The sequence below is a fragment of the Salmo salar genome, chromosome ssa02, assembly GCF_905237065.1.
Source record: "Salmo salar chromosome ssa02, Ssal_v3.1, whole genome shotgun sequence".
Lineage (NCBI taxonomy): Eukaryota > Metazoa > Chordata > Actinopteri > Salmoniformes > Salmonidae > Salmo > Salmo salar.
In genome coordinates this window covers 28,887,649-29,125,767 of record NC_059443.1, presented here as the reverse complement: position 1 = coordinate 29,125,767, position 238,119 = coordinate 28,887,649, and the positions used below count along the sequence as shown (strand labels likewise).

General features: G+C 43.4%; 8 protein-coding genes, 1 non-coding gene and 1 pseudogene across 11 annotated transcripts; 5 read left to right on the top strand and 5 right to left on the bottom strand.

Annotated features, from left to right (window-relative positions):
- The first annotated feature begins 3,416 nt into the window (after positions 1 to 3,416).
- LOC106579313 (amine sulfotransferase) lies at positions 3,417 to 11,189 on the top strand. The gene is made up of 7 exons (XM_014159130.2): positions 3,417 to 3,871; positions 5,059 to 5,220; positions 7,063 to 7,271; positions 7,638 to 7,764; positions 8,014 to 8,108; positions 8,225 to 8,405; positions 9,110 to 11,189. The coding sequence occupies exons 1-7, from the start codon at positions 3,844 to 3,846 to the stop codon at positions 9,232 to 9,234; spliced, it is 927 nt and encodes a 308-aa protein (XP_014014605.2). The 5' UTR covers positions 3,417 to 3,843; the 3' UTR covers positions 9,235 to 11,189.
- Positions 11,190 to 11,640: 451 nt separating this feature from the next.
- rwdd1 (RWD domain containing 1) lies at positions 11,641 to 21,207 on the bottom strand. The gene is made up of 6 exons (XM_014159151.2): positions 20,985 to 21,207; positions 20,497 to 20,562; positions 20,169 to 20,299; positions 14,923 to 15,205; positions 12,457 to 12,519; positions 11,641 to 12,335 (listed from the first exon to the last, which is right to left on the bottom strand). The coding sequence occupies exons 1-6, from the start codon at positions 21,055 to 21,057 to the stop codon at positions 12,223 to 12,225; spliced, it is 729 nt and encodes a 242-aa protein (XP_014014626.1). The 5' UTR covers positions 21,058 to 21,207; the 3' UTR covers positions 11,641 to 12,222.
- Positions 21,208 to 29,062: 7,855 nt separating this feature from the next.
- On the bottom strand, positions 29,063 to 46,656 carry LOC106579030 (CUB domain-containing protein 1). Its single transcript, XM_045712853.1, has 6 exons — positions 44,186 to 46,656; positions 43,599 to 43,897; positions 41,532 to 41,793; positions 40,312 to 40,447; positions 39,957 to 40,123; positions 29,063 to 29,400 (listed from the first exon to the last, which is right to left on the bottom strand). Exons 1-6 carry the CDS (start codon positions 44,511 to 44,513, stop codon positions 29,063 to 29,065), a joined length of 1,530 nt encoding a protein of 509 aa, XP_045568809.1. The 5' UTR covers positions 44,514 to 46,656.
- LOC106579331 (zinc finger protein 3 homolog) lies at positions 30,258 to 32,627 on the top strand. The gene is made up of 2 exons (XM_014159163.2): positions 30,258 to 30,577; positions 31,588 to 32,627. The coding sequence occupies exons 1-2, from the start codon at positions 30,325 to 30,327 to the stop codon at positions 32,442 to 32,444; spliced, it is 1,110 nt and encodes a 369-aa protein (XP_014014638.2). The 5' UTR covers positions 30,258 to 30,324; the 3' UTR covers positions 32,445 to 32,627.
- A 2,847-nt stretch (positions 46,657 to 49,503) lies between the features above and the next one.
- LOC106579338 (transmembrane protein 158-like) lies at positions 49,504 to 52,077 on the bottom strand. The gene has a single exon (XM_014159176.2). It carries the CDS (start codon positions 51,670 to 51,672, stop codon positions 50,977 to 50,979), a length of 696 nt encoding a protein of 231 aa, XP_014014651.1. The 5' UTR covers positions 51,673 to 52,077; the 3' UTR covers positions 49,504 to 50,976.
- Positions 52,078 to 70,818: 18,741 nt separating this feature from the next.
- On the top strand, positions 70,819 to 121,450 carry LOC106579342 (probable leucine--tRNA ligase, mitochondrial; annotated as a pseudogene).
- Positions 121,451 to 128,751: 7,301 nt separating this feature from the next.
- On the top strand, positions 128,752 to 167,017 carry LOC106579350 (Wilms tumor protein 1-interacting protein). Of its 2 annotated transcripts, XM_014159196.2 has the most exons (8): positions 128,753 to 130,903; positions 143,485 to 143,586; positions 155,017 to 155,084; positions 155,763 to 155,825; positions 156,721 to 156,851; positions 158,718 to 158,769; positions 164,487 to 164,555; positions 165,580 to 167,017. In XM_014159196.2, exons 1-8 carry the CDS (start codon positions 129,484 to 129,486, stop codon positions 165,721 to 165,723), a joined length of 2,049 nt encoding a protein of 682 aa, XP_014014671.1. In that variant the 5' UTR covers positions 128,753 to 129,483; the 3' UTR covers positions 165,724 to 167,017. The 2 variants fall into 2 exon arrangements, with proteins under 2 accessions (XP_014014674.1, XP_014014671.1); XM_014159199.2 differs by lacking the exon at positions 143,485 to 143,586 and having other exon boundaries at positions 128,752 to 130,903.
- Positions 167,018 to 167,791: 774 nt separating this feature from the next.
- On the bottom strand, positions 167,792 to 167,864 carry trnar-acg (transfer RNA arginine (anticodon ACG)). The gene has a single exon. It is a non-coding gene; the product is annotated as a tRNA-Arg (tRNA).
- A 146-nt stretch (positions 167,865 to 168,010) lies between these two features.
- LOC106579366 (phosphatidylinositol-3-phosphatase SAC1-B) lies at positions 168,011 to 182,452 on the top strand. Its single transcript, XM_014159208.2, has 18 exons — positions 168,011 to 168,161; positions 168,726 to 168,823; positions 169,426 to 169,500; positions 169,658 to 169,785; positions 170,536 to 170,685; positions 172,422 to 172,481; positions 172,594 to 172,627; positions 173,279 to 173,380; positions 175,611 to 175,783; positions 175,955 to 176,103; positions 176,287 to 176,385; positions 176,525 to 176,663; positions 177,652 to 177,721; positions 177,907 to 177,979; positions 178,906 to 178,999; positions 179,103 to 179,195; positions 179,329 to 179,386; positions 179,643 to 182,452. Exons 1-18 carry the CDS (start codon positions 168,133 to 168,135, stop codon positions 179,777 to 179,779), a joined length of 1,761 nt encoding a protein of 586 aa, XP_014014683.1. The 5' UTR covers positions 168,011 to 168,132; the 3' UTR covers positions 179,780 to 182,452.
- Positions 182,453 to 207,686: 25,234 nt separating this feature from the next.
- LOC106579373 (sodium- and chloride-dependent transporter XTRP3) lies at positions 207,687 to 233,831 on the bottom strand. 2 transcript variants are annotated; one of them, XM_045701676.1, is made up of 12 exons: positions 233,644 to 233,831; positions 232,591 to 232,876; positions 226,820 to 226,960; positions 224,714 to 224,805; positions 224,191 to 224,418; positions 217,702 to 217,812; positions 215,294 to 215,535; positions 214,505 to 214,667; positions 213,252 to 213,456; positions 212,316 to 212,475; positions 211,486 to 211,651; positions 207,687 to 211,259 (listed from the first exon to the last, which is right to left on the bottom strand). In XM_045701676.1, the coding sequence occupies exons 2-12, from the start codon at positions 232,715 to 232,717 to the stop codon at positions 211,092 to 211,094; spliced, it is 1,803 nt and encodes a 600-aa protein (XP_045557632.1). In that variant the 5' UTR covers positions 232,718 to 232,876; positions 233,644 to 233,831; the 3' UTR covers positions 207,687 to 211,091. The 2 variants fall into 2 exon arrangements, with proteins under 2 accessions (XP_045557632.1, XP_045557638.1); XM_045701682.1 differs by having other exon boundaries at positions 232,591 to 232,844; positions 233,644 to 233,818.
- Between the last annotated feature and the right edge of the window lie 4,288 nt (positions 233,832 to 238,119).

Here is a 238,119-nt window from a genome sequence, read left to right as displayed (position 1 = left end):
TACAGAGGCCCATTATCAGCAACCATCACTCCTGTGTTCCACTGGCACATTGTCTTAGCTAATCCAAGTTTATCATTTTAAAAGGCTAATTTATCATTAGAAAACCCTTTTGCCATTCTGTTAGCACAGCTGAAAACTGTTGTGCTGATTTAAAGAAGCAATAGAACTGGCCTTTAGACTAGTTGAGTATCTGGAGCATCAGCATTTGTGGGTTCGATTGCAAGCTCAAAATGGCCAGAAACAAAGAGCTTTCTTCTGAAACTCGTCAGTCTATTCATGTTCTGAGAAATGAAGGCAATTCCATGCGAGAAATTGCCAAGCTCGTACAACGCTGTGTACTACTCCCTTCACAGAACAGCGCAAACTGTCTCTAACCAGAATAGAAAGAGTGGGAGGCCCCAGTGCACAACTGAGCAAGAGGACAAGTAGTTTCTAGTTTGAGAAACATTATGCCTCACAAGTCCTCAACTGGCAGCTTCATTAAATAGTACCCGCATAACACCAGTCTCAACGTCAACAGTGAAAATGTGACTCCGGGATGCTGGCCTTCTAGGCAGAGTTGCAAAGAAAAAGCCATATCTCAGACTGGCCAATAAAAATAAAATATTAAGATGGGAAAAAGAACACAGACACTGGACAGAGGAAAAAAGCATTATGGACAGACAAATCTAAGATTGAGGTGTTCAGATCACAAGGATGAACATTCGTGAGACGCAGAAAAAATGAAAAGATACTGGAGGAGGGCTTGACGCTGTCTGTCAAGCATGGTGTAGGCAATGTGATGGTCTGGGGGTGCTTTGGTGGTGGTAAAGTGGGAGATTTGTACAGGGTAAACGGGATCTTGAAGAAAGAAGGCTATCACTCCATTTTGCAACGCCTTGCCATACCCTGTGGACGGCGCTTAATTGGAGCCAATTTCCTCCTACAACAGGACAATGACCCAAAGCACAGCTCCGAACTATGCAAGAACTATTTAGGGAAGAAGCAGCCAGCTGGTATTCTATCTATAATGGAGTGGCCAGCACAGTCACCGTATCTCAACCCTATTGAGCTGTTGTGGGAGCAGCTTGACTGTATGGTACGTAAGAAGTGCCCATCAAGCCAATCCAACTTGTGGGAGGTGCTTCATGAAGCATGGGTTGAAATCTCTTCAGATTTCCTCAACAAATTGACAACTAGAATGCCAAAGGTCTGCAAGGCTGTAATTGCTGCAAATGGAGGATTCTTTGACGAAAGCAAAGTTTGAAGGACACAATTATTATTTAAATTAAAAATCATTATTTATAACCTTGTCAACATCTTGACTATATTTCCTATTCATTTTGCAACTCATTTCATTATGTTTTCATGGAAAACAAGGACATTTCTAAGTGACCCCAAACTTTTGAATGGTAGTGTGTGTGTGTGTGTGTGTAATATATATATATATATATATATCATAAACGGAGTGCATCCATGGAGAGACGCCTGGTGAATCTTTGCCCCACACTCTTTCACTAGAAGTAGGAATAGACCAGCCCCTCATGTATTGTCAAATCAGAAAACAAGACCAAGTAGTTCTCCCCTTTCTCAAACATGAGTCAGGTTACATGGGAAGACATAGAGACCACTGATGATTTAGTGTTGAGTCACACTTTAACCTTCGGTCCTGTTCCAATTGAGGAGGAACATTCCGCAGCCGGTAGCTTTTATCTTCTTACAGTATCTGGGGGCCAGGGCCCTCTGGGTACGTGCGGCTTCAGTGAAACAGATACACACACATATAATCTCTCACAAACACAGATGACACACACCCTCACTCACCTGGCAACACGATCACTACTGTGAGAATAGGACAGGTAAAAAAAAAAGTTGTGGGTGAAAAGGACATTCTGTAATACATATTATTCCCAGGCCACCGACTGGAATGTTTTAATTACTATTGAACTGGTAGGACCGCAGTCTGTGGGTTGGTTGGAGGAACTCTTCTCTGGTACATTCTTTCCTCCAAGCCTCTGTCCTGATTCCTGTCCATGCCCTCTCAGCAATGTGACAGCTCACTGATAACTGACAGTTGTGTGGATTGCGACTATGCATGTCCTTATCAGTTCTACTGAGAATAAATATGTATTGTATAGGTATGTATTGGACATATAGTACTGTCATATTAGAGAAATTGCACAAACTCGTGAAAGGTTATTTTTATGGTTTATTGTCCTCTTAACAAAATATGAATCCATCAGCAGTATTAGGGTCCATGCATGGCCGGGCCGCCAGAAAACGTGGAGAGATGGCATTTACCACAACACTTTTCAATCACCATTTTTGATTTAGTTTAATAAAATATATCAACGCAAAACGTTAAAAAGAGGGGGAAAGTGCTGTATTTTAGACTGATTTGCCTCATGATTTGTCAACTCGACAAGTTCTCTATCCTTCACGCTGGAGTGCTGCTACAGGCTCTTTGCTCTTAACCAATCACCTTCACAGAAATCGCAGGTCACGCGGACTGGGCACAACGCACAAAGTTATGGTAGTCTCCACTGTCCTCTGGTATTTATTTAACAAGCCTGATAACACGTCACACCAGACAGACAAGCAAAAACTCTTCCATAAATGTATCAGCCTATACACTTAAACATTAGCGATATGACATGTTGTATTGCATGGAAACAATATAATTTTTCAGTCAGATCAACTGTAGGTTACTAATGGCTGCAGCTGCATAATCTATTTTGTTGAAGGAAGCGGCAACGTTGTGTATTATTAGTCAATTTGTTTGTGTGAAAATGTGAATTGGATCAAATGTGGTTTATATTCCAAATGGACTGACTAGACTACCTAAACTTTTTCAATCCAGAATGATTAACTGGAATTAATCGATAAACCTAACAGACTGAGTAAATGTTTAATTAGACCTAGAGTTGCATAGGGCGGAACTACATGATGTAACGAACCCACATACAGAAAGCTTTGTACAATCATGTTGCTTTCTCTGTGTATGGGAAACAACCCTAGTCCTTCTTTAAAATATAACTAATATGTAAAGTACAAGATTGCTGCAGTTTGATAGTGTTTTCATCTTCCCCAATGACATTCGTCTTTTTAAACCATGTGACCTGATTATAAAAACTCTGGTCCCATCATAGCCCATATTAAACCTTTTTACAACAGATTAATCACGTCATACCGTATAAAGTCCCGAGTTTTACCTGGTTAGGTTACCAGAACAGGAAAGACTACAGCCCCAGAATTATTTTTCGCCACTACACTCTAGGACGTGGTGTTACCTCTGTTGCACAGGAGTGAGTGCGCAACATGTTGACAAAACAAAAATGTATTTGGCCTCACAAAAATGTTTCTCAGTTAATTTTCTCAGTAAAACAAACTAGTTAAGAATACCGGATTTCCACTGTAGCCTAATCAAAATCGTTTTCCCGTTTCTCGTCGGTCATGGGGGATGTAAAATATGCCACATTGCATGGACTCTGAAACGCTATGTTTAAAAAGCGCGAATCAATCTGAGGTGCGCCTGCGCAGCCTGGCCCTGGGGACAAGGTTACAAAAATGCCCTACTGCTGCGAACGCGCTTAAATTGTATAAACCATCAGTATTCCTCGAGCACGACGTGAATAAAAACCCCCCGCGGAAACGTGTGTTTGTCTTCCGCGTGTCTTCTATTGGGACAGTAGGGGATATTCGGGTGCGCATTGCACACAGAGCGAATTTTACTTCGCTCTGCCGGCTAGCCATCATACACCCTTATTTTTGAGAATAGTTGTGAATTGACTGCAAGAAACTCCCTGGGGCCAAGGATTTCATAGTAGCCTACACCGACTGTGGATTTTGTGACATTGGCATACAATGACAACTTCCACCCGTACAATGACAGGTAGGGAATACTGCGCGCTCTGTGCAGTGCGTGGAGTTATAGTTGGAGTTCAAAGAGGTTGCTATATTGCCTACTGCAGAATACAGTGCCTACCCTTGTATTGCCATTTGATCATGTTAATTTAATGTTATACCATAATCTGAGTGGCATAGTTAGAAACAAGTCATTATTTGGTTTTCTCTGTGTAATACATAGCTGCGTAATTATTTGTTGTTGTATTCATATTTGGAACCTCTGTGAGACATGTTTGCATATCTGAAGTGTACATTACTTTCCACAGGCATATATATTATGCACTGTTGCATGCAAGATCTGTCTCACCTTGTAAGCATAGAAAGGATTATAGAGGACCATGAATGGTGGACAATGCTTGACCTTGATGGACACAAACTTGGCTACTTTTTTCATTTGTGATTGACCAGCCTGTGAACAGAACAACATGCTCTCTGCCCCTCCAGGATTTACAGATAGAAATGCATTGCTGCACAGCAAACCCACCATTTATATTTACTGCAATATTTGCTAGTCCTTCATAGGAATACTTTTTTTGTGCCCAGGCTTTGTTGCTAGGTACTTGAGTGTTATTCAATGTCTCCTTTTTGTTAAAGGGGCAATCTGGGATTGTTACATAGATTTGAGGACTTTTGAGTTAATGGCATGTAGCCATTGCTTCATGAAGAATATTACTTTTAAATGCCTCATGAGTTTAGGTTAACTGTTTTACCCTAGCAGAACCCAAAATAGAATCTTGTTTGTAAACAATGTTATTCTAAACAAAACCTATATGGTTTCATAACTATCATTTTGATATCATTAACGGTCAGTCCTTGCATCCATGGCTCTGTTTATGTTTACATTTCTCCAGCCCCAACCCTCAGCTGTTTACCAGTTGTTTTTCCAATCCCAGATTGCCCCTTTAAACATTTCCACTTGGCTTCCTCCTGACTCCCTGTGATAGCTATATAAACATTTGTTTGGAATAACAACCTTATTTACTGGGCTTTTTTGGTGTTTTATTTCAGAATTGTGTCTAATCAAGCACAGCGTTTCAACTCTAGATGAGTAGGACTTTGGCCTCGTGCCTTCTCACACGGCTGGAGGTGTATGTTTATTCCCTGTTGTGCGTTAATGCTTACATGCATAGATCCAGACTGTTTGAATGAGTGGGCTTTTGCTTGTCTTCTCAGATCCTTTGGATTTCACTGATCCCCAGGTTCTGGGCTATATGCTGGTTCCTCACCGGAACTTCAACCTGATCAATGGGGTCCACTCTCCCGACGAGGTCGACCAGATCCAGAACTTGGAGATCCGAGACTCAGACATATTCGCCGTCACTTATCCCAAGTCAGGTGAGTACTGGAGACAGCACGGATATACTTACCTAGAATACCCAGATGTTTACCGCTTTTAAAACATGCCTGCATAGCTCTTTTCATTTCTTCCTATAAGGTCCTCTAACACAGTTTATCAGCTCAACTGAGTAGATCTCGTTCAGTGAGTTTACTTTGCTTATCTGTTAGTGGGCTCTGTTCTCGACCTATATCAGTCCAGCAGCCCAGATAAGTGAAAGAAATGTCCTAGTTTTTAAGCCAAAAACTGGTATTTTCGCAAATCTCCCTGCGCAGAACCTTGCCTGCATATATTAAGTGGAATGCTGCATGCCCAGTTATTCTCCCCTTGGCTGAAAACAATGGTTAAACCAGGCTAGATTAAAGTGTAACAGACACCATGTCCCATAAGCACCGTATCAGGGCAGGAGTAGCAAGTGACGGTAGGCAATGTCCACATTCAAATACACTATATAAACTATGTATGTGGACACCCCTTCAAATGAGTGGATTTGGCTGTTTCAGCCACACCCGTTGCTGACAGGTGTATAAAACCGAGCACACAGCCATGCAACCGTCATAGACAAACATTGGCAGTAGAATGGCCTTACTGAGGAGCTCAGTGACTTTCAACGTGGCACCGTCATAGGATGCCACCTTTCCAACAAGTCAGTTCGTCAAATTTCTGCCCTGCTAGAGTTGCTGGTGCTGTTATTGTGAAGTGGAAATGTCTGGGAGCAACAACGGCTCAGCTGCGAAGTAGTAGGCCACACAAGCTCACAGAATGGGACCGCCGGGTGCTGAAGCACGTAGCACGTAGAAATCGTCTGTCCTCGGTTGCAACACTCACTACCGAGTCCCAAACTGCCTCTAGAAGCAACATCGGCACAAACTGTTCGTCGGGAGCGACATGAAATGAGTTTCCATGGCCGAGTAGTGGCACACAAGCCTAAAATCACCATGCGCAATGCCAAGCGTCGGCTTGAGTGGTGTAAAGCTTGCCGCCATTGGACTCTGGATTAGTGCAAACACGTTCTCTGGAGTTATGAATCACGCTTCACCGTCTGGCAGTCCGAATCTGGGTTTGGCGGATGCCAGGAGACCACTTTCTGCCCCAATGCATAGTGCCAACTAAGGTTTGGTGGAGGAGGAATAATGGTATTGGGCTGTTTTTCATGGTTTGGGCCAGGCTTAGTTCCAGTGAAAGGAAATCTTAATGCTACAGCATACAATACATTTCAGCATGACAATGCCCCTGTGCAAAAAGCGAGGTCCATACAGAAATTGTTTGACGAGATCGGTGTGGAAGAACTTGACTGGCCTGCACAGAGCCCTGACCTCAACCCCAACGATCACCTTTGGGATGAATTGGAACGCCGACTGCAAGCCAGGCCTAATTGGCCAACATCAGTGCCCAACCTCACTAAGGCTCTTGTGGCTGAATGAATGCAAGTTCCCGCAGCAATGTTCCAACATCTAGTGGAAAGCCTTCCCAGAAGAGTGGAGGCTGTTATAGCAGCAAAAGGGGACCAACTCCAAATTAATGCCCCATGATTTTGGAATGAGATGTTCGACGAGCAGGTGTCCACATACTTCTGGTCATGTAGTGTAGAATCCCTGAGAAACAAAAGTTCACATTTCCCCCCATCAAAATAACCCCTGAATTGTCAGTAAAACAGTGTGTGGGTGTTATCAAATCAAGGTAGTGCAGTGAGGTGAAAGGGCCAAGCTATCCAGTATTGTACATTGTATGGTAGGACTGACTTGCCATATTGTCCCTGCATGGACAATTCATGTTTAAATTAAATTGAATTGAAATGACCTCTGGGTGACCTGCAGTGTCCGCTCTGCTGTGATTGACAGGGACGATCTGGATGCAGCAGATTCTGACTCTGATAGAAGCCAAAGGTGACGTCACTCCAAACACAGAGCATCTCAACGCACAGTGCGTCCCATGGATCGAGCTGATTGGCAGTGAGAAGGAGTTTAACGCCACCCTTTCCCCCAGGCTACGGGTCACCCACCTGCAGTACAAGTTCATGCCGCTCGCTGTCAGACAAAAGAGGGGAAAGGTCTGTGGAGTGCATGGATCATTTTGGTAACACTTGGGTATTATTCTGTGGTATTAGCACTTAGCATAATTAGCACTTTGGTACTGGTGTTAGCCTGCAGGTATAATGCTTTATTACTTATGTATGAGCCTTTATAATGCCTTAAGGATTTTAATATATTATATATCTCAATACTCTAAATGGTCGGTATACATGCTTATTATAAGTCTTAGAATGCATAATACCTGCAGGCTTTAAATGTTACCCGAAGTCTATCACTATTCGTCATTACCTTCAGGATTACTTTCATTAAAGTATTACTACTGATATTGATATAGTTTTTTATAGTCAATCTATTGATATGCAGTATGACCTTGCTTCCCTAAGGTGATCTATGTGGCCAGAAACCCTAAGGATGTTCTCGTGTCCTATTACCACTTCCACAAATATGCAGCCATGCTGGAGACGCCGAAGGACTTCAATGATTTCTTTGAGAAATTCATGGAAGGGAAAGGTAAGACGAATGTGAGCCGTTGGTCCTGTTAAGGACTATGCATTTCGTACATGATGTGCAAAGCGAAGTATTTTTTCTATGGGGAGCTGGCACCAGCCAACAACGCTTTAATTGTGATTATTTTTAAATTAATGATGTCGAAAGCCTTCTAAACACTTTTGCCTGTAGTATCCTTAGGTTCAGCTGTGCTTTCATGGTGGTAGGCTGTGTATGAAGTATCCATTTGAGTCTTTGCTGTGTGTGTTGCAGTTTTTGGGAACTGTTGGTTTGAGCACATCAAGACCTGGTACGCTAATAGAGACAACATGAACTTCCTGTACATCACATATGAAGAGATGATCAAGGTACCAACAGTGGCAAAACCTACCTGTCCATCTACTTGTCCATCCTGTCCTGTACTCGGAGTTGGCTTGTGAGTTTACATGAGTCTCAAAGCATAAACGGTGTGTGTGTGTTGCAGGACCTGCGCTCCGTGGTGGAGAGGATGTGCAGGTTTCTAGGGAAGGATTTGACAGAGGAGCAGATGGCCAGTGTGGTGGAACACAGCACCTTTAGAACCATGAAACAGAACCCACAGGCTAACTATAAGACGATGCCCGACTCCCTGCTTGACCACAACAAGGGCACATTTATGAGGAAAGGTATGCACGTCACACCTTGTAAGTCATAATATAACGTGATAACAGAATGGTCGCCTGTGTCCTTAGCAATACACTTTGGTATGAGGATTTTTTTTGTGTGTGATTCAGAGAGACCATTGCACAAGCTGCATATTATTTCAGCCTTACTCAAGCCAAGGGCAATCACAAAGGGCTTACAGTACTATACTTGTAACACCAGGCCCCCACACATTTACACTGAACCAATGTTCCAATAGATATACAACCATCTGGATTATAATTTGTGCAAACCTAAAGGACAATTTAAATTGATAATTTCTCTTAAAGGGAAATTCGCCACTTTTCAGCCTCATATTAATGATCTCTAGAACCATACCAGTGTCTACATATGTGAAAACGGCGCGTTAAAAAGCTAAGGTCCTATTGTTCTTTTATCTGTCACATCACAGGGTAGGATTAAAAGTAAGAAACTGTGATTTACAATAAGTTTCTAGCCAGAGGGAGGGTATTTTCTTGCTCCCCACGTCACCACGAATCTCAGTGTTTGATGTTATCGGGTAGAACTTTCTAACTTTAGATGTTTTTATACGAAATGTAGAAATGTGCCATTTTCACATATGTACACGTATTGTGCTGGAGATAATTAAAATGACGTTGAAAAGTGGTGGAATTGCCCTTTAATACTCTTTTACATTATTGACTGATTTCCATCTACACTCTGACAGGGACCATTGGGGACTGGAAGAACCATTTCACTGTTGCACAGAGTGAGAGATTTGATAGTGTCTTCCAGGAGAAGATGAGGGACCTGCCCCTCTCCTTTACGTGGGACATCAATAGTGCCACGTGATGAAATCATAGTCACGTCTTTCAGGGATTTTTTTAAGTCCTTGGGCGGCCCCCCTAAGCATTTTTTGGGGGTCACCTAAGTCCAAACAGTGTAAAAATAACAGCTTTTTTTTTCAGGATGGAAAAACGCTTTCAGAGTGAACTTAAATGACCTGTATTTTTTTATTTTTCCACAGCATTGTTGAATACTTGTTTATAATGTACAGAATGTGGCATTTATCCCTTACATAATAGAATCTTTGAGAACGAACAGTCACCTAAATAAAAGCTTGACAGTCAGGGACAATTGAAAAATCCCCAAACAATTAATTTAGCAGTACAGATTTTGTTTGAGCAAAAGAACACAGAATTAGCCATCGCAAAATCCATAGAATTGCAGGAAATTTGCTTTAATACTGAAAATGTTTCTCGGCTCCATGGCAGAATATGTTGAATCACAGGGAATGTGCTTTTAAAACGGCAAATGAGGACCTCTAAAATGTTTTCTAAAATTCAGACCTCTGCACGCCCACCACTTAAGCCCATTATTGATCCAGAAAAAACCCTGCCTTAGAGTTACAAGTTACCCTAGATAACTTAATAAGCTATACCGAACAAAAATGTTTCATGAGTTGAAATAAAAGATACCAGAAATTTTCCATAGGCACAAAAAGCTTATTTCTCTTAAATTTCGTACACAAATGTGTTTACATCCCTTTTGGTGAGCATTTTCCCTTAATCTAATCTATCCACCGGTCTCAAGTTGAGGGTGTGCAATTGGCATGCTGACTGCAGGAATGTCCACCAGAGGTGTTGAATGTTCATTTCTCTACCATAAGCCACCTCCCCCGTTTTAGAGAATTTGGCAGTACGTCCAACTGACCTCACAACCACAGACCACGTGTAACCACACCAGCCCAGGACCTCCACATCTGGCTTATTCACCTGTGGGATGGTCTGAGACCAGCCACCCGGACAGCTGATAAAACTGTGTTTACACAACCAAAGAATTTCTGCACAAACTGTCAGAAACCGTCTCGGGGAAGCTCATCTTTGTGCTCATTGTCCCAACCAGTGTCTTGACCTGAATGCAGTTTGGCGTCATAACCAACTTCAGTGGGAAAATGCTCACCTTTGATGGCCACTGGCACACTGGAGAAGTATGCTCGTCACAAATTAATCCCGGTTTCAAAAGTACTGGGCAGACAGCGTTTATGGCGTTGTGTGGGGTTTGCCGACGTGAACAGAGTGCCCCATGGCGGGGTTATGGTATGGGCAGGCATAAGCTTCGGCCAACAAACACAATTACATTTTATCGATGGCAATTTGAATGAAGAGATACCATTACGAGATCCTGAGGCCTATTGTCGTGCCATTCATCCACCGCCATCACCTCATTTTTCAGCATGATAATGCACAGCCCCATGTTGCAAGGAAGTTCACAATTCCTGGAAGCTGAAAATGTCCCAGTTCTTCCATGGCCTGCATACTCACCAGACATGTCACACATTGAGCAGGTTTGGGATGCTCTGGATCAACGTATGACAGCGTGTCCCAGTGGGCCAACATTCCAAAGGCCACAATCAACAGCCTGATCAACTCTATGCGAAGGAGATGTTGCTCTCCATGAGGCAAATGGTGATCATACCAGATCCTGACTGGTTTTCTGATCCACGCCCTTACCTTTTCTTTTGAAGGTATGTGACCAACAGATGCAAATCAATAGATTAGGGCCTAATGAATTTCAATTGACTGATTTCCTTATATGAACTGTAACTTAGTAAAATTGTTGCATTTAGGTTCACTGTAGTATCTATAAAACAATATGTCAATTGTTTTCTATTTGAAGGAGGGAAAAATAGTTTGGCAAGTGTACAGTAACTTCAAACGCTGTACCCACATGGTTTCAGTCGGTTTTGAATGTGTATATAAAAAAGTGTTTAAAGAATTGAAATATATAAAGAGCAATTGTCTTGACTCATTTTAGCTGTATGTGATTGAATAAGGAAACAGTGAATTCAAGGTTATGTTCCGCTGCCCTCTGTGGGCAAGTCAGGGTTTCTACAACTGCCTTGTGAATTCCAAGCCGGCAAGCACTTATTCCCTATTATCTAGATGAAGTGATGGCAATGTAAAGTCCTTAGTCTCCCACATCCAAGAAAAGTACTCAACACAATTCACAGAAATGCAAATTATAGATCTTTCATTCTCATTGAAAGCAAGTCTATGAAGCAGTAGATCTGTTCCATATGCACTATTTCTATGCTTCCTGTTTTAAGTTTAATTATTGCATCTTTCAGTTTTGTACACCAGTTTACGGAAGAGACATTTCACAGCAGTTTAGATGGTACAATGATTCTCTACACTATACTTGCTTGTCTTGTCACAAACTGAAATTAAGCAAACTAGAATTTTTGCGACCAGGAAATGGCGGAGATGTCTGCATAGTGCATCTTTAATGGCATCAGGGTATAAATCAATTCATTGACCAGGGCGTATAAATGCCTTGAGGTGATTCTGTGTTTACAGCCAACTGGAGTTATAGTTCATGTCTAGAACATAAATGTGGGTGTTACTGGATGTCTTTCTTCTCTGGGCCTGGTTACATACAGTGACTTCCCTTCCTGTGATGATCCCCTCCTGTTAGTATCGGTTGCGTTCAAAGTCATAAATATTAGTCGTGCTGCGCATCTCAGAAGAATTCTATATCACATTGATGTCGTTCCTGAGATGCTAAATACTTCTCCAGGCGTTGAGGGATCTGAATCTGTGCAACACAGCGTGACTGCAATAAAGATGATCTGGGACCGGACCTGGTTTCAAATACTATTTGAAATAATTTCAAATGCTTTCTTCTGGGCTTGATTTGCGCCTGTCAAGCACATGGAACCAATAAAATAGTCACAACACTGCAATCCCCACCGATCTGGCACTCCAGGCAGGCTAGAGCAAATGCTCAAAGTATTTTAAATAGTATTTGAAAACAGGTCTGCCTTTTCTTCTTCCTAGTTCAGTCCTCATCACTGCCCAGTGCCAGAGGGTCAAAGTCAGGGTCATCTTCATCCAGGTCGAGTTCCTCAAGGTCCTGGAAGAGGGACTCGTCCACTTCAACACTATTTCCAGCTGAACGGGAGGAAAGAGCAAAGTTATTGTACAACCTTTTACAGATCCCCCTCGCTAATCACCATACTGCTCTTAAATTAGACATGCACACACTACAGTTGTATCACTCCACTATACTTACAATCTTCCAGGAACTGTATATCTGATGTGTCAAGATTGTGATCGGTCTCAAATAGCTTTTTTCCTGGTAGAGAGAGGGGAGAAAAAAAAAAAGTGTTAATCATGTACAAATGCCAAGACGCTCAACCATTGAACCTTGTTTCAAATGGTGGGCTGGACCTCGCTTTACATGCACTGACAGCTACATTGGTATGTGTTCATATAAAGTCCTTCTGGGCAACCTCCCTCTACCTCTGTAGCATGCTCTCCTTCACCACTAGCAGTTACCAGACATGGTCTTCAAGGTGGTTGCTACTTAAAGTCCCCAGGGCCATTACCAAGTTAAGACTACCTTTTCCTACTGTGCACTAGATGCATGTAACTAACAATGTTCAGGAGGAGTGTAAATGTTTCCTGTAGGCCGGATCGTGTTTCACATTTTGTAAAACTGCTGCCGCTTTCTTGGCCAGGTCTCCCTGGCAAGAGACTCAATGGACTTTTCCTGGTTAAATAAAAGAAATGCAGAAACTTGAAGCACTTGGGTTTATGTTTTTACTGTACATGATGGCAGAGATGTAGCATCCATGTTAGGGTTGAATATTTTCCTGGTATTTTACAAAATGTTCCATCCTGAGAATAAATCACTTTTCTTCCGGTAACCCGGTATTTCCCGCCAAAACCATAAGTGCCATTCAAAAACATCAAAGCATATAAATAGGCCTGTCTGGATTTGTTTAGAGCTTTGATTGAAAATTCAAGCCTGATGAGCCATACATTAAAATACATTTAATGAGCAGCACGTGGCCTACAAAGTTGATTGAAATATAATAGGGTCTGTTTGTATAATTAGTAGGCTGACGCATATACCTTTTCATAATATATCCCCAAATGTTAACCTACCTACATTGTTGAAAGCGAGGAAGGAATGAATCAACAGTTAAATAAGTTATCATTCTGAAGACATCCTTGAATAATACAGGACTAGAATTAGATGCAGAAGGCTTTCACTTCTCTTCACAAAGATTGAATGGTTATGGGTCTGAACAAATAACTGCTATATCCTACTGGCATCACACATTGACTTATTTCAAACTACCCGTGAGTTTTATTGGCTGCTGTATTCAACTTTCAGCAAACAAGAGCTTGCGTCCCTCTTAAAATAATCTATTGGTATAAGAAATGCTATGAAAAATCATGTCCAGCAAGCTATTCTAGTCTAGCTTTTCCTGCATGGGAAAGGAGAGAGGCCAGCGGCGGACCCATGCATGCTTATTGCGCAAGAGACAGAGGCTATAAGTTAGATTATTATGCATAACCCATCATTAATTAGCTAAATATAAGGCTAATACTGCATTGAATTTATGACCTGAAAAAGGTAGGCTAGGACATTAGAACAGGATTATCTATTTTGGATGCAATTTGAATAGAGTTCATGGAGAGCGAGAGAGAGAGTGCACTGATTTAAAGCAATGATATTCAAGTGATAGGCTGTTTTAAAACCACAGCTGAAATAAAATTTAAAAAAATTGGGTGACCCCTGAAAACCAGATGTTGATGGGTAAATTAGAGCAGGTCTTTATTACTGTAGCATAGACTATGCTGCGACAAATGTAGGCCTACCGTTAGGATAATGACTTAAGTGTTCCACTCTGAAATTGTAAGATGGGGGAAATGTTTGATAATTATGAGAAGATAAAACCAGGATGGGGGTAGATCTGTTAGTATTGTAATACTATGATGTTATATTCTTTAGTAGGGATGTAAACAGAGTGAAGTTGTAGAGTAGATAATAGAAAATCATTAGAGGGTTTCAAACCAAGAGGGTCCCAACAGGGGAGGTGAAAGCCTTGAAGAATGTGACAACTTTTATGGTTCTTTGTGGTTAGTGGAAAAGTACTGGTTGTTTGAGAAGTGAGTGGTCTAAAGATAGGAATGTATGTGTGTATTATAAAAGGACTGAGTCCTCATTTTTTACTTGAGAGCCCTTATGAATAAAGATCTTTGAACCTTTTTTATAAAATCTGAGACGTTGCCCAATTATTACTGAATCAAGGGTCTTAGAAACCTCGTTGAATTGGTTAAAGATTAAATGCATTATTGGGATTAAAAATTCCCATAACACCTACCTATCACTAGAAGAAAATTGACCATGAGATGATTGGTCTACATGCATTGTGAACTGCGCTCCATACTGAGATGGGTTGTCTGTCCCCACACTGAGCACTGATGAGTTATCATACAGAGGCCATAGAGAAGCCAGATTTAGACTTTGCATATCATTTAATAGTTCCATTTCACGCCAAGCTGTTTATATTAAATTATTTATATGATGTACCAGTGTCTCACAGTTATTTATCCTGGGAAAAGGGAGTGGTTTTGGGCTGTAAATCCCAGTAAGTCTCAGTAACCAGGTTCCCACTATTCAACCCTAATCCAGATGGCTCTTGGTTGGGGATGAAGAGGGGTTTGGGGGGGGGTATACACATACCTGTGAGTTTAATCTTTCCAGCCTGCTGCTGCTCCTCCTCTTTCTGCCGTTTCCTCCTCAACTCAGCCATCTCCAGCTCAAACTTGGCTTTCCATGACAGGAAGTTCTCGATGGTGACTACTGTTCCTTGGAAGAGCACCTTCTCAGCCTCCTCCGCCGCCTCCTCTTTTCGCCTCTTCTCTTCCTCTCTTCTGTTTTTTATCTCGTCAACTAATTCATTCAGTTTGTCCTGAACTGCTGTAACTAGGGTGAATATCATCACCATTCCAAGGTTTTCCTCAGCCTAGAAAAATAAAAACACAGATGTAAGCCCTCTCATTGCCGAGTAAGGCTGAATAGACAGGCCGAGAGAGACAGACGGACAAACAAACATACAGAACCGCAGTAAGGCGAGGATGGTGGAACAGACAGACAGTAAGTAGGGCTGTTTGTAAAGCAAATAGCTGCCGATCTCACTCACGGTAATTGACCGTTTATTAACACATTTAGCATCTCCTGTCTTCCACACATAGCCTACAATCCACTGACGCAGACCTTTGGAACATCCACATTTTAAAAAGTATAATAAATCCATGTAATATAGCCTTCACCATCACAATAAATCCATTCATTTTAGACTGGTCTAAAGAAATATGATATGAAGAAAATGTAGTCTATTTCAGAAGAACAGAATAGCATACTCTGAGTTGTCCTTATGTTAGGCCCTGATCTGGCTATGCCATATGGCTGTGGGCTACACTAGTTAGTTTAGCATTTACTAAGAATCCCGTGGCATTATTTTATAGTATGAAGAATACAATTGAACAAAGCTCAATAAAAACGGGATATTTTCTCCAAATGATTTGACGGAGCGCGCACATGCGGCTATTCTGTGATGAGCGGTTAACAAAAGAAACAGGTACTCCTATATGCTTAATTTAGAGTTATTTATGTAACTAGTTGTGATACAAACGTTGGGCTACATGTTTAGATTTTGAATACATTCTAAAGCTGCATGACGCGACTAATGATGATTTGAAAAAAGTCGCATGAAAAGGCATGAGCTCCACTTTGTTTTTTGCGTAGGCTGTACACACACTTCAGTCTCTTTCACAATTTGACAAGCACTTGATAATGCCTCGAATTTCCCAGCTGCATCCTGTGTGGCCATAATGCCCCTAAAGAAATCCATGCCTTTTGGCTATTATACCCTTAGGCTGCATATAATAATTCACTTTTACCTGCTGCGTGCCGAAGCACCTCTTCGCTACAAGTGAAGACAGACACATCTGGGACGCAACTGCGCGCATCCTTATCAAATTCCGAGAAGCATATTGAAGATATTGGAACAACTGTCCACATTTACTTTTCGTCAGCCAACAAGATGAGTAGGCCTAGCAAACAGCAAAAGCACTAGCCTATATCAATCTACTATCCCCCATAGTACAAAAGTTGACCTATTCTGTGCGGGGAAATAAATATTCCAAACAAAGTCCGGGACAGTTGTAGGATGCAGTAGAGCCCAAATGAATACAACCACTAGTATATAAAAAAAATGTTTAGCTTAAAAAAGGCTATTTCTTCACATTATAAGCGCAGCAATGCACACGGCAAATGTTCCATTAGCATGAAAAAAAAACTCCCAAAAGTGAATACAAAAGCAATCATGCATGTAATACTTTTATTATAAAGGTGCATTTTTATGGTGAAAATGATCTTCCCCAAAACTGAAACTCATGCGTTGCGTATGTATGCCAGTTAGGTTCTACACCCGTTGTAAAGCAGATAAAAGGTCCTTCATTTTAAGTAGTTATTAAGGAGCCTTTTGGTCCTAGACTTGTCGCTCCGGGACCGCTTGCCGTCTATGACTTGAGTGACTGGAGTCTGACAATTTTATGGGCTTTCCTCTGACACAGCCTATTAGAGGTCCTGGATTACAGGAAGGTTGGCCCCAGTGATGTACTGGGCCGTACACACTACCCTCTGTAGCGCCTCACGGTCAGATGCCGAGCAGTTGCCATACCAGGCAGTGATGCAACCGGTCCGGATGCTCTCGACGGTGCAACTGTAGAACTTTGAGGATCTGGGGACCCATGCCAAATATTTTCAGTCTCCTGAGGGGGAAAAGGTTTTGTTGTTCCCTCTTCGACTGTCTTGGTGTATTTGGACCATGATAGATCGTTGGTGATGTGGATACCAAGGAACTTGAAACTCCCGACCCGCTCCACTACAGCCCCGTTGACATTAATGGAGGCCTGTTCAGCCCACCTTTTCCTGTAGTCCACGATCAGCTCTTTTGTCTTCCTCACATTGAGGGAGAGGTTGTTGTCCTGGCACCACACGGCCAGTTCTTTGACCTCCTCCCTATAGGCTGTCTCATCTTTGTCAGTGATCAGGCCTACCACTGTTGTGTCGTCAGCAAACTTAATGGTGGTGTTGGAGTCGTCATTGGCCATGCAGTCGTGGGTGAATAGGGAGTACAGGAGGGGACTAAGTACACACTCCTGAGGGGCGCCAGTGTTGAGGATCAGTGTGGCAGATGTGTTGTTACCTACCCGTACCACCTGGGAGCGGCCCGTGAGGAAGTCCAGGATCCAGTTGCAGAGAGAGGTCTTTGGTCCCAGGGTCCTTAGCTTAGTGATGAGCTTTGTGGGCACTATGGTGTTGAATGCTGAGCTGTAGTCAAAGAACAGAATTCTCACATAGGTTTTGTCCAGGTGGGAAAGGGCAGTGTGGAGTGTGATTGCGTCATCTGTTGGGGCGGTATGCGAATTGGTGTGGGTCTAGGGTATCCGGGAGGATGCTGTTTGTGAGCCATGACTAGCCTTTCATGGCTACACACGTGAGTGCAAAGGGGCGGTAATCATTTAAGCAGGTTACCTTCTCTTTCTTGGGCACGGGGACTATGGTGGTCTGCTTGAAACATGTAGGCATTACAGACTCAGTCAGGGAGAGGTTTAAATGTCAGTGAAGACACTTGCCAGTTGGTCCGTGCATGCTTTGAGTATATGTCCTGGTAATCTATCCGGCCCCGCAGCTTTGTGAATGTTGACCTGTTTAAAGGTCTTGCTCACGTCGGCTACCGAGAGCGTTATCACAGTCATCCAGAACAGTTGGTGCTCTCGTGCATGCTTCAGTGTTGCTTGCCACGAAGTGAGCAAAAAAAGGCATTGAACTCGTCTGGTAGACTCGCGCCACTGGGCAGCTCGCATCTGGGTATCCTTTTGTAGTTTTCAAGCCCTGCCACATACAACGAGCGTCAGAGCCGGTGTAATAGGATTCAATCTTAATCCTGTATTGACGCTTTGCTTGTTTGATGGTTCGTCTGAGGGCTTAGCGCGATTTCTTATAAGCGTCCAAATCAGTGACCCGCTTCTTGAAAGCCGCAGCTCTAGCCTTTAGCTCGTTGCGGATGTTGCCTGTAATCCATCTGGTTGGGATATGTACGTATGGTCATGACGTCGTCGATGCACTTATTGATGAAGCCGATAACTGAGGTGGTATACTCCTCAATGCCATTGGATGAATCCCGGAACATATTCCAGTCTGTGCTAGCAAAACAGTCCTGTAGCGTTGCATCCGCGTCATCTAACCACTTCCATATTGAGTGAGTCAATGGTACTTCCTGCTTTAGTTTTTGCTTGTAAGCAGGAATGAGGAGGATAGAAGTATGGTCAGATTTGCCAAATGGAGGGCTGGGGAGAGCTTTGTATGCATCTCTGTGTGTGGAGTAAAGGTGGTCTAGAGTTTTTTTTTTTTTCCCTCTGCTTGCACATGTGACATGCTGGTAAAAATTTGGTAAAACTAATTGAGGTTTGCCTGCATTGAAGTCCTGGGCCACTAGGAGCACCGCTTCTGGGTGAGCATTTCCTTGTTGGCTTATGGCCTTATAGAGTTGGTTAAGTGCGGTCTTAGTGCCAGCATCGGTCTGTGGTGTAAATAGACAGCTTCGAATAATATAGATGAGAACTCTTGGTAGATAGAGTACCTTATGATAAGCTGTAAGCCACACTAACTTAGGCGAGCAATACCTCGAGACTTCTTTAATATTAGACATCGCGCACCAGCTGTTATTGACAAAAAGACACCCACCCCTCGTCTTACCAGACGTAGCTTCTCTGTTCTGCCAGTGCATTGAAAATCCCTCCAGCTCTATATTATCCGTGTCGTTGTTCAGCCACGACTCAGTGAAACATATGATATTACAGTTCTTAATGTCACGGATAATCGTAAGTTATCAATTTTATTTTCCAATGATTGCATGTTAGCAAGTGCAATTGATGGCAGTGGGAGTTTATTCGCTTGCCTACGGATTCTCAAAAGGCAGCCCGATCAGCGTCCTCTTTTCTTCACACAAATGTCTGGGATCTGGGCCTGTTCCGGGAGAGTAGTATATCTTTCTCGTCAGACTCCTTAAAGGAAAAAGCTTCTTCCAGTTCGTGGTGAGTAATCCCAGTTCTGATGTCCAGAAGTTATTTTTCAGTCATAAGAGACAGTAGCAGCAACATTATGTACAAAATAAGTTACAAATAAAATAGCACAATTGGTTACGGGCATGTAAAACGTCAGCCATCTTACCACATCATTCACAAGTGATAATATCTCATTCACAAGTGATAATATCTCATTCACAAGTGATAATATCTCATTCACAAGTGATACTATCATTCACAAGTGATACTATCATTCACAAGTGATACTATCATTCACAAGTGATACTATCATTCACAAGTGATATGCTAATATTGTCACCCATCACACTATTCTTGATTTAATCTAGTGTTAACATATACTAAATAATATATGTGAAATTTGTTTTGGAATGGACCATTATGCACCTGTCTCGAAACAGGGGCAGCATGTCATCTATGCTAATGGAGGACGCTTTTCCCGTGGTTGATTTTCATGCCACCCAGGTAGGCTATACTCCTGTTTTAAAGAGAAGCAATGTGCTTAATATTAAGAAGGTTGAGAAATAAATATAGTAGGCCTAGCCTATAGAAAGCTAATGGGATCCTCTATTTAAGAGGCCATCACTGTTTTCTCATGCAATTGCATAGCCTATAGAAATGTTGCGCACCATGAGCTCATGGGGTCTCATGAAGTGTTTGATTTGATTTCCGATTACATTGATGTCAGAGTGATTTGAGGGACAATAGAGTGCTGAGTACCAGGCAGTTAGCAAGTTTGATAAGCTGCTAATGACCATGAGCAGCATCAGAGCTTGGAGAAGCCTAATTACAGTGACTAAACGGTGTGTAACAGACCTGCTGCTGCAGTAAGGTGAGGATGCCCTCTGCGTCTGAATCCTCCAGGTTCTCCTGGGAGTAGATCTCCCACAGTGGCACCTCATCTGGATACTTCTCCACATAGGTGAACTGTAGTGTCACTTCAACCGCTACAATAACACAGAAGCATTAGGTTGACAAATAAACAAACAATAATATAATAAAACGATTGCCAGGTCCCAGATCCGTAAATTCTTTAATTAGCCAACTCGACTGACTTGTCATGTCATATGGGACCAGGCTAGTGTAGTCCAACAGAGCTACACAAGACTCGGGCAAGAGAGTGATAGGTTAGGTTACTGCTTACTTTCATCGTTTTCCCCTGCGTCCGATGTCACAGTGATGGTGAAGCTGGTGGGCACCTCTGATAGCACTACAGGAGGGCCAAAACAAATATTAAAGTCAGCACAGCAGTCACATCATTGTCATGCAAATTAACGAAAAGCAAACAGTTCGAACAGAAAGTGGATCCCGTTGCTCTAAAATAATTTCGCTATTGAAAAGTGGAAGATGTTAACCATGATCAACTCACCTACTGGAGAGCCTGAATGGTAAGATGTGTGGCACTGTCAGTGCAGTTGAGTTTGTTGAACTAGCTAACTAACTTTGAGTGTGTGGTGATCGAGGGCGTTTCACTATGTGATCGTTAGCTAAGACAATTTCTCCTAGATGTTCAGGGTTGTTGGCTTGCTAACTAGCTAGCCAGCTAAATTGGCACCACACTGCTAACCTGAGTTAGCTAGCTAGCGTTCTCCAGCTTGGAAACCAACCGAGACAGACTCGCAGAAAACTCACCTGTAAACGAGTCCGGGTAAATTGACTCTATAGCTTCCAGCTCGTTTCGCTGCTCCTCGGCGTAATCTGTCATTTTCTTCTACTATGGTCCATCAATGAGCTAGCAAAGTTATCCAACCGGGCACAGACGTGTGCGTGCTCGAAGCAGAAGGGCCCACCAAAGATTTTTATAAAACCGAGATAGACCACAGCTTGTCGTTTCCAATAGGAACAAATTAGTCATAGTGGGCAGAACCAAGCATGCGCTAGCGATATCCTATTGGCGCGTTCTAGTATATTTTTGCCAATTTCCGTTAGGGAACGCCTACTCTGTGAAGTGCACGTGTGCCATACCTCAATTCGCCTTTGCACTCCTAAACAGCGTGATTTTGTAAAACAAAGGGCGAAGTCTACAATACTTAATCCGTTCTGTTCATAACATATTCTAGTTTTGGGAACAGAAAACTGCATTGAGATCAAATGTTTAATTGATGAGAAGATTTGCAAAATGTCGGCCAAAATACATCTCGTTCCATCTTCTCCCACTGCGCGCCAGTGGGCTTCCTCTCACTACTACATTTGGTAGTGAGTGGAAACGCCAACCGGATGCTTCACATTTATGCATCCACTGAAATATCTGTCCGTGGGCCCACTGTTGATCGACTACATCGGCAATCCTTTTTAGTTCTCACTCTGAATCGCAGAAGGTTGGTTTGACAAAGTTTACTAATCGAATGACTAATTATGCAATTATATCTATTAAATACGGATACATTTTCTGTTCAAACATCTTAGGTTATTATCTACTCATTAGTATTATTCGTTCTGTATCATGTATGACATTTTTTATACTTTTCTTCAATATATTATTTTAGTCTAGTAAATTCTTAAAGGACCATCGACATTGGCCTTTTCCTTCATACTGTAGTCATTGGCCTTTTTGCAATTGGTTTGCTCAAATCCTGCATCCTCTCTCCTCCATCCTCTGCAGTGGTGTAGTGGAGGGTATACGCTGTATTACCATATACACACTTATTTTTCAGTGGGCATTGGGTATACAAAGTAATGGAGGGATACGCCGTATCAATTAATAAAACGGATGGAACAGATCAGAATGTTTAGCTTATAATGTTGATAAACTATTATTTCTTCATATTTTAGTTGCAGCAATGTGCACACAGCAGTAAGGCCTACACGCAAATGTTCCTAAATGCAATTTGCAGGAAAACACCTTTATTAAATGCGCACATGTGTAACAGTATAGCTTCTGTCCCTCTCCTCGCCCCAACCTGGGCTTGAACCAGGGACCCTCTGCACACATCAACAACTGACACCCCACGACTAGGATAATGCCTTTGGCTGCTAGACAATGAAAGAAAGTTGAAAGAAAACCAACAGAACAGCAGAACGCATATGAGGAAGTCTTTATAAAATGATTGCCTCCATGTTTCTATGGTGGGATTTTGGCTATAGGCTACTTGAAGAAAGGTAAGACCTGCTTCATAATATGAAGTAAAATGTCCAGGTTTCAAACAATTAAGGAACAGGAAAAATATAGCAATGCTAATGATAGGCCTAACTCTCTTCTGGTAGATGGAAAGGCTTTCCCAAAAACTAGCTACAAAGTAGCCAATGCCTACCTGACAGAATGATATCATGATTATTTGCATCAATCCAGTGGTCATTTGTTTTGCAAACTCCATCTCATGTGCTACAGAAACAAGCTAGCCAAACAGTGCTAGGTGCCTGCACACTTGAATTAAAGGGTAACTACACTCAGAAATAAAAAATGATTACATTTTTCCCAAGCCTTAAAACTGGTCTCATGATGTGTCTCAGCCTCCAGTATTTATGCTGCAGTAGTTTATGTGTCGGGGGCCTAGGGTCAGTCTGTTACATCTGGAGTATTTCTCTTGTCTTATCCGGTGTCCTGTGTGTATTTAAATATGCTCTCTCTAATTCTCTCTTTCTCTCTTTCTGTCTTTCTCTCAGAGGACCTGAGCCCTAGGACCATGCCTCAGGACTACCTGGTATGATGACTCCTTGCTGTCCCCAGTCCACCTGGCCGTGCTGCTGCTCCAGTTTCAACTGTTCTGCCTGCGGCTATGGAACCCTGACCTGTTCACCGGACGTGCTTGTTGCACCCTCAACAACTACTATGATTATTATTATTTGACCATGCTGGTCATTTATGAACATTTTAACATTTTAACATCTTGACCATGTTCTGTTATAATATCCACCCTGCACAGCCAGAAGAGGACTGGCCACCCCTCATAGCCTGGTTCCTCTCTAGGTTTCTTCCTAGGTTTTTGGCCTTTCTAGGGAGTTTTTCCTAGGGAGTTTTTCCTAGCCACCGTGCTTCTTTCACATGCTTTGCTTGCTGTTTGGGGTTTTAGGCTGGGTTTCTGTACAGCACTTTGAGAATATCAGCTGATGTACGAAGGGCTATATAAAAAAATTAATTTGATTTAATTGGTTTAAGCATTGTTATGGACTTAGAACATCAAATGTTGTGGTTTTTCTATTACAAAAATATGACTTTTCACAGAAACCTGTGAATTTATGATTCAGTTGACAGCCTAATTTATCTGTTTCAATAGTAGGCCTATTATTAGCCTACATGCACAGTACAGCTTGGGTTGGCCTGACTGTGAAAGACCAATATGGGATTTATAATTTAGGAAATTTGGGACAAAATTTGAGTATACCACCTCTATACCACTGGTCCTCTGTCCCCTCCGTTTAAAAAAAGTCAAAGGTAATCGAGGAGAGGAGAGGAGGCAAGGAGAGGGAACGTGAACGGAAATGTGCTTGTTTGAAATGAGACAGTCCTTCTCCACTGCACGTCATCAGGCAAATTGTGTTTACAGCGGTGGAATCGTAAAATAAATGTGTAAAGTGATAAAAACAAATGTAGCTAGCTGTGCAAGCCATTTTAAAGATAAAAGGATAAGTAGCATATCGTTTTTAAATGTTTACATGCTTTTGTCCTTTGAGAAAACAATAGCTGATTCAAAGGGATTGTGGCAGATTTCAAAACTCTTCCGCGAAGGACTACAGATAGGATACACGACTAACCTCCGACGAAAGGTGGCTATCGAGAAGGGGAGGACACTCTTCCATTTGCTTACTAATGAATTGGCACTCTCCTCGACCACTCAACCACTTATCGGTTTCCAGGTCACAGAGGATGGAGGAAAGAGGATGGACTTTTAACCAAATGAGAAAGGCCATTGTGAAAGTGTGTGTGTGTGTGTGTGTGTGTGTGTGTGTGTGTGTGTGTGTGTGTGTGTGTGTGTGTGTGTGTGTGTGTGTGTGTGTGTGTGTGTGTGTGTGTGTGTGAGAGAGAGAGAGAGATGCACCATCGAGAGCAGCTCCAAGGTCCTCTAGAGGCCGCTATTATTTGACGTCAGGATAATAATAGTGCCCTCTAGGGACCTTGGAGCTGCATCGAGAGCATCATGACTGACTGCATCACTGCCTGCTACGGCAGCTGCACCGCCCTCGACCGTGGGTCTACAGAGGGTGGTGAAAACTGCCCAGTCCATAACTGGGGGCAAGCTCCTAGCCCTACAGGAAATTTACACCAAGCGGTGTCTGAGGAAAGCCTGGAAGATTGCCAGAGACTTCAGCCACCCCAGACATGGACTGTTTACTCCCTTACCGCCTGGCATGCGGTACAAGAGCATCAGAGACAGTTTCTACCTCATGGCCATAAGACTGTTGAACAGCTAACCCCTGGCTGCCATCCACCTGCACCTTAAGACTATTTGCACAGAATCTCTGCATTCCCACTTCCACTTCTCTCTCCCTCTCACACACACACACAGGGGCGAAAATCTTATATCAACTTTGGAGGGGACAATTACATTAAATTTTCTCAAGAGCAATTCCTGAGGGGGACACCAAAAGTAATGCTGTAACACATAGCCTACGTTGTAATATGGTAAATGTATATTGAGGAACCAAGGAAATAAGGTGTTTGCCGTACTCCTAACTACCGGTACCCAAAACTACACAACTAATCACAACAGCAATACCATTGCCTTTAACAAATCTTAGTTCAGTCACCAGTTTAAGTTGAGAGTGGGGTATCCATGGCATTTTCCAATTATGTTCCTATTTTACTAGTCAAAAAAATTGAGAACCTTTCATAATGTTGCCAAACAAAGACTCAACAAACTTACCTGAGACTCCCTGTCTCTGCCAGTCTGTCCCTGCATATCTGTCCCCAACTCTGCTGTCTGTGTGCCATCTGTTGCCTGCTCTGCCTAATGACATCATTGTGAAACATTTCCATTAGTATTTCACTTCTTTCTTATGAACATTTTATCAACTAGTCTTTGAGATATTAGGCTATTAGGGTTCTTACTTTGCGTTTTGGTATACTGAAAAATACTCTGATGTCCGTCTTTTTTCTGCCATTTTTCTACCTGGCTGGCTGGCTACACACACACACACACACACACACACACACACACACACACACACACACACACACACACACACACACACACACACACACACACAGTGTGCAGGTTATTTACAGTAGGAGATGGGCTTCTACCATCTTATCTTCTATCATTCTATATGGGCTTCGATCTAAAAGGTAGCTAGCAAATGTGAAACGGATTGCAGTGACAAGAGTTGACAGCTGTATGAGTTCACCATTTACACAACATATGCTGCAACCTTTTGTCATTTTAATCGTTTGTTTCATATTGGCCAGCTTCCAACAATAGCTGAATTTGCAAAGCTAGCGAGGCACCAATTCCGTTTCAGTGGTGTTTGCTATAATCTTTGCTACCCGGGTTAAATAAAGGTGAAATAAAATAAATAAATAAAAGTTCCCTTGCGACAATTTAGCTTTTGCAACAAGACCATTAAATATATTTAAGACAATCGTAGAACAGAGTGTAGTTCTGTTCAGTTTGGACTTCAGTTTATCACTAACCTTATCACAGGGACTTTGAAGCACTAATTTACAGTAGATACGAACCCTCTGTTACCTTGCCAACTAAGGAACTGGCAGTGGATCAAACCATTGTGAGGCAAAGGGTGGGGGGGCGCAATCTTTTGAAACTTAAAAACGAGCTATTAAGTGTCTATAATCAGCACAATTGCGTATTAGAAATATTATTTAAATTAGATAGTTATGTTTACAGTGATATATTGGGGGGGACAAATCATATTTTTCCCAGGATGGGGGGGTCGTGTCCCCCCCGTCCCCCCTGGGATTTCCGCCCCTGCACACACACACACACACACACACACACACACACACACACACCTATTTATTATTTACCGCTCTACCTTGCTCCTAACTAGTCACTATTCACTTACTACTTGTAGGGGCAGCAGGTGTTGGGCCAGTAACTGAAAAGTTGCTAGATCGAATCCCCGAGCTGACAAAGTAAACATGTCTTTCTGCCCCTGAACAAGGCAGTTAACCCACTGTTCCTAGGCCATTATTTACAATGATGGCCTAGGAACAGTGGGTTAACAGTGGGTTAATAGTGACTGCCATCATTGTAAATAAGAATTTGTTCTTAACTGACTTGCCTTTTTAAATAAAGGTAAAAAAATATTTAAATATAACAGTACACTGACATAATATATATATATGTTTTACTTATTTTTTTAACTACTTTTTTATTACTGACATAGTATTTTGGAGTGCTGTAGTGTTACCGCTCATTTTATTATTTCTACAATGTTGAGGAAGCTCGCAAGTAAGCATTTCATTTCACCGTTTATCCTGTATCCTGTGCATATGACGAATAAAATATGATTTGAGTGTGTGTGAATTTTTTTTTGATTTATGACAATCAATTTTTACCTTTACATTATCTTCCTACACATTCACTGTAAACTGAATTAAATATACAAATACACAAAGTATGTTCATCTCCATTATCATTAATTCAAAAGTAAGATTATTTAAAAGTTGAGGGTCAGTTTCCAGGACCCAGATTAAACCTATTCCTTAAAAAAGAACTGAGCAATCAACTGAAACTAAGTGCTTTTTAGTCCAAGACTAGGTTTTTCTACATCAATGAAACTGGTCCTTACTGTTCAAACTACATTTTGAACAATTACAACATTCAGTGAAAAAAAATCAACATTCTTTACATACCCTTCAAATAAATTGAAAGCAAACATTTTTTACATAAAAACTTAGCATGGGTGCTGCTCAAATAAAAAGTTACACTCACTATGCAGTGCGAAGGTGCCCACAGCCAAAACACATGACATTATCAACTGTATCAAACAATGTGGGCTTCTTTGACAGACAATAAATTCTCAGATATTCCAGTGAATCACATACAGTACCAGTCAAAATTTGGGCACACCTACTCATTCAAGGGTTTTTCTTCATTTTTACTATTTTCTACATTCTACAAACTATGAAATAACACATATGGAATCATGTAGTACCCAAAAAAGTGTTAAACAAATCAAAATATATTTTATATTTTAGATTCTTCAATGTAGCCACCCTTTGCCTTGATGGCAGCTTTGCACATTCTTGGCATTCTCTCAACCAGCTTCACCTGGAATGCTTTTCCAACAATCTTGAAGGAGTTCCCACCAATGCTGAGCACTTGTTGGCTGCTTTTCCTTCACTTTGCAGTCCAACTCATCCCAAACCATCTCAATTGGGTTGAGGTCAGGTGATTGTGGAGGCCAGGTCATCTGATGCAGCACTCCATCACTCTCCTTCCTGGTCAAATAGCCCTTACATAGCCTGGAGGTGTGTTTTGGGTCATTGTCCTGTTTTAAAACCAATGATAGTCCCACTAAGCACAAACCAGATGGGATGGCGTATCGCTTGAGAATGCTGTGGTAGCCATGCTGGTTATGTGTGCCTTAAATTTTTAATAAATCACTGACAGTGTCAACAGCAAAGCACCCCCAACAATCACACCTCCTCCTCCATGCTTCACGGTGGGAACCACACATGCAGAGATCATCCATTCACCTACTCTGCGTTTCACAAAGACACAGCGGTTGGAACCAAAAATCTCAAATTTGGACTCATCAGATCAAAGGACAGGTTTACACCGGTCTGATGTCCATTGCTCTTGTTTCTTGGCCCAAGCAAGTCTCTTCTTATTATTGGTGTCCTTTAGTAGTGGTTTCTTTGCAGCAATTTGACCATGAAGGCCTGATTCACACAGTCTCTTCTGAACAGTTGATGTTGTGATGTGTCTGTTCCTTGAACTTTATTTATTTGGGCTGCAATCTGAGGTGCAGTTAATTACCGATTTCTGAGGCTGATGAACTTATCCTCTGCAGCAGAGGTAACTCTGGGTCTTCCTTTCCTGTTGCAGTCCTCAAGAGAGCCAGTTTCATCATAGCGCTTGATGGTTTTTGTGACTGCACTTGAAGAAACTTTCAAAGTTCTTGAAATTTTAGATATCTTCATGTCTTAAAGTAATGATGGACTGTCATTTCTCTTTGCATATTTGAGCTGTTCTTGCCATAATATGGACTTGGTCTTTTACCAAATAGGGCTATCGTCTGTATACCACCCCTACCTTGTCACAACACAACTGATTGTCTCAAACGCATTGAGAAGGAAAGAAATTCCACAAATTAACTTTTAACAAGGCACAACTATTAATTGAAATGCATTCCAGGTGACTACCTCATGAAGCTGGTTGAGAGAATGCCAAGATTGTGCAAAGCTGTCATCAAGGCAAAGGGTAGCTTTGAAGAATCTACAATCTAAAATGTATTTAACACTTTTGGTTACTACATGATTCCATATGTGTTATTTCATAGTTTTGATGTCTTCACTATTATTCTACAATGCAGAAAATAGTAAAAATAAAGAAGAACCCTTGATTGAGTAGGTGTGTCCAAACTTTTGACTGGTACTGTACATGCCAGGAAACTTGCTAAAATATGAATAGAAGGGCTATTATACTGTGCTTTGCATATACCCCCAACCTACAGTCCTCTTCCTTTCAGCCTCTGGCTCCACCGTTGGAGCCTGCTTTGTGTTCATATTGTTAGGTTGAGACGTGTGCATGTGTGTCACCATTGCTTCTGGAGCCATACAACTCGTTGTCCACCATAGGCTGCTGGGCTTAACTTAAGGGTCCATTGGGGACGGGTGGGGCAATATGGGATGGGGGCACAAAAGGCTGGTAGACGCCCACCTCTGGACGTTCAGTGACTGCCCCCAGAGAGAGGGGCTTAGTCTCTGTGGGCCCAGTAAAGCTCTGGTACACATCCACAGCCTGGTCTCCATAGACACCCATCTCTGCCCCATCTCGCAGGAGATGGCTGTATACAAGTGTGTCCTCGATCGAGGCATAGATGTGGGACTCGTTGTCTTTTCGTGATTTGGGGAACCTCCCGTTGTGCTCTGGTCCCGTTGGGGTTGTAGATGGACACTTGGTGAGACAGCTGTCTCTTCTTCTTCCTACTCAACAGGAGAGAGATCAAAACACATTATCACACACAAAGTAGGCTACTGTAAAGAGAGAAAATTACATTGTCTTAAATAGTCACACTTATTAAGTCCCATAAAGATATAAAGTCCCTATGCATGCCAATTCCTACTTTGACCGCCTTTCCTTCCAGTTCTCTGCTGCCAATGACTGGAACGAATTGCAAAAATCACTGAAGCTAGAGACTCATATCTCCCTCTCTAACTTTAAGCACCAGCTGTCAGAGCAGCTCACAGATCACTGTACCTGTACATAGCCTAACTACCTCATCCCCATACTGTTATTTATTTGTTTTGCTCCTTTGAACCCCAGTATCTCTACGTGCACATCCATCTTCTGCACAGCTATCACTCCAGTGTTTAATTGCTAAATTGTAATTATTACACCACTATGGCCTATTTGTTGCCTTACATCCCTTATCTTACCTCATTTGCACACACTGTATATAGACTTTTCTATTGTGTTATTGACTGTATGTTTGTTTATTCCATGTGTAACTCTGTGTTGTTGTTTGTGTCGCACTGCTTTGCTTTAACTTGGCCAGGTCGCAGTTGTAAATGAGAACTTGTTCTCAACTGGCCAACCTGGTTAAATAAAGGTTAAATCAAATGTTTTTTAAAAATGTATGTGTTCACTTATCATGACAACAATGTCATACAAGTAATCCCTTATTACATTTTTTTTTGTAATTGAAAATACCTAGGACTGTAGCTATATAGAATATAGACAAGCTACAGTACAAGTAAAATACAAATAAATAAAAAATATATCTCCACAACACGCCACACCAGCAGATGGTGATAGTGTAAAAATGTGTTTCGAAAAAGAGCGCATGGAACCGTGGAACAGGAAAAACAACATTTTCTAGCAGCTACTCAGCTAGATAACTAGCAAAAATGTTGCCTAACATAAAATCATTGAGAATGTTGCTTAACAGGCGATTAAAAGCGGCTGTCGACGAGCTATTCGGGGCAGTTGAAACAACGATAGCAGAGTACCAGCGAGAATTATGCCGTTCAAAAGAGGAGAAAGACCGAACGGTAGCAGAGTACCAGGAAAAAGTGTCCCGTTCGGAAGAAGAGAACGCCCGGCTGCAGAGGCTGCTGGATGTCGTTCTTAAACCAGAAATAAAGTTACAGAGACTAGAAGGTGTGTTACTTATTAGCTAAGCCCGTAACAACCATCATTTTATACAGATACCTAATGCATGTTGGTCATTTAAATTTGAGTCATCACTAGCTAAATTTAAATCCAGTTGGAGACAGATTTTCATTCGTTTTCCATTCAAAAATCCGCATGAAGAAAATTCGAATTTTCCCCACCAGTAGCGTTTCCGCCAAACGGAGTGTGGGACGATGTACTTTTTCGTTTAAGGTTTCATGTACCGAATACAAATCACAAGTTCTATATGTTTACATCACATTTTCAACTCTACCAATAGTTTCGTCACAAACATTGTCCCGTTAAATAGCAAATGTGCCTACTTTGGTCTTGGCACGTGTGTTCTAGCCAACAGCCCACATACAGCCTACACTACAGGCTGTGCGGGTAAACTAGTCTACGTAATAATATTATGGATAATAGCGAGAATATTTGTATTTGTCAAGCATCCGTCATCACCACCCTGTGAAATTCATAATTTATTTCATCTGTTTCCCAATAAACCATGGTTTCACGAGTCATAGACGACCATATAATCTCGTGACTCCAAATTTACTTAGATGTGATGTTTATTGTATCAATATTTGCGCATAGAGGCGTTTGCGTCTCCCTTTTTCGCATCACTTATTTTACCGACACAAAAAATGTCTGTAGGCAGTTATACAACTACCGAAAATTCCAGTTTCCATCACAGCTATCGTTATATATATATATGTGTGTGTTCTAGCCAGATACATGTAACTTTTGAGCTACACAGTAACCACATTTCCAGATCGTTTTATGCAAGTCATATATATATATATATATATATATATTACACACACAGACTATATATATATGACTTGGATAAAACGATTATTGGAGGACTAGTGGTTACTGTGTAGCTCAAAAGTTACATGTATCTGGCTAGAACACATTCCTTGTAAGCCAGCATCTCAGCATTAGAATGTACTAGCCAATGTACTAGCTAAACAGTATCATGCTCTTTTTCCCCACAGACCTCCAGCAGCTCACTCTCTCCGTCTCTGAAGAGGAGGTTCCCCCTGAGCAGCAGGAGTGTAGTCTGGGGCAGGAGGACCCTTCCCAGATTAAAGAGGAACAGGAGGAACTATGGGTCATCAGTCAGAGACGAGAGCAGCTTCAAACGATTGATTATGATACTGATTATACTGATGACTCTGCTGATACAGAAGCCTTCATATCTACTGCCAGAGTAAAAGGTGACTGTAATCAGAACCCAAGTCAGTCCTCACATCTTTACCAAATGTTAACCCAACGTGAAGAAAACACAGACAGGGATGAGCTACCCAGCACCACAATGCAAATTGAACAGATTAAAACAGAAAACGTCAGTAACAGTGACTCTCAGCCCCCATCTGCAGTCAATTCAGACTGGTCTGAAACTCAGAGTGAGAGTGGTGAAAGTGATCGGATGGAGAGTGAAGGACCTCCACTCAAGTCCAAGAGAACACAGACAGAAGTTGGACCAAGCTTCCATGTCTGTACTAAAGTCAGAGAATCCACAGAGTTGTCCCATCTGAAATCCCCTATCCCCAGTAATGCTGTTCGTCATTGTAGAATATGTGCAAAACCTTTTATCACCATGACGTCTCTAGTGATTCATGCCCATAGACATAGACAGCTATCTCGTTGTGGTATCTGCGGAAGAACCTTTGAGTCTGTAGAAAGTTTGAAAGAACATCTACATTTTCATGTTGCAAGTACAGGATCACTTTCTTGTTACATCTGTGGTATATGTTTCACAGAGGATGAGGAGGTTTTGCTGGAAGAGCATATGAGCAATCACAAACTGAAACTGGATCGCTGTCTTGGGTGTAAGGAACGTTTCAATTAGAGGTCGACCGATTATGATTTTTCGACGCCGATACCGATTATTGGACGGCCCAAAAAAAAGCCGATACCGATTAATCGGACGTTTTTTTACATTTTTTTTGTAATAATGACAATTACAACAATACTGAATGAACACTTATTTTAACTTAATATAATACATCAATAAAATCAATTTAGCCTCAAATAAATAATGAAACATGTTCAATTTGGTTTAAATAATGCAAAAACAAGTGTTGGAGAAGAAAGTAAAAGTGCAATATGTGCCATGTAAGAAAGCTAACGTTTAAGTTCCTTGCACAGAACATGAGAACATATGAAAGCTGGTGGTTCCTTTTAACATGAGTCTTCAATATTCCCAGGTAAGAAGTTTTAGGTTGTAGTTATTATAGGAATTATAGGACTATTTCTCTATACCATTTGTATTTCACATACCTTTGACTATTGGATGTTCTTATAGGCACTTTAGTATTGCCAGTGTAACAGTATAGCTTCTGTCCCTCTCCTCGCCCCTACTTGGGCTCGAACCAGGAACACATTGACAACAGCCACCCTCGAAGCATCGTTACCCATCGCTCCGCAAAAGCCGCGGCCCTTGCAGAGCAAGGGGAACAACTACTCCAAGTCTCAGAGCGAGTGACGTCACCGATTGAAACACTATTAGCACGCAACCGCTAACTAGCTAGCCATTTCACATCGGTTACACCAGCCTAATCTCGGGAGTTGATAGGCTTGAAGTCATAAACAGCTCAATGCTTGAAGAATTGCGAAGAGCTGCTGGCAAATGCACGAAAGTGCTGTTTGAATGAATGCTTACGAGCCTGCTGCTGCCTACCATCACTCAGTCAGACTGCTCTATCAAATATCAAATCATAGACTTAATTATAACATAATAACATACAGAAATACGAGCCTTTGGTCATTAATATGGTCGAATCCGGAAACTATCATTTCGAAAACAAAACGTTTATTCTTTCAGTGAAATACAGAACCGTTCTGTATTTTATCTAACGGGTGGCATCCCTAAGTCTAAATATTCCTGTTACATTGCACAACCTTCAATGTTATGTCAAAGTTATGTACAATTCTGGCAAATTAATTACGGTCTTTGTTAGGAATAAATGGACTTCACACAGTTTGCAACGAGCCAGACGGCCCAAACTGCTGCATATACCCTGACTGCTTGCACGGAACGCAAGAGAAGTGACACAATTTCCCTAAATATAAGAAATTCATGTTAGCAGGCAATATTAACTAAATATGCAGGTTTAAAAATATATACTTGTGTATTGATTTTAAAGAAAGGCATTGATGTTTATGGTTAGGTGCAACGACACTGCTAAATCATCACCCGTTTGGCGAAGTAGGCTGTGATTCGATGAGAAATGAACAGGCACCGCATTGATTATATGCAACGCTAGATAAACTAGTAATATCATCAACCATGTGTAGTTAACTAGTGATTATGTGAAGATTGATTGTTTTTTATAAGTTTAATGCTAGCTAGCAACTTACCTTGGCTTCTTGCTGCCCTCGCGTAACAGGTAGTCAGCCTGCCACGCAGGCTCCTCGTGGAGTGCAATGTAAGGCAGGTGGTTAGAGCGTTGGACTAACAATGTAAAAATCTGTCGTTCTGCCCCTGAACAAGGCAGTTAACCCACCGATCCTAGGCCGTCATTGAAAATAAGAATGTGTTCTTAACTGACTTGCCACATTAAATAAAGGTGTACATTTTATTTTTTTAACAAATTGGCCAAATCGGTGTCCAAAAATACCGATTTCCAATTGTTATGAGAACTTGAAATCGGCCCTAATTAAATCGGCCATTCCGATTAATCGGTCGACCTCTAGTTTCAATACTCGCCAGGCTCTGACATTGCATATAAGGACTCACACCAGGACTCTTGATCAGGATTGAAAATTGAAGACCGCCTATGACCTGCCGCCTGAGCCTTTACAAGCATACTTTTTTTATTTTGAAATTGTAAAAACAATGTGAAAGTGAGGGAGGCGTAGCCTATATTGTTGTAATCAAACTTGATTAAAACACTACAGCAGTTCTTGCTGAAGAAATCACTCTGGTAAAATGTTCCAGTTCCATATCCTAGTAAAGGAAGCCTGAGTGAGGCCCAATGCGGGTCTGCTGAAGGTCTGTGTATACTGAAATGTTTTTTTTATATCAAGTAAACTATTGAATGGAGAGTGTACCTTCTAATGCATAGTTACCATATGTACTCAAAAGGGATTAAGCCTAATCCTGGACTAAAAAGCACTTTCAATGGATATTAATCTCTATTTTAAAAGGAAAATTATAACCACAAATAGGTGCTAAGTTGCATAAAAAATCAAAGTCCAGACACTTTGAAAGTTAAAAAGCCTTCAGCGTGGGCTAAAACATTAAAATACACCAATGTGTATCAGCTTAGGCCTTCATCAGGGTGTCCTTAGCACCTAGTTGTGGTTATAATCTTTGCTTTTGCATTAACATTCCTCTGCAAGAGCACTTGTGGTTGTTTTGGAATACGCTCCTCTACTTCTTTTTCTTGGAGATGAATCTGTCTGAGAAACCATCCCAACATTTATCATGAAGGGCTATAGAAAAGGTAGCTAGCTCACTTACTTGATCACCACACAGACCACAGCCAACACAACCACCATGAAAACCAGCAGAGCTACCACTGCACTCAGAATGCTGGTCAGAAGCAGGTCTTAGGAACAGGAACACACACACAGGTCAGTATTCACTGATATCCCATTATCAACCCACTCACTAACATAATAATGTTTCAAATCCGGAGGCTGATAATAACACTTATTATACAAAACATTAGGAACACTCCATGACAGACTGACCAGGTGAATCCAGGTGACAGCTATGATCCCTTATTGATGTCACTTGTTAAATCCACTTCAATCAGTATAGATGAAGGGGACAAGACAGGTTAAATAAGGATTTTTAAGCCTTGGTCAAGAACAGGGTATGGTAGTAGGTACCGGGCATATCGGTTTGTGTCAAGAACTGCAACGCTGCTGGGGGTTTTCACGCTCAACAATTTCCCCTATTTATCAAGAATGGTCCACCACCCAAAGGACATCCAGCCAACTTGACTCAACCAGGGCCGGTCCTTGCTGTTCTGCCGCCTGTCATAGAATTACAACATTATGTTAATCACATTACTTTTATATTAGAATGTATCCCCCTATATTAGTACATTCAGACTGTCTGTTATATCTAATAGGCAACAGAATAGTGTTCTTAGTAGAGGTCGACCGATTAATCAGAATGGCCGATTAATTAGGGCTGATTTCAAGTTTTCATAACAATCGGTAATTGGTATTTTTGGCCACCGAATTTCATATTTTATTTTCAAAACCCTTTTTTTTTTTTTTAACCTTTATTTAACTAGGCAAGTCAGATTAAGAACACATTCTTATTTTCAATGACGGCCTAGGAACGGGGGTTAACTGCCTTGTTCAGGGGGGATTCGTTTTTGCAACCTTCTGGTTACTAGTCCAACGCTCTAACCACCTGCCTTACATTGCACTCCACGAGGAGCCTGCTTGGCAGACTGACTACCTGTTACGTGAGGGCAGCAAGAAGCCAAGGTAAGTTGCTAGTTAGCATTAAACTTGTCTTATAAAAAACTATCAATCTTAACATAATCAGTAGTTAACTACACATGGTTGATGATATTACTAGTTTATCTAACGTGTCCTGCGTTGCATATAATCGGTGCCTGTTCATTTCTCATCGAATCACAGCCTACTTCGACAAACGGGTGATGATTTAACAAGCGCATTTGCGAAAAAAGCACTGTCGTTGCACCAATCCGGAGCCGAGAGAGACGGCCCACAGTCCGGAGTCGGCGCAGCGAGAGTCGCCCTACAGTCCAGAGTCGGCGCAGCGAGAGTCGCCCTACAGTCCGGAATCGGCACAGCCAGAGTCGCCCTTCAGCCCGAGGTCTCCAGCGACGCGCATCAGCCCGAGGTCTTCAGCGATGCGCCATAGCCCAGAGACTTCGGGAGGGGTAAAGTTTAATATGTATTTAGCGGGGGTGGACAGGTTAGGTTGGGGAGTAAGGTCGGAGCCTGAGCCACCTCCATAGTAGGTGGGTTGGGGAGGGGGGGGTGTAGCACAAGAACCGTCGGTGACGGTGGCCACCCTCCCTTTAGTTTGGGTTCATTCTTTATTTTGGGTTTATTTTTGTGTAAGGTGCATCCGGGGTATGCACCTTTGGGGGGGTACTGTCACGTCCTGACCAGTATAAGGGCTTATTTGTTATTGTAGTTTGGTCAGGACGTGGCAGGGGGTATTTGTTTAGAGTGTTTCGGGGTTTGTTGGGCTATGTGTTTATGTAGAGGGCTGTTTGTTTAGAGTGTTCCGGGGTTTTTGGTTATGTTCTATGTTAGTATATTTCTATGTTCTGGTTTAGTCTTTCTAGTTCTATGTTTAGGGTTATTGGTTTGACCTTCAATTGGAGGCAGCTGTTCCTCGTTGCCTCTGATTGAAGGTCATATATAGAAGGGTGTTTTTGTAATGGGTTTTGTGGGTAGTTGTTTCTTGTGTAGCTGTGTGCCTCACAAGACTGTTTCGTCGTTGTTTTTTGTATTAAGTGTTTTTTTTCTTCATTTTCTTCATATTAAATAAAGAAGATGAGCATTCACGTTTCTGCTGCGTTTTGGTCCAATCATTACGACAACCGTGACACCGTTAGATAAAATACGGACCGGTTCCGTATTTCACTGAAAGAAAAAAAAAGTTATGTTTTCGAGATGATAGTTTCCGGATTCAACCATATTAATGACCTAAGGCTCGTATTTCTGTGTGTTTTATTATATTATAATTAAGTCTATGATTTGATAGAGCAGTCTGACTGAGCGGTGGTAGGCACCAGCAGGCTCGTAAGCATTCATTCAAACAGCACTTTCGTGCATTTTGCCAGCAGCTCTTCGCAATGCATTGCGCTGTTTATGACTTTAAGCCTGTCAACTCCCAAGATTAGGCTGGTGTAACCGATGTGAAATGGCTAGCTAGTTAGTGGGTGCGCACTAATAGCGTTTCAAATGTCACTCGCTCTGAGACTTGGAGTAGTTGTTCCCCTTGCTCTACATGGGTAACGCTGTTTCGAGGGTGGCTGTTGTCGATGTGTTCCTGGTTCGAGCCCAGGTAGGAGCGAGGAGAGGGACGGAAGCTATACTGTTACACTGGCAATACTAAAGTGCCTATAAGAACATCCAATAGTCAAAGGTATGTGAAATACAAATGGTATAGAGAGAAATAGTCCTATAATAACTACAACCTAAAACTTCTTACCTGGGAATATTGAAGACTCATGTTAAAAGCAACCACCAGCTTTCATATGTTCCCATGTTCTGAGCAAGGCACTTAAACGTTAGCTTTTTTACATGGCACATATTGCACTTTTACTTTCTTCTCCAACACTTGTTTTTGCATTATTTAAACCAAATTGAACATGATTCATTATTTATTTGAGGCTAAATTGATTTTATTGATGTATTATATTAAGTTAAAATAAGTGTTCATTCAGTATTGTTGTAATTGTCATTATTACAAATAAATAAATAAAAACGGCCGATTAATCGGCATCTGCTTTTTCTTTGGTCCTCCAATAATCGGTATCGGCGTTGAAAAATCATAATCGGTCGACCTCTAGTTCTTAGAACTCTGAGTCTGAGAGGAGCTGCTGAGATTTTAACGCTGACAGTAGATTTACGATGGCTTGGTAATAAGACAACATTCCATTCCATGATTACTGTCTGTGTGCCTGTCTGTCGGTGCCAGGGAGACCGAATCTCCTTTTTCTCTCCCATATGGCAGATGAACACTGAACTTAACATTTGAGGGAATGACCTAGTGTCTATGTTACATTAGTATTTCTGTATAAACAAGCCGTAAACGACCTTGCGACAGAAACCTGTTGCGACGTAATCGTGATGTCTGTTGCATGAGAGCACAATGTACCTTTGTATAAATTCTCTCATCTGTGATTTGTCATGAACATCCAGGTGGATGGACATTGCTATAAGATGCTGTGGCTTAGTCCCACTGGTTGAGCTCTCAGGGATCACCTCCAGGGTGGTTACTGACCAACTTCATTACTGCACTAATTAAATAATAAAGTTAAATTGTTTTGAAGAAATCTAAAAGTCTCTCCTTTGATTAGAATAATTCCACCACACGCCCTAGGCGAGACCAAAAAATGCTGCTACTGCAAAACTAGAATACTCCCAGTAAGCAACAAAAAAAACGTTTAAAAGACTGCACCAAAAAATGACACCCAAAAGGCATTGGTCTGTGCTTCCGTGCTCACTGAGGTATAGCCTACAGTATTGCCTGACATTGAATTCTATGAATGCCCATCTATGTGGTAAGCCTACCGTTTGTAAAACACAAAAAATGACAACAGGACCAAAAAAAAGACTTCCAAAAGACGGCGGCTCGTGCTTACTGGGGTGTAGCCTACCATGTGGCCCCCAATGGAATTTGATGAATTCCCATCCATGTACTAGGCCCACTGTTTGTAAAACAGGCCGTTGCATTGGCTTTATTAGTGGATTCCTGTGACTAATCAATTTGGCTATTTAAGCTCTGAATATCAGCGTGAAATGCAAAAGTACTTTTTCGCTATGAACAGCTTGTCAAAAATGGAGGGATACAAACTTGAAACCACTGATCACGACAATGGGTTGAAACTCCTGGAAAACAGTTGTGATTGTCCATTTCATATTGTCCATTTAACTTTGACCTGTTTTTAGGATATGTTGTTAACATTACAGCGCATTTTTTTGTTAATTGAGCGCCATTTAGGTTAGGCTATTTGATGGGAGAAATCTGCATGATGTAAAAAGTGTCCGTCACATTACATGATCATACATTTTCTCTCCAGTCTGTAGGCTACAGAAAAGGCCACATACTCTTTCTACCATATCCTATATCTGCTACATGATTCATGTTAGATAATTTTTTTGACGGAATGATGATGCACAGCCACAGCGATGCGTCTCCAACAGAACCCTGGAGAAACTCGCTGGGAATGGACAAGCAAAGTGGGCACTGCTTATCACAGGGCGGCATCAACGCTCACCTAAAAATCCCATATGCCACTGGTTGAGAAAAATTGTCATTGTTTGGTCAGTTTAGCTCACAAAATGGTCAGTTTAGCTCATAAAATGCCACCCTCGTCAATCCTACCTAATGAGCGAGTCCAAGTTCCAATGAATTCAGTTTGTTCTGAGGGCAAAATGGGGGGGTGCAACTCAATATTAGGAAGGTGTTCCTAATGTTTGGTATACTCAGTGCAGTAAGAGCAGAATGAACAATATATCAGAATAGTATAGAGAAATGCTGAGAAACATTGAGCGTTAGATTTTCACTGCAATTTCAAATTCACTTTAAACAAACAACCTATGGAGAGGGCCAGAGGAAGAAGGGAGTGAGAGGAGATAGAACAACACTGCTTATCATGATGACTGCTCCACGCGGTCGGTCACTCACTCTTGTCCTTGTGCAGTGTGATCTGTGTGAGCACGCTGAAGTCTCCTCTCTCAGGCATACAGATGGACATGTTGAGGTAGAAGCTCTCTGAGACAGTGATCTTCCTGCCTGCCTCCTCGTCCTCCCGCCGGCTGTACATCTCTTCCAGGGAGCCCAGGATTTGCACCCTGATCAAATCACATTCATTTATTTACAGCACTTGTCATAAAGTGCTTTACAGTAATCCGGCCTGGACCCCAAGACCAAGCAAGGTAGAAGCAGGACCACAGTGACCAAGAAAAACTCCCTAGAATGAAGAAACCTAGAGAGGACGTCTCAGAGGGGTACCCCATCCTCTTCTGGTTGTACCTGATGCCCGTGTGGTGGTTGCTGCACTTGGGCTGGCTGATGTTGGGCTTCCAGCTTAGAGGGGACATCGGCGATCCAGGACACAGTGGAGTAGGACTTCATTCCCACAGGACAACTAGGGGTGGCCAGGAGCGTCGGTACTCCTTGCTTTGGGCATACCGTGACGATGTATCTCTCGGTGTGTACATCAGGGGTGAATAACATATTTGCAGTTACAGTACTACTTTTATATAAAACAATTTATTAAAGATGTAACTTTATAGCCAAAAGTATGTGGACACCCGCTCGCTGAATATCTCATTCCAAAATCATGGGGCATTAATTTGGAGTTGGTACCCACTTTGTTGATATATCAGCCTCCACTCTTCTGGGAAGGCTTTCCACTAGATGTTGGAACATTGCTGCAGGGACTTGCTTCCATTCAGCCACAAGATTATTAGTGAGGTTGGGCACTGATGTTGGGCAATTAGACCTGGTTCGCAGTCGGCGTTCCAATTCATCCCAAACGTGTTCGATGGAGTTAAGGTCAGGGTTCTGTGCAGGCCAGTCAGGTTCTTCCACGCCAATCTCGACAAACCATTTCTGTATGAACCTCGCTTTGTGCACGGGGCATTGTCATGCTAAAACTTTGCCACAAAGTTGGAAGCACAGTATCATCTAGAATGTCATTGTACGCTGTAGTGTTAAGACTTCCCTTCACTGGAACTAAGGGGCCTAGCCCGAACCATGAAAAACAGCCCCAGACTATTATTCCACCTCCATCAAGCTTTACAGTTGGCACTATGCATTTGGGCAGGTACCATTCTCCAGGCATCTGTTAAACCCAGATTCGTCCGTCGGACTGCCAGATGGTGAAGCATGATTCATCACTCCAGAGAACGCGTTTCCGCTGCTCCAGAGTCCAATGACAGTGAGCTTTACACCACTCCATCCAATGCTTGGCATTGCGCATGGTGATCTTAGGCTTGTGTGCAACTGCTCGGCCATGGAAACCCATTTCATGAAGCTCCCGACGAACAGTTCTTGTGCTGACATTGCTTCCAGAGGCAGTATGGAACTTGGTAGAGTGTTGCAACCGAGGACAGTTGATTTTTACGCGCTACGCGCTTCAGCACTCTGGTGTTCCGTTCTGTGAGCTTGTGTGGCCTACCACTGACCTGTTGTTGCTCCTAGACGTTTCCACTTCACAATAACAGCACAGTTACACCTTTAATTAAAACATATTACCTGCAATCTCCCTGGTGAAGGAGATGAGTAAAGGGTAAGAGAATGGCCACATCTCTTTCCCTCCCATTGTCGAGACTGAAGCTGTGATGGACACGTTGGTGTGGACCTGGACTTTGTGTATGGCTCCCTGAGGGCAGAACTGACCCACGGTGGTGCCGTCATTGTCCTCGGCCACGGTGAGAGTGACATAGCCGTTGCAGGGTTGTTCTGGCAGGGACTGCCTGAGGCTGCCAGTAGTGGGCAGGAGCTCTACCGTGCCATGCTGAGGGGGACGGAGGATCCAGGTGACACTGCCCAGGGGAGCGGGAATACACCTCTCCAGGACGAGCACCGTCAGAGGGACTGGGGCTGCTGGGCAGCCCCTCCACTGACGGCACTCTGTGAGGTTGGAGTCTGTTTGATTGAGTGTGTGGACAGGTGTCTTTTATACAGGTAACTAGTTCAAACAGGTGAAGTTAATACAGGTAATGAGTGGAGAACAGGAGGGCTTCTTAAAGAAAAACTAGCAGGTCTGTGAGAGCCGGAATTCTTACTGGTTGGTAGGTGATCAAATACTTATGTCATGCAATATAATGCAAATTAATTACTTAAAAATCATACAATGGGATTTTCTGGATTTTTGTTTTAGATTCCGTCTCTCACAGTTGAAGTGTACATATGATAAAAATTACAGACCTCTACATGCTTTGCAAGTAGGAAAACCTGCAAAATCGGCAGTGTATCAAATACTTGTTCTCCCCACTGTACATGTACAGTTGAAGTCGGAAGTTTACATACACCTTAGCCAAATACATTTAAATTCAGTTTTTCACAATTCCTGACATTTAATCCTAGTAAAAATTCCCTGTCTTTGGTCAATTAGGAACACCACTTTATTTTAAGAATGTGAAATGTCAGAATAATAGTAGAGAGAATGATTTATTTCAGCTTTTATTTATTTCATTACATTCCCCGTGGGTCAGAAGTTTACATACACTCAATTAGTATTTGGTAGCATTGCCTTTTAATTGTTTAACTTGGGTCAAACGTTTTGGGTAGCCTTCCACAAGCTTCCCACAATAAGTTGGGTGAATTTTGTCCCATTCCTCCTGACAGAGCTGGTGTAACTGAGTCAGGTTTGTAGGCCTCCTTGCTCGCACACGCTTTTTCAGTTCTGCCCACAAATTTTCTATAGAATTGAGGTCAGGGCTTTGTGATGGCCACTCCAATACCTTGACTTTGTTGTCCTTAAGCCATTTTGCCACAACTTTGGAGGTATGCTTGAGGTCATTGTCCATCTGGAAGACCCATTTGCGACCAAGCTTTAACTTCCTGACTGATGTCTTGAGATGTTGCTTTAATATATCCACATAATTTTCCTACCTCATGATGCCATCTATTTTGTGAAGTGCACCAGTCCCTCCTGCAGCAAAGCACCCCCACAACATGATGCTGCCCCCCCCATGCTTCACGGTTGTGATGGTGTTCTTCGGCTTGCAAGCCTCCCCCTTTTTACTCCAAACATAACGATGGTCATTATGGCCAAACAGTTCTATTTTTGTTTCATCAGACCAGAGGACATTTCTCCAAAAAGTACGATCTTTGTCCCCATGTGCAGTTGCAAACCATAGTCTGGCTTTTTTATGGCGGTTTTGGAGCAGTGGCTTCTTCCTTGCTGAGAGGCCTTTCAGGTTATGTCAATATAGGAGTCGTTTTATGGAGGATATAGATACTTTTGTACCTGTTTCCTCCAGCATCTTCACAAGGTCCTTTGCTGTTGTTCTGGCATTGATTTGCACTTTTCGCATCAAAGTACGCTCTAGGAGACAGTACGCATCTCCTTCCTGAGCGGTATGACAGCTGTGTGTTCCCATGGTGTTTATACTTGCGTACTATTGTTTGTACAGATGAATGTGGTACCTTCAGACGTTTGAAATTGCTCCCAAGGATGAACCAGACTTGTGGAGGTCTACAATTTTTTTTCTGAGGTCTTGGCTCGTTTGATTTCCCCATGATGTCAAGCAAAGAGGCAATGAGTTTGAAGGTAGGCCTTGAAATACATCCACAGGTACACCTCCAATTGACTCAAATGATGTAAATTAGCCTATCAGAAGCTTCTAAAGCCATGACATCCTTTTCTGGAATTGTCCCGATGGCAGCCTCCCCTGTCCTCTGGAGGGCTAGCAGGGTATACGTGTGCTGGTCTGGACATCTCTCAGAGGGCAGGATCTGTCTCAGCCCCATCTGGGTGAAGACCAAATGGAACGCCCGTGGAACCGGGGCCTTCAGGTTCCAGATAAAGGTATGGTTGAAGTTCTGGAGTAGAAGCATTCTAGTTCTAGACTCAATGGGGATGATGTCTCCATTACAGGACCTTGTGGTACAATCTGATGGAAGGAGGGTAGGAGTTAGAGGAAGTCAATACAGAGACACACACACAGGTATGCTCACACACAAAGTCACATATGGAGTATGTATTATGAAAATGCACACAGGTATCCCTCTTGTAAGCACTATGTAATAGCAATATATACTACAGTGTACAATGTGCCTATACTGTAATGACACTGTATTTCTGTACCATGTGGACAAGCTATAGACACTCTTAAGGACACTATGGACATTCTAAATAACATGGGACCACAACCATTATAGATTTCATAGATAGTTCTTACCTATTTCCCTGACCACTTCCACAGTGAAGACTTCCTCTGGTTTGGTGCAGGTGAACTCCATGTTCACAGCAGCTTTGGGGTCTGTCAGCAGCACCACATAATCACTTCCAGCCCTGGAGCAGGACTTCTTCAAGCCTGTACCGGTGCATACAGTAGACTTTGACCCCCTGCCGCGCTCTGAACTCTGGCTGACGTTGAGAGTAGTGCCCTGGTCAGGGGTGAGGGTCAGTGTCACACCCTCTGAAAGAACAACAACCAGGGAAGGGATTGATGAATTAAGGTAGAAGAGTGGCATCAGTTCGGGAGGCAGGGTTGTTCTATACCACATGGGTATTTTACATAACCATACCTCTATCAAAACTATATTAATTTGTACAAAACATAGAATACAAAACAATGTCCTTTTTTGTCTCTGACTGTCAATGAAGACTACTACTCAGCAGACAGAAAAAACAACTGATGTTTTTCTCAGCCTGACCAGAAGTCCTTTTTTTCCCACAGCGTGTTGGAAAAGACTCCTATGACTGAGGGAGTGGGTAGGGAGATGATCGATGTCAACAGCTTGACTCCTCTTCCACGTCTGTGAGCTACGGCCTACTGAACAAACATAGGCCTGGCCGTTCAACAGTTCAAACTGCCATATATCTGTGATGCTGTACCCATAAACGTCCTTATCTTTAGATAATCACTCTCTTCCTCTCCCTCTCTCTCTGAAGCACACACACAAGCACTCTCTCTCTCCTTCTATCTGTCTGACTTAAGCTTTCCCCAAAACCTTACCTAGTAACATAGCCGAGATATAATCTGATTGTGTGACTGTTTGACAATGGAGATGTTACTGGGAAGCCCTGTTTGTCCCTCGCTGTTACATGTACAGCTATTACAGTCCAGCTGTCACTGTTGACACTGGGATAAGACGCGTAAGCAACAACTTACGGGGGCTTGACTAAACATTATTCTGCCTACCTAGCTATATCATTACAAACCAACCTGCTCCTACAGATTGTAGAAAAAACAACAAAGGGATGTGCTGCTAGGATACAATAGTAGTTATTTGTAAATTGAAGGTGCTCTTGATAAAGGGGTTAATTGGTCATCAAAAAACAAGGAGGACCTTTTAAATATATGAAGAGTGCCTGGTCCTCGTCCTCCTTGTTTTTTGATGCTGATCCTAAAGTATTGTCTGACCTATGCAAATACTGCCCTCCCTCCTGTAATCTTCAATGCAAACTCAGTGGCCCTGGTCTACATATAGAAACTGATAAGCCGTTGTTCCACCTGATTCCTAATAAAATATTAGATGAGTTGGAAGTTCTTTCCTTAGTTAGTTGGCCTTTGGATAGAACCAATGCATTCAACAGTCCTCCCATCATTCCTATTTATCCACTGAACCAGACTCATGCATTAAAGATGTTTTCCTATGTTTATTCATAAAGCACAACATGGGCCAGTCAACATCTATGTTGTCTGTCATTTGCATCCCATCTACACACTTTTGTTTTAGGAAACTGACTGGCCTTTCAAAGGTCTGTGTGTGGTTGTGCCAGTGTCAACAACAATTATTGAATGCATAGTCTACCTATAGAATACATCCTCTTCCAATTCAAGAATATCCCTGCAACTTCAAAATACTGTTAGTGTCCATCAGGAAGTGTTATCGTGGGCAACATTTCATAGAACATATCACTGTATACATATCTACATTTCAATCTTTATAGTAAAGGGACAATTGCAATGACCTAGTCATAAAATAAAAAGGAATTCAAATAAACTCCCTATTCTTCAGGGTTTTTTAAAAAAAATTTACAGAATCATAATAATCACAAATATATTAGGGTTCACTTCTAAATGTTTAAAACTATTACCAAATTACCAAAATCTTAAAATGATAATTCTGTTTACTGACACTCAATAGTGACTCGCCCTATATTGGACTAAAGGAGCCTAACGTTACTCCGTAGTCCAAGAACCGTACATGTTCTGTTTAATGGGTGAATTGGCTCTGGAAGCCGAAACAGCCAAATACTCCATCTAAACGTGAATCAAATATCAATTATGGTACTGTTCTAGAAACATAAATCCCTCTGTTTTCATATCACATTAAAATAATTTCACAAATGCAAAATACAAACTTACTGTACTGTATACCGTTTTCATTGGTTTAAACACAGCAGACAGTATTTTTCAATGAAAACATGTTTGTGGCATCTGTCTTCCATCTACACACAGGTGTTAGGAGAAGTTAGTTAGTTAGCACATGTAGTCCACTATGTCTTCAATCTATAACAGGGAAGTATGACTGTGTGAGAATCCTAACCCTATAAAGATGTGTATCAATTTAGCCGAAATGAAAGACAAGGTCCTTATGCTTCCAAAACCAAGCGACGGTTGTTAATGTTCAGATTGAGCATCGCGGCTCTTAATTAACAAAACTCCCCTATTATGTGTAATGTAATGGAACTGAGAGTCATGATCAAGGGCTAAGCAGTGACTTACCTGATAGAACGACGCGACGCGATCCCCAAAAGTTGCAGAGCACAGCCGACCGTTGATAAAGTCATGCCTTTACTTTCAGCGTCGGTATCTCAAACGATAAGCGATCTAACGGAACTAAAATTGGCACAATTCGCGACTTTATGGCCTTGGACCTGCGTGTAGTTCTTTCGCTTTGAGTAAAATGGGTTACACCTACATTTGCTGTCCTGCTGTGTGACATCACTTCTCAGGTAAAGCGTTCCTCTTGCAGTCATTTTGACAGGTGAGTTGTTGCTTGAAGAATTGCAACATATTTGAACTCGGTGACGTTTTTTTTTTAAGTTTCTAGGAAAATAAGCTTTACTGTAATTCAAAATGAACAGACCGGGGTCTGATAGGTATTTAGTCAAATCTAGCCTTTTAGACCTCGGTAGCAAGCTTCACTGGACCAATGGCACATATCATTTGGCCCTACCATGAGCTGTTGTTTTTCTTTACCAAACAAGTTAAACTTAACTGAAAATAGGGTGATCATCATTAGACTACTTGGTGCTCAAAATCGAAATCAATGACTTGTTATTATGTAATAACTCAATAATGCCATTTTAGATTGTACAGCAGAGCAGAAGCCATTTTTCGGTAACACCCAAGCACACATGGCAAATATAGCACACATACCATCTACGCATTAGAGCCATGTGCTGAATTCACCTGACACACCTAGACGATGCAATAGCTAAAATTCTGGGGATTGGGACTGACAGTGAAAGAAACAAGATTGAACAAACAATGTGATTGACCATCCGTGAATTCACCAGAGAGTTAGATGGTGGTGAGGGCCTGAGATGCAGAAAGCAATGACGGGGATAATGACTGTGAACAGGAGCAGCAAGGAGGATCAAAAAAAGGGGGTGCAAGGAGCTTGTTGAGAGAGATTCCTCTCTCCTTTCACAAACAGAATGTAACACAAGGATGCTTCCCACTGGGCACACCATGTCATTTCAACGTGGAAATGTGGGTAATATTTGTTTGAGATGTTGATCAATGAGATTTCAATCTTTATTCACCCACTCAAAATGACAGCCATAACTTGTTTGAATTCCCAATGTATCACTGTGCTTTCAACCATTTTAAAAGCACAACCAAATTCTAATGAAAAAAAGATCTCAGATTTTTTATTTAGTTGTCATCTAAATGTGTAATTATTTCATTTTCAACCATTTAAAAGCACATTTAAATGCTTAATCTCATAGCACAATCAAATTACCTGGATTGCAGTTGAGATTACATGAAAGTACACAGTGCAAGTGATCAATGTTTTTCGAGATTCTGCACAGATTATTATAGCAATTGTGAAGATCTCCACAGACCTGCAACCTTTGCATGCTATCTTGAACATGCACACTTTCTATGATGACATAAGAAGACATTTATAGCTACAGTAGGCTAACCTCACATTGTGACCATGGATGTGTTACTCATTTTAAGGTTGAATTACATTAGTTTGTAAGATATACTTAATTTTAGGCTATTTACTCTATTACAAAAGTGATATTGAATTGTGTTTGGTTGACAACGCAACCATACAATTTGTTAACTTGTCGACAAGTTAATAGGCTATTTACTGTATCGCAAAAGTGATATTGAATTGTATTTTATTGTCAATGCAACCAAATATCACTATTTGAAGGAGATTTATATTTTGTGCTGCTGACAGTCTGGTGTTAATTCCAGTTTGTCTACAAATTAATAATTGATATGTTGGATTCAAATCGTAATCTCAACCAAGAAAAGTTAAAGAATAGGACTAAATCAAATAAAACTTTATTTAAAGTGCATGTAATGTTTGATTTGATTTAGTCCTATTCTTTAACTTTTCTTGGTTGAGATTACGATTTGAATCCAACATATCAATTATTAATTTGTAGACAAATTGGAATTAAAGGCAGACTTATTCAGTGGCACAGATGGAACTATCCAAGCAGAAGATACATGTCCTTCAAATGGTGATATTTGGATGCGTGGACAACTGAACACAATTTAATGTCCAGTTTGTATAAACATTTATCATTTATATGTTGGATTCATGTCTCCATCTCAGAGAAAAATCTAAGTTAAATAATAAGACCTAATCTAATCAAAGTTTAAATGCACTTTAAATAAAGTTTAGTTTGATTTAGTCCTATTCTTTAACCATGATTTTTGGTTGAGATGGAGACGTGAGTCCAACATTTCAATGATTAACTTGAAGATTACATTTGAACTCAACCAAAGCTTGAAACCCTAGGCCTATATGTATGGTCTATTTTTTGTTGAACCCTGGGTTGAATTGAAACAATAGCTGTAGATTCCATGTCACCATATGTTGACAAATTCAACCAGTTTGTACACAGTGGTTTGTGTGTTACTCAGAAACACATAAGCACATCAACTTGCTTACCTAAATATTCTCATCGCCTACTCACATTTGAAAAATGAATGCAAATTCCCAGCTGCTATTCCCGAAGCTCTCTTAAACAGAGAATGGAGTGTTGTCGTTTCTCTTTCAGTTAAAGAACATAGCACATTTCACCGACCCAGTCTATTTGCGTAATCGGCCACTAAGCAGTTAGTTAAAAATAAATAGGTCTCCTCACCTCCGTATTATATAAAACGAATACATTTTATTTATTTATTCATTCATGTTATCTCATACAAATAAATACAAATAGGTTATCAGCTTAGTTTTAAGTGTGTTATATATCTAAATCTAACATTATAAATAATATGAAACAATATCTGAGAGGGGTTGCCAATATGTCAAAATATTTGATACAACATCAAAATAAATTCAGGTAGGCCTATGACATTTATGCATTTATTCTTGACAAGATCTACCCACCACATATTACAACACACTTTTTAACTCAAGTTCATGAGAAAAACTGCAATTTCTCTCTACATAAACACAACAAATAGCAGGCCTCAGTGGTGTGTGTAGTGGAGGGTATGCGCAGGTTTACACCATATACCCAGTTATTTTTCAGTGGGCATTGCGTATATTTCTTAATGTTTAGCTTAAATGTTGATCAACTATTATTTCTTCACATTTTAGATGCAGCAATGGGCACACGGCGGTAGGCCTACATGGGAATGTTCCAAGATGCAGTTAGCCGCAAAACACCATTCTAAAATGTGCACAGCATATGTGAGAGGTTTGATGGATGGAGATTTAAATATCCATAATAAAATTAGATATAAGGGAGATCTAAAGATGCAACAACCTTCATCGGTTGCTAATATGAATAGGATAATGCCTTTGGCTGCTAGACAAAGAAATAAAGTTGAAAGAAAACCAGTAGAACAGGAGAACGCATATGAGGAAGTCTTAATAAAATTATTACCTCCATGTTTCTATGCAATGGTAAGACATCCCTCATAATATGAAGTAAAATGTCCAGTTTTCAAACAATTAAGGAACAGGAAAAATATAGCGATGCTAATGATAGGCCTAACTCTCTTCTGGTAGATGGAAAGGCTTTCCCAAAAACCTTGTCAATTAAATGTTAACTAGCTACAAAGTAGCCTAAGCCTACACAAAAATTGTTTTATCTTACATTTTTCCCAGACCTCAAAAGTGGTCTCCTGATGTGGTTTAAGCATTTTTATGGACTTAGAACATCCAATTTTGTTGTTTTTCTATAAAACAAAGTGTGATTTTGAGAGTGAAAATCTGAAAAAATACATCTGAAATCTTTGAATTTCTGATTTAGTTGACAGCCTAATTTATCTGTTTCAATATTACGCCTACTATTAGCCTACTTGCACAGTACAGCTTGTGTTGGCCTGACTGTGAAAGACCAATATGAGATTTATAATTTTAGGTAATACAGAATGAATGTCACTGTTTCTCATAGAATTTTTCACACAGAGCGCCTTTCCTTCGCCGGGCAGGCCGTTTGGGACATTTTTGCCAAAATTAAGAGTATACCTATTCTTCAGGCACCACTACACCACTGCCTATAGGCAATAATCCTACAAATATTTAAAACCATACAAACACTGTTTACAGTGAAATGTTGTTAACACACTACATATGCACCTATTCTATCGCCAATGTAATACAATAACACAGCCTACCTTTAAAACTATTGGTCTTCTTACAATGAAGGCCTATAAATAGGAAATAGACCAAAACCAAAAAGCAGTCTTTCATTCTAAACGGTAAAATTGGAAACGGACATTCTTTCATACGGGTAGAATGTGAAAAAAAAAGTTGAAATATGTATTCTACAGTATTTTTTGCCTCTTGGCTTGGGGTTTATCTCCAGAATTCTTTATCTCGGCCTTCTCTGTTCCATTCCGTTGGGCAGAAATCCTGCAATAATAGGCACCGGCCATATGAGGGCAGCAACACTCCACACTATTATCACTAGAGTCATGAAACAAGCCACTAGAGTTGACTCGATGGGTTTACGGTTCAATCTCCAACTTTTGTCCCCATTTAGTTCGTCAAGGCTGAAGTCAACACAGCAGAAATTGATGGGATCCCCCGTCTGCTGAGCCTTTGACTTGCCGAATCGCCGGTATCGTGACATGCCACATCCAACACACAGTCTAAACTCCTGCTGGCCGCCGGTGACTCCGAGGTGTTCGATGAGAACAGGTGAGATGGCTCTGTTGATAGCAGCAGAGAAAAAAGCCCTTCCATTGTTATTGGCGGTATATATAAACACATCGCACTGGAAACCGAAGTTGTTGTCCCAATGAGCCACCAGCGAGGTGGGGAAAAGTCTCTGCACGCTGACGTTGCACTGTGGCAACGGCTGTAACGAAGTGTCTGACGAGGAGGCTTCGCTCTCCTCCACGGATCTCTTCGAGTAGTGCACGTCTACCTCCAAGTTGGCCAAGAATCTGTTGGTGGAGTTGATGGGGGGTAACAGGAGGTCCTCGTCGCTCCAGCCGTGGCACCGCTGGAGTAGTCCGGCTACGGTGGTTAGGGCCAGCAGAAAAGTCGGGGAGTTGCTCAGCATGGCATTGGGTGCGTTGGTCCTACTTGCATGATGTTCCGTGGGGATGCAAGGCAACTGACGAGGCGTGTCCGTCGTTAATAAAATGCAGAAAACGGCCGTCTCCAGCGCTTACACAAACATCCACAGTGTGCATCTTCCGTTGCCGGAGAGGACAGTTAGAAACGTCAGTTGCCCGTCACACGCACAGTGCGCGCCCCCTCCCTCGATTTGGTTCAGAAAGTAACTGGCTTCTTGCCAAACTGCTACTGGGCGCTACTTTGTAAGCGATGGGCTCTGATGTGCTGCGAGGACCCTGGTAGTCTCTCTCTCTCTCTCTCTCTCTCTCTCTCTCTCTCTCTCTCTCTCAGGTGTGTGAGGAAGGAAAGCAGGAGTAGCCCTATCTGGGAACATGCACTGCAACCTTCGCGCCTCTCTTTACTTAATGCGTGACGCGGCTTCAGGGACAGGGTGGGTGGAAGATGCTGTGCGCAAATACAAGGCATTCCCCCTCCTCTTCCTCCCTCCCTGTAGGATATCTGCAACTCAGGGACGGATAAGTTATTGTGTAATGTATGATTGTGTCAAAACATATCACCCTTATTGCTTTCTATTTGGCCAACTGAGTCCCTAGGCCCAAAGCCTCTAATATGAATTGTGATGCAGGAAAATATGTCTCCTTATGACTCAAATTTTGACTTTGTCAAAAGAGTAAACCGTTCAATGGTGCTAAAGCGGATTCGAGATTCAGCACCATTGAACTGGACAGTAACCCATGAACTCCAATGTTCAGCACCGCTGGACAATGGATTGGGAGAATTCCCTTCCAGGGTGACATTTCCCATTGATACAGACCTAGGATCAGCTTCCCCTCGCCCGACCCCATTAATGGGGAAAATGCTAAACTGTCCCAGATCAGCGTCAAGGACCAACTTGTCTTCGCCTTACTCCAAGAAGCATTCACTACTGTAAGTCGCTCTGGATAAGAGCGTCTGCTAAATGACTAAAATGTAAAAATGTAAATGTAAGCCCTACAAATCAGAAGGCCTTACTAAGAAGTCCTGAAGGGGAAGGCTCCCATGCTAGACTGTTCAGCCATATTTCAAACAATAAACCTATATTATAGTAAATAATAGGGTATAAATCTGCAAATAAACAAAAAATGTTGTTTGTTTTAAATCCCGGCCACACCATCAGTGATTCCTGGCCTGTCGCCACCTCTTCCATTCTATGAGAAGGTAGAGTCCCATAATTGGTGCTCATTCAACGGAACCAGTCAATCCATTGATTATCCTCAAATGCCTCTTCAGGGTGAGTCTGTATGCACACCAGTTGATGGTAATTACACAAGCATAAGATGGCAATGAAATCTCCCTTAGGATGCCAGGAGCAAGGCATATCAAATCAACGCAGGTGCCGGAGATGAATTGCTTTAAGGGGAAGTAATTAAGTTAGATGCTCTCTCTTTATGATAATGTATTTAGTCTTAACGAATTATATTTCAGCCCCAGACTGCTTAGAGTGCATGTTTAGATGTGTTACCACCAGCAGACTCAGTAATGCCATGTGTTGGGATCAAATCAAATCAAATTGTATTTGTCACATGCGCTGAAAATATACAACATTACCGTGAAATGCTTACTTACAAGCCCTTAACCAACTGCAGTTCAAGAAATATTTACTAAATAAACTAAAGTAAAAAAAAAATTCTAAAAGTAACACAACAAAATGACAACAATAACGTGGCTATATACAGTTTGTGACAGACAGCTGTTATGGAGTAGCTATGGTGCACTTAAGGGTAGCCAGGCACATCAGTAAACATCTGTCTCTCTCTATAAGCGTAGGTCGGGCACCTTGTGAGGGTAACTCAGCTGTTCTGTGACACATAGGATTGCTCTTTGACTGTATTTGATGTTGGAAAATACAATGAACCTCAATGTGTTAGGAACACCTCCATTTTGTGAGTGGGTAAACCTGATTAGAATTACAGCCACAGTACGGGACAGAGCTGGCTGCAGGGTTGGCAGGGCTCTTTAATCAAGGTTTACATATTTTACTAGCACACCTGTTCTGTCCGAAACCTCCCCTCTGCCACCATGAAGGCTATTGTTCTGTTCTGTGCCTTCAGGTTTTGTATAGATCTGATTAGATTATGATTAGATTATGCTCACACACATAGCTGAGTTCAATGTACGTCCCATGGACGTCTATATCCCGTGTCTGGCTTGAAGCCCGGCTGAAGAGAAAAAAAAAACACATCCTGACTGCTTGTCTTGTTGCAGTTGACAGTTTCAAAACAGAGATAATTTACCCCACAAAACACTTCATAATTTAGACCACAGGTATGCATAAATCACATTCATTGCAGGGTCAAATAAACTAAAGATGATTGTTACGAATTCCCTGCCGGTGACTGTTATCAGCACCTCACAACTCTATGCTCCACACTCCACTCCCCATCCCCCATGACCGGAGCCTGAGAGTCTAGACTCTAGGGGGTAACAAAAACCTGCCCCTCAAACTCTCTCTGACCTGTGTGACCTGTGTGACCTATGCCCTGATAGATCGCTAGGGAGGTTACTAGAGGTCCGGACATCTGCCCATCGTCTTAACTCTGCAGGTCACACTATACTGTCAGTCTCCCTCAAGCAGTGGCAGAGAGCAACATCTGTCTCTGCCTATCAACAACTGGACTCACTCATATCTCTGGACTGGTGGGATGGTGTGGGTGTCCCAAGTCAGTTGTGTGACATTTGTATATTGTTCTTAATAGTTAGTTGCTATGATTGTCTATTGTATGTCTCTCCTCTGAGTTTACTGTGCTGTGTGATACTCTGCAGACGGCATATGCAATCTATACAGTCCTTTCACATTTACTACTGCTATATTCTGTACGATTCTGTATGCATTTGTGCCCTGGTGTATTCATTTGGTATGTGTGTATTAATTACATCTGTTTCTGTCCATTACAGAACCATTACAATCTTAAGAAAAAAACATGATATCTAGAAACTTAAAGGGTTCTTCGGCTGTCCCCATAGGAGAACCCTTTGAAGAACCCTTTTTTGGTTTCAGGTAGAACCCTTTTGGGTTCCATGTAGAACCCTTTCTACAGAGGGTTCTACATGGAACCCAAAACGGTTCTACCTGGAACCAATAAGGATTCTACCTGGAACCAAAAGGGTTCTCCTATGGGGACAGCCGATGGAACCCTTTTGGAACCCTTTTTTCTAAGAGTGTACCATTCCACTATCTTTCCCACTTTATATCCCAATGTACATTCCCATGTGCATCCCCATATTCATCTTCCTCAGTGTGTTTAAATAAAGTTCCTGTGTGTTAACTCTTGGGCTGCTTTATTCCCCTCTAACCGGGGGCGATGCCATTGAGTCACAAACCAGTAAAATACGTGGAGCCGGATCACTGTCTTTCACTGATATACACTAATGTCATATGGGATATTCCTTATTCTAACTTCCCTTTAATGTTTAATCCAGAAAACCACTATCAACGTGAGAGCCCTTTTCAAAAGATAAGAGCCAGGCTTTACAGGGTTAACTGTTAAAAGGGTCATCAACTTGGAGAGGGAAAAAAGCAAAACAATAATGACACAGTTTCTCTCTTTATGTTTGTTGGGAATATGTATGACACTTGTATGAATTATATTTCCCTTTGAGCTGCTTGAATGGTTTAATTTGTGTGAAGGACTGCCTCCAGCCTTTTGATGTGAGCGCTAGCTGAAGTAAAAAATAGGTCGCCTCTGGCCTCAATTTGCACCTGAAAACACCTCTCCTCCTCTATTCCTCCCCTGTTGTTTATTAAGGTGTATTCTGTTCCATCTTTTCCTTGAAAACTCCCACACACACTCCTCCGCCACTACACACACACACACACACACACACACACACTGCTCGACACACTGATCGAAACACACAATTACAGAGACACTGACACACCAACTCGCCCACACATTCCCAAATACTGGCCCCCACCAAATATCAAATATGCTCCAGACAATGTGCCCGGCGAATGGAGCGAAAATGTAAATTACTTTCTTGTTCATTAATTATGCTATAAAAATGTAAATTGCTTCAGCGCCAAAAATGCTAATGGGACAGAGATAAAAGTCTCTCTTGTGCCAAAGGAGAATGTATAAAAGATTCATTTTCTCAAAATGTATCTCTTTTTACCGAGGACCTTGCTAAAAAGAGACCTGTTCGTGGCTTCTGGTCTCTCCTCCATCCACTCTCACTGTACAGGAGCAGACAGGCTGTACGATCGGCTGCTCACATAGACAACCTGTTTCATTAGATATTGGCTATTGGACAAATTTGTCTTCACATCCTCTGTGCTCTCACTCATTTTGTGGATCTGAGCCTTGTGACCGAGTCCCTTGATACTTCTTACTTCTGCTGTTACTTTTCATTCCAACAATGGCAAGGCAAGTCCCCTGACCCATCACCATGGTAACCAGCTGACCTGTACTTATTGGTTGAGATGAGGGACAATTTAGAAGTGGAGAGATTTAGAGAGGAATTATATTATTAATGTCCATTTGAGTCTATCTTTAGGAGAAACTTGAAAAGTGCCTCTGGGTAGAATGTGTGTTCAGGTTAGGGTTTATGTTAGTTTCTATAGCTACTTGCAAGGCTGGTGCATTGTCTTACATCAGATAGCGCGTCGATTCCACCTGCACGGATTGAGGGGCGAGCGTCGCGGAGGAGTGACGCCATCTGACGTGAGACAGTGTGGCTGGTGTGGTTGTGTGTGTACTCATACAGTGAATGAGAAGTTTGATATGATTACATTTGTATATGCCTTAAAAAAAACCAACAACAGCGACAACACCAATATAAATGAGGGGACTGACACACACACAGACACTCTAACACATACATTATTTTTGTTGTTGTTGTATTGTTTGTATATCGATGTATTTTACATTTGTGTGACTGTCCTTGTCTATCAGTGCAGCAGTGTTTTGTTATTTATCATGTTTTGTGTTTTTTTGTGGACCCCAGGAAGAATATCTGCTGCCCCTGTGAAAGCTAATTGGGATTCAAGTAAACAAATCAAATCAAATGGATTACAATATAGATTGAGTGTTGGACAGGCGGACTGAAATGCACCCATATATTGTGATTGTGGTGAGTAACAAAATGTTTAGATCTGCAGAGATCAGGGTACACACAATCCCCCCCCCCCGTGTCTGTGAGACTGCAGAGGGATCCACAGGAGAGAGGAGCACTAATTAGTGGCATTAACTAACGAGGAGTCCTGTTAGGAGCCGGGCGGAATGGCGGGCGAAGGAAGGAAGGAAGGAAGCGTTGTGTTGTTATGTACTGTATGTGGAAGTGCTCATCTCGCTCACAGGAAACAGCACTATCAGCCTTGATGAGGCAAAGCAGCACTGTTAATTAGACACACAACATCAAGACACTGATTAAAAAAAGACGATGTGAATCTGAACTCCCATGTCAACCTGTTATAATGGCATGGGAAAGATCAGAGGAACGATACCAACTATAATGTCTCTGTGTTTCTTAATAAGGCCCTCTCAGGAGATTCAGTGGTTGTTGTGGGCTGGAAGGGTTAGTATGGGGCAATATAGTTTGGGGTAAATTATGCTGTTCCATCTGACAAATAAGAACACCAGGGTCATAGTTAACACATTTGCTTGAACACCAATGAAAATGTTACAGTTGACATGGTAATAAGCTTGGATGTCGGTGTCCCCGATGTTTCTATGGTCTCTAACTAACAATTCTGCTCCTTCTGCCTTTCAGAACTGTCCGTCTTCACCATACCACCGTGTTCCTCTTTGTCTATCTTTGTCTTCTCTGGGAAAAGATCAATGAAGGACACAGTGCACGGCCGGCCGGGCGCCTGCTGAGGGGCTGTCGACGTGAAATAGGCCCTGGGAATATCATCACACTTATCAGACCCTCTGAACAATGGTCACAGGCAGAGGCTGATCAGGCCCTTCTTCATTGGACTCTGGGAGCCAAGATGGTGTGAGATTGCTTCTTGCCTGCGCCGATGCCGCCACTTCTCAGCGCGGCTGACGTGGACGTGAATTACACGGCCGTCCCCCAAAAGGTCATCTTTTTATAGGTGGGAACGGACCAGTCCCCCCCACCACCTTCCACCCACCACATCCTCTCCTCTATCCAGTCACACAGAGGAGGAACGTTTTCTCTCTGATGCTGTGTGATCATTTGTCTTCTGGTTCTGTGTGTGTGTGTGTGTGTGTGTGTGTGTGTGTGTGTGTGTGTGTGTGTGTGTGTGTGTGTGTGTGTGTGTGTGTGAACTGTAACCACCCTCCGAAACATGGCGATAGGGTGTGATTAACAATGGTTGTTTGTCATGGTTGAGCCTGAGAGGTGGGAGGGAGGGAGGATCAAATCAAATCAAGTTTATTTATATAGCCCTTCTTACATCAGCTGATATCTCAAAGTGCTGTACAGAAACCCAGCCTAAAACCCCAAACAGCAAGCAATGCAGGTGTAGAAGCACGGTGGCTAGGAAAAACTCCCTAGAAAGGCCAAAACCTAGGAAGAAACCTAGAGAGGAACCAGGCTATGAGGGGTGGCCAGTCCTCTTCTGGCTGTGCCGGGTGGATATTATAACAGCACATGGCCAAGATGTTAAAATGTTCATAAATGACCAGCATGGTCAAATAATAATAATCATAGTAGTTGTCGAGGGTGCAACAAGTCAGTAACACAAGAGTAAGTGTCAGTTGGCTTTTTCATAGCCGATCTTTGAGAGTATCTCTACCGCTCCTGCTGTCTCTAGAGAGTTGAAAACAGCAGGTCTGGGACAGGTAGCACGTCCGGTGAACAGGTCAGGGTTCCAGCAGGTCTGGGACAGCAGGTCTGGGACAGGTAGCACGTCCGGTGAACAGGTCAGGGTTCCATAGCTGCAGGCAGAACAGTTGGAACTGGAGCAGCAGCACGGCCAGGTGAACTGGGGACAGCAAGGAGTCATCAAGCCAGGTAGTCCTGAGGCATGGTCCTAGGGCTCAGGTCCTCCGAGAGAGAGAAAGAAAGAAAAAGAGAAAGAGAATTAGAGAGAGCATATTTAAATTCACACAGGACACCGGAAAAGACAAGAGGGGGGGGTGTGGGTGAAGGTGGAGGTGGAGGTGGACTTCTGCTTGCAGAAGACATTACTTTAGTTTGAAAACAGGCATCAGAGAAAGTGTTTGAAATTACATTCAAAGGCAAAGAGGGAGCTGATCCAATCTGTCAGTCATTAGCTCATCCCAGAGTAATTGTGGATGAATAGATGGCTGTGTTATTTTACTATATTGGTTTGAGATCTATTACTTAAATTGCAAATTAAAGAAGTGGAATCATGTAATAATTGTGAAAGTAAGATGGAGAGAATGAGAGAAAAATAAATGAAGGGTGAAAGAGAGTCTTATCCCAACCATTGAGCCACTTATCCTGTGTCCCCTCCAAACCAAAAACAACCTTCCAACAACCACAATAAAATGACATTCCTGGTTCATTGCAGCCATTGAAATAACCCACAGTCCTCCTGCTTTGATCTCATATAACCTAACACAGATAAAATGAACTAAGGCGGTGTTTCACATCTACCTTCTACCACATCTACCTTCTCACATGAATACCAGTGTTACCTCTGCTATAACTTACATAGTCCTAAACATTTTGATTGTAACATTATTTATAATCTCACAATTTGACTGGCAACTATTGCCTATAACAAGTCCCGAAGTCTACCATATAGGAACAATTTTCATTTCACAGTCTTCTTTAAAATGTTAACAAAATATTGACTGAAAATTATCAATCAATATTTATGCTATAAACCAATTAAACATGTAAAACGGTTTGATTGAATGAGAGACACAGTCTAACAAAACATTCTTTTTGTGTTTTAATGCTACCCTTTACATGCACTGAAACACCAAAAAGGGTTTTCACAACACTCATAAAAACACAACAAAACCCTCTTAAAAACACAATTACTCAGATTGAAGAACCACTTTGGGTGTTTCAGGGTGCTTCCATTCTGTTTTGAAATCAATTCAGTGTATCAGAACACTTACTTCCGTTTACATTCAAACACCCTCCAAACACCAGATCTCAGTTCAAGTGCACTATTTATGGTTTAACTACACAATGATAGTGTTTTGAGTATTTCTATTTTAACAGTATCAAGTCCAGGAAGATAAATCCCTTGCCCACACAGAGAACTCCCTCACACTGGGATGTGAACTCCCAGGGTGTTTCACCTTGTGTCTTTAGCTAAGGGTCTGTATTGAACCACAACATCAAAGCACATCAATGGAGATTGACTTTAGGATTAGTGACCCTCAGACAAACTCATCCTATTCCCAATATTCTAAATACAATCCATTGTCTATCTATACAACTCATAGGCAATCCTGTTATAGTTTCATAACAATCCTCCTATTGGCCTTGTTTCTTTCTTTTTAAGATCCATGATAGAATAGTACTCAATCCACCTTGAATCGAAGGATAATTTTGACCTTCATGAATGTATCAAGTACATAAGTACTGTACTTATGTGCCCAGTGTCCTGTTCGTTCATTCATTCATCAGTGATCAGCTGAAGGAAGCGTATCCTTTAATAGGGCAGTAGGAGGAAACTGTCTAAATAGTGTCGAAAACCCATTTTCCTCTTCCATGCTTTTCTCCTCATAACCACATCCTGTGAGTTGTGCCCTGGGCAGCGACGTGGTCCGCTTGACTGTGATGTACAACTTGAAAGGAGAGCGGCCACGGCACCCCAGGTTAGTTTAGTACACTGACGTCAGACTATGGATAGTGCAGAGCCTTTCTGTTCTGTGCTGTTTCTCTGCCGCTCGCTATCCTGCCCACCACACCACACCACATCCACCACCCACCCGTCTCCATCTTTCACTTCTATTTTCCCTTTTTCTGTGTTCCTTCCCTCTGTCTGCGAGTCAGTCAGATCAAAGGTGCATGCTCAGGGGATCTCTCATTGAGAAATGCCTCTGATTAGACGAGGCATCCTCCTCCACGTTGAATCTATCTCTTCTGTAATGGAGATGGAGTGCATGGAAACACTAGTCTGTACTCTGTACAGTCATCATAATACCATGGAAGTCCACATCAAAGAGGCATGTGCTACTGCAAGATATAACAGAAGGCCTTTCAGTTTTTGTGTAGTAGTTAGTGATTTTATAACTTTCGCTCTGTAACAAGTTTAAGGAGAGCCTTTGTGTGTGTGTGTGTGTGTGTGTGTGTGTGTGTGTGTGTGTGTGTGTGTGTGTGTGTGTGTGTGTGTGTGTGTTGGTTCTCCTAACTCCCCGTTCCACAAATCTAAATCCTTCAACTGAAAACAATCTGGTGTGGAGATAAAAGGGTTGCTAAGGTAACCAGCAGAACCGTCTCGTGCCTGCCAGCCATTGCAATGAATAAAATAAAGCTTAAAGTTTGAACTTTTAACATGTATAGTTCAATATTTAGCTGTTAGATCCAAGTAATTTAATTTGAATGAGAACAATAACTTATGTGTAACCTAAAGTCATCAATTTCCCTTTATTGACACCAAACACTCCATAACCTATGTAATACAGATTCACTGTAATACAGACTGAATTAGAAGACAGAAGTTGGGGTTGACTACACAGTATATCTTGGTCATTGCTGACTGGTACTGTCAAGGTGACTATGTATTTCTTTCAGTTGGTTCCTGAGGATATCATCATGTGACAAAACAGGTTGACAATGTGGGCAGAAACCATGTCATTTTAGAATGCAACTGCAAGCTTTTCCCTTTGAGATCACAACTATGGGAAAAATTGCATCAAGGCGACACTGAGAATGCCTATACTGAATTTGTATCAGTGGGTATGGTGTCTGTTATGACAGTGAAACAGAGAAAAGTTGAGGTGTTTGAAATACATTCACATCACATCGACAACAATGAACAAACGAGAAGTAGAGCAGACTGTGCAACTAGGACGTGCTGACCTTGAGAAAATAGTCTCACTCCTATCCCATCTAACTTCATCCAAAGCTTCAAATAGACTTTTCAATTTCTTAGTATCCAAAATGCCCACATTTGCATATACATTCATCTGTCATGTTTTGATTGGTTTCAGTTACATCTAATTGTTGTATAGAATGAATGAGTAAAGATGGAACTATTTGTGAAATTATGTAATGTGATTTTAGACTGTTTAATGAGGGACACTCCAATTCCCTCTTGGAGTTGAACTAAATCAGAGGACCACCCATGAGCACAGTTATGATCTGGCGTCAGGGGACAGCCCTTTTCTATGTTTCGAATAAAACCCCCACCTGGGTTTTCCCACTTCAGACCAGCTTACCTTGATAACGAGAGGGCCAAGGTTTGAGACCAGACTAGAGGTCGACCGATTATGATTTTTCAACGCCGATACCGATTATTGGAGGACCCCCCCAAAAAAGCCGCTACCGATTAAATCGGCCGTTTTTTTTGCATTTATTTGTAATAATGACAATTACAACAATACTGAATAAACACTTATTTTAACTTAATATAATACATCAATAAAATCAATTTAGCCTCAAATAAATAATGAAACATGTTCAATTTGGTTTAAATAATGCAAAAACAAAGTGTTGGAGAAGAAAGTAAAAGTGCATTATGTGCCATGTATGAAAGCTAACGTTTAAGTTCCTTGCTCAGAATATGAGAACATATGAAAGCTGGTGGTTCCTTTTAACATGAGTCTTCAATATTCCCAGGTAAGAAGTTTTAGGTTGTAGTTATTATTGGAATTATAGGACTATTTCTCTCTATATGATTTGTATTTCATATACCTTTGACTATTGGATGTTCTTATAGGCACTTTAGTATTGCCAGTGCAACAGTATAGCTTCCGTCCCTCTCCTCGCTCCTGCCTGGGCTCAAACCAGGAACACATCGACAACAGCCACCCTCGAAGCAGCATTACCCATGCAGAGCAAGGGGAACAACTACTCCAAGTCTCAGAGCGAGTGACGTTTGAAACGCTATTAGCGCGCACCCGGCTAACTAGCTAGCCATTTCATATCAGTTACACCAGCCTAATCTTGGGAGTTGATAGGCTTGAAGTCATAAACAGCGCAGTGCATTGCGAAGAGCTGCTGGCAAAATGCACAAAAGTGCTGTTTGAATGAATGCTTACGAGCCTGCTGGTGCCTATCATCGCTCAGTCAGACTGCTCTATCAAATCATAGACTTATAACATAACACAGAAACACGAGCCTTAGTTCATTAATATGGTCGAATCCGGAAACTATCACGTTTATTCTGTCAGTGAAATACGGAACCGTTCCGTATTTTATCTAACGGGTGGCATCCATAAATCTAAATATTGCTGTTACATTGCACAACCTTCAATGTTATGTCATAATTACGTAAAATTCTGGCAAATTAGTTCGCAACGAGCCAGGCGGCCCAAACTGTTGCATATACCCTGACTCCGCGTGCAATGAACGGAAGAGAAGTGACAATTTCACCTGGTTAATATTGCCTGCTAACCTGGATTTATTTTAGCTAAATATGCAGGTTTAAAAATATATACTTCTGTGTATTGATTTTAAGAAAGGCATTGATGTTTAGGTACAGTCGTGCAACGATTGTGCTTTTTTCACAAATGCGCTTTTGTTAAACCATCCCCGTTTGGCGAAGTTGGCTGTCTTTGTTAAGAAGAAATAGTATTCACACAGTTCGCAACGAGCCAGGCGGCCCAAACTGCTGCATATACCCTGACTCTGTTGCAGAGGTGACCCATTTTCCCTAGTTAAAAGAAATTCATGTTAACAGACAATATTAACTAAATATGCAGGTTTAAAAATATATACTTGTGTTGTCACGTCTGTTCAAAGGAGCGGACCAAGATGCAGCGTTTTCGTAGTTCCAAATATTTATTGGAAGTGAAACTGAATGCAATACATTAATAACTTGAAAATACAAAACAAACCATGACGCAGAGAGGACAACACTACTCAAAAGACAATAACCCACAAACACCCTTACTAAATATGACCTCCAATCAGAGGCAACGAGGACCAGCTGCCTCCAATTGAAGGTCAACCCAATAAACACCAACCTAGAAATAGACAAACTAGAACTACAACATAGAAATAGAAAACATAGAACAAACACAAAACACGCCCTGACCACGCTACCATAGAAAACAACTTATATTGGTCAGGACATGACAGTACCCCCCCCAAAGGTGCAGACTCTGAATGCACACAGACAAAAAAATAAATAAAAATACAACACACAAAGGGTGGGTGACTAATGTCTATGGCAGCGGCTCTTAGTTCCGGGCGTAGTACCCCCACCGCCCACTGATCCCCCCCCGCTTCTGTATGTCCGGAGGAACCAGACCATGGATCACCGCTGGAGGCTTCGGACAGCTAACCGCCACTGAAGACTCTGGGCTAAAGGCCGCCGCTGAAGGCTCTGGGTTGCAGACCGTCGCTGGAGGCTCTGGGCTGAGGAGCGTCGCTGGGGGCTCTGGGCTGAGGAGCGTCGCTGGGGGCTCTGGGCTGAGGAGCGTCGCTGGGGGCTCTGGGCTGAGGGCGCTGGGGGCTCTGGGCTGAGGAGCGTCGCTGGGGGCTCAGGGCTGAGGAGCGTCGCTGGGGGCTCCTCCAGTGCTCACAGCAGGCACTGGCTGGACCGGGTTATGGATGCGCACTGGAGGGAGAGTGCGAGGAGCAGGAACAGGACGTACTGGACTGGGCAGGCGCACTGGAGGCCTGATGCGTGGGGCTGGCTTAGGAGGCGCCAGACTAGTAACACGCACCTCAGGGCGAGTGCGGGGAGCAGGAACTGGACGTGCTGGACTGGGCAGGCGCACTGGAGGCCTGATGCATGGGGCTGGCTTTGGAGGCACCAGACTAGTAACACGCACCTCAGGGCGAGTGCAGGGAGCAGGAACAGGATGTACTGGGCTGTGAAGGCGTACTGGAGGTCTGGAGCTTATGGCTGGCACAACCTGTCCTGGCTGAATGCCAATCTTAGCCCGACAACGATGAGGAGCTTTCACCAAGCGCACCGGGCTGTGAATGCGTATGGGCGATACAGGGCGCATTACTGCATAGCTCAGTGCTTGCCTCGTCACCCGCTCCCCACGGTATGCACGGGGAGTTGGCTCAGGTCTCCAACCTGATTTAGCAAAACTCCCCGTGTGCCCCCCTAAAAAAAAAATTCTGGGGCTGCCTCTCGCACTTGCCTTTCGTTGCATATAACGCCTCGTAGTATCGTCGCTCTGCCTTCGCTGCCTCAAGTTCCTCCTTCGGTCGGCGATACTCCCCAGCCTGACTTCAGGGTCCTTCACCGTCCAAAATCTGCTTCCATGTCCATTCCTCCTGCTGTTCCTTCTTCTTCCGCTGCTTGGTCCTTTGTTGGTGGGTTATTCTGTCACGGCTGTTCAAAGGAGCGGACCAAGATGCAGCATTTTCGTAGTTCCACATATTTATTAGAAGTGAAACTGGATGCAATACATTATTAACTTGAAAATACAACACAACAAACCGTGACGCAGCGAGGACAACAAACTACTCAAAAGACAATAACCCACAAACAACATGCAGAAACACCCCTACTAAATATGACCTCCAATCAGAGGCAACGAGGACCAGCTGCCTCCAATTGAAGGTCAACCCAATAAACCCCAACCTAGAAATTGTCAAACTAGAACTACAACATAGAAATTATAAACATAGAACAAACACAAAAACACCCCCTGTCACGCCCTGACCACTCTACCATAGAAAATAACTTATATTGGTCAGGACGTGACATGTGTATAGATTTTAAGAAAGGCATGGATGTTTATGGTTAGGTACAAGTTAGAGCAACGACAGTCCTTTTTCGCGAATGCGCACAACATCGATTATATGCAACGCAGGACAGGCTAGATAAAATTGTAATATCATCAACCATGTGTAGTTAACTAGTGCTTATGATTGATTGATTGTTTTTTATAAGATAAGTTTAATGCTAGCTAGCAACTTACCTTGGCTTCATACTGCATTCGCGTAACAGGCAGGCTCCTCGTGGAGTGCAATGTAAAGCAGGTGGTTTGAGCGTTGGACTAGTTAACCGTAAGGTTTCAAGATTGAATCCCCAAGCTGACAAGGTAAAAATCTGTCGTTCTGCCCCTGAACATGGCAGTTAACCCACCGTTCCTAGGCCGTCATTGAAAATAAGAATGTGTTCTTAACTGACTTGCCTAGTTAAAAATATTTATAAAAAAATTATATATATATATATATATCGGCAAATCGGTGGCCAAAAATACCGATTACCGATTGTTATGAAAACTTGAAATCGGCCCTAATTAGTCGGCAATTCCGATTAATTAGCCCACAAGGGCACATTCCCCTATCATTTCTTTGTAACCATATGTTTGTTATGCATTTCTGTGTGTACTTAGTTAGTAAATAAATGATTTTAAGACAATTGATGTATGGATGACTCATAGTGAAGACTGGGTTCGTGCAGATAACCAACAATTTACGACGTTTGGAATGAGACTAACGTGAGGTAAAGAATAATTCATTAATCAGAAGACTATGTGATCAGATATTAAAATATATGAAAGTTATATTAGGAAAATTATAACTTTGTAATCTGAATATTTTCCTTGGTGCCCCGACTTCCTAGCTAATTACAGTTACATGATTAAGTAGTTTAATCACGTAATAATGTAAAAATGTAAAAAAAATGTCAATGTAATAATAATTACAGAGAATTTTTTATAAAGATTCATCTTCAGTTTAATGATATCAAAGACACGACAACACACACACACACACACACACACACACACACACACACACACACACACACACACACACACACACACACACACACACACACACACACACACACACACACACAGACACACACACACACACACACACACAAACACAGTTACACATACACACACACACACACACACACACAGTCACACACAAAATCAATATATGAGCACAGCTGCAGAGAGAGATAGCCACACACTGTAAGAGAGACCCCCTAACTCACCTGGCTGCCCAAACAGTTGAGTTGTGGAACAGACCAGACCCGTTTTGGATGATGTTTTGGGTATAAAATAAAGTCTAGGGTTCCGTAAAAGTGTGCCACACAGATGACATGTAACATGCTACACTCAGAAAAAAAATGGTTCCAAAAGGGTTGTCCCCATAGGAGAACCCTTTTTGATTCCAGGTAGAACCGTTTTATGTCCCATGTAGAACCCTCTGTGGAAAGGGTTTTACATGGAACCCAAAAGAGTTCTACCTAATACCAAAAGAGTTCTACCTGGAACCAAAAAGGGTTCTTCAAAGGGTTATTTTATGGGGACAGCTGAAGAACCCATTAACCCCTACATGTAGAAAATGATATCTCAAATGTATATTTAACCTCTTAATTTAAAATTCATAGTAATTAACAAAAAAAACTAAAAACATTCATGTTTATCAGTAAAGTACTTTGGAACCCACCCTGTTACAATGTTCTAAAAGGAAGCTGTCAATAAAGCTTTTAAAAACAAACATGGCGGCGCACATGGAGGAGGTGTGAGCTACGACAACAGGGGGAATACAACGACTTTACGTGCACAAGAACATTTTGAATCTGATATAGATAATGGATGATGATAAAATCCATATCGCTTAACGCAAGGATTTGAAAATTGAACACAGTGAGTAACTTCAAACCCTGTGATCAAAGCTTTTAATTTTTTTTTTTTTATAGACGTTCAACAATGCATCTAGCTTACAAAAGTCACTAGCTTGCTAATGTGGCTGTCAGTGTCATGTCAAGAATGGATAGCTCGAATCGCGATTTACTTAGCTAGCTAGCTATGTTTCTCATTAACGGTATTCGTGATTCATTTCTTGAATAACTAACAAGCACATAAAACTATTATCTTACACAAATGCTAATGTGTTTACCCAATGTGAACTTGGAACAACGTGATTTGCATCGCCTGAATCTCTCAAGGTTTATGCAAGGCTCTCCATGGTAAAGATATGGCATTCACAAGGGTCAATGTAACCATAGAAACATCTCATTCTCTATCTCTCTCTCTCTCCTACACACTCTCATATGCACAGACACAACCTTGTTTATGTCTCTTTCTCTCTATATATCTCTCTCTGCTCTAGCTGGAGGATAGTGGCATTTGTGGCATTCCACTGATGTCCCATAGAGACTATAGAGTAGCTAGGCAGAGAAGATGTGGTTTGAGTGGGTGTGCAAAGCTGCCATCAAGGCAAAGGGTGGCTACTTCGAAGAATCTCAAATATAAAATATACACTGCTCAAAAAAATAAAGGGAACACTTAAACAACACAATGTAACTCCAAGTCAATCACACTTCTGTGAAATCAAACTGTCCACTTAGGAAGCAACACTGATTGACAATAAATTTCACATGCTTTTGTGCAAATGGAATAGACAACAGGTGGAAATTATAGGCAATTAGCAAGACACCCCCAATAAAGGAGTGATTCTGCAGGTGGGGACCACAGACCACTTCTCAGTTCCTATGCTTCCTGGCTGATGTTTTGGTCACTTTTGAATGCTGGCGGTGCTTTCACTCTAGGGGTAGCATGAGACGGAGTCTACAACCCACACAAGTGGCTCAGGTAGTGCAGCTCATCCAGGATGGCACATCAATGCGAGCTGTGGCAAGAAGGTTTGCTGTGTCTGTCAGCGTAGTGTCCAGAGCATGGAGGCGCTACCAGGAGACAGGCCAGTACATCAGGAGATGTGGAGGAGGCCGTAGGAGGGCAGAAGGACCGCTACCTCCGCCTTTGTGCAAGGAGGAGCAGGAGAAGCACTGCCAGAGCCCTGCAAAATGACCTCCAGCAGGCCACAAATGTGCATGTGTCTGCTCAAACGGTCAGAAACAGACTCCATGAGGGTGGTATGAGGGCCCGACGTCCACAAGTGGGGGTTGTGCTTACAGCCCAACACCGTGCAGGACGTTTGGCATTTGCCAGAGAGCACCAAGATTGGCAAATTCGCCACTGGCGCCCTGTGCTCTTCACAGATGAAAGCAGGTTCACACTGAGCACATGTGACAGACGTGACACAGTCTGGAGACGCCGTGGAGAACGTTCTGCTGCCTGCAACATCCTCCAGCATGACCGGTTTGGCGGTGGGTCAGTCATGTTGTGGGGTGGCATTTCTTTGGGGGGCCGCACAGCCCTCCATGTGCTCGCCAGAGGTAGCCTGATTGCCATTGGGTACCGAGATGAGATCCTCAGACCCCTTGTGATACCATATGCTGGTGCGGTTGGCCCTGGGTTCCTCCTAATGCAAGACAATGCTAGACCTCATGTGGCTGGAGTGTGTCAGCAGTTCCTGCAAGAGGAAGGCATTGATGCCATGGACTGGCCCGCCCGTTCCCCAGACCTGAATCCAATTGAGCACATCTGGGACATCATGTCTCGCTCCATCCACCAACGCCACGTTGCACCACAGACTGTCCAGGAGTTGGCGGATGCTTTAATCCAGGTCTGGGAGGAGATCCCTCAGGAGACCATCCGCCACCTCATCAGGAGCATGCCCAGGCGTTGTAGGGAGGTCATACAGGCACGTGGAGGCCACACACACTACTGAGCCTCATTTTGACTTGTTTTAAGGACATTACATCAAAGTTGGATCAGCCTGTAGTGTGGTTTTCCACTTGAATTTTGCGTGTGACTCCAAATCCAGACCTCCATGGGTTGATAAATTGGATTTCCATTGATTATTTTTGTGTGATTTTTGTCAGCACATTCAACTATGTAAAGAAAAAAGTATTTAATAAGATTATTTATTTCATTCTGATCTAGGATGTGTTGTTTAAGTGTTCCCTTTATTTTTTTGAGCAGTATATTTTAATTTGTTTAAAACTTTTTTGCTTACTACATGATTCCATATGTGTTATTTAATAGTTTTGATTTCTTCACTATTATTCTACAATGTTGAAAACAGTAAAAATTAAGAAAAACCCTTGAATGGCTAGGTGTGTCCAAAATTTTGACTGGTACTGTATATACATACATTTGTATATGTAAGGTCAATTATCAAAAAACACGTCAACTCAGATAAAAAATATATATAATTGCATATGTTAAGACCCTATTTCACACCATGTGACCACTGCAATTTGGCTGGTACACCGTCGACATTTTAAATAAAATAAACATGTTAACATCTAATTACTACCACCGTCGAATGTCAACTTAAATGGTCATGGCTGTTCTGTTATCAATACTTCTATGATTTCAATAAGTTTTCTATGGAGGATTGACGGCATATAAAACAACTGATATTCCCATTCAAGTCAACATTCTCTGATGTGTGGACCTCCAACCAACTTTGTGGTACCATTTGAAAGTTTAAAATAGATTTTATACCTATTTTAGTACATTTTATCAGCCAAAACATGATACTCATACCTGTATTCAAGAGAATGTTGTTTCAACCGATGGTGAGTACAACACAAAAATCTAAGATGATGTAAAATAGGGTCTAAGCTATGACCATATGCGAATATGAAAAAAGTATCTATCTATCTATCATACATTTATAAAATAAAAACAGACATTATAAAATTGTTTGACAACCCTGTTTGTAAGCTTTTAAATGATATCAATCTCGTTGATCTTTTCCAGTGATGTCGACATGGATTTCTCATGGTATGGTGGGATATGGAAAATGGGTAAACTTTGAGCACATTCGTGTACAAAAGGTCACTTTCTGAGCACTTCTGCAATGGGAAAATATGTATGGTAGATTTATTTGAAATCAAAAGGAGTGCTGTCAAAAAATGATTGAATTCAAATGGATTTACCCTAATAATGTCTCCTTGGGTTACCTTGTCGACTGTGTGAATGTGTGCACCTTTTTTCAGCAAAGTTTTTGCCTTATGTGATCTGAACATCTATTACTGTGTTAATGAACAGGTATTACTCACCAACTATTGTTAACCAGAATCAAACTCTAGACTGTTATTTTCATCCTGTTCCTAGCAGCCTATTTTCCTTAAGAATGGGTACGAGCTGACTGAGGCTTTGGCTGCAGCTTCTGTGTGCTCTGCTGTCTTTTCTTGTGAGCAGAGCACTGACTAATAGAACTGTGTCCTTGTGTTGCCTAGGTAACAGAGGCATGCAGATGGCAGCGTACAGAGTGTCTCTCTGCCCGCGTGACAGTGGCCTGTTCAGGTTGCGATTGGGCAGACCCAGGTCCAGGGCTGACCGTGCCCTCATGGCCCCCCTGCCCCACCTCCTGCCCCAGAGCCGGGGCTCGGACCCTGTTTAGCGAGACGGGTCTGGGACAGGGACTATAAAGCGGTCACCAGACGCAGGGTGGAGCACTGGTGGCACCCCCGTATCATGGAGCAGTGGCAGAGGGATACGCTGGAGGAGGTGAGTTGGCAGCAATTCTTAAGTTCTCTCTTTGCTATATGTTGGCCCTTAGTAGAGGCTTCTGGGAAAGATTGTCAGATGAATATTTTAAAACACCCCTGGCTTTAGTTCCAATTATAATCTAGCCTAATATTAAACCATACTCTGGTCATTAAGCATCCTTCAGAATAACCATAGTCATCATGGGACATTAGAACCTGGGCCTATTGCTATGTTTATATATGTGTGTCTGTCTGGTTGAACCCTGTTTAGTGTTCCCTTTAGGAGGCCTTCTGGTTTGCGTAGACTCTAAAACATTAATTAAATCATTCACTTACTGTGTAATATTCTTGACTCATAGGCGTAATATGCTTAGTAATGAAGTAACCTATTCACAGTCTCCTGTTTGTCTGTCTCTGTTTTTGGTTACTGTTGTCACGACCATCAACAGCCCTCTAACAGTGAACCTTTTTTTTGTGGGATACACATAAGGCAATTCTAGGTCTTGTGGCATATTTTGGTTAAACTATCCCCAATTCAATGGAATTGCAACCCTCTACATGCACAGTGCATTCTTCCATCACATATGCAGTGCACTCTTCTATCACATGTACAGTCGTGGCCAAAATTTTTGAGAATGACACATATTAATTTTCACAAAGTCTACTGCCTCAGTTTGTATGATGGCAATTTGCAAAAACTCCAGAATGTTATGAAGAGTGATCAGATGAATTGCAATTAATTGCAAAGTCCCTCTTTGCCATGCAAATGAACTGAATCCCCCAAAAACATTTCCACTGCATTTCAGCCCTGCCACAAAAGGACCAGCTGACATCATGTCAGTGATTCGTTCACACAGGTGTGAGTGTTGACGAGGACAAGGCTGGAGATCACTCTGTCATGCTGATTGAGTTCGAATAACAGACTGGAAGCTTCAAAAGGAGTGTGGTGCTTGGAATCATTGTTCTTCCTCTGTCAGCCATGGTTACCTGCAAGGAAACACGTGCCGTCATCATTGCTTTGCACAAAAAGGGCTTCACAGGCAAGGATATTGCTGCCAGTAAGATTGCACCTAAATCAACCATTTATCGGATCATCAAGAACTTCATGGAGAGCGGTTCAATTGTTGTGAAGAAGGCGTCAGGGCGCCCAAGAAAGTCCAGCAAGCGCCAGGACCGTCTCCTAAAGTTGATTCAGCTGCGGGATTGGGGCACCACCAGTACAGAGCTTGCTCAGGAATGGCAGCAGGCAGGTGTGAGTGCATCTGCACGCACAGTGAGGCGAAGACTTTTGGAGGATGGCCTGGTGTCAAGAAGGGCAGCAAAGAAGCCACTTCTCTCCAGGAAAACCATCAGGGACAGACTGATATTCTGCAAAAGGTACAGGGATTTGACTGCTTAGGACTGGGGGTAAAGTCATTTTCTCTGATGAATCCCCTTTCTGATTGTTTGGGGCATCTGGAAAAAAGCTTGTCCGGAGAAGACAAGGTGAGTGCTACCGTCACTCCTGTGTCATGCCAACAGTAAAGCATCCTGAGACCATTCATGTGTGGGGTTGCTTCTCAGCCAAGGGAGTGGGCTCACTCACAATTTTGCCTAAGAACACAGCCATGAATAAAGAAAGGTACCAACACATCCTCCGAGAGCAACTTCTCTCGACCATCCAGGAACAGTTTGGTGACGAACAATACCTTTTCCAGCATTATGGACCACCTTGTCATAAGGCAAAAGTGATAACTAAGTGGCTCGGGGAACAAAACATCGATATTTTGGGTCCATGGCCAAGAAACTCCCCAGACCTTAATCCCATTGAGAAGTTGTAGTCAATCCCCAAGAGGCGGGTGGACAAACAAAAACCCACAAATTCTGACAAACTCCAAGCATTGATTATGCAAGAATGGGCTGCCATCTGTCAGGATGTGGCCCAGAAATTAATTGACAGCATGACAGGGCAGATTGCAGAGGTCTTGAAAAAGAAGGGTCAACACTGCAAATATTGACTCTTTGCATCAACTTCATGTAATTGTCAATAAAAGCCTTTGACACTTATGAAATGCTTGTAATTATACTTCAGTATTCCATAGTAACATCTGACAAAAATATCTAAAGACAGAAGCAGCAAACTTTGTGGAAATTAATATTTGTGTCATTCTCAAAACTTTTGGCCATGACTGTACAGCTGATTCTCAAGATCTTTCACACTAATGAGATGCTATTGAGCCCACACTACTACACAGTCTGAGCCAAGGACTACATGCTTTCTGGTAAGTTTTGATTATGATACTGGGCGGGGTGAATCTATTTTATATGACATACATGATTATTTGTTAACTAGTAAATAGTAGCCTACAGCAAAGTGTGTTTAAATAATTTCTAACTTAACAATTTCTGCTTGTTAGTTTTTGCTACCATGTGGGTTTTAGCTTGCTTGAGCCTGCTAACTAAGGAGTGTTAATTCACCTGTTTCCATACATGTTTAATTTTAAAACATTTATCTTACAAAGGAGTTGTTTAATCTAACTGCTTTTAACTATTTATCTGTACATGGAATTGTATTTGTTTTTCTTTACTCATGTTTTTCTAATTGTTACATGAAAATGCCACGGGCACTATCTGATGTGTGGAGACATTTCACTGCAGCTAATGTAGAAGGAAAAGCTGTGTACATTTGCAAATACTGTTACAAATCATATGTGAACAATGCAACAAAGATGCAGAATCATCTGGCCAAGTGCATAAAGTTCCCTCAGCACTCACAACAAGCAACCTCTGACAAAAGTCCCTCTACTTCTATTCGAGGTGAAAATTATGAATCATACACCTTATCGATAGCAACAGCTCATGGTCCTCCTGGAATTAGATTTTTTTTGGACTCAATGGAGGAACATAGTCAGAGAAATGCTGATGAATGTCTTGCTCAAGCTGTGTATGAACCAGTTAATCTCTGATGCTCACAGGCAATGTGTATTGGAAGAGATTTCTGAATGGTCTTCACCCAGCATACACCCCTCCAACCAGACATGCTTTATCTACTCATTTTCTGGATGCAGAGTTCAACATAGTTCAAGTGAAGGTCTAGCAAATCATAGAGAAAGCAGACTGTATTGCTATCATCTCTGATGGGTGGTCGAATGTTTGTGGGCAAGGAATAATGAACTACATCATCTCCACCCCATAACCTGTATTCTACAAGAGCACAGACACAAGGGACAACAGACACACCAGTCTCTACATTGCAGATGAGCTGAAGGCAATCATCAAGGACCTTGGACCACAGAAGGTATTTGCACTGGTGACAGACAATGCTGTGAACATGAAGGCTGCTTGGTCTAAATTGGAGGAGTCCTACCCTCACATCACACCTATTGGCTGTGCTGCTCATGCATTGAATCTGCTCCTCAAGGACATCATGGCACTGAAAACAATGGATACACTCTACAAGAGAGCCAATGATATATGGATAGGTATGTGAAGGGTTATCAAGTTATAGCAGCAATCTACCTGACCAAGCAAAGTGAGAAGAATAAGAGCACCACATTGAAGCTGCCCAGCAACACCCATTGGGGTGGTGTTGTCATCATGTTTGGGGTGTCAGGTAGCCTAGTGTTTAGAGCGTTGGGCCAGTAACGGAAATGTTGCTAGGTCGAATCCCAGAGCTGACAAGGTAAAAATCTGTCTTTCTGCCCCTCAACTAGGCAGTTAACCCACTGTTCCTAGGCCGTCATTGTAAATAAGAAATTGTTCTTAACTGACTTGCCAAGTTAAATAAAGGTTAAATGAAAAATAAAAAATGTTTGACAGTCTCCTGGAGGGGAAGGAGTCACTCCAAGAACTGGCCATATCACAGTCTACCGATATGGACAGCCCCATCAAGAGGATCCTCCTGGATGATGTATTTTGGGAGTGAATGGTAAGCAGCCTGAAACTCCTGAAACCTATAGCAGTAGCCATTGCATGGATTGAGGGAGGCAATGCCAGATGTAAGAGAAGAAATCCATACTCCCCTTTCCACTTCACTGTTGCTCCAAGCAGAGGAAACTGCAGTTCTGATATTCAAAAAGCGTGAAGACTTTTGCCTGAAGCCCATACACTTTGCAGCGTTCATGTTGGACCCCAAGTATGCTGGCAAGAGCATCCTGTCTGGTGCAGAGATCAACAAGGCCTAAGGTGTCATCACTACTGTGTCTCGCCACCTTGGCCTGGATGAGGGCAAGGTTCTTGGCAGTCTTGCAAAGTACACTTCCAAGCTAGGGCTTTGGGATGGAGATGCAATATGGCAGTCATGCCAACATATCTCATCAGCCACCTGGTTGAAGGGACTTTGTGGATCTGAGGCTCTTTCCCCTGTTGCCTCCATCATCCTCCAAATCCCACCAACATCAGCCGCCTCAGAGCGCAACTGGACCTTGTTTGGGAACACACACAAGAGCACGCGACAGGCTGACCAATACAAGGGTTGAAAAATTGGTGGCCATCTGGGCAAATTTGAAGCTTTTTGAGCCTGAAAACGAGCCATCCTCAACAAGGTTGGAAAGTGACAGTGAAGATGAGGTCTCAGAGCCTGATGTTCAAGAGGTGGACATTGAGGAGGTCCAGGGAGAAGACATGGAAGCCTGAGAGGAAGACAACCAAAGCTTTAGTTTTTAGACAATCATTTTACAGATGTATGTTGAAAAAGTTTTTGGGAGATGCGATGGATCATTGGGGATCATTCAATATTCCCTTTCTTTTGTTTTTCAGTGAAATCATCCCATGTGAAGAGTCAACTCATTTCATTAAAGTTCAATTCAAAACTAAATTGTTTTTTTTATTTCTATTGGAAGGATTTAATCATTTGCAATTATGTCTACTTATGATAAGGTAAAAGGTGTGTGTTTCTGTCTACATATGATATGGTAAATACATCCAATGCAAAAAAACATCAACATTAAAATGGTATTAATATCAATTTGCATATATTTCCATTCATTCCCATATATTCCCATTAATTCCCACAGAAAGTTTCCACATCTGAATATTCCCCAAAATGTGCAACCTTAATACAGACAAAAGAATCCAGGAGCTAGGAGTGTAGTTTTGCACTGACCTAGGCTGTATAACTCTTAGGCCTAACCACAAAGTCATAAAATCTGATTTTAAACCTAATCATAACCCTAACTTCACCCACACTGCTATTCCTAATTTCTAGCCCTAAATTAAGAACAAAAAGCAAATTTTTGTTTTGAAAAATGTTTATAATACTGGCATGAACGTGCAGTTGAAGTCGGAAGTTTACATACACTTAGGTTGGAGTCATTAAAACTCGTTTTTCAACCACTCCACAAATTTCTTGTTAACAAACTATAGTTTTGGAAAGACGGTTAGGACATCTACTTTGTGCATGACACAAGTATTTTTTCCAACAATTGTTTACAGACAGATTATTTCACTGTATCACAATTCCAGTGGGTCAGAAGTTTACATCCACTAAGTTGACTGTGCCTTTAAACAGCTTGGAAAAGTCCAGAAAATAATGACATGGCTTTAGAAGCTTCTGATAGGTTAATTGACATCATTTGAGTCAACTGGAGGTGTACCTGTGGATGTATTTCAAGGCCTACCTTCAAACTCAGTGCCTCTTTGCTTGACATCATGTGAAAATCAAAATAAATCAGCCAAGACCTCAGAAAAAAATTGTAGACCTCCACAAGTCTGGTTCATCCTTGGGAGCGATTTCCAAACGCCTGAAGGTACCACGTTCATCTGTACAAACAATAGTACGCAAGTATAAACACCACGGGACCACGCAGCCGTCATACCACTCAGGAAAGAGACACGTTCTGTCTCCTAAAGATGAACATACTTTGGTGCAAAAGTGCAAATCAATCCCAGAACAACAGCAAAGGACCTTGTGAAGACCTTGTGAAGATATCCACAGTAAAACGAGTCCTATATTGACATAACCTGAAAGGCCGCTCAGCAAGGAAGTAGCCTTGCTCCAAAACCGCCATAAAAAAGCCAGTCTACGGTTTGCAACTGCACATGGGGACAAAGATCGTACTTTTTGGTCTGATGAAACAAAAATAGAACTGTTTGGCCATAATGACCATCGTTATGTTTGGAGGAAAAAGGGGGAGGCTTGCAAGCCGAAGAACACCATCCCAACCGTGAAGCACGGGGGTGGCAGCATCATGTTGTGGGGGTGCTTTGTTGCAGGAGGGACTGGTGCACTTCACAAAATAGATGGCATCATGAGGTAGGAAAATTTTGTAAATATATTAAAGCAACATCTCAAGACATTAGTCAGGAAGTTAAAGCTTGGTCGCAAATGGGTCTTCCAAATGGACAATGACCCCAAGCATACCTCCAAAGTTGTGGCAAAATGGCTTAAGGACAACAAAGTCAAGGTATTGGAGTGGCCATCACAAAGCCCTGACCTCAATCCCATAGAAAAGTTGTGGGCAGAACTGAAAAAGCGTATGCGAGCAAGGAGGCCTACAAACCTGACTCAGTTACACCAGCTCTGTCAGGAGGAATGGGACAAAATTCACCCAACTTATTGTGGGAAGCTTGTGGAAGGCTACCCAAAAGGTTTGACCTAAGTTAAGGAATTTAAAGGCAATGCTACCAAATACTAATTGAGTGTATGTAAACCTCTGACCCACTGGGAATGTGATGAAATAAATAAAAGTTGAAATAAATCGTTCTGTCTAATATTTTTCTGACATTTCACATTCTTAAAATAAAGTGGTGATCCGAACTGTCCTAAAATAGGGATTTTTTGCTTGGATTAAATGTCAGTATTTGTGAAAAACTGAGTTTTTAAAAGGTGTATGTAAACTTCCAACTTCAACTGTACAGTAAGCTATACACCAATCACATGTTGCCAGACACAGATTTGTAGGGCTAGTTCCTGTCAAACAGTCTGTATAATTATTGATGGTGAGGCTCTCACGAGCCTCGTGAAGTCTGTTTCCCTGAGCATGTGTTTGTTGTCTTCCCCAGAGTTCCCTTAGGAAGAAGTTTTATGTCCTGTCTATGTTTCCGTACCCCTCTGGCCATTTCCACATGGGCCATGTACGGGTCTACACCATCAGTGACACCATCGGACACTTCCAGAGGATGAGGGGCCACCAGGTAATAATAATAATAATAATAATAATATTAATATACCATTTAGCAGACGCTTTTATCCAAAGCGACTGGCCCTGACAGTAGCTGGAGATTCAACTGTGAAAAGCTTAGCTGCCCATACTGGTAACTTTTATCATTTCTCCTTTCCACCCCTCTATGCATGTCTGTCTCTATGGCTCTTTCTCTCTCTCTCTCTCTCTCTCTCTCTCTCTCTCTCTATGCATTCACACAAACTGTACTGTCACGACTCCAGGTTAGTCACGTAGAAGCATACAGCTGTGAAGCACTTTGTGTGTAGTCCTCAAGGTCACCGTCCGTTCTCGCTCTCTTTACATCTTCTCTGTAATGGAAGCCCTGATCCATCGTCATTACGGCCTTGATGTTCTGTCTAGTCTGAATCAGTCAGCTTCTGTTCTGCAGGAGGTGTGTGTGTGGAGGCTGTTTAAACTGAGAGAGATGCTGCTCTGCCTTTGCCTTCTAACTCAGCTCTTAAAAGGTCGAACTGGGATCGGGGAATTAGTTCAATTGTCATTTCAAAGGACATTTCCCCAGCCTCAACTGGTGGGGCTGCCATTTTTCTGAAAAAGGATTTGCATATTGTAGCTTTAAGAGTGCCCCCATTGTCCCTGGCCCAACGCTACATTGCACTTACCTAAGTGCTCTTAGCCACAAGACCACTTTTCAGTGGGACTACCTACGCATGGCACATTATCAGACATGATTACGGCATAAAAAGGTTTCATGTCAAAACAATGACTCTTTAAGTTGGTGAGTTCCTCTAAGACATCTGCCTTTAAGTGTTTCTGCAGGGGTAAGACAGGGAGGGATGCAAGCTCCCCTGTCCATTCTAATGTGTTGACTACTCTCCTCTTCATAGAAAAGTGTGAAAGATGTGTGTTGGTGTTTTAAGAGAGATGATGATCAGACCGTTGGTGTCCTACAAACCACTGGTGACAAATGACTCCCCAGAGACACCATTCGGATCTGTCACTGTGTCCCCTAATGCAGCCAGTCACCCACAGCTTGAAATGGTTACTAAAGAATTCACTGTGACCCTTCTCTCTTTCTCTCTTTTCTTCTCTCTCTCTCTCTCTCTCTCTCTCTCTCTCTCTCTCTCTCTCTCTCTCTCTCTCTCTCTCTCTCTCTCTTACCCTCCCTCCCTCCCTCTGTATACTGTTCTAAACCATTACTCCAGCCATTCTTCTCTTTGTCACAATAACAACCCACTCCCCCTCCTTAGCGAGACGGACAGCGCCTCTTTGGTGTGTGTTGTTTTGTAGGCCCTCCTCTCTCAGGCTACGTCCCAAATGGCACCAGATTCCCTTTTATAGGGCATTATTTTTTACCAGGGTCCATAGGGCTGTGGTCCAAAGCAGTGCAATATATAGGGAATAGGGTGCCATTTTGGATGAATCCTCAGGGGCTGATTTAATGGAGCCTGACAAAGTGCTGTCAGTGTTGTGAGTGTGGCACAACGGGCCTGTCATTGTTTTGTAAGCAGCAGGGTTTCGTTCCCTCGCACTCAGAGAGAGATGGCTAGGCGTTGGAGAGAGACTGAGGTTCAGGAGAAGCAAAGAGGAGACGGAGGAGTAGAGTAATTATGAGCACTATCGCCTGGGTCGTGTTCATGTTGAAGCAGGGAGGGACTGGTGCAATAACACATTTTTGTTTTCCGTTGCATGCCCTAATGAACACAACCCTGATGTTTCATCCATCACACTTGAGTCAATAAGCCCTCAGGGTTTACTAATCCATTAACAACCTGCTGTATGTCATGCAGCTGTGACTGTGACTGAATATATCTGCAGGTGTGTTTGTTGTGTATTTGCTGCTCATAGCTTTGCCCTGCTGGTTGTTTACTAAGCAAATACCCTCATCCACTCAGAGGGTCACAGTGTTGGCTACATTTCTGTCTTCATATGGACTTTATTTTTCTTAGCAGGTAGGCTGCATCTGGGCTACCAGCAGTAAGGCTGTAATGCTGTCTTCTTAACCACTATTATTTTAGTTGTCGTATGGACTAGTTCATTCATTCAATTTGATTACACTTGTAGAGACAAAATCCCTTCCCTGTAGCCTAGTTGTGGTGTGATGTTTAGTAAAATCCCTTCCCTGTAGCCTAGTTGTGGTGTGATGTTTAGTAAAATCCCTTCCCTGTAGCCTAGTTGTGGTGTGACGTTTAGTAAAATCCCTTCCCTGTAGCCTAGTTGTGGTGTGATGTTTAGTGGTTATACTGCCTGTGGCTCTGCTCTGCTTTCAGCCTGCAGCTCGTCTCTTCACAGATGGAACCAGAGCTTTTGGGATTTGTGTGGGTGGACACACATACACTTTAGCATAGCCATGCCAATGTGTTGCATGCCCAAAATCAGCCCCCTGCCCTGGGACTCCTGTCTGTCAGGCTGTCCTGCTGGCCTGGATGGACAAGTCCCTCCCTAATATACATCTAAGTCTTCCACTCTGTGGACAAGTTTCTCTCTTAGCTCCTCCTCTATCCATAGGTTATCTATAGGTTATCTATAGGTTATCCATAGGTTATCCATAGGTTAAATGTAAGCAATACAGTCGTAGTGGGCGAGTTAGAGACTTGACTTTGGCCCTGGGGTTGTTGTGGAGCATCGACTGTTAACAAGGATGATGGTTTGCCTCTGACATATTCTCTTTTGGCTGATGTAACTTTGAGAAATGAACCGAGGTAGACAGCCTGTCCTGTCAATCAGGAGTTCATCTCTTCTCTACAACAGGTCTGCTAAAGGTCCTCCTCACTACATTAGATAATGGGCACATTTAAACTGGAAAAACGGTGTATTAACACGGCAAGCACATCTATTTTAATGACCGTAGGGACTTCTTTATATTACTAGATCTACAGGTACTCTTTTCTCTAGTCAATGTCTGTATATTTTACCTCGGCACGAAGGCGCTCACTTAGACTAATATCATCCAGCACTCGGCTTTACAAATTAGGCCCAGGCAGTTACCAAGGATACCGATTTCTGTCTGAAGCGTCAGACTCGTTAGTCGATGCACACTCCTCTCCTGTCGCCCTCACCTCTCTCTCTCTCTCTCCACTGCTCTTCCATTCTCTTCTCTTCCACTCCTCCCTTTATTGCCTCCTCCGTTTTCTTTCTCTTCAGTAAGCGAAAGCGAAGGATGAAGAAGGAATAGAGAAGGGTGAAAGGAGGTTATCAATAAGTGAAAAAACACATTATGATGAGGAGAAGGGTGGGACTGACTGACTGCAAGCAAGCAAAAGCTGGAAGCCTGTGTAAACCTCTGATCACATCTGTCAGTGCTGCAAAGTACAATGCCTTACATCACAACATCCCCATACTAGTGTGAATGAAATATAGATGATGATGATGCAAACAGAGAGGCCTTGATTCTTATTACCATCCTCCATTTAACACATCCAATCAGACCAGTGCCAGTATGTCCCCTCCTATTCTAATGTATAACTCACATTACAACATTAGGCCTTTCTGGGCCTGTGCACAGCCACTCTACATGCATTAGATGTTATGTTCCCTCACTTCTCTGCCTTACACTCAGGTTGGGTTTAACAGCTTGTATGTACATTACATGCCTTCTGGCATAGAACAGAGAGCTATAGCTTAACTAGTAATTTCCCGGCCTAAGGGGACAAATCAAGTATTTTAAATTGAATTGAACTGTTATCTTGGGGGCTGTGTGTAACGTGTAAAACCCAATGGGAAGGGAAGAACAGCCAGGTGTGATATGTAACTGATTTCTGTGTAACTGTTTTTAGGTGCTAAACCCTATGGGCTGGGATGCTTTTGGACTCCCAGCAGAGAATGCTGCCATCGAGAGAGGCCTTGACCCGGAGGAATGGACGAAGAGGTACAATACAAGATATGACACAAACACTTCTCGCTCTCTCCCTCTCTCGCTCTCTCTCTCTGTTTCTCTCTCTCTGTTTCTCTCTCTCTCATTCCCCCTAACGTCCTCCTCTCCCCTGTCTGTCTCCGTCCCCAGTAATATCCAGTCCATGCGGGAGCAGCTCGACAGCCTAGGGCTCTGCTTTAATTGGGGCAAGGTGAGTAATGGGAGGAGCTGAGCACCACCTCCAACCGTCCAGTGGGAGGCTCTGTGTGGGTGGATGACTCTCTTTTCTCTCGTGTGTGTGTGTGTGTGTATGAATCATCTTGTGGATCCCTCTGCTTCCCTCTCCTCTGACCAGGAGGTGACTACCTGCCTGCCATACTATTACATGTGGACCTAGTGGCTGTTCGTCAAGCTCTTCAAGGCAGGACTGGCCTATCAGGAAGAGGTAGGTTCGGGGTCCTTCAGTCTGAGTCTGTCCAATCCTTGTCATAGGCTGTGTCGCAATAGTCCAAAGTGGTTTCCTCAATTCATCTCCTTTCCATCTCTGCTGACGAGGAGACACTTTGGACTAATGTGATGCCGTCATGCCCCTGGTATTGTCATGGGCCGTGTGTAGAGCTCCAGGGGGGCAGGATGAGGGAGACACATCCCAGGAGGATGAGTCTCAGGCAGGCCACAGAGGCTCAGTGGCCTGGGGAACAGTCTTCAGTAACTATGGAGCCTCCTTTGGCTTTGTGAGGAAAACACATTTTGTGTAGTAGATTACAGACAATCGGAAAATCTGTCCTGTAGTGGAGAGGTCATGTAGTTTAATCAGATGCAAGGTATTTTGGCACTCGTATCAGTAGACATCTGTCTCTTTCTCTGATTTGATCAGCTCCTGTGATGTTGGCTTATGTCTCTCTTTGTGTCTGTGTCTATTTGTAGTAATTGTAATCTGTGTGTGTGTGTGTGTGTGTGTGTGTGTGTGTGTGTGTGTGTGTGTGTGTGTGTTTTTTTGTGTGTGTGTGTGTTGTGTGTGTGTGTGTGTGTGTGTGTGTGTTGTTCCAGGCGGTGGTGAACTGGGACCCTGTGGACCAGATGGTGTTGGCTGATGAGCAGGTGGATGACAGCGGGCGCGGCTGGAGGTCTGGAGTTCTGGTGGAGCAGAAATTACTCAGGCAGTGGTTCATTAAGACCACCAACTACGCCAAGGTAGGTGTGTGTCTCTCGTGCGCATGGAGGGTGTGTTGGTGATAAGCCCGTCAAGGGTCAAAGGGCGTCCTATCACATCAATCTCACCACCTGAGCATTTTGGCATAATTTGATTGGCTGGCTACATTAGAGGCTGTGTTAGAATGGAAGGGGGGGAGACCCCTCTGACATCAATCACTGCAGAAACCATGGCAGCCGCTTCAGCCCTGGCTGTAGAACAAACCTGGGCTCAAGTAGGATCTGATTTATTTCAAATACTTTAGCTGGGATTGAGTGATCTTACCTGGTACAATGGAACCATTGGAATAGTTCCAAAAGTGCAAACTGCAAAGCCCACCCATCTGGCACGTCAGACTGGGTCAATCAAGTGCTCAGAGTATTTGAAAGAAAATAAATTCTACTTGAACCCAGCCCTGGCTGTGTAATCAGCAGCCTGCTGAGAGTGTCATTCCCAGGCTGGCCTCGCCGGTCCGGGCCAGTCTGACTGATGAGAAACCTCCACGTCTCCAGCAGCAGGGTCTCATAATCACTACCAGCCACTACCAGCCACGCTCTGGGTTGAAATTACCCTCTCTGGAGATTTATTCCACCCATGGGTTAGGCGGCGCACTCACAGGCTGAAGAGCGTGAATACATACACACACACACACACACATACACACACACACACACACACACACACACACACACACACACACACACACACACACACACACACACACACACACAGGCAGGCAGCTTGAACCTGGGCACATGGAGTGAGAGTGACTGAAGGTGTGCTGATTCAAACCTCTCCAGATGAGGAATGGTTGGTACTGAGAGGCTCTGAGTGGAAGCGTTCCAAACTTGTCTGATTGGTGGGCCAGAAGGTCAGGTTCCCTATGCTGCTAGAGCCTTGATTGGTAAGAGTTGATTGATGTGTGTGTGCATGCTGGTAACATTTCCAGTTTCCCCACTTCCCCTGGGACCTGGTAAAGACATACACTAGTCACTCACGCATTAACCAATAAGCTTCAGCAGTATGACCCTGTCACTAGGGTTGTAAAGGGCCTGAATTTTTCCATGGGAAGTTAAGCCCGGGAATTTTGCTTAAATTCATCAACAACAACAAAAAATTGCTTCCCTTTTTTGTGGGATACACATAAGGCAATTCTGGGTCTTGTGGCATATTTTGGTTAAACTATCCCCAATTCAATGGAATTGCAACCCTCTGCATGCACAGTTCATTCTTCCATCACATGTACAGCTGATTCTGAAGATCCTGCACACTAATGAGATGCTATTGAACCCACACTACTACACTGTCTGAGCCAAGGACTACATGCTTTCTGGTAAGTTTTGATTATGATACTGGGCGGGGTGAATCTATTTTATATGACATACATGATTTTTTTTGTTAACTAGTAATAGTAGCCTACTGCAAAGTGTGTGTAAATCATTTCTAACTTGTTAACAATTTCTGCTAGTTAGTTTTTGCTACCATGTGGGTTTTAGCTTGCTTGAGCCTGCTAACTGAGGAGTGTTAATTCACCTGTTTCCATACATGTTTAATTTTAAAACATTTATCTTACATAGGAGTTGTTTAATCTAACTGCTTAACTATTTATCTGTACATGGAATTGTATTTGGGTTTTTTTGACAAATTTTAGTTTTTCTAATCTTTACACGAAAATGTCACGGGCACTATCTGATGTGTGGAGACATTTCACTGCAGCTAATGTAGAAGGAAAAGCGGTGTACCTTTGCAAATACTGTGCCAAATCATATGTGAAGAATGCAACAAAGATGCAGAATCATCTGGCCAAGTGCATAAAGTTCCCTCAGCGCTCACAACAAGCAACATCTGACAAAAGTCCCTCTACTTCTATTCGATGTGAAAATGATGAATCGGACCCCTTATCGATAGCAACAGCTCATGGTCCTCCTGGAATTGATATTTTTTGGGAGTCAATGGAGGAACATAGTCAGAGAAATGCTGATGAATGTCTTGCTCAAGCTGTGTATGCAACTGGTTCATCTCTGATGCTCACAGGCAATGTGTATTGGAAGAGATTTATGAATGTTCTTCGCCCAGCATACACCCCTCCAACCAGACATGCTTTATCTACTCAAGGAGTAGGAGTCTCTCCAAGAAATGGCCATATCACAGTCTGCCGATATGGACAGCCCCAACGCGAGGATCCTCCTGGATGATGTATTTTGGGAGTGAATGGTAAGCAGCCTGAAACTCCTGAAACCTATAGCAGTAGCCATTGCATGGATTGAGGGAGACAATGCCAGATGTAAGAGAAGAAATCCATACTGCCCTGCCCACATCACTGTTGCTCCAAGCAAAGGAAACTGCAGTTCTGAAATACATCAAAAAGCGTGAAGACTTCTGCCTGAAGCCCATACACGCTGCAGCGTACATGTTGGACCCCAAGTATGCTGGCAAGAGCATCCTGTCTGGTGCAGAGATCAACACGGCCTAAGGTGTCATCACTACTGTGTCTCGCCACCTTGGCCTGGATGAGGGCAAGGTTCTTGGCAGTCTGGCGAAGTACACTTCCAAGCAAGGGCTTTGGGATGGAGATGCAATATGGCAGTCGTGCCAACATATCTCGTCAGCCACCTGGTGGAAGGGACTTTGTGGATCTGAGGCTCTTTCCCCTTCTGCCTCCATCATCCTCCAAATCCCACCAACATCAGCCACCTCAGAGCGCAACTGGTCCTTGTTTGGGAACACACACACACAGAGCACGCAACAGGCTGACCAATACAAGGGTTGAAAAATTGGTGGCCATCTGGGCAAATTTGAAGCTTTTTGAGCCTGAAAATGAGCCATCCTCAACAAGGTTGGAAAGTGACAGTGAAGATGAGGTCTCAGAGGCTGATGTTTAAGTGGTGGACATTGAGGAGGTCCAGGAAGAAGACATGGAAGCCTGAGAGGATGACGACATGTAGCCTAGTGGTTAGAGCGTTGGGCCAGTAACCGAAAGGTTGCTAGATCGAATCCCCGAGCTGTCAAGGTAAAAATCTGTCGTTCTGCCCCTGAACAAGGCAGTTAACCCACTGTTCCTGGGCCGTCATTGTAAATAAGAATTTGTTCTTAACTGACTTGCCTAGTTAAAGGTTAAATAAAAAAACAATCAAATCTTTAGTTTCTAGACTATCATTTTATAGATGTATGTTGAAAACGTTTTTGGAAGATGCAAAGTATCATTGAAGATCATTCAATATTCCCTTTATTTTGTTGTTCAGTGAAATCATCCCATGTGAACAGTCAACTCATTTCATTAAATTTCAATTCGTAACTAAAATTTTTTACATTTTTTATTTCAATTGGAAGAATTTAATAATTTGCAATTATGTCTACTTATGATAAGGTAAAAGGTTTATGTTTCTGTCTCCATATGATATGGTAAATAGATCCAATGCAAAAACCATCTACATTTAAATGGTATTAATATTAATTTGTATATATTTCCATTAATTCCCATACAGTCCCGTTATTTCCCATATATTCCCTTTAATTCCCATGGAAAGTTTCCACCTCTGAATATTCCACAAAATGTGCGACCCTACCTGTCACTGCACTTTATCTCTGAGGTTCTCACACACACACACACACGATGAACACAGTTAATACTTACATTGACAATAGATGTTTTCTATTTCATGCATAATCACACACACTGATGGACTCACTCATTTGAACACATCACACTCTAGTGTCATGTAAATCAACAACATGGCATTCACTTCAATTACCAGCCTCACACAGACTTTACACATACATTCATCATTTTACACAGGCATACAAACATACACACTCTACAGTGAGGGAAAAAAGTATTTGATCCCCTGCTGATTTTGTACGTTTGCCCACTGACAAAGAAATGATCAGTCTATCATTTTAATGGTAGGTTAATTTGAACAGTGAGAGACAGAATAACAATAAAAAAATCCAGAAAAACGCATGTCAAAAATGTTATAAAATTATTTGCATTTTAATGAGGGAAATAAGTATTTGACCCCTCTGCAAAACATGACTTAGTACTTGGTGGCAAAAACCCGTGTTGGCAATCACAGAGGTCAGACGTTTCTTGTAGTTGGCCACCAGGTTTGCACACATCTCAGGAGGGATTTTGTCCCACTCCTCTTTGCAGATCTTCTCCAAGTCATTAAGGTTTCGAGGCTGACGTTTGGCAACTAGAACCTTCAGCTCCCTCCACAGATTTTATATGGGATTAAGGTCTGGAGACTGGCTAGGCCACTCCAGGACCTTAATGTGCTTCTTCTTGAGCCACTCCTTTGTTGCCTTGGCCGTGTGTTTTGGGTCATTGTCATGCTGGAATACCCATCCACGACCCATTTTCAATGCCCTGGCTGAGGGAAGGAGGTTCTCACCCAAGATTTGACGGTACATGGCCCCGTCCATCGTCCCTTTGATACGGTGAAGTTGTCCTGTCCCCTTAGCAGAAAAACACCCCCAAAGCATAATGTTTCCACCTCCATGTTTGATGGTGGGGATGGTGTTCATGGGGTCATAGGCAGCATTCCTCCTCCTCCAAACACGGCGAGTTGAGTTGATGCCAAAGAGCTCCATTTTGGTCTCATCTGACCACAACACTTTCACCCAGTTGTCCTCTGAATCTTTCAGATGTTCAGTGGCAAACTTCAGACGGGCATGTATATGTGCTTTCTTGAGCAGGGGGACCTTGCGTGCGCTGCAGGATTTCAGTCCTTCACGGCGTAGTGTGTTACCAATTGTTTTCTTGGTGACTATGGTCCCAGCTGCCTTGAGATCATTGACAAGATCCTCCCGTTTAGTTCTGGGCTGATTCCTCACCGTTCTCATGATCACTGCAACTCCACGAGGTGAGATCTTGCATGGAGCCCCAGGCCGAGGGAGATTGACAGTTCTTTTGTGTTTCTTCCATTTGCGAATAATCTCACCAACTGTTGTCACCTTCTCCCCAAGCTGCTTGGCTATGGTCTTGTAGCCCATTCCAGCCTTGTGTAGGTCTACAATCTTTTCCCTGACATCCTTGGAGAGCTCTTTGGTCTTGGCCATGGTGGAGAGTTTGGAATCTGATTGATTGATTGCTTCTGTGGACAGGTGTCTTTTATACAGGTAACAAACTGAGATTAGGAGCACTCCCTTTAAGAGTGTGCTCCTAATCTCAGCTCGTTACATGTGTAAAAGACACCTGGGAGCCAGAAATCTTTCTGATTGAGAGGGGGTCAAATACTTATTTCCCTCATTAAAATGCAAATCAATTTATAACATTTTTGACATGCGTTTTTCTGGATTTTTTTGTTGTTATTCTGTCTCTCACTGTTCAAATAAACCTACCATTAAAATTATAGACTGATCATTTCTTTGTCAGTGGGCAAACGTACAAAATCAGCAGGGGATCAAATACTTTTTTCCCTCACTGTATTAAGCTTTGCTAGATTGTTCCATAGGCAGGCTCAGATATATTCACATGCATGTGTTAAGGTGATCAAATATTTCATGTATGAATGCATGTAGGAGAGCTGCTCCAAAAAGATGCAGGGAAACGCACACACACTCACCCAGACGGACATTGACACGGACACACAAAAAAACCTTAGCCACCCTCACTTTATTGATGTAGAATTTTCCAGCTTTGCTAGGTTGCCATGGAAACCCTTGGAATTGGCCCAGCCATAGGCCTACATCTCTGGTTAAACCTGAGGGTTTATGTGGCTCCAATGATGTCGTTTCTTTTCTGGAGACAGACACAATTTAGTTTCGTTTTTTTCTCTTCATCTCATGGTTTGCGCAGAGTACCACCTCACCTCCGTTCCCCTCAGCGGGTGTTTGTTCTTGGTGACATCGCTGTGACATCTCGAGGCAGGGTGTCTCAGACACCACAGCCTGCTGGCAGCCAGGCTGTACGCTCTGACTGGCATTGTTGCTAGGCTGCTTGACTGACACAAAGACACTAGCATTTATGGCAAGACACTAATCTCTTTCTCACTCTCTCAGATTCTGTCTGTCTTTCTCTCTCTCTCTCTCTGATTGTCTCTCTCTCCATCCATGCTTTAGAAACAGTGAAATAACATTGATACACACTGCAATTACAATCATCCTTATTGCCATTGTTAGTATTGGTTGTATTGCTGTTATTAGTGTTATTAGTGTGTTGGGTCGAGATCTCAGAGGGTGGTTTGGGAATGGGTTGTGACAGTGGGGGAGAGGTATATCAAATTGGTGCTGTTGCCTTTTTATATTCTCCATTCAGACGGAAGAGGAACCCAGCTGGGGCTTTCCTTTTCGTTATGCATAGCTTCCTTTTAAAAATATGTGTGTGCGTGTGTGTGTGTTTGTGTGTGTCTCTCTCTTTCTCTCTACATCTGCATCTCCCTCTCGTTATGAAACTGTTGAGTCATGAGCGATTTGCTTTGCGATAAACGCAAAAGTAGGCCGTGTGGAAGTCAGGATTTCTAAAATCCCTCTTTGACTACATAATGTGAGACGAGGTAGACTGTGGTATTGTGCCAGGAGATTGTCTGAGCTTTGGAAGAGCCTCTCAGGGTAAAGAGGAAAAGTTGATGATGTGCTGATCTGGGACATGAACCCAGTGGGTGTTCCACAAACGTACACAGTATCTTCATCTAACATTACAATATGATTTAACATCTTTAGGATATATTTAGCATCAATATGATAAAAAAAAAATGTATGATGTATTTCTCTCTCCCAGCCCCTCCTGGACGCCCTGGCGGAGCTGCCAGAGTGGTACTGGGTCAAGGCCATGCAGGCCAACTGGATTGGAGACTGCACCGGCTGCTACTTCCACCTCAAGGTTAGACTCACATCTCTCATCTGTTCCTTCTTGTCAGTCCATCCTGGTTTACTTTAGACTACTTAGTCTTCCAGGTATAAACATTTTAAGGTATTCCAGGATTATCACTAGGATTAGAGCAGAGATTCTCTCCTGCTACATCATTCTCATTCAGCTAGCAGCACCAGTCATCCCTCTGCAAGCAGCAATTTAATCAAACGTAGTGACTGTGTGGCTGTGGGATTATTTCCATTGAAATATCCAAATGCACTTTTAGAATGTTGAAAGAGTATTGACATTCTAAAATGGTTTTACTAAAAGCCTATTGTGAGCTCCAGTCACCCCAGTCATAGAACTCCTTGCAGCAGACAGAGGAAATGTATTAGGTTGATGCCTGCCTTCCTTATTGAAATCGTAATCATATTTCTGGTAAGAGGGGCTTGGGACTCTCTCGCTCTGTGTGGGTGTGGGAGGGGGGTTCTCATAAATCAGTCAGACCCTGGCAGAGTGGGTAATTAAAATTAGTGCCAGCGGTGGTTTTGTAGATGGGAAGCAGGAACCAGTCCCATTACATCTTTAACATTGTCAAGGGTGTTCTGTTCTAAATGACTCCTAGAGTAGCTGTATTATGATTCTGTATTTTTGGTGACAATTGAATGGGATTTCTGTCAGGCGATAGTATGTTAACGCATTAACGTTATTGCATACAAACCTCGCTACGGTGTTTTCTTTTTTCTTACTAACTAGTGTTATGTTTTGTTTTTTAACTATCCTTTACCCTGATCAACAACAAATGTAGCCAAGTTACTGTCCTGTCATGTATTTATCCATAAACGGTGTGTGTGTCTCTCTATCCTTTCCTCCATGCAGGTGAATGGGGAGGAGACGGGGGAGACTCTAGCAGGCTACACTTCCAGCCCAGAGGCTGTGTTTGGGGCTGCCTACCTGTCCATCCTCCCCTCCCACAGACTGCTGCATGGTACCAGCCCAGTCCGCTCAGCCCTGGAGAGAGTCCTGCAGACAGGCAGAGGTAGGAAGGAACCACTGTCCAGATAATTTTTTAAGTGCTGCTTTTATCCAAAGTGGCTTACAATAAATATTTAATGTATGTGGCCCATTGTAACTCTGTCAGAGCAATGGCACATTTTACTGAACAAAAATATAAACGCAACATGCAACAATTTCAAAGATTTTACTGATTTACAGTTCATATAAGGAAATCAGTCAATTGAAATACATTTATTAGGCCCTATTTTATGGATTTCACATGACTGGGAATACAGATATGCATCTGTTGGTCACAGATACCTTAAAAGAAATGGGCCTCACAATGGGCCTCAGGATCACTTCATGGTATTTCTGTTCATTCAAATTGCCTTTAATTGGGATTCCCCTGAATCGATCTCTTTATCTATCTATCTCTCTCTCTCTCTTTCTCTCTCTCTCTTTCTCTCACTCCCACCTTCTCTCCTGTATTTGCTCTCTCTCTTCTCTCACTCCCCCACCTCTCTCACTCTTTCACTGTCTATTCTGTCTCTCTCTCTCTCTCTCTTTCTCTCACTCCCCCACCTCTCTCACTCTTTCACTGTCTATTCTGTCTCTCTCTCTCTCTCTCTCTTTCTCTCACTCCCCCACCTCTCTCACTCTTTCACTGTCTATTCTGTCTCTCTCTCTCTCTCTCTCTCTCTCTCTGTGTGTGTGTGTGTGTGTTAATAATGAGGCACCAGGGAAGAAGTGCTGACTCCTGACCTTTGACCCCCAGACTGCCTGACAGAGGTCACAGCCCACAACCTATTTACCGGTCAGGAACTTCCCCTGGTGATCTCCAACAAGAAGGAGTTTGAAGGTCATCTAGACACTGTCATCGGTACGTGGATGTGTGTGTGGGTTTGAACGTCCACATCGCTTGCACATACAGTATTTACTCACTGTGTAATATTGACCTCTGAGCTTTTGTTCATCTCTCTGATTGAAATTTGATTGAAATAATCAATTATATTTATAAATCCCTTTTTACATCAGCCGATGTCACAGTGCTATACAGAAACCCAGCCTAAAACAGCAAGCAATGCAGATGTAGAAGCATGGTGGCTAGGAAAATTTCCTGAATCACATTCAGCCTTTCCCTGTGTCCTGTACATGTTTGTAGATGTCACTGTGCCGGTGTGTCCTTGAGCCTGCAGTGTGTCTCTGTCGTACACTGGGCTTTTGGCTGCTGTTGGAATGATGTAACTTTAACTCTCTAGAAGGAGTTCCCTCCTTGGTGCTTTGGGTGTTTGTCTCACTCCACGAGTCCACAAGGAGGGCAATACCCATGAGGAACTAGCCATATCCCAGCAACCCACGGCCCCCTCTTTTTTGTAGGCCCTTTGACCAATTTCAACTCAGTCGGGGTCTCAACTTACTGTTAATACAATAATAGAATACACAAGGTGCAATTTAGAAATGTGGTTGTGCATCAGCAGTCACTCAATTAGCCCGTGTCATCAAAACAATGTAGGTTGGTCAGTTAGTCTTGTGGCCAGCTATCTAAACTTATAGGAAGCATGGTCGAATTAACGTCTGTGGTGGGGCTCATTGCTTAACAGTTATCAGATTAAAAACTGCAAACATTTGCCTCCACTCTATTGCAAAATGTGTAGAATTGCAAGGAATTAGTGTTATAAAATGACATGTAGGTGTGTGTGAGATAAATGTACCGTGTGTGTGTCCCTGGCAGGTATCCCCGACAGGAGTGTAGAGGATGTTTCTGTGGCCGTGGCTCTGGGTCTGAGCTGGAGCCCAGTCCTGAAGGGCCACGAGGATGGAGGACACACACTGCTCAACTCTGCTGAGGTCTGTCTGGACACACAGCAACACACACTGTCACTCTACACAATGTTACCAGTAAACCAGCTTTTTAGTCATTCTACATATTGTTTTATGGTTATTAATGGAAGACCCTTATTTATGGTTGAAGTATCCACATATAGTTGAGTTTTGTTGAATTCATGTCTTTTTGAGCTTCTAAGCTGTCATCCTGTTCTCTCTCTGTCCTATCCCCTCTTATGTGTAGTTCACAGGCCTCAGCACAGAGGAGACGTTTGACTCCATTACCCAGAAGGCCAGAGAGAAAAGTGGACGGCCACCTGACCAGCACCAAGCTCAGGGATTGGCGGATTTCCCGGCAGCGGTACTGGGGCATGCCCATCCCCATGGTGCATTGTGGGTCTTGTGGTCCTGTGGCGGTCCCTGAGGAGCAACTTCCAGTCACCCTGCCCAAACTACCGTCCCTCACGGGGAAGGGGGCATCCCCTCTGGAGCACGCTGATGACTGGATCAGCTGTACCTGTCCCAGGTGAGAACACACTGACACTGAGTGAGGTGTGAGAACACTTCAGTTGCATACCAAATGGCACACTATTCCCTACGTAGCACACTGCTCTTGACCAGGACCCATCAGCCTGGGTCAGAATCTAATGCCATCTGGTCAAATGTCCAGTTTGGAAATGAATGCTTGTACTGTCAGTTGGATTGGAAGTTCATAGCTAGTTCACAAACATAAGTGACGGAGTTCACTTTATTCCACTTATATTAAAATCAAATCATTTTTTCAAGGTTGTATATCTTTCTCAATGGTTAGTCAGCGACTCGCTCTCTTGCTCTTAGGTTCAGGCAATTATTTCTGGTGCTTTCAGTTTTCTACTCCCATCAGTTCCCTCTTTCTGCCTGTACTAAAAGTCAGGATAAATGAGTCCAAGGCCAGATCAGCTTTGAGTACCAACACCCTCCCTGTGATTTCAGAGAGTATACAGAAGGCATCCCATATGGATTCTGGTCAAAAGTAGTGCACTATAAAGTGAATAGGGTGTCATTAGTGATTCAACCACTGTGTATTGAGGATATGAATACTGGCTAGTTTTTAACACACAGGGACCAGGGTTATGTAATGAGTGACAGATGTCACAGTGGTTATATAAACCAGCTGAGGCCTACATGCCAGGCATGTCTATGCCCCCACCACACACAGACACAGAGACAGGCAGACGGTGACTGTCAATGAAATGTGTGAAAATGCTCCCTGCTGCTCGTTAAACGGCTGTTGCATCCCAGATGGCACCCTATTTCCTATATAGTGCACTACTTTTGACCAAGGTCCACAGGGCAAACCCAGCTTCTCATGACGAAGACCCTCACCAACATAGGATTTCTTCATGGGGAGATTCCTTCTTTAAAAAAATGATTGGAAGTGGAATTGTGGTACAGTAACTAGGAAATGCTGTTTCAACCGCTCAGTCAGACAGTCAAACAGAGAGAGAGATGGGGTCGTCTGGTCTGACGGCTATATCCTCCTCTTCCTTGTCTCTCTATCTTGTTGACGGCGTCTGAGGAAATTTGCTCTCTTAACTCAATGATCATGTCCAATTAACCGTCGGGTGGAGTGTACAGAAGGTGTTTGATGAGAGATGGTGGGGGAGATGGAGTTTTATCTGTCTGTCTCGTCCTTGAGAAGTCATTTCCTCCACCACTGATATTGTCTCTGCTCCCTGTCTGCCTACTGCTGTGAATTGGCCCCTCAGTTGAACCCTGTGTGTAATTAGTCCAGCTAGCTTGCTACACCAAGATAGTGTTTTTGATTCCCGTTTTGGCTTGCCTACATCACCAGGCAGTATAAGTTAATTGTCCAAAAACAAATAGAGTTCCAAACCTCTCTGCCAATAACACCTAGTTATCAGGTTACATGTCCCTCCCATCAGGCCCCCTCCAATTAGGTCCCTCACTCCCATATGTCGTAGATAAATTCTTGCTTGGGAAAATAAATCATTTTTTTTTCTTCTTTTTGACCATTTTAATGCAAAACTATTACAGTAAGGAACTAAATTGTTCTTGCTTCTGATGCCACATCTGTTTGAGAGGATTTTCCCCCAATCTGGCACACACACACCCGCAATGCACTTTCAGTTTATTTTTGCTATCTGGTTGGAATTGGAGCTCTGCTACTCTGTCATTCCTGAAATCAGCCTATATACAGCAGGACAGGATATAACCATAGTCATAGATAACACGTGTCCAACAATCACAGCCCCGCAGGAGTCTGAAACTGTATGTCTATCAAATGACAATAATCTGTACCCTGAATGGTCGATCGGAGAGAGGGAAAAACACAGGAGAGTGGTGTGCAGCCGCATGGAATTCTTGGAATACTATAATGCCTCTTCTGTGTGGGTTTTCCATTTATTTAGCTATTTTGTCAAGAAATGCTCTTTGGTATGATGGTGCGTTTGATCTCATGAAATGGCACCTGGGTATTAACCTGCTATACCTTAGCCTTGTTGCTAAGCAACCCCTCTGCCTTATTATAGACTGGCAGGGTGTGTGTGTGTGTGTGTGTGTGTGTGTGAGAGATTGTTTATGAAGAGGGGTAGTCTCACCTTAAGAGTAAAAGTGTGAGGGTGTGTTGATATGCTTGTGTGACAACTTCTGCCTGTTTGTGCCATTAAAAACATCACACTACTGGGGACCAGTAGTAGTGTTCTACTACTGTAGTGTTCTTCTCTAGTGTTGCTGATGGTCTTCCTGGCATGGTGATTCTGACTGGGTGCTGTAGTGTTCTTCTCTAGTGTTGCTGATGGTCTTCCTGGCATGGTGATTCTGACTGGGTGCTGTAGTGTTCTTCTCTAGTGTTGCTGATGGTCTTCCTGGCATGGTGATTCTGACTGGGTGGTTCTATTCTATGGAGACTCATTAAACAGTGAGACACATTCTCAGTTCCAGTGTGCATGTTGAAAGTAGGTACAAAAAATAGTTTTTTTGTTGTTGTCACTCGCCTTTGCCAGTGTCGTGTGTTGCTCTCTCAGTGAGGCTGACAGACGAGCAGTGTGTACAGAGAGCTCTGTTTGGATTGGATGAAAACGGCCTGGGATGGCACTTCCAACAGACACACACACACCAAGCTGGTGCACACACAAACCCACCCACCCACCAAGCTGGCATGGTGCTGGCCGGTTCTGTGTCCCTCTGGCAGTGCTATTTAGTCAGGGCACAGGAGCAGAGATCTGATGGCTGTCTAGTGTAGTGGTTCCAGCCTGACTGGGGCATCTCCTACGGGACATGACCTCCACAGACAGATGGTTCCAGCCTGACTGGGGCATCTCCTACGGGACATGACCTCCACAAGAGTTCCAGCCTGACTGGGGCATTCCCGCACTACAGACAGATGGTTGTAGCCTGACTGGGGCATCTCCTACGGGACATGACCTCCACAGACAGATGGTTCCAGCCTGACTGGGGCATCTCCTACGGGACATGACCTCCACAGACAGATGGTTGTAGCCTACTGGCACTCCCGGGACATACCTCCACAGACAGATGGTTCCAGCCTGACTGGGGCATCTCCTACGGGACATGACCTCCACAGACAGACGGTTCCAGCCTGACTGGGGCATCTCCTACGGGACATGACCTCCACAGACAGATGGTTCCAGCCTGACTGGGGCATCTCCTACGGGACATGACCTCCACAGACAGATGGTTGTAGCCTGACTGGGGCATCTCCTACGGGACATGACCTCCACAGACAGACGGTTCTAGCCTGACTGGGGCATCTCCTACGGGACATGACCTCCACAGACAGACGGTTCCAGCCTGACTGGGGCATCTCCTACGGGACATGACCTCCACAGACAGACGGTTCCAGCCTGACTGGGGCATCTCCTACGGGACATGACCTCCACAGACAGATGGTTGCAGCTCACATTAGATACACACTACACAGGCCAGTCCTCTGGACACTTTATGCTTACAAACTAACAAAAGTAATTTCACAATAGGACAATGGAGGAGATGTTTATAATTTCTAAAATCACTGCACTTTTACCTCTTCTTATTCATAGTGACATAAAAACGGTGATTCAGCTAGCTAGCCACATGACAAAATATTCACCAAGACTTGAGCCGTATCATATTCAATCATTATACTGTGTTTGACATTTGGAGTCATATCTCCCTCCAGCGCGATCTCCCTCCAGCGCTATTGCCCTCCTGCGGGAAATTAGGTTCAAGCACTAAATGTTACATTTGTTGCATTGTTTTAAATGCACGTTAAATAAATGTTGTTCTGATTCTATTTCACCTCTCACTCCTGTTGTGTCTTGTCAGGTGTAAAGGGCCGGCCAGAAGGGAGACCGACACCATGGACACGTTTGTGGACTCATCCTGGTACTATTTCAGATACACTGACCCCCACAACCAAGACAGGTGACCTGGGATTTTCTCTTCCTCTGTCTGTAGTATCGTTCTCTTTGTCTTATCCATCTTCCTATCCCCCCCAAATATAATCTCTACTTTTAAATCAGTCAGTACCAGGTCCAACAACATGAAAGAGGCATAGAGAGCGGGAGAGGGAGTGTTATAGGACCTGGTACTGACTGATCTAAAAGGAAAGATTAGAGGTTATATTTTTTGGGACTGTTCCAAAATGAAACAGAAGTAGAGACAAAAGTCACCTTAGGTAATTATGTAAAAAAAAGTCACCTTGGGTAAACAGTTGTGTGAACGACGAGAATCTAGACAAATAATACAAATGTAATATGCATTGTCCATTTAATCACTGACAAATGTTTTTTCCACTCACACATCAGCGCACCATTTTACACTTCCTCTCAAACAGTCAGTTTCATACACACGCAAACAAGCACACATACCGTTAACTTGTATTCCCTGCTGATGGAGATTATAAACTCCTGGCAGTTAGCTGCTGGGGCGGTGACGATACCCAGAGCTTTAACAAAAGAGATTAATTTCCCCAAAGGCAGGACTTGTCTTTCCTTCACTGACCTTGCTTGGTAAAATCCATTTCAATTCAATCACTTTTTGACAACACCCTTTTTGATTCGAACGAAACCCAACATACATATTTGTGGAAGTGCTCAGAAAGTGACGTTTTGGACCTGAATGCCCAAACAGTCAAGAGATGAAGGTGCTCAAAGTTGACCCATTGTTGTATAGTGCACAATACCAGGATACATCCAAGTCTAAATCACTGGAAAAGATAAACAGTTGAGATTGATATCATTTAAAAGCTTACAAACAGGGTTGTCAAACTATTTTATAATTTATGGATTTTTTAAATATATATATATATATATATATATATTTACTGCTCAAAAAAATAAAGGGAACACTAAAACAACACATCCTAGATCTGAATGAATGAAATAATCTTATTAAATACTTTTTTCTTTACATAGTTGAATGTGCTGACAACAAAATCACACAAAAATAATCAATGGAAATCCAATTTATCAACCCATGGAGGTCTGGATTTGGAGTCACACTCAAAATTAAAGTGGAAAACCACACTACAGGCTGATCCAACTTTGATGTAATGTCCTTAAAACAAGTCAAAATGAGTAGTGTGTGTGGCCTCCACGTGCCTGTATGACCTCCCTACAACGCCTGGGCATGCTCCTGATGAGGTGGCGGATGGTCTCCTGAGGGATCTCCTCCCAGACCTGGACTAAAGCATCCGCCAACTCCTGGACAGTCTGTGGTGCAACGTGGCGTTGGTGGATGGAGCGAGACATGATGTCCCAGATGTGCTCAATTGGATTCAGGTCTGGGGAACGGGCGGGCCAGTCCATAGCATCAATGCCTTCATCTTGCAGGAACTGCTGACACACTCCAGCCACATGAGGTCTAGCATTGTCTTGCATTAGGAGGAACCCAGGGCCAACCGCACCAGCATATGGTCTCACAAGGGGTCTGAGGAGCTCATCTCGGTACCTAATGGCAGTCAGGCTACCTCTGGCGAGCACATGGAGGGCTGTGCGGCCCCCCAAAGAAATGCCACCCCACACTATGACTGACCCACCGCTAAACCGGTCATGCTGGAGGATGTTGCAGGCAGCAGAACGTTCTCCACGGCGTCTCCAGACTCTGTCACGTCTGTCACACGTGCTCAGTGTGAACCTGCTTTCATCTGTGAAGAGCACAGGGCGCCAGTGGCGAATTTGCCAATCTTGGTGTTCTCTGGCAAATGCCAAACGTCCTGCACGGTGTTGGGCTGTAAGCACAACCCCCACCTGTGGACGTCGGGCCCTCATACCACCCTCATGGAGTCTGTTTCTGACCATTTGAGCAGACACATGCACATTTGTGGCCTGCTGGAGGTCATTTTTCAGGGCTCTGGCAGTGCTCCTCCTGCTCCTCCTTGCACAAAGGCGGAGGTAGCGGTCCTGCTGCTGGGTTGTTGCCCTCCTACGGCCTCCTCCACGTCTCCTGATGTACTGGCCTGTCTCCAGGTAGCGCCTCCATGCTCTGGACACTACGCTGACAGACACAGCAAACCTTCTTGCCACAGCTCGCATTGATGTGCCATCCTGGATGAGCTGCACTACCTGAGCCACTTGTGTGGGTTGTAGACTCCGTCTCATGCTACCACTAGAGTGAAAGCACCGCCAGCATTCAAACGTGACCAAAACATCAGCCAGGAAGCATAGGAACTGAGAAGTGGTCTGTGGTCTCCACCTGCAGAACCACTCCTTCATTGGGTGTCTTGCTAATTGCCTATAATTTCCACCTGTTGTCTATTCCATTTGCACAACAGCATGTGAAATTTATTGTCAATCAGTGTTGCTTCCTAAGTGGACAGTTTCATTTCACAGAAGTGTGATTGACTTGGAGTTACATTGTGTTGTTTAAGTGTTCCCTTTATTTTTTTGAGCAGTGTATATATATCAGTTGAAGTCGGAAGTTTACATACACCTTAGCCAAATACATTTAAACTCAGTTTTTCACATTTCCTGACATCTAATCTGAGTAAAAAGTCCCTGTCTTAGGTCAGTTAGGATCACCACTTTATTTTAAGAATGTGAAATGTCAGAATAATAGTAGAGAGAATGATTTATTTCAGCTTTTAGTTCTTTCATCACATTCCCAGTGGGTCAGAAGTTTACATACACTCAGTTAGTATTTGGTAGCATTGCCTTTAAATTGTTTTACTTGGGTCAAACCTTTTGGGTAGCCTTCCACAAGCTTCCCACAATAAGTTGGGTGAATTTTGTCCCATTCCTCCTGACAGAGCTGGTGTAACTGAGTCAGGTTTGTAGGCCTCCTTGCTCGCACACGCTTTTTCAGTTCTGCCCACAAATGTTCTATGGGATTGAGGTCAGGGCTTTGTGATGGCCACTCCAATACCTTGACTTTGTTGTCCTTAAGCCATTTTGCCACAACTTTGGAAGTATGCTTGGGGTCATTGTCCATTTGGAAGACCCATTTGCGACCAAGCTTTAACTTCCTGACTGATGTCTTGAGATGTTGCTTCAACATATCCACATCATTTTCCTTCCTCGTGATGCCATCTATTTTGTGAAGTGCACCAGTCCCTCCTGCAGCAAAGCACCCCCACATCATGATGCTGCCACCCCCGTGCTTCACAGTTCGGATGGTGTTCTTCGGCTTGCAAGCGTCCCCCTTTTTCCTCCAAACATAATGATGGTCATTATGGCCAAACAGTTCTATTTTCGTTTCATTAGACCAGAGGACATTTCTCCAAAAAGTACGATCTTTGTCCCCATGTGCAGTTGCAAACCGTAGTCTGGCTTTTTTATGGCGGTTTTGGAGCAAGGCTTCTTCCCTGCTGAGCGGCCTTTCAGGTTATGTCGATATTGGACTCGTTTTACTGTGGATATAGCTACTTTTGTACCTGTGTCCTCCAGCATCTTCACAAGGTCCTTTGCTGTTGTTCTGGAATTGATTTGCACTTTTCGCACCAAAGTACGTTCATCTCTAGGAGACAGAACGCATCTTCTTCCTGAGCGGTATGACGGCTGCGTGGTCCCATGGTGTTTATACTTGCGTACTATTGTTTGTACAGATGAACGTGGTACCTTCAGGCGTTTGGAAATTGCTCCCAAGGATGAACCAGACTTGTGGAGGTCTACAACTTTCTTTCTGAGGTCTTGGCTGATTTCTTTTGATTTTCACATGATGTCAAGCAAGAGGCACTGAGTTTGAAGGTAGGCCTTGAAATACATCCACAGGTACACCTCCAATTGACTCAAAGTATGTCAATTAGCCTATCAGAAGCTTCTAAAGCCATTACATAATTTTCTGGACTTTTCCAAGCTGTTTAAAGGCACAGTCAACTTAGTGTATGTAAACTTCTGACCCACTGGAATTGTGATACAGTGAATTATAAGTGAAATAATCTGTCTGTAAACAATTGTTGGAAAAATTACTTGTGTCATGCACAAAGTAGATGTCCTTACCGACTTGCCAAAACTATAGTTTGTTAACAAGAAATTTGTGGAATGGTTGAAAAACTAGTTTTAATGACTCCAACCTAAGTGTATGTAAACTTCCGACTTCAACTGTGTCTGTCTGTCTGTCTGTCTGTCTGTCTGTCTGTCTGTCTGTCTGTCTGTCTGTCTGTCTGTCTGTCTGTCTGTCTGTCTGTCTGTCTGTCTGTCTGTCTGTCTGTCTGTCTGTCTGTCTGTCTGTCTGTCTGTCTGTCTGTCTCGTCTGTCTGTCTGTCTGTCTGTCTGTCTGTCTGTCTGTCTGTCTGTCTGTCTGTCTGTCTGTCTGTCTGTCTGTCTGTCTGTCTGTCTGTCTGTCTGTCTGTCTCGTCTGTCTGTCTGTCTGTCTGTCTGTCTGTCTGTCTGTCTGTCTGTCTGTCTGTCTGTCTGTCTGTCTGTCTGTCTGTCTGTCTGTCTGTCTGTCTGTCTGTTCTGTCTGTCTGTCTGTCTGTCTGTCTCGTCTGTCTGTCTGTCTGTCTGTCTGTCTGTCTGTCTGTCTGTCTGTCTGTCTGTCTGTCTGTCTGTCTGTCTGTCTGTTCTGTCTGTCTGTCTGTCTGTCTGTCTGTCTGTCTGTCTGTCTGTCTGTCTGTCTGTCTGTCTGTCTGTCTGTCTGTCTGTCTGTCGTCTGTCTGTCTGTCTGTCTGTCTGTCTGTCTGTCTGTCTGTCTGTCTGTCTGTCTGTCTGTCTGTCTGTCTGTCTGTCTGTCTGTCTGTCTGTCTGTCTGTCTGTCTGTCTGTCTGTCTGTCTGTCTGTCTGTCTGTCTGTCTGTCTCGTCTGTCTGTCTGTCTGTCTGTCTGTCTGTCTGTCTGTCTGTCTGTCTGTCTGTCTGTCTCGTCTGTCTGTCTGTCTGTCTGTCTGTCTGTCTGTCTGTCTGTCTGTCTCGTCTGTCTGTCTGTCTGTCTGTCTGTCTGTCTGTCTGTCTGTCTGTCTGTCTGTCTGTCTGTCTGTCTGTCTGTCTGTCTGTCTGTCTGTCTGTCTGTCTGTCTCGTCTGTCTGTCTGTCTGTCTGTCTGTCTGTCTGTCTGTCTGTCTGTCTGTCTGTCTGTCTGTCTGTCTGTCTGTCTGTCTGTCTGTCTGTCTGTCTGTCTGTCTGTCTGTCTGTCTGTCTGTCTGTCTGTCTGTCTGTCTGTCTGTCTGTCTGTCTGTCTGTCTGTCTGTCTGTCTGTCCGTCTGTCCGTAAGTAAGTAAGTACCAGCTAAATTGTAGTGGTCTGAAGAAACCCATCCTGTATTCAAGAGCATGTTGTGGTCAGCCGATGGCTGGCACAGCACAAATGAGAAAGCAAAAACAGGTGTTTAGAAATGTTAGAAAATTTGTAAAACATAAAAAACAGATACCTTATTTACATAAGAATTCAGACCCTTCACTATGAGATTCGAAATTGAGCTCAAGTGCATCCTGTTTCCGTTGATCATCCTTGAGGTTTTCTGCAACTTGATTAGAGTCCACCTGTGGTAAATTCAATTGATTGGACATGATTTGGATAGGCACACACCTGTCTATATAAGGTCCCACAGTTGACAGTGCATGTCAGAGCAAATACCAAGCCATGAGGTCGAAGGAATTGTCCGTAGAGTACCGAGACAGGATTATGTCGAGGCACAGATCTGAGGAAGGGTACCAAAACATTTCTGCAGCATTGAGGTCCCCAAGAACACAGTGCCCTCCATCATTCTTAAATGGAAGGAGTTTGGAACCACCAAGACTCATCCTAGAACTGGTCGCCCGGCCAAACTGAGCAATCGGGGGAGAAGGGCCTTGGTCAGGGAGGTGACCAAAACCCTTTGGTCACTCTGACAGAGCTCCAGAGTTCCTCTGTGGAGATGGGAGAACCTTCCAGAAGGACAACCGTTTCTGCAGCACCACCAATCGAGCCTTTATGGTAGAGTGGCCAGGCAGAAGCCACTCTTCAGTAAAAGGCTCATGAAAGTCAGCTTGGATTTTACCATAAGGCACCTAAAAGACTCTTAGACCATGAGAAACAATATTCTCTGGTCTGATGAAATCAAGATTGAACTCTTTGGCCTGAATGGAACGGGTAGTGTGGAGTGCGATTGAGATTTGCGTCATCTGTGGATCTGTTGGGGTGGTATGCGAAGTGGGGTGGGTCTTTGGTTTCCGGGATGATGGTGTTGATGTGAGCCATGACCAGCCTTTCAAAGCACTTCAAGGCTACCAATGTGAGTGCTACGGGGCAGTAATGTCTAAGATGGCGCCGGAGAAGAAGGCATACGTTTTATGTGCTCCCAACCAATTGTGTTTTTTCGTTTGTTTGTAACTTTTTTTTTTGACTTATTTTGTACATAATTTTGACGCTACCGTCTCTTATGACCTAAAATAACTTTGGGACATCAGGACTGCGATTACTCACCACGGACTGGCAAATCCTTTTTTCCCTTTAACGAGTCTGACAAGGCCGAAGCGAACAATATACTGCTTTCTCAGGAACAGGCCCAGATCTCCGTGATTTGCGTGAAGAGGAGGCGGAGAAAAAGGGGCCGGAGGGCGGGCTTCCTTCTGAGAAATCGTAGATGATCGAATAAACCCCCACTTCTTTCCATTCTGCTAGCAAACATGCAGTCTTTGGACAATAAAATAGATGACCTACGCGGAAGATTAAACGACCAACGGGACATTCAAAACTGTAATATCTTATGCTACAGCTGGGTGGCTATACGTTGCACCGGCAGGATAGAACAGCGGCGTCTGGTAAGACAAGGGGCGGCGGACTATGCATTTTTATAAATAACAGCTGGTGCACGATCTCTAAGGAAGTCTCGAGCTATTGCTCGCCTGAGGTAGAGTATCTCATGATAAACTGTAGACCACACTACCTACCTAGAGAGTATTCATCTGTCTTTTTGGAGCTGTTTACATACCACCACAGTCAGAGGCTGGCACTAAGACAGCATTTTATGAGCTGTATTCTACCAAAAGCAAACAAGAAAACGCTCACCCAGAGGCGGCACTCCTAGTAGCCAGGGACTTAAATGCAGGGAAACTTAAATCCGTTTTCCCAAATTTCTATCAACATGTTAAATGTGCAACCATGGGAAAAAAATCTCTGGACCACCTTTACTCCACACACAGAGACGCATACAAAGCTCTCCCTCGCCCTCCATTTGGCAAATCTGACCATAATTCCATCCTCCTGATTCCTGCTTACAAGCAAAAATTAAAGCAGGAAGCACCAGTGACTAGATCAATAAAAAGTGGTCAGATGAAGCAGATGCTAAGCTACAGGACTGTTTTGCTAGCACAGACTGGAATATGTTCCGGGATTCCTCCGATGGCATTGAGGAGTACACCATATCAGTCATTGGCTTCATCAATAAGTGCATCGATGACGTCGTCCCCACAGTGACTGTACGCACATACCCCAACCAGAAGCCATGGATTACAGGCAACATCCGCACTGAGCTGAAGGGTAGAGGTGCCGCTTTCAAGGAGCGGGACTGTAACCCAGAAGCTTATAAGAAATTCCACTATGCCCTCCGACAAACCATCAAACAGGCAAAGCATCAATACAGGACTAAGATCGAATCGTGCTACACCGGCTTCGACCAACCATTACAAAGGGAAGCACAGCCGAGAGCTGCCCAGTGACACGGGCCTACCAGACGAGCTAAACTAATTCTATGCTCGCTTCAAGGCAAATAACACTGAAACATGCATGAGAGCACCAGCTGTTCTGGAAGACTGTGTGATAACTCTCTCCGCAGCCGATGTGAGTAAGACCTTTAAACAGGTCAACATTCACAAGGCCGCAGTACCAGATGGATTACCAGGACATATACTGCGAGCATGCGCTGACCAACTGGCAAGTGTCTTCACTGACATTTTCAACCTCTCCCTGTCCGAGTCTGTAATACCAACATGTTTTAAGCAGACCACCATAGTGCCTGTGCCCAAGAACACGAAGGTAACCTGCCTAAATGACTACCGACCCGTAGCACTCATGTCTGTAGCCATGAAGTGCTTTGAAAGGCTGGTCATGGCTCACATCAACACCATTATCCCAGAAACCCTATACCCACTCCAATTTGCATACCACCCCAACAGATCCACAGATGATGCAATCTCTATTGCACTCCACACTGCCCTTTCCCACCTGGACAAAAGGAACACCTATGTGAGAATCCTGTTCATTGACTACAGCTAGCGTTCAACACCATAGTGCCCTCAAAGCTCATCAATAATCTAAGGACCCTGGGACTAAACACCTCCCTCTGCAACTGGATCCTGGACTTCCTGACTGGCTGTCCCCAGGTGGTAAGGGTAGGTAACAACACATCCGCCACGCTGATCCTCAACACAGGGGCCCCTCAGTGTTGACTCCAACACCATCATTAAGTTTTCCGATGACACAACAGTGGTAGGCCTGATCAACGACGAGGCAGCCTATAGGGAGGAGGTCGGAGACCTGGCCGTGGGGTGCCAGGACAACAACTTCTCCCTCAATGTGATCAAGACAAAGGAGATGATTGTGGACTACAGGATAAAGAGGACCGAGCACGCCCCCATTCTCATCAACAGGGCTGCAGTGGAGCAGGTTGAGAGCTTCAAGTTCCTTGGTGTCCACATCACCAACAAACTAACATGGTCCAAGCACACTAAGACAGTCGTGAAGAGGGCACGACAAAAGCTATTCCCCCTCAGGAGACTGAAAAGATTTGGCATGGGTCCTCAGATCCTCTAAAGGTTCAACAGCTGCACCATCGAGAGCTTCCTGACTGGTTGCATCACTGCCTGGTATAGCAACTGCTCGTCCTCCGACCGCAAGGCACTGGGGCCAAGCTTTCTGCCATCCAGGGCCTCTATACCAGATGGTGTCAGAGGAAGGCCCTAAAAATTGTCAAAGACTCCAGCCACTCGAGTCATAGACTGTTCTCTCTGCTACCGCACGGAAAGCGGTACCGGAGCGCCAAGTCTAGGTCCAAGAGGCTTCTAAACAGCTTCTACCCCCAAGCCATAAAACTCCTGAACACCTAATCAAATGGCTACCCAGACTATTTGCATTGCCCCCCTCTTTTACACCGCTGCTACTCTCTGTTGTTATCATCTATGCATAGTCATTTGAATAACTATACCTACATGTACATATTACCTCAACTAACCGGTGCCCCCGCACTTTGACTCTGTTCCGGTACCCCCCTGTATATAATCTCGCTATTGTTATTTTACTGCTGCTGTTTAATTACTTGTTACTTTTATTTCTTATTCTTATCCGTTTTTTTTAAACTGCATTGTTGGTTAGGGGCTCGTAAGTAAGCATTTCACTGTTGTATTCGGCGCATGTGACTCATAACATTTGATAATCATTTAGGCAGGTTACCTTCGCTTTCTTGTGCACAGGGACTATGGTGGTCTGCTGGAAACACATCAAAATGGATGCTGTCAAAAATGGATTGAATTCAATTGGATTTACCCTGCTGTAAAGCTGCTTTAAGAGTGTGCTGGCCTCTCCCTCTTTTATTTCTTAGCTGGACAGATTATGCCAGAACTGAAAAAGCAATTAAACTGTTTGAGCATCCTGTTGGCTTGCTGTGGCCTGGGCTGAGGTTTTTGTAGGGTGGGGGCCACCAAGAGGTTAGTGTGTTTGTGTGTGCGCGGGTGCATGTGTTTTTGGCCTGACACCAGCACACAGGGAGGGTAGGTCATTTTCTGCCCAGTGAGTCTAACTCTTTTAGCCAGTTCAATTATTCTGAGACATCATCCACTGGCAGAGAGGACTGTGTACTGTGTAAGGTGACACACACTCACAGATTGATATAGCACTATCTAAGGAGCATTGGGAGTTTTGAGCCGAGGTACTGTGTTTTCCCAGCCAGCCAAACTTACGTCTAAATCCTCTTCCTCATTGTTGTCTGGTGACTTGGTCAGATCTACAACCAGACAATTCCTATCTGAAGGATCTATTTGAGAGGGAGGGTTACTTCACCTCTCCCCTCTGAGCTCTGATTACTCATCATCAAGATATACATTTGTGTGTGCGTGCGCGCCTTCAGGAGGATGCTCCTTGACTTGTGGGATAGATGTTATTAGGCCCAGGCTGCCCCCTAGAGGATATATCTACACATACAGTTGAAGTCGGAAGTTTACATACACTTAGGTTGGAGTCATTAAAACTAGTTTTTCAACCATTCCACAAATTTCTTGTTAACAAACTATAGTTTTGGCAAGTCGGTTAGGACATCTACTTTGTGCATGACACAAGTCATTTTTCCAACAATTGTTTACAGACAGATTATTTCATTTATAATTCACTATCACAATTCCAGTGGGTCAGAAGTTTACATACACTAAGTTACATACACTAAGTTGACTGTGCCTTTAAACAGCTTGGAAAATTCCAGAAAATGATGCCATGGCTTTAGAAGCTTCTGATAGGTTAATTGACATCATTTGAATCAATTGGAGGTGTACCTGTGAATGTATTTCAAGGCCTACCTTCAAACTCAGTGCCTCTTTGTTGACATCATGGGAAAATCAAAAGCTCAGAAAAAACATTGTGGACCTCCACAAGTCTGGTTCATCCTTGGGAGCAATTTCCAAACGCCTGAAGGTACCACGTTCATCTGTACAAACAATAGTACGCAAGTATAAACACCATGAGACCACGCAGCCGTCATACCGCTCAGGAAGGAGGCGCGTTCTGATGAACGTACTTTGGTGCAAAAAGTGCAAATCAATCCCAGAACAACAGCAAAGGACCTTGTGAAGATGCTGGAGGAAACGGGGAAGCAGGGAAGAAGCCACTGCTCCAAAATTGCCATAAAAAAGCCAGACTATGGTTTGCAACTGCACATGGGGACAGATTGTACTTTTTGGAGAAATGTCCTCTGGTCTGATGAAACAAAAATAGAACTGTTTGACCACAATGACCATCGTTATGTTTGGAGAAGAAAGGGGAGGCTTGCCGAAGAACACCATCCCAACTGTGAAGCACGGGGGTGGCAGCATCATGTTGTTGGGGTGCTTTGCTGCAGGAGGGACTGGTGCACTTCACAATATAGATGACATCATGAGGTAGGAAAATTATGTGGATATATTGAAGCAACATCTGAAGATGAAGTTAAAGCTTGGTCACAAATGGGTCTTCCAAATGGACATTGACCCCAAGCATACTTCCAAAGTTGCGGCAAAATGGCTTAAGGACAGCAAAGTCAAGGTATTGGAGTGGCCATCACAAAGCCCTGACCTAAATCCTATAGAAAATGTGTGGGCTGAACTGAAAAAGCGTGTGCGAGCAAGGAAGCCTACAAACCTGACTCAGTTACACCAGCTCTGTCAGGAGGAATGGGACAAAATTCACCCAACTTATTGTGGGAAGCTTGTGGAAGTCTACCCAAAAGGTTTGACCCAAGTAAAACAATTTAAAGGCAATGCTACCAAATACTAATTGAGTGTATGTAAACTTCTGACCCACTGGAATGTGATGAAAGAAATAAAAGCTGAAATAAATAATTCTCTCTACTATTATTCTGACATTTCACATTCTTAAAATAAAGTGGTGATCCTAACTGACCTAAGGGAATTTTTACTTGGATTAAATGTCAGGAATTGTGAAACTTGAGTTCAAATGTATTTGGCTAAGGTGTATGTTAACTTCCGACTTCAACTGTAATATCAAAGACCAGACACCTTACACATAATGTAGTCATATTTACTATAACAGCATCTATAGTTGAGCTACTTGTTATATTGGTGAATTCCTTCACATTATTATTATTATTATTATTATTATTCTTTCACTATACTGTAAAAAAGAAGTTTAAACAAGAACAAATCGACAGAAAACACCAAATATAAATTGGAGTGATAACAGTTTACTTCACTCAAACTAACTTGTGCCCCCCTCTCTCCACCCCAGGCCTTTTGAGCGCTACCTGGCAGGTCACTGGCTTCCTGTGGACGTGTACATTGGGGGAAAGGAGCATGCTGTTATGCACCTGTACTATGCACGCTTCCTCAGTCACTTCTGTAGGGATCAGGGCCTAGTGGGACACAGGTACAGCAACTATTGTTCACTAGTCGATATCAATAGAGCTATTGTGCCAAAAGGTTGTACCCACTTAGAGGTGAATCCTAACTTCCAATGAAGCTGAATTTTCACTTAGTCTCCCATTGACATCAAGTGAAAATGTCCACTTAAAAGTAAGTGGAAGCTAATTGAAGAAGGCACCATTGCCAAAACGTCTTTGTAACGTTTGTATAATTATCCCCTGCAGATTTTTTATTTATTTTTTAACGGCAAAATGAAATAAGCTCTATGAATGTCCACTCCAGGGAGCCTTTCAAGAAGCTGCTGGTGCAGGGCCTCATCAAGGGCCAGACGTTTAGAGCTGCAGACAGAGGAAGAGAGACAATATCGACTTCACAGGTGGGCACAGCAGGGTGGGGACTTTACACGTCTGCATTCACAGGTTAGAGTTAGTAGACATCCCTCACAGATGGATTCCTGAGGTTGCTCAGAAGTTTTTCCTGGTCAGGTCCTAGAAGAAAGAATGGAGGAGCCCCGTCTTAACCCTTACCCTACAATGTCTGCGTCCTCGCGGAAATCAAATGAACATAATCAAAAAATCCCCATGAAAATATGTCTGTTTAAGCAAGAGATATCGCCCTTCTGCATCTGTGGTGAAAGGTGGTAGAGCTAAAGCGGTGTATGTCAGACCATGAGACATCTCGAAAATCGGTCTTCTCACGAAAATATCTGTAGCGTCCGAACAGTTTAGCCTACAAACTATTATGACCATTCTAAGATTCTCACGAACACAGTGGCGTTCTCCGTTTTCCTCTAGGATGACCACAAGACTCTTCTGAAGTCGGTACAGCCTCCTCTGCCAACTTCTGTCTGTAGCGTCCGAAACGATTTGAGCTACACACTAATATGTGTGTGGAAAGCTAACAAGCTGAGACTCTCACGAACACGATGGTGTTCTTCGTTTTTCTCTAGGATGCCCTTAAGCCTCACAAGACTTGTCTGAAGGTCCCCGGTACCAGGTTAAAACATTTTATGGAAGTACAGTATATGGAGATGGTTTAGTACCTAAAATAAGGGGATACAGTGCCTTCGGAAAGTATTCAGACCCTTTGACCTTTTCCACATTTTGTTAATGTTAACGGCCTTATTCTAAAATGTATTAAATAAATAAAAATCCTCAGAAATCTACACACAATACTGCATAATGACAAAGTGAGACCAGGTTTTTAGAAATGTTAGCAAATGTATTAGAAATAAAAAACAGAAATACCTTATTTACGTAAGTATTCAGACCCTTTGCTATGAGACTCAAAATTGAGCTCCGGTGCATCCTGTTTCCATTGATCATCCTTTAGATGTTTCTACAACTTGATTGAAGGCCACCTGTGGTAGATTAATTTGATTGGACATGATTTGGAAAGGTACACACCTGTCTATATAAGGTCCCACAGTTGACAGTGCATGTCAGAGCAAATACCTAGCCATGAGGTCAAAGGAATTGTCCATATAGCTCAGAGACAGAATTGTGTCGAGGCACAGATCTGGGGAAGGGTACCAAAAAATGTCTGCAGTATTGAAGGTCCCCAAGAACACAGTGGCCTCCATCATTCTTAAATGGAAGAAGTTTGGAACCACCAACACTATTCCTAGAGCTGGCTGCCTGGCCAAAAGACTGAACAATCAGAGAAGAAGGGCCATGGTCAGGGATGTGACCAAGAAATCAAATCAAATCAAATGTATTTATATAGCCCTTCGTACATCAGCTGATATCTCAAAGTGCTGTACAGAAACCCAGCCTAAAACCCCAAACAGCAAGCAAAGCATGTGAAAGAAGCACGGTGGCTAGGAAAAACTCCCTAGAAAGGCCAAAAACCTAGGAAGAAACCTAGAGGAACCAGGCTATGAGGGGTGGCCAGTCCTCTTCTGGCTGTGCAGGGTGGATATTATAACAGAACATGGTCAAGATGTTAAAATGTTCATAAATGACCAGCATGGTCAAATAATAATAATCATAGTAGTTGTCGAGGGTGCAACAAGCACGTCCGGTGAACAGGTCAGGGTCCCATAGCCGCAGGCAGAACAGTTGAAACTGGAGCAGCAGCACGGCCAGGTGGACTGGGGACAGCAAGGAGTCATCATACCAGGTAGTCCTGAGGCATGGTCCTAGGGCTCAGGTCCTCCGAGAGAAAGAGAGAAAGAGAGAATTAGAGAGAGCATATTTAAATACACACAGGACACCGGATAAGACAAGAGAAATACTCCAGATGTAACAGACTGACCCTAGCCCCCCGACACATAAACTACCGCAGCATAAATACTGGAGGCTGAGACAGGAGGGATCAGAAGACACTGTGGCCCCATCCGATAATACCCCCGGACAGGGCCAAACAGGCAGGATATAACCCCACCCACTTTGCCAAAGCACAGCCCCCACACCACTAGAGGGATGTCTTCAACCACCAACTTACCGTCCTAAGACAAGGCCGAGTATAGCCCACAACGATCTCCGCCATGGCACATCCCAAGGGGGGGCGCCAACCCACACAGGAAGACCACGTCAGTGACTCAACCCACTCAAGTGATGCACCCTTCCCATGGACGGCATGGAAGAACACCAGTAAGCCAGTGACTCAGCCCCTGTAAAAGGGTTAGAGGCAGAGAATCCCAGTGGAAAGAGGGGAACCGGCAAGGCAGAGACAGCAAGGGCGGTTCGTTGCTCCAGCCTTTCCGTTCACCTTCACACTCCTGGGCCAGACTATACTTAATCATAGGACCTACTGAAGAGATAAGTCTTCAGTAAAGACTTAAAGGTTGAGACTGAGTCTGCGTCTCTCACATTGGTAGGCAGACCATTCCATAAAAATGGAGCTCTATAGGAGAAAGCCCTACCTCCAGCCGTTTGCTTAGAAATTCTAGGGACAATTAGGAGGCCTGCGTCTTGTGACCGTAGCGTACGTGTAGGTATGTACGGCAGGACCAAATCGGAAAGATAGGTAGGAGCAAGCCCATGTAATGCTTTGTAGGTTAGCAGTAAAACCTTGGTCACTCTGACAGAGCTCTAGAGTTCCTCTGTGGAGATGGGAGGACCTTCCAGAAGGACAACCATCTCTGCAGCACTCCACCAATCAGGCCTTTATGGTAGAGTGGCCAGACGGAAGCCGCTCTTCATTAAATGGCACAACCGCCGAGTTTGCTAAAGGCACCTAAAGGATTCTCAGACCATGAGAAACAAGATTCTCTGGTCTGATGAAAGCAAGATTGAACTCTTTGGCCTGAATGCCAAGCGTCACGTCTGGAGGAAACCTGGCACCATCCTTATGGTGAAGCATGGTGGTGGCAGCATCATGCTTTGGGAGTGTTTTTTTCAGCGGCAGGGACTGGGAGACTAGTCAGGATCGAGGGAAAGCTGAACGGAGCAAAGTACAGAGAGATCCTTGATGAAAACCTGCTCCAGAGTGCTCAGGACCTCAGACTGGGACGAAGGATCACCTTCCAACAGGACAACGACCCAAGGCACACAGCCAAGACAACACAGGACTGGCTTCGGGACAATGGCTTTGATTGGCCGGACTTGAACCCGATCTAACATCTCTGGAGAGACCTGAAAATAGCTGTGCAGCAACGCTCCCCATCCAACCTGACAGAGCTTGAGAGCATCAGCAGAGAAGAATGGAAGAAACTCCCCAAATACAGGTGTGCCATGCTTGTGGTGTCATACCCAAGAAGACTTGAGGCTGTAATTGCTGCCAAAGGTGCTTTAACAAATTCCTGGGTACTTATGTAAATGGCATATTTCTAAAAACCTGTTTTGCTTTGTCATTATGGGGAACTGTGTGTAGATTGAGGGGAGAAAATGATTTAATTAATTTTAGAATAAGGCTGTAAAATGTGGAAAAAGTCAAGGGGTCTGAATACTTTATGAAGGCACTGTAAATACGTGATCTTTCTTATATCTCTCAGATATAGGACAGACACATCAGAACAAACATACTTTTTATTTTTTTATATCTCTTGTTCCATGTATTGACTCTTATTCACTACATTTCTATTGGCTTATAGCAGTAATGCCAAATGCAATGTTTCATCAAATATTTTTTTTATATATTTTTTGATACATTCTTTAAAATTCTGAATTAAATAGCTAAATGATCCTTGGTATCTTAAAACAATTCCCCCACCCCCACGGCTTAGACAGGGCTTAGACTCTAGACAATCAATTAATCAATCAATCAATCAAATGTATTTATAAAGCCCTTCTTACATCAGCTGATGTCACAAAGTGCTGTACAGAAACCCAGCCTAAAACCCCAAACAGCAAGCAATGCAGGTGTAGAAGCACGGTGGCTAGGAAAAACTCTCTTGAAAGGCCAGAACCTAGGAAGCAACCTAGAGAGGAACCAGGCTACGAGGGGTGGCCAGTCCTCTGCTGGCTGTGCCAGGTGGAGATTCTAACAGAACATGGCCAAGATGTTCAAATGTTCATAGATGACCAGCAGGGTCAAATAATAATAATCACAGTGATTGTCGAGGGTGCAACAGGTCAGCATCTCAGGAGTAAATGTCAGTTGGCTTTTCATAGCCGATCATTCAGAGCATATCAAAAACTGATATCTTTCCGACAGATAAGATCTAAACCAGGCCAGAACTTGTCCATGTAGACCAATTTGGGTTTCCAATCTCTCCAAAAGAATATTGGTGATTGATGGTTTCAAAAGCAGCACTAAGGTCTAGGAGCACGAGGACAGATGCAGAGCCTCGGTCTGACGCCATTAAAAGGTAATTTACCACCTTCACAAGTGCGGTCTCAGTGCTATGATGGGGTCTAAAACCAGACTGAAACGTTTCGTATACATTTGTTTGTCTTCAGGAAGTCAGTGAGCTTTTTCAAAATATTTTGAGAGGAATGGGTGATTCGAAATAAGCCGATAGTTTTTTATATTTTCTGGTTCAAGATTTGTCTTTTTCAAGACAGGCTTTATTACTGCCACTTTTAGTGAGTTTGTACACATCCGGTGGATAGAGAGCCGTTTATTATGTTCCACATAGGAGGGCCAAGCACAGGAAGCAGCTCTTTCAGTAGTTTAGTTGGAATAGGGTCCAGTATGCAGCTTGACGGTTTAGAGGCCATGATTATTTTCATCAATGTGTCAAGAGATATAGTACTAAAAAACTTGAGTGTCTCCCTTGATCCTAGGTCCTGGCAGAGTTGTACAGACTCAGGACAACTGAGCTTTGGAGGAATACACAGATATAAAGAGTCCGTAATTTGCTTTCTAATGATCATGATCTTTTCCTCAAAGAAGTTCATGAATTTATCACTGCCAAAGTGAAAGCCATCCTCTCTTGAGGAATGCTGCTTTTTAGTTAACTTTGCGACAGTATCAAAAATACATTTTGGATTGTTCTTATTTTCCTCAATTAAGTTGGAAAAATAGGATGATCCATCAGCAGTGAGGGTTCTTCGATACTGCACGGTACTGTCTTTCCAAGCTAGTCGGAAGACTTCCAGTTTGGTGTAGCTCCATTTTCGTTCCAATTTTCTGGAAGCTTTCTTCAGAGCTCGGGTATTTTCTGTATACCAGGGAGGTAGTTTCTAATGACAAATGTTTTTAGGGATGCGACTGCATCTAGGGTATTGCGCAAGGTTAAATTTAATTCCTCAGTTAGGTGGTTAACTGATTTTTGTACTCTGACGTCCTTGGGTTGGCGGAGGGAGTCTGGAAGGGCATCTAGGAATCTTTGGGTTGTCCGAGAATTTATAGCACGACTTTTGATGATCCTTTGTTGGGGTCTGAGCAGATTATTTGTTGCGATTGCAAATGTAATAAAATGGTGGTCCGATAGTCCAGGATTATGAGGAAAAACATTAAGATCCCCAACATTTATTCCACGGGACAAAACTAGGTCCGGAGTATGACTGTGGCAGTGAGTAGGTCCGGAGACATGTTGGACAAAACCCACTGAGTCAATGATGGCTCCGAAAGCCTTTTGGAGTGGGTCTGTGAACTTTTCCATGTGAATATTAAAGTCACCAAAAATGTGAATATTATCTGCCATGACTACAAGGTCCGATAGGAATTCAGAGAACTCAGTGAGGAACGCTGTATATGGCCCAGGAGGCCTGTAAACAGTAGCTATAAAAAGTGATTGAGTAGGCTGCATAGATTTCATGACTAGAAAACGTCTTTTTTTTTTGTAAATTGAAATTTGCTATCATAAATGTCAGCAACACCTCAGCCTTTGCCGGATACGCTGGGGATATGGTCACTAGTGTAACCAGGAGGTGAGGCCTCATTTAACACAGTAAATTCATCAGGCTTAAGCCATGTTTCAGTCAGGCCAATCACATCAAGATTATGATCAGTGATTAGTTCGTTGACTATAACTGCCTTTGAAGTGAGGGATCTAACATTAAGGAGCCCTATTTTGAGATGTATCACAATCTCCTTCAATAATGAGAGGAATGGAGGAGGTCTTTATTCCAGTGAGATTATTAAGGCGAACACCGCCATGTTTAGTTTTTCCCAACCTAGATCGAGGCACAGACACGGTCTCAATGGGGATAGCTGAGCTGACTACACTGACTGTGCTAGTGGCAGACTCCACTAAGCTGGCAGGCTGGCTAACAGCGTGCTGCCTGGCCTGCACCCTATCTCATTGTGGAGCCAGGGGAGTTAGAGCCCTGTCTATGTTCGTAGATAAGAGGTAGAGGGTTAAAAACCATATTTTTCAATTTTTCATTCTCTTCCTCTAAATGTTTTTCAGGATTTTTTTTGTGGCTTTTCTCCTCTTCCCGTTGCTTGGCAACTGGGTAAACACGGACACTGGCTCCGTTCATGGAGGTGAGGCTTTATATCACTCTGTCTGAGGGCTTCCACACTGGACACACACACAAATGAGTTCTAGCCCTGTGTAAACAGACTGATCAAGAAATTGACTGAAAGATCGTTCATGTCTGTCTGTATCTCAGGAGTTTTTTTTTTTTTAAACCAATTTTTCTTCTACTGTCAGTATTTGCTTTTTACATGTGCCTGCAGGCAAATCCGAAATGGTACCCTAAATTGTGCACTACAAAAGTAGTAATAGAGTGCCATTTCAGACAACGGCCAGTCTGCTGGAATTGTATAGAGGTGTCCTGTGCTAAACATTGCCTTGTCCCCTGTGTCAGGTGAGGAGCTGGTGCAGGTGGGTAGTAAGGCCGGGCTGCAGGTGACGTGGGAGAAGATGTCCAAGTCGAAACACAACGGCCTGGACCCTCAGGAGGTGGTGCAGCAGTATGGCATCAACACTGTCCGTCTTTACGTCCTCTACGCTGCTCCCCCTGAACAGGACATCCTCTGGGACGTCAAGAGTGAGTTACACGCACCCTGTGACCCCCCCCAACCCCCACCTCTACCCAACCTACAATAGACTGTGTGGCATAGCATTATTTATTTTGCAGTCAAATTACTGTATGTTGTGGGGGAGTTTAATGAAACTGTTCCTAAACACAGAGAAGTCGTGGTTTCATTATTCTATTTGTGTTGTACTACCCACCTTTACCAGTAGTTGTCACTAACTGAAGTCACTGTAGATGACTGAAACTGCCTTATCATGCTCAGACCTTATACCTGAATATGTAAATACATTGAATATTTGTATCATCCGGGTCTTCTTACGTGTGACATCTGAAATGAGTATTTGTCATACCAGTATTAGTCTCTCTCTTATGTTCCCGCTGCGGAGCTTGTCATCAAATGTTCAATTAGTGCTGCAGGTTTCACTTGAAGTGTTAATATGACACTGGAGGCATCCCGAGTAGAGCTGTGTTGCTGTGTCACTAGAGATTCTGGTTGGAGTCCAGGCTCTGTCGCAGCCGGCCGCGACCGGGAGACCCATGGGCTGGCGCACAATTGGCCCAACGTCGTCCGGGTTAGGGGCGTGTTTGGCTGGCAGGGATGTTCTTGTCCCATCGCGCTCTAGCGACTCCTGTGGCAGGCCGTGCACAATGCACGCTGACATGGTCGCCAGGTGTACGGTGTTTCCTCCGACACATTGGTACGGCTGGCTTCCGGGTTAAGCGGGGATTGTGTCAAGAAGCAGTATGGCTTGGTTGAGTCGTGTTTCGGCGGACGCACGGCTCTCGACATTCACCTCTCCCGAGTCCGTACGGGAGTTGCAGCGATGAGACAAGATTGTAACTACCAATTAGATAGCACAAAAAAGGGGAGATTTTTTTCTCTAAAAATAAGAAAATATTGACACCTTTAGCTATAGCACCTTATCGTATTGCATAAATAAATAATGGAAAATAATATGAATGATATTTGTTTGTATCAAAAGATGATGTGTCACATGATGTGGCGTCACATGATGTGTTGCTATGACGATCCCATTCCAGAGAGGGAAAAGGAATAGTCTGTTACACTCCTGGTGAGACAGAGACCGAATGGAGAGGAGATGAGAGGACCGTCTGGAATGATGATGTGGGTTTTGAAAGAATCCAACAGGAAGTTATCTCAGGGTGTCATGTTGATGGGGCCTCTTATCCAACACACAAAACGCTCTGCAACGCCCTGGTGATGTCATCCCAGTCCATTGAGATAATTAGTTTGTGTGTGGTGTACCCATGTGAATACTTCAAGAATCTGAGTTGATGAACCGAAATGGACATGAAAAGCTATGCAAAGTCAAGGTCTACGAGTTCAGTACACAATTATTTCACAGGAATCTCCTCCAGAATGTGATTGTGACCAAATATCCCCTGACCCAAACTGAGAATCCCCAGCATGAACAATGTAGCTGATGCTGAGTCAGGACAAAGGTTGACCCATGTGACCTGATGGTATAAAAATAGCCGGAAGAGGAAGTGTTGTCCTGTCCAGTAGAACATCCCCCTATTGTCAAACACACAGAAACAAGCCCTCTATTGAGGGGCTGGTGCTAGGGGGCTGGAAATCTGGGCTGGGGGCTGGGAGTAGGACTTGTGATCTGGGAGGACTGGCGTGCTGGGAGTAGGAGCTTGGGAGCTAGAATGACTTGGGGCTGGGAGTAGGGGATAGGGGGCTGGGAGTAGGGGATAGGGGGCTGAGAGTAGGGGATAGGGGGCTGGGAGGAGTGGGGGGCTGGGATCAGGAGTAGGGGCTTTTTGGGAAAAGGCAGGAAAAGGCAACATCCTCTAGCTGATAGCCACAGTCAGGGAATCTGGACAAGATAAACTGTGTGTGGTTCTCGCTCGCTCACTTTGTCTCTTTATCTCTCTTCATCTCTCCCTCATAGACAGAAAGGACTAGAGTAAGTTAATATCCTTCATGGAAGCCCCCTGTGGGTCCCCCCCACATTGGCGTAAGGAGGCGGTAGGTGGGCAAACAGAAGGACTATTGTTAATCCTCAATCTGTAGGGAGCTCTTGACAGCTTTCCTGTAAAGCTCCATAGAGTTTTCAAAGTTATGACTGTCCCCTATTACATGAGGCATGACCATAGAGATCACAGTGGTCAGATGGTCAGTCAGTGCGGTGAAGTTGTGTAGTGGCTGACGCTTGGAGCGTGTAGGCTGAGTGTCTGTAAAGTACTATAAAAATAAAATATGATTGGTTTATTGCTAGTTTGTGATTTGTTGTCTTCCCCTCCATTCAGGGCTGAGCCAGGTGAGGAACCCCCTGAGCCCTCTCCTCTCCCGCGGAGGAGACGTGCGGCAGCAGCCCTGGCCCACCCCAGACCCTCTGTACCTGGAGACCCCTGATACCCTGGAGCTGGTTGTACGGGTGAGGCTGTCAAATGCACACTACCAACTGGTAATCTAGGGAAAGGGGGATACCTAGTCAGTTGTACAACTGAATGCCTTCAACTGAAATGTGTCTTCCGCATTTAACCCAACCCCTCTGAATCAGAGAGATGGGGGGGGGGCTGCCTTAATCGACATCCACATCTTCGGTGCCCGGGGACCAGTGGGTCTACTGCCTTGCTCAGGGGAAGAACGACAGATTTGTACCCTGCACCTTAGAGACTTCTGCCCTATGTACATAGTCATTGAACAGTGGTCACTTTAATCATGTTTATAGAATGTTTATTGTTCTGAAATCGTATTGTTCCGAAGTCATTTATTTTGATCGCTGAGAAATAAAGCTAATTGATGACTTACCTTATAAGTACATACTGTATTCTCAACATATCTCATCCATATAACTACTGCTGTACATACCTTCCTACTTATACACTGTGTATTGTTCATACTGTCTATGCACACCACGTGTTCATATTCCAGACTTGTTTCTTCTTGTTGGGGGGGATTATTTGTGTGTTAGTGTTTGTGTGTTAGTATTGTACAGTTAGAAACTTACTGCACTTCTGGAGCTAGAAACACAAGCATTTCTCTGCACCTGCTTTAACATCTGCTGATCTGTGTACTCAACAACTAAACAATGTTTTGATTTGACACACACACACACACACACACCTCTCACACACTCACTCCCCTTTCACTCACACACATGCCCATATACATGCCAAGGCACACACCCCTACAGATAATGATACAGACTGAAAGAAAATGCCACACACTCACAGACATGCTCTTGTGTATACTCAAAATGGCACTCGCACTCCCTTGAACCAAAACAGCCGTAGCCCCATTCATGCGCTCACTCTCTGTAATTTACACAGAGCCTATGATCATATGGCTTGAGAGGGAAAGTGTGTGTGTGTGCGTGCAGCCCAGGGTGCCTAGGCAATCAGCAGGCAGTCCAGCTGTGGTGGGCGGGGTCACAGGGTCAGCTGTTCAAAGATCAAAGTCTCTGAGAGATACCTGCTGGGGGGAATCAGAGTCCTCACACACACACATCTCGAAACATTGACTCCGATAATGGATAATAGCCAGCTAAAGACTGGCCTGTTCCATGAGGGAGCTGTAAATCCTTTCAAACACTCATTAAGGAAAGACATTAACACACATTAAGGAAACAACCGTTTGCCTTTCCACGGTCATCCCGCACACACAGAGTAACACACACACATATACTATTTCTCCCATTGACCCTTTGGCACCTGTATGATGATGATGATGTGCTGGTGTTGGTTAGAATCTGGTCTGAGGCCTTGATGTGTGTTTCCCCAGCCTAGCGGTGCTAACCTCCATCTCACTGGGACTCTGACAGACTGAGGCCTTGATGTGTGTTTCCCCAGCCTAGCGGTGCTAACCTCCATCTCACTGGGACTCTGACAGACTGAGGCCTGGGTTAGGCCCACAGAGCAGGCCAACACGCACTCTCTCTCTCTTTCGCTCTCTCTCACACACACACACAAAAGTACACACATGCACTGACTAATTATGAGCATATCTTAACACACACAAATATACAGATACCATACGCACACACATAATACACACACTCATAATTGGGAGAAAGCTTAGACTTGACCCACACACTGATACACAAACATACAAAGACTGGAAATGAGGAATTAAGGTTCCTCCTACTCAGCTGTAGAGGATCTGACTGCCCAGCCCATTTTCACCACAAGCTGGCTGTTTTTAGACAGCTCAGGTTACACACACAGTTTACTGAAAGTAGCGGAGGAAAGGCATATATGCATGTTCTATAGTCCCTGATGTAATTAGAGCGCTTTCGATGCAGCCACAGCCTCCTCTAAGAGTTGTCTCAGTCAGTGTACATTATTTAATGTCTGGACCAAAGTTTGCTCTCACTCAATGTTAACTAGCGATGTAGAGTGTTTTATGGGATGGTGGTCAAAGTATTCAGGTTTGTACTCTTAACCTTTTGGGTTTTCTCTCCTCCCTTCCATCTCTCCCTTTCACCTCTCAGATCAACAACAAGGTGTGTGGGACGGTGTTGGTGCCTCAACAAGTGACCCAGGATACAGAGCAGGTACGGGCGCTGGTTCTGGGGAGCGAGCTGGGACAGCATCTCCTGGGATACCGGACCATCAAGAAGGCCATTCTGTTCCCTAGGACCGCCCTCATCAACTTCCTCATAGAGGAGCCACCACTTCATCCTAGATGCTGATTGGTGGACTGTCATGTCAATCAAAAGACCGCAGCCACTCAGACTTGAAGGCGGGGACATCATGTGAACGGAAAGATGAAAGACTATTTGTAAATTAAAACAATAACTAGTATGAACAGACATTTTTGTAAAAAATAAAAATAAAACATCTTTAGGATGTGAATAAAATGATATATTTTGCATGATCTTTTGTGAAATGTATAAAGCTGAAGAGGAAAGTGTGGTGTTTGTGCTTACACAGTATGTGCTATAGAACCTACTGCTGAAACTAGCATCACGAAAAGCTGATGAGTGAAATAGGACATCCGTCTGTCAGTTGTGATACCAGGAGTCATACACTGAGACTGGAAGTGTTTTCAGACTGGATGACATGTGTATCACTTTCCCCTTGGTGACACATTTTACATTTACATTTTAGTCATTTAGCAGACGCTCTTATCCAGAGCAACTTAGAGTAGTGAATGCATACATTTCATAACTTTTTTCTCCGCACTGGTCCCCCGTGGGAATCGAACCCACAACCCTGGCGTTGCAAACACCATGCTTTATCAACTGAGCCACACGGGACCAGACACCAGACCCTACTCCAGTGCAGAGGGTTGTTTTGCAATCTGAAGTCACCTTGTTAATATACTGTCATGCGTAGTTACGAGGTGACATGGCTCCAGTGTGTCTTTAACATCTCTCCCCAGCTATTCAACAGGTTAGTGAGGGTTAAGCCACATAGAGTCCACTGATAAATACTTATATTGTGATGTGATTAGGTCCCACTCATGTTGGCCTCTCCATCAATGGCTTCCAGTTTGAAACAGAAGTGCTGAGGAACATTCCAGAACCAGGACCTCTGGCCTCAGTGGGAACACAATCACGTTCCATTCAGAACACTAATTCCATAACCACACAGAACTCCATGTATGTTGTTGAGACAGACTGCAGCAGCAGCAGGGACAGATAAGACAGGGCTCAGGACAGGGTGAGTCAGCCAGACCAGAGAACAGACTGAAAGGTGTTGATTCCAGTCTGTAACTGTCGTTACGAGAACATAGAGGAATTTGACTGGCGTCAGGAATCACAGCTGGTATTCTGGTCTGACTGATGATGTCATCAGTGTATTGGCCAATGGATACAGGTTGCGGCTGGGTTGGATTGATGAGGTCATAGGAATGGGACAAAGGTACATGAAGTGAAGAGGACAGAAGATATTTGAATCCAGTCACCCCTTACCACAGCCCATTCATTGACGGTCATTAACATAATCTATCAGTGAGCTTGTATCATAGCTTGTAAATGGGACACTCCTTCACAACATTTATAACTCCCTTTCCCTGTCATGTATACCCCAGTGACTGAGCACAGAGTTTTCTGTCTAACATTACTGGTTCGAAGTGAGTCACTCAGATCATGTTGCTGGCAGGACGTTTTATTCCAGTAGAAATTAAAAGGGTCCACCACAAAATGGACAGCTCCCCTCAGCAGGATTCAGCAGGACATGCATTCTGAGCAATCAGGAAGTTGTCATTTGATTACCGGACTCTATGTGATGTGCCAGTCTCAAGATCAGTCTGTCAGTACCCATCTCTTGTTCCATCCTGACATTCTATGGTCCTTTTATATGAATTGTATAGCCTTATGCCTGTTTTGATGTTACTCCTTTTGTCTCCTACTGTGGCTTCTACTGTGTGAATGTTAAAGGCGACATTGTATGTATGTAATTGATAAACAGACCTTATAATGTATGGTCTGAAACTCAGTGTCAGCTCAGAGAAGTAGAAGCCTGTCTGTCATTCTATTATGATGTTGTTGTGTTAGATTTGACAAGGTCGGACAGTGCGAAATGTGATCAGGTGGAACATTTAAATTACAGGGATTAAGGGAGACGGATTAATATAGGGGAAGGGGGGAAGATGGTTGCTTTTAAAGAATGGCAGAGGCTGAGCGGTGTACTATAGGAAGCCTTTCTGCCTCAGTTAGCCTCAGAAGCCTTTCTGCCTCCCTGACCTTTTGGACATTCCATGTGTTTCTCTGACCATCAGGTGGACAGGAAATTATTCACAGGAGAGACAGAATAACAGGAAGTTAGAAAAATGACAAGGAATTAAGGGATGAGCTAAGGACCAATGGCCCTTTTAGAAAACAATTCCCCCACAATCCTTGAAGTAGTTGCAGCTGATTTGACGGAATTGGCTTGGTGAAAGTGTTTTCACTCGATTTTAAGTTGGATACTTATTAGCTGATAATGACTGGCTGAGATACCCTAAATGGTGCAGTTAGGAGCAGTAATGAGCAGGTGTTATCCTAATGTTGCAGTAATGTAGTCAGGTTGATGCGAGGGAGAGCTGTGACACACTGGTCTGAACAGGACAGGAGCCGTTGTTAATGCAGAAGCTGGCTTGAGCTTTGATTGGTTCTCTCAAACATAGTTTTTTCCTGGGGGGTTGAAAACTCTCATTGTTTGGATTTGAAAATCCAACAGTTGTATTGGAAGGGGGTGGGGCTCATGGGCTGTGTGTAGCTGCCCATGTGGGTGTTTGAGTGAGAAACACAAAGACGAGCCAATCAGTAAAAAACGCACAGCCCCCTTCATTATCGACTCATCTTGACTACAACATCATGGAGCCTTTCCAGACTGAAGTGAAGAAGACTTTGAGTTGGGTGTCAGCAAGACTAGCAGTAATCAGCTGTTATAAGCAGTTATGACCTCTTGTTGAAAATGACTCAAGCTGAACTGAGTACTTGATTTATTTTTAAGTTGACAGACACCATAGCTGTTTATAAGAAGGTGCAAACATGTTTTATTCTCATGGTGTTACAAGTGAAATAACAGAACCCAACCTGGCTAGTACTCTCTTTACTGGTGTTGTCATCAGAGAGAACAAAATGGAGAGAAAGGAAAGAGAGAGAGGGAAGGGGAGAAAGATACATTCTAGCTACTCTCATTCAGTCCTATCAGTGTTTCTCTTTTGGCACATGTGGTGTGTTTTGTTTCACACTCTGCTGAGGCATGACTCAGGGCTGTGTGGGATATGAGGGAGATGGTTGTGAATCGTTATCAGCCACCTGATTCCCTCCTTTCTCTCTCAGTGTTGTTATTGCTAGTTCACCATTACATTCTCTCTCTGGATCCACAAGTGTTCTAGCCGGGAATCCACACTGAATATCACACAAATGTAGTGAAATGGACACACTTGCTAGCCAACTTCAGCAGGTTTCTCATGGTGTTTTGAGCTCCTTACCCACTGCTTTCGTGGAGGAGAGAGACCCAGGTTTATTCGACAAAAGCATTGTAAAAAAATATATATATCTTTGCGCCAACTAATGGAAACAAACGGCAGATATAAGAAATATTTTAAGATCGAAAACAGTTTTATACGTTCTACGTGATGATTTATTTTTAACAAATGACGATGAAAACGCTGTTTTTAGAATAAATTATGATTGACGAATAATTCTAAAGGTACGCGGAGCACGTGATGTCATCAGGTAGCCTAACTATAAACTCCACTCCACATTCAATTCTAAATGCCTAGTCTATTGCTTACTAAACACATTTGCTTTGCAGGACAAGGATTGTCCTGACTTTCAAGACTGCCTGAATTGCTTCGCTTTGCTTTTCTGGTTGGCCGGGAAGTTTCACCATCCAATTATTTGAGATCTGCAAGTTTCACAATGGCACGGGCCATTGCGATATGTGAGCATATGAGACATTAGAATATGGCAAATCTAGTCACTTATTGCATTCTATCCATGCTGACTTTCGCGGGCTACCTAGACATGAAATAGGTGTCAGGACAAATGGGCTGTGGCAATTTATTAATGCGCAATTTGCCTAAATGGGAAATGGAAACACTTCAACCACTACATTTTTATTCGACAATATAGGTTTTTGCAAGATCATTTTTTAGGTATGACGTCATTACGTCCAGCTGTTTTTATCGACACACAAGATAGTTAAATGGAAAAGCACCCTAGCAGGCAATTGTCGCATCTATTTTCTATGCAAACTTTCTAAATGTCGACAAAAAAATCTCTAGATAATTGAATGGAGACATAGCTAGTGTCTCAGAGGAAGGCTTGTGACAGTCAATAGTGATTAAAAAAAAAGTCAGGTATAACTTTATGCTCACATAAATACATTTCATTGCCCAGTTATCATACAGTATATTGGCACAGTTCAGACCGAAATTCCCCTGAACACACATTTAATTGTGTTAGCAATAGCCCCCGAGACATTTGACACCTTCATCAGCGCAGCTGTTTCCATGGCTACTGTAAGTCATTAAATAGGCAACAATATTCCTCTGTGACTTAACAACCAGAGGAAGACCACAATCCTAGCAGCAGGCCCTCTCCAAAGACTTACAGAAGGCCTACATTAGCATAGTCTTTAATGTTTTTGAAAGTTTCCCCGCCCCAAGCTTGACTTGGTGGAAACTAAAGGGTGGAGTATGTGTGAGCAAGGGTGGAGTATGAGGGATAGTCACACAAGCATTCTCCATTTCACTAGGCTGATTCCAGCCTGCTTAATTGTTTGAAGGGGATAAAACATACTAGCCTGTTACAACCAGACTGATCTGGCAAACTGTATATATAAGCCCACCAAATCAGTGTGGTTGTACGAGGCTAAAAACATACAGGAGCTGGCTAATTTTCTCAGAGACCGAACTAAATCGGGTAATTTGTTCGTCCAAGGAGGTTTATTTGTTATATTTAATTGTTTTGATGATAAAGCTAAAGCATTGGTATGTATGGTAAAGGACCACATTAAGCCACAGTTATTCTGTTGTTTACCTCTCCATAGCAACACATCATGTGGAGCAGGTTGGCTGAAGTTCATTTACATTCCAATTTCATGTTTTTAACTGTACATTGGTATTTCGTATTTTTTAAATGTACATACATTATGAAATTAGGTCTCAGTTTTACCTTTTCCAAATGAAAACGTAACATCTCTGTTGTTGCCAGTGGCGCGTATTCATGAAAGCCAAGGGAAGCCAGGTTGAGTCTCTCTGTGTTTCATCATTTTCCTTAAATTCGCAAGAGGCTGAATGTACTGTATCTCACTGGAGAAAGCATCCGAAACAGTCCCCCTTTGTCTCTGTGTGTGTAACTCATCTATTTGATGCTGTCTGGTCAAAAATAGTATGACATAAAATAATAGCCAATCAGAGTTGAGCTAAACTGAGTAAGCTCAACTGTGAATGGTCCTGGAGCACCAAAAAGAAGTGTCAAGTGAAGCCAGTTTGGATTTGGCTTCACACCAATCACATCACATTGAGAGAAAATTTTTATTGACAGAAACAACTTAAATTGTTGCATCTCGTTGTGTTGTTGTCCTGATAGCTAGCTAGCTACTGTAGATAAAATTGTCCCTTTCCTAAATTAGCCATGGATGGAGATAGGGATTTGGACTTGAGGTTTTACTTATTTCTCCATACTGGCCAATGATTATAACGGTAATTCTGATCCAACCAAAAATTCATACATTGTGCCCCTGGCCTGAGAGGATGGAAGTTGAATATGTAGCTAGATGTAGTAGGCTAATGTTAACTATCTGGCCCTTTCGTTCTCCGTGAAAGGAAGTTAGGCTAGTGAGCAAGCATTTTAACCAGGAAGTCTAGGATAACAAAAACTAAAACCGTGTACTGTACGACGGAGTCATAGACCATTTTGTCAACATGAAAGAGAGGAGGATGGCGTTTCTCTACAAGTAGGGTGAGTCAACATGTTTTTTCTACTTGCACGAATGCATGCACACACATGCACACACACACACACACACACACACACACACACACACACACACACACACACACACACACACACACACACACACACACATACACACACACACAGAGAGAGAGAGAGAAATCAGAACCACAGACAGTCAAATCATATTTACCTTACACTGATTGGACTAAATTGTTTTTGGTATCTTTTAGATGTCACTGTATTAGACTAAGCATAGGTGATTTGATGTTGAAATGTTGATGTTAAAATGGTGCTGGAATAATGGAGGCAGCTCCTGTTGTCTTTGGGACTTGCGGTAACTCTCAGTGGTTCTAATTCAACAGTTGTTTAATGGTCCAAAAATGTCAGAAACATTAACTTGCTTGACCATGCTGTAGGTCATGTAACTGTTTGGTACATGCAATATGTTTTGTGGACTTCACCGGACAGAGTTTGCTCTCTGGTTTTGTGATGAAACAAATGTGTTGTTGAATTTATTTTGCCATTGTGTCTTCTTATTGTCTCGGCCTTAGGCGTATATTTCACGGTGTCAAGGCATATGAACTAACAGGTTATAGAGAAAACAACCTATTATGGCTTGGCTTTCCCAGTGATTTTACCCACGCACCACTAATGGTTGTTGCCAGAAACTGTACCATTTGCTGGGAAGGGAGAGCTCTGCCTTAATAAATATCCACATTCTAATTGTTAGAGCTGATTCATCCGAGCAGTAAAACAACATGATTTTCTCCAACAAGATTTCCATCACAATATTAATTAGCTCAAAGTAGTGCTTGTCTGTTGTTGGTGGGTATTTGCATGAGAACGTTATAAACAAGTGTACTAAGCTCCTTTTTGAGGATGGCTGTTTGTGGTGACTGTTTCCTAATTAATCTATGGTTGCCTTATAAACATTCTCTTTTGATTACATCACAGCCAACCACCACTCTCACAGTCTCCATGCTTCTACGTATACAGCTCGGCTCCACAGCCAATGGGATTCATACACAGTACTGAAAGTCCCCACCAAGGACACAGAAAAATACAGATGTGTCCCAACTTGTCAGTTTGAGAAAGACCCCCCCCCTCCTTTTCCACACACAGTTAGTAATGTTTACATATTTTGCATTACTCATCTCATGTATATACTGTATTTTATTCTATTCTACTGTATTTTAGTCTATGCCGCTCCGACATTGCTCGTACAAATATTAATATTTTCTTAATTCCATTCCTTTACTTTAGATTTGTGTGTATTGTTGTGAAATTGTTAGATACTACTTGTTAGATATTACTGCACTGTTGGAGTTAGAAACACAAGCATTTCGCAACACCCGCAATAACATCTGTTAAACACATGTATGTGAACATGTCAAAGCAGCCGATATGCATCTGTCAGCACATCATATGAACTTGAGTCATCTGAATGTATTAATCCACATTAACCATACGTGGCCAATTTTTTTATAGGGACTAATTTAGACTGCAAATCACACTTTGTAGCCCTACATGATTCCTTAGCTATTACACTGTTGATTCATAATTAACTTGAATTCAGTTGGTCCTGCACCAACAAGGTAGCCAAAGAGATTGTGTGTATAAAGTAAACTTATCAATAAACAATGTGTGATAAAAAATAGCATAGCCTAAAGGTAAATGTTTGTTATGCTATGTGCCTTGAGTTATCTGGGGGTTCGGATATCATGAAAAAATCTACCCCAGAATGAAGTAAACACTGCGCCTTTAAAATCAAACAGCGCTCCCTAATCCCACGGTCGACTCCACACTATCCACCCTCGGATCAAGAGGTTTGCTTTAGTTCAGTATTTTGCCTACGCACTTGTAATAACCGTTTAATTATAGGCGCGCTAAGTTGGCGTTGTGAGAGGACCACAGTGGAATTTGTTCAGAAACTTGCAGGAAAAGTTTGGAACGCATGCACTCGCTACAAAGTTGCAAACAACGTTTTTTGAATGGAGGCTTCGGCAGTGAGCGCCATAGTGAAGTTCGGAAAGGGGGCGCAGGCTGGGGTGGTAGGCTATCTGATCTGACTTTATAATCAGACAGTATCCTGTTGCGAGCAGAGTCAGCTGGCTCACCGAGGAGAGGACGGAGCTTCTCGCTATTATTCGGATCTTTATCCATTCCGGAGTAGGCCTAGACATAATTGCTTCCGCGCGATAGCTGACACATTACGGGTGAAACTGTTCTTTAACTTCGGGTTGGGATCTCCACGTCAGAATACCGCGTGACAGTGCTCTCTCTCCGCTGCCTGGACTGGACAGTAGACTGCGGTAATATTTTACTTTGGGAGTGACGAGTGTTTGGATTTAATCCTTTCGTTTCAATTGTTTACTGTATTTAACGTTGTTTTTACTGGCTAGCCTACTTTACATTTTTTGGGACGGAGCTGTTTTTTTGTGAAAGTTGTGGCTCGAACCCTAAATCAGATCATAGTTTATACACATTTTGTAATTCACTTCAAGATGGATAAATACGACGATTTGGATCTTGAGGCAAGTAAGTTTTTAGAAGACCTCAATATGTATGAGGCATCTAGGGACGGGTTGTTCCGAATGAAGAAGGACGCACGGAACAACTCCGACTTTGAAGAAACCAGGAGAGTTTTTGCCTCCAAAATGACAAAAATCCACATACAGAAACAGCAAGAGGAAATTGCAAAAAACAATTTGGTAGTGAGAATGAACGGGGGTCAAAACAGAGCGGCAGACAGCACGTTTTACACCAAAGACAGGCCGCCTATCAATAGCTACAGACCGGCAGGAGAAGCTGCAGCCAAGCCTCCCATACTCTCTGGCCCTATGCCAGGCACCTCCAGTGGCGCGAGTCAGTACGCGCCCTATGACGCTCTGAAACACCATTCACCCAGTCAACAGTCATACGGCTACGGAAACAATTACGATAATAAGGAACGTTTTGAGCCGCATTCTTACCACCACGCCTTGAGTCCCACCAGCCCTGGGAATGCACACACATATGCTTCTGGTCACCCTGCCAGTCCCTCGGGCTCTTCGGCCTCCTACTCCTCGAGGGGGGGCCAGGCCTCCTCAGGATCCTCCAGCCCTGGTGGATCATCAGGCCTTATGTGCAGCCCATCTCAGCAGCCCCCACACCACTCACCATCTCCCTCCTTCTCCGACAGCCTACCGTCTTCGAGCCCCACTAGACTGCACCAGAGCAAGGCTGCCACCCTACAAGTGCAGCAGAGACCCCCCACGGTGGCTGATGCTGGGGCTGCAGCAGACTGGATGCGGAGCTTGGGGAACCCAGACCTGTTAGCACCGCTCCCTCTGAGTGCCTTCACTGGCGGAGCTGACCTGTACCAGCAGCTGTCTCCCCAACTTGCCCCTGTTACACCGCCAACAGGCCCTTACTCAGCAGCATCCTCTATGAGCCCAAGATCAACAGCCAGCCATGGAAATCTAGGCCAGAATGGGCTCTCTCAGAGTCCTGTGGCTCTCACCCCCAGCCCCACCCCTGCTCAGGTGTCTGTCCCAGCCCCAACTGCACCACCATCTGAGGCAGCCCAGCCCAAAGCCACCGCTGGAGCTTACTTCCCTGCCTCTGCCTCTCCCTCTGGAATCAGTGTCTCTAGAAGCTTTGGCCAGGGTCAAGGTGTAGGCCAGGCACAGGGCAGGCAAGTGGCCATGGGGGTGGATGTGCCCTCTGGCCTAGACAGCCAGCTGTCCTCTGGTGGTGTGTCCTGCCAACTCCAACCCCAGCCCCAGTCTGAAGCCCCCAGCCCCCCCAGAGCTCTCAAATTGCCCAGCCAGACTCTCCATGTCCAGCCGGAGCAGGGGCCGTCTGCCGCCGAGATCAAATTAGAAGCCCTGACCAAGCGTCTGGAGAAGGAGATGGACGCCCAGCCAAAGGCAGACTACTTCGGTAAGCTTAGTTTGACATTTTGATCGACCTGGTGTCTCTCTTTAATCAAATTCACTATTTCTCTGTGTGGGTCACTGAGTGCGAAAATGGCCCACTGTTCAAAACTTTTCACCTCGTTCATTTAACCTTATCTTTGTGTATGCGTGTGTATGTGTTGGTTTGCTCATGCCAGATCAAGTGGAATAGTTGTGAGGGTGTCCTAGCGTCCTGTGTATGTTTCTGATCATCATGGCTCATACTGTTGTTCAGTATTGAACTCGGCAGACAGACAGAGTGTTTAGCCAGAGGCCTCTCTTCTATTCTCTTCTCCGTCTTTTAGTCTAGAATGAATAATTGTCTAATTTGTTTCTTCTCGTTCTCCTTAAATCCTCCCGTCTGTGTATGTCACTGACTGCCACCCGCCCGCCCGCCTCAGTAATAATAAAGTCTTTAATAGTTCTGGCTGAGGCTCGGCCCAGGGCCAACCAGGAGAAGGTTGTCTTCTCCTCTCAGCTGTAATAAGCCTGGTGGATTAAGTGGAGGACACATCAATAACAAAATTCATTAGTAACAGGATATTGGCTGCTTTTTTTTAGATCAGCGCTGCGCTTTCGTCATTCTCTCCCCGATCACATCCGTTCTTTCCCCGATCACATCCGTTCTCTCCCCGATCACATCCATTCTCTCCCCGATCCCGATCACATCCGTTCTCTCCCCGATCCCGATCACATTCGTTCTCTCCCCGATCACATCCATTCTCTCCCCCATCACATCCATTCTCTCCCCGATCACATCCGTTCTCTCCCCGATCCCGATCACATCTGTTCTCTCCCCGATCACATCCATTCTCTCCCTGATCCTGATCACATCTGTTCTCTCCCCGATCACATCCGTTCTCTCCCCGATCACATCCATTCTCTCCCCTATCACATCCATTCTCTCCCCCATCACATCCATTCTCTCCCCGATCACATCCATTCTCTCCCCTATCACATCCATTCTCTCCCCTATCACATCCATTCTCTCCCCCATCACATACATTCTCTCCCCGATCACATCCGTTCTCTCCCCGATCACATCCGTTCTCTCCCCGATCACATCCTTTCTCTTGTCATGTGTTTGGCTGTTTGACTCAGTCTTTCCAAATAACATCATCACATGGCCGAGCACAGACCCGGGCTTGCACATTCTTGCTCTAAACCACCATGTGCATGCACGCAGACACACATGCATCCACACACACACAAAGGCACACAGGCACACACACACCCACCTTTTGATGCAGCCACAGTCTGGGGAATACAGACAATGACAACTGAATAACAGCACCTGTTAGTGTTTTTCCATGTAGCCTGTAGCTGCCCTAGGATACATGACATCAGTCTCTTAAGTTTAAGTACAGATGAATATATAACTGGTTACAAGTACATTTACACTTTTCACTTTTAATGCAGAAATAACTATTGAATATAACATTTGTGCCCAATGTGTGCAACAGGAGAAGTGGAAGTGAAAGAGCACATGTTTGGTGGGGCTGATCAACAGATGAGAAAAGCATTGAGGAAGAAAGAAAGAGGAAAAGGAGAGAGCGAGAGAGAAAGAGATAGGGCAGGAGGAGAAGAGAGAAATAAGTAGGGCAGGAGGAGAAGAGAGAAATAAGTAGGGCAGGAGGAGAAGAGAGAAATAAGTAGGGCAGGAGGAGAAGAGAGAAAGAGGTAGGGCAGGAGGAGGAGAAGAGAGAAAGAGGTAGGGCAGGAGGAGGAGAAGAGAGAAAGAGGTAGGGCAGGAGGAGAAGAGAGAAAGAGGTAGGGCAGGAGGAGGAGAAGAGAGAAAGAGGTAGGGCAGGAGGAGGAATTCAACTGGTCAGCAGAAACAGATTTGTAAAAGGCCCAAGAGCATTGCCTTCTGCTCCTTTTATTAAGCTAGTGCCACGCAGCACCCAGTTTGCGTGCTCTCTGGAAATTGTTATCGGGAAATAAGGGGGAGAAAATAAGTGCTTGGCTGTCTTTCCCCCAGCTATACTGCTGTACTGTTGTTCTGTACCAGACCTGTACTCTGTGTGCTGCAGTTAGAAACTGCTGACAAGGTGTTTATTACTTTGCACTGAGAGCCCAGTTCCAGGCTAGTCCTGTTACTCACACTGACACGGTACCCATGGGAAATATGTGTACAGTATACTATGTCCTACAGGTAAGGCCAGGAGTTTTTCCTCCTCACCAGATGACCCTTTCAGGAAAAACTACAGATGCTAGTTGTCATAGGTTATGCCAAGTTTATAACTCCTTGTCCTAAGTATGTACTACCATGTATATTGATTTGGGAGAAAGTTTAGTTCACATGGATGCTTGGGTTCGGCATGCTGAGGCAAGGCCAGTCATCAAAACGGGACGTCCAGCTGAGAGAGAGAGAGAGAGAGAGAGAGAGAGAGAGAGAGAGAGAGAGAGAGAGAGAGAGAGAGAGAGAGAGAGAGAGATAAAGAGAAGAAAAGAGAGAAAGAGAGAGATGAGTGAGGGTCACAGTGAATTCTTTAGTAACCATTTCAAGCTGTGGGTGACTGGCTGCATTAGGGGACACAGTGACAGATCCGAATGAGAGAGTGTAAGGTAGCGTGAGAGGAGAGATCTCGCGTGCACTTGTCCATCGGTCATAAAGCATCTCACTGCCGCCTCGTAAAAGGAATTTTCTGCAGGAACGAGGAACGTCAGTCAGGATTGTAATTCAAACCCCGTCCCAGCCCCCCATGGGTCCACTCATTCAGTATGTAAGGGAAGATGTTCTGGGGCATGTTGCTGTCATGCTGAACAGACCCACAAAGATTCATAAGCACACATGTTAACATGTTATAGAGATTCCTGTGGGGGGCCGCAGTGGAAGATGGTAGAACGTTTGTGTATGACAATAATGTAATGCTGACACGCTCACAGCACACACACCCAGCACACACTCATTTTCTGCGTCATGCTGTCGCGCCAGACAGATGCAGTTCCTGGCCTGGTCTACATACTGAACTGAAAGAGAAGCTCCATCCCTGACCTGCTTTTTCCACTGAAAGGAGAGGAGTATTCTCTCAGCCTGAACCATAGGTCTGGATACTCAAAGAGCAAGCAATGCAGATGCAGAAGCACAGTGGCTAGGAGAAACTCCCTAGAAAGCCAGGGTCCGAGGAAGAAACCTAGAGCGGAACCAGGCTCCGAGGGGTGGCTGTGTCGGGTGAAGATTATAAGAGTATATGGTCATTAAGGCCAGATTGTGTTGAGTTACTCCTCTCTACCAAGCTAAACTATGGCTAAATGAAGAACCATAAAACTATGGGAATGATGTTCTATTCCAGGGTTATCTGTTCAATATTTGGTGTAATTTATTAAAGGATTGCCTAATTTGTATGATACAGTATATTATTGACCAATGTGACTATAGAGTATTACGTATGTTAGCCACATTTACACTGGGGGCATATATCTAGTGTAGAGGTCGACCGATTATGATTTTTCAACGCCTATACCGATTATTGGAGGACCCAAAAAAGCCGATACCGATTAATCGGACGATTTAAAAAATATAAATAAAAATGTATAATGACAATTACAACAATACTGAATGAACACTTATTTTAACTTAATATAATACATCAATAAAATCTATTTAGCCTCAAATAAATAATGAAACATGTTCAATTTGGTTTAAATAATGCAAAAACAAAGTGCAATATGTGCCATGTAAGAAAGTTAACGTTTAAGTTCCTTGCTCAGAACATGAGAACATATGAAAGCTGGTGGTTCCTTTTAACATGAGTCTTCAATATTCCCAGGTAAGAAGTTTTAGGTTGTAGTTATTCTAGGAATTATAGGACTATTTCTCTCTATACGATTTGTATTTCATATACCTTTGACTATTGGATGTTCTTATAGGCACTTTAGTATTGCCAGTGTAACAGTATAACTTCCGTCCCTCTCCTCGCTCCTACCTGGGCTCGAACCAGGAACACATCGACAACAGCCACCCTCGAAGCAGCGTTACCCATGCAGAGCAAGGGGAACAACTACTCCAAGTCTCAGAGCGAGTGACGTTTGAATCGCTATTAGCACGCACCCTGCTAACTAGCTAGCCATTTCACATCGGTTACACCAGCCTAATCTCGGGAGTTGATAGGCTTGACGTCATAAACAGCGCAATGCTTGAAGCATTGCGAAGAGCTGCTGGCAAAACGCACGAAAGTGCTGTTTGAATGAATGCTTACGAGCCTGCTGGTGCCTACCATCGCTCAGTCAGACTGCTCTATCAAATCATAAACTTAATTATAACATAATAACACACAGAAATACGAGCCTTAGGTCATTAATATGGTCGAATCCGGAAACTATCATCTCGAAAACAAAACGTTTATTCTTTCAGTGAAATACGGAACCGTTCCGTATTTTATCTAACGGGTGGCATCCATAAGTCTAAATATTCATGTTACATTGCACAACCTTCAATGTTATGTCATAATTACATCAAATTCTGGCAAATTAGTTCGCAACGAGCCAGGCGGCCCAAACTGTTGCATATACCCTGACTCTGCGTGCAATGAACGCAAGAGAAGTGACACAATTTCACCTGGTTAATATTGCCTGCTAACCTGGATTTCTTTTAGCTAAATGTGCAGGTTTAATAATATATATTCTGTGTATTGATTTTAAGAAAGGCATTGATGTTTATGTTTAGGTACAGTCGTGCAATGATTGTGCTTTTTTGCAAATGCGCTTTTGTTACATCATCCCCCGTTTGGCGAAGTTGGCTGTCTTTCTTATGAAGAAATAGTCTTCACAGTTCGCAACGAGCCAGGCGGCCCAAACTGCTGCATATACCCTGACTCTGTTGCAAGAGAAGTGACACAATTTTCCTAGTTAAAAGAAATTCATGTTAGCAGGCAATATTAACTAAATATGCAGGTTTAAAAATATATATATACTTGTGTATTGATTTTAAGAAAGGCATGGATGTTTATGGTTAGGTACACGTTGGAGCAACGACAGTCCTTTTTCGCGAATGCGCACCGCATCGATTATATGCAACGCAGGACACGCTAGATAAACTAGTAATATCATCAACCATGTGTAGTTAACTAGTGCTTATGATTGATTGGTTGATTGTTTTTTATAAGATAAGTTTAATGCTAGCTAGCAACATTCCTTGGGTTCTGACTGCATTCGCGTAACAGGCAGGCTCCTCGTGGAGTGCATTGTAAGGCAGGTGGTTAGAGCATTGGGCTAGTTAACCGTAAGGTTGCAAGATTAAATCCCCAAACTGACAAGGTAAAAATCTGTCATTCTGCCCCTGAACAAGGCAGTTAACCCACCGTTCCTAGGCCGTCATTGAAAATAAGAATGTGTTCTTAACTGACTTGCCTAGTTAAATAAAGGTGTAAAAAAATTCAATAATTAAAAAATAATAATTGGCCAAGTCGGTGTCCAAAAATACCGATGTCCGATTGTTATGAAAACTTGAAATCGTCCCTAATTAATCAGCCATTCCGATTAATCGGTCGACCTCTAACCTAGTGATTTATTAGGTTCATGTAAAAGGGAGATTAGTGTGGCAATCCTAAATGCTCATATGGGTCACCTCCAAAATGATACCCTATTGCCTATTTAGTGCACTACTTGTGACCAGGGCCCATATAGTAGTGCACTGTATAGGGGATAGGGTGCCATTTCAGATCCATGCCTAGTGAGTTCCAGCCAGCTAGGGCTGGGGTCTCTCATATCATATACTCTGCTCTGATTGGCAGAGCTGCAGCTGGATGTTCTGGGAAACTGAGTGTGGTGCCAAACGGCTGCACCAGGGGAACACAGAGGAATGTCTGGAGGACGGGATGGGGCTGAGGAATATAAAGAGCGGGTGGGGAGCACGCTTAGTTTCATAAATGATTAGATTAGTAGAAGGTACTTCGGGTTAATTTATAGAACCTTTTGGTGCGCCTTTGGCTGTGAGAGAGCGAGGGCGAGAGGTAGAGCAGGGAAAAAGAGGCAGAGCGGAGAGCAAATTTATGGGTGGGAGGTCAGACAGGAAGGGTAAGTGGTGGGACAGGACAGAGGGTGGAGGGGATCACTGTCCCTGCACACACACACACACACACACACACACACACACACACACACACACACACACACACACACACACACACACACACACACACACACACACACACACACACACACAGACACAGACACAGACAGATAGTAGAGGTTGAGTGCTTTGTATTGTGTTGTAATTAAGGATGGCTTTCTCCTATCAGGCTGTAGTCTGTCTGTTGACTGGACAGTTTGCCTTAACTCTTCCCAGAGTTTCTTGGCTTCTGCTTTGGCACTCAATCTGTACCCCTGACAACTCCTGCAGGAAGCCTTTGTGTGTGTGTGTGTGTGTGTGTGTGTGTGTGTGTGTGTGTGTGTGTGTGTGTGTGTGTGTGTGTGTGTGTGTGTGTGTGTGTGTGTGTGTGTGTGTGTGTGTGTGTGTGTGTGTGTGTGTGTGTGTGTGTGTGTCTGCATCTCTCTCTCCCTCTTTATCTCTCTCTGTGTCTGTGCCTGGGGCCTTGCTTCAGTGTTTGATTGGTTGTATAAGTAAATGTGTGTTAGTGTAGTGAGAGAATGTTTTTGTGATGCTAGGCTGTTGTTTTTGGTGGGACCAGTGTTGATGTGATTTCATAATGTCCAAGCCTTGGATTCTAATACTGCCATATGATACACACACAAACATAACTAGTACTATCATAAAGACGATTACTAAGTGCAGTAGTCTTATTTGGCTTCTAACATGACAAGTCAACTACCATAACATCAAGTTCCTGTCAGAGATTGTGGAGGTATATGAAGAGGCTTGTTGTGAGCCATTGGGAAGCAGTAGAGGCAGACGTTTTGACAGCTGGGCTGCTGGGCTGGTGTTTGGGGGGTGAGGTGAGGGGGAGGATGGGGGGTGAAGTTTTGGCTCTGTGTTTTGATTCCATTCCCCCCTCACCCATGCCGTCGTAACCGTTAAAGAAAGCACTCCCCTATAAAATCACAGGGGTTTTGGAATATGGGACTGTAATCAGGGAGGAAAATGTTGCTTCTTTACCTAAGAATGTTTGTCCTAAACAGGAACCAGTTTGTTTGGTTGTTTATGTATCCCTCTTACTTTTCAGTGCATTTTATAGTTTCAATGGCATGTGCATTACAAACAACAGCTGTGACTTTCAACTCTGGTAGAAAATCATACAATTCTCAGTTTTTAAATTTCACCAAGTAAATCCAAAGTTGAGCTAAACAAACCCAACCCTGTTGAGTCCATACAGTAGAACTGACTGTCTGTCAGTCTGTCTAATGATGGATTGAACCTAGAATTCCAGGGTTGAGGCGAGATGGTTTGGAGGAGAGGAGAGGAGGGGTAGAGGAAGAGGAGAGGAGAGGTAGAGGAAGAGGAGGGGAGGGGTTGAGGAAGAGGAGAGGAGAGGAGAGGAGGGGTAGAGGAAGAGGAGAGGAGGGGTTGAGGAAGAGGAGAGGAGGGGTTGAGGAAGAGGAGAGGAGAGGAGAGGAGGGGTAGAGGAAGAGGAGAGGGATAGAGGAAGAGGAGAGGAGAGGAGAGGAGGGGTAGAGGAAGAGGAGAGGAGAGGTAGAGGAAGAGGAGGGGAGGGGTTGAGGAAGAGGAGAGGAGAGGAGAGGAGGGGTAGAGGAAGAGGAGAGGAGGGGTTGAGGAAGAGGAGAGGAGGGGTTGAGGAAGAGGAGAGGAGAGGAGAGGAGGGGTAGAGGAAGAGGAGAGGAGAGGTAGAGGAAGAGGAGAGGAGGGGTTGAGGAAGAGGAGAGGAGAGGTAGAGGAAGAGGAGGGGAGGGGTTGAGGAAGAGGAGAGGAGAGGAGAGGAGGGGTAGAGGAAGAGGAGAGGAGAGGTAGAGGAAGAGGAGAGGAGGGGTTGAGGAAGAGGAGAGGAGAGGAGAGGAGGGGTAGAGGAAGAGGAGAGGAGAGGTAGAGGAAGAGGAGAGGAGGGGTTGAGGAAGAGGAGAGGAGAGGTAGAGGAAGAGGAGGGGAGGGGTTGAGGAAGAGGAGAGGAGAGGAGAGGAGAGGTAGAGGAAGAGGAGGGGAGGGGTTGAGGAAGAGGAGAGGAGAGGAGAGGAGAGGTAGAGGAAGAGGAGGGGAGGGGTTGAGGAAGAGGAGAGGAGAGGAGAGGAGGGGTAGAGGAAGAGGAGAGGAGAGGTAGAGGAAGAGGAGAGGAGGGGTTGAGGAAGAGGAGAGGAGAGGTAGAGGAAGAGGAGAGGAGGGGTAGAGGAAGAGGAGAGGAGAGGTAGAGGAAGAGGAGGGGTTGAGGAAGAGGAGAGGAGAGGTAGAGGAAGAGGAGAGGAGGGGTAGAGGAAGAGGAGAGGAGAGGTAGAGGAAGAGGAGAGGAGAGGTAGAGGAAGAGGAGGGGAGGGGTTGAGGAAGAGGAGAGGAGAGGTAGAGGAAGAGGAGGGGTTGAGGAAGAGGAGAGGAGAGGTAGAGGAAGAGGAGAGGAGGGGTAGAGGAAGAGGAGAGGAGAGGTAGAGGAAGAGGAGGGAGGAACACATGATGAGAGCAGTAGGCCCTTCATCTCCAGACATTGTTATATAAGGGGATAGGTAGATGCGGCTGTGCTGTAGGCTACAGTGGTTTATTGTCATTTTGAGGGGAGGGTTAATTCAATAAGGTGTGTATATAGCTCATTCCTATATTGTGTTATAATGTGTAAGGTAAAGTCATGACGGGCAGATAGAAGAAAGTCACAAGACGCTACTTAATGTACTCTAAGACTGAATGTACTGTAAGACTTAATGTACTGTAAGACTTAATGTACTGTAAGACTGAATGTACTGTAAGACTTAATGTACTGTAAGACTTAATGTACTGTAAGACTTAATGTACTCTAAGACCAGAGGGTGCTCTATATTCATTGTAGTTAACAGGAAATGTTGATTCAATCAGGTGTATATATAGCTCATTCCTATATTGTGTTACAGTATCAGAGGAATTCCTATATTGTGTTACAGTATCAGAGGAATTCCTATATTGTCTTACAGTATCGGAGGTAGAGTCATAATAGGCAGGACAAATGGCTTAAAGCCAGTCATAGGTTATAAGGCCAGACTAGAGGACTGTGTTGTAGTTAACAGGAGATGTTGATTCAATTAAGTATATACACTTAGAACAGCCTCAATTCGTTGGGGCATGGACTCTACAAGGTGTTGAAAGCGTTCCACAGGGATGCTGGCCCGTGTTGACTCAAATGCTTCTCACAGTTGTGTCAAGTTGGCTTGATGTCCTTTCGGTGGTGGACCATTCTTGAGTGTGGAAAAACCCAGCAGTGTTGCAGTTCTTGACACAAACCGATGCGCCTGGCACCTACTACCATACCCTGTTCAAAGGCACTTCAGTCTTCTGTCTTGCCCATTCTATCAGGTATCAAGGTAAGACCCAAGTGCAGACTGTGTGAAGTAACAATGTTTATTGTAACAACAGGGGCAGACAAACGACAGGTCAAGGCAGACAGGGGTCGATAATCCAGAGTAGGAGCAAAGGTACAGGACGGCAGGCAGGCTCAGGGACGGGAAGAGTCGTCAGGTGGGCGGGTACAGGGTCAGGACAGGCAAAGGTCAAAAACCAGGAGGACAAGAAAAAGAGAGGCTTGGAAAAGACAGGAGCTGACAGGACGAATGCTGGTAAGCTTGACAAACAGGACGAACTGTCACAAGGACAAGCACAAGGACAGGTGAAACAGATCAGGGCGTGACACATTCAACCTCTGAATGGCACACATACACAATCCGTGTCTCAAAAATCCTTCTTTAATCTGTCTCCTCCCCTTCATCTACACTGATTGAAGTGGATTTAATAAGTGACATCAATAAGGGATCATAGTTGTTACCTGGATTCACCTGGTCAGTCCATGTCATGGAAAGAGCAGGTGTTTCTAATGTTTTGTACACTCCGTGTACATTCAGTTTATTAGGTACACCCATCTAGTACTGGGTCGGACCCCCCTTTGCCTCCAGAACAGCCGGAATTCTTCAGGGCATGGAAACATTGCTCAATTGGTTTCAAGGGACCTACTCGTGTGCCAGGAAAACATTCCCCACACCATTACACCACCAGCCTGTACCATTAACACCAGGCTGGATGGGGCCATGGGGATCATGCTGCTTACACCAAATCCTGACTGCCATCAGCATGACGCAACAGGAACCAGGATTCATAGGACCAGGCAAAGTTTTTCCACTCCTCAATCGTCCAGTGTTGGTGATCGTATGCCCACTGGAGCCGCTTCTTCTTGTTTTTAGCTGATAGGAGTGGAACCCCATGTGGTCGTCTGCTGCAGTAGCCCATCCCTGACAAGGACCGACGAGTTGTGCGTTGCGAGATGCCGTTCTGCACACCACTGTTGTACTGCGCCGCTATTTGTGGCCCTCCTCTTTGCTTGCACAATTCTTGCCATTCTCCTTCAACCTTTCATCAACGAGCTGTTTTCTCCCACAGGACCCTAGACACTGTCCTGCGTGAAAAGCCCAGGAGACCAGCCGTTCTGAGATACTGGAACCGGCGCGCCTGGCTTCGATGATCATAACACGCTCAAAGTTGCTTAGGTCACTGCCTGTCTGCCTGCTTTATATAGCAGGCCACGGCCACATGACTCACTGTCTGTAGGAGCAATCCATTTTTGTGAACATGGTGGTGTACATAATAAACTGTGTATAGCTCTATATTGTGTGTATAGCTCTATATTGTGTGTATAGCTCTATATTGTGTGTATAGCTCTATATTGTGTGTATAGCTCTATATTGTGTGTATAGCTCTATATTGTGTGTAAAGCTCTATATTGTGTGTAAAGCTCTATATTGTGTGTATAGCTCTATATTGTGTGTAAAGCTCTATATTGTGTAACAGTATGAAGAGGTGAAACTTAATGTTGTCTCTTCTCTGTGGCTGACAGTGGATGCGTTGCAAATAGTCCCCTATTCCCAATGTAGGGAGTAGGGGAGCATTGGGGATGCTGCCAGTGGGTTAGGGGAGGCGTACAGACGTAGTGCCTGGTGATGTCTGTCTGCAGGAGAGCAGGCTAGAGACAGAAGCTTCTTTGTGAGTGGCCAGGCGAGGCGGTACTGTCCCTGGCGTGGTCTTCGTCCCCCTGGGGAATGTTGTGTGTGTGTTTAACACACTGTTGTTTCAGCACAGTGCCAGGCCATGCTGCTGTGGGCTCATGTTGTTCTGTTACCACATCTCTCTCAGCTCTCAGCACACTGCCGACCTCTCAGCTCAGTCAGAAGGCCTCAGCACACAAAACACCTCAGAGGACACATGACACCAACTCTTTCTATTTTCACTGGACTCTCTCTCGCTCTCTTTCTCGTTCTTTCTCTCGCTCTCTCACACTCTATCACTCTATGGAACTTTCCACCTCCGCAGCCTGTCAGCTGACTAGATTATACTGCATGATTAGCTGTGTGTGTGTGTACGTTGCTATGCACTGCAGCATGCACATGCATGACTGAAGAGTGTGATAGAACAAACCACTGGCTGTGAAGACCCAACGTGATACATTGATTAGGACATGGCGTGTACTGAACCTCACCCACCACAGGTATACACACCAGCTGGGACAGCTCTCCAACTTGCATTACAGTCTCTTACTTTTCTATCCCTTTCTCCTCTTTCTCTCACTCCTTTCTCTCTCTTTCCTTCTCTTGTCTGCCTGTCTCTACCACCAACCTCTCACTTCCTGTCCTGTCTGACTGCTGGTCTATAAAGGGGAGGGCGAAAGGGACGTTTGTGTTTGTGTCTTTCAGTCTGGCTGAAGTGTGTGTGTGTGTGTGTGTGTGTGTGTGTGTGTGTGTGTGTGTGTGTGTGTGTGTGTGTGTGTGTGTGTGTGTGTGTGTGTGTGTGTGTGTGTGTGTGTGTGTGTGTGTGTGTGTGTGTGTGTGTGCATGCCGTCTGTCTAGCAGCAGTGTGTGCAGGGAGCAGCGTTTGATAGGAACAGGTCTTTTATCACTGTGTTCATGTGACAGACTCCTCTAGCCCAGAGCCAAACCAAACAAGCAGATTGGAATATATTTCCCCTTTCAATGATACTGCATGGCTAACTAATTTCCTTTGACTGTTGTTAGGCCATTTACATTCCATTGTTTGTGTCTGCTTTTGTCAGGCTGCTTGTTATGGATCCCGCCTCTTAATCAGCCTGTTTTTATTCATGTTATGGAATGCATACAATTGTAACTTTCTATTCTACCAGGACAACTGCTTATGACTGAGACAATAGTGGTGTCAAAGTACATGATGGTGGCACAGTGTGTGTGTGTTCATGTCTCTGACCTGGCTGTTGTGTTGTGTTCCAGGGAGCTGTGTGAAGTGTAACAAGGCTGTTGTGTTGTGTTCCAGGGAGCTGTGTGAAGTGTAACAAGGCTGTTGTGTTGTGTTCCAGGGAGCTGTGTGATGTGTAACAAGGCTGTTGTGTTGTGTTCCAGGGAGCTGTGTGAAGTGTAACAAGGCTGTTGTGTTGTGTTCCAGGGAGCTGTGTGAAGTGTAACAAGGCTGTTGTGTTGTGTTCCAGGGAGCTGTGTGACGTGTAACAGGGCTGTTGTGTTGTGTTCCAGGGAGCTGTGTGAAGTGTAACAAGGCGGTGTACGGAGCCACTGAGGCCTGCCAGGCTATGGGAAGCCTCTATCATGATGTCTGCTTCACCTGCAGCGCCTGCAGTAAGTACTACTACAGTACTACTACAGTAAACCCTGTCTACCTCACCTACTCTCTCCTTACCTCTAACATGACATACTTCACCTGAAGTAAGTAACCTACCACTTCCCCCCTATATTAATATATATGTATATATATGTATATATATATATATATATATATATATATATATATATATATACACTGCTCAAAAAAATAAAGGGAACACTTAAACAACACAATGTAACTCCAAGTCAATCACACTTCTGTGAAATCAAACTGTCCACTTAGGAAGCAACACTGATTGACAATAAATGTCACATGCTGTTGTGCAAATGGAATAGACAACAGGTGGAAATTATAGGCAATTAGCAAGACACCCCCAATAAAGGAGTGGTTCTGCAGGTGGGGACCACATACCACTTCTCAGTTCCTATGCTTCCTGGCTGATGTTTTGGTTACTTTTGAATGCTGGCAGTGCTTTCACTCTAGTGGTAGCATGAGACGGAGTCTACAACCCACACAAGTGGCTCAGGTAGTGCAGCTCATCCAGGATGGCACATCAATGCGAGCTGTGGCAAGAAGGTTTGCTGTGTCTGTCAGCGTAGTGTCCAGAGCATGGAGGCGCTACCTGGAGACAGGCCAGTACATCAGGAGACGTGGAGGAGGCCGTAGGAGGGCAACAACCCAGCAGCAGGACCGCTACCTCCGCCTTTGTGCAAGCAGGAGCAGGAGGAGCACTGCCAGAGCCCTGCAAAATGACCTCCAGCAGGCCACAAATGTGCATGTGTCTGCTCAAACGGTCAGAAACAGACTCCATGAGGGTGGTATGAGGGCCCGACGTCCACAGGTGGGGGTTGTGCTTACAGCCCAACACCGTGCAGGACGTTTGGCATTTGCCAGAGAACACCAAGATTGGCAAATTCGCCACTGGCGCCCTGTGCTCTTCACAGATGAAAGCAGGTTCACACTGAGCACGCGTGACAGACGTGACAGAGTCTGGAGACGCCCGTGGAGAACGTTCTGCTGCCTGCAACATCCTCCAGCATGACCGGTTTGGCGGTGGGTCAGTCATGGTGTGGGGTGGCATTTCTTTGGGGGCCGCACAGCCCTCCATGTGCTCGCCAGAGGTAGCCTGACTGCCATTAGGTACCGAGATGAGATCCTCAGACCCCTTGTGAGACCATATGCTGGTGCGGTTGGCCCTGGGTTCCTCCTAATGCAAGACAATGCTAGACCTCATGTGGCTGGAGTGTGTCAGCAGTTCCTGCAAGATGAAGGCATTGATGCTATGGACTGGCCCGCCCGTTCCCCAGACCTGAATCCAATTGAGCACATCTGGGACATCATGTCTCGCTCCATCCACCAACGCCACGTTGCACCACAGACTGTCCAGGAGTTGGCGGATGCTTTAGTCCAGGTCTGGGAGGAGATCCCTCAGGAGACCATCCGCCACCTCATCAGGAGCATGCCCAGGCGTTGTAGGGAGGTCATACAGGCACGTGGAGGCCACACACACTACTGAGCCTCATTTTGACTTGTTTTAAGGACATTACATCAAAGTTGGATCAGCCTGTAGTGTGGTTTTCCACTTTAATTTTGAGTGTGACTCCAAATGCAGACCTCCATGGGTTGATAAATTGGATTTCCATTGATTATTTTTGTGTGATTTTGTTGTCAGCACATTCAACTATGTAAAGAAAAAAGTATTTAATAAGATTATTTCTTTCATTCAGATCTAGGATGTGTTGTTTAAGTGTTCCCTTTATTTTTTTTGAGCAGTGTATATATATATATATATATATATATAATAATAAAAATATGTAATTAACATTTTATAATTATTAAAACTATTTTATATATTTTTAATGGATGTTAATTTGTATTCTGTGTAAACTTAAACGACTTAAACCAGATATAAAGTATGTAGAAAATATAATGGAGCTATATTTTTTTTATATGATCATCTTTTGAGAACTAACAATCACCAAAATAAAACTAGACAGGGACAGCCTAAAATTCCAAAAATGTCATGGCATGGGGCCCCCATTGATTTTGTTATAACGTTATAGTTACTCAGATAGCATAAGAACTTAGCTAGGAAATTAGCTTTAAAATTGCACATTTGTCTCAGCATTTCGATTAAGGCAGCCCTCCGCACCTCTCTGATTCAGAGGGGTTGGGTTAAATGTGGAAGACACATTTCAGTTGAATGCATTCAGTTGTGCAACTAACTAGGTATCCCCTTTCCTTTCCCTTTCCCATGACAAAATGTGTAGAATTGCAGGAAATTAGCTATAAAACAACATGTTGTCTCTGCGGCCAAGAAGACAGCATCTAAAATTCGGCATCTACGGAGACCGCGCCATTGGCATCGACCACTACCACTACCACTACTACGACCACTACCACTACCACTACCACTACTATAACCACTACCACTACTACGACCACTACCACTACTACGACCACTACCACTACTACGACCACTACCACTACCACTACTACGACCACTACCACAACCACTACCACTACTATAACCACTACCACTACTACGACCACTACCACTACTACGACCACTACCACTACTACGACCACTACCACTACTACGATCACTACCACCACCACTACTACGACCACTACCACTACTACGACCACTACCACTACTACAACCATGACCACTACCACGGCCACTACCACTACTATGACCACTACCACTACGACCACTACCACTACCGCTACCACTACTACGACACTATCACGGCCACTACCACTACTATGACCACCACTACCACTACTACGACCACTACCACTACCACTACTATGACCACTACTACGACCACTACTACGACCACGACCACTACTACGACCACGACCACTACCACTACTACGACCACGACCACTACTACGACCACTACTACGACCACGACCACTACCACTACTATGACCACTACCACTACTACGACCACTACCACTACTACGACCACTACCACTACTACGACCACTACCACGACCACTACCACTACTACGACCACTACCACGACCACTACCACTACTACGACCACTACCACGACCACTACCACTACTATGACCACTGCCACTACTACGACCACTACCACGACCACTACCACTACTACGACCACTACCACTACTACTACCACTACTACGACCACTACTACGACCACTACTACGACCACTACCAAGACCACTACCACTACTACGACCACTACCACTACTACTACCACTACTACGACCACTACTACGACCACTACCACTACTACGACCACTACCACTACTACGACCACTACCACGACCACTACCACTACTATGAACACTGCCACTACTACGACCACTACTACGACCACTACCACTACTACGACCACTACCGCTACTACTACCACTACTACGACCACTACTATGACCACTACCACTACCACGAACTACCACTACTATGACCACTGCCACTACTACGACCACTACCACTACAACAACCACTACCACTAATTTGACCACTGCCACTAGTACGACCACTACTACGACCACTAATATGACCACGACCACGACCACTAATATGACAACGACCACGACCACTACCACTATCACTAACACTACTACGACCACTACCACTACTACAACCACTAGCACTACTACAACCACTACTACGGCCACTGCCACTGCTACGACCACTGCCACTACTACGACCACTACTACAACCACTACCACTACTACGACCACTACTACGACCACTACCACTACTACGATCACGACCACTACCACAACTATGACCATGACCACTACCACTTCTACGACCACTACCACTACTACGACCACTACCACTACTACGACCACTACTACAACCACTACCACTACTACGACCACTACTACTACCACTACTACAATCACTACCACCACCACTACTACGACCACTACCACTACTACAACCATGACCACTACCACGGCCACTACCACTACTATGACCACTACCACTACGACCACTACCACTACCGCTACCACTACTACGACACTATCACGGCCACTACCACTACTATGACCACCACTACCACTACTACGACCACCACCACTACCACTACTATGACCACTACTACGACCACTACTACGACCACGACCACTACCACTACTATGACCACGACCACTACTACGACCACTACCACTACTACGACCACGACCACTACCACTACCACTACTATGACCACTACCACTACTACGACCACTAGCACGACCACTACCACTACTACGACCACTACTACGACCACTACCACGACCACTACCACTACTACGACCACTACCACGACCACTACCACTACTACGACCACGACCACTACCACTACTATGACCACTGCCACTACTACGACCACTACCACGACCACTACCACTACTACGACCACTACCACTACTACGACCACTACTACGACCACTACTACGACCACTACTATGACCACTACTACGACCACTACCACTACTACGACCACTACCACGACCACTACCACTACTATGACCACTGCCACTACTACGACCACTACCACGACCACTACCACTACTACGACCACTACCACTACTACGACCACTACTACGACCACTACTACGACCACTACTATGACCACTACTACGACCACTACCACTACTACGACCACTACCACGACCACTACCACTACTATGACCACTGCCACTACTACGACCACTACTACGACCACTACCACTACTACGACCACTACCACTACTACTACCACTACTAAGACCACTACCACTACCACGAACTACCACTACTATGACCACTGCCACTACTACGACCACTACAACTACTACGACCACTACCACTACAACAACCACTACCACTAATTTGACCACTGCCACTAGTACGACCACTACTACGACCACTAATATGACCACGACCACGACCACTAATATGACCACGACCACTACCACGACCACTACCACTATCACTAACACTACTACGACCACTACCACTATCACTAACACTACTACGACCACTACCACTACTACAACCACTAGCACTACTACAACCACTACTACGACCACTGCCACTGCTACGACCACTGCCACTACTACGACCACTACTACAACCACTACCACTACTACGACCACTAGTACGACCACTACCACTACTACGATCACGACCACTACCACAACTATGACCATGACCACTACCACTTCTACGACCACTACCACTACTACGACCACTACCACTACTACGACCACTACTACAACCACTACCACTACTACGACCACTACTACTACCACTACTACGATCACGACCACTACCACTACTATGACTATGACCATGACCACTACCAGTACTACGACCACTGCCACTACTATGACCACTGCCACTACTACGACCACTACTACGACCACTACTATGACCACTACCGCTACTACGACCACTACTACGACCACTACCACTACTACGACCACTACTACGACCACGCCAGCCATCCCTCAAACCTACTATCTATATACACAAACCCAACCTGCCTCACTCACTCTTTCCTCACCTTCTGTGTACATGCATGTGCACACACACACACACACACACACACACACACAGTCACTGGGTCACTTGACTCTGAGTCACATCTAGCACTACACAGCTGATTCAAATAATCAAAACTTAATGATCCGTTGGTAGTTTGAATCAGCTGTGTAGTGCTAGGGCAAAAACCACAACGTGCACCTAGACGTGGGGGCCCCAGGACCCAGTTTGGGAAACCCTGACCTAGTCCACCCAGTGTGTTGAACAGGCTCCCATGTAGCTCATGTCAGATCATGTTGCTGTGAGTTGTATTGTATGCTGAGTTCCTGTTCAACTAAATGGAACTGTCACATCATCTCTCCGACACTCATCCCCCGCCCCAGGCACACACACACACACACACACACACACACACACACACACACACACACACACACACACACACACACACACACACACACACACACACACACACACACACACACACACACACACACACACACACACACACACCGTCAGCTCCATGATTACAACCAAGGAACTGTGGTGTTTAGTTTCGGGGTGTGTCAGTCTCTCCTTCAGCCCACACAAAGAGAAGAGAATGCCACATCAAAACACAGACCCTGGGACATGAATCTAGAACACCGCAGCTGCAGTTTAGTGGCTCATTGATTCATCAAATCAATCGATGTGATTCAGTTACTCAGGGATTCTTAGAATCAGTGATTCAGTAATTCACCAACTTTATGGTTCAGCGTCTCACTGATTTAGTGATGTTCAGCTCGGATGGTTCCCTGGCTGCACCAAATTTGCTTCCCCCTGCCCTTGCCTGTCTGTCTCATCTCCCCTGATCTTGGCTTCTCTCATAGATGAGCTTTTCACTGTGTTTTCACTGTGATCTCCTTACTAGAACTTCAGAGGGATTCCAGAGCCATCCTGTCTTTTTGACCAATTATAATCCCCCTGTGGAGATGATCTCTGACCTCTGCCCGTGCCCATTAGAGGGCAGTGTGAGGCCTCCTGACCCCTGACCTGAAAGCTCATGCTCTACCATCTCTGATTAACACACCCTGTGCTATCCTTTATCTGCCCAACCGTGTGTGTGTGTGTGTGTGTGTGTGTGTGTGTGTGTGTGTGTGTGTGTGTGTGTGTGTGTGTGTGTGTGTGTGTGTGTGTGTGTGTGTGTGTGTGTGTGTGTGTGTGTGTGACTGTGTGAGGCGCTAAAAAGAAGAGCCACAGAATGGAGAGAGTTAGGGAGGCTGGTAGGGTCTAAACTGGGGGGAGTTAGATGGATACACACTGACTACATACCTCCCATAACCTTCTCCATCTGAGGGCACAGAGGCTGCGGCCGGCTCCACCAGGAGAGGGACCGGGCCGGGGAGGAATGCATGCGTAAGGGGCCTCCGGGTGGGAGTCCGAGGAGAGGACACAGACTGGTGTTATGCCAGCTGGACCCAGGGAGGTAGGGGTGCACGGGGCAGGACAGGAGGACCATTCAGAACTACCTACCACCTACTGTCAAGTTCCACCTACGCCGGAACACACACACACACACACACACACACACACACACACACACACACACACACACACACACACACACACACACACACACACACACACACACACACACAAAACAACGGTCTTGTTAAGCAGACTCTCCCTCCCCCTTAACCCCTCTACCACCTTCATGGTTCTTTTGTTGCATAACAGAATCTTTTTGACCCTGAACTTAAAATACTTAAAGGGGAAGGTAGTGGGGAGGTAGGGGGGAGACAGGGGCTGCATCCTTTGTTAGGTAGGAGGATAGTTCAAGCTGCATGTCTTGAAACCATCCGAGCTGAACATCACTAAATCAGAAGACGCTAAAAGCAGCTAATTATTGACTCTTCTAGAACGGTCACAAGCATGCCTGTTTAAAGCACCAGCACACAGCAGCCCAAAACACCACTCAACCCCCTTCAGAACTCCCCTTCACCCAGGGGAGATATGGGCTTGTTTGTAAAAGAGGAGAAGGGCTTGCAGGTCTATTAAAGTTGGCTATAGAGTGAGCTTCCAGCTAGTCTATGACAATAATCTGTTGGTCAAGACAAAGGGCTGTTAGAAGGAGCAATGAAACCAGAAGGTGAGCAGAGACAGCAAAGCTCCAGCAGGACGCTAAAGACCAGAGTAGGTGAGAATGAGAGTGAAGGATTGTAGGGGATTACACATCTCAACCTCAGAGCAGATCAGCAGACTGGACGGCTGGGAAGCGCACTGGACGGGAAATGACATGGGCAGGAAGTGGTTTTGGTCGCCGTGACGCCTAAGATATTTTCGCCACCATGAATTGTAATGTTTTACTTTACTTTTAAGACCTTTATTTATTTTGCACCATCATTCTCATTCAAATACTCATCATACTCACAATTTTGGACGAGAGAGAATGGAACACCTTAAATACCAGCACGACTAGAGATATTTGCTTCTAAATAAGTGTTGGCTTTGCCACGTCTCCCTCAATAAAGAGGCCCTTTCTCACAAACGTAGAGTCTAAATCTGCCCTCACGACACACAGTTAGGCAGTCAACTCCCAGCTTTTCCCATTGGAAGTTGATTCGGCATGATTTGATCAAGAGAGTAGCTTAGTGTGTGTGTGGACCAGAGCATCATTCTGAGCTGAGACTGGAGGGGATGTGGTTTGTTGTGAGAACAGAAGTGTAATTGTTGTGTCATCAGCCCAACCAATCCCAACCCACCTTACAACATCAGCCTCTCCAACTAATCTTCTGCCGTTATAGAACACAAGCATGGATTGGATGTGACGTTAGTGACCTGAAAACTGCCGTGGTTTTATTGCTGGCACTCTTAGATGGTGGATAGATTGTGAAGCTAAAACACCCTACCCTGTCCCCGTGTCCACACTCTACATCTGATAAATGTGATTGAGGTAAGGGAGGACATTGCTGTGAGTAACAATTTCCTCCAAATAAACACTTATAGGCCCTATTGGACACGTGTTGTTGTGCTGGGGAAATAAGTATTAGAAAGGATTCAACTAAATGAACCTTAATTCACATGCTTTTTGAGAACCGTTACAGCTTTTCTAAGGAAGAGTGGGTTATGGGTATTATGAATGTTTTCAGCACATGTGAAATGTGGTCCATTCTCTTTTGCTGTGATGGCATCTGATCTGTGCATTTCTCACATAGCTCTTGTGATCTTCTTCCTAGATTTCTAGTGTTTATAGTACAGTAATAGACAGGCTTTTACATAATTAATGAAAGGTGTTGGAGAAGTGGACAGATAGATCTTAGAATCAACCTAAAAGTATTAAAGAACGTTTTCGTTAGAAAACAGCCCAGGCCTGTGTGTGTTTTCTGTCTCTGAGGCATTTATTATTTATATTAGGGGGGACATAGTCGTCACTCTTCTGGAACTCTTTTGTTACTGTCAGCACAGTCTTCTCTGGACATTCATTCATCTTATTGTCTCACAAGGCTCCCTGCCTTCTCTCTCTCTCTCTCTCTCTCTCTCTCTCTCTCTCTCTCTCTCTCCAAAAAGACAGGAATGTGAAGAAGTGTTCATCCCCCATTCCCTCCATCACACTTTTCTTCGTTCCTGAGGGAAATTAAGGGGAAAATAGGGTTATTAAATGATGATTATTCAAGGACAGTTTTGCACCTTTTCCTGATGCAGAGATGGTCTTTTTGTTGTTGTAAGGATTCCCTTTCTGACTTTGATATTGTCAGTTTATCCCTCTGAAGTACAGGCAGGATAGGTATGTCATATGGCACTTATTACAAAGGAATGTTACATTCCATTCAAATCAGTTCAATGTAATTCAATGAAATGTTGTACATGATAAGACCGTTAGTTCCGAGTTCTGCCAGGAAGCTTGGCCAGTTTCATAATGCTACTGCATGCGTAGGTTCAAAGCCTTGATAGAAGTACAGTACAGGATGTCTCATTGTTTGGCTCTATCCATGTCCTTAAGAGGATCAAACCCTTCAGATGGCTGCTGTGGGCTTTCAGGAGCTCTACTGGGATTTAGGGTCTATTATTGTTACCCCTGGGAGGGTCCCACATGGCATTAGATGTTTTTAGGATAATGTGGGTTCTGGGTTTATCACGGATTTTGAGTTAAAGTACCAGAGAGGAGGAATCAGTGGAAAGTCTTATTTTCCCTGGGGGGAGGGGACACTGGGGTCATGTTCAGTAGGGGAGAAAACCTTAACTCAGGGAAACGGGAAGGTACTACCTGAACTTCAGCGTTCTTATTGGACAAAACTACCTGAACTGTCAATAAGAACACACATGTCCGTTTTCCATTGAAAAAGGTTTCGCTACAGTGTTCCCTAGCATGATCAGGTCACCACTGGTATCACTGCAACCGGTGCTCTGCCCTTCTCTCCATCACAGGCCCCCATTCCCTCAGCCAGCCATTTCAGATCAATGAGACCTGTGAATAAAACATATTAGTTCCTAATCGGTTAGGGATTCTTTTAGCAGTTAGTGATTCTTTTAGCACCATCTCTCTACTCGCCTTTCACAATTTTTTATTAGTCTAACGTGTGTAGCTAATAGCTCTGTGGCAGACAGGAGATGAAGAAGGCTACCATTCACTAGTGTTAACCCCTCCCTTTCTCCTTCACCTCCTCCCTGAAAATGTGTGGAATGTTTCCCCTTCCTGTGGGATGGGCTGTAGGAATGGAGGGAGGGGAGGGGAGAAGAGAAGGGGGTATATTATGGGGGATTCAGACAGACAGTCAGACAGGAAGTGCTCTCGGTGTGTGGAGCGATCTTGGAGAGAACAGACAGAAAGCAGGAAAGAAGAAGAGCTAGCGCTGCCTCTGGGCCTGAGGCCTGGGTCTCTCTCTCTGTCTCTCTGTCTCTCTCTCTCTCTCTCTCTTTGCCACGTGAAGCAAACCATTAGAGAACTCTGTTTTAATCAGTTACGCTCTGTTTAGTCATTGTATTCAATCACACCATTTTCCCCTCATGTGCTAGTGATTGTCTCAGCGAGGGCCCAGATGTGTTCCCTGTAGTTCCCAGTGCAGCAGAAAGCTGCCCAACCAGGCCAGTCTCTCTCTGAAGCAGATTAAATCAAGAGGCTGCTGCAGTATTAGACTCAGTGTTTATTTGAGTTGGTGTCTGGGAATTAGCAAGACTTAATGGATTCTGTCTGACGTTCTGGAGCCTTTGAACTGAAATAAGTTACCACAGCGCTTAGGAGAGATGTATAGGACTCATTAGCCCGGTCCCAGATCAGTTTGTGCGGTCGAATTGATCTGAGACCAGGCTAGGATTTCATATGGAGTTCACACATCTCTCCGAATACTCCCAGATGCCTCCCATGTGATCTGTAAAAGTCATCTTTGTGTCACGACTTCCGCCGAAGTCGGCTCCTCTCCTTGTCCGGGCGGCGTTCGGCGGTCGACGTCACCGGCTTTCTAGCCATCGCCGCTCCATTTTTCATTGTTCCATTTGTTTTGTCTTGTTCCCTGCACACCTGGTTTACATTCCCAATCACACTGCATGTATTTATTCCTCTGTTCCCCCCCAATGTCGTTGTGTGGAATTGTTTGGTGTTACGTGTTTGAGGTTACGCGCCAGGCTGGTGTTTATGATCCGTGTTATTGCTCGTAGTATGTTTATTTGAATTCATTAGCTTTTGTGACTGTGTTTTGCGCTCTGCACTTTTGCTATTGTGGCTGGAGGTTTTGACGCAGTTGCGTCCGTCTGCTGTTTGCTCCTGCCTCAATAAAGTGTGTGCCTGTTCACAACTCTCTGCTCTCCTGCACCTGACTTCTCCACCAGTACGCACCCAACACCTCGACACTTTGGTCTAATCATGGTCAGACAGTTTGATCTCATGGTTGGACCCAGCCCAAACTGTTCAGTGTTGTTTCAGTTAAGTTTATACTCTGAAAGCCCGTCTCTCTGTTCTTCGTCCCAGGCAGAAGGCTACGGGGGAAAGCATTTTACTACGTCGGTGGGAAGGTGTTCTGTGAAGAGGACTTTCTGGTAAGTAGTCCGTCTGGAGACTGTATCTAGAACCCTGCATACTTTAGGAGTATGTGAATAGAGTATTATCTATATTTCTGACAGCAGATATGTGTCTTCTGCCGTGTGCTACCGTGACTATATGTGACCGTGACCTCTGGACTCCAGATTATAGTTTCAATTTGATTTCTTCACCTCGTGGCCCAGGTTCAAGTTTCTAAGGGATTCTGGATCAGTTTACTCCTGTAGGGGCATTAGGGAGGGGGGTCGGGGAACTGGAGCTTGTACTTATCCATGTTTTAGAGGCATACGCCCCTGGGCATTGCACAGTGACACCTTGTATAAAGAAGGACAAGCAGGAGGACCCATGTTTACCTCAGCTGCCCTGTCACAACAACACGCTCCATTACATTACAGTTTGTCTGTTACTAGTCGATTAAATCAGTTGTCCTACTGTCTCTGTGCTGCTAATGAGTCTAACTTATCTCGCCTGGTATTAGAGGACTATTTCTGGACATGGTTGTATTTATCCCTAATTAAACATTAAGTTGATGTGGGAGAATTCCCCCATGTATCATATGAAGTGGACTGGGCTCATATGAGAAGAAGACTAGGAGTCAGTCTAAGATGCCAGCAGTTTCCTATGAGATGATGTCACAGCCGTAACCTCACTGTCCTCCCCTCCTCTGCCTGTTCCAGTATTCTGGATTCCAGCAGTCTGCAGACAAGTGTAACGCATGCGGACATCTGATCATGGATATGGTGAGTGTGTGTGTGTGTGTGTGTGTGTGTGTGTGTGTGTGTGTGTGTGTGTGTGTGTGTGTGTGTGTGTGTGTGTGTGTGTGTGTGTGTGTGTGTGTGTGTGTGTGTGTGTGTGTGTGTGTGTGTGTGTGTGTGTGTTGAGCAGCAGAAACATGGAGTCACTCCTCCTTCAGAGAACTTCCTGTGGGCACATCTGGAGAAAGCTTAGGAGGAAGTGGTTGTTTCAGGGCACGCGCACACACACACACACACACACACACACACACTAGGGTAAAACCAGGACACAAAGAGAGAATGTTAAACCCAAGTCCAGTAGTCATCAGCAGGTGTAGTAACACATGAAGGATTTACCATGACATAGCTATACACATGTTAACCATACAGAGCTGTAGCGGGGGGACAGATCTGTTTCCCTATTATCACTGTCTCTTTCTCCAACACACTGCTTCCCTCAGCTACTAACTCACTGTAAGACAGTCAACTCTATGCTCCATGAATGAGTGATCAGCGATCCACCACTTGTTCGATATGATAAAGCATTGAAATTCTCTCTCTCTTTCACTCCCCTTCTTTTGCTCTCTCTATCACCTCTCTGTCTCAACTTCTCTCTCTCTCTCTGTCTCTCTCTCTCTCCCTCTCCACCCCCTCTCTCTCCCTCTCCCCTTCTCTCTTTCTGTCTCTCTCCCTCTCCACCCCCTCTCTCTCTCTCCCTCTCCCCTTCTCTCTTTCTGTCTCTCTCCCTCTCCACCCCCTCTCTCTCTCCCTCTCCCCTTCTCTCTTTCTGTCTCTCTCCCTCTCCACCCCTCTCTCTTTCTCTCTCCCCTTCTCTTTCTCTCTCTCTCTCTCTCTCTCTCTCCCCTCTCTCTTTCTATCTCTCCCCCCTCCACCTCTATAGATCCTGCAGGCCCTTGGGAAGTCCTACCACCCTGGCTGTTTCCGTTGTGTCATCTGTAACGACAGTCTGGACGGAGTGCCCTTCACTGTGGACACAGAAAACAAGATTTACTGTGTCAAAGACTACCACAGGTATGTGGGTACAACCGTGATGAACACTGCAAAACATAAACATATTAGTTTAACTGGCGCTAACAATACGGCCAGAAGTCATGTTGCTATAACAGAAGCCAGCGGCAGTTCCATTTGGACATAGCAGGATCAGGTTTTTGCCACGTGGAGAGGAAGGGGGAGAGAGGAGATGTTAGGTAGGAAGAGCTGAGTCTCCTGTGGAAGAGCAAAGGGAGTAGCAGCATGGGGTCACCTCAGCCAAGCACAACAAACACACTGAATTAGGAATCTGGTCACTATGGAATCCACAGCAGCCGGCCAGGCCAGACCAGGGCAACCGCCCAGTATACTGACAGAACCATAGGGAAACTAAGAGCCATGGGCCTTATGTTAGAGCAATCAGAGCTCACTGTACTGAAGCCACCAGATGTCTTTTCCCGCCTATTCATGGTGAATCGTCACTAGCATTCATTCTCTAGCAGTCTAGTCATTCTCTAGCGGACTAAGGTACTGCATCTCAGGGCTAGAGGCATCACTACAGACCCTGGTTCGATTCCAGGCTGATCACAACCGGGCGTGATTGGGAGTCCCATAGGGTGGCGCACAATTTGCCCAGCGTCGTCCGGGTTTGGCCGGGGTAGGCCGTCATTGTGAATAAGAATTTGTTCTTAACTGACTTGCCTAGTTAAATAAAGGTTAAATAAAAATGTAAAATAAAATAACAAAAATTATTGTGAAGCTCAACATTTACATTTATATTTTAGCGACTTACAAGAGAAATTAGGTTTAAGTGCCTTGCTCAAGGTCACACCACCAGAATTTTCACCTAGTCGGCTCGGGGATTCAAACCAGCATCCTCAACCAAGTCACTTATAGATGCTTTGAAAATGATGCCCAAAAAATGCTACTATTGGTCCCATGCCTTCCCTGTAGCTCAGTTGGTAGAGCATGGTGTTTGCAACGCCAGTGTTGTGGGTTCGATTCCCACGGGGGGCCAGCACAGGAAGAAAAAAAAAATGTATGAAATGTATGCATTCACTACTGTAAGTCGCTCTGGATAACAGTGTCTGCTAAATGACTAAAATGTTTTAAAAAATATATATTTAAAAAATGACTTGAATGGTATTTGTGCCACAAATGCTAAAACGTTAGCATGTGGAAACAGTGCCAACGAAACCAAAGCATGGATTGCTATTATACCTTGTCCATAGACTGCTTACAGGATAAGGAAACTATGTGTAATTTTGTAATTTGGCTGAACTATCCTTTTAACGCAATTCAAATTCAGTGGTATTACACTGGGCTATTAACACAATAATACTCTTATAAATACTGCACAGAGTCCAGGAAAAACAGGAATTTAATACGGAGACCCTATTACGCATATATCTAGGAGAAGAAATGTGTGTGGTTTCTCAATCAGACCTAGTCATGCCCACTACACTGAGAGGTCCTTTGTTTTACAGACTCAGACATTCAGGTGCCAGCCAGCTGCACACAGTGTGTGTGTCTGTGTGTGTGGGGAAAGAATGAATGTATTTTTCTGGATTGGTTGAATCACGTGTGAGGCTAAGCCAGCACATCTGCAGACCTGGAGACTCACCACCTCTCCTTAGCAGTCTCAACGCTCTCATACACACACGCACACTGAAGGGGAGAGAAGGGGCAAAGGAGGAGAGAAGGGGCAAAGGGGGGACTGGTTGAAGAGAGGAATAAGGGTTAGAAGTATTAACCTGAAAAAATAGTAACAGATATAAGTGCTGTATCTATGTCAAGCCTGGTGGTCTTTCTGTAGGGAATCAGTATAAACCAGACATATATTTTCAGTCTGAAACTGTTATTATTTCTATCAATTGATTTATCTTCGTTGTTCTCTCGTTTTCTCAGGGTCTTGGCCCCCAAATGTGCAGCATGTAACCAGCCCATTCTGCCTTCAGAGGTAAGCTCTGTTTGAACACAACATCTTCAAGTAATAGCCTAAGGACTTACACGTATACAACCATAAAATGTGTTTTTCTGATCATCTGCATGTCATGTATGATAAAAATACCAAATTGATCGGTTGACTAATAGTATAATGAACAGGGCCTGGAATGGTTCCTGTCTGCAAAGTGATTTCAACAGGATGAACTCCTGTCTGTAGTAATGATGAATGATAATCAAAATATTCAAGCATATATTATGGTTTATGATGCAAACACTTCCACTCCCATCCCATGTCGATATAGACAGTCACATTGCAACCCCTGACCTGAATCCCTCAGGGCAAAGGTTGATAACCAACCCCAGTGTTGAACCTGAGACAGGAGCCAGATGTGAGGAGAGAGTTCCTCTGGCATATCAAACGATCAAGTGTCCTACTGAGGCAGTAGCACACATCAAGTGTCCTACTGAGGCAGTACTGATCAAGTATACTACTGAGGCAGTAGCACACATCAAGTGTCCTACTGAGGCAGTAGCACACATCAAGTATCCTACTGAGGCAGTAGCAAACATCAAGTATCCTACTGAGGCAGTAGCACACATCAAGTATACTACTGAGGCAGTAGCAAACATCAAGTATCCTACTGAGGCAGTATCACACATCAAGTATCCTACTGAGGCAGTAGCAAACATCAAGTATCCTACTGAGGCAGTAGCACACATCAAGTATACTACTGAGGCAGTAGCAAACATCAAGTATCCTACTGAGGCAGTAGCACACATCAAGTATCCTACTGAGGCAGTAGCAAACATCAAGTATCCTACTGAGGCAGTAGCACACATCAAGTATCCTACTGAGGCAGTAGCACACATCAAGTATCCTACTGAGGCAGTAGCAAACATCAAGTATCCTACTGAGGCAGTAGCAAACATCAAGTATCCTACTGAGGCAGTAGCACACATCAAGTATACTACTGAGGCAGTAGCAAACATCAAGTATCCTACTGAGGCAGTAGCACACATCAAGTATACTACTGAGGCAGTAGCAAACATCAAGTATCCTACTGAGGCAGTAGCACACATCAAGTATCCTACTGAGGCAGTAGCAAACATCAAGTATACTACTGAGGCAGTAGCACACATCAAGTATCCTACTGAGGCAGTAGCAAACATCAAGTATCCTACTGAGGCAGTAGCACACATCAAGTATACTACTGAGGCAGTAGCAAACATCAAGTATCCTACTGAGGCAGTAGCACACATCAAGTATACTACTGAGGCAGTAGAAAACATCAAGTATCCTACTGAGGCAGTAGCAAACAATCAAGTATCCTACTGAGGCAGTAGCACACATCAAGAATCCTACTGAGGCAGTAGCAAACAATCAAGAATCCTACTGAGGCAGTAGCACACATCAAGTATCCTACTGAGGCAGTAGCAAACATCAAGTATCCTACTGAGGCAGTAGCACACATCAAGTATACTACTGAGGCAGTAGAAAACATCAAGTATCCTACTGAGGCAGTAGCAAACAATCAAGTATCCTACTGAGGCAGTAGCACACATCAAGAATCCTACTGAGGCAGTAGCAAACAATCAAGAATCCTACTGAGGCAGTAGCACACATCAAGTATACTGCTGAGGCAGTAGCACACATCAAGTATCCTACTGAGGCAGGAGCAAACATCAAGTATCCTACTGAGGCAGTAGCACACATCAAGTATCCTACTGAGGCAGTAGCACACATCAAGTATCCTACTGAGGCAGTAGCACACATCAAGTATCCTACTGAGGCAGTAGCAAATGATCAAGAATCCTACTGAGGCAGTAGGAAACGGATCAAGTATCCTACTGAGGCAGTAGGAAACGGATAAAGAATCCTACTGAGGCAGTAGGAAACGGATCAAGTATCCTACTGAGGCAGTAGGAAACGATCAAGTATCCTACTGAGGCAGAAGGAAACGATCAAGTATCCTACTCAGGCAGAAGCAAACGATCAAGTATCCTACTGAGGCAGAAGCAAACGATTAAGTATCCTACTGAGGCAGTAGAAAACGATCAAGGATCCTACTGAGGCAATAGCAAACGATCAAGTCTGCTCCTATCCTAGGTCAGGTTGTAGTGCAGGAGAAGGAGGAAGGGGTGTGCTGTGTTTTAATATGTTGCATATGAGCAGGTATCCCTGTAAGCAACTGTTTGGATGTAGAGGGACTTGAAAGGGATCTCAGGCATGATGATCAGCTTCCCCTCTTTAAACATTTGGAACTCGTCTCTGAAGTCTCGCTCTGTAATGAACACGATGGGAGACAGAGAGCTGGTTTCAAGCACAGGGTGCAGCAGGTGTTTATTTGTAAAAGACCACAGGAGGAGGCAGGTAGCTGGGTCCAGGGGCAGGCAGAAGGTCATACACAGGGGGTCCAAAAAAGCAACAGTACAGGCAGGGAAAAGGATAGTAACGCCGTCCGGGAGATCAGGCAATAGGTTGACAACAGGAAATCCGATAGGCTAAAGTACAAGCAGGGAAAAGTAAAAAACTATCATACATGGGAGGATTAAATGACGGTGGAAACCAGCGCTCCAAATAGAAGTGTGTCACAAAACAAACAAGAATTCAGGTGATTGGGATCTGGAGAGTGAGCTGCGTTCAGGGGATCTATGTGTTTGAGAGTGTGAGCTGGAAAGTGGGCTGGAAGGTGAGCTGCGTTCAGGGGATCTACGTGTTTGAAAGTGTGAGTTGGAAGCAGATGTTACACGCTCTCTCCTGAGCCAAGCAAGCTGCAGTCAGGATTCAGGAAGACATCAATTTTCACAGCTATTTACTCAGTCTAAGGTCTGGGCTGAAACAATAAACCAACCTGATAACAGACCTGGGAACATCTCTTGTTGTAATGGCTGCCATAGTTACACACAGGTCAGCAGACATCCCCCCCCCAACATTTTATTTATTTATTTAGTGATTGATTGAGCTGGTGCAATGGAACCAATGGAATAGTCCCAAAAGAGCAAACCCATATGATCTGGCACTCTATTCAGGCTCAATCAAACTATCAAAGTATCTGAAAGAGCACTATCTGAACCAGAGGCCCTACTAGGACACCATCCACAGAGTTGTAGATTCAGGGCTGGGCTTCTATTGGAGACCTCTGTGTGTAGGCCTACGTGGGGTGGTTTTGGGAGGGGTGTTGTTTGCATTTTTTGGTGTGTCGTTCAGATGCAGGCACTGCACCCTAACGCCTCACTCAGTGCATGACTGTTACCCTAAACGTTATCCCTCCCTCTTAAAAAAAGGTCCAAAATTAGAGTTGACTCTACAGGAATGTTGCCCCTCCTCACTGAGGCTATACGGGTAGAATTCAGAGCAGGGGGGCAGTTTGTTTTGCACGTGCATGTACTTTGTTATGAAAAATGCCAGATAAAATCATGTCTACTAGCAGGTGGTTTGTAGAAGGGACCACGGTGCAGTACAAGGGGGAGAGTTTAGAATAGCTTTTATTTAATGTGTATAACTGGTTTTAAATGAGTTGATAGATAACTGAAAATCTTCCATGTACCCTCCTGCTGAGTGTGTCTGGCTGATATAGAATATAAGAAGTCAGTTAGCTGAATAGTTAATTCTATCATAATGTCAGTTCTGACAAGCCTTACTTCATTATCACATAACAATGGTATATAACCACATGACCATGATGAATAGCTTGTGTGATGACGGTAATAATTGGTGAAAGTCTGATATATACGGAACATTCCAGCTGTAGTACCTGCCCTCTGAAGCTGTTGCAGGCTGAACCCAGACTGTCTGTCAGAAGCTGACTGTTGGTTTAGCCTTGGTCTTTGACACCTGGCTGTTTTCTCAGGTGAAGGTTCACAGTACTGTTCAGAATGCTGGTGTTGGCCAAAGGACAACTTTCTACACAACTACCATCTTGCCAATCTAGGCCTATTTGTAGGCCTATTTCAAATGCTGTAGTTTGTAAAGGTTGGATGTAAAAGGACATATATGGATGTCAGGACAAAGCCTAATTAGCTAGCCTGCTGGTTGATATATCATCAGTAATTAGCTTACTGTACATTTTAGCAATCACGGCTAACTATAGCTGAAAAAGAATCAGGCTAAATGAAAAAGCAATGGACAGAGGCCTATATTGGAAAGGGATATTTTTATCGATGGACGCTCAGCATTACAAAACAAATGTACTGTAGGCTATCTAAGGATCTCAGCATCTCAATACTGTAGGTCGTTATCAATGAAACGTCACAATAAGGTGCAGAGCGTTTGATTTGTCTGTTGGGGGGCAAGGAGGGTAGCCGCACGATATCTCTCAATATTCGCCACCATTAATTGGATATTTGAGTGATCTAAAATATAAGTGAATTATACCTTACAAGTCTGAGAGGTTTAGGTTAATTTCCCGTCCTTTGTGGGCTCTGCTTGTCAAGCAGCAGAAGGGCGCATTTGCCAATGTAAGTCTATTCTGCCCTACAAAGAAAAAAGGCAGCAACTGCTCATTCCGTGGAACTGAGAAAAATTGCTTTTATTTAACTTGGTTAAACAGTAACTTTATGCAGTTACTGCTAACATGACACCCCATTTTCTCCAAAACACAATACAATATAGGCAGGATACTTGTCCACATGATTAAGCATGTATTTAATGTAGCAAAAACGACATTAACTAATTTTTTTACCAAATGAGCAGTTACTGCCTTTTTTGTTTGGTAGGGCAGTATTGTTAGCTGATAATGTTTACTTTGCAAGCTACCAGTAGAAACGTTGTACAGTTGGCTAAACATAGTGGTAAGTAGACCAAATGTACTTTTTTCTCCAACCAACGTAGGCCTACCTAGTGAAGTTAGCTAACATGAACCCTTTTCAACAGCTAGCTACATGCCAAATGGATCGGCTACCCTCACGAATCTGAAAATACATGTGCAATTGATGTTTCTTTATCATGAAGAACATGCAGTTACTTGTTGTTTAACTCTGATAGAGTTAAATGTGGAATAATCTGAAATGTGTAGTTCTGACTATACTCTTCAAGGTGATGATATTAAAACCAAATAGTTATAACATTTATTTAACAATCCCTTAAAAACAGCATGTACAGTAGTTGTCAATGCTTTTAGTGGAGCTGGGTGGCTCCTTGCCCCCCAGCAGGCAAATCAAACGCTCTGAACCTTATTATGACGTTTTACTGATCACAACCTATGGAATCCCATTTGAATAGGATCTCTGGTTACAGGACTCTGATTGGCTGCTGCGTTTCCCACTGTCACCTGCACCTGCAGAAGATGAAAAGTGCTCTGAATTGAATGCACTCTGTTACTGCCAACATCTACTTATGGTTTTGTCCATAAAACAAACAAAACAACATTGCTGATAACTACTGAGTACAAATGTACATACTATGACTGTGATAAGTGGTTGTCTCACCCATAGAATAATTTAATAGGATCTCTATGGTCTCAACTGTCTTAAGATGCATTAACTGTCAATCGCTCTGGATCAGAGAGGCTGCTAAATGTCTACATTTTTTATATATCATTTTAAAAGTCCACTGAACAGAGCTACCTGTCACATGTTTCTCCCACACCTGACATTGGCCGCAGGAAAAATTGGAGAGTTGTCCTGGCCATGCACGCCATGTTTAACTGTTTTAAATGAACTGATCCAGCCTATACTGATAGCAACTCGGGTTCAGTGGACACTGAAAAGGCTGTCTGTTTGTCTCCACAGGGCTCTGATGAAACCATCCGAGTGGTATCCATGGATAAAGACTACCACGTGGAGTGCTATCACTGTGAAGTGGGTAAACATTAAGATACAAATTCTCTTTTCTATTTCCTTGTTGTTTTCCCTATATCCTTGTAGAGACTGGATGTTCTGTGTTGTTGGTGACAAGACTAAATGTTAAAGCTGTCATCTTAGTAAGTATATCCACTATAAAATGCCTCATTATTACTCCACATGAATATGCTTAAATACCAGGGGGTAGATCCTATACCATATGTCATCCTTCTCATCATATCAAGAACTCCATATTTCAGTCATCATTTAGTCTTTTAAAATAAACGGTAGAGAGATTTGGTTATGGGTTCTGAGATTAGTCGTCATAAAGTGTCAGGAGAATAGTCTCACTTCGTATGGTCACATATTCTGGAAAGCTATTTACTGCACACAGATCATAGACAAGGTGGTCCCAGTGCTTAATTATAGTGTTGGTACTAATTGCGAGCTAGGAAGAGGAGCTCAAGCACATGTTAATTTGCTCGTCTGTCTGATTCTCCTCAAGTGCCTCTTCTCCTGACACCCGCCTCAACAGCATTTGATTGACATATGGAGTTCTGAGAGCACTTGAAAACAAACAGCAGTGAGCCGTGTGGAGACGAGAGCTTTTGAGGATCTGTCTCTCTGAATAGCTCCAATGTGGAAGCCAGTTAAACAATTAATAGGAGTGTAGAGAGGACACCCACTGCCCTTCTCATACAGTGTATAGTCTGTGAAGCCTGCTGGGCAATTCAAGAGGATTTAAGAATCCCTTCAAGTTCTTTCGCCTTTGACAAGGTTTTGTTCTCAAAGATGTTTACATTGGAGGATAGAATGGCCCACAATTCACCTTGCTGGCATAGATAGCTATACCTCTGGGATATAGACAAATGTGTATTTTAAACCAGCGTTTTGAATGCAAATTTTGCAGTTCAGATCCCATAGAATCGGATAGATGTAGATGGAATTACAATCACCTTTTGGGGTAATGTTCAAGTGTTGTTCGATTTATTTTATAGGCTTTTCTCTTTTATCTTCCTCATCCCTCTGTGTTGGTCTGTAGGACTGTCAGATGGAGCTGAACGACGAGGAGGGGCACCGCTGCTACCCGCTGGACGGCCACCTCCTCTGCCACGCCTGCCATCTGAAGCACATCGAGCCGGGCTGTGCCTCGCCCACCGCAGCCTCCTACCAGCACCAGTTCTAGTTTTAGGATCTAGTGCATGGTGCCACCAGGTGGCCCTCTGAACTAACTGCCAATAACCAACCACAACCAATCTGCCAAAAGAATCTGTCTATAATGGTTTGAATGATAATGTATGCCTTTACTGTACATCTCTGATGTAAGTGAGGTCTCTGTTAGGGTTAATTGTGCGATTTGTTGATTGATTGATTGATTGCGTGTGTGGGAGTGTGCTTGTAAATTACCTGTTATTATTCTTTATGTAAAAATCAATTTCTCTATTGAAGACATTGTTGGAAAGTGTTGAACTTTCATCTGACACAAATGTTAATAATCTGGAAATAACAAACTTTTTTATTTTAAATATATATATATATATATATATATATATATATATATATATATATATTTAAATACCAATGCCAAAGCACAGTTATATTTTAATGACTGATACCAAGACAATTAAGCATGGAATTAAAACAATACAATTTATAGTCTCAATTAGGTGCATTGTGTGTAAATAAATATACATTTCATGTGCTTGTGTAAATATCTTGATCTTCATTTTCCCCTTTGTGTGCCACCAATTTCAGTTGCTCAGTTTGAATCAATGTATTTGTAGATACTGATACAGTAGAAATAGTTTGCATGGCTTAATAGAGAAATTGCCCAGTTTTGTTGTGTCTCTGTGTGTGGGTTATGGTGTGTTTCCATTACATTTATTACTAGAAATACATGAATTGCTCATTTTAGCTAATATGCAGGCAGTGTCTAGAAAGTCAAAGTTAGCAATTTAATACACAAACTGTACATGGTCCTTTATTATTCTATGTCAGTGGGAATCATGTTGTATTAGTATTACATTTCTATTGATAAATGAACCCTGGATGTTCTGTTCCCAACACTGATACCGGGCTAATATTCCTACTGTCCTCTGTCACACACCACTCCTAGAATATACTTTCTATTGCATTATTAACCCAAATATGGCAGTTATGTTATGTTCCGAGTCAACAATGTTTCCAAACTCCCTGCACACAATTACCACCTAAGTAAATAGATAACTAGGTTTATTCTATTCCAATAAACCCCGAATGCCCTGAACCCATTTTGGTTTGCAGTGATAAAAAAGTGACTCTAAATTATTCCGTTTTAGTAGGCTTAGTCTATCATATTTCATGATTTATTATATTTATGCTTGTTTTAAAAAATTCCCATGATCATTAATAATTTGTATTCCAGTTGCTTACTGTATTTAAAAAGGATTTGAGAGATGTCCATATGAAATATATATATAAAAAAGTGCATTGTAATAGCCTGTCAAATTGTCTGTCTCTTCTTCATGAACAAGTAGCCTATATACAACAAAAGCTTTTGCACACCTGTAGTAGGTATATCTTTACACAGGTATTTAGGATAATCCAAATAAATGTAGCCTTAAAGGGGCAATCAGCAGTTGCAACGAAGACAAAGCCCTGCCCACCACTGTTTCAGTAAAAAAATGATGGATTGGGCTGGAGAAATGTAATTCCTATCCTATTCATAGACATAGCTATGGATGCAAAATTCGTTTTTTTCCCCATGTTTTGAGGCTATACAGTGTTTATTCACATTTACTTTTTAAAAAAACATTGAGTAAAACAAGATTTTATTTTTGGTTCTGATGGGGTACGACAGTTAAACTAAATTTATGAGGCATTTCTAAATGATATTCTTCAATAATCAATGGGTACAGAGCATTAATGTATGGATATAGATACTGCTGATTGTCCCTTTAAGGCTATTAGGACACACAAAAACATATGAATACAAAAGTTTGATCAACTGTAATATGAGCAGTAACATTAGACCAGACAGCGCTGTTTTTTCAACAAGCTCGCGGCAGTGCAGAATCAAATATGCAGTAGCCCCTTGGCGAGGAAAAGGTCCGAATCAGAGGATCCGAGTCAGCCAAGAGTCGAACTCAATCAAACAACTCGTGATAGCATCGAAACAAAGAATAATGTCTTCCTTCATCATGACAACAAACAACCTATAGCTTAATCTTCGTAGAATAAAAAGATCAGAGAAGATCCGGAGAGAAAAAAAGAACCGAGCTAGCCAGGAGTCGAACCTAGAATCTTCTGATCCGTAGTCAGACGCGTTATCCATTGCGCCACTAGCCCGCTTATAACTGTAATGGGACTATCGGATTATAAAGTTTTCATGAGTTGATTTAAAGATTCGTACAAAAATAGTACGATTATTAAACGGTAACTTTGATCAACTAATGTATTTGTGTGTGCTATATAATACGTTTCTGCCTGTACTTTATCATAGTTTGCAAATTTACTACGACACTAAATGTCTGACCCTGGACGCGAACTCCGGTCCAGCCATAATATACAATGTGCACATTCATTGACACGTCACTAGGTCAGACCTCCTCTAAAGATGGCGACAGCCTACGAGAAATTCAATCTGTAAGTCTTGAAAATATATATCGTTTTCAGACTTTTATTTTCAGAAGCTAACTACTACAACTTTTTTGAAAAAAATTGCCATATTCTGATGAGAGAAAATTGCCGTAGGTGTACGTCTAGAGCTAGCTAGCAGATGATAAGCTATTTAGCTAACGTTCAACTGCAATTACAGGCTGCAGTCATTCGTATGCGGGATTTGTTTCAGTTTACAGTATTGTAGACAGTTTACAGTTATGTCAATGATGTGTAGTTGTGTTGTCCATAACAGTACTTATCTAGCTATCTGCCTTTCGATTTAATGAGTGGTAGAATGCAATCGATCTTGTTGATGAAGCAGCTAGCTAGCTAAAAAATACAGTTAGTTTAGTTGTTAGCGTTAGTTAGCCCATTGAGCCAGCTAGTATGTGTGAGCTAGCTTGTGGTGACGTTAGCCACTAAGTTGAGCTTTGCCAAATCAAGCCAATGATTTCCCTTTGTATAAGGCGGGATTCACCATGCCAGATGTTCGTCTACCAAGGTCACTGATTTTGTGTCTCCATCCTCTGTGCCCACTCTCCCCCATAGGCACACTACCCCAGAGAAGTTTTACATTGAGGCTTGTGATGACGGCTCCAATGATGTATTGTCCATTGACAGGGTGTCCACAGAAATGATCCTCACCGGTATGTTGAGTAGGCTGTGTTTGTGCGGTCTTATGCTGACCAAAGTCCACTTTATATATTTTTTATTTTATTTAACTAGGCATGTCAGATAATAACATTCTTATTTACAATGATGGCCTACCAAAAGGCCTCCTGTGGGGATGGGATTAAAATTACATTTAATAAAATATAAGACAAAACACATCACGACGAGAGACAACACTACATAGAGAGAGACCTAAGATGACACACAGCATGGTAGCAACACAACATGACAACGACATGGTAGCAGCACAAAAGAGGGTACAAACATTGTTGGGCACAGACAACCGCACAAAGGGCAAGAAGGTAGAGAAAACAATACACCATGCAAAGCAGCCACAACTGTCAGTAAGTGTCCATGATTTGAAGAGATTGAGATAACTGTCCTGTTTGAGTGTTTGTTGCAGCTTGTTCCAGTCGCTAGCTGCAGCAAACTGAAAAGATGAGTGAATGGTGGTTTGTGATCATAAAGGCAATGAAAAAATGATGTGGGTCAGTTGGTAGATCACTGTACTTGCAACAGCAGAGTTATAGGTTTGATCAGTAAAAAAAAAAGTGATTATTTGTCTCTGTCCCTCTAGTGAGGAAGGACATTCCTCCCCATGCGGTCACCAGGCCAATATGTGGGATTATGGGAACTATCCGTCTGGTGGCAGGTAGGTTCAATCTTGCACTCATTCAACGTGAGTCAGTTCAGACTCTCCAGTAAAATATCCATTGAGAAGACTTTACCTGTGTATTACACACAAATGTTCTCAACAGAGTGAGTGTTTACTTTAGCGACACCTGTGCCCCTCTGCCTACCCTCCCCAGGCACGTACCTCATCGTTATCACAAAGAAGAAGAAGGTGGGTGACCTGTTGGGCCATGCCGTGTGGAAGGCTATGGACTTTGACGTTATCTCTTACAAGAAGACTGTGCTGCACCTGACAGACAACCAGGTAGGGAGGTGTGAGTTGGGGCCCCAGTGCCAGCCCACAAGCACCCAAGCTCAACATGACTGTGGATGTTTCAGGCCAAGAAGAGAGCCTTTCACAATGATTCCTTGTTAATGACAGTGGGTTGTTTTGATGTGGATGTTGACCAGTCAAAAACCCTAGCCTGATACTCTGGGTTATTTGCTAGCTGCAGAAGTCACTTTCCTTCACTACTGTATGTGACCAATACGAAAGCAGCATATTGGACAGAGAATGCTAGGCATCTGCTCTGACATAGATGCCCTGTGTTGAATTGGCTATGGAGCCGGTCAACGACAGACAGTGTGTCTGTAGACAGTCGAGTGTATGTGAAGGGCAAAGCTTTCTATCAGTCAGAGAAAGAGACCCCTTCTCACAGACAGAACAAGTACTGCTTTAAGACGGTATCATGTAGCTGTTACAAGAACACTCTGTTCTGTCCCCAAGTCTAGACAAGTGTTTCTCTATTAGTGGGCATCTCTATGTTGGCTTCTAGTTGAATTATTGTTGGAGGATATGTTATTTATAGTATATATTTATACTATATCAGTTTAGATTCCTTGTATATATTATTTTAGAAATATAGTGGTCATCCGATACTTTCTCACCACTGTTCCACCTAACTTCTGTTTTGCTTTCCTTCTTCAACCTGCCTCCTGACCTCTCACCTTTGACCTCTGTGCTGTCCTTGTTCAACCTGCCTCCTGACCCATCTTTGACCTCTGACCCCATCAGATGCAGGACAACAAAGCCTTCCTCTCCATGATCAACAGTGTTCTGCTCACAGACGGCTTCTACTTTGCTACAGACTACGACCTGACCCACACTCTGCAGAGACTTGCCAACACCAGCCCTGAGTTCCAGGAGATGAGCCTGCTGGAAAGGGTGAGAGAATGGAGATATATATATATATATATATATATATATTACAGTTGAAGTTGGAAGTTTACATACACCTTACCCAAATACATTTTAAACTCAGTTTTTCACAATTCCTGACATCTAATCCTAGTGAAAATTCCCTGTCTTAGGTCAGTTAGGATCACCACTTTATTTTAAGAATGTGAAATGTCAGAATAATAGAGAGAATGATTTATTTCAGCTTTTATTTCTTTCATCACATTCCCAGTGGATCAGAAGTTTACATACACTAATTTGGTAGCATTGCCTTTAAATTGTTTAACTTGGGTCAAACATTTCGAGTAGCCTTCCACAAGCTTCCCACAATAAGTTGGGTGAATTTTGGCCCATTCCTCCTGACAGAGCTGGTGTAACTGAGTCAGGTTTGTAGGCTTCCTTGCCAGCACATGCTTTTTCAGTTGTGCCCACATATTTTCTAAGGGATTGAGGTCGGGGCTTTGTGATGGCCACTCCAATACCTTGACTTTGTTGTCCTTAAGCCATTTTGCCACAACTTTGGAAGTATGCTTGGGGTCATTGTCCATTTGGAAGACCCATTTGCGACCAAGCTTTAACTTCCTGACAGATGTCTTGAGATGTTGCTTCAATATCCACATAATTTTCCTAACTCATGATGCCATCTATTTTGTGAAGTGCACCAGTCCCTCCTGCCAGTGCCGGCTTGCAAGCCTCCCCCTTTTTCCTCCAAACATAACGATGATCATTATGGCCAAACAGTTCTAATTTGTTTCATTAGAGCAGAGGACATTTCTCCAAAAAGTACGATCTTTGTCCCCATGTGCAGTTGCAAACCGTAGTCTGGCTTTTTTATGGCGGTTTTGGAGCAGTGGCTTCTTCCTTGCTGAGCGGCGATTCCGGTTATGTCGATATAGGACTCGTTTTACTGTGGATATAGGCACTTTTGTACCTGTTTCCTCCAGCATCTTCACAAGGTCCTTTGCTGTTGTTCTGGGATTGATTTGCACTTTTCGCACCAAAGTACGTTCATCAGAACGCGCCTCCTTCCTGAGCGGTATGACGGCTGCGTGGTCCCATGGTGTTTATACTTGCGTACTATTGTTTGTACAGATGAACGTGGTACCTTCAGGCGTTTGGAAATTGCTCCCAAGGATGAACCAGACTTGTCGAGGTCTATTTCTTTTGATTTTTCCCATGATGTCAAGCAAAGGCACGGAGTTTGAAAGGTAGGCCTTGAAATACATCCACAGGTACACCTCCAGTTGACTCAAATTATGTCAATTACCCTATCAGAAGCTTCTAAAGCCATGACATCACTTTCTGGAATTTTCCATGCTGTTTAAAGGCACAGTCAACTTGGTGTATGTAAACTTCTGACCCACTGGAATTGTGATACAGTGAAATAATCTGTCTGTAAACAATTGTTGGAAAATGTACTTGTCATGCACAAAGTAGATGTCCTACCCGACTTTCCAAAACTAGTTTGTTAACAAGAAATGTATAGAGTGGTTGAAAAACAAGTTTTAATGACTCCAACCTAAGTGTATGTAAACTTCCGACTTCAACTGTATGAGGGAGGAAAATAATGTAAAAACATGTTTCCAATTGGAGATACATTCATGAAAACACGAGTAATGTGTTTGTGCTTGTGTTTTATACAGGTGCAGATATTTCCTATGCAGGGCATGTGGAAACAAGTTGAATGGTATGATAAAGATGTGTTTTCTTGCCCTCGTTTTTAGGCAGATCAACGGTTTGTGTGGAATGGTCACCTGTTGAGAGAATTCATGCCACAGCCAGAGGTAAGGACAGAACTGACATGTTAACCACTTGTGGTAAATATAAAATGAATACGCTCCAGTAAAGATCTTATGATCTTTCTAAACTGCATTGTCTCTTTTCTTCTCTTGACAGCTGCACAGGTTTGCTTACCCAGTTGTCCACGGCTGTATCCTTTCATGCTTTTTTTATGTTACAAACTCCGGATGAAGACTTTTCCCTCCTTTTCAATTCTCATAAACAGGAAGACCTCATTACCACCTCCTGTAAGACAACAGATATTACCCATGTGAGAGATGTCATTCACGGGGCGGTTGTTTACAGTGACTGAACTGTTAAACAGCATTGCAGTTTAAACCCTGTAATCTGTCATTGGTTGGAAATCTACCCTCTGTGATGGGAACACACTAGATCACATGGTCATTTTTACGTTCATATTTTGCATGGGGTTTAGCAGTCTGAGTGACAGGTTGTAAAGCCCATTACTCTGGATTAGTCTTGTCATTCTTTTCCCTGAGGAACTTAAACTGTTTGACAGCCCATGAATATCAATAAAGTTAACTTGCGGTTTGCTCCTTTAGCCTTAAGGGGGAGCTAGAGATTCATAAAGGTGGCATTATAATTGGGAAATTAGGGATATTGTATTCACAGACAATGGAAAGTGGATCCATTGACCTATGATGGAGCCCACATTTCTAAGCATCACAACAGTCCCAACTCAAACATTTTCTGAGAAGGAGGTAGAGAAAGGTTGAATTCAGGAGGTAAAGTTAGGCTTTAAAGGTTAAGACCGTGTTGTCCCTAACCATGTGTTGTCCAGTCATCATTATGAAGTCCTGCTGCATCAATGGGAAGATCTTTGACTGGAACATCATCTCCAGGCGGAGCTGCTTCAGGGCTGGAGTACGTTACTACGTCAGAGGTGACTGACTCCAAATCCACCAGCACGTCTAACTGGAGCTTTCTGACTAAAGCAGGGATGATAGACAATCTTTTCCACAGTGGACGCTGTGGGTGCAGGGGTTTTTGTTCCAGCCAAACAGTAATATATACAGTACCAGTCAAAAGTTTGGACACGTCTACAATTTCAAGGGTTTTTCTATTTTGTAGAATAATAGTGAAGACATCAAAACTATGAAATAACACATGGAATCATGTAGTAACCCTTTGCCTTGATGACAGCTTTGCACACTCTTGGCGTTCTCTCAACCAGCTTTTCCAACAGTCTTGAAGGAGTTCCCACATATGCTGAGCACTTGTTGGCTGCTTTTCCTTCACTCTGCGGTCCAACTCATCTCAATTGGGTTGAGGTCGGGTGATTGTAGAGGCCAGGTCATCTGATGCAGCACTCCATCACTCTCCTTCTTGGTCGAATAGCCTTTACACAGCCTGGAGGTGTGTTGGGTCATTGTCCTGTTGGAAAACAAATGATAGTCCCGCTAACCGCAAACCAGATGGGATGGCATATTGCTGCAGAATGCTGTGGTAGCCATGCTGGTTAAGTGTGCCTTGAATACTAAATAAATCACAGACGGTGTCACCAGCAAAGCACCATCACACCTCCTCCATGCTTCACGGTGGGAACCACGCATGCGGAGATCATCCGTTCACCAACTCTGCGTCTCACAAAGACACAGCGGTTGGAACCAAAAATCTAAAATTTGGACTCATCAGACCAAAGGACAGATTTCCACCGGTCTAATGTCCATTGCTTGTGTTTCTTGGCTCAAGCATGTCTCCTTATTGATGTATTTTAGTAGTGGTTTCTTTGCAGCAATTTGACCATGAAGGCCTGATTCACGCGGTGTCCTCTGAACAGTTTATTTTGAGATGTGTCTGTTACTTGAACTCTTAGTATTTATTTGGGCTGCAATTTCTGAGGCTGGTAACTCTGATGAACTTATCCTCTGCAGCTGAGGTAACTCTGGGTCTTCCTTACCTTCCTTATTTTCCTTACCTGTGGCGGTCCTCATGAGAGCCAGTTTCATCATAGTGACTGCACAAAGTTCTTGAAATTTTCCGTATTGACTGCCCTTCATGTCTTAAAGTAATGATGGACTGTCATTTCTCTTTGCTTAACTGAGCTGTTCTTGCCATAATATGGACATGGTCTTTTACCAAATAGGGCTATCTTCTGTATACCACCCCTACTTTGTCACAACAACTGATTGGCTCAAACGCTTTAAGAAGGAAAGAAATTCCGCAAATTAACTTTCAACAAGGCACACCTGTTAATTAAAATGCATTCCAGGTGACTACCTCATGAAGCTGGTTGAGAGAATGACAAGGCTGTGCAAAGCTGTCATCAAAGTACATTTTTTGTTTGCAGGGATGTTCTGAACGTTTTACTATGGTTCCCTGAAAGTTTTCCTGTTGGGTTTTTATTAACGTTCTGAGCAAATATTTCAATAGGACTTTTAACACTGCTATCTTAGTTTGGGTTAACTGTTTTGCGCAATGATGCGACACATGGAAATTCATATGCTTAGGCATTAATCATTCAAACTTTATTTTTATTTTTATTGTGGCATGGCGTAGGTGAGATTTTAACCTATGCTCTTCTGTTCTCGATCCATGGAATTAGTCCACTGCGCCACCAGGATGGAGCTAGCATGCCATATATTTTTCTAACAAATACAAAATTGTTCATTTTAGTTTAGAGTTTTTTTCCCAATGTCAAACCACTTGGAGAACGTTCCTAGAACATTACAAACATTGAAAGTCAATGTAACCATGTTTGAACTTTTAGTAAATGTTCTGTTAAGGTAATGAAATACCAAGTAAGTAACATTATTATATTTTTATTTTTTTGTCGTTCCTTAAATGTGCTGAGAATGTTCCAAAGCTATGAACTATCCTGGACCTTTCCCAGATAGTTGTGGGAAGATTATTTGCTAAATAACCATAGGACAACCACACTCTCACTAAGCTCTAAGAAACATATGGTTCTCAGAATGTTATATGCTAGCTGGGTCTTCAATCAATATTTTGATTAGTGGAATCAGGTGTTTTACAGCTGGGTTGTAACAAAACCCTGCACACACACCAGCCCTTTGCAGATAATATTGGCCTGTCCACTTCTTTATATTTTTACTGTCAAACACTCCTCACTCTGAGACGGATCATTACATAATGTCTATTTGGTCCACCAGGCATTGACTCCGAGGGTCATGCAGCTAACTTTGTGGAGACAGAGCAGATTGTCCAGTACAGTGGGGGCAAGGCCTCATTCGTTCAGACCCGAGGCTCCATCCCCTTCTACTGGTCCCAAAGACCCAACCTCAAGTACAAACCAAAACCTCAGATCAGCAAAACCATCGACCATGTAAGCTACCTGTTACAATATTTATATCATTTTTAAAATGTAATGTTCAAATGTAAAAACATTATAATGTACAGTAGTAGTCATTTAAATACAGTAAAGGTATGTGATATTGAGTATTACTATACTGAGTCAAGTCTTTCTGACCTTTATTGTCCTGTCCTGCTTTCACAGCTGGATGGCTTCCAAAGGCATTTTGACTCGCAGATCATCATTTATGGAAAGCAAGTGATTTTAAATCTGATTGACCAGAAAGGCTCAGAGAAACAATTGGAACAGGCCTTCGACAAAATGGTGTCCAGCTTGGGCAACGGCATGGTCAAGTAAGCCCTATAGCTTTTCCCCATCATTCATTCTGATCCCACTACGGCCATCTTCTTCTAACGTCATTCATGTCATTTTTTTTTTAGAGGTGAACATTCTGTCTAAAGCCATGGAACTCCAAATAAATGAAATGATGTAATTGGATTTGACCTAACTTTTCTCCCTGTACCATGCACCTCTAGGTACATAGCGTTTGACTTCCACAAGGAATGCAGTCGGATGAGGTGGCATCGCCTGCAGATCTTAGTCGATATGGTGACAGAGATGCAGGATGAGTATGGGTAAGTATTTAGTCTGCATGGCCGGTGAGATGAGTTTGTGTACTTTGTGTTCATCTCTGTCTGTGGTTTGCTGATTTGTTTTGTGACAAATGTTATTGTAAAATCAAATAGGAATCAAATTGTTTGATTGGTTGGTCAGGTACTTCCTGGTTGATGTGGATGGGAACGTTCTGGTGCAACAGGAAGGGATGTTCCGCAGTAACTGCATGGACTGTCTGGACCGTACCAACGTCATCCAGAGTCTGCTGGCACGACGCTCACTGCAGTCACAGCTGGAGGTGGGAACCACCAACCAGACACGCCCACACGGACTAGACATGTCCAATATATAGACACTCCCACTAGTTCTACACACCCCTACCACATCCATCTAGACCACAGGTGTCAAACTCATTCCACGGAGGGCCAAGTGGCAGCGGGTTCTCTCCTCCCTTGTACTTGATTGATGAATTAAGGTCACTAATTAGTAATGAACTCCCACACCTGGTTGTCTAGGTCTTAATTGAAAGGAAAAACCAAAAACCAGCAGACACTAGGCCCTCCATGGAATGAGTTTGACATCCCTGATCTATATACTTTCACCACATCTAGACTTACTCTCTGTGTCTTTGACATAAGGAGCAATGTCATGTTCCTCTCTGTTCCACCTTAGGAGTTTTAGTTTTACTGTTCAATAAAGGTGTAGACCTAGCCTCCCCTTTTACATTTTGTAAAATCAATGGTAAAAATCTTAATGGCAAACTACATTTTATGAGGAGCTCTTCCATTTTGACCTAACATAGACCTTTTGACTTGACAAAGTCAAATGTTTCACAACTTATACTACTTTGACTCACTTGACCCATATTTGCAAATGAGCAACAAACAGACAAAACAGAGACTGGAAAACCCAAACTCTATGTTGAAGGCCTCTGACTAAAGCTGCTGTCTCTGTGGACTTTGACTGTGGGCTGTTTAGTTATCTGACCCAATGTGGACTGTAAAAAGGTCAGGTCTCATCTCACCCAGGTACAATAAATACTTCAGGTACCATTGTGTTTTTTATTAAACTGTTTTAGCACTGTGGGTTAAACTGTCATTGAAACATGTATTAATAGTGTAGTAGTTAGGCTGCTGGTTGACCCACAGGGTGATGAAGGTGAAGTTGCATCAAGGTCTTTTGGGTGAACAACAGTGCTGAATCTGATGGCGACCATCTTGGTTCCACCTTGCCCCCTGTAGTCAGGCCACTGCAGTATCTCACCACACATCTTTGTTTATCTGCAGCGACTGGGAGTTCTCCACATGGGCCAGAGGATTGAAGATCAGGCCGACTTCGAGAAGATCTACAAAAATGGTGATCCTCAGCTGAAATCTGCACATTTTCCTACCCCTCTGCCACAACGAGCACAGCATTGTCTTCCTTATGAGACTATTCCAACACTATGGTTTAACATGATTGAAATCCTCCCCTTTTTCCACTGACTAAATCTTTTTTTGTTTTCTATTTCTTCCTCTCCCTCTCACCCTTGCTCGCTGCAGCGTGGGCAGACAATGCCAATGCGTGTGCCAAGCAGTATGCTGGCACAGGGGCCTTGAAGACAGACTTCACAAGGTGAGGGAGAAGGCTCACGTGTTTCTTGCTAATCTGGGGATTAGCAAACTAAGGTACAGGACTGGCTCTTCATAGAAACGCACTCCATTTCATCAGGAAATCACTGAGTTCACCTGGCTGTAGGAGGATATGGATTCCAATAGAACTTGTCCATTATACAATGACAGAGAACTAGTTGTCTTTCTGCTGGCACAGTACCATCCCACTGTCAGTCACACCCCACTGTCAGTCACACCCCACACACCCATGAAGTTAACTAGTTGTCGTTCTGCTGGCACAGTACCATCCCACTGTCAGTCACACCCCACACACCCATGAAATTAACTAGTTGTCGTTCTGCTGGCACAGTACCATCCCACTGTCAGTCACACCCCACACACCCATGAAGTTAACTAGTTGTCGTTCTGCTGGCACAGTACCATCCCACTGTCAGTCACACCCCACACACCCATGAAATTAACTAGTTGTCTTTCTGCTGGCACAGTACCATCCCACTGTCAGTCACACCCCACACACCCATGAAATTAACTAGTTGTCTTTCTGCTGGCACAGTACCATCCCACTGTCAGTCACATCCCACTGTCAGTCACACCCCACACACCCATGAAGTTAACTAGTTGTCTTTCTGCTGGCACAGTACCATCCCACTGTCAGTCATACCCCACACCCATGAAGTTGGCCATGCATTATTGGCTATGAACTACATCAAAACATCATACTGGTTTTGCTGATGAGTATTGATTGGACTGGTGCCTTAAGAACAGGGAGGAGTAGGATGTTTTGCTTGTGGCCTTTGTGATAACCAGGAAGACAACTCTGAGTAAGAGTGTGCTCAGGAAAGGGTGGAGGATGACGATGATGATTATTTGTGGTATGTGTGAGAGATGATTATGACAGGGATGACTGAAGCGTTGCTCATGTCTCAGAACAGGGAAGAGGACACAATGGGGGCTGGTGATGGACGGCTGGAACTCCATGATCAGATACTACAAGAACAACTTCTCAGACGGCTTCAGACAGGTCTGTGTCTAGTGTGCGTGTGCGGCAGTTATTAGTCATGTTTTTGTAAATCCTTGACGTGTGTGTGGTAACTGATAATTGAGACATCTCTCCTGATCATCAGGACTCTATTGATCTGTTCCTGGGTAACTATGCCATTGATGAGGCAGACATGACCACACCCCTTCACGAGACCAAAGACTGGAAGTTCCTCACGGTGAGATCTGATTGGCTAGGCTTGATCAGTGCTATGTATACTGATTGGCTACAATATGTGTTGGTTTCAGTCACAGGCGTAGATTGAGATTCCGTTATCTTATTTAACTCCTGTTTCCCCTCTCCCCCTCTAGTTGCCCATTATCATGGTTGTGGCATTCTCCATGTGTATCATCTGCCTCCTCATGGCTGGTAAGACAGCAGTGGAATCCCTTGTCAATTCTGCATTGAATCCTAATAAGGGCATGGAATTTGTTTGAAAATTCTAGTTACACCTGCACCGATCTCAAGTTAGGATTTGGTCCATAAACACATTTTGCAGTACTTCATTTTACAATACTGTTTCCACTTGTACTAAACTGGTATTGACTAGGCAAGTATGTGCTATCAATGGGTACTTTTTCGGTACTTAGTTATTACCCATAGTGACCCTCTGTGTCCCCCTCAGGTGACACGTGGACGGAGACCCTGGCGTATGTGCTGTTCTGGGGCACAGCTAGCTTCGTGACGGCCGGCGTCATCCTCTTCAACGGTCGGGAGTTTGTAGACGCGCCCAAGCTGGTCCAGAAGGAGAAGATGGACTGAATGTGTGCGTGTGGAAAGCAGCTACGCCCCACAGACTTCTCCTCTTCCACTTCATCCCACTCTTCTTCATCATCGTACCCTCAGCATCAGAGGGCCTGGAGCCTGTACTGATTACTGAGCAAAAGGCATGAGGAAGAGGAGGAGGAGAGTGAGGGTGGGGTGAGAGAAAGGCCAGGTGTATGATATAGGGCTATGAAGCATACAGGGACTCGCTCTGCACTGGCCTGCTGCTGTCCACACCACTAAGCACATTGTTTGGGCTGGGGCTGCCCTACCCTTGTTCATAGACTGACTGTATAAGCTGAAAACTGTCTGATTTTATGATACAATACCCCACTACGGTAACACAGTTACCCCTCTGCACGGAATGCATATGAACGGACACTGGCACTGCTGTTGTTGCCATAGCAACTTTGACACGGGAACTACTTTTAAAAAAATCTAGCCTTTTTTGTTGTTTTTTGTTGATTTGTCGCCTTCTAGCTACATCATGTCATATTTGCTCTGTTGGTTGCCATATTGTTTCAGTATCATTGCCCCTGAAGGGTTGACCTGAACATGGTGTCTTAGTGTGATAGCCACTGGCACCCAATAGGTCAGCTGTCTGACGGCCCAGCCCAAGCCATGATCCCAAAACTAGCTCACCAATAGTCATGGAGAGAATGTGCTAGCTGGCCAATAGGCAGGAAGAGAATGTGCTAGCTGGCCAGTGATTGGGAAGAGAATGTGCTAGCTGGCCAATGGTTGTTGAGGAAATGTTCTAGCTGGCCAATAGTTGGGGAGAGAATGGGCTGAACTGTTTCAATAGGGAACTTTAGTTATGGTGTCCCACCACCGTTAATGTCATTGTAACTGGCCATACTATTCTCAATCACTGCACTTCTGAGTGCACAGACAGACCCTCCATGGGTTTCACATGAGGATTCCTCTGAGATGTGACGAGAGGAATGTTTGTCTGTCTGACTGTCTAGTCTTCCTAGGTATGGAAAGCTTCATGAAACAGCTGGAAAGACAAATCCTCATTAGTTTCTGACAACTAAAAGGTGTGAGAGAGCATCAAACTATATACTATAGTGAGTAGGATCTGTCTTTGACCAGTAGACTTGGAGGCCCAGACCTAGGCTAATAATGAAGCATGGATTTAAAGGTCCAATGCAGCCATTTTTTATCTCAATATCAAATCATTTCTGGGTAACAACTAAGTACCTTACTGTTATTGTTTTCAATTAAAATGGTTGAAAATAAAATAATTGTCTGGGAATGGTTTTGGGGGAGGGGGAAGCTGAGCTTGCTGTTATTGGCAGAGAGGTTTGGAAATTTTTCTTATTCATCTATTAACTCATTTTTACTGTCTGGTGATGTCACCAGGCAGGTCAAAACTCCATCCCACCAAAACAGGCTGAAATTTCAGGCGGTCTTTTCAAACACTAGAAGATCATTATAATTTCACAGTATTATTCCAACCTGGAAATATATATTAAACACGGAAAATATAGTTTTTGACTGAACTGGGCATTTAAACGAACCAAAGTCTCATGGGGCATTGAGGATTTTAAATGCCACTTGTCCCCTAAGACGATTTCTTTGTTTTAGTGTATCTCTGGGTGGGAATGTGAACTGTTGCTCTCTCTTACACAATCTTTCTCTATATTATTCAACCTTTGATTATTGGCTGTTCTGTAGCACTAGCCCCAAGTCAAATTATGCTGCCTTACCACAGGTCATTATAAGAGACAGGGTGTTTAGTAGCAGGATTGGGGCCAATTCCATATAAATTCAATTCAGGAAGTAAAATCCAATTCACAATTGTATTCTCATTGAAAAGCATTGAGAACATGTTTAATTGGAATGGGAATTTCAGTTTACTTCCTGAATTGAAATTAAATTGAGCCCAAACCTGGTGTATAGTGTACGTAATCATTACAGGATCACACTTATCTTACCTGCTGTCAGAGTGCTGCCACCTGCTGATCTGAGAATGTTAAAGTATGTAATATTAAATTGATTATATTGCCGCTTATGTGTCTTTCCACTTCAACTGTAGTGGTACAAAATGACAATGAGATAGAGTACGTATGTCCTATAACTTTAAATGTAGTGGTCCAATAATACATTGGTGTATGGCTACTATGATAATGCATATTCCAGTTATTATGCTTCTCAAAGCTACATATTGAAATGGATCACTTGCTGTAGCGGTACACATTGGATGCCATGCAAATGGACAACAGTACATTCCGCTGTGCATTATCAGCCATAAGCCTATCAAATTCAAGAATCAGACAGGATAGTGTCTCTTGCTGATCTGTGTTTTTAAACAGATGATTTAGGTGCCATGTAAACCCAGATACAATTTAATGTAATGACAAAGCATTGTATGCTTGTAAGAATGATGTGCTATTTAAGCTGAGTAATGTTTGAGCGGTTTTAGACATATTTTTGGTTTGACTGCTTTACCAATGAAAATGGGTTGCTACTGTTGGCTCAATGCAGTAATAAGAAAACAAGCTGGACCAGTTTTAATTGTTTTATAGGCCTATATTATTGTCACTTGTTTTGTTTATCAGAGGATTTATTTTGGGGGTGTTATTTTCCAGGATTTTAATTTGTTATTGTTTTTTTGTCACTTAAAACATGGTGTCCAAGAATGTGTAATAAATGTGTCATCAGTTATTCTGTTCCATTTCCTAATATTGTTCTATAGAAATTGTTAGGCTACATTTTGTGTAAAATATCTATTGTCCATAGTGTTTTCTGGTTTAGTTAAGTTTTAAGTGACAATATGGAGCATACTATTGGTACCGTAATAAGAAGCAATGTCCTTCCTTATTTCCTTTAGGGGGTAGTTTATGAATGTGTGTAGCAGTCCATTTTAGCAAGTGTATTCTTTATTAGACAATGGTTAATCATTGTCTGATTTATTTTCAGAAAACAACTGAACTGCCCGTAACTATTTTCTTGGCAGTTTTTCCGTAGGTGGCATAGTGCCACAAAGCGGTACCCACCCTTACTAGTGCTGGTACACATAGCAGAAAGTAGTTGAATTTTTGAACAAAATGTTCATACATTAGTTTGAGGATGTGCACATAAAGCCTGCTCTTGGTGTTATTCCCTCCATCTATGATGCATTGAGGCACAGTATGTCAGTATGTTGATTTTACTTGATTTTATTAGGATCCACATTAGCTGACGCCATGACGACAGCTAGTCTACCTGGGGTCTGACACTTAACAAAAAATACATTAGACTTTAAGAAACATTGACAAGTAGACAGAGACATTTAAAATACCTGAAAGGTAACATTGATCACTGAATATGATAATTGACTGTTACATCTCATTAGATCATTTTCTTGAATATTAACGTACTTTTCCCTTGAGAAATGTCAACCAACTATCACAAACCATTTTTGAGTATTTTTTTTTTAAATGGTGTCCGCCACACAATTTAGTTTTCAGTACATTTCAAAGGCAGTAGGCTATACTTTTTCGTGGGACTGTTACAAATTTTGAATAAGTAATTTGTGTATTTCATAATCTGTGATAGTGTGTTGCAGAGTCAATAGTGTTTAGGCTTTGCATTCATTGTAGTATAATTAAACGTAGACAGCGAAAATGACTTTGCCATTAGCAGCACCGCAGATATTGAGAAGAGTGAGATGCAAGACATCGCTCTCACAGTCACACAGTATCTGCACGTGCACAGGTTCCCTTCGCAGCGTAGAAGTTGAGCCTTGTGTTTCAACACTCTTAGTTGTTGCGGAAATTGTCCCACTATGTTGTTTATTTTTCTGCATTTATGTCACATTGCTGAGTCTAACTTTAATGTGTAATGCTTTATCTGCTGAGGAGTTGGATAGCAGAGGTAACAGATATACCAGCCTCCTCACCCCTCTCATTATCCAAGCTGTGATGAAAGCTGTGATAAACAGACACAGATGCTCTCGCCGTAACGTTAACCAGAACGGCTGTGTAACGTTACTGGAATACTAGCTAAGTCACAGTGTAATTTGCTCCCGCCTGCCGAGCACCTGCCCTTGTCGTAACGTTAAACTGCTGGATAGCAGAGTGCGGCAGGCGGGGGCGAAGGACACTCCCGTTGTCTTAGCTAGCTAGCTACTGGTGTCGCTCCCGCTGTGTACCTGTGTTAAAACGGCCAACTGTAGCCATCTGAGCGGTTGGCTTCTGAGCCCTCACCCGCTGATTCTACTTTGGTCTGACCCGCTATAGGATGTCCGGCAAAAACCAGGCAGATGTGTCCATGTCCAAAGTTTTATTCTCTTAGTCACCACACACACACACACACACACACACATCAGAAGTGATTTTTGTGGTTTCTATAGAAGAATATTACTAAACATGCATATTGGGGCTCCTGAGGGGTGCAGCGGCCTAAGGCACTGCATCTCAGTGCTAGAGGCGTCACCGGCCGTGATTGGGAGTTTCATAGGGTGGATCACAATTGGCCCAGCGTCGTCCGGGTTAGGGTTGGCCGGGTAGGCTGTCATTGTAAATAAGAATTTGTTTTTAACTGACTTGCCTAGTTAAATAAAGGTTAAATAAAAAATATATTTATTAACAATGATACTGCAAACTACACAATTTGATATTTACATAGCCCAATAAACAGCATGTTATGTTACAACATAACATCAGAGATATTCACACAAGGTCCCTCAGTCGTGAATTAAATTTCAAACACAGATTGCCTCACAAAGAAGTGCACCTATTGGTAGATGAGTTAAAAAAAAAACAGACATTGAATATTCTTTTGAGCATGGTGAAGTCATTTGCACTTTGGATGGTGTATCAATACACACAGTCACTACAAAGATACAGACATCCTTTTTTTTTTTACCCCTCCACCACCCCGTTTGGAGGACAAATATCTTAGTTTTTTTTACAGCTTTTTTGCTAAATATACATACATTTTACCTATACATTTTGCATACACATTTTACATACATGGTACTTTTATATATAACAACAATACATTACCAAACAAACTCTTTAATCCCAACCCTCAGCCACTCTCAGCCCATCCCACCTATCACCATAGACCGCCCTTGTTTGGTTTCCATGTGCCATATATTTTTCAATTGCGCTGTGATGTTTCACAAAACGTTTGAATCTTTCTAATCGTATATTATCCACAGATTGTGAGCTAAAGATGAAAACCTTTCATACGAGTATTATTATATTATTTATTGATTGGCTATGGCTTTCCAGATCGCCCAACACGGTTATTTGTAAGGTTAATTTTAAGTGCATGTTGTGATTTTTTTTACCATTCCTGAAGCTGTGACCAGAAATAAGCTACATTGGGGCAATACCAGAATAAGTGATCTATTGATTCTATCTTTTCGCAACAAAATCTACAGAGCTGACATTGTTGTATGGCCCATATATATAGCATTCTGTTGGTGGCAAGAATTTTATATAATCATTTAAATAAAACAACTCTAAGTGTTGAGTCAAGTGTAGATTTTTGTACCAGTTCATAAACCATGTGCCATGGAATTGGTACATCGAAAATCTCCTCCCATCTATTTTGCAACCTGTATGGCGCAGCTGTCAACATTTTTGTCCTCAGATTAAACTGGTATATTTTTCTATTTATGCCAGTTCCTTTCAGCCAATTTGTATATTTAATATATGGCAGGCAAACAAGTTCCCTACCTTTTCCTTTTTCCACTTGCCTCCTCCATTTTTGTGGAAGTGCTGCAATCAGTTTTGGTTATAAATTTGGATTGAGCAGATATTCCCATATATTTTCAATAATTGCATAACTCCTCCATTTCTATTCATAAAATCAATAATAAATATAATACAATTTATTTAAAAAATTGCATAAAGAATGTTTTTTTATTAATCAATATATTTGAGTTTAACCATAACATTTGTTGTAATATTTGTCCTATCTTTTCTGGAGGATAAAACAAATTGTAACCAGCTTTGTATGGCTTGTTTAAGAAAGAGCGATACTTTAAACAAAATGTAATTTTCAATTAGTCGGAAATGAGAAGTTGTAATCCGTATGAAGGCAAAAAAGCAATTTTTGAACAAAGGATGAGCTTTTCTTAATAATCTACTGGAGAACCATTTTGGGTTTAAGTATAATTTATGTATGAGTGAAGCTTTAGTGAGAGGTTTAAAGCTTTAATATTGAATAATTTTAGCCCCCCAAACTCATTCATATATAAATAGGCACGTTTAATTTTGTCTGGCTTAGCATTCCAAATAAAATGAAATATTTTTTGCTCATATGATTTTAAAAATGAATCATCGAGAGTAGGCAATGCCATTAGTAAGTAAGTAAACTGTGATAGGACCAAAGAGTTAATCAATGTAATTTTTGGTATTTACCTCTCCATGGTTGCAAAATCTTATCTATTTTTGCTAACTTTCTATTGAAATTAATTGTGGTAAGTTCATTTATATTTTTTGAGATGTGAATACCAAGTATGTCTACTTCACCATCCGCCCATTTTATTGGTAAACTACAAAGTAGTGTAAACACTGTATTTTTTAACGATGCAATACGTAATATGGCACTCTTGTCATAATTAGGTTTTAATCCAGAGAGGCTAGAAAAGTGATCAAGATCTTCAATGAGACTGTGCAGGGATCCAGATTGCGGACTTAAGAAAAAACTAGAGTCATCAGCATACAGTGACACTTTTGTTTTTATCCCCTGGATTTCTAACCCCTTGATGTTCTTTTTGGATCGAATTGTAATAGCTATCATTTCAATGGCCATAATAAATAGATATGGAGACAACAGACAGCCTTGTTTTACTCCTCTTAAAAGCTAAATCCTTTCTGAGAAGTAACCATTGTTTACTATTTAACATCTGGGGTTGCTGTACATAACCTTAACCCATTATATAAGAGGTTCACTAAAATGAAAGTATTCCAGGCATTTATATATAATTTCTAATCATACTTTATCAAACGCCTTTTCAAAATCTGCTATGAAGACCAGACCTGGTATCTTCAACGTTTCATAATGTTCAATTGTTTCAAGTAATTGTCATATATTATGTCCAATATATCGTTCATGTAAAAAACCTGTCTGGTCAGGATGAACAATATCTGGTGTAACCTTTTTTATTCTATATGCTATGCATTTTGCCAGTATTTTTGCATCACAACATTGAAGTGTTAGAGGCCTCCAGTTTTATAAATGGACTGGATCTTTATACTTACCACCTGGGTCCTGTTTTAGTAGTAATGAAATCAGACCTTCTTGTTGAGTACCTGAAAGTCTACCATTTGTATAAGAGTAATTAAAACATGCTAATAATGGATCTTTGAGTACATCAAAAAAGGTCTGATATACCTCTAATGGTACAGCGTCAAGCCCTGGTGTTTTTCCATATATTTTGCCTCACAAAGTTCCTCTTCTGTAAGTTAGCCTTCACAGCGGTATTTCTGTAAATGTGTTAATAATAATAATAATACATGTAAAATTATTATTATTATTATTATGAAAGAAATCCTTACAGTTAACATCATTCAGTGGAAATGGAGGACACTGAAAAGAAAACATATGTTTAAAATATTTTGCTTCCTCTTTCAAAATATAATTTGGTGAATCATGGATAACTCCATCATTTGTAACAAGTTTCTGTAAATTATTTTTGGTAGAACTTCTGTGTTGAAGATTCAAGAAGAATTGTGAATTTTTCCCCATTTTCCATCCAATTTTTCCCCATTTTCCATCCCATTTTCAATCCCATTTTCCATCCTATTGTGTTCGGCGGTCGACGTCACCGACCTTCTAGCCATCGCTGATCCATTTTTCATTTTCCATTGGTTTTGTCTTGTCTTCACACCTGGTTGCAATCCCATCAATTAGATGTTGTGTATTTAACCCTCTGTTTCCCCTCATGTCCTTGTTGGTGATTGTTTGATTGTATGTTATGTGCAAGTTAGGTTCTGGTGTGCGACGGGTTTTGTACCCACTTTTATTATTTTGTATATTTTGTATATTCGACTCCGTTTATACCAAGTTCGTTCTCCTTCGTCTGACTTCCCTGCCACCAGCACGCACCCATTACAGAATCACTGACCTGAACTATGGAGTCAGCAGGAGAAGGTACCCCGGCCAGTGAGGTGGAGGAGCGCATCCAGGAGCATGCAGTTATTCTTCACCATCTTGGCGCCGCCATGGATCGCATTGTCCAGACAATGGACCGCTGGGAGAGACAGGGAAATCTTCCAGCACCTTCACCAGCACAACTGGGGTCTCTTTCCTGAGCGCCCCTTTCCCGCCTGAACCCAGTGGGATCCGTCTCTCCTTGCCCCAGGAGTACGACGGGAGGGCTACAAACTGCCAGGAGTTCTTATTGCAATTAGACCTCTATCTGGCCACCGTCCACCTGGCTCCATTGGGCCGTGAGAGGGTGTCCGCCCTCGTCTCGTGCCTCACCGGGGAAAGCCCCGCCCGAGGGTAGAGCGGCGGGTGAGCGCCTCTACCATCTGAGGCAGGAGACGAGGAGCGCCCAGGAGTTTGCCCTGGAGTTTAGGACCCTGGCTGCCGGCGCAGGATAAAACAACAGGGCCCTGATCAACCATTACCGCTGCAGTCTGCGCGAGGACGGGAGCTGGCCTGCAGAGACACCACCCTCACGTTTGACCAGCTGGTGGACCTGTCCATCCGGCTGGACAACCTGCTGGCTCCTCGCGGACGTTCAGATCGGGCTCTGGTGGTTCCATCCTCCCGCACCCCCTCTCCGATACCCATGGAGCTGGGAGGGGCGGTGAGCAGGGAGACCGGCACCATTCTCACCCAGAGCCCTCTGTTGCACATATGTTTGTCTGTCACATTCCCTGAGTTTTCCCCGCATTACCAGCATAAGGTGCTCGTCGATTCAGGCGCGGCTGGGAATTTTATTGATAGAGCTTTAGCCTATAGTTTAGGGATCCCCATCGTTCCCGTGGGTGTGCCCTTCCCCATTCACACCTTAGATAGTCGACCATTAGGGTCAGGGTTGGATAGGGAGGTCACCGCGCCTTTGGGCATGGTGACGCAGGGGGCTCATATGGAAAGAATTAGTCTCTTCCTTATTGACGCTCCTGCGTTTCCCGTGGTGCCACAGAGGTCTCTCACGGGGTGGTCGCAAGAGTGCTCGGGTAGGTGTTTAGGGGTTTCCGTTGGTGCCACTATGGTGGAGTGTCCAGACCAGGTCTCCACCGTGCGCATTCCCCCTGAATATGCCGATTTCGCTCTCGCCTTCTCTAAAAAGAAGGCGACTCAATTATCACCTCATCGACGGGGCGATTGGGCGATAGATCTCCTGGTAGACGCTGTACTTCCCAGGAGTCACATGTATCCCCTCTCACAGGCAGAGACGGAGGCTATGGAAACATATGTCTCCAAATCCCTGCGTCAGGGGTATATTCGGTCATCCACTTCACCCGCCTCCTCAAGTTTTTTTTTTGTGAAGAAGGAGGGAGGTCTGTGCCCATGTATTGACTATCGGGGTCTGAATAAGATCATTGGGAGGTATAGTTACCCGCTACCGCTCATAGCCACAGCGATAGAGTCAAAGCACGGGGCGCGCTTCTTCACCAAATTAGATCTCAGGAGCTGTCACGTCCTGACCAGTAAAGGGGTTATTTGTTATTATAGTTTGGTCAGGACGTGGCAGGGGGTATTTGTTTTATGTGGTTCGGGGTGTGTGTTTATGTAGAGGGGTGTTTTATTTATTAGTCAGGGTTTTTTGGTTAAGTTCTATGTTGTATAGTTCTATGTCTGTGCTAGGGTGTTTAGATCTATGTTTAGGTATTGGGATTGGGATTGGGGCCTTCAATTGGAGGCAGCTGTTTATCGTTGCCTCTGATTGAAGGTCCTATATTTAGGAGTATGTTTGTTATGGGAATTGTGGGAGGTTGTTCTTTGCACTGCTGTGTTTAGCATGCAAGACTGTTAGTTCGTTCGTTTATTGTTTTGTTTATTTAAGTGTTCAAAAATAAAAGTGAAAAATGAGCACTCAACCCGCTGCGCCTTGGTCCACTTACTACGACGGCCGTGACAGGAGCGCTTACAACCTGGTGCGTATCCGAGAGGGAGACGAGTGGAAGGCGGCTTTCAGTACCACCTCTGGGCACTATGAGTACCTCGTAATGCTGTACTGTTTGATGAATGCGCCATTAGTCTTCCAAGCCTTTGTAGACGAGATTTTCAGGGACCTGTACGGGCAGGGTGTAGTGGTGTATATTGATAACATTTTGATATACTCCATTACACGCGCTGAGCATGTGTCCCTGGTGCGCAGAGTGCTTGGTCGCCTGTTGGAGCATGACCTGTATGTCAAGACTGAGAAGTGCCTGTTCTTCCAACAGTCCGTCTCCTTCCTAGGGTATCAGCATTTCCACTACAGGGGTGGAGATGGAGAGTGACCGCATTGTAGCCGTGCGTAATTGGCCGACTCCCACCACGGTAAAGGAGGTGCAGCGGTGTTATAGGAATTTTCTATCCAAATGATAATAATTAACAATCAATAAGCTTTGACTAATCCCCAAGGTTTGTAAGACAATGGGTTAATAATAATTAGGCAAAGACTCAGCATCTGCAAAAGGTTCGTACGGTTTAGTCAGAGAACGTTCTGCCCAACATTAACAAAGAAGTTCATTTTATCCTCTCTCTCCGCTTACGCACACACCTCCACACCAACAGTAGATTACCTACGCACACACATACACACAAACAGTAGGTGAACAGTATCTCTCCCCGGACTTCTCACAACTGTTAATCACTATCCAGCGCTGTCTGTGCTTTCCCCCCGAGATTACTGAGACCTTGAGAGTTACTCCCATATTTCCTCCAAAGCCTCTCAAAGTTGCTTGGTCAGGTAGAATAAATGTCTACAGTTCTCCTAGATCCACTAATACGCACACACATTTCTCTCCCTTCCGGGTCTCTACTAGACCTTATGGGACTAACATTCAGTACTTTAATTATTCATTATCCATGCTACATAACTAAATCAAATTTCAAATCAAATGTATTTATATAGCCCTTCGTACATCAGCTGATATCTCAAAGTGCTGTACAGAAACCCAGCCTAAAACCCCAAACAGCAAGCAATGCATGTGAAAGAAGCACGGTGGCTAGGAAAAACTCCCTAGGAAAAACTCCCTAGAAAGGCCAAAAACCTAGGAAGAAACCTAGAGAGGAACCAGGCTATGAGGGGTGGCCAGTCCTCTTCTGGCTGTGCCGGGTGGATATTATAACAGAACATGGTCAAGATGTTAAAATGTTCATAAATGACCAGCATGGTCAAATAATGATAATCATAGTAGTTGTCGAGGGTGCAACAAGCACGTCCGGTGAACAGGTCAGGGTTCCATAGCCGCAGGCAGAACAGTTGAAACTGGAGCAGCAGCATGGCCAGGTGGACTGGGGACAGCAAGGAGTCATCATGCCAGGTAGGCCTGAGGCATGGTCCTAGGGCTCAGGTCCTCCGAGAGAAAGAAAGAAAGAGATAAAGAGAAAATTAGAGAGAGCATATTTAAATTCACACAGGACACCGGATAAGACAAGAGAAATACTCCAGATGTAACAGACTGACCCTAGCCCCCCGACACATAAACTACTGCAGCATAAATACTGGAGGCTGAGACAGGAGGGATCAGAAGACACTGTGGCCCCATCCGATGATACCCCCGGACAGGGCCAAAAAGGCAGGATATAACCCCACCCACTTTGCCAAAGCACAGCCCCCACACCACTAGAGGGATGTCTCCAACCACCAACTTACCGTCCTAAGACAAGGCCGAGTATAGCCCACAAAGATCTACTAATTAATAATGGATTATTTATTCATTTACCTTTATTAGATAATTCTCTTATCAAGCGGTTATTAGGGTTTGCCAACTACTACCGGAGGTTTATCCGGGGTTTCGGTCAGGTAGCGGCTCCCATTACCTCACTGCTGATGGGGGGCCTGGTGCGATTGCAGTGGTCAGCTGAGGGCTTTTAGTCACCTGAGGGCTTTGTTTACCTCGGCTCCCATGTTGGCCCATCCGGATCCTTCTTTTGCGTTCATAGTGGAGGTGGACGCATCCAAGGCTGGGATAGGAGCTGTGCTCTCTCAGCGCTCGGGTACGCTACCAAAGCTCCGCCCCTGTGCCTTCTTCTCGAAGAAGCTCAGCCCGGCGGAGCGAAACTATGATGTGGGGGACCGGGAGCTGTTGGCTGTCGTCAAGGCCTTGAAGGTGTGGAGACATTAGCTTGAGTGGGCTAGACACCCTTTTCTCATCTGGACTGACCACTGCAATCTGGAGTACATCCAGGCGGCGAGGAGACTGAACCCTCGCCAGGCAAGGTGGGCCATGTTTTTCACCCATTTTGTGTTTACCCTTTCCTACAGACCAGGCTCCCAGAACGTTAAGGCAGACGCATTGTCCCGGCTTTATGACACAGAGGAGCGGCCCATGGATCCTACTCCCATACTCCCCGCCTCTTGCCTGGTGGCGCAGGTAGGGTGGGAGCGGGACGCGGACATTGAGCAGGCATTACGTGCAGAGCCCGCTCCCCTCCAGTGTCCAGCTTGGCGTCTGTACGTTCCGTCTGCTGTCCGCGACCGGCTGATCTATTGGGCCCACACGTCACCCTCCTCTGGTCATCATGGGATCGGTCGGACGGTGCGCTGTCTTAGTGGGAAGTACTGGTGGCCCACTTTGGCTAAGGATGTGAGGGTTTATGTTTCCTCCTGCTCGGTGTGCGCCCAGTGTAAGGCTCCTATGCACCTGCCCAGAGGTAAGTTACAACCCTTACCCGTTCCACAACGGCCGTGGTCGCACCTGTCGGTAGATTTCCTAACCGATCTTCCTCCTTCACAGGGTAACACCACGATCCTGGTCGTTGTGGATCGTTTTTATATGTCCTGTCGTCTCCTCCCTTTGCCCGGTCTCCCTACGGCCCTACAGACTGCGGAGGCCCTGTTTACACACGTCTTCCGGCACTACGGGGTGCCTGAGGATATAGTGTCTGATTGGGGTCCCCAGTTCACGTCGAGGGTCTGGAGGGCGTTCATGGAACGTCTGGGAGTCTTGGTCGGCCTTACCTCAGGTTTTCACCCCGAGAGTAACAGGCAGGTGGAGAGAGTTAACCAGGATGTGGGTAGGTTTCTGAGGTCTTATTGCTAGGACCGGCCAGGGGAGTGGGCAGCGTTCGTGCCCTGGGCAGAGATGGCCCAGAACTCACCTTCCCTGTGGCTCAGTTGGTAGAGCATGGTGTTTGCAACGTCAGCATGGTGTGTGCAACGCTAGGGTTGTGGGTTCGATTCCCACGGGGGGCCAGTACAAAAAAAAAAAAAAAAATGAAATGTATGCATTCACTACTGTAAGTCGCTCTGGATAAGAGTGTCTGCTAAATGACTAAAATGTAATGTAATGTAAATGCTCCGCCACTCCTCCAATAATTTCTCTCCCTTTCATTGTGTATTGGGGTATCAGCCGGTTCTGGCTCCTTGGCATCAGAGTCAGACCGAGGCTCCTGCGGTGGACGACTGGTTCCGGCACGTGGAGGAGACATGGGACGCCGCCCATGTCCACCTTCAGCGCGCCGTGCTGCGCCAGAAAGTTGGCGCAGACTGTCACCGCAGTGAGGCTCCAGTGTTCGGGTCTGGCTCTCGACCCGAAACCTGCCCCTCCGCCTGCCCTGTCGGAAGCTGGGTCCGCGGTTTTGTGGGGCCAAGTCCTGAGGAGAGTGAACGAGGCTTGTTACAGGTTACAGCTTCCCCCCGATTACCGCATTAACCCCTCATTCCATGTGTCTCTCCTCAGGCCGGTGGTGGCTGGCCCGCTCCAGGAGTCTGAGGTGCGGGAGGTTCCTCCGCTCCCTCTGGACATCGAGGAGGTCCCGGCGTACTCCGTTCGTTCCATGCTGGATTCGAGACGTCGGGCGAGGGGCCTTCAGTAGGGGTATGGTCCGGGGGGTATGGTCCGGATGAGAGATGAGAGATGCTGGAGGACGTGTTGGATCCTTCGATGCTGCAAGAGTTCCACCGTCTCCATTCGGATCGCCCTGCGCCTCACCCTCCGGGTCATCCCCGAGGTCGGTGTCGGCGCACAGTTGAAGCCGCGCTTCGGGAGGGGGTACTGTCACGACTTCCGCCAAAGTCGGTCCCTCTCCTTGTACAAAAAAAGACAATTATGAATGATTTTGTCTTAGTTAAGAACAAATTGTCATCCAATAGCCTTTGATTAAATTTCCAATATCCCCGTGGAAATTCTGTAAGAGTTATATGGAGGCCAATTAGATGGTGGTCAGATCGCATTCGATCTCCTATTAACCCTTTTTAAAAAAAATTTTTTACTTTTGATGCCAGCAAGAACGAGGCTAGGAAGTAATGAAGACGGCTAGCTTGATTAAGCCTTCTCCATGTATATCTCACTAGGTCAGGGTTTTCCAACCTCCATATATCCACTAGTTCTAATGTATCCATGATCTTTGTAATCTCCGTAAGTGTTTGAGGGTGATAGTTTGTAGAATGATTTCCTTTACGATCCATTGAGGTACTTAAAACCGTAATATAATCTCCCACCATAATAATAGATTATTTTGTTGCTTGTGAGCTCAATAGATTATTATGTATATTTTCAAAAAAGTGTGGCTCATCATTATTTGGCCCATATAGATTAATTAGCCAGATCTGTTTTTGGTCCAATAGAACATTTAAAATAATCCATCTTCCTTGCGGATCTGTTTGCACAGTTTGTACAATCGGATCAAAATTTGTATTAATTAGTATAATCACCCCTTTTGAGTTTCTTTGACCATTACGAAAATATTTTTCTCCCTCCCAGTCCTTTTTCCACCCAACCTCATCTATATTTGTAGAATGAGTTTCCTGTAACAATAGATATTATATTCTTTCTGTAACGGTTGTCTTCATGAATGGACCAAGGCGCAGCAGGTATGTGAATACTCATGGTTATTTTATTACCAAAAAAAGAGTAAAGCATCCACTTGAAAAAAACAATGACGGTGACAACAGTAGCAGTTTTACAGGCTATACACGCAGTGTAAAAACAACTACCCACAAAACCAAGTGACAAACATACTCCTACATATATGACTCCCAATCAGGAACAACGATCCCCAGCTGTTCCTGATCAGGAGTCACAAGACCAACACAGAACACAAGACTGCCACGTCCTGACCCCAAAACTACAACAACAGCTCCATCTGCTGGTCAGGACGTGACAGTACCCCCCCCTCAAGGTGCAGACCCCGGAATGCACCTAACAACGAAAAAACCACCAACAAACAAAATCCCCAACAAAACCCATAAACAATAACCCCTAAACAATAAGGGAGGGAAGGGAGGGTGGCTGCCGTCAACGACGGCACTGTGCTACACCCTCCCTCCCCAACCCACCTATCCTGGAGGTGGCTCCGGTGCAGGACGTGGACCCTGCTCCACCCTCGGCGTCGCCCACTTTGGTGGAGCCGATAGCTGCACCAGGCAGACGGACCCCTCGAGCCGGGCCGGAGGACAGGAGGGCCCCTCGGGCTGGGCCGGGGACAGGAGGGCCCCTCGGGCTGGGCCGGGGGACAGGAGGGCCCCTCGGGCTGGGCCGGGGGCAGGAGGGCCCCTCGGGCTGGGCCGGGGGGCAGGAGGGCCCCTCGGGCTGGGCCGGGGGGCAGGAGGGCCCCTCGGGCTGGGCCGGGGAGCAGGAGGGCCCCTCGGGCTGGGCCGGGGAGCAGGAGGGCCCCTCGGGCTGGGCCGGGGAGCAGGAGGGCCCCTCGGGCTGGGCCGGAGAGCAGGAGGGCCCCTCGGGCTGGGCCGGAGAGCACGCGGGCCCCTCGGGCTGGGCCGAAGAGCACGAGGGCCCCTCGGGCTGGGCCGGAAGGCACGCGGGCCACTCGGGCTGGGCCGGAAGGCACGCGGGCCACTCGGGCTGGGCCGGAAGGCACGCGGGCCACTCGGGCTGGGCCGGAAGGCACGCGGGCCACTCGGGCTGGGCCGGAAGGCACGCGGGCCACTCGGGCTGGGCCGGAAGGCACGCGGGCCACTCGGGCTGGGCCGGAGGGCAGGAGGACCACTCGGGCTGGGCCGGAGGGCAGGAGGACCACTCGGGCTGATCCTGACAGACCGGGCACCCTGGCAGATCAGGGCAGGCGGGCACCTCTGGCAGAACCGGGCAGTCCGGCCACTCTGGCAGAACAGGGCAGTCCGGCCACTCTGGCAGAACAGGGCAGTCCGGCCACTCTGGCAGAACAGGGCAGTCCGGCCACTCTGGCAGAACAGGGCAGTCCGGCCACTCTGGCAGAACAGGGCAGTCCGGCCACTCTGGCAGAACAGGGCAGTCCGGCCACTCCGGCAGAACAGGGCAGTCCGGCCACTCCGGCAGAACAGGGCAGTCCGGCCACTCCGGCAGAACAGGGCAGTCCGGCCACTCCGGCAGAACAGGGCAGTCCGGCCACTCCGGCAGAACAGGGCAGTCCGGCCACTCCGGCAGAACAGGGCAGTCCGGCCACTCCGCCAGAACAGGGCAGTCCGGCCACTCCGGCAGAACAGGGCAGTCCGGCCACTCCGGCAGAACAGGGCAGTCCGGCCACTCCGGCAGAACAGGGCAGTCCGGCCACTCCGGCAGTTCAGGGCAGTCCGGCCACTCCGGCAGTTCAGGGCAGTCCGGCCACTCCGGCAGTTCAGGGCAGTCCGGCCACTCCGGCAGTTCAGGGCAGTCCGGCCACTCCGGCAGTTCAGGGCAGTCCGGCCACTCCGGCAGTTCAGCGCAGTCCGGCCACTCCGGCAGTTCAGCGCAGTCCGGCCACTCCGGCAGTTCAGCGCAGTCCGACCACTCCGGCAGTTCAGCGCAGTCCGGCCACTCCGGCGACTGTTGACTGGGCGGGCAGCTCCGACGACTGTTGACTGGCGGGCAGCTCCGACGACTGTTGACTGGCGGGCAGCTCCGACGACTGTTGACTGGCGGGCAGCTCCGACGACTGTTGACTGGCGGGCAGCTCCGACGACTGTTGACTGGCGGGCAGCTCCGACGACTGTTGACTGGCGGGCAGCTCCGACGACTGTTGACTGGCGGGCAGCTCCGACGACTGTTGACTGGCGGGCAGCTCCGACGACTGTTGACTCCTGATGCGTGGGGCAGGTATTGGACGTACCAGCCTGGAGACACGCACCTCCATGCTAGTGTGTCTAGCGGGAAACACCGGACCGAAAGGGCGCACTGGCGGTCTTGAGTGCAGGGTTGGCATCACCCCTTCCGGCTCGATGCTCCCCTTGCCCTGGCACCTGCGGGGCGCTGGTACTGGGCGCACTGGGCTGTGCTTCCTTATAGGCGAGATGGTGCGCACCTCAGCGTAACATGACGCCCTCCACCTCGTACGCACCTCCCTGTAGTCACGGGTAGCTGGCTTACGGCTCTTCCCTGGCCTGGCCAAACTACCCGTGTGCCCCCCCCAAAAAAAATCTTGGGGCTGCCTCTCGGGTTCCCTTAGCTCCCTTAACTTGTCCGCCCAGAATTTTCTCTCGTCCTGCCAGGTCCATTCTTCCATTTCCTTCTCCTGTGGCTTTCTCCTCTTCTGCTGCTTGGTCCTTTGGTGGTGGGTAGTTCTGTAACGGTTGTCTTCATGAATGGACCAAGGCGCAGCAGGTATGTGAATACTCATGGTTATTTTATTACCAAAAAAAGAGTAAAGCATCCACTTGAAAAAAACAATGACGGTGACAACAGTAGCAGTTTTACAGGCTATACACGCAGTGTAAAAACAACTACCCACAAAACCAAGTGACAAACATACTCCTACATATATGACTCCCAATCAGGAACAACGATCCCCAGCTGTTCCTGATCAGGAGTCACAAGACCAACACAGAACACAAGACTGCCACGTCCTGACCCCAAAACTACAACAACAGCTCCATCTGCTGGTCAGGACGTGACACTTTCTCTATTATCCATATACTTTTTTTATCATCTGCTAAGCCATTACAATTATAACTTGCTATACTTATTTCTCCACTTACCATAATGATACCCAAGTTTCAATTATACTTACCACAGCCAATTTTTGTAAACTTACAATTAACAAGAATTTAAGCTTTCTGCCAATATCAGATATGTTTATGTCCTAGAAATAATAATGCATTAGCCTACGTTAGCTCAACCATCCCGTGGGTGGGACACCGAAGAGATCCTTAAGAGTTATTAAAAAGCACCATGATGATTAAGTGTCCATATAGCTATACCATAATAATTTGCACTGTTAAGCATACTGTAACTGCAACTTTGTAAACCTCCAATTGTCCTAATATTCTACCCACTAAAACCTCCCCCCACATCTAGGTCTGTTGTCACTAAGACCGTCAGACCATCTCCCTGACTCATGACGAACCTTTGCGTCCTAAGGCAAACCTTTGGCCGCCCATTGGCGTTAGCCAGAGGGAAATATGGGCAGTCCCATGATAACATTATTATCTATGAGGATGCCTAAGAGAACTAACCAAATAACATGGAAAACAGTCAGAAAAAAATAGTAACAATAATAGATACTATTAATATAAATTATAACAGCACAATCTTACAATGGTCAGTTCATTGGATTCAATTGTTCGTAAAAAAGAAGAAAAAAAAATCAATGCAAGATATATTTAATGTAGTCCTCATTATATCCTGTTGTATTCCGACAAAAAAAGGAAGAAGGAAAAAGGAACATAGATTCTAAGGGCCGCTAATTAATGCAAATACAAAATTCGTCTTAGGCATCACTTTATATCATGTTGTGGTGTGCCAGAGCCGACCGCAAGCCAACCCCAGGCACTCCCTTATGAGAAGGCATACTCAAATACAACTCACAATCGATTACGACACAGCCACGGCATGACAGCCAAGAACACATGCAGTACTGACGATCCAGAGTGCGTAAACCTGTAAAACCAACCCTCTCTCCACCCTACACATTATGTTTTTATTCCAGGGTCGTTGCTCTACCACCTCGGCTGTTTTACCTACGCCTATATCATTAGGATCAAGAATAAAAAAGGTAGCATAAATATTTCATATAGAGATATATAATATACCTTTCTCTCGCTCAGAGAAGTGCTTCCATAAGCCAATTATTGTATTAGTTCTACCGTTAACTTTAATCAGTTTATCCCAGTGTTAACCAGCCCACACCCACTAGAGACAACAACCCTGTTGATAATACCTCATCCATCCATTTGCCGATGTGATTCGAAATAATAATCATCCTTTACATTTTTTATATTGAGATTTATTTTTTAAACATAAAATGGTAATAGCAATTATTTTAGCATAGGCCTATTCCAATAGAGAACCTATGCAGGTTTGTAATTATATAATCCTTTATCCTTGCCCTATAATACATCTATTCATATTTAGCAAGTTTTATCTTAAAAGCTAATCATTCCGATTCACATTGGTGAACAAGGGCCGCACTATATAACAGCTTTTAAGTCATAATATACCCGACCTCTACAATTAGGACATATATAAACAAGAAAAAATAACTTGGTATTTATAATGTACAATCTTCAAATTAAATACATAAAAAATCCTAAAGATAAAAAAGGTCAGCCTTACCCACCCTCGCCTTCCCCTAAATCAAAACCTGATATTACTTCCATATAGTACAAAGTTCCACATTGCCTAAATAGAAAAAGGATGAGTTCATCATACCCATTCTGCATTCTCCAACCATATTTTAAGTCGACATAGTCCACGGTTCCATTAAGCATGAATAAAAACAAAAAAAAGTAGTTAATGCTAAAAAAATGTTTTTGTAAAAAACCATTGAATCTATATTTGTACTGTGTAACGCGATGCAAATATGTATGGGGGACTACTTCAACAGGACGTAGCTACACAGCCACGTTGTAATATTCGATTCCTTGAACATTTGATTATTTACGTATAATTTATCGACCACGAACATTCTGCTTCTCTGCTCGGAGCCTTTTGAAAGTGGCCTTTTGAAAGTGGGGTACAGGGCACGTCGTCTCTCCTCTATTTCATGAGGAAATGGTTAATTAATAGAGAATAGGGTGTTCTTCAATTCCATACCCTGTTGTAACAAGGCAATTTTCATTTTGTAGTGGGTTAGCAAAGCTACGATCGAACAGTGCCTTCCCTCTGCTCTGCCACCAAAACCGTGAACTCTTCGAAAATCAATTGTTGACCACCTTAACTTTTTCCTCCATTGACTGATCGTTTTCATCCTCCTTTATTCCCATTATAACAATATTATTTCTCATACTTCTGCACTTTAGAGCAAGTAATTCGGCTTTCGTTGTTTTATTATCAAACCGTACCTCTCTGTAGTGTCTTTTAGGTCGTTTTCAATATCTTATTTTCTGCTCGTATTTCTTCCATCATTTTATTCTGTAATCCATTCATGTTTTTAAGGCCTCAGCCTCCCCAGCCTTAGCCTCCCCCTCCATTTTCGTGATGAATTCATGGGACAAGCTGTGCCTACCACGCTGCCACCTGCCATGTCATCCAGACCTAGTCCCAGGGTCCTTAGTTTATTGATGAACTTTGAGGGCACCCTTTCTAACTCAGATGCCATAGAGGAAGGAAACCGCTCAGGGATTTCACCATGAGGCAAATTATGACTTTGGAACAGTTACAGAGTGTATCACTTTACTGCAGTCAAATAACCTGGTGGCCTCATGCAGGGAATGTTATTCATAATTTCATAATTAATACACCTTTTTTTTTGGTCAGAAAATCCAGTGTTTCCATGTCAAATGGTTTTGTTCTATTTCAGTCTTCTGTGATGTATATAAAGTGTAATATTGGGATGCAAACTCAACATTTATTACATTTCAACTCTATATCTGACATGGTACAGGTGGCTTCTTTTTTAAGCCCGTAACCATGTGTGTGAAGTGTATACTTTTGTTTATAGATTTGTTTAAGACTACCAAGAAACTCTATGTGACCCTGCAGTTGTAATGATCGTCTGACAGAGGGGACCAAGATGCAGCGTGGTAAGTGCTCATATTAACTTTAATGACACTTTAAATAAAACAAGAAAACAAAAGCCAACAGTTCTGCCAGGTGAACACACAAGACAGAAAACAACTACCCACAAGACCTCAAAGGAAAACAGGCTGCCTAAGTATGGCTCCCAATCAGCGACAACGATGTACAGCTGTCCCTGATTGAGAGCCATACCAGGCCAAAACAAAGAAATACAAAAACATAGAAAAAAGGACATAGAATGCCCACCCTAGTCACACCCTGGCCTAACCAAAATAGAGAACAAAAACCTCTCTATGGCCAAGGTGTGACAGCAGTAAAAGGTTAATGGCTGTGATTCGAGAAAACTCTACAATACTAACCTAATTGACAGAGTGAAAAGATGGAAGCTTGTACAGAAAAAAAATATTCTAAAACATGTGTAATGTTTGCAATAAGGCACTAAAGTAAAACTGCCCAAAATTTGGCAAATAAATGTGCTTTAAGTCCTGAATATAAAGCGTTAAGTGATTCTGGTGAATAACTGTCTTAGAGCGGTGGTGGTCAGGAGAGTAGCGACGGTACTGGTGCTCCCGCTGCGGTGACTCAGGCCAGGAGGGCCTACAGTACACCCTCGTGAACTGTTCCATTTCATAGAGCAGCTCCTCATATTCTCTCAGCAGTTCCCAACTGGAGATGGTGTGGCTACTGAGGAGGCCTGGAGCAGGGCTTGTAGTAGTCTCTTAGATGAGAGAGGTGCGTAAGGCCTCTCAGCTTCCTCAGGTGTATGACGGCTTCGTGTGGCAATGTGGGCTGAGCTGGGTGGTGGTAGGCGTCTCATGGTGAGACACACAAACTCCTCTTCAGGGCACCTCAACATCACAACTATACAGTAGCAGGTCAGAATCTGTCTCGACATGCATATTAACATGGTACTGCAAGCTACACAATTGGATCTTTACATAGCCCAATAAACAGTATGGCATTACAACATAACACATCAGAGATATTCAAACAGACTAGTCTCAACAGAGAGTGAGGGTAATTACTGATCTGCCTAACAGTCAAGATTTATGGCCCAGTCTTTCCGGACAACTAGGGATTTTATCTGATTTTAGGAGGCACCATTGCTTAAATAGGAATTTCACCCTGGGGGAATCCGGACCTGTTTGTGCAATTTCGCGAAGGCTCTGTGTTATTCTTGATAGCACTATACGTTTTTGTGCGTATAGATATGGTTGTCCTTGTTCGATAAAGCCATTGGATGTCTTTCAGTGATGTTCCTAATGGTGGATTCATTGCTAAATATACAAGCTGATGCCTTTTCTTCAGTCTCTGAAAGACTACAACTGATGTGGGACAGGTGCTTCGTGCTCTGGCACTGTCTCTCCCCCATGAAGGGATTTTTTGAAAGGGAGGTGGACACTAACGACACAATCCTTTGGGAAAAACTGAAAAAACCCAGTCTCTTAAGCAGTTGTTGAAGTTAACCCTTGAACCCCTGCGGTTAGGGTGAATCCCGTCTCTTTTAACCCTTGTACTTTTCTGTAAAACAATTACGTCCGTTGTGGTATGGGTAAGAGACAGTCAAAGAATCAAGTAAAAACAGACAACTTTATTTTGTCTTGTCAGACCTTTCAGAAATAAGAAATACAAGAACATTTGATTTCAAAAACTATATTTAAGAACTATTTGTTAAACATACTTCCTTTCACAAACAAGCATTTTCTGTTTGGAGCTCATTTTTGATTGTCTGTGTCAGAGATCTGCTGCTCTCGCACTGAGAAGGAGAAAGCTTGGGAAAGATCCTTTTCACCCAAACATAATTAAAAAAGTGCAACCAGAACCAGTCAAAACAAAATACATAGAAGACACTTGTTTATTTTGGATCGGTGCATATATCTATACACTGTGAATGCCTCCGGGTCAAAATGACCCACAACATTCCACAACACATCAGTGTGTCCACATTTTGAAGTTAGGTTCATGACCCTAAATGAGAAAAAGTAATTTAATTTCATGGAGAAAAAGAGAGGTTAAGTAATGTTTTAAACAACTCAAAAGTAGAAATGGATCAAATTGACCCGCAACATAATAGGTTTAAAGAGTGTTGATTGCTCCCACAGCAATGAAAAATTGTCACAAAAGGAGACATTCTTGTCTTTGCAAAGTTTCTTCAGGAACTTGTTTAGGGCAGCGAGGCAGCTGTAACATTCTAAACCCCTTCTATAGCACTGCAGTGAGCCAGAGATGATTATTCTCTGCCCTGTGCCAACAAAGGTGTTCAAGAGAATGTTCAAGCTCTGTAAGGTCACATCCAATTTCTGGAGACGGTCATCTTTGTCCTTTCCAGTAATGAGGATGTCATCCAGGTAGCATTGTACTTCTGGCAAGCCACTCAAGATCTGATCCATCGCCTGACGTGCCCCTTGTCTGTCACGACAGTCAGCAGCCCCTTTGACTTTTCATCCACATGCATCTGCAAGTAGGCGTGGCAGAGGTAGATTTTGCTGAACTTTTAACCCCCAGCTAAGCCAGGGAAAAGGTTGTCCGATGTGTGTTAGTGGATACTGCTCAGCGGACAACACAGGGTTAATTGTGAATCTAAACCCCTAAGGTCGATGTCCCAATCCCCATAAAAATATGTCAGTTTAATCCACCACATCTGCATATGTCTCACTTCCGCATCTGCGGTGAAAGGTGACAGAGCTAGAGCGATGTTTGTCAGACCATGAGAAATCACAAAAATCGGTCTTCTCACAAAATTGTCTGTAGCATCCAAACGGTCTGGCCTACAAAATTATTACCCCCTCTATGGAAAGATGGGACTCATGAACGCAATGGTGTTCTGTTTTGCTCTACAACCCACACAACCGTCTTGGGACTCATCTTGGTACAGCCAATCCACCAACTTCTGTCTGTAGTGTCCGAACAGTTTAAGCTACACACTACGCTACACATATGACCCATCTGTTGAAAGGTGAGACTCTCACAAACAAGTACATGTTGGTTGTTTTGCTCTAGGATGCCCAATGTCCTCACAAGACTCATCTGAAAGTCCCCCGGTACCAGTTGTATAAGGGCACAAGGTGAGACCCAAATGCAGACACAGGAGGCAGATGGTAGAGCTCTGATATTTATTAGAACAAAGGGAGTAGGCAAAGGCAGGTCAGGAACAGGCGAGAGTTCATAAACCAGGTCAGAGTCCGAACAGTACCAGACGATAGGCAGTCTCGAGGTCAGGCCAGACATAACCAGATCTGAGTCCAAAACAGTACAAGGGGATAGGCAGGCTGGTAGTCAGAACAGGCCGAATGGTCAGGCAGGCGGGTTCGGAGTCAGGACAGGCAAGGGTCGAAACCAGCAGGACTAGAAACAAACAGAGACTGGGGAAAAAAATAGGAGCGAGGAAAATCGCTGGTTGATTTGGCAAACAAGACGAACTGGCACAGAGAGACAGGAAACACAGGGATATATACACCAGGGATAATAAGCGACACCTGGAGGGGGTGGAGACAATCACAAGGACAGGTGATCCAGATCAGGGTGTGACAAGTTGAAAACATTTATGGAAGTATATATGGAGGCACATGTAAAAAAAGTAAAAAAATTTTTCCAGATTTTTGTTAATACGCTCAAATGTATGACAAACACTTCAGAATAAACTTCATTTTCTATCTGTTATTCCATGTAATGATTCTGTTATTCAATGTGTTTGTATGGGCTAATAGCAGTAAGGCCAAATACAAATGTTCATCAATTATACAGTACCTGTCACGGTTGTCGTCGGTGAAGGAGGACCAATACGCAGCAGGTACGCGTGTATGCTCATCTTGATTTTTAATTACTCTCAAAATGAACATAAAAAAATAACAAACACGAAAAAAAACGAACACCAATAACAGTCTGACTAGGCACACGGCTAAGCACAGAACAATCACCCACAAATAACACATACAAACACACCCTAATATATGGGACTCTCAATCAAAGGCAGATAGACAACACCTGCCTTCAACTGAGAGTCCCAACCCCAATCAACCAAACATAGAAACACACACACTAGACTAACCATAGAATTAACTAAACATAAACCAAAACCCGGAAATACTAAATCAAACACCCTTTACACAAACACACCACCCCGAACCACATAAAACAAATACCCCCTGCCACGCCCTGACCAAACTACAAAACAATTAACCTTATATACTGGCCAGGACGTGACAGTACCAGTCAAAAGTTTGGACATCTACTTATTCAAAGGTTTTTCTTTATTTTTACTATATTCTACATTGTAAAGTGGTGTTATCACCCATATCATGTAGTAACCAAAAAGTCTTGAACAAATCAAAATGTATTTTATATTATAGATTCTTCAAAGTAACCACCCTTTGCCTTGATGAGAGCTTTGCACACTCCTGTTAATTGAAATGCATTCCAGGTGATTACCTCATGAAGCTGGTTTAGAGAATGCCAAGAGTGTGCAAAGCTGTCATCAAGGTAAAGGGTGGCTTCTTTGAAATAATCTCAAATATAAAATATATTTTGATTTGTTTAACAGTTTTTTGGTTATTACATGATTCCATATGTGTTATTTCATAGTTGTGATGTCTTCACAATTATTCTACAATGTAGAAAATAGTAAAAATAAAGAGAAATAACAAGTAGGTGTGTCCAAACTTATGACTGATACTGTATATATATATTTTTTTGATACTTCAAGGGGTCTTAAAATTCAAAATCAATTAGCAATATTCTCCTTGGTATGACCTTCCTAAAACCATTCATATAGCTTAGTAGACCCCCCCCGCTTAGCCAGACTGTTTAGTGGCAAAAATAAGGGGTGTAAAAAAATTAAATACAAATGTTTCCTGATCTTTCTTATATTGTATCTCTCAGACATAGGATAGATAATTCAGAACAAACTTCCTTTTGATTTTTCAGGGGACAATCTGTTGTTCCATGTAGTGAATCTGTTATTCAATGTGTTTGTAAGGGCTAATAGCGGTAAGGCCAAAAAAATCTAATGTTTTTTTTCTCATTTAAAACAATTCCATATACCTTAGTAGAACCACCCGTGTTCCCTTCCCTGTATGTAGTGTACTTAACAGCTCCGTTCCCTTTCCTGTAGGTAGTTAGGTAGTAGACTTCACAGCTCTATTCCCTTAATTTGAATTTCTCAACAGTTGTCTTAATGAAGAATCGAAGGAATACTTCAGGATTTTGGCAAAGATCATCCTCCCCAGAGTCAGATTAACTTGTGGATACCATTTTTATGTCTCCTTGTCCAGTATGCAGGAAGTTGGAAGTAGTTTTGTGAGCCAATGCTAACTAGCTTTAGCGCAATGACTGTATGTCTATGGTATCGGCTAGCATTAGTAGATACCATAGACTTCCGGTCATTATGCTAATGCTAGCATAGCTTGTATGAACTCATTTCCATAGCTTGTATGAGCACATTTCCATAGCATGTGCCAGTACATTTCCATAGCTCTTGTCAGTACATTTCCATAGCTTGTGTCAGTATATTTCCATAGCTTGTGTCAGTACATTTCCATAGCTTGTGTCAGTACATTTCCATAGCTTGTGTCAGTACATTTCCATAGCTTGTGTCAGTACATTTCCATAGCTTGTGCCAGTACATTTCCATAGCTTGTGCCAGTACATTTCCATAGCTTGTATGAATACATTTCCATAGCATGTGCCAGTACATTTCCATAGCTTGTGTCAGTACATTTCCATAGCATGTGCCAGTACATTTCCATAGCTTGTGTCAGTACATTTCCATAGCATGTGTCAGTACATTTCCATAGCATGTGTCAATACATTTCCATAGCATGTGTCAGTACATTTGATATTGCAGAGTCACATTGTTGACACCTCATCACAAAATAGTACTAAATGCATTTATTTCCATACAGATATTGAAACAGACTACAGAAATTACAAATTTAACTACTCAATCTCACATGCACAAAATGAATTTCTACTGAAAAGGTGGACCTTGGTGGTCATGCTAATGGAAGTATGGAACTATTACTGGCTATTGAGATTTGGGAGAGAACACTTTCCTGTTTATCTAGTAGAAAGAGGAGGAAGGGAAGCGCTACTGAGGTACACAATAGTACATTTTAGTAGAGAGAAGGTGCTCTTTGGTAAAAGGGATGAATTGGTCCTCCTTTCTTTTTGACTTTCCTGTTTATATTACCCTTTGGGTTGTTCCACAAAAAGAGTGACTTTTGGGTAGTGTTATTTTGTCAAAAAACATATTTCACCTAATATTATAATTCTGTCATGAGGAGCACACATTCCAATTCCCTATTCAAGAGGTCAAATTAATAAAAAAATGGCAATTAAAGTAACAGGGTTGACAATTTTATCTTAAATCAGCCATAACCCCCTGCAAGCTTAACAAAAAATAACTTGAAACATTTCTTGCCCATCAATGTGTAACATGCTCGAAGTTTTATGCTCAACGCTAACAGTTTTCTACCACAAAACAACAGAAAATGACCAAAAACCTTAGAACCAGTTTATAATTATTTTTATTTAACCTTTATTTAACTAGACAAGTCAGTTAAGAACAATATCTTATTTAAAATGACGGCCTACACCGGACAAACCCGGATGACGCTGGGCCAATTGTGTACCGCCCTATGGGACTCCCAATCACGGCCGGTTGTGATACAGCCTGGATTCAAACCAGGGTGTCTGTAGTGACACCTCTAGCACTGAGATGCAGTGCCTTAGACCGCTGCACCACTCGGGGAATGCTGAGCCCCTCGGGACCGCTGCACAACTAGAAATAGTTTCAGCATATTAACATTTGTCTAGTTTACATAAACAGGCTTGACCTTAAAATGTGGGACAAACGTAAATTAATCACTAATGCAAGAAAATATATATATAAGTCAGAAAAACATGACGTGGATCATGACAAAATGTAGATTTTTGGCACCTTAGCGAGTCTTTATTCATATAAAAAAATAGGATATATTACATTTTCCATGTGATTTGTATTAAAGGGCACTTCATTTAATATAGCAGGCTTTAAAATGTCTACTTAAATATCAAAGAGGTGCAAAAGGCACTCTATTTGTAGAACGACCCCGTTATATTCAGCCCTAAACCTCAGCTCACTAGGTTGAAGACAAGACTACATTCCAGTCTTAGACAGAGAAAAAAAGTGCTTAACTTCAGACAAACACGCTATTTAATGCAGGTGGTTCTCGGATGGCCCATGTCTATCCCATAGAAATATAGTCTCATGCTATACTGGACAAAAATATAAACGTAACATGTAAAGTGTTGGTCCCATGTTTCATGAGCTGAAATAAAAGATCCCAGATATTTTCCATACGCACAAAAAGCTTAAGTCTCTCAAATGTTGTGCTCAAATTTGTTTACATCACTGTTAGTGAGAATTTCTCCTTTGCCAAGATAATCCACCCACCTGACAGGTGTGGCATATCAATAAGCTGATTAAACAGCATGATCATTACACAGGTGGACCTTGTGCTGGGGACAATAAAAGGCCACTCTAAAATGTGCAGTTTTGTCTCACAACACAATGTCACAGATGTCTCAAGTTTTGAGGGAGCATGCAATTGGTATGCTGCCTGCAGGAATGTCCACCAAAGCTGTTGCCAGAGAATTTAATGTCCATTTCTCTACCATAAGCCGCATCCAATGCCGTTTTATAGAATTTGGCATGTAGGTTCAATGGGCCTCACACCCACCGACCACGTGTAGCCACGCTAGCCCAGGACCTCCACATCTGTCTTCTTCACTTGCGGGATCGTCTGAGGCGGTGCTGAGGAGTATTTCTGACTGTAATAAAGCCCTTTTGTGGGGAAAAACTCATTCTGATTGGCTGGGCCTGGTTCCCCAGTGGCTGGGCCTGGCTCCCAAGTGGTGAGCCTATACCCTCCCAGGCCCACCCATGGCTGTGTCCTTGCCCAGTCATATGAAATCCAAAGATTAGGGCCTAATTTATTTATTTCAATTGACTGATTTCCTTATATGAACTGTAACTCAGTAAAATCTTTGAAATTGTTGCATGTTGCGTTTATATTTTTGTGGTCTATACATATAATGGTATTATAAAGTACATAGCTTGTCAAACCAAGCACTTAAAAAAAAAATCCAGATTTCATAGCATTGAAATATGTCATCCTTGCTGGATACCAGCAAGTAGGACTGAATGAAATGCCTGGTTTGCAACAGGCTGGCTGCTGTATGTGTGTGTGTGTATCTTGTTCACTCATACCAATGGTTCAAATGTCTTCATGTCTTTAATAATTTCACCATAGAAAATACTACTTAGAAAACATGAACACACCATTGTGGTACTACAGTTAAAATAATAATTGTTCACACCAATACTTGGTTCACACTAACACCAACCTGTATTAAACATAGTGTGCAAATATATTTGTACTGTTTCCATCACTGTACAGGGGCACAACTTTGATTTTAGAATGTTTTTCTTTTTTAATCCAGTTGGATAAACACTCCAAACAGCCTACCTGACCGCTCGGAGGCCTCTGCACAGTCCTAAAGCACACCGTTGCCTCAATTTTTATCACATTCCAATGATAAAACCAGCGGGGGACAAAAATGCAATTTCAGAATGTAGGGGGGACCTGTCCCCCCGGCCCAGTGAAAGTTGCGCCCCTGTTATTATAAATGGATGGTTTCAAATTGTTCACATGAAAAATGCTCACAGTATTACAACATGTTTGGCAATTGTTTCTGTGCAAACCCATACATTTGCCTGTAAAAAGAGTAGGTCTACATTGTATTTTGTGCTCGTGAATATGCACAGCACATTGGTGCATAGCCATTGGGCTGTATCCTACGTCCAGTTCATATGGATTCTATGACAGCAGTGCAACACTACAATACTTTCTAATTAGAAGAGCACAGAAACTTTCACACGTTCAGGAGGTGAAACGCTCTGGAATGTTGCAGAAAGAAATGCTTCCTATAGAGCTGACATGATTTCCTATTCTAATTGACAGAGAACAAGTGTCTGTTCTACAGAATATATATCTATCTGAACATTCTGTTACATTGCACCCCACTGAGTATGATCCTGGTAAGAAGTCACTGATGGTGGATTGACAGCAAAGCCCATAGGTATAGATATGGTCATGGTCCTGGTCATAGAGATTTGTTCGTGTTATGTGAAATTATCAGTATGTTTGCAAACACTATATCACATACAGCTATTGCTACAAGTTGTTCTTGGTCATTTGACACCAGTCAGACTGTATTCAGTCATAACCGAGTCAGACAAAGGTCTGCTTGTACATCCAGGCACTCAACATATCTCACAACTCATTGAGTAATCTACAGAATATCTACAGTAAACCAATGGGATACAACATACTTCACCATACTGACATTTAAGGGAAAAAATATCTTAAAGATTTTGTGGAGCTTTAAATAAAGAGGGTTGACACACTGTCCCAAAAATCTGCTACTGAAAGCTAAACATTAAAGGTCCAATGCAGTCATTTTTATCTCAATATCATATAATTTATGGGTTACAATTAAGTACCCTACTGTGATTGTTTTCATTTAAAATGGTCAAAAAGAAACCAAAATAGCTTCTTAGCAAAGAGCAATTTCTCAAGCAAGAATTATGCTGGGACTGTCTTGGAGAGGTCTGAGTGGGGAGGGGAAAACGGAAAACTAGCTGTTATATGCAGAAGTTTGGAACTCTTATTGGTCTATTAACTAATTTACCACATGGTGATGTCATCAGGCAGGCCTAAGCTCCATCCCACCAAACAGCTCTTACACTAAAAGGGATTATAATAATTTTCCCAATATCACACAGTATTATTCCAACCTCATAGCCTAGAAATATGTATAAAACACAGGAAATCGTGTTTTTTACTGCACTGGGCCTTTAAACAATGCAATAAACCATTGACAAGATGATTTGTTTGTTTTTCACTTCTGAAATATTTTGGATGTAGTTCTAAGCCCTGCTCAGAACCACAACTACAAAATACAAAAGTCCACTATTATCACCCAGTAAGTGTTAGATGCCAAAGTACGACTAGGCCTAATGCTAGGTACAGATCTGCCAGTCTGTCCACCAGCAGCACAGTGGCAGAGCCAGCCTGCCCCGGGGGGAGAAAAAGGGCCTTTGGTTTGTGGTGTGGCATGAACCACCGCACCAGGAGGGTGAGGTACCGTTCTGTTAAGACAACCATGATACGGACAGTAGGCTGTCGATCAGTCGATCCTATAACTAGCGTGTCCAGTCAGTCTCAGAGCCGTAATGTCGCAGCTCTGCCTTGTGTCACTCCGTCTGTCAACCAATACGTCGGTCTTTACGCTGACACAGTGCTGACAGTGCGCTCTCTCTTCCCACTGGCCAGGTTCCTCCTCTTCCAGTAGGTGTAGAGGGCCGTCAAAGGGATACAGCAGACAGAGGAGGCTAGGAGGAGGCCGATGAAGGCTTGGGCGTAGGGAGGATACTCCGTCACCACAGACTTCCCCTGGAGGAGTGGGAAGACAACAGGACAGGCAGAGATCAACATTGTATCTGGGTGCAGCATATTCTGTTCCAGTGATTTTCTTTCATTCATGCATGACTGGTACAATCAAATCTCCCTTTGGGGATTAATAAAGTACAATCTCATTTTACCCGTTTTTTGGGCTGAGTGCTTGTTAGTGTAATGACAGGGTTATTGATAAGATATTGGAGATAAAGAGAGGCTTTACCAGTTCTTTGTTCCAGGCCTGGTATGTGGGCGTTCCTCCCTGGATATAGTTGACGATGTAGAAGATGAATAGTGCAATGAGGAGGATGGGACTGACTCCTGCCAACATGATCTTCCAGTACCAGTTAAGACGATGACCTAACATGTCTTCTACATCCTTCTCAAACCTGGAGAGGGAAAGGTTGCAGGAGCATTGACATGATGACTATGTCCATTAAGGCAGCCCCCCGCACCGCTCTGATTCAGAGGGGTTGAATGTGGAAGACACATTTTGGTTGAATACATTCAGCTGTGCAACTGACTAGGTATCCCCTTTCCCTTCCTAAAATACTTTCATATATTTTGGATGGGCAAAAGACAACCATGGTATTTTAGTTTAAACATTCATTTGACATTCAAAGGAAATTGCTTATATGCTTCATAAGCCATTTTGCTTTTAATAAACAGTACAAGCCCAACTTAAAAAACTACAGTACAGCCAAGTCAAAAGCCTGAGAGAAGAGTGAAAGGAATGTGAGGTATTTGTGGATGATTATGCTGAGTGTTGTTTGGCATTACTGGACACAATACAGCTTTTATGAGGTACTTTAAAGACTTAACTCTACTGGCTGCAAACAACTGCAGTAGGGCTACACATTCTCAAGTAGAAACTGTTTCAAATAATGTCAGCTCAACTATTGTTTCTTGGAGAAAAGGTACTGTATGACAAGATGTGTTAGTTTTTCTGATTTCGAACAGCAATGGTGATGATGCTTAGAAAGCTTCTGAAATGAGCCATTCTTCATTGTCAATATTGCACACACACACACACACACACACACACACACACACCTTTTGATGCCATATATGTAGCAGACGGTGATAACTTCAATGAGGACGATGAAGAGCAGAGAGAAGGTGGCTCCATAGTCGTTGAACATGGTGAACCAGTAGTTCCCAGAACGGGTGGTGAAGCCCAGGCCAAGCAGCAGGCAGAATAGACACACCAGACCTACAGGATATGACAACACACCTGTTAGTCTCACACACACCAAACCTAGAGGATTGGCCCACTCAGCCTAGTCCAAGCTTATCTCTGTCCTGGCCACCCAATGGTTGAACCAGCTTCCCCTGATGTTAGTACAGCAGAGTCCCTACCCATTACCCATTTTCTGAAAACCTCTCTCATCAAATAGTATCTTAAATAAGATAATAAATAAGACATAAAAAAACGTACTTACTACGCCGGTGTTATGTAGTTATCTCACCTAGCCATTTTAAGATGAATGCACTAACTGTAAGTCACTCTGGATAAGAGCATCTGCTAAATGACTAAAATGTAAAATTTAGGATGGGACAACACACACCTAACTCAAGCAGCAGGCAGAACAGACACACCAACCTAAGGACAAGACACACCCGGGTCCACCCTAAACCTAGCTTCATGTTCACACCTTAGCTCAATTCTTACCCTCAACCACAACCCTAAACCTAGCTTCATGTTCACACCTTAGCTCAATTCTTACCCTCAACCACAACCCTAAACCTAGCTTCATGTTCACACCTTAGCTCAATTCTTACCCTCAACCACAACCCTAAACCTAGCTTCATGTTCACACCTTAGCTCAATTCTTACCCTCAACCACAACCCTACACCTAGCTTCACGACCACACCTTAGCTCAATTCTTACCCTCAACCACAACCCTAAACCTAGCTTCACGACCACACCTTAGCTCAACCCTAACCCCCTCTCCCCCCCCTTACCCTCATCACCCCTTCTCTCTCACCATTGAGTGTTTTAGTGCTCATGTAGCGGCTGATGAACTTCAAGTCACTGAGGGGGGTGATGACGGCGATGACGTTGCCCAGCATACTGCCCATGCCCAGCAGCAGCAGCATGATGAAGTAGAGCACAGACCACAGCTGAGACACGGGCATGTTCTTAATGGCCTCACTGTACACTATGAAGGCCAGGCCCGTACCCTCAACAGCCTGGGAGGAGAGAGAGAGGGAGAGTGAGAGAGAGAGAGAGAGCACGAGAGAGAGAGCGCACGAGAGAGAGAGAGTTTAGTGGATATTCAGTCCTGCATAGTGCAAAAGTGTCTGAAGTCAGTATTACATTTTTTGCTTTCCTCCATTTGAAAGTTAAGTGGGATGGTTTATTAAAGACAAAATGGAAAATACAGAAGAGCGTTGAAAATTAAATATTAACATTAATTGTAACTGCAACAGCCAATGATATTTGCCACATCTCACTACCACAGAGTCAAATAAAGTTGTATAGGTGACATTGAACTATGACTAAAATATTAAAGATTTATAGAATGGTGAGTGAAGTTATTATTGCCTCACAGTAAAATCCATTTATTTTGTTGCTACATGATAACATATTGTCAGGAAACCAGAGGTATGTTGTTAGATTAAGGGCTCGTGTCACAACTTCCGCCGAAGTCAGTCCCTCTCCTTGTTCGGGCGGCGTTCGGCGGTACCGGCTTTCTAGCCACCACCGATCCACTTTTCATTTTCCATTTGTTCTGTCTTTGTCTTACACACCTGGCTTCACTCAACCAATTACTTGTTTATTATTTAACCCTCTGATTCCCATGTTGTGTTTGTGAGTGATTGTTTATCGTAATTCGGTCTGTCTTTGTGGGCTCGTGATGTTACTTTGTAAATTTGTCTTTTTGAGTTAAAGTACGTTGATTACTCATATCTGCTGTCCTGCGCCTGACTCTCTACACCAGCTACACACAGGACCCTTACAGCTCGATTCAATCCATATTGCGGAAGTTCTGAGCTATAGTGCAAAAATGTTAAGGTAAGATCAGATTGAGCCGACTTATGCAGCATTTACCCTGAATGCAGTCTCTGCGAATGCTGGAACATTGAAATTTAAAGGCAATCTCGCTATATCGCAGAACTTCCACGATTCAGATTGAATCGAGCCCTAAGAGAAGTAGCAAATTAAGTTGTCTTATCAGTATTTTGCACAAGTTTTCCTATTATTTCCTATTATTTGAGTTGTGTCATCATGACCTACCGTGTCTAGTTCAGCCTCTAGGTCACAGGTCTCCAGCCTACCTCCCAGATTGGCAAACTGTTCTGGGTGTGTCCTGTTCAGCTCAGCGATCCAGTGGTTGACATTCTCCAGACTGATGGTGTCCTCTGATAGATCAAAGGTGTTCAGGAGCAGCAGTCGCACCCTGGGAGAAGAAAATAAATGTCAGTGTTCTGAAAAGGCAAGTGGTGTAGCGCAGTTTCTCTGAAAACTGTTTTTTTTTAGGTGGGGGCAGGGGGCCAGGTAACTTCCTGCAATTCTACACATTTTGCCATGGGGCAGAGAAATGTGCAGTTTTAAAGCAAATTTCCTGCTATTCTATGCATTTTGCCATGAGGTTGAGAGACAATTTAGCAGTTTTATAGCTAATTTTCTGTAATTCTAGACATTTTGCCATGGCTTATGACATTTATACATTTTTGGGTTGGGACCTCCAGCCCTTTCCAGTGGCTGCATGCTATGCCACTGGAAAGGGCATTTCTGATCTGAATCATACAGTATATCTAGCCCCTTATACAATTCCTCTCATTGCTGATCTAGATTTCAATGCCTTCCCCAGACTAAGCACCTGCCATTTCTTCCATTTGTATGTCTGCAGAAACTGCTACAGTCTACAGACGTTAAATTCATTGCATATGTTTGACCTAGAATTGTTTACGTTTGTACTGGCTGAGTGCTGCTGAGTGGTGTCACCTACCCCTCTGAGTTGAAAGTTCAATGCCAAAGTCAATGAGACAACCAACCAGACCGTGACCCCACCCAGGGCCTCACCTCTCCAGGCAGCTCTCGTAGTTGAAGGTGGCCTTAAAGCCATAGATGGAGAAGGTGACGATACTGGCGAAGATGGAGGTGCTACTGTTGACCATGGACACGACGATGGCCTGCTTCTGAAAGTTGTTGTTGTACTGGTTGTAGCTGGCAAAGGCGATGAGGGATCCAAAGCCCAGGCCCAGAGAGAAGAAGATCTGAGTGGCCGCATTGATCCACGTAGTGGGGTTAGCCAGCTGTTCCATCTAAGACAGCAAACACACACACACACATATTAGTAAAGCATATTAGTAGCACACACACATAGTGGCAAGAAAAAGTATGTTAACCCTTTGGAATTACCTGGACTTCTGCATAAATTTGATTTGATCTTCATATAAGTCCCAACAATAGACAAACAGTCTGCTTAAACTAATAAAACACAAACAATTATACATTTTCATGTCTTTATTGAACACACTAAACTTTCACAGAGCAGGGTGGGAAAAGTATGTGAACCCTTGGATTTAATAATTGGTTGGCAGCAATAACCTCAACCAAACGTTTTCTGTAGTTGCGGATCAGACCTGCACAACGGTCAGGAGGAATTTTTGACCATTCCTCTTTACAAAACTGTTTCAGTTCAGCAATATTATTGGTGTCTGGTGTGAACCGCTTTGAGGTCATGCCACAGCATCTCAATTGGGTTGAGGTCAGGACTGACTGGGCCACTCCAGAAGGTGCATTTTCTTCTGTTGAAGCCATTCTGTTGTTGATTTACTTCTGTGTTTTGGGTCATTGTCCTGTTGCATCACCCAACTCCTGTTGAGCTTCAATTGGCGGACAGATACCTTACATTCTCCTGCAAAATGTCTTGCTAAACTTGGGAATTTTTCCGTCGACGATAGCAAGCTCTCCAGGGCCTGAGGCAGCTCCAAACCATGATGCTCCCTTCACCATACTTTACAGTTGGATGAGGTTTTGATGTTGGTGTACTGTGCATTTTTGTTCTCCACACAGTGTTGTGTGTTCCTTCCTAACAACTCAACTGTAGTTTCATCTGTCCACAGAATATTTTGCCAGTAGCGCTGTGAAACATCCAGATGCTCTTTTGCGAACTTCAGTGGCTTCTTCCGTGATTTCCTCCCATGAACACCATTCTTGTTTAGTGTGTTACGTATCGTAGACTCGTTAACAAAGATGCTAGCATGTTCTAGAGATTTCTGTAAGTCTTTAGCTGACACTCTAGGATTCTTAACCTCATTGAGCATTCTGCGCTGTGCTCTTGCAGTCATCTTTGCAGGATGGCCACTCCTAGGGAGCGGAGCAACAGTGCTGAACTTTCTCCATTTTATAGACAATTTGTCTTACCGTGGACTGATGAACATCAAGGCTTTTAGAGTTTTGTAACCCTTTCCAGCTTTATGCAAGTCAACAATTCTTAATCTTGGGTCTTCTGAGATCTCTTTTGTTCAAGGCATGGTTCATTCAGGCAAAAATGTTTGATGCCCATATGAATAACCCCTATGATGTAACTGGAATGATGAGATAGATGTTCTTTTATGTTTTTGTTTTATTATTTCACTGCCATACTGTGTTCGATCTTGTCTAGCCATCTTGTCGCAAGAGGACCACAATGGAAATAAGTCCCAGACTTTGTGTTATCCTCGATGATTTTATTCATGTGCATGTATGGCTTAAGTTTTATGTGTGCTTGTTTATTTTTTTTTTAAATGGACGAATTAATGAACTAAATACTTCTTGTGAATAGCAAACTCAAATGTTGTGAGTTTTTTGATAGGGCATGGCAGCCCTAACCAACATCTCCAATCTCATCTCAATGATTGTACTCAAGGTTAGCTGACTCCAATTAGCTTTTGGAGAAGTCATTGGCCTAGGGGTTCACATACTTTTTCCAACCTACACTGTGAATGTCTAAATGATGGGTTCAATATAGACAAGAAAAATACAATACTTGTGTGTTAGTTTAAGCACACTGTGTTTGTCTGTTGTGATGAAGATCAGATCTAATTTTATGACCAACTTATGCAGAAATCCAGATAATTTCTAAGGGTTCACATACTTTTTCTTGCCACTGTATGTAAAGCAGGATTAAACAGAACAACATGTACATGAGCTACCATACCTTGGGTGTGAAAACGTAGATCTTCTGCATCTCGTCTATGCCGCTCTGTCTTTGCTCATCCATATATTTATATGTACACATTCTTATTCCATCCTTTTACTTAGATTTGTGTAGATTTGTGTGTATTAGGTAGTTGTTGTAAAATTGTTAGATATTGCTGCACTGTCGGAACTAGAAGCACAAGCATTTCACTACACTTGCAATAACATCTGCTAACCATGTGTATGTGAACAAAGTGTATTGTATTTGATCAATAATGTTCTTTCATTCATCTAATCATTCATACCTTGGGTGTGAACATGTACTTCACACCGTTGATGGCTCCGTGAAGGGTGACCCCACGGATGAGGTAGATGATGAGGACCAGGTAGGGGAATGTGGCTGTGAAGTACACCACCTAGAGGGCAGAAACAGCAGGGGGATTCAGGGTCAAAGTTCAACTATGCTGCACTGATTGCCTGTTTTCTAACAGATTTGGCCCACTTGTCCCACGGTTTTATAACATTGCTCGCTGAATATACTGTGACGTTGTAGGTGAAAGTGAACGTTTGTGTATATCTTTCCATCAATTGATAACGATGTTATTACTTTTCTATTATTTATCTCTGTACTGTTGGGAAGGGCCTGTAAGAAAGCATTTCACTGTTAATCTACACATGTTGCTTACGAAGCATGCAATGATTAAAATGTGATTTGATTTATTTTGATGAACCTCTTTTAGGTTCTCCTGTGTGCACGCACTTGCACGTTATAATAAACATCATAGGCAGCTCGTGAGTTTCAAGTTTGGGGAAGCTTACAATTTATCCTACCATTTCTACCTATCTGCGTGCCAGTTATTCTTCGTGGAACAGTTTCATTTAAATCTCCTTCCAGACTCACATTAAGCATCTCCAATCCAAAATAAAATCTAGAATCGGCTTCCTATTTAGCATCAAAGCATCCTTCACTCATGCTGCCAAACATACCCTCGTAAAACTGACTATCCTACTGATCCTTGACTTTGGCGATGTCATTTACAAAATAGCCTCCAACACTACTCAGCAAATTAGATGCAGTCTATCACAGTGCCATCCATTTTGTCACCAAAGCCCCATATACTACCCACCACTGCAACATGTATGCTCTCGTTGGCTGGCCCTCGCTTCATATGTCGCCAAACCCACTGGCTCCAGGTCATCTATAAGTCTTTGCTAGGTAAAGCCCCACCTTCTCAGCTCACTGGTCACCATAGCAGTACCCACCCGTAGCACACGCTTCAGCAGGTATATTTCACTGGTCACCCCCAAAGCAAATTCCTACTTTGGCCGCCTTTCCTTCCAGTTCTCTGCTGCTAATGACTGGAACGAATTGCAAAAAAATAAAATAAAAAATAAAAAATAAAATAAAATAAAAATCCACTGAATCTGGCGACTCACATCTCCCTCACTAACTTTAAGCATCAGCTCACAGATCATTCCACCTGTACATAGCCCATCTGTAAATAGCCCATCCAACAACCTCATCCCCATATTGTTATTATACATTTTTTTTTCTCCTTTGCACCCCAGTATCTCTACTTGCACATTCATCTTCTGCACATCTATCACTCCAGTGTTTAATTATTCAATTGTAATTACTTCGCCACTATGGCCTATTTATTGCCTTACCTCCCTAATCTTACCTCATTTGCACACACTGTATATAGATTTTTTTTATTGTGTTATTGACTGTACGTTTGTTTATTCCATGTGCAACTCTGTGTTGTTGTTTGTGCCGCACTGCTTTGCTTTACCTTGGCCAGGTCGCAGTTGTAAATGAGAACTTGTTCTCAAATGGCCTACCTGGTTAAATAAAGGTGAAAAAAAAAAGTTTCTCAAAATTACTATCACATGGTTAATCAGAAAAATCTGAATTAAAATGATAAAAATCTCAACGAATGCAAGAGCACCAGCCTTGGACACATTGATACACTCTGATTCATTGGCGGCTAAAGAAATTAGCACATGGAACTCGGAGATGGCCAATGCAGCAGTAGGCCTATAACTTTCATCGTCAACTAAATAAAATGGGCTTAACAAAATTAAAACAGTAGAAAATATCATGATATAAATTCAGTTTTTTTTCCAATCGCATTAATCTCTCTGCATCCCTTTCTATCTGTCTTGACTTGAGCTATTGCTAGTGAAGTGCAACATTGTATCAACTCAGCAGGTTGGCGTGCTCAGATGTGTGCGCTCCCTCCATGTTATGACAGCGAAACCATACACATGCTCATTTCTCACATGGGGCACTCCAAACAAAATACATAGGAAAAAAATTGCAAAACTCCTAAATAAACCAAAACTTGTTTCTCACAAGTGTAGCAGATTGTGAACTCTGCAAACAATGTTTCTACTCCAAGAATGAGAACAGTAAATTACTGTGATACATGAATTAACAGAAATGTATGTAACTGTTGGGGTTCATTTCCTTGTCAATCATTGGCTCATTGGTGAAATTAGCATTATGACAATATCTTTAATTAAATCATTCAAAAACCTTTAATGCAATTGCAGACAGAAGTTGACACCAGGAACATAGCATGCATGTTTCCGAGTAAATTCTGCAAAATATAAGAGGTCCCAAGTTATTTTATTAAACCTGAAGTCCAGCCCTAGTGATGTCACTGCCTACATCATTATCTTCTACTCATGAGACCAAAACCATGCCTACGCAACACTAAAACTCTTGTTTATATAGCTATCTAAAAGCTTAGCAGTAAATGTCCAAGTTGCTTTATAGTGGAATGTCTGACTAATCTCTTAACTCTTACACTCCCCTGCAGAGTTCTGTCTTCACAGTCACATATTTCTCAGACAGTTTCTTCATAAGAGGCAGAGAGCCTAGAAAAGTACTGTGGAACAATATTAAACCTCTTATTTATATATAGTTAATATGTAGTCTAGGACCCTATAAATGTGAGGGAGGGGTCTTATAACCCCTCCCCTTCTATTAATACAACATAAGCATAATCAATTATTATAAAACATCAAACATTTGGTACAGCCCCTATCGTAACCCCTAGGTGAACCTCTTTCATAAACAAATGACGGGATTAACGGCACCTTGACTAGGCCTACTTGTTACATACTGTATGTAATGGGGAATTGATCAAAATAAACAAAGGGAAAACAATTCACACAAAACAATGAATGTGCAAGAATTGTTGGGAGACATTGGAGCACATTATTGAAAGCTGAGTGCATGTATTCTGGAGAGAGACGCAGACGCCCATATTTTCGCCACACACGTCCCCTTATTCTTGTCTCAACATTTTCAATTATACTCAAGACACATTACCTTCACACATTTTAGATGCCTTTCACGGACATACGCAACTCAATAATCAGCTAGGCCTACAGTGGCCTGCGAAAGTTTTCATCCCCCTTGGCATTGTTCCTATTTTGTTGCCTTACAACCTGGAATAATTTTTTTTGGGGGGGGTTTGTGTCATTTTATTTACACAACATGCCTACCACCTTGAAGATGCAAAATATATTTTGGGGTGAAACAATCAAGAAATAAGACAAAACCAGAAAACTTGAGCGTGTATAACTATTCACCTCCCCAAAGTCAATACTTTGTAGAGCCACCTTCTGCAGCAACTACAGCTGCAAGTTCCACTGGATATCATAAGGTGAATGCACCAATTTGTAAGTCGCTCTGGATAAGAGCGTCTGCTAAATGACGTAAATGTAAAATGTAAATGTAAGTCTCTTGGGGTCGTACCACAGATTTTCAATTGGATTGAGGTCTGGGCTTTGACTAGGCCATTCCAAGACATTTAAATGTTTCCCCTTAAACCACTTGAGTATTGCTTTAGCAGCATAATTAGGTTCATTGTCCTCCTTGAAGGTGAACCTCCATCCCAGTGTCAAATCTCTGGAAGACAAACAGGTTTCCCTCAAGAAGTTCCCTGTATTTAGCGCCATCCATCCTTCTTTCAATTCTGACCAGTTTCCCAGTCCCGGCCGATGAAAAACATCCCCACAGCATGATGCTGCCACCACCACCATGCTTCACTGTGGGGATGGTGTTCTCGGGGTGATGAGAGGTGTCGGGTTTGCGCCAGACATAGCATTTTCCTTGATGGCCAAAAAGCTACATTTTAGTCTCATCTGACCAGAGTACCTTCTTCCATATGTTTGGGGAGTCTCCACATGCCTTTTGGTGAACACCAAACATGTTTTCTTATTTTTTTCTTTAAGCAATGGCTTTTTCTGGCCACTCTCCCATAAAGCCCAGCTCTGTGGAGTGTACGGCTTAAAGTGATCCTATGGACAGATACTCCAATCTCCGCTGTGGAGCTTTGCAGCTCCTTCAGGGTTATCTTTGGTCTCTTTGTTGCCTCTGATTAATGCCCTCCTTGCCTGGTCCATGAGTTTTGGTGGGTGGCCCTCTCTTGGCAGGTTTGTTGTGGTGCCATATTCTTTCAATTTTTTAATAATGGATTTAACAGTGCTCCGAGGGATGTTCAAAGTTTCAGATATTTTTGCATAACCCGACCCTGATCTGTACTTTGTACCTGACCTGTTTGGAGAGCTCCTTGGTCTTCATGGTGCCGCTTGCTTGGTGGTGCCCCTTGCTTAGTGACGTTTCAGACACTGGGGCCTTTCAGAACAGGTGTATATATACTGAGATCATGTGACAAATCATGTGACACAGATTGCACACAGGTGGACTTTGTTTAACTAATTATGTGACTTCTGAAGGTAATTGGTTGCACCAGATGTTATTTAGGGGCTTCATAGCAAAGGGGGTACATATGCACGCACCACTTTTCCATATTTAATTTTTTAGAATTTTTAGAATTTTTTCATTTCACTTCACCAATTTGGACTATTTTGTGTATGTCCATTACATGCAATCCAAATAAAAATCAATTTAAAGTACAGGTTGTAATTCAACAAAATAGGAAAAACACCTTTTCAAAAATACTTTTGCAAGGCACTGTATTGCCATGCGCGCTGCCAAAATTGCTGGCTTCCCAAATAGGCATAGGCCTACACACTTGTGATTTGAAACAATCCACAGATAGATAAAAAAAAACATGAAGAACTTAATGATCCTCCGTGGCTAAGTCAAGCTCTCTGGTAAAGTATTTTGAATGATTGTATTTAGACAGGAGTAATTGTGTAATTTTGGCAAAACATCAATTTACTTTAGGGGAAGCCAGCATCTGAACAGTGCACTGTGCACCTGCCAACTTTCCTTTCTAATTCGCAAGTGGCTGAAATCAGAGATTTGTATATAATGACGAGATTCAAATTTCTCCACCCTAACAATACGAGTCGTTCTGCAGGCTACAAGCTTAGGTCTGCATATTATGCCTATAGAAACGCATTGGACTTATTCAGGACAGATTTTGGCGAGAATGAGCCCCCTGGATAAGCGTGTCTGCTAAATGACAAAAATGTAAAAATGTAAATGTAAAATGTAGCAGATGTATCTGATGCTGTCTGGCCAGAAAAAGTAAGGCATACCATACTCCTTTTGTCCAGAGAGCATCAGATACATGGTCTACACATAAGGAGACAGAGGGGTGCTGTTTCACTCGCTCGGATGCTTTATCTGAGATTGATGCGTCTTTGTGTCTGTGCGCATCTCGGTCAAATAAATTATTAATATTTCAATATTTCATTTGGACGGGCAAGGAGGTACGGCAGGGCGAGCCAGGCTCCCTAGGGCCCGCCCATAACACCAGTTCTGCCATGAATCCACTGTGAACAGCAGACTAGAAAACAGTTCTCTGTCTGTGACACAGTATCCTTTGCTTTCACCCTGGCTTGTCTCCTCAGAGACTCCCACTCTACATAGTTATGTAATGAAGTAGGCTAAGGTTTTCAAAATTCACTCTCTCAGCTGATGTTTTCCTCAGTTCAGTAAAGATCCATTGGATCTGCTTCCCCTACCCCTTCCCCTGCCCCATAATTCTGAGTTGGCAAACTCTGCAGCCACAAACTTTGACTGTTTTATTCGCAATGCCTTGATGGATAACTATCTGACCATATAGAATATTGAACTGTTTGTACCTTGTCTCGCCATTACGAATAACTTTCTTAACCCTTTCCTTTGTTATCGAGGTCACCTCTCAGCTGACTGTTTTCCTCTGCTCAGTAAAAATACAGGTAACTGCCAAAATAAAGGAAACACTTGACTAAATGAGGGATACAAAGTATACTGAAAGCAGTTGAGTTAATTAAGCAATTTACATCCTATCATGCTTAGGGTCATGTATAAAAATGCTGGGCAGGCCATTATTTTGGCCACCATGGCTATGCCCCCATAGGATGACAATGCCCCCATCCACAGGGCATGAGGTGGCACTGAATAGTTTGATGAGCATGAAAACTATGTAAACCATATACCATGGCTGTCTCAGTCACCAGATCTCAACCCAATTGAACACTTATGGGAGATTCTGGAGCGGTGCCTACAACAGCGTTTTCACCACCAGCAACAAAACACCAAATTATGGAATTTCTTGTGGAAGAATGGTGTTGCATCCCTCCGATAGAGTTCCAGACACTTATAGAATCTATGCCAAGGCGCATTGACGCTGTTCTGGCTCGTGGTGGCCCAATAACCTATTAAGACACTTTATGTTGGTGTTTCCTTTATTTTGGCAGTTGCCTGTATGACACAGGAGACGATAGTGACCCATGTCCACTAGATCTTCAGCTAGCATGACATAAGGGTACCATAACTGTCTTGACCCTGTCCATCATTACCAAGCTGATCTCTGACCTCTCACCTTCCCGGTGGACTTGACCCCCTTGACGATGAACAGGTAGACAATCATCCAGGCCAGCAGGAGGCAGAGCGCCTGTCCCATGTGAATCCCTCCGTTCTCCTCAATGGACCCAGAGATGTCCAAGGTCTCTCTGTAGAAGAAGTACTGTGTGGGCGTGGCCCGCTCACACTCCTCCACATGGCCAGTCAGGTTGCTGTTAACCGGGCACTCTGCCCATGGCAGGATCGACTGGAGCAGAGTGGGAGGAAACAGCACAGGTCAGGTCAGGCACAGGACATTACAGATAGCACTAGAGCAATGAACTGCATCTTCTAAGATTCCAAACAAAACAGTCTGCACAGGACCAGTAGTGTGTCCTCAAAGCTGAGGGAGCCTGTTGATACACCTTGTAATAAGATTGTAACAAGTTATTGAAGATGGTCTACATTTTATGATTGCATCATACATTTGAATGGAGGTCAAATACTTTGAGTTGCTCTATTGAAAATAAAGATCATTTTGCCATTGTGAGACTGGAACTAACCTGAAATGAATGAAAGAGGTACCAGAAACTCCATGCATTGATGACGTTGTAATAGAGGCATAGGTACATGGAGGTCACAACACTGGCCAGACCTGGAACCAGCAGAGAGACGAACAGATACATTTAAACTATAAGCAGATATCTCATTTGCGTCTTTGATAAGGATACTTTTATTAGGTTGTTGAAATACATTTGCAATGTTGGGAAGAAGTAAACTACATGTAGTTCAACTAGTAATTTAATTACTAGTTACAGTAGCTTACATTTTAGGGTTCGTCGGATGTCCCCATAGCAGAACTCTTTTTGGTTCCAGGTTGAACCCTTTTAAGTTCCAGGTAGAACCCTCCAGTTAATTACTTTGTTGCCATGTAGCGGAGTAGTTAACTACACAAACTACATTTTTTGCAAAAAGAATAGACAATATGTAGGCAATACTTTCCTTTCTTTTTCAGAGTCAGACCTGCCTAATTCTCACTTGAAGCAGTTTTTTTAATAAGCTAAATTACACATTTTGTTAACATATGACCCCAAAGTGATCTGTTCTTGCAATTTGAAGTCAATGACATTTTAGATTTACATATGATCATTTGTATGTAGTGAACTACTTTTTCAAAGTAACTTTAGTTAAGTAAACTATATTTTTCTTCCAGTGTGAAGTAATTGGTAGCTTAAACTATAAACTATATTTTTAGAGAGCTTCCCCAACACTGTACATTTGACACAAAAGTACTGGCCTAAATGTAACAAAACCATATATTTAAATGTGTGTAATGTGATCAATTAAAGGCAAATGTATGTACTTTATGCAATGGCAGTGTGCACCCATACATGTGTAGCACTCTATGTGCAGTGTCCACTGTCCCCAAAAATATTATTAAAAGTAATAAAGAAAAAAATGATATACACCTACTCATTCAAGGGTTATTTTTTACTATTTTCTACATTGTAGAATAATAGTGCAGACATCAAAACTGTGAAATAACACACATGGAATCATGTAGTAACCAAAAAAAGTGTTAAACATCAAAATATATTTTATTTTTGAGATTCTTCAAAGTGGCCATCCATTGCCTTGATGACAGCTTTGTAGACTCTTGGCATTCTCTCAACCAGATTGATGAGGTAGTCACCTGGAATGCATTTCAATTAACAGGTGTGTCTTGTTAAAAGTTAATTTGTGGATTTTTTTGTGGAAGGGATGATCTCCGCATGTGTGGTTCCCACCGTGAAGCATGGAGGATGAGGTGTGGGGGTGCTTTGCTTGTGACACTGTCTGTGACTTATTTAGAATTCATGGCACACTTAACCAGCATCGCCTTCCCATCTGGTTTGTGCTTAGTGGGACTATCATTTGTTTTTCAACAGGACAGTGACCCAAAACACACCTCCAGGCTGTGTAAGGGCTATTTGACCAAGAAGGAGAGTGATGGAGTGCTGCATCAGATGACCTGACCTCCACAATCACCTGACCTCAACCCAATTGAGATAGTTTGGGATGAGTTGGACTGCAGGGTGAAGGAAAAGCAACCAACAAGTGCTCAGCATATGTGGGAACTCCTTCAAGACTGTTGGAAAAGCATTCCAGGTGAAGATAGTTGAGAGAATGCCAAGAGTGTGCAAAGTTGTCATCAAGACAAAGGTTGGCTACTTTGAATATTTGATTTAATACTTCTTTGGTTACTACATGATTCCATATGTGTTATTTCATAGTTTTGATTTCTTCACTATTATAGTGTTCACTAGTGTGCTCCCTCTCCGGCCTCTAGGTCACCAGGCTGCTCGATATGGCGCACACCTGTCATCATCGTTACGCGCACCTACGCGTCATTAGACTCACCTGGACTCCATCACCTCCCTTATTACCTTCCATATATATATGTCCCTCCCTTTGGTTCCTTCCCCAGGCGTTATTGTTTCTGTTCCAGTGTCATGTGTGTGTTGTTCGTGTTACTTGTTTTATGTTGCGTTTATTTATTAAAAACACTCACTCCCTGAACTTGCTTCCCAACTCTCAGCGCACATCGTTACAGTAGAAAATAGTAACAAAAACCCTTGAATGAGTCGGTGTGTCCAAACTTCGACTGGTACTGTATATTCAGTACTCACCCACTCCCCCCAGATAGGGGCTAATAGCTCTCCATGCTCCAATGCTGCCCAGACGCATCTTCTGGCCAATGGCTAACTCCATGTAGAACAGGGGTACCCCCAACAGGACCAGCATAAGCAGGTATGGGATCAGGAACCCACCTGTGGACAGAAAAAGGACACACATACAGTATATTTGGCCATTCAAAAGACCTGCAGTAGCAGAGACAAAAACACACACATGATCTATAAGGTGATGCACTGAGCTTCAGATTCATATGACACCCAGAAAATGTGTTCTCATTCTTAATAGTTCTATTTCATTTACATAATGAATGTGGCCTCGGTCCTTGTATTCTGTTGCATATTTCTTCTCCCTATATATTAATGGAAAGGGAGCAGTGCAGTGCAGTGCTTCCTTCATTATTCTTTGATCAAGGGTCTAACATCTAAACAAAGCTTTATTCATGTTTCTACTGGGTTCTGTTCTCTCTGACTTTCTCAGTATTCATGGCAATCACAAAAAAACAGTCTGGCCTGGGTCACCCCGTGAACTGAAAGCAAAGGGACCTGTCTACTGTGATTTCCAGTCTGCTAGTCTGAGTCGTCGACAGTAATTACAGTAAGCAGGCAGTGGAGCAGAGAGTGAAGGGGGCAGGGGGTGAGGAGGGACAGGGGAGCAGGGGGACATGCTCAGTGACACAAACACAAAGTCAAAGCGAGTTTAGAGAAGGGTCAGCCACTGGAACCATTTTGGGATTCATTAATTCACTCATCCATCCATCCGTCCATTTATTATTTAATTCATTCATTCAGTGGGTGAACATAGTGGTATTAAAAAGCATGTCATTGTCCCTAATTTAGCAGTTAGATGGAAGATTCCATGCTTCTAGCTCTCAGATTCTTCATGCTACCTTCCTTTGACTGTAATGAACCCTTGTGAATGAGTGTTCACACAGAAACAGCTTGTATAATCGGATAAGGATTAGACGGAAGTTGAAATAGTTGGATATATTGGAATAAATAGCTTTTCCTGTACCGTAATCTCGGATTCCTCAAGTTGTTGCACAAGAAAAACACGATTGTAAAATTATGATGTGATGTGTATCAGGTGATTATTTACACTATGACAAATAATTTTTTGAACACTGTCAAATAAATAATGCACAACGCAATGATAACATAATATAGAACTCAAGGGGGGCCTCAATATGTATTATGTAAGACCCCTAACCTCTAATGTCCCATCTTTCTGTTTTACGTTGTGGTCTGTTAACAATGAGAGGGACATGAGATTTTATAGGCTTTTTGGGACCTCCTGTCATTTGTCCACGCTCATGATGTACTGTTTGTTCGACATGTCATTTTGATTACTGTATGCTTGAATTCCTGTCATTAGGTGTAAGCCTGCTGTAGATTATTAGTATTGAATAGCTTCTCCTAAACCAGAGCCTCATAGGGGTATGCAAGGATAGAGCAATTCACAAGGTAGAATATTTCATACCATTTCATGAGGTAATTCAAGTGTATTTTTCTTCCGTCATCTTATCTCTGTCAGTGTCAAGTTGGTGGGGCATTGCCTTAAAGTTACTGTCCAGGGTTTCCAGAATTCAATTAAATATGACCTATAATTGAACTTTAGTTCCAAAACGCTATATCCCCACATTTTTCATATGTGTTTTTTCACCCAAAAATTATTACTTACCTTCATCCGTGTGTAAAATATTACTGTTGTCAGATTTTCTATTCATAGATTTTTGATGTATATTCAAATGTTTTTGTTTTTTGCAAAACACTATGTATCCATTGTTTAGCTGGAATGGAATGTTCGTATCCTGTATATATGACAGTGATATATGGCTGTCTCACCTACCTTAATGCACTAACTGCCACTCTGGATAAGATAAGAGCATCTGCTAAATGACTAAAATGTCAAATGTAAATATTTTACATACAGATCTCACATTACTATAGCGATTCATTTTTTATTAAAAAATTATAATATTGATTTTACAAATGTATAATTTGTACAGTTCTTTAATAAACATTTTGTTATGTGTAAAACCCAGCAGTAGTACTTATCTCAAGTTTTGCAAAAAAACATGATTATTTGTTTCTCTGAAATGAAACCATTAAGTGATTTTAAACAAATACATGTCTGTCAATGATCAAGCCCATGCCCTGATTAGTTGGTGAAATAACACACTAATCTCTTTCACAAGTTCTTTAAACAATAAGACCTAATTTACCAACATTTCTGAAAATATATATATAGCATTTTGGAAGGAACCTCTTCAATTACTTACAATATGAGTGAAACAGTTTTCCTTCCAAAAATTGTAATTAGGCATGTTAAAAGCAGCTTTTCTGTGTCGGAATGGTGTGGACCAGTGGAGGCTGCTGAGGGGAGGATGGCTCATAATAATGTCTGGAACGGAGCAAATGGAATGGCATTTGATACCAGTCAACTTATTCCACTCCAGCCATTACCACGAGCCCGTCCTCCCCAATTAAGGTGCCACCATCCTCCTGTGGTGTGGGCATACCCCAACAGAATGTTGTGGGTGTATACCGGTCATTAAAAATATTAATGCGAGTAGACCACTGATTGGCCAGCTCATGCTCCTCTAGACCGTTGATTGGTCAGCTCATCCTCCTCCGTAGTATGAAATCATACACCACAAACCGATGCTGGCACTAAGATCGCACTCAAACGCACTCAACACGCTGTATATGGCCATAAGCAAACAAGAAAATCCACCTCCAGAAAGGGCGCTTCTTGTGGCTGGGGATTTGAATGCAGGGAAACTTAGTTTTGACTAATTTTTTTCCATCATGTGACCTGTGCAACTACAGTCAACAAAACTCTAGGTCACCTTTACTCCACACATAGAAACACATTCAAGACTCTCCCTTGCCCTCCCTATGGCAAATCTGACCACAACTCTATCCTCCAGATTCCTGCTTACAAGCGAAAACTCAAACAGGAAGTAACAGTGATTCACTCAATACAGAAGTGGTCCGATGAAGTGGATGCTAAGCTACAGGCTGCTTCGCAAGCACAGACTGGAATTTGTTCAGGGACTCATGCGATAACATTGAGGAGTTTACCACATCAGTCACCGGCTTCATTAATAAGTGCATCAACAACGTCGTCCCCACAGTGACCGTAGGTACATATCCCAACCAAAAGCCATGGCTAACAGGCAACATCCGCACTGAGCTAAAGGCTAGAGCTGTCGCTTTCAAGAAGCGGGACACTAATCCAGACGCTTATAAGAAATCCCGCTACAACATCTGATGAGCCATCAAATAGGCCAAGTGTCAATACAGGATCAAATCCTACTCCGTTGGCTCTGACACTCGTCAGATGTGGCAGGGTTTGCAAACTATCAAGGATTACAAAGGGAAACCCAGCGTGAGCTGCTTAGTGACACGAGCCTACCAGCAAGCTAAATGCCTTCTATGCTCACTTCGAAGCAAGCAACACTGAACCAGTCATGACAGCATCACTGTGTTCTCGCTCTCCATAGGCGATGTGAGTAGGACCTTAAAACAGGCTAACGTTCAAAAAGCTGAGCGTTCAACACCATAGAGCCTTAATAAGCTCCCTCTGAAACTGGACTCCAGGTGGTGAGGGTAGGCAACAACACATCCGCCACACTGACCCTCAACACGGGGGCCCCTCAGGAGTGAGTGCTTAGTCCCCTCCTGTACTCCCACGACTGCATGGCCGCGCATGACTCCAACACCTTCATTAAGTTTGCTGACGACACGACGGTGATAGGCCTGATCCCCAATAATGATGAGACTGCCTATAGAGAGAAGGTCAGTGACCTGGCAGTATGGTGCCAAGACAACAACCTCAAAAATGAGCTGATCGTGGACTACAGGAAACGTAGGGCTGAGCATGCCCCCATCCACATCGAAGTGGCTGTAGTGGAGCGGGTCAAAAGTTTAAAGTTCCTCTGTGTCCACATCACTAAGGAATTAACATGGTTCAACACAGCAGACAATGCCTCTTCCCTCTCAGGAGTCCGAAAAGATTTGGCATGGGCCCTCAGATCCTCAAAAGGTTCTATAGCTGCACAATTGAGAGCATCTTGACTGGCTGCATCACCGTTTGGTATGGCAACTGCTTAGCATCTGACCGCAAGGCCCTGTAGAAGGTAGTGCTTACGGCCCAGTATATCACTGGGGACGAGCTTCCTGCCATCTATACCAGGTGGTGTCAGAAGAACGCCCTCAAAATTGTCAAAGACTCCAGCCACCCAAGTCACAGACTGTTCCCTCTGCTACCGCACGGCAAGCGGTACCAATGCATCAAGTCTGGAAGCAACAGGACCCTGCTTCTACCCCCAAGCCATAGGACTACTAAATAGTTAACCAAATAGCTACCCAGACTATCTGCACTGACCCTCTTTTTACTAACTATTTTGACTCATCACATACACTGCTGTTACTGTTTATGATCTATCCTGTTGCTTAGTCACTTTACCCCTACCTATATCTATCGTAATTACCTCGTAACCCTGCACATCGACTCGGCACTGGTACCTAGTGTATATAGCCAAGTTATCATTATTCATTGTGTATTTATTCCTTGTATATTACTCTGCATTGTTGGGAACGGCCTGTAAGCATTTCACCTTTAGACTACACCTGTTGTTTACGTAGCATGTGACATTTTCTGTGGTTGATTTGATTGATTTGAAATAGCCAACAATTTTTAAACTGTCTGTTTGAGATACACGTTTGGGTTTTTAAAGTGTAAATTATTCAATATAATGCTTTGGACACAAATATGAGTATATGATGAGACAACAATATTATTTGGGTATGAGTTAACAGAATATTAACTTTTACATTTTTTTTGCTACTGGACAGTTACATTAAGGCAATAACTCTACAATAATAAATACAGAACAACTATACTAGCATACCACACCTGTAATTATGGATTGGACATATTAGCTTTAAAGCAACCAAGGCATCAAAGAGTTATGTGAACATTTTCTAGGAATCTATAAATAGAACACAACACCTGTTGACTGTTAGGCTACTAATTGTAAAACTTTGCAATCAGTTGAGCCCATTAAAAGCAAAAGCAAATGTTGATCCATTGTTATTCTGTGACAAACAACTGGGCGCGTTAAGGGTTAAAATGGGCTCTGTATCAATTCAAACCTTAGAGCGGAAAGTATTTTTATGCGTGCGCTTTTGAAAGCTCCTTTATGTATGCGCTTTGGTGCATGCATTACCCTCTGTTTTTGAGTGGACTAACTGTTCTCAGTGACTTATGGGAGGAATATGAATTGAACTAACTACTAAGTGAGATCATTTAAAAAAAAAAAATCATTTCAAATGTCCTGCACCATTAACCTTTAGAGGAAGAAAACAAAAGGCTGCACAGTAACACCTTCACTCACTACAAATGTTTAACAAGGTGACTGACGCTAACCAATATAGTAATCGTTCCGATTCCCTGTCATTAATAAACTGAAAACGTTTCACCCAGGGTAAAAGAATAACTAACCCATTCTACAACCGCACAAGATCAGTGCTCCATTGCCCATGGATAAAGGTGAATAAATTGGACACTGACTGGCTCTTCATATAGCCTACATTACCACTTTTAATCAGTAAACACTAATTGTATTCATTCATTTTACACAGCGTCAAATATTGCAGTTCGATATTTAATCAAACTGTAGGCCTAAATGTACAATATATTATAGATGAAACCCTAAATTAGGCTATGCGCTGCACCTAAACAAATAAATATTGCTTACCTCCGCCATGCATTTGACACAAGTATGGAAAACGCCACACATTTCCCAGTCCAACCGCGTATGATACACACGCCAGGACAAATTGCATGGGATTGTCCCACTCTGCTCTTGCGGTGTCCTTCCCCATCGTTGAGTCCTGAGCACACAATCAAGCCAATGTTCAGGTCCGGTCGAGTCGGTGCGGTGTCTGTGGACAACCTTGACAGTCAGCAAGCCTACGTCTGAAGTACCGGGAGTGTGGATGGCACTCCTGTCTGGATAATAGAACAAATCTAATGACAGCGTCCTATGAGAAACAGGGAAAGTGTGTCAACAGGAGGCTGCTCGAGTCAGACACATTTGCAATGGTTGAAGAAATAGCTTGGAGTTTATAGAACGCTTGCCCATTCTAATTAGGTCCCCCTACTTGAGAGGGAGGGCCTAACGTTTTAATGGGTAGGCATAGGCTAGAGAGTTTACATAACCCAGGTGAATGTTTGATTTTCCCAGCTCTTCTTAAAAACCTGAGTTTATAAGTCTCTCATAGAGACGGTGGACCATCGCCAATACCTTTTATATTCCTTAGGGTAGGCTTCAGATAGCATGTGTTTGCTTTTGTACAATGGACTTCACAGTACAAGATTCAGTGCTGGAAATAATGTATTTATTTTCCTTTTTACTGTTCATACAATTTGAAATATAGTACTGGAGTCAGATGTGCAAAAACAGCACAACCAGTGTTAAGGTGTCAATGATTCAAATAGTTTTTCCTGTAAGAAGTCAATCAGTAAGGCACATTCTTCTACCTAAAAAAGGGACATTTCATTACAGTTTTAGTGCATTTAAATTAAAAAGCAATGCAAATTAAAAAAAGAATCGTGAGAGATGAGCAAAAAACAAAGTGTGAATATACAGCATCACACACAGTGACGATACAGTACAAATAAAGGATGAAAGATAGACCCAAAAGAAAGGAGAACGGAGACAATCATAGAGAGAGAGAGAGGATGTCCTCCAGGGGTATATCCTCGCAGACCTTGTGTCTAGCTGCAGATTTCCCTGAAACCCACTCACCTTGCCACCATGCATCCACTGATGCAGGAGGGTTCAGAGTCCAGACAGGCAAGGGTCACAACCGGGAGGACTAGCAAAAAACAGAGTGAAGGAAAAAGCAGGCGACCAGAATAACACGCCGGTTGACTTGAGGAACTGGCAACAGACAAGCAGGGAACACAGGAATAAGTACCCACGGACTAATGAGGAAAACAGCTGACACCTGGAGGTGGGTGGAGACAATCACAAAGACAGGTGAAACAGATCAGGATGTGACAATAGGCCCCTAAAACACTTCTATCCCCAAGCCGTAAGACTGGTAAATAGCTAACTAACTACTTGGACTATCTGAGTTGACCCTTGTATTTATAATTTATTTCGTACTGTGTCTATGCACACTCACAGGACTCTACACACTCACACACATTGACACTCCAATACACACAACATGTACACACATTTATACTGACGCTACACACACGGACACACACCCACATATAATCTTTATTTACGCTGCTGCTACTCTGTTTATCATACATCCTGGTGCCTAGTCACTTTAACCCTATACATATGGTGCCTTCGGAAAGTATTCAGACTTTTTCCACATTTTGTTAAATAACAGCCTTATTCTAAAATGGATATAACATTTTTTAAAATCCCTCAGCAATCTACACACAATACCCCATAATGACAAAGCGAAAACAGATTTTTTGACATTTTTACAAATGTATACAAAATAAAAAACAGAAATACCTTATTTACATAAGTATTCAGACTCTTTGTTATGAGACTTGAAATTGAGCTCAGGTGCATCCTGTTCCCATTGATCATCCTTGAGATGTTTCTACAACTTGATTGTAGTCCACCTGTGGTAAATTCAATTGATTGGACACCTGTCTATATAAGGTCCCACAGTTGACAATGCATGTCAGAGCAAAAAGCAAGCCATGGGGTTGAAGGAATTGTCCGTAGAGCTCCGAGACAGAATTGTGTTGAGGCACAGCTCTGTTATAAAAAAAATCTTGCAGCATTGAAGGACCCCAAGAACACAGTGGTCTCCATCATTCTTAAATGGAAGAAGTTTGGAACCACCAAGACCCTTCCTAGAGCTGGCCGCCCGGCCAAACTGAGCAATTGGGGGAGAAGGGCCTTGGTCAGGTAGGTGACCAAGAACTTGATGGTTGCCCTAGAGCTCCTCTTTGGAGATGGGAGAACCTTCCAGAATGCCAACTCTGTGATTTTGTTCTACTTTGTTATTTTTTAGTACTACATTGATAATGATGGGTTTAGAGCTTGCAAAAATACACTGCTCAAAAAAATAAAGGGAACACTTAAACAACACAATGTAACTCCAAGTCAATCACACTTCTGTGAAATCAAACTGTCCACTTAGGAAGCAACACTGATTGACAAATTTCACATGCTGTTGTGCAAATGGAATAGACAACAGGTGGAAATTATAGGCAATTAGCAAGACACCCCCAATAAAGGTGTGGTTCTGCAGGTGTTGACCACAGACCACTTCTCAGTTCCTATGCTTCCTGGCTGATGTTTTGGTCACTATTGAATGCTGGCGGTGCTTTCACTCTAGTGGTAGCATGAGACGGAGTCTACAACCCACACAAGTGGCTCAGGTAGTGCAGCTCATCCAGGATGGCACATCAATGCGAGCTGTGGCAAGAAGGTTTGCTGTGTCTGTCAGCGTAATGTCCAGAGCATGGAGGCGCTACCAGGAGACAGGCCAGTACATCAGGAGACGCGGAGGAGGCCTTAGGTGGGCAACAACCCAGCAGCAGGACCGCTACCTCCGCCTTTGTGCAAGGAGGAGCAGGAGGAGCACTGCCAGAGCCCTGCAAAATGACCTCCAGCAGGCCACAAATGTGCATGTGTCTGCTCAAACGGTCAGAAACAGACTCCATGAGGGTGGTATGAGGGCCCGACGTCCACAGGTGGGGGTTGTGCTTACAGCCCAACACCGTGCAGGACGTTTGGCATTTGCCAGAGAACACCAAGATTGGCAAATTCGCCACTGGCGCCCTGTGCTCTTCACAGATGAAAGCAGGTTCACACTGAGCACATGTGACAGACGTGACAGTCTGGAGACGCCGTGGAGAACGCTCTGCTGCCTGCAACATCCTCCAGCATGACCGGTTTGGCGGTGGGTCAGTCATGGTGTGGGGTGGCATTTCTTTGGGGGGCCACACAGCCCTCCATGTGCTCGCCAGAGGTAGCCTGACTGTCATTAGGTACCGAGATGAGCTCCTCAGACCCCTTGTGAGACCATGCTGGTGCGGTTGGCCCTGGGTTCCTCCTAATGCAAGACAATGCTAGACCTCATGTGGCTGGAGTGTGTCAGCAGTTCCTGCAAGAGGAAGGCATTGATGCTATGGACTGGCCCGCCCGTTCCCCAGACCTGAATCCAATTGAGCACATCTGGGACATCATGTCTCGCTCTATCCACCAACGCCACGTTGCACCACAGACTGTCCAGGAGTTGGCGGATGCTTTAGTCCAGGTCTGGGAGGAGATCCCTCAGGAGACCATCCGCCACCTCATCAGGAGCATGCCCAGGCGTTGTAGGGAGGTCATACAGGCACGTGGAGGCCACACACACTACTGAGCCTCATTTTGACTTGTTTTAAGGACATTACATCAAAGTTGGATCAGCCTGTAGTGTAGTTTTCCACTTTAATTTTGAGTGTGACTCCAAATCCAGACCTCCACGGGTTGATAAATTGGATTTCCATTGATTATTTGTGTGATTTTGTTGTCAGCACATTCAACTATGTAAAGAAAAAAGTATTTAATAAGATTTTTATTTTAGTGTTCCCTTTTTTGAGCAGTGTACATTTCACTGTACTTGTGCACGTGACACAATTTAAACAAACAGCTTATGAACAAGTTAACACAATTATCACCATATGTTTCACAATTCCTACTGTGACAATCCTGCCACTCATCCACTTCAAACCAGGGTCTCAGATGGGGGTTAGACTGGTTGTGCAATGGTCGCCTGAAGGGTGCACGTGCGGTTTGCTGCTTGCTGCACATCCCACTTAACTGTTGTTGAATCCGGCCCAGATGAGGCTGAGGCTGGTGGAACGGTTTGTCAAGGAAGATAGGCAGTGGCCGTCGTTTTGGTAGGAGACTGGGATCTGCTCAAACAGCGATGGGTGTAGACCTCACATCTCGGCCCTAAATGGGACACAACAGGAGTTAATGGTCGGAGCTCTCCAGTTGGGACTGGAGCCTCGTGGAGGGAGGCCATGGGACCATGTTGGAGGAGCTGTATGAGGCAACAGCAGGATTGGTTACGGGCGGGTTGGGGGTCGGGGGAGGGCAGGGGTCAGAGTGGGGTTCACAGTGAGGGGTGCAGCTGTACAATTGAGCTGAATTCTGTTTTCCATTGCTCCCCACTGACATAACAAATGCATTGCTATTTGTCCCAGATGACATCCCCCTCTCTGATGCATTAGCTGTGTTTATTTGGGATTTCATAATGGTCCTAGTTGGACAGTTAAGGAAGACACCCACGGGACTGGTGTGGCGTGATCATTGGGGTGGAGGGAGGAGGGAGAATGTCTGAAGGATAGAGAATGCAGTAGAGGAAAGCAACCCAGCCTGCATATTTACAATCGGAGAGGGGTTGGGGGAGAGGGGACATGTTTTGTCGACAGATGTGGAATTTAGCAAGAGCTGCTGGTGGGAGGTCAACATCATATCCTCTTGTCTGTAACCCAGAACTAGTCTGTATGCACCATGGTGAGCTTTCAACTGGTCACATCCTTCCAAATAAAAAGCAGAAAGGCCAGAGGCTGGAGGCTGCCTGGGATTGGGTCAGATCTGACCGGAAAGATCTGGAAAAAAAGTCCACCACAGTGAGGCACAGTCTGTCTGGGTTAGGGTTCTGACGGTAAATGCTTTAACAGGTCCTGACATCGCGTTGCTGTGGCTGCTGTGAGGAACAGAGACCCCATGCCTGCTCAGTACAGGAACGAGAGCCAACTTCTCCCTGGCCCATATCCCTGGCAACAATGGACAATTAGTGACTGTTGCGGTACAGACTGTCTGAAAAGTTAAGACGCCGTTACATAACAGTTCTCTCAATGGGTCTTTGTCTCTCAATGGGTTCTTGACACACGGCCGTTCTGTCTCCTTAAGCAATGTGCCCAGTCTGCTCTTAAATCTTGTACACTGGTCACAAGATGGGTTGATCAGGTGAGACCATTTGCATACACTTAATGCGTGTATTGTTTGTTTTCCCCCCATTCACAATTTGACACTTGTTTATTTACAATGAAATATAATTGCTTACATTTTGTTTTTGCGAGAGTCACACCACAACATCAACCTTTTGGCTAAGATCAAGTATAGTACCTGAGTCACGTGTTGCTGCCTGCTAATGGTATTGGTCTGGAACACCATCAGGGCAGCATGACTCTTGGCTCGCCCCGCGTGGGAAAGTCTGGCCAGAGGGTGTACTACTGCTCGGTGACA

What these genes read in the sequence shown, in the direction of transcription:
- LOC106579313 (XM_014159130.2), top strand. Translation starts at nt 3,844, where the DNA reads ATGACAACTTCCACCCGTACAATGACAG. An exon ending in TTCCACCCGTACAATGACAG is followed by an intron (nt 3,872 to 5,058) that starts GTAGGGAATACT and finishes TTGTCTTCTCAG; the next exon opens with ATCCTTTGGATTTCACTGAT. An exon ending in CGTCACTTATCCCAAGTCAG is followed by an intron (nt 5,221 to 7,062) that starts GTGAGTACTGGA and finishes TGTGATTGACAG; the next exon opens with GGACGATCTGGATGCAGCAG.
- rwdd1 (XM_014159151.2), bottom strand. Translation starts at nt 21,057, where the DNA reads ATGACAGATTACGCCGAGGAGCAGCGAAACGAGCTGGAAGCTATAGAG. An exon ending in TTACCCGGACTCGTTTACAG is followed by an intron (nt 20,563 to 20,984) that starts GTGAGTTTTCTG and finishes GCCCTCCTGTAG; the next exon opens with TGCTATCAGAGGTGCCCACC. An exon ending in CGCAGGGGAAAACGATGAAA is followed by an intron (nt 20,300 to 20,496) that starts GTAAGCAGTAAC and finishes GTGTTATTGTAG; the next exon opens with CGGTTGAAGTGACACTACAG.
- LOC106579331 (XM_014159163.2), top strand. Translation starts at nt 30,325, where the DNA reads ATGTTGCCTAACATAAAATCATTGAGAATGTTGCTTAACAGGCGATTA. An exon ending in AAAGTTACAGAGACTAGAAG is followed by an intron (nt 30,578 to 31,587) that starts GTGTGTTACTTA and finishes TTTTCCCCACAG; the next exon opens with ACCTCCAGCAGCTCACTCTC.
- LOC106579030 (XM_045712853.1), bottom strand. Translation starts at nt 44,513, where the DNA reads ATGTGGTATAGAACAACCCTGCCTCCCGAACTGATGCCACTCTTCTAC. An exon ending in ATAGGCTAATTTACATCATT is followed by an intron (nt 41,794 to 43,598) that starts TGAGTCAATTGG and finishes CGTCCCCCTCAG; the next exon opens with CATGGCACGGTAGAGCTCCT. An exon ending in CTTCACCAGGGAGATTGCAG is followed by an intron (nt 40,448 to 41,531) that starts GTAATATGTTTT and finishes GCCCAAAGCAAG; the next exon opens with GAGTACCGACGCTCCTGGCC.
- LOC106579338 (XM_014159176.2), bottom strand. Translation starts at nt 51,672, where the DNA reads ATGCTGAGCAACTCCCCGACTTTTCTGCTGGCCCTAACCACCGTAGCC.
- LOC106579350 (XM_014159196.2), top strand. Translation starts at nt 129,484, where the DNA reads ATGGATAAATACGACGATTTGGATCTTGAGGCAAGTAAGTTTTTAGAA. An exon ending in TCTGTGAAGAGGACTTTCTG is followed by an intron (nt 155,085 to 155,762) that starts GTAAGTAGTCCG and finishes TGCCTGTTCCAG; the next exon opens with TATTCTGGATTCCAGCAGTC. An exon ending in AGCCCATTCTGCCTTCAGAG is followed by an intron (nt 158,770 to 164,486) that starts GTAAGCTCTGTT and finishes TTGTCTCCACAG; the next exon opens with GGCTCTGATGAAACCATCCG.
- LOC106579366 (XM_014159208.2), top strand. Translation starts at nt 168,133, where the DNA reads ATGGCGACAGCCTACGAGAAATTCAATCT. An exon ending in TTGGGCAACGGCATGGTCAA is followed by an intron (nt 176,104 to 176,286) that starts GTAAGCCCTATA and finishes ATGCACCTCTAG; the next exon opens with GTACATAGCGTTTGACTTCC. An exon ending in TCTCAGACGGCTTCAGACAG is followed by an intron (nt 179,000 to 179,102) that starts GTCTGTGTCTAG and finishes CCTGATCATCAG; the next exon opens with GACTCTATTGATCTGTTCCT.
- LOC106579373 (XM_045701676.1), bottom strand. Translation starts at nt 232,717, where the DNA reads ATGGGGAAGGACACCGCAAGAGCAGAGTGGGACAATCCCATGCAATTT. An exon ending in AGTACATGTTCACACCCAAG is followed by an intron (nt 215,536 to 217,701) that starts GTATGAATGATT and finishes TTGCTGTCTTAG; the next exon opens with ATGGAACAGCTGGCTAACCC. An exon ending in GAGCACTAAAACACTCAATG is followed by an intron (nt 212,476 to 213,251) that starts GTGAGAGAGAAG and finishes CATATCCTGTAG; the next exon opens with GTCTGGTGTGTCTATTCTGC.